The 288358-nt window shown below is 41.6% G+C and overlaps 1 long non-coding RNA gene across 1 annotated transcript; it reads right to left on the bottom strand.

The window, feature by feature from the left end:
• Window positions 1–57326: 57326 nt before the first annotated feature.
• LOC124774245 lies at window positions 57327–59561 on the bottom strand. The gene is made up of 3 exons (XR_007015239.1): window positions 59401–59561; window positions 58999–59290; window positions 57327–57427 (listed from the first exon to the last, which is right to left on the bottom strand). It is a non-coding gene; the product is annotated as an uncharacterized LOC124774245 (long non-coding RNA).
• Window positions 59562–288358: the final 228797 nt, after the last annotated feature.

Below are 288358 nucleotides of genomic sequence, written 5' to 3'. Positions count from 1 at the left end.
GCTAATTTTTTTCCGTTAATTTCCCTTTCATTTGACTGCCGCATATAGTACCACAGCTAGGCCGTAATCTGAGGAACAGATTTGTGAGAATGTATGTCTAGAGCACAGCATTGTATGATTGTGAAACATGATCTGTGGGAAAAGCAGAAAAGAAGAGAATCGAAGTGTTTGAGATGTAGTGCTATAGAAGGATGAAAAGTAAATCTACATACTCCACAAGCCATCGTATAGTCTACGTCATCTTGTATCCTCCTATAGTCACTCAACGACGACGTCTTCCCATATACCCCAGCATCATCAGCAGACAGCTGCAGACTGTGCCTGAAGGAGATGTATGCGACAAGCAAGTTGAGGAAGTGAATGTGGGCCGAAGCCAGTGTCGTTGTAAATATTTGTGCAGGTCTCTTACATGAATCTGCTGATGTTCCAAAATGCCTTATCAAAGAAGAGCGTGGTAGCAATGTTTAACTAAACATTTCAGTACCTATGTGAATGAAAACAATGTGTCTTTGCAGTGGCAACTGTTACTCCATTTTTTTGGTGAACAGGAAACAGGTAATTTTTGAGAACTGAGACAGGTGAAATGTGGCTCTTTATAGCTAATGTTAAAGACTTATGAACTGAAATTTCCTGACTTAGGAAAACTAGCAAAGTTGGTACTAACATTGCCTCATTCACACGCACAGTCAGAAAGAATGTTTTCAATAGTGAGTGATGTAAACTTTCGGTGAGGTTGCAGTCGCAGGCACTGTCTCACAAACCAAGGGAATGGCCTGCCGTTCGTTTAAGTTCACCAACATCCACCTGAAACTTCATAGTTCAGACGGCCTCTATTAAATTGTACGAGTACAATTTACATATAACCAGTATTTTAGATATTTTTATGGGCCTTTAATTGGTCAATTTTCTTATAACTCATTTCTAAAAATTTTCGAATGTGTGGGAAAAATCGTCGTCTTGTGGGAAATTCTGTGCGTACTTGTGGGAAAATTGTGAGAGGGTGTCTGGCAACACTGCCAGAGAGACATCTTGTACACTTATGGTTCTCAACCAGCGTACATGTCAAAACTATGTATACTGTAGTCGACAAAGCAATTCCCAGTTATGTGACAGAATGGTAGAGCGGTCTGAATAGTTAATGAGTTCATCAGCACAGTTTCGCTCAGTAGTAGTTCATAATCGTTCCTTCTTCCACCACTAGCAACTTTGCGATGTACAGAGATCGATACCAAGTATTTTACTTTTCGCTCGAACTCTACAGCATGAAAGCTTAGTTTCCGGTTCTGTACGAGATGCTTTTGAAGCACCGCCACTTTGTCTTTTATTCTAATTGTTTCATATGTTAGTGAAGGCATTGTCTGTAGTCTTACTTGCTTTTCAGGTCTTCATTTTTGTTTACTTTAAGTTGAACAAAAAAATACGGTACAATATTAAAATTTATTCTTTTCTCTGTAGCGTCTGGTAATTGTTATGTTAATTTATTTTATTAAGATTTTGGGTGTTTCGCAGTGCTAAACCTTATTTCGATATTCATTTTCTAGTTTGAAAATTTTATTCACTATCTTCTATTAATATTTTTACAGCCATTTTCCACCTTCAGTTTCTTGGGAATGTCCATTTTTAGTGTATTTGAGATAAAATAAATCAGTATTGTTTGCAACCTAACCTTTGCTTTTCTATTCCCTCATTAATTATCTATTTTAATTTCCTCTGTGGAAGAATAGCTTAAAAATCAACAAGTCGATTACTACTGGATTATTTAAATGAGTCCATTTGATGGTATCCCTACCTATTAAAACCAAACCGCATTTATTTGTACCGGAGGGAAATACGGGTTCTGCTCGAGTGAATACAAGGGAGGTTCTGTAAAACTGTGCAATATTCCCCACTTTCTCCTTTCAACACAATCTGTACGACACGACCATTCATTCATGCGAAACCCGTTAATATTATGAATCACAACTCATCCTGAACCGTTTTTTTAAAGTGATAAGTTACAATACAGCATCACCGGTCTTTTGCGGTCTAACTATGTTGGTGAGGCAGCAAATTTATCCACAGGGCAGTGACGCTGCATCACTGCAATACACTTTGGAGGTGTGGCAGTGGGATTTTGAGTCCCGTACCACCCTCCAACGGTGACAGTATTACATCAGTCACGCAGAAAAATTTAGCCCGACATGGCCAGGTAGGGTGGGAAAGTATTGGAAGTAGGATGGGGGCTAGTCCCGCCAAAGGATGCATCCGTGGTGGGTGTGCCAGGCCTATTGTTAGCCGTAGTCAGAATCCGATTCCTCTAGGATGGTTAGAGGAATTGGATGTCGATGCTAGCGGCGTGGAAATGTGGTTCCAACGTGGCGTAACCCCTGCAGAGCATACACTTTCTCATAGAGGCGCCGCGTATGGTCGTCTCTAGGGGGACAATACCCGCTTCCTCGTGGAGAGACACAATTCTCGTGAGTGGCAGGACGTGCAGGCTCCACCTGAGAACCTTGTTCTGCAGGCGCTGCAACGTCCACCTACTGGTGACACTAATTGTGGCCTATGCAGCAGATCCATACGTGAGGGCAGGCAGGATAACTGTTCGATAGATGCGGAGCTTGGTATGCAGGTTAAGTTCCCTACTGCGGAAGAGTGGGTACAAAGCCCTGGTCGGCTTTTGCCCCTTTTTGGCGACATACTCCGCATGACAGTGGAAGAGCAACTTGTGGTCCATCTGGACCCCGAGATAGGTGGTTGTCGGGGACCAGGGCAACTGCACGCCTGCAATCGAAATATTGCGGCGGAAGACTGGGCGCCGTTTGGTGAAATAGACTGCCGCAGTTTTGGCGGCATTGAGAGCTATTTTGTTTATTCGGCACCAGGTGATGGTGGCGTCCACCTGTCGCTGGAGGCGGGCGACGACGGCGTCAGTAATGCGGCCAGTGGTGGATAGTGCTGTGTCGTCAGGATATTGTGCTAGGTGGCACTCGGGGATGACTGGCATATCATTCACACAGATACACTACTGGCCATTAAAATTGCTACACCACGAAGATGACGTGCTACAGACGCGAAATTTAACCGACTGGAAGAAGATGCTGTGATATGCAAATTATTAGCTTTTCAGAGCATTCACACAAGGTTGGCGCCGGTGGCGACACCTACAACGTGCTGACATGAGCAACGTTTCCAACCGATTTCCCATACACAAACAGCAGTTGACCGGCGTTGCCTGGTGAAACGTTGTTGTGATGCCTTGTGTAAGGAGGAGAAATGCGTATCATCACGTTTCCGACTTTGTTTGATAAAGGTCGGATTGTAGCCTAACGTAATTGCGGTTTATCGTATCGCGACATGCTGCTCGCGTTGGTCGAGATCCAATGACTGTTAGCAGAATATGGAATCGCTGGGTTCAGGAGGGTAATACGGAACGCCGTACTGGATCCCAACGGCCTCGTATCACTACCAGTCGAGATGACAGGCATCTTATCCACTTGGCTGTAACGGATCGTGCAGCCACGTCTCGATCCCTGAGTCAACAGATGGGGACGTTTGCAAGACAACAACCATCTGCACGAACAGTTCGACGAGGTTTGCAGCAGCATGGACTATCAGCTCAGAGACCATGGCTGCGGTTACCCTAGACGCTGCATCACAGACAGGAGCGCCTGCGATTGTGTGTTCAGCGACGAACCTGGGTGCACGACTGGCAAAACGACATTTTTTCGGGTTTACAGCATCACGATGGTCGCATCCGTGTTTGGCGACATCGCGGTGAACGCACATTGGAAGCGTGTATTCGTCAGCGCCATACCGACGTATCACCCGGCGTGATGGTATGGGGTACCATTGGTTACACGCCTCGGTCACCTCTTGTTCGCATTGACGGCACTTTGAACAATGGACGTTACATTTCAGATGTGTTACGACCCGTGGTTCTCCCCTTCATTCGATCCCTGCGAAACCCTACATTTCAGCAGGATAATGCTCGACCGCATGTTGCAGATCCTGTACGTTCCTTTCTGGATACAGAAAATGTTCGACTGCTGCCCTGGCCAGCACATTCTCCAAATCTCTCACCCATTGAAAACGTCTGGTCAATGGTGGTCGAGCAACTGGCTCATCACAATACGCCAGTCACTACTCTTGATGAACAGTGGTATCGTGTTGAAGCTGCATTTGCAGTTGTACCTGTACACGCCATCCAAGCTCTGTTTGACTCAATGCCCAGGGGTATCAAGGCCGTTATTACGGCCAGAGGTGGTTGTTCTGGGTACTGATTTCTCAGGATCTATGCACCCAAATTGCGTGAAAATGTAATCATATGTAAGTTTTAGTGTAATGTATCTGTCCAATGAATACCCGTTTATCATCTGCATTTCTTCTTGGTGTAGCAATTTTAATGGCCAGTAGTGTATTGAAAGGATGGGAGATATCACCGATCCTTATGGAGAGCCTGCCGACAATTGGCGAATGCCGGAACGCATTCCCCGTCGAGCCACTAGGTAGGTTCTACCACGGAGGAAATCATCCACGCTCTATGCCAAGATTAAGGCCTTTTTGTCATATGTTACAATACAGCATCACCGGTCTTTGCGGTTTAACTGTGCTGGTGAGGCAGTAAATTTATCGACAGGGCAGTGAGGCTGCCGTGCACTTGGAGATGTGGCGGTGGGACTTGTGGTCCCGCACCACCCTCCGACGGTGACAGTGCCACACCAGGCAGGGGGAGGGATATAGCCTGGCGTGGGCTAGTGGGGGGGAGTGGAATGGGGGCTGGTCCCACCAAGTGCATTCGTGATGGGCGTGCCACGTCTATAGTCTGTTATGGTTGCTAACCGAGTGTTAAAGTATTGTTGAGACCTTTCATTTGAAAATGAAACTTATTAAACACTGAATAGAATTCGCCTGCGAGAAAAGTGGTTGTGTTAGTCCTTACGATAAGGATTGTCTTTTGCAGATTTTATACTGATAAATGCAGATGTGGACAAAAACATGGGAACACCAAAAACGATGTGTTACCATGCCTAATACTGCGTAGGAAAACCAATGGCAAAGGAAAGAACTTCCAGTCGTCTCGGAATGGATAAATAATGCCTTGTATGGTTTTCAAGTGAATCGTGTCCTCAGGGACGTACACAGCAATCAGTTGGATATAAAACTGTATTTTATAGCAGATCTATGTATCTAGATTTCAGCTATACTATAATCATCATCACCCACTGACGATGGCTATACTGTAGCTGAAATCTAGCGAGATCTGCAATAAAATACGGATTTTTATGCGACTGATTGCTGTGTTTATTCCTCATTATAACATTTTCACAGTCGCAGAGCACAAAACTTGCAAATGGAATCCATTCTGAGGGTTCCTTCCTTAAATAAATGAGGTAGTAACTGTTTTTCTAAGTAAGAGAATCAGTGTGGGGACGGGAATTCTCTGTACGTATTACCATGAGGATTGAAGTGAGTGGCTCGAAGACTTCTTAAGTAATAGAACGCCGTACGTTGTCCTCGACGGAGAAGGCAGTGGTATCATCAGGAGTGCTCCAAGGAAGTGTTATAGGACCACTCTTGTTAACTATAAACGTGAATGATCTGAGAGATAACATGAGCAGCAGTCTCTGACTGTTTGCTGTTGGCACTGTCGTGTACGGTAAAGTGTAGTCGTTGAGCGACTGTTGAAGGATACATATGACTTAGAATTTATGTTTGGTGTAATGAATGGCATCTCGCTATAAATGTAGAAAAAATTGTAATTAATGCAGATGAGTGGGAAAAAGATTCCTATAATATTCGGATATTCGGCGTTATTTCACATACAGGGGATGGACAAAAATAATGAAACATAAAAATCGCATTACCATGCCTAATACGATGTAGGAAAACCGTTGACATACAAAACAGCTGCCGGTCTTCCCGGAATTGATAAATACAGGTCATCTGTGGTTTTCAAGAGAACTTTCCTACAAAATAGTGGCTAATTCGACTAACGACGATGGAAGTGGATAGTGATCACGCATCCGTATCACCAAATAAGTAAACACAGGTTCAATTATGTAGAGATTTGGTAACTGTAGTGGCCAGGGCAGATGTGATAATTCATCCTTGTGCTCCTAGATGGTGCGAGCTGTGGTAACAAGGGCTCTGTTGTTTTGGATCACAACCCCACCGTTGGGTAGCAAGTATTTTACCATGGCATGGAGCTGATCAGCTAATATGTTCACACAATCCGTGACAGTAATGCGACCTTACGAGTAACCATGGGGCCCGTGGAATACCACGATATGACTGCAAAATCATCCAGAACACCCGCCGTGTTTCACTCTTGCCTCGCGGAGGGGTCGCACGGTTAGAGGCACCATGTCACGGATTACGCGGTATCTCTCGCCGGAGGTTCGAGTACTCTCTCGGGCATGGTCGTATGTGTTGCTAGCATATGTTAGATTAAGTTGATTTGAGTAGTGTGTAAGTCTAGGGACCGATGACCAGCAGTTCGGTCCCTTAGGAATTCACACACACATGAAAATTTTTTTGTATCACTCTTGGGACGTATATTCGGCTAGAAGTTGACAACAGTGCGAAACAAGACTCTTTCGACCAAATGACATTCTTCCATTGCTCCATAGTCCAGGTTTTATGTTAATTGATATAGAGAGATCCGCTTCGGTCGTACTAACATTTATTCAAACCACGACTCGTTTCAGTATTTTAAAATCCTATTTTCATGTGTGTGGCATTATAGCATTTGGTAACACGTAACATGCGGATGAGCCAGTCAGTGCAAGAGCTTCAATCAATGCACTGATTGGCCCTTCATCACATTGTTGTTTTTGTGGTCTTCAGTCCAGAGACTGGTTTGATGCAGCTCTCCATGCTACTCTATCCTGTGCAAGCTCCTTTATCTCCCAGTACCTACTGCAACTTACAGCCTTCTGAATCTGTTTATTCATCTGTTGGTCTCCCTGTACGATTTTTACCCTCCACGCTGCCCTCCAATACTAAATTGGTGATCCCTTAAAGCCTCAGAATATGCCCTACCAACCGATCCCTTCTTCTATTCAAGTTGTGCCACAAATTTCTCTTCTCCCCAATTCTATTCAATACATCCTCGTTAGTTATGTGACCTACCCATTCTTCTGTAGCTCCACATTTGGAAAGGCTCAAATGGCTCTGAGCACTATGGGACTTCCCCTTTCAGCATACTCCAGAAAAAGAAATCAAGGGGAGAAACGTCTGGCGAACGAGGGGACCACTCCACAGGACCTCTTCTCCCAATCCAGTGAGGAAAGTTGTCATGCAGCCAATCCCTAACAGCTGCAGCTTAATGAGCAGGCGCCACATCCTACTGAAACCAGCCAAATGCTCAATTTGGAGCATCAATTAGTCTCTCGGCATGTTCAGGTCTCACCCGTTACAGGTTTATCAAAGAAGAAAGGTTCTAGCACAGGAGCTTTCCACAAACCACACCACATCATCACCTTTTGGCAGCGCTTCTATTTGGATAGACTCATCCAGTGCGGGCTGCCTTGAGACCAGTATGAAATATTTTGTCTGTTCACTTCGTCATTGACATAAAACACAGCCTCGTCACTGATCAACACAACGTCCAGTCTTGAGACTGGTTTGATGCAGCTCTGCATGCTACTCTATCCTGTGCAAGCTTCTTCATCTCCCAGTACCTACTGCAACCTACATCCTTCTGAATCTGCTTAGTGTATTCATCTCTTGGTCTCCCTCTACGATTTTTACCCTCCACGCTGCCCTCCAATACTAAATTGGTGATCCCTTGATGCCTCAGAACATGTCCTACCAACCGATCCCTTCTTCTAGCCAAGTTGTGCCACAAACTTCTCTTCTCCCCAATCCTATTCATAACTCCTATTCATAACTCATTAGTTATGTGATCTACCCATCTAATCTTCAGCATTCTTCTGTAGCACCACATATGCGAAAGATCCTATTCTCTTCTTGTCCAAACTATTTATCGTCCATGTTTCACTTCCGTACATGGCTACACTCCATACAAATACTTTCAGAAACGACTTCCTGACACTTAAATGTATACTCGATGTTAACAAATTTCTCTTCTTTAGAAACGCTTTCCTTGCCATTGCCAGTCTACATTTTATATCCTCTCTACTTCGACCATCATCAGTTATTTTGCTCCTCAAGTATTAAAACTCATTTACTACTTTAAGTGTCTCATTTCCTAATATAATTCCCTCAGCATCACCCGACTTAATTCGACTACATTCCATTATCCTCGTTTTGCTTTTGTTGATGTTGATCTTATATCCTCCTTTCAAGACGCTGTGCATTCCGTACAACTGCTCTTCCAAGTCCTCTGCTGTCTCTGACAGAATTACGTCATCGGCGAACCTCAAAGTTTTTATTTCTTCTCCATGGATTTTAATACCTACTCCAAATTTTCCTTTTGTTTCCTTTACTGCTTGCTCAATACACAGACTGTATAACATCGGGGAGAGGCTACAACCCTGTTTCACTCCCTTCCCAACCACTGATTCCTTTCATGTCCTTCGACTCTCATAACTGCCATCCGGTTTCTGTGCAAATTGTAAATAGCCTTTCGCTCCCTGTATTTTACTCCTGCCACCTTGAGAATTTGAAAGAGAGTATTGCAGTCAACATTATCAAAAGCTTTCTCTAAGTCGACAAATGCTAGAAACGTAGGTTTGCCTTTCCTTAATCTTTCTTCTAAGATAAGTCGTAAGGTCAGTATTGCCTCACGTGTTCCAGTGTTTCTACGGAATCCAAACTGATCTTCCCCGAGGTCGGCTTCTACTAGTTTTTCCATTCGTCTGTAAAGAATTCGCGTTAGTATTTTGCAGCTGTGGCTCATTAAACTGATTGTTCGGTAATTTTCACATCTGTCAACACCTGCTTTCTTTGGGATTGGAATTATTATATTCTTCTTGAAGTCTGAGGGTATTTCGGCTGTTTCATACATCTTGCTCACCAGATGGTAGAGTTTTGTCAGGACTGGCTCTCCCAAGGCCGTCAGTAATTCCAATGGAATGTTGTCTACTCCCGGCGCCTTGTTTCGACTCAGGTCTTTCAGTGCTCTGTCAAACTCTTCACGCAGTATTGTATCTCCCATTTCATCTTCATCTACATCCTCTTCCATTTCCATAATATTATCCTCAAGTACATCGCCCTTGTATAGACCCTCTATATACTCCTTCCACCTTTCTGCTTTCCCTTCTTTGCTTAGAACTGGGTTTCCATCTGAGCTCTTGATATTCATACAAGTGGTTCTCTTTTCTCCAAATGTCTCTTTCATTTTCCTGTAGGCAGTATCTATCTTACCCCTAGTGAGTTAAGGCTCTACATCCTTACATTTGACCTCTAGCCATGCCTGCTTAGCCATTTTGCACTTCCTGTCGACCTCATTTTTGAGACGTTTGTATTCCTTTTTGCCTGCTTCATTTACTGCATTTTTATATTTTCTTCTTTCACCAATTTAATTCAATATTTCTTCTGATACCGAAGGATTTCTGCTAGCCCTCGTCTTTTTACCTACTTGATCCTGGTAACTTTTCATGGCCGATAAATTTACTGGTGGGTAAGAACTTGTCTGTCAGTTTAATTTTGGGGTGCGATTTTACCCAGGCTATAAGTTTAATGTTGGATTATGGGGACAGAGTTGTTTAAGTTTCGTCCTGTTAAGAGGTTTGCCTTATGTTCCTGTCATAGTTCTTTGGATGTTTGTAGTGTGTGGTGTCCCTCTGGAAAATCTTATCATTCACTTGAATCCAGAGGAGGCCGATTGATTATTACAGCTTCTTAGTCGTTTCCCACAGGTATTAACTGACAAGCTGGGCATCACGAATAAGATTCAGTAGTCCTTACTGATAAGGTGCCTGTTCGGCAAGCTCCATGCAGACTGTACCCTCCGGAAATGAAGAACTTACGTTCTTTCATTGGTGCCATGTTTTGTGATGGAGTAATCAGACCCTCTAAATCACCATATGCATCGCCCATATTTCTAGTACCTAAGGCAAAGAGTGGGGAATTCCGTCCAGTCGTTGACTATTGATTAGTTAATCAAAAGGCTGTTTTAGAATCTGTACCTTTGCCTGATTCATAAGCTCTTTGCGGTTCTTGATCTTATTCAGGCATATCATCAGGTCCCTTCATCCGGTTTAATGGAGTTCCTTTCAGCTTGTCCACTGGTGTGGTTGTTTTGTCGCAGCTTTTAGACTGTTTCTTGGGTGATCTGAAGTTTAAGTGTGTATTTGACTATCCCGATGATATGGTTTATAGCGTCACCTTCGTTGAGCAATTCAAACACCTGGTGGTGGTTCTGGGACGTCTTAGGGAGGGAGGGTTGACCGTCAAACCATCCAAAATTGCGTTGGCTCGTTGGCAGATATCGTTTTTGCGGCATTTAGTTTCTGATGATGTTATTAGGGTCGACCAAGATCGCACTAGGGACTCGTGTAGCTTCCCTGTGCCTAAGAATAAGAAGGCTGTGGCTACATTTATTGGCTTGGCAAATTATTTTGCTAAGTTTGTTCCAATCTTTTCTCAATTAACTGGACGACTTAATGAGGCGAGAGTCATCAGGCATCCTTTGAGGCAACTACAGAAGCTAATGGTAACCCAGTTTTTGCTATTCCCAACTCTGAGTCCCCTTTTGTTGTCCATACGGATGCTCGTTGTTGTGGAATAGCGGCCATCCTTCTGCGTCTCATAGCTTTCTCTAGGAAGTTTTTAATCCCTGAAACTAAATGTTCAATTTACGAATGGGGAATATTCGCAGTCCTCTTTGCCCTCGAGCTCAAAGAGTTTCTTCTAGAAATCGATAACCACGCCCTGAGTTGGATTGTGGCATGTTCCTGGAAGACTGGACAAATAGTGCGCTGGGCGATTCGGATTTCCGCTTTTCGTTTTAAGGTCAGTCATATTACGGGCCCCGGCAATCACGTGGCGGATGCCTTAAGCCGCATGTTCGAAGGCGACGTGCAAGATCACCAGGAGCTGGATGGTGAGGGGGGGGGGGGGGGGGGGAGGAATGGAGGTCTTCTGAGGGCTTGGCAACAGGGGTGTTGACAGATGTCCCTAACTCCTTACTAATCTGAAAGGAAGGAAGATCTTGATCTTAGAATTGCCAGGATTAAACGGAGGTTGTTGCAGGGGTACAGGTCTCTGGATATAGCCTGCACGAGTCCTGCTTTGGTATAGTTTGCGCGGTGAGTGCGAACCTAAGATTTGTTTGCTCATGGAACTTTTCGGTCCTGTATTCCGTTACTTTCACGATACTGTGGTGGATGGCCACTTGGATATTCATAAAACCATTGCTAAGGATAAGGAACATGTTACTTGGCCTACCCTTTATAAGGATATTCGGAGACTGGTAGGGAGTGTGAAAGCTGCAAGGCTGCTAAGCCCAATTCTAACTCAGGTAACGGGCTTTTGAAGTCGACTAGGGAGAAACTTTTCATTGATTACATAGGACCCCTGCCTCATACTCGTGCTAGCAGTAGGTATCTTCTGGTGGTTGTTGATGGCGTTTCCCGTTTCTGCCGGCTGATTGCGAGCAGCGGGGTTACGTCCATTTGACCATTCTCCACCTTCTAAGTACTTTTTACACCTCTGAACGATCTAGGACTCTTTCACATCCAAAGTGTTCAAAAGGTTTTGTGTTGAGAATGCAGTTAACAATAAAGTTACCTCTCTGTACTATTCACAGCCTTTGTGGAGCGAGTCAGTCGTAATCTGAAGGCAGCACGGATCATTTTTCACGGGAGTTCTCGAAGGAAATTGGATCTTTCCATACCCTGGCTCATTTTCGCGTTCAGTATGGTCCAGTATTGGTCTCATAAGGCATCCATGGCCTCATATTTGCTTATCAAGTGAATTCCCCTTCAGCTAACTTATAGTATGTCAACGGCCTTCTTCCAGAGCAGATCAATCCGGAAATTATTCAGTGGAATTGGAAGAGGGCGAGAGGAAACATCCAGCGCGCCCATCAGAAGTTAGTGAGGCGTTAAAATCGTGGTTGTAAGGAGTTTAAAGTAAGGTGAACGAGTTTTTGTTTTTCTAGTTCGGTGGTTGAGCTGTGTCGACTACCTTTCCTTTTACAAGTTTCCCGCATCATCCACACGTGTTTGCGACAGCAGTATAGAGGGCGCTGTTCGTCTAGGGGCTGTGGTGGTGGTGTCGTGATTGGCAAAGCGAGGTGTTGCCACGCGGGGTAGCGAGCTGGGACCGACGGTGCTGGGGCGGCGACGTTCTTATCTCGGTGTCAAGTGGGTCACGTTGTAAGGTTACTGGGGTTTGTTGTTTTTGCTTATTGTTATTCTTGAATGGAGAACAACTGTGTTTGGTGAAATGACAAGTTTAATGTCGCAATAATTCTCACCACGTTTCAGCTTTTTTCACAGTTTTCAACTCGCCAACATTAAAACAGCGCATTGGATGACGCATCTTGCCAACATCAAAAAGTGAACTAAGTTTATACGCAACAATGTTAAATATTAACTCTCTGAAAGAACATTAATCTGAAGCACAATATTAAGAAAGTTCAATTGGATATTTCTTTACGTTAATCCTAAGCACAATGATATGAAAGTTTAATTGGACGTTTCTTTACAAAATTGCTCCTACACGTAAGTTATGATGTTGGTCAGTACTACGAAAATCGTCAGATTCCGGTTCAAAGTTCGGTACTATTTAGGATGAAAATCAAGTCTATGGAGGATGGTTAGGCACGTGACAAATTTGAGCGCAAGATTACCCAATGCCACTCCAGTTTACAGTGGACGCAAGCTGGTGAACCAACAAAGTTTACGCCTCTGTACGCGGTACTTACCTTAAGCTGCGACATGCTGTTGTCTGCAAGGCCGCTCTCTCCCACTGAGCTACAGTCTGGAACCGCGCGACCGCTACGGTCGCAGGTTCGAATCCTGCCTCGGGCATGGATGTGTGTGATGTCCTTAGGTTAGTTAGGTTGAAGTAGTTCTAAGTTCTAGGGGACTGATGACCTCAGAAGTTAAGTCCCATAGTGCTCGGAGCCATTTGAACCATTTGAATCTCCCACTGAAATTCCTACAAAACTAATTTGGCATTTGCTGAACTTTCCAGCAGAAACTTTCCCTATGTTTCTCGTTATGCGAGAAAACATGTACTTAGCCCTAGTCTTATTGTGTGGCGATATACACGTGCATGGTTGAAGTAGCGTGCATATTATAGTGCCCTCTCAATTCTCGCAAGAGCAATTAACTAATTTGCCTGGTTCGTTTCTCCACAGTTGGAGCTAAACGTTGCTACAGCTAATTTTTGCTGGAGTGCAGCCGCTGTGAACGCAGTGTTCACACCAATTTCTTCTCTGCGTCATACAGAGCGTTAAGCGCTCCGTTCTACACTTGACGTCAGTTCAGAGAAGAGTCCCCCTCTAAAATTTCTCTCTTGTCCTCTCATGGCAGAACTGCCTCACTCCACTTGGATTCCTTTTTACTGTCACGGCTTTTTCCGACCAATTGGAGTGTTCCTCTCATTTTGTAGAAACACCCTCTACCAATCGCAACGTCCCTTCTATCAAACTGCATCGAAACTTCAGTAGTTTTCTCTTTCCTAGTGAGTTTCCACCAGTCGGACATTTTGTTCCCGTTCTAGATGCTTAAAGTACATTGACCTTTCCATGTGTCACACTCGGTGCGCGAAAATGCATCACTTGCTTTTGTCCGTATCAGGTTGGAATTTCGAAACACAGTTTTCTAAAGCCTCTTCTCTGCCTTGTACCGATGCCCTCGCTACAGGAGGCCCTCCAGATTGAATCACCTGGCCCGGAGTCGCTGTCCTCTTTTCCTGCCACCCCTTTAAGTGGTCGCCGGCGCAACTCCCGCATAGTGGTTTCACTATGCCGTTGTGGAGCTGGCTTTTCAAAACTAAAAGCGACTCGACTTGCGTTCCCTTCCGCTAGAAAGACATGCATTGTATAGGAATGGTGTGTTAATTAGCGTCGATTGACAGTCATTCCTTTTTGCATTACATATTGATGGGCAAATGTTCTCATAACGATCGATTTGCGTTAGGTGGCATCTTCACCTTCTCATTGCGATTTGTAGAGGTCTCATGTAAGGTGTGAATCTGACCATTTATTCTGCCACTTTACAACGTGACTCAAATTTATGGCGAGGCATACTGATTTGGGCCATTCGAAAGTTTGTGTTGATCACAAAATATTGCTCCAGAAGTTGGACCATTACGGAATATCGGGAGTAGCTCACAATTGATTCACTTCTTACTTCAGTGACAGACTGCAAAAGCTCATTGTTCACAATGTTAAGAATGGCTGTGATGTGGGGTCTGAGTGGGTTACGGTCAAGTTGGGGGTGCTCCAGGGATCAGTGTGTATAAATGATATGCCCTCTACAATTACAGATAGCTAAAATATTTCTGTTTGCTGATGACACTAGCTTGGTAGTAAAGGATCTTGTGTGTAACATTGGCTCAGTTTCAAATAGTGCAGTTCATGACCTAAGTTGAAGGCTTGTAGAAAATAAACTAACGCTAAATCTCAGTAAGACTCAGTTTTTACAGTTTCTAACACACAATTCAACAAAGCCTGACGTTTTAATTTCATAGAATGGGTGTATGATTAGTGGAACTGTCATGATAAGCCCACTTTCAGAATCGTGTTCAAAGACTTAATGCTGCCATTTTTACTATTCGAACGGTATCTGAAATGAGTGATCGTTTGACACGAAAATTAGACTACTTTGCTTATTTTCATTGGCTTATGTCGTATGGTATTATATTTTTGGGTAACTCTTCCCATTCTAATAGGATATTTTTGACTGAGAAACTGGCGGTTCGGACAATAAGTGGTGTTAAGTTCACGAACCTGTTGTCGACCCCTCTTCACGAGTCTGGGTGTTTTGACATTGGCCTCTCAATACATATATTCCTTATTGTCATTTCTTGTTAGCAGTATTAGCTTATTCTCAAGAATAGGCAGCTTTCACTCAGATAATACACTACAGAAATCAAACCTGCATTTGGATCGGACTTCCTTAACTCTTGTGCAGAAAGGTTTGCAGTATACTGCTGCATCCATTTTCAATAAGCTACCACTCGAATTAAAAAATCTTAGAGTAATCCACGCGCTCTCAAATCGAAACTGAAGAGTTTCCTCATGGGTCACTCCTCTAGTCTCTTGAGGAGTTCCTTGAAAAATTAAGCTGGTTCTTGTTGTATTGTTGATTGCGTTTACTTGAACTTGTGGCTCGACTTTTTCGGGTTCATAAACATTTTACTTTTATCTGTTATTACTTTTATGTTTTAATTTCATGTACTGACACGTTCCATGACCTTGGAGATTTGCTTCTCAATTTGGTCCTACGGAACTTGACGTGTAAATAAATAAATAAATACAATGGCTTTCTGGACTCAGGCCATTTCTTAGTGAAGATAGCTGATTCGTGGCAGTGGAATTAAGCCCCCTTGTTGCTTGTCTGTCCAGTGTGAATTTTGGCTCTGACAAAATTACTTCTTCTTTGAAAGCGTAGATCGAGGTTTTGCAAGTGAGCGTGATGCTGATAACCTTTCTTAGTCCACGCTCGGCAGTATTTCTTCAATTATTTTTCTGTTCTACCATCTTGTTTTGTGATACCCACAGTTCATTTGCACTGTAACACGTTTAAATAGCTTTAGCTGACATTTTCCTAAAGCCTATAGGCCTAAGCGTTCAGTGGAGGTCGCCGTTCGCTAACTTACGTAATTGAAATCTAGTAACTCTTTCATATTACTACTGTTTTTCTAATTCTCAGGGCGTAAGCGGTCAGCTATATTTTATCAGTGTAATATGTTTTTATACTTAGGAGCTACTCCTGTTGTAAACTGCTCGTTCTTTTGATTTAGAGGTTTATTTAATATGGCATTTCTCCCTCTTCCCCCCCCCCCCCACATTTAATGTTGGGGGCTGTAATGGAAATAGCTTTGGACAACTCCCATTTGGTTTGGCCACTGCAGGCTGCATTTCGTAGACTCGGTGCCTAGACGCAAACAGATTGTTTTTAGTTATTCCTTATTTTGTCACTTCATCCCCTCTTTTGGGTTTTGTTTATTGTGTTTGGTGTTAGCAATCACATCTTGAGAGAGGAAAAGCTTGAAATCTGCGTTTAACCTTGCGCTTAAGGGATTTATTTCTGCCGAAAATTCTGGCTGAGTGTTGTTAACTGTCTTGTCCGGGATACTGAACGTTTCTTAAAGCAAAAAAAGGGGGAAAAGGAAATATTAAACTTGTTTCCGGTCATTGAACCCTAATGTTAGCTATTTTGGCAGAATTTGTTACGCGCTGGACATATGAAGATACAGCGGCAGCGTATTAGATGCCAGAATGATCTGATCCAGGTGGCAACGATATTCTACACACTGAGATGAAAAATGTCATGGGATTGCGATAGGCACATAAACAGACGGTGCCAATATCGCGTACACAAGGTATTAAATGGCATTGTACTGGTGGAGCTGTCATTCGTATTCAGGTGATTCATGTGAAAAGGTTTCCGATGTGATTATGGTCGCATTCCGAGAATTAATAGGTTTTGAACACGGAATGGTAGTTGGAGTTGGACATATGGGACATTCCACTTCGGAAATCGTTAGGGAATTCAGTATTTAGAGATCCATAGTGCCAAGAATGGAATGGCTCTGAGCACTACGGGACTTAACAGCTGTGGTCATCAGTCCCCTAGAACTTAGAACTACTTAAACCTAACTAACCTAAGGACATCACACACATCCATGCCCGAGGCAGGATTCGAACCTGCGACCGTAGCAGTCGCGCGGTTCCGGACTGCGCGCCTAGAAACGCGAGACCACCGCGGCCGGCATAGTGCCAAGAGTGTGCCGAGAAAACCAAATTCGAGGAATTACTTCTCACCCTGGACAACGACATTTACATTTAACGACCGAGAGCAGCTACGTTTCCCTAAACTTGTCATTGCTAGACTCCGTCAAATAACCGCATAAATCAATGTCGTACGTACGACGAACGTATCCGTTGGGACAATGCGGCGAAATTTGGCTTTAATGGACTATGTTAGCAGACGACTGACGCAAGTACGTTTACTAAAACCACGACATCGCCTGCAGCTCCTCTCCTGGGCTCGTGGCCCTATCGGTTGGATCCTAGACGACTGGAAAACCGTAGGCTACTCAGATGAGCCTCTATTTGAATTAGTAAGAGCTGATGGTAAGTTTCGAGCGTGGTGCAGACCAATCTAGCATGGACCTAAGTTGTCAATAAGGCGTTGTGCAAGTTGTTGGTGGATCCATAATGGTATGGTCTGTGTTTACACGGAAGGGACTGGGTCCTGTGGTCAAACTGAACAGATCATTGACTGGAAACGGTTATTTTCGGATAACTGGAGACCATTTTCAGCCATTCATGGATTTCAGGTTCCCAAACAACGATTGAATTTTTATGGATGACAATGCGCCATGTCACCTGGCTACAGTTGTTCAAGATTGGCTTGAAGAACATTCTGGACATTTCGAGAGAATAATTTGGCCATGCAGGTCTCCCATAGTGAATCCCATTGAATATTTATGAGACATAGTCGAGACGACAGTTCGTTCACAAAATCCTGCGATGGCAATACTTTCGCAATTATGGAGGGCTATAGAGGCAGCATAGCTCAGTATTTCTGCAGGGGATCTCCAGCGACTTATTGAGTCTACGCGACATCGAGCAGCTGCACTACGCCGGATAAAAGGAGGTTCGACGCGATATTAGGAGCCATCCCACATCTTTTGTCGCATCAGTGTATACAATGGATAATATGTTTTCACTGGAAAACACTGTGTGGCACGCTGGTTTGTTTCTTGTGGCTATTAACGTAAATATGATTATTTTACATAATATCTCGAAGGCCCAGTTAATGGACATCTTAGAAGAAATACAGATCTCCATGCTATGTTGAGAGATTCGAGAGCGCACGGAGGTTTTCCAGCAGTCGTTCTTCCCGTGAACCATACGCGAGTGGAACACGAAACGGAGGTAATGTCAGTGGCACGTAAAGTGCCCCTCCGCCACACACTGTTGGGTGGCTTGCGGAGTATAAATGTACAGGTAGTTGTAGATGTAAATGTTACATTCTTCTGCAACTCTTGGACAGTCAGTCTTCGATTGGGTTGCTCCAACACACCACTGGCATGAAATTAAGAATGCTCCTGAATTTTTTTAACAGATGTCATACAAGCACTCACCAGTCATCTACGCGACACAGATACACACCTGACACTTCATAACAGGCAGGAGGAAGAGCAACGGCAAACCACCTCCACTAGGAGCTTGCCTGAATGCCGACGCAGGGTTCCTGCGTCTGCTCCCCTAGGCTCATTCCGCGAGTATGGGACTGGTTTGAATTTTTTAAATGACTTATACTGCTGCATTCCTATCTTTTTATGAGCATTTTTGTACTTTCTTCTTTCATTGATAAATTTCAGCAATTTTTCTTTTACAAAAACCTACTTCATAACTACCGTCCTTGTGTCAAAATTTGTATGTTTAGTTACGGCACTCTATCACCCTCCGCCATTCACCGTGTGTACGCTTCCGGAGAACAGATATATAGGGGTTGGACAAATGTATGGAAAATCAAAAAACAGAACATATTTTTTTCTTTCCTTATTTTTTTTGAGTCGCCAGTCTTCTAACTGGTTTGATGCTGCCTCCCACGAATTCCTCTCTTATGCCATCCTCTTCATCTCACTTGCAACCTACGTCCTCAATTATTAGCTGTATGTATTCCAATCTCTGTCTTCCTCTACAGTTTTTCTCTTTTCATCTCCCTCTAGTACCATGGAAGTTATTCCCTCATGTCTTAACAGATGTCCTATCATTCTGTCCCTTCTCCTCGTCAGCGTTTTCCACATATTCTTTTTCCCAGTGATTCTGCGCAGAACCTCCTCATTCCTTATCTTATCGCTCCATCCAATTTTCAACATTCTTCTGTAGCACTACTTCGCAAACGCTGTGACTCTCTTCTGTTCCCGTTTTCCCACAGTCCATGTTTCACCATCATACAATACTGTGCTCCAAATGCACATTCTCAGAAATTTGTTCCTCAAATTAAGGCCAGGGCTAGTCTGATGTCCTTCTTGCTCCGTCCGTCATTGGTTATTTTGCTTCCCAGGTAGCAGAATTCCTTAACTTCTACTTCGTGACCATTTCTGCTACTTCCCTTTCGTCTTTCACCGATTTACTCTCACTCCATATTCTGTAGTCATTAGATTGTTCATTCCATTCAACAGACCATGTAAATCTTCTTCACTTTCACACGGGATAGCAATGTCATCAGCGAATCTTTCACTTCGAATTTTAATTCCTCTCCGTAAGCTTTGTTTTATTTCCATCATCTCTTCTTTGATATAGAGATTGAACAGTAGGGGCGAAAGACTACATCTTTGTCTTACATCCTTTTTAATCAGCACTTCGTTCTAGGGCGTCCACTCTTATTATTCCTTCTTAGCTCTTGTACATATTGTATATTACCCGTCTCTTCCAATACCTTACCCATATTTTTCTCAGAATTTCGAACATCTTCCACCATTTTGCATTGTCGAACGCTTTTTCCAGATCGACAAATTCTGTGAACGTGTCTTAATTTTTCTTTAGTCTTGCTTCCATTATAAACCGCAACACTAGAATTGGCTCTCTCGTGACTTTACCTTTCCTAAAGCCAAACTCATCGTCATCTAGCTCATCCTCAATTTTATTTTGCATTCTTCTGTATATTATTTTTGTTGGCAACTTGGATGCATGGGCTGTTAAGCGATAATTCTCGCACATATCAGCTCTTGCAGTTTTCGGAATTCCGTGGATGATATTTTTCCGAAAGTCGTATGATATATTCCCAGACTCATACATTCCACACACCAACGTGAATAGTCGTTTTGTTATCACTTCTCCAAATTATTTTAGAAGTTCTGATGGAATGTTAACTGTCCCTTCTGCCTTATTTGATTTTAAGTCTTCCAAAGCTCTCTTAAATTCTGGTTCTAATACTGGACCCCTTATCTCTTCTAAAGCGAGTCCGGATTCTTCTTCTGTCACATCAGACAAATCCCTCTCTCGTAGAGGTCGTCAATGTACTCTTTCCACCTATCCGCTATCTCCTCTGCATTTAACGATGGAATTCCTGTTCCACTGTTAGTATTACAACACCTGCTTTTTGTGTCACCGAAGGTTGTTTTAACTTTCCTATATGCTGAGTCAGTCCTTCCGAGAGTAATTTCTTTTTCGATTTCTTCACATTTTCCATGCAGCCATTTTGTCTTAGCTTCCCTGCACTTCCTATTTATTTTATTTCTCAGCTACTTGTACTTCTGTATTTCCTGAATTCCTCTGAATATTTTTGTACTTCCTTCTTTCGTCAATTAACTGAAGTATTTCTTCTGTTATCTGTGATTTATTCCCAGTTACCTTCTTTGTATCTATATTTTTCTTTTCAACTTCTGATTGCCCTTTTTAGAGATGTCCATTCCTCTGCAACTGTACTGCCTATTGAGCTATTCCTTACTGCTGTAGCTATAGCCTTAGAGAACTTAAAGCGTGTCTCGTCATCCCTTAGTACGTCTTTATCCCACTTCTTTGCGTATTAATTCTTTCTGACTAATCTTTCGAACTTTAGCCTACTCTTCATCACTACTACATTGTGATCTATGTCTGCCCCTGGATACGCTTTACAGTCCAGTACCTTATTTCGGTATCTCTCTCGGGCCATGATGTTATCTAATTGAAATCTACCCGCATCACTCGGTCTTTTCCAAGTATACCTTCGTCCTCTTGAACAGAGTATTCGCTATTACAAGCTCAAATTTATCACAAAACTCAATTAGTCTTTCTCCTCTGTCACTGCTTGTCCCAAGCCGATATTCTACTGTAAACTTTACTTTTACTCCTTCCCCTACAACTGCATTCCAGTCCCCCATGACTATTAGATTTTCATCTCCCTCTTTGTACTGTATTGTCTTTTCAGTATCCTTATATATTTTCTCTCTCTCTTGTTCTTCAGCTTGAGACGTTGGCATGTATACCTGAAGTATCGTTGCCGGTGTTGGTCTGCTGTCGATTCTGAGAACAACCCTATCACTGAACTGTTAACTGTAACACACTCTTTGCTCTACCTTCCTACTCATAACGAATCCTACTCTCGTTATACCGTTTTTTGCAGCTATTGATATTACTCTACACTCATCTGACCAGAAATTCTTGTTTTCTTTCCATTTGACTTCACTGACCCCCACTATATCTAGATTGAGCCTTTGCATTTCCCTTTTCATATTTTCTTGCTTCCCTACTACATTAAAGCTTGTGAGATTCAACTCCCCGATTCGTAGAACGTTATCCTTTCGTTGATTATTCAGTCTTTTTCTCATGGTCACCTCCCCCTTGGTAGTCCCCTCCCGGAGATCCGAATGGGGGACTATTTCGGAATCTTTTGCCAATGGAGGGATCATCATGACACTTCTTCAATTACGGGCCATATGTCCTGTGGATACATGTTACGTGTCTTTAATGCAGTGGTTTCCACTGCCTTCTGCTTCCTCATGCTGTTGATCATTGCGGATTCTTTCGCCTTTAGGGGCAGTTTCCAATCACAATACAAGAGAGTGCCCCGAACCTCTGTCCGCTCCTCCGCCCTCTTTGACAAGGCCGTTGGCCGAATGAGGCTGACTTCTTATGCCGGAAGTCTTCGGCCGCCAATGCTGATTATTAATAAAAATTTACGAGGTGCCGGGTTTTGATTACTAGTGAAATACGCTACCCCAAGACCACGGGTGAACCTTGAGAACACGTTACTATGCGTAATATGGTCTAGGAAAACCTTTGGCATCAAATCACCTTGCAATCATCTCGGAATGGATAAATACAGGCCCTGTATGGTTTTCAAGGGAATCTTATACCATTATTTATGCAAAATAGTGGCACGTTCACATAACGATGCGGAGGTGGACAGCGATCACGTACCCGATCACGTACCCTTCTCTCCATAGTAGACCGGAAAGGTTCAATAATACTGAAATCTGGTGGCTGGCAGTCACGTGAGGAGTGACAATTCATCCTCGTGCTCACAATCCAGTCCTGTACGATGTGAACTGTAAACAGGAGCCCTGTCGTCTAGGAACACGGCACCACAATTGTGGAACAAACATTGTCCCGAAGGGTGGACCTGATCAGCCAAACTGGCCGCATAATCAAATGGCTCTGAGCACTATGGGACTTAACTTCTAAGGTCATCAGTTCCCTAGAACTTAGAACTACTTAAACCTAACTAACTTAAGGACATCACACACATCCATGCCCGAGGCAGGATTCGAACCTGCGACCGTAGCGGTCGAGCGGTTCCAGACTGTAGTGCATAGAACCGCTCGGCCACGCCGGCCGGCGCCGCATAATCCTTGGTATTAATGCGACAATGGACAGTAACGATAGGACTCATGGTATACTACGTCTACCCAACCACCACCATGATAGACTGCTGGGGTGTAAAGTCGGGCAGACATTCGAAACAGTATGAAACGAGACTCATTCGAACAAATAAAACTCTTCCATTGTTCCATAATCCAGATTTTATGGCTTCGGCATGACGGTTTCTTGTTACAGCTATTTGCCTCACTGACGAGTGATTTTGGAATTCCAGCTCGCTGTGAAATTCCCAATTTATGGAGTTTCCTTGTGTTGTTTGCTGCTGACAGGGTCTGACAGTGAGACATGCAGTCCTGTAGTGACTTGCAGCTGTCGTCCACATATTTTTCGACATAATCTCTTCAATGACTGTCCATCACGATCACTCAACGCTCACTTTCGTCTGATTTGTGACTTGGCGGTTGATATTTCTTCACTTTCCCTGTATGTGGTGTAAATCTTCGATTCGGTGCCTTTTGAAATACCAAAGACGTCGGCTACATTGGTTACGAAAGCACACACCATACTGGCACCAACGGTTTGCCGACGTTCAAAATCATGTAATTCCTACATAATGCACTTGCAGGTACACAGAACACTATAACGAGGTGACAAAAGTCATGGGATACCTCCTAATATCGTGTCGGACCTCTTTTTTGATGGCGTAGTGCAGCAACTCGATGTGACATGGACTCAACAAGTCGTTCGACGCTCTTTGCAGATATAATGAGCTAAGCTGTCTCTATCGCCGTCCATAATCGGCGGTACAGGATTTTGTGCACCGACTGACCTCTCAATCAGGTCCCACAAATTTTCGATGGGATTCATGTAGCGCCATCTCGGTGGCAAAACCATTTGCTCGAATTGTCCAGAATGTTCTCCAAACCAGTCATGAACAACCCAGTGACATTTCGCATTGTCATCCATAAATATCCCATCGTTTCTCCAGGTAGCCTAAGATAACCGTTTCCAGTGAATGATCGCCTGAGTTGGACCAGAGGACCCAGTGCATTCCATGTAAACACATACCACACTGCCATGGAGCCGCCACCAGCTTGCACAGTATCTTGTTGACAACTTGAGTCCGCAGCTTCGTGGAGTTTGCGTCACACTCGAACCCTACTATCAGTTCTTATCAACTGAAATCAGGGCTCATCTGACCAGACCACAGCTTTCCACTCGTCTTTGGTTCAACCGATATAACCGCGAGCCCAGGAGAGGCGCAGCAGACGATGTCGTGAAGTTAACAAAGACACTGGCGTCGGTCGACCATAGTCCATTAACGCCGAATTGTGCCGCACTGTCCTAACGGATACGTTCGTCGTAAGTCCCACACTGATGTCTGCGTTTATTTCACGCAGTGTTGCTTGTCTATCAGCACTGACAACCCTATGCGAACGCCGCTGTCCTCACTTGTTAGGTGAAGGCCGTCGGCCACTGCGTTGTCCGTGGTGAGAGGTAATGCCTGAAATGTGGCATTCTCGGGACACTCTTGACACTGAGGACACTGTGGAATACTGAATTCCCTAACGATTTCCGAAATGGAATGTCCCATGCGTGTAGGTCCAGCTGCTATTTCGCGTGGAAGTCTGTTAATTCCCGTCACACGGCTATAATCATGTCGAAATCCTTTTCACATGAATTACCTGAGTACAAACGACAGCTCCCCCAATACTCTGCCTTTTTACACATTGTGTACGCGGTATTTCCGCCATCTGTACATGTGCATGTCGCTGTCCCATGACTTTTGTCACTCCAGTGTATTCTGAGCACGAATGACACTATTGTTTTGTAGGGCGGGCAGCCACAACCAAATTCGACATTTTTCCGAAGAAAATTCCGCACTGGCTGTATGAATGATTTTTATTAAATCTGCGACCGGTTTCGCACCAATATCGGTGCAGCCTCCGGCAATCTGTACAAAAAATAATAGAGCTCATATAAACTATTCGATCCCCCAATTCTGAGGTGTAAATTAAAATTTTAAAAAGCCAGTTTTTTGAATGTAACAAGAAAGTACTCACATACGCTATTTATAACATAGTAACGTTGAACATTGCCCTGTAGCCACTCCCCACCATTCACGTCCAATATACCGTCATATGGTGAAAGCGGTAGTTAAAATATAAAAATCTTACGTTAAAATTTTTTAAATGATGGGACCGGCAATGACCTAGAAAATAAAAATAAAATACAATGCTGATAAAACTCCCCTAAACACGAACGACGAAGAGCGGAACATTAGCATGAGGAAACTGCGGAATTAGGGCCATGTGAACATATCAGAACATACCGTGCAAGCTGAGAGGAGCCGCGCGGCAGCGGACACGGCCTGACTGCCTGGCCGAAACCTGGAAAGCGCTCACGCAGTGGCGCGAGAATCCGGAGAGGCCGGATGACGTATACAAGGCGTGAAGAGTGGGGGGTGCTGAACATTTGATAAAAAATTCCTTATGTATATTTTTTTTAAAAAGTCTAATACCATACTAGGTGGCCAATATAAAAATGGGGAGTTTGTTAAAAATCATAAGAATAATAAACGTGGTGGTTCTGAATGCGTAAGGCCCGGAATACGCATAAAAATATATTGGACAGAAGCTACTAACAGGTAAGCTATAGGGGCAAGGCTATCTGTTTAAGTAATCAAAATTTTCTAAAAGACCCTTGTGCCTCAGACCGGTCTGGGCATTAAGTGAGGAGCGAGGGGATTTCTTCAGAACTCTGAAGGTTTCAACCCCTTCCAAAACATTAAGTGTGTTGCCCTTACTTTCCAAGTGTAACATCCGCATGTTGTTTTGGATACCGGTGATATGGTGACCCGAACCACCGTATTTATTATTTTTATGGTTTTAACAAACTCCCCATTTTTTATATTGGCCACCTAGTATAGTATTGGACTTTTTTAAAAAAATAGACATAAGGAATTGGTTATTAATTTTGTACAGATTGCCTGAGGATGAACCGATAAGTGGTGCGAAACCGGTCGCAGATTTAATAAAAATCATTCATAAAGCCAGCGCGGAATTTTCTTTGGAAAAGCGAATGACACTTGCAACGTATTGTGTCCACAGGTGCTGTTCATGGTGGCCGGCCGGAGTGGCCGCGCGGTTAAAGGCGCTTCAGTCTGGAACCGCACGACCGCTACGGTCGCAGGTTCGAATCCTGTCTCGGGCATGGATGTGTGTGATGTCCTTAGGTTAGTTAGGTTTAAGTAGTTCTAAGTTCTAGGGGACTTATGGCCACAGCAGTTGAGTACCATAATGCTCAGAGCCATTTGAACCATTTTTGCTGTCCATGGTGAAATACGGCAGCGCGACGTGCAGGCTGGGCTAGCATCTGCGTTTATGTTGAAACATGCGTTTCTCGCCGTGCTTCCTTATTTTTGCTCAACCACCGTACGCTTAGCTGTGATGTTTATCGATCCACCTGGCGAACAGTGACAGAGGGCAGGAAAGCGAGACAAGGAGGAGAGGAAGAACAGGCAGTTGCCCCGCTGTGGCGACCGTGATGGCGAGCCCCGGCCTACAGCCGGGCCGCTGCTATCTGAACAAAACAGGACGCCGGCGACCCTCCAGCAGACACGGCTCAGTTTGGTAGGCCGGTCGGCCCCGTTGTGTCTGCAACAGCCTCCCTCTCTCTGTCCCTGCCCCCAACCCCAGAACAAAGGCACGAGGCCAGATGGAACGCGACGTGGACACCGTCCGCCACTTAGGCCTCTGTTATCGACCAGATCTGCAGCAGCTGGTTGCTGAAGGAGGGGGAGGCGTTGACGGGGAGTGGGGTGGAGCAGGTGAGGGGGAAAGGAGGGAGGGGGCAGGGCAGTTCCGGCTTTGCTACACCCATCACAATAAGGCGAAAACGGTATATCCGAATGCGAAAATGGTTGGATGCCTGAAACGCAACCAGTAAACATTATGCGATAAATATTGCTTGAGTCCGGAATTTCATCGTCCATTGGAATCCATATCCTCAGCATTAGATGGCTGAATTAATGTTACTGTTAGGAGCTGCGCAAGTTTGAGATAACTAAAGAACCAAGAACAACGTGTTCAAACTAAAAGCTGTGTAAGACAGGAATGAAGTCTTTCGGTCCTACCGTTCAATCTATACATAGAAGAGTCAGTGAAGGAAATAAGCGAAAGTTTCAAGAGTGGGATTAAAATTCAAGGTGAAACGATATCAGTGTTAAGCTTGCTGATGTTATTGCTATTCTCGGTGAAAGCGAAGGAGAGCTGCAGGATATGTTGAATGGAATGAACGGTCTAATGAATGCAGGATGTGAATTGAGACTAAATCGAAGAAATGAAAAAGTGATAAGAAGTAGAAGTAACGAGTACAACGAGAAGCTTAAAATCATAATAGGAGACCACGAAGTAGACAAAATTAAGGTATTCTGCTACCTAGGCAGCAAAATAACGGATAATGGACGGAGCAAGGAGGACATCAGAAGTAGATTAGCACTGGCAAAAAAGACACACCTAGGCAAAATAATGATCAAAAATAGGCCTTAATGCGAGGAAGAAATTTCTGAGAAAGTACGTTTGGAGCATAGCACGGCATGGTAGTGAAACATGGACTGTGGGAAAATCGGAACAGAAGGGAATCGAAGCATTTGAGATGAGGTGGTACAGGTGAATGTTGAAAATTAGTTGGACTGATAAGATAAGGAATGAAGAGGTTCTCCGCAGAAAGGGCGAGCAAAGGAATATATAGAAAACCGTGACAAGAAGAGTTAAGACCTCAGGGAATGACTTCCATAGTACTAGAGGGAGCTGTAGAGGGCAAAAACTGTAGAGGAAGACAGAGATTGGAATACATCCATCAAATAATTGCAAATGTTACTCTGGAATGAAGAAGTTGGCACAGGAGAGGGATTCATGGTGGGCCGCATCAAACAAATACGATTCGGGCAACGGAAACGGGGGCGCAGACAGCGACGCGAAGTCTGTATTCTGTCATAAGTATGGTGCAATGTAGGAAACTATAGTTTACTTTACGGTGACTCTACGGAAACAAGAAAGTCAATGGCTAACTTGTAAGTAGGCTGTTTAGGTTTTTATGTTGGTAACGCCACGTAGCGCTCTGTATGAAAATTACTGGATGTGCTGTGTGCAGCCTGTGGCTGGTTGGACTCGGGTTGTTGGAATATTCGCTTTGTGTAGTGATGGGCAGTTGGATGCGAACAGCGCGTAGCGTTGTGCGGTTGGAGGTGAGCCGCCAGTAGTGGTGGATGCGGAGAGGATGCCAGAGTTTGGAGAGGTCACTATAAGCGGACGACCTGGACGTATGTCCGCCAGAAAAAGGAAATTTGTGAAGATGGATGCCATGAATTGATAGATATAAATATGATGACTTTTGAACATTATTAAGGCAAATACATTGTTTGTTCTCTATCAAAATCTTTCAAAATATGCTAACTATGCCTATCAGAAATTAGTACCTTCAGTAGTCAGTCTTTCATTTAGCTGGCAGTATTGGCGCTCGCGGTATTGCAGTAGTTCGAGTAGCGAAGATTTTTATGAGGTAAGTGATTCATGAAAAGTATAGGTTATTGTTATTCAGGGCCATTCTTTTGTAGGAATTATTGAAATTCAGATTGCGTTGCCCCAAAAGAAAATCTTGTCAGTTTAGTGATGATCAGAATAAGTAAAGAGAGAAATGTCTGAATATGTTCACTTTTGCTCAGCTGTTTGAAAATCAAATAACGTAAGAGGTTTACCAGCACAGTAATTTATAATTTTTCTAAGAAGATGTTTCAAACTCAAGTGAAAATGTGACTACTGTGCGTCAGTGTTAACTATCTCGCCTTTATCGACGTAGATAATAAATTTCTGCCATCAGTTATCCAGTCGTACTGTGTAGGGTAGGATTCTAGAAAATAGTTATTACGAATGTCTACACTCTAAGTAAAAATAAAACTCTCTATGAGATTTCATTCTGAATCTACAATCTGAACGAAATCTCATAGGGAGTTTTATTATTCTTTAAAGTGTAGAGATTCAGAAAAGTTCATCAGATTAAATACTTCGGATCGCACTTCAGTAGTAAAAATATAGTAGCACTAGATATAAACGAAAGAATAGCCTCAGTGTCAAGATGTCTGTTCTCACTAAACAACCCACTCAAAAGTAAAGCTTTGTTAATCACCACAGAAATGAAGACATATAACACCATCACCTGACCAGTATTACTGTATGGTTAGGAAAACTGAATGTTTTCGAAAGAAAAATAATGAGAAAAGTCTGGGGACCTTATAACAATATTTGTTTATGGTTCATTTAAAATGTTAATTGTTTTTAGCTTTAAAAACTTTCTCAGATTGGTGCTAAATTTTCTTTACATGTAAAATGTATTATACTGGAGATTGAAGTTCTTTGCATTGTATGTAAGTAATGTATGTAAAATATAAATTGTTCATGTTAAAGTAAATTTGACAATTTAAGAAATGGTAACGCTTAGCAACAACATAAGAAACAGGTGCTATGTAAAAGCCAATGTGCTTTTGTTTAAAACGAAAGTGGCTCTGGGGAGTGGGAAAGATCTCAAGGGCGAATTGGCCCGCTACCTAGAGCAAGCGCGGGAGGTAAATCACAGTCTGTAGGCAGCAGTGATTGAGGCAACACCTTTCTGGAGCAGGAGAAGCTTTGCCTGCATTCGCACAAAATGCTTCGCATAGAAACTGTAAACGGCTTACAGCATAGCTGCGAGTTGTTGGGCTACTGTATGTAGAACTGAACGACGCCAAGAAGAGAAACCGAGACCATACAGCAAGAGACTTGCAGGCCATACTGTGGGTAGCGTAGCAGCCATAATTGTTCGCCACACCCAAGCCTACAGCCACCAGATAAGACCTTTTTATAGAAAATTTACTTTTGTACAGCGTGAACCATTAAATTAAACTATGTTTTAATACTCATTCTTGAACTTTAAAGAAAGTGGTTCACCCTGTTATTCATCCTTATCATACACCTTTAGAGGGTTCCTTCCTCATGTTTCATGAATCAGAGTGTCCTATTTTAAAAACTTATGAAGTGCCAAGTTAATATAAAGAGGCACCATTTAAACTGTTTTTTGTGTTTTCTTAACAGTTGGAAAGTGCTATAGTAGAAGTTTGCTTACGTAAAAATCAACGAGAGTGTAGCCAGGTTACTAGAATCTGGTAAATGACTATACAGAGTTAGTTGTAAGAATAACAGCTTTTGAAAGTAAATTCCAGTGAGAAAGCGTTTTTCTTGAAGTGAAGTGAAATGATCCGTATAAAAAGTGTGTGCTTTAGTATCCAAATATTTTAGTATTTAAGTTGTTTATTATAGAAAATGTTTTATATAGATCCCCCCTGGCCAATTTTCTCTTTTAAAAACGTAATATATAAGGATGTACTAGTCAAAAAGATATTCCAGTGTCTGTACCAATGTTGTTTACGTGGATTCATATTTATTTCAAGAAGCAACTTAAACAGTAGCAAAAAAGTAAGCAAAATTCGTACTTCTGCTTTTCCAAATACTTCATTGTTTCATTGCCTGGATAGGCTGGCGACCTTTATTACATGTTTTGAACCACTAAATGAACTTGGAACTGAGTTGTCCTAGCTTCAGTATAATATTATTCATACTGAGTTTCTATCTAAGCGCTGGGTAAAATCTTAGGAAAAGAATTGAATAGTCTGATTTACTTATCCATGAAACACAACACACGGTCACATGTAAAAAGGGTGACTCTATTGATTAGCTTTTCGTATTAACAGGACTATTTTACCATAATGATGTTTATTTGGAAACTAAACTAAATTTAATAAGAAGCTTATACGTGGCCTTTCCCATAACAGGACTATTTGTTCTATTGTGTTATAGTATACGTGACAACACAGAGACAGGTTTTTCTGTTATTTAGGTGAAAGCATACTAAATTACAATAGTAGTGGTAGGGTTATAACCTAGGTTGGAGAATGACATCTGGAGAGTTCGAAAGAACACTGACATTTCTCAGGTAAAGAAGCAACACAATATAGTCCAAAAATTAAAAAAAGTAGGAGTCTGCAATGGGATGGACACGTGGCTAGAATGGAAGCCAACAGAATTCGTAAGAAGGCATTTGAGGGCACTCTCCAAGCAACAAGGCCATTGGGCCGACCTCTTACACAGTGGAAAGATGACACAGAGAAAGACGTCGCAGCATAAGGGATCCCCGCAGGGTGGAGAGAGACAGTGAGAGACAGAAGAAGATGGAAGCAGATCGTTAATGCAGCGCGTGGTCTACGGAGCGTGTGATCGTTCAAAAGAAGAAGAATGAGATTTCATTAAATTACTCAATAGAAGCACTGGTAGAAAAGTCAAACAACTACCCAATGCTCACTTCACGAAAAAGTGCGAGTGGAGTAATACCTATTTATTATTGTAAGTAGGAACATCACTCGTTTTTGCTTCGATATGAAATCGAAGTCAGGATATGAGATCTTTGCCTATGTAGCTAAGCACCGTCCCATCAGGGCCGCTCACGCTCTCCACTACGCCGACTTAATTGCGATGCGCGTGAGATCCCTCGCAGTTGTTTACTTCCGTGCACTCCAGGATTCTGAATGACAATAACGTAATTCAACACTCAGTAGCTATTCAAATTATCATAAAAATTAAAACAATTAAAAAGTCAAGAATAATGAAGTGTTCCCAAAAGCCAGATAGCTGTATGAATGAGCTTTCTTCGCAACTACCGCTTTCACGTCAGTATAGACGCATCTTCAGGATTATAACGGTTATATTTCCATAGTGTAGTTGGGCAATTACGGAGCTCCAGCTTTCGGGAAGTTATTCACGTTAACAGTCAAGGCACAATGGAGGATTATCATAATGAAAATGAGTACATTCAAAGATGTTTGACACATGCCCAAAGCATGACTTGAATGAGCCAGGCCGGATAATACACCGTAAGATATATAAGATCCGGTGTCTACGAGTCTTATTATGTATCCTACGGGGCTCATTCAACAGTCATGCTTTGTGCATTTTGTCAAGCATCTTTAAATGTCCTCAATATCATTATGACGAGCCTACGTTGTGGCTTGCCTCTTAACGCGGATAGCTTCCCGAAAGCTCGGGCTCCGTAATTGTCCATCTATATTCTGGAAATATAGCCATTATAAACCTGAAGATGCGTCTATACTGACGAAAAACCGAAGTTAAGAATACAGGACTTTCATACAGCTATGCGGCTTTTGAAAGCACCTCATTATTCGTCACGTGGCACTTTTCAGTTAAAAGTGCACAGTGTGCACAGAAATATGAATGGAACAGTGGTGTCTCGTGCAAAATGTGAACCGCCTGCAGAGGGGTTCCACGGATTTGATGCAGCCCACATAATGTAAATGTCAGGTGTTTACTTCTTCGTGACAATTGTCTGCCGCAGACTCCACGTGTACAAAGACGCTTGTTCAGGGTTTTCGGTGGAATGTGTTTGATCACGCACCATACAGCCCTATGTGGCTCGCTCAGATTTTTCATCTCTTCACTCACATGAACAGCTGGCTATCAGGACAGCATTTTGACGCAAGAAAGGAACTGCAGACCAGCGTAGGGAACTGGCGAGAAGCACTAGTGGCTGCCTTCTACGATGAGGCTGTTGGGAGGTTGATACCACGCTACGACAGATGTCTAAGTTGGAGTGGAGACTTGTAGAAAGTAGTTGGAGGGTTCCACACAAAACATTTTTGATTTTTTTGGTTTCCATTTCGCTACCAATCGGAGATTGAAAAAAAAAAGCCCTCGTATTATGTGTTTATGTTTCAATTAGTTCCCATTTTATTTAAAACAAATTGCCCGGTTCCCACTTGGTTGACAGACATTGTTAAAGTCGTTTACATGGCTTGAGACCTTGTCGGTAATTTATCAGTATTATTTGAGCTGCTTTTCTGTCATTTATTTGTTTCTCAGGGTCAATGTAAGTTCAATTTTACCTTCTGCTGTTCTCGATGAAACCATGTTGGCGCTGTTGTTTAAATTTTATTCATACATTCTTTTATAGAACTAGCCTGAGTTATTTGCATTCTGGTGAGGGAGTTCAGATATTATCTCTTGGATACGAATGATACAGACGAGTGAAAAATGATTCACAAAACATGTAACAGAGAAAGCAATGCAAGAAGTAATGGCTATCCATGAAATAGAACATATTAGATCTCTCAGCATAGAGAAAGCAGTGACACTATTCATAACTCCCGCGAAATGTTGAGATATAGTATAGAAATCATCGGACGACATCTCACAGTGAAAAACCTGAGGACCTTAGAAAGAGTACAGGTGACAGTGTCCAAAACAACGCGACCCCGAGTCGTACAGCTGCGGCGAGGAAATACTTCCTCTTTGAAGTCCTACGAATAAACCTGATGCTATCCATCATCACCACTTCTAAAAAACACCAAAGGAAAAGAGAAAAGACAAATCTCCGGAATTTTACAGCACAAGCGTCATGATTAATCGAACATGGACAAAGGAAAACTTCGAGATAAGAAACATGATCACCAGAATGGCAGTCTATGGTTTCCACCACCTTACTTACAAGAACACGACATATCACGAACCAAACGTAATGTGTGAGCGTAAACTGTGTCATCGATTATACAAACGTTACCTTATAAACCTAGTACCAAAAGGACACGGTCAGTAAGTGATTACGCAAACCACAGTATGTAAAACTTCTAATTTCGTGTATTATTATAATTGGACTTTGAGCTTTTATGGCTATTTGGCTGCTATCAATGTAATATTATCATTCCTCTGATTTCCTTAAAGGCTGTTTTTTAAACTACTTTATATTTGCTGATTATTCTCATCTGCTATGCTTGTAGGTGTTAACTGATATGTTATGTAAATATTTAATAACGCTTGACGTATTTCTTGGGTCGTATGTTAACTGATATGTTTCATTTGTTTTAGCAGTGCCTGAAGTCATACTGTGTATTATTGAAATTATTTTGAGTCAGGCGCTCCACGCAAGGTTGTGCTGTCAAACGCCAACTGAAAATTTATCGAATATAAAATATTAAATATTTATTACCAATTTTTTACACTCATTAGAGATTGCTGAATTTCAGAACCTTTTCTTTTTCTGGGTGAAGCGTCATGATTTTGTGGCATGGTATGTTCGCACTCCCAGCTCCTCGCATGATTAAGTTTACGTGAGTTCCTCTGCTTCTTGTATTATTAGTGACAGATATTTTAGGGGAGAGCAGCATTAATTGAAAAGGTTGGGGTTCGTGATGGTTGACGGTAAGCTCTATCCTGTCTGTAATGTGTGAGAACCACCTGCTTAGTGCAGTCTCCCTCCCTCTGTCTCCTCGTCATAGGCGGTTGTGGCGGACGTGTACGCATTGCTCAGATCCGCGACAGTGTAATTAAGTTACAGAGCACACTGCGGGTGATTTTGAGGGCGGGATTCGCTCTCCTCACCACCTGTCACCGCTCGCTTACGTCACGATGGCCGGCGTGTCGGACACACACCGGGTATCAGCTGCATCTTGGGCTACCGCTGAGCATTGATCCGTGCAGACTTTGCGGCGGGAATTTGTGTTAAAGCCGATGGCAGGCCGGGGTCGTGTTTTACAGATAGGACGACTGTGATGTGTGTGTGTGTGTGTGTGTGTGTGTGTGTGTGTTTGTGTTTGTGTGTGTGTGTGTGTGAATGTGGCACGACACCGATCTAATTCCTATCTAATTCCCTCTTGGGAAAATCGGGACAGACGACCCTACGCCTACATCTATGTGACTATTTCGCAATTCAAAGAGCCTGCAGAGGGTTCTTCGAACCACTTTTAGACTGTTTTGTACAGCTGTAATCGATTCCCTCATGGAAGAAACAAACATGCAAAGCTCTGACTCCTTGTATTGTATTACGGTGATCATTTCTTTCTATTTAATTGGGAGTTAACATATTTTCGCATTCGCAGCTGAAAGCCCTTGATAGAAATTTCGTGAAAAGATCTCGCCACAATGAAAAACGTCTTTCTTTTACTTTTAATAACTTTTCTGCAGAATGAAATTTTCGCTCTGCAGCGGAGTGTGCGCTGATATGAAACTTCGTGCGATTAAAACTGTCTGCTGGACCGAGACACTAACTCGGTACCTTTGCCTATCGCGAGCAAGTGCTCTACCAACTGGTTTTTAATCTCATTTTTTTCCTACATTGTTCGTTGAGTTTCTTCAGGGTGGACGTCCCATGATACCCGTTCAGGTTCTTCGTTGATACGTTCAATCAGTTTTTTATTAGACTATAGCTAACCCTCTGGCCGAACACGCTGAGCAACCATCTGAGCTACTCAAGCACGACTCACAACCCGTCCTCACAGCTTTACTTCCGTTAGTACCTAGTAAGGTAGGAGACGAGATCCTGCGGAAGTACAGCTGTGAGAAGGGGTCGTAAGTCGTGCTTCGATAACTCAGTTGATAGAGCACTTGCCTGCCAAAGGCAAAGGTCCCGAGTTCGAGTCACGATCCGGCACACAATTTTACTCTGCTAGCAAGCTTCAGCTTTTCTGCAATTTGCATGAAAACTGTGTAAGACGACGCTGCCATTTGGATGCACTTGAAAACTTTGCTTGTGTCTTGACCATACTTCTATTTTTCCAACACCTCACCCGTTTCGACTTTTCGTCATTTTCAAAAACTACAAAATACTACACAAACTGGTATCAGAAGATATAAGAATATGATGCATTTTACCGTTGATAGGAGACATTCTATAACGACCTCCAATGACTTCCCAGTTTACGAGTGTTATGTCAGTCATATAAAATTGTTCATTAGATACATTGTATCAAATTAACATTTTCAATCACGAGACAAGTGCACACTGCTACCAATGGAGAATTTTGGAAGCCAAGTGGACTAAGCAGCTAGGTGCTCATTGCGCGCTACACGCTGCAATGTGTTTTTGCTTACAAACACAATTTTCATCGTTACATTGTATAAAACAATTTCATCAGTAGACATGGAAATCACTTTACAATGTTTTACAAAAAGTGTAACGGGTCTTTTTTGAGTGGTCAGGCTAATACTTTGGAAGAAAGCGCTGATTGACGCTGCGACCAACTATCTTTCTTTTAATGTTTGCCACCTCAACACACATATATCTGTGAAACTCAGTCCCTATTTTGTGATAATACAAAACGAGCTGCCCTTCTTTGAATTTTTTCGATATGCTCCGTCAACGCTATCTGGTATGGATCCTATACTACGCAACAGTATTTAAGAGAAGATGGACAAGTGTAGTGTAGGCACTCTCTTTAGTAGGCTTCATGTATGTTGTAAGTGTTCTGCCAATAAAACGCAGTCTATAGTTCCGTTTGCGACTGTACCTAACGGCTACTGCTGAGTATTTGCTGCTGTTCTGAACAGCTTCCCATATGAGCAAATCAGTTGCGTCTTTACCTGTGGTTACTCGCACTGTAGGTACTTGGGCTATGCACGGCTCTATTTAAAAAGGATAGCTCGATGTAGTCGTAGGGTTGAGCCACAGTGAATTCGCTGCAAACAATAACCTGTAAATGTGATCCCGCAGTCAAATGATCTATGAACTGCCTAGAATTCCGAATTAATAAAGTACAGAAAAATACAAAATAAAAGTTAGATGAAAATTTAATAACAAGAGTTCTATTATAACACCTGTAATTGATGTAGACGACAGAATTATGTTGATTACTGTTTATTTTAAGAACGGACATCACTAATAAACGGCAGGTGGTCCTACGATATTCAGTTGTAATCGCTATCACCTCAGAAAGTCAATCATCTATGTCTATTTCATTCACTGACTTATGACGTCTTTCATATCTTTTTTATTATGCAAATGTTTGTCAGAACATCATATTTTCCACAAATACACACCAAAAGAATTCAGCATGAGTAAGTCACGTATTGTCATACTCGTGTAGTCACGTAATGAACTGTCTACTATTTTGCCACTAACTTTATTTAAATGGTGACTGTAAGTGTTATTAAAAATCATGGTAATTTAAAAAGTACAGTTATCAAATGCAGTACAGCTATGTTGAGAGCATTACAAGAATGGTAGCATATTCTCAAAACTTAAATTGTAATCAAAGATACTTGAAAAACACGAAATATCCATCGGCTCATAACAGTTCAGAATTCAACATGATGATTTACAAATCACACGTGATACAAAAATTAGTAAATCATACTCAGTCTATCTTCATATCTGTAATACAAGTGGAGTCATTCGAAAAGCTCCAGTCTCCTATTGACTGCAGCAGCGTTCTGCTACTGTTTGCTTTTCCATTGGTTGAAGGCCGTCCCTTGTCTTCACCAAAAATACATTGTTCTTACAGCCTACAGACATGATTTGACTCACTTGACCACTTCCTGGAATAAACTAATATATTACAACAATATTGAAATGGAGAAACGTTATAAACCCTCAGACACACTCAGAACATTCAGAATGACTATGAATAAAGAATTGCCCATATATAAAACAGCCACTAATCTTGCGCAAACGTGCCCACAATAAATGACAACAGACCGTCGTTAAATGTTGTTGAAACAATTATCCAGATCCGCTTGTCAGAAGCGTCTTTTGGTATAGTTTCACAAAGGTGGTGTCCTCTAACACATGTGACTGAGCACTACTTAAATTGTCATGGTTTTTAATAGCACATACAACCAGCGTTTAAATAAAGTTACTGGCAAAATAGTAAACATTTCATTACATGACAATGCAAGTATGACAATAAGGGAGGTATTCTTTTGCTGAGTAGTTGTGGAGAATACGAAGTTCTGACAAACGTTTGCGTAATAAAAGACATACAAAAGACGTCATAAGCAACAAATGGAATAGATACAGATGGGTGACTTTTTGGGATGATAGCTGTAGTGCAATGCTATCATCTGAGGTATCTTTTGTTGAAATCGCAGGAAGCGTTTAAAAGTTGTTAATTCAGAGATACATTGTGAAAACGTTTGTTTGCCGTGGAACATTAACTTTCGTAGTTTTAAATACACAGAAGATATTGTTGTCATTGGATGCACCTCGATTTTCTGAGATCGCAAATGTATTCAGGCTTGCTTTAATACTTGACTCTAAGCTATTATAGATTCTCAAAAAGCTGTCTGGCACTCCGTAATTTTTGGTCCATCTTCTGCACAAAGTACGTGGGAGCAACAGCCGTCCAAGTTCCTCGTACTGGGATTTTCCCCATTTCCGGCCACACTGCTCTTCTCTGAATGCGGCCGGCTAGAACTGGTCATCTAGCTGGGCTGGCCAGAGCGCACCCTAAGCCCTGGGCCCACTAGCATTCAGCCATCTAACAAACTCACCTCACCTCGTACCTGTTCTAGAAGACTGAATCGCTCGACTACACATGCATAATGTTACACACCTCCATTTAATGTGGCACATTAGCTCGCTAACTTGGCATATTAAGTAGCACAAAATTTGACAAACCTAAATAACATAATAAATACATGCATAACATAATAAATGGAATATAGTACTTGCATACATAAATGGAATGCAGTACAATAACGTACATAAAGTTGTGGTGATGTATGAAATGTCATATTCCTCCTAGGAAATGTCGTAAAATCTACTGGGATAAATTTAGTACATCTAGCACAAATTATAAAAATAAATAACATGTTCATTAATCACCCAAATAAACATAATCGTATAAATTTACTGAAATTACATTTTCCTTTGAGCACTTCTTCCTAACAGGGGATTGGTTTTCTACCGTCGAAGTTCAGATTGTCTGCAGCCATATGCCTCTGCAGAATTTCATGACCCCCTTGGCCACCTACTGCGCCGAATATGATTCAGCCCTCAGTCACCATCAGCGCTTAAGGACTATATCTGTCGAAATACGACTGTGTTATAGTTACCAGTAACCATATGAATTCCTGGATCAGGCACTGAATACCCTCCCCAGAGGAATCGCTACACTCTGAAACAGGATATCAAATAAAAACCAATATATGGTGTAGGCAAATACTTGATTCAGTTCAACCGTTCAAACACTCTTGCCATGTTCCCACTAGGAAACATGTCTCTCGTACTATGAAATTTGTTCCTTACTATAAACCGACTAACATTTTATTAATTAAACAAAAATTAAAAACAAATACATTCAGTGAATACAGTACATAAACACCCACAAACAACAGTGCAACAAAACACTACAGAAACAGGTACAAACAGTGACAGAACAGTAACGACACAAAGAATACAGGAAAACAAGAAAGAAGATTCAAGATGGTACGCAATGACATGCAAACATAAACCCACACATAAAATAATAAACATTTTCAAAAGACAAGGGATACACATAACATTCAAAAAAGACAATTCAATCCAAAGGCACATTCCAAAAATAACAAAAACACAGATATCTACCGAAAAGCAGGAATATACCAACTACAGTGCAACACAAATGATGGAAGGTATATAGGACAAACCAGCAGAACATTTGACACCCAGTACAAAGAACATATCAGAGCATGGAAATATGGAACAAGCCACTCAACTTTTGCAGAACATTTGAGAGAAATAGCCACAAACCTACTACAAGAGAAAATGACAAGGAAATAATTAGAATAAATAATGAAAGACATCTCCTAACATTACAGGAAAATTATCATATATACAAAACAAAGGCTGAAAAGAAACAACTACTAAATGACCAAGTAAATATGTCTAACAGCTCACTGTTTACACTGATTGATCATATAATAGACAGAAATCCCAACAAATGATTACACATCTGATTCCTCTCATAAGTATATAAAGGAAAATATAGTTATAATAATAATAATTATTATTTTTAAGAGTAAATAAATGAATAAAAATAGTAATAAAAATAAAATAAATAAGTTTTATTTTATTAAAAAACCTCTCTCCCTCTCTAATCCACACACACACACACACACACACACACACACACACACACACACACACACACACAGACACACACACACACACACACACACACACACACACACACACACACACACACACATTCACAAAACAGTTGAATACAGAGAACTGAGAATGTTGATAACAGAAAAACAAATGAAACTCTGTATTAAAAAGATGGCAGTTACAGTGATGTGTAACGTAAACAGTGAACTGAAAGTGAACTGTAAGATGTCCACCTGGTTGCCAGATGAGAAAAAGCAGTTTGCTTAAATGCAGTGAATTAGAAGTTGAAAGGTCTCTGTTGGATTCCTTTCATGTTTAATTTCTTAAATCTGTTGTCACTTATGGAGTAAATTCCTCTCCTAAATTTACTGTGGCGTTCTGACTATCTGGGAGGAGACTGAGTAGTGGAACGTGTTACTTTTACACATAAACAAGAACGATCTGTCACACTACTACACTTTAAAACACAGTTTATATGTAATTCATGTCACACAGTCTCATACAGAACCTACATCCGCTCTCTTTTATATACTGTATATGATAAGATACTGTCATCCCCCTTCCCTTCTGTGTGAGAGTATGAATGAGCAAATGTATTTGTAGTTGCATGCTTGAGGGTAGCAGACAAGCCTGTCTGCTAGAGAACAGTAGGACCAACGTCGGAACAGGTAGCTACGCTTCCTAAAAGCAAAGAGGTTTCTATCCTTAGTATGGTTCTGTCTGTCCGTTGTCATGTTGGTATAGGAAGCTGCCCCTCTGGCCACTTCCGTTTGTCTTTGTGAGCCACCCTCAGGAAGCACGCTCGGCAGTAGGCAGTTGCTGTGGGACCGTGGCGAGCGTCTGAAGTGGTAAGATCTCCGGCTAAGCGCGTGTCTGCTAAGTCCGTAGGACAATGGATTTCTTAAGTTTAGCCTAACTGAAAACTTAATACCTTGATTTCAGATTTAGCTCTAAAATATCTAATGCTATCTTAAATTGCAGCGGAGTGTAATTCTCGTGTGAAGTTCAGATTATTTTGCGGTAGTTGCTTTGTCATTACTTTGTGAGTAAAGTGGAACCACGTGTTGATCAGTAACTCTAACTAAGTTCATCAATCTTAAATGTGAATGCTTGTGTGATTATAACGTCTCGTCTTGACAATATTTTACAATATAGCAACTTTTCTTTATGCTTTTCTTTATGTTCAACCCACGTGGAGTGTACTTTGCGACACCAGTACCACGTGCTTATATAACTGTTTGACCCATCAGGTTAATAGTAAGACGTTAGTAACCAGTTCAAGGTTTTTCTTTTGTCAATTGCTTTTCGATCGAATTTATTTTAATTATCAAAATTACTGTGGAGTTATACGCTTTCTGTAAACCAAGTTGACCACGTGGAGCATGTGGTGTAATCATCAAAGTAGCCTTCAGCTATTCTTTTTGGGAAGATTTCATAAAGAGTTAATAGGAATTTAGTATACCAGTGTGTGGTAATTACATGACGGACAGGATTGTGTTACGAACGTAATTTCTTTGGGTGAAAACTGAATCTGTTGGTTGTGGTTAATTTCTTCTTGCTTATGTTTCAACGTTCTTTGGGTGTTGTTTTGTGAATGTAGTGTTGTAGGCAGTCTCCCAATCTTGGCTCCATATTTGATGTGTTCCGTAAGATTAAAATCTCACATTTTTACAATCCTTAAACAAGGCACCAGCTCAGTTATAACTCACGTATAATATGCTGATATTTCAATGAACAATCTTAAAATAAATTTCCAAATATAAACTGATTTCTTTCTTTTTATTTAAATTCTCCTTTTTATATATAGATATATTACCGGTTGTTGTATGACTGTAAAAGATTATAATCAATGTTAGTCTGATTGGTAATGTGGTAAACCTAGACTAGTTACCTGGTGAAACAGTTGCGCAGTAATGCACGGTTAACTTCTCCCCAGACAGCTCACAGCTTTTAACCCGCTTTTATTCTACTATTAGCACTCGGTTTCAGCATAGCAAATTACTGTAGCAATATTACAAAGTTAACTGTAAGTACCTTTCCATTTCATAAAAAAACGTTAAGGAACTGTTTTTAAATCTATAACCCAGATGTGGAACCATAACCTATGTGTAAAATGGACAAAACATGTAATATTTCAGGACACCCACTGAAGATGCCTTGTAAAAAAGGCGAAACGCGTCTGGGTGCATAAATAAAAATGAAAATTTCGATGTGCAGCATGCAAAAAAGTCATTTTCTTTGAAACAACTGCAATTTATGTACAGCTGCTGCGAAAATGGCCACTACACGAAACGTGTAACATTTTATCATTTGTCACCAATTTATCGCATCTACCAAGAAACTTTAAAATTAGCACTATCCTGTGCAGAAATCGCCCATTTAACTTTCATTTAACTCAGCGGATAGCTAGACCATAAATTCAACAAGTTTTCACTCTTACTTGCGTTAAAATACGATTTTAAACCAGACTTTATTCTAATAACCATATTACGAACTTGTCCCTGAAATTTTACATACAGATCTATTCAAAACGTTTCCAAAATAATGTACGTCATAGAATTAACCCACGTAATACATTCCCAAAATCTTTGCTTATACTTTGCACGTAAATTCATTATAATTTTAATGATGTCTGATGGCCTCCACGCACCAAATTTTCTGTAAACATCAGTTACAAAGAAACTACATGTATGACACGAGAAACCCATCCAAAATTCTACAAGCAACACAATTAAAGAACGGCTTACAATTCCCGCCCCCTCCCCCCAAATATTATGAACAAACAATTCACATTCCTCTCTTTCGCTAAAAACTATGTTACTTTCTGCCGACTTCCGTGTACCAAGAGCGTGAATCCAATGCTGACACCGTCCTTGTACTAAGTTATGCCTCCATACATCTTAAATTCGCCAAATTTATCCGTGACACTAAACAGAAATGACCCCCAAAATCCTTATAAACTACACATGAAAATACACGTATACATGGTGTTACAAAAAGGTACGGCCAAACTTTCCGGATACATTCCTCACACACAAATAAAGAAAAGATGTTATGTGGACATGTGTCCGGAAACGCTTAATTTCCATGTTAAAGCTCATTTTAGTTTCGTCAGTATGTACTGTACTTCCTCGATTCACCGCCAGTTGGCCCAATTGAAGGAAGGTAATGTTGACTTCGGTGCTTGTGTTGACATGCAACTCATTGCTCTACAGTACTAGCATCAACAGGTTAGTGTTCATCACGAACATGGTTTTGCAGTCAGATGCCCATTTGATGTATGGATTAGCACGGGGTAATAGCCGTGGCGCGGTACGTTTGTATCGAGACAGATTTCCAGAACGAAGGTGTCCCGACTGGAAGACGTTCGATGCAATTGATCGGCGTTTTAGGGAGCACGGAACATTCTAGCCTATGACTCACGACTGGGGAAGACCTAGAACGACGAGGACACCTGCAATGGACGAGGCAAATCTTCGTGTAGTTGACGATAACCCTAATGTCAGCGTCAGAGAAGTTGCCGTTGTACAAGGTAACGTTGACCACATCACTGTATGGAGAGTGCTTGGGAGAACCAGTTGTTTCCGTACCATGTACAGCGTGTGAAGGCACTATCAGCAGCTGATTGGCCTCCACGGGTACACTTCTGCGAATGGTTCATCCAACAATGTGTCAATCCTCATTTCAGTGCAAATGTTGTCATTACGGATGGGGCTTCATTCCAACGTGATCAAATTGTAAATTTTCACAACCAACATGTGTGGGCTGACGAGAATCCGCACGCAGTAGTGCAATAACGTCATCAACACAGATTTTCTGTGAACGTTTGGGCAGGCATTGTTGGTAATGTCTTGATTGGGCCCCATGTTCTTCCACCTACGCTCAATCGAGCACGTTATCATGATTTCATACGGGATGCTCTACCTGTGCTGGTAGAACATGTGCCTTTACAAGTACGACACAACATGTGGTTCATGCACGATGGAGCTCCTGCACACTTCAGTCGAAGTGTTCGTACGCTTCTCAACAACAGATTCGGTGACCGATGGATTGGCAGAGGCGGACCAATTGCATGGCCTCCACGCTCTCCTGACCTCAACCCTCTTGACTTTCATTTGTGGGGGCATTTGAAAGCTCTTGTCTACCAACCCCGGTACCAAATGTAGAGACTCTTCGTGCTCGTATTGTGGACGGCTGTGATACAATACGCCATTTTCCAGGGCTGCATCAGCGCATCAGGGATTCCATGCGACGGAGGGTGGATGCATGTATCCTCGCTAACGGAGGACATTTTGAACATTTCCTGTAACAAAGTGTTTGAAGTCACGCTGGTACGTTCTGTTGCTGTGTGTTTCCATTCCATGATTAATGTGATTTGAAGAGAAGTAATAAAATGAGCTCTAACATGGAAAGTAAGCATTTCCGGACACATGTCCACATCACATATTTTCTTTCTTTGTGTGTGAGGAATGTTTCCTGAAAGTTTGGCCGTACCTTTTTGTAACACCCTGTATACATACACATACGAACTCACCTACTACTTTATTTTTATGTGTAATAGTAGGTCTGTCACCTTTCGTAGCCCAGTAATTTCCCCGATACAGGATACTTGAGCTTGTACGCATTGAGGTGACAACGATGGCCCATGGTATAGTTCGAAGGTTTTCTTATTTCTCCATACACTTCACCAGATATTTCTTTTTATTGCCACCAAGAAGCGGTCTCCAATCTTCTACTTAACCGTCTTACAACGCCTATCATGTCGCGTTTTCCTTTCTTTGCCATTTTCTTCATACGAACCTTTACATCCCCCTCCTTTCGCCTACCGTTACTGGCTGATCTGGTGGAAAATCCACGACCTCAGTAAGTAAGAACTTCGGTTTCTTCCTGTCATTACTTCTAAGGGCGAGAACCGTGTAGCACTGCTCTTAAGATTATTTAATAGGTGTTCAAATGATTTGATTCACTCCGCTACGTAGAATGTTTGTTCCTTGCAAACGTTCTATATAAGCGGCCAATTTTTCGCGTATAACGTTGACACGGGTTACTCGCCGGGTGGCATATGATACCTCTATGTGTTTGATGTCTTGATTGTTCATGAAATCGATCCACATTTTAGACGTAAATTGTGATCCGTTGACAGACAACAGTCTTTCTGGTTTTATTAATTTAGGAAAGAAATCCTTTCCCAGTTTGGCGATGAGAGTTTTGCTATTAGCTTTCCGTACCGGATACAATTTATAAGCTTTGAAAACACATCGAAAATCACAAATATGTACTCCATAGCAGCACAACAAGTCGAGAGTGGTCCGAAATTATCTACAACCAATAGCTCGACAACTCTGCTGGTGTGTCATTTCACAAGGGTGCGAGATAGTTCAATGTTTCAACCGCTGCCATTTTGTCACAAGTGAGCAACTGAGAGCGCACCTGCATGGCTAGATTGTTTACGTGCAGAAAATCCCCAGTGACTTCTACAGATCCTGTAAGGCCCGTAGCTTAAGTAGACATAGTCTACCAGCTCCTCAACATACTGTTCTGGAAGGAACACTCTCCACGGCTACGCTTTCTCGTCTTTCCTACGAAATACAACAACTTTACAAATTTTACAGTATAGGGGTATATTTTCCTAATATTCGCTGCCAAAATTTGTTTTTATATACACTCCTGGAAATTGAAATAAGAACATCGTGAATTCATTGTCCCAGGAAGGGGAAACTTTATTGACACATTCCTGGGGTCAGATACATCACATGATCACACTGACAGAACCACAGGCACATAGACACAGGCAACAGAGCATGCACAATGTCGGCACTAGTACGGTGTATATCCACCTTTCGCAGCAATGCAGGCTGCTATTCCCCCATGGAGACGATCGTAGAGATGCTGGAACGGCTTGCCATGCCATTTCCACCTGGCGCCTCAGTTGGACCAGCGTTCGTGCTGGACGTGCAGACCGCGTGAGACGACGCTTCATCCAGTCCCAAACATGCTCAATGGGGGACAGTTCCGGAGATCTTGCTGGCCATGGTAGTTGACTTACACCTTCTAGAGCACGTTGGGTGGCACGGGATACATGCGGACGTGCATTGTCCTGTTGGAACAGCAAGTTCCCTTGCCGGTCTAGGAATGGTAGAACGATGGGTTCGATGACGGTTTGGATGTACCGTGCACTATTCAGTGTCCCCTCGACGATCACCAGTGGTGTACGGCCAGTGTAGGAGATCGCTCCCCACACCATGATGCCGGGTGTTGGCCCTGTGTGCCTCGGTCGTATGCAGTCCTGATTGTGGCGCTCATCTGCACGGCGCCAAACACACATACGACCATCATTGGCACCAAGGCAGAAGCGACTCTCATCGCTGAAGACGACACGTCTCCATTCGTCCCTCCATTCACGCCTGTCGCGACACCACTGGAGGCGGGCTTCACGATGTTGGGGCGTGCGCGGAAGACGGCCTAACGGTGTGCGGGACCGTAGCCCAGCTTCATGGAGACGGTTGCGAATGGTCCTCGGCGATACCCCAGGAGCAACAGTGTCCCTAATTTGCTGGGAAGTGGCGGTGCGGTCCCCTACGGCACTGCGTAGGATCCTACGGTCTTGGCGTGCATCCGTGCGTCGCTGCGGTCCGGTCCCAGGTCGACGGGCACGTGCACCTTCCGCCGACCACTGGAGACAACATCGATGTACTGTGGAGACCTCACGCGCCACGTGTTGAGCAATTCGGCGGTACGTCCACCCGGCCTCCCGCATGCCCACTATACGCCCTCGCTCAAAGTCCGTCAACTGCACATACGGTTCACGTCCACGCAGTCGCGGCATGCTACCAGTGTTAAAGACTGCGATGGAGCTCCGTATGCCACGGCAAACTGGCTGACACTGACGGCGGCGGTGCACAAATGCTGCGCAGCTAGCGCCATTCGACGGCCAACACCGCGGTTTCTGGTGTGTCCGCTGTGCCGTGCGTGTGATCATTACTTGTACAGCCCTCTCGCAGTGTCCGGAGCAAGTATGGTGGGTCTGACACACCGGTGTCAATGTGTTCTTTTTTCCATTTCCAGGAGTGTATATCAGTTAGGGTCTGTCATTTTCCGCTCGTCGCATGTCCTCGTAGACAGCACGTATCTCTCCCTTTCCTTCTACTCCGTTCATTTATAAGAATCAAAACTCTTCATTTATTTCTTCCTCGTCTCTGCCCTTTTTTCCAACCGGTAGCCGTGACAGTGCGTCAGCTATACAGTTTTCAGCTCCTTTTATATATCTTATGCTACAGTTGAATTTCTGCAAGGACATTGCCCAGCGAATAAGATGATCGTTTAGTAACCTACTATCCCGAAGAAACTAAGAGCTTTATGATCTGATAGAACGGTCACCTTGTGGCCTTCCAGATACAACCGGAACGTTTTGAACCTGTACACAACGGCAAATAACTCTTTTTCAGAAAAGCAATAGCTGCTCATTTAACATACGGCTGGAAAAAGTTATCCTCCTGCGTTCTACCTCTCCTCCTACCAAGTTTTCCTGGAACAGTTCACATCCAGTGCCATAATGTAAACTGTCCGTAGTTAGACAGAACGGCAGTGACATTTTACTGCTGCACAAGTTGTTCTTTATGACTGAAAATTAGCTCTTGCACTCGCCGCTCCATATCCATGTCGAGTTTCCATAGGTTTGGGGTATTCATCCCCAACTACCCAGAAATTTTGGGTAAAAGCGCACAACCCCAGATATGATATTAGTTGTTTTCTGGTAGTTGGCCTGTCTCACTGCTTGTCAAAATATCTTTGGATAAAAGTTTATGACCTAAAAAGTGTATTTCCTGACAAAATAACACTTAGAGAGATTTTAAATAATTCCTAAATTTCCTCCAACAAATCGCATTATTCGCGCCAAGATTCCATGCCAATCAAGGTATCGTCCACATAGACAGGTTTGCTCATTAAGCCATCTCCCAGTACGTGCCTTAGTGCTCTCACGAAAATCGCAACGGGTATTGTTAATCCCAGTGGCACCACTTTGAAGCGATAACTTCACCCTTCGAATGATAAGCTGTGTAACGCCTACTCCCTTCAGCCAATAGAATTTGCCAAAAGCCAGAGCTCAAATAGACACTAGTAACCAGTCTTATATTGCAAAAAATCTGTAAGAGTTATCCCATATCACCTGGCTGATTTAGTTCTCTCACTATAACCTTATTCAATTTGTTAGCGTCTGAAACTATTCTCACCGAGTTTTCCTTCCTTTTAACAATTACTATCGGGCAGCGGTAATGATACCTACATTGTTCCATATTACCCCTTTTAACAGCTGTTTTAATCTGGCCTGCACTGTGTCCATATCAGCAATACGAATCACATACGTTTTTGATCGGATAGATTCGCGTGGCCTCACCATAATGGCATATTCGAAGTCTTTCACCCTATAAGGCTTGTCTGAGAAAACATCTTGATACCGACTCAGCAAATTACACATTTCCTCCTTTTTCACGTTCAAAATATCTTCAACCGCTTCATTAATTTCTTTTATATGTTCACTCATAGAATTACAACTGCTCCAACCTTCTGTAATCACTGTATAAGCAATTCGTTGGCCTCCAGTTAACACATTTCTGAATTCTACTTTCATTCTCTTACCATCTACTTCCAATTCAAGGCGTTTCTCAATACAGTTCAAAGAAGTTCTATATGTACACAGGAAATCCGTACGCAGTACCATTCACTATAAAACATCTCACACTAAAACTGTAACTACTATACTGAAATTCTAAATGCATTTCATGTTTTGTAGGTTTACTTAGCACCCCAAATGCAGTCTTAATCTTAACATAGTTGATCAGAAAAATTAAAAATTTCTTATCCTTATTTATACTCGCAAATTGTTCTGATACAGCAGACACATTATCATCGGAATCTAAAAGTGCACTTATTTTTTCAGTATATACCTCGATTTCTAATAAGGGTTGTACAGTGATGATTTCTTCCTTCTCTAAACACTGCTCCCTCAAAAGACCATTTTCAATACCCTTCTCTTTCTCAAGCATATCTATTGTACACATTACGACATCAGACTAACCTTCAGTTTCATTATCAACATGAAACAATTCATGAAACACTTTCTTTGCCCCGGTTTCGTCTTCCCTTCCTTCAAGATAGCCTGCTACTTTATATTTTACCGGTGCCCACCATTTCCACTCGTTTATGGCGTAGTCACTTTCTTGCTTGCTGTAGTATTATTCAGTGCTAACATCCTCTGATGAACCAATACTTTCCCATTATCTGTTTCTATATTCTGCCAAGCTACCTTTAATTCATCTGTAGGCCCTCAAAATCCCTCGTTTCGTCATACTCGTAGATGTTCTCCTCCTCTGAAGTAACGATGTCAGTAGCTGTAGCATTCTCAGAGTTCATCACGAAACTTAAAACTTAGTCTCGCTTACACAAAAATTCATGTACTTCCACCTAATCACTACAAACATTATCACAATTAACATAGTTAACAACTGTCGATAACTCATTAGATTCGTTACTTAAAACATCCATTACATCCATCGATACATCATAGAACTCTCCACCCCTAACTTCGTCAACCTCCACCTACTACACAAATTGCCGCTACTGCACCTCAACACGTCAATTCACAGTAGCCTCTAATTCCGCCAAATTCAGAACTACATCTGTCTCCGTAACATTTTCTCTCGCCTTGGATCTCTGTAACACTTTGCGTACCGCTCCACTACCTAATACATTACTTTCACATTCATCCTTCCACATCCACGCTTTCCTCAAAAGCCATTGGTTCACTTTCATGAACAGAAATGAATGCATAAATTTCTTCCTCCGAAAAATCAGTAGTTTCAAGCTTCGCAACTTCAGCACCTAAAACAGTACCTTTACCTCCCTTTAACAATAAATCGCCCACATCCGAGGATACACAATAAAATGCATCACCAGCTGATGAGACTGTGCTTAGCCGCCTTTATCAGTACTGTCACATACTTCCGTCGAGCCACAGTTCGTCTCCAGGTGGCGAGACTACAGCTTTGCTGCCTTCGCAGATAGCTTCATCTACTCCCACTGATACAAAATCGTCTACATTACTCTCACCTACATTACTATACATTCATTAGAATTCGTCATCCATTCCACTTGCACTAAGTTCAGATCCTCCGCTGCCTCTCCTTTGATCGCAGAATCTTTCAACAAACATACATTCATTCGATCATTCACTTCCCTTTCATAGAATAAATCCACATTATCGAATCTCTCAACACATTGTACCATATTTCTTGCGCCGTCTTTATAGTTGCACTGCTTAAAATTATTCCCCATTTTATTTTTATGTCTTATAACCTGTATCTCCAACATTTGTCGCTTCTTTGCCGAACTTTCGACACCCACAGATTTTTTAAAATAATGTGTCCTTTCCAACGTCAATTTATTTTCACCATCTGTGGACGTGAAACGTGGAGATATCCAATTTCCCGACCTCGAATTCTGGCGTTGCATTTGGTGAGGCTCCCGCCTCACAAATCTTCGTTCCTGGTTTTGATTTCGATTGTGAGAATTTCCTTTACCATTCTGCCTTTGAAAATTATCATTACATAGATAATTATTTCTGTTACGATTACTACAATTATTGTGAATATTACTATTGTTCCCGTTCTGGTACCCATTTTCCTGTCAACTGTTCCAGTTACCTCTGTTCAAATTTCTCAACAAAATCTAAAGACTCGTCGACAGAATTTGTCAGACTGTGGACAAGATCCCACGGTAAATGTTCCGCTAGTCGTCTCTTGAGCGTTGTAATCCCCGTCAACACTCTCAGCGGACGATTTACATGCGCCAACTCAGCCAGTTCACGCGCAAAAAACGCCGCACCGTCCCACGTCCGTGTCTGAAACTTGGTCCGTTTAGGAGCTCATCCTGATGTCGTAATTGCTTCGCTTCACTGCAGAGTTTCTTCAGGAAACAACTATCAGACCCTTCATCGGTAATACATGAAGAACTCATTAAATTTGTCCATGATTATGCATTGCCCTCAAGAGGCATTTTCGTGAGGTTAATTTTTGCCTCTTCCGACATTCCTCCACAAAACCATCTCTACATACAGCAAGAGAATCAATTGGATGGTATTCTCTATCGTCTGTAAAACACTTTGATGAATTACACCATGAGTGGGGGGGGGGGGGAAGGCTGGTATCACCTCACTCTCCATTGTTGCCAAATTTATTCAAGATGGTGGCATGTATACTTGGCAACAGTGCATGACGTCATAGAAGAAGGCGGATTTTGATGGGGAATAGGCCAATTGTACTACATCCACTAACCTAACTCTCCAGAAAAATGGCGGGAAATTTGAATTTTGGCGGGAAAATAAAGCAATTGGGCTATGTCCACTAACCTAACCCTCCAGAAAAAATTGACGCCAAATTCAAATTCCAACAGGATAATGGCTGCAAAACCGTACTTGTCTTTATTATTATTCATTATTATTCATCATCATTTATTATCATTCATTGTCATTTATTATCATTCATTATCATTTATTATCATTCATTATCATTTGTTATCATTTATTATTATTATTTATACGATGCACGTGTGTTCGCTACAAGGTTCGGTGTCCAACTGTGTTAGTTCATACCCCTGCCACCAGAGACCGCCGCCGTGACATCATTCAAGATGGGGGATTCTGCCGGGAAGAAAGCCAATTGGGCTACCTCCACTAACCTAACCCCCAGAAAATTGGCGCAAAATTTGAATTTTGGTGGGAAAATAGGTCACTTGTGCTATGTCCACTAACCTAACCCTCCAGAAAAAATTGCCGCCAAATTCAAATTCCAACACGATAATGGCTGCAAAAACCGTAATTGTGTTTATTATTATTCATTATTATTCATTATCATTTATTATCACTCATTATCATTTATTATTATTATTGGCCTATCTCCACTAGAAAATTGCACCAAATTCAAATTCGAACACTATAATGTCTCGAAAACTGTATTTCTATTTATTATTATTATCATTTATTATTTATTCAAGATGTCCGATTTCGGCAGGAAGAAAGCCATTTCCCTTTCATCCATAACAAAAATCTGTCACAAGTTCAATTTCCAACACCATAGTTGATCACTCCTCCCAAATAGTGCATATCCTAGGAACTTTGACTGTCACTTATATTTTTTCACTGCTAACCTATCAAAAAACGCGTCAAATAAGAAACTGCTCTTGTACTAACCCTTTTCACAATCAGTTATTTTGCAGGGGATTCAAATTCCAGCACGATAGTGCGTCACACCACGAAAAAGGCGGTAAAATAGACTAATTGTGCTACGTCCACTAATCCCTAGAAAATGGCGGCAAGTTCAAATTCCGACATGATAATGCATTACACCACTCTTATCTCGAATAAGCAAAGAAAATCGCACCAAAATAGCTCACTTGGCATACCTCCACTAACCTGTCACCCGACCACCACCATTTCCAACGAACTGGTACCAACTTTTAATTTTCTGCCATAAACAAAATTCAATTCCCATTTGTCTACTACGCTAACAAAATGGCGCGAAAGAAATGTCACTTTACTAATCTCAGTGGGAAAAGGACTTATACATAAGACTGTATTTAAACAAATCCACAAAGTCAGGACCCCAACTGACTTAGTACATATCATCGCCACCAGAGAGCGCCACCGTGACGTCATCCAAGATGGCTGCATCCAGTGTATCCATGACGTGATGTAAAATTATACACCTGTCCAACCTCCACTAACCTAACTCCCTCCCCAAGAAAAATGGCGCTAAGTTCAATTTCCAGCACGATAATGACAGGAAAACTGGACTTCTCTTTATTATTATTATTATAAACAATATCATGCAGGTGTGTTCACCACCAGGTCAGGACTCCAGCTGGCTTAGTTCAAATCGTTGCCAGGAGAGAAAGCTACCCCCGGCGCCGCCACCAGCCTGCGAGCCCTCGATCCCCGCCTCCATACACGCGCCGGACATACTCTTCTGTAAATATGCTAACACCCACATCGTGCATCTAAGCTATCGATTGCCTAAGTACTTAATTTAATTTCATTGTTAATCATATTAAATAACTGAATTTACAGCTTCATACATGTATCAAAAACTTGTTCAACTCCTACTTTCAACTACTTTTCAAGTACCAGACCACCACCTCTTCCTAGGAACCGTCACCGAGCGTGATATCAGCCAGTAAACAAATCTCACTCACGTTTTCTCTACCAGCGTAAGAAAATTGTTGCAAACGAAGCTCACATCCTGTACCACTAACGTAAGTCGCCAGACTGCCACATCTTCCTATGGGCAGGCTGTAAAAGGTTCCAACCCGCACTAGGCTGATTGAGGGGGGGGGGGGGGGGGGAGGAAGGAGTGTTCTTCATTTATTTGTGAGCAATTTATTTAGGAGTGGAGTATATTTAGCACGGAACACACGCTCTGACACGTCCCACAGCATACAGACCTGCAAACCACTCCTACATAACTCAAACTCATCTATAACACTCTACACACACTCTTGCTAATTCTAAACCGTCAAAATAACGCACTGCACAGCATACATACATGCAAAACACTCCTAAATAATGCAATATATGTACTTCCACAAAGCCAGACAACTCCTAAATTGTCAAAAATAATAATCCATGTATAAGACTCTGCTTGCTAACCGTCAACCGTCGAAATCATACGCCGGCCTTTATTTAATCAATTAGAGGCAGCACTACCCCCAAGTGTATTCGCCATTGAGTCCATAGCCCAACTGTCTTAGTTCATATCGACACTACTGGACGCTGTAGTGACGCAGGTACCGTAATCTAAGATGGCTCCACCTAGTGTGTGTTCACCACGAGGTCTAGTGCCCAGTACCAACAGCAGAGAATGCTATCGTCATTTTCGTGATGTAAACCGAAATGGTGAGGGAAAACGAATCACTCTGATCTGCGCTGCAGGGGGGTGTGATGATTGACAGCACTCTATTTATTTTTTCAAACAACTTCTTTAGCCATACAGTATATCCATCACACTATCATAAAATACCCACCCAGATGTGCCCCAGGCCATGTTGCACAGCCCACAGACATGCACCCAACTCATAATTTCAGTACACACAATAGCAAACTGCTCCTAAATAATTCTTCACACTGATGTGTAGATATGCTCAGTACTCGTAAACTATCCAAATAATGCATAGCAGAGCCTGCAGATCCCCTCGCAAAATAACGTAGCAGACGTGCGCAAGTAACCCCCACCGCACCCTGTCCACAGGATCGTGGAGTCACGTATCCATCAGATGTCAGACCGTGCACAGCCCCTGCTTGGCTTCCGCAAGGGTGAGTTGGTGCAGTCGGCGCGCTCGTCAGCTGTCAAAGCACACACAGACATCCGTCCAGGACCGCGATTCGTCTCAACCCCAAGCCACGGACACCGAATGCAGCTGAAAGTCAACGCTATACCAACGTTGCATAATTCCAAAGTGCAGCCTCCATACTCTAGACACATCATAGCAGCACATGTCTTTACCGCATATGACAATAGCACACTGTGCAATGCTCCTGCCACGACATTACACTACCCTTTAACTAAACATAACTACACATCCCTGCTCTCGTCTCGTCGCGTGACCAGCCATCTAAAACCTTCTCAATATTAATCTTAGTTTACAATATTTTTTAAAAATAAGATGTAATTTACTCCTCCAACTGGACCTAACCTCACATCCATCCCACCATCAACATACGCAAACGTCCTCAACCTTATCTTGAGGCTCATATATCACCCCACAAACCATGTCCTTCAATCAATTTACCATTCTCATCCCCTCTTTTCGAATTACAAACGTCACCTCTATCTAAACACCAATCAAGTCATCTTACTCACACTTTCAACAGTAAAATTAATTTTACACATATCCCTAAATACCAAACGCAATTAAAGCCTCAAACTTTTATTCAGCCCATCAAGCACGTACCACACTCACACCAATATTCAAAGCCTGGTCCATATTTACCACCTGCAACTTGAATTAAATATTATTACCGTTGCCGCAACATTCTGCCAGCGCTTGATTTGGCCCTATTTTTCCGCTCTTAACTGTTGTCACTAGTGGTCGAACATCACTATCTGTAGATTGCATAAATTTCCACGTAAAAAAATCTCGTCCAATTATCTATGTCCTCAAGCTGAACCCCCCCCCCCCCCCCCCCACGATAGCATACAAACTCATCTTCTCTAGCCATTATACAACATAAGGAAAACAACTTTTACCAGCCACACGCCTCAATCGCTATCCCCAGTAATGAATACCCAACCAGCGTGCTTAAGGCCTGTGAAGACATCGCCGACTTGTGTACTGTAATCATCATCACATTTCATTGAACAACAAGGAAAACGCGAATTCGCTCGTCCTCGATGTCCTGATGTCTCACTCCTTCCATCTTGCATTACACTTCATCCATTCAACATACACATTCATTTGCGCCACCGTTTAGAGACTTCTATATCCGAACACATATCGTCATTCAAGAACTTTCACTTACTCTTATCTAATAACTCATCCATCAGGCCTTGGAGCAAGGTCACCCCTTTCTTTCTTTCTTTCAGCAGCAGACAGCTATTTTCTACATTGGTAACTACATTGCACCATCAACCTAACATCACTAATCGCGAAACGTATCTTCAAATACGTAAACACTCTTACACAATTAAACAGCGTTCCTGCTGAGGACATGACCTTCAATATTACAGTTCTTAATCCAATCACCGCCAAAACAACTACTAAATGCTCAGACTAATCCCATTGCACCTTACAAAGTGAGTGGCCGAGCGCCGCAGGTGGCATGTCAAAGCCACATATCTGTCCATCTAAATAACCGTCCACTAAGCCCCAGGACCATCATGCTGAAGTGGGCTCTCTCTATACCTGCTCTCCAGTTATTGTCTAACGACATACAGTGTACAAATGGATTCCTGAATAGCGCAGATCTCTTTCCTCCCCTGCATCTCCAACTGGACATGTAAACAGTGTCTCCCCCAGCCAGCGAACCCAGCATCATTCACGCTTCGCTGACAATTTCCACTCACAAATCTTACACACCGTCATAGATAAAACCCTATGCACTCCTGCCAAAACTCACTTAATAATAAAAAAGTATTCTCCCTGTCTAAGCATAGATGCGTATGAATTTAGTACAAATAGACCAACATAATTCCGAGTAAATGTCATACATATGATAAAAAAAGACCTCGATTTACATTATCCAACATTTTTGTAGATGTCCTAATGATACAGTCATAAATGAGTCATGTCATCCACTCGCCCATTCCTTCAACACACGCTTTCACAGAACTTGTTCTACTTATAGGCCACCCACCCTGTTATAATAATTTTGTACAAGCATTTACGCCCCCACACACAACCCAGCTCAGTAGACCATAATAATTCCTTTTTCCACAGATAGTCATATTCGGTGAACAATCAAATGTACTAAATGAAGCATACACATAGTCAAATATGCAAAATACTGTTACCCACATACACATCCCTCTCTCTGAGGATAGGGCATTTAATATTATATACTTAAACACAGACCCATCATAACAATATTCTGACACACACCTTGTCCTTGGAGTAAAGATAGAATTCCTTTTCCTATACGGTACAAAATGATCATTTTACATCAGAGCACTCTCAGATGACCCAAGTTGCTCTCAGAACAGTTCAGCTAATTCAAGACCTTTTCCCGTTGACAGAAACGCATCAGTCTTTCTGATCCAAGCCTGCTCCCTTTTCTACAGATATCTCCAGACTCATGTATTTGAAGATCAAAAATATTTTATTATAATATTATAAAATTCCCCTTGTACTCATCGACATTAAGCACATACCAATCTAGCCCAGTCCTAGTACTTTAGTGTGCCATAGACCTCAGACTAACTAGAACTAAATATAACAAATTTATATATTCACTCCTCAATAACGATCTCTTCTTTGTAAGACATTCTAAATTAATTTACTATTTTTTTACTAAAAGAACTAATTCCCTTCTCATCTATACAGAACGTACAAAGACAGAGAACAATCATTTTTTCTCTTTCAATTAAATAAAAATATTGTCGTTCATAGAAGGATCCAATTTAGATGAGACATAATAAGGTCCGAGCGCAAACACACCAACCTGTTCATTCTTCTTCTTAAACCTCAACCCAATCACCAAAGCTAACCACCAAATACTAAATATTACATTTAACCGTTTAAATCATATCACTCTTAAGTCATCTACACTCGCATCAAACATTTAATTAAATGTAAACTTTAATCTCTCCTGCCACCTGTCACCTGCACAGTGCTCAAACATACAGACAATCATTGTACCAAATCAACCTCATATAACATTATGCCTACAAGTAAATTTTACCATCCTGATCTCACTTGAACCACATTAGGCAATGAACTAATTAAGTCATTCGAAAACGAGCCCAAACTTACCTAAATATTACTCTTATTGAAGTCGTATGTACTGTACACAAGCTTTTCACACCACATCTCTTACTTTATCTTCTACTAATGATATATTTCGTTTTCCAATAAGGGCATCAAATTCAGTTGCATAGAAGTGCATGATCACAAGGACAAGTTAACTATATTTTCTTATACACATGTATCCCCAAACTACCCCCATTATATTAAAATTGAAACATCATTCTAGACAAATATGCGATATAGAGAATATAAATTTTATGATTTCTAAAAATTTAACATTTTAAATACATCCACTTTAATTCAAAATTATTTACCCAAATTCTAACCTCACTTATCATTTAAGCTCTATCCTTTGCATCAAATGAGATCGGCTAATTGTCGAGCTACCCTCATGCAGCACACATAAATAGAAACAAATATAAAATAATTAATCAATTTTTATTATTTCATAAAGAAATTGTACATCATTTTGTTTATCATCATCATATTTGTCTTCTTGTTCTTCTTCCTTCTCCTCTGAGTACTCCCCTAGAAGGAGGTACCAACGGGGGTGGTGGTCACATGCATCTATTCAAATAAACATAAATAAAATAATAATACATAAACTACAATCAGCTCACTTCATTTCATGCAAACAGACACACACACACACACACGCATACATACACACAACAGCATTTATAATAGCATTTTTTCTATTCATTAGCTGGCCCTGCCTTGGATCACAGACTGCTTCGAGTGAGACAATATTACATTTTTTTATAAAAAAATATCCTACTATGTACATTACTAAATAATATTTTATTTATAAATTATATTTACTAAATATATTGCTTGATTTATATTATAGGAATACTAAAATCAATAAACTAGTCTAAGGACTTAATGAATCTCTTTGGTAAGCAGTCCAGTACAGAAGTTCAAAATAGCAAAACTATACATTACCCTTTAAATTAAAATTTAGAAATTATTACATGATGAAGAATGATGCATATTTCTATATAAGTATACCTCATATAGAAAATCATATTTACGAGCAATGTAAGCTATTGTTTGTTCACTTAGCATGCATTTATCATCATGTTAAGAAAGGCAGGAGCATGCAGAACACACACACACACACACACACACACACACACACACACACACACACACACACACACACACACACACACACAGACACACAGAGAGAGAGAGAGAGAGAGAGGGAGAGAGAGAGAGAGAGATCTAGTTCTATATACACATTGTATGGCTCATTGTCCTCAGAGATAAATTATTTTCCATTTGATAGCCACCTCACCACGTGGTGGGGCACAAAAAAATCATCAAAGTAGGCTAGGTGTAGTAGGCGTTAGATAAAATTTCTAGTTCCTGTAATGAATGGACGCTACGTTTAAAGAAAGTAAAATTTGACTTGATCAGGGCGACTGGCGGGATCAGACAGTTTAACGTTAGGCTCCAGTACAGCTAGTGCCATGTCTACTTCATATGTCTGCTACATTCATAGCAGATTGGATGGAGTGAAATTACTCATTTCATACTTTTAGGTAACTAGTAAGTGAATGTACCACATACCGCGAACAGTAGATAATAATGATCTATATTGTACAACTTTACACACACTCATTCTACAATTATTATACTAATTCTATATATTAAAATGATAATTGTATACTAAATGGTTAGTTACAGTTGTAATGAAGTCTATGAATGTAGGCGCGAGCTATATGCTTTGATGGATGGGGGGACATACAGCCTGAACAATAGCAGGGTGGGGGGGCGAATAATAAGCACCCAGATGAATGACGTGTGCTATTCGCCCCGTATATAGAGGATAATGTGTTTGACTGCATGTAAATTTACGCTCAATTAACCTATACTAGAACTAGATCACACTCTGAAGTCTATGAATGGATGGTTAGGCACGTAATATTAAATTAACTTAATCATTAATATATATATATTGATCATATTATGAAAGATAAATGAACAATGATTGTACAGGGCAGATTAAGTTATCACTGATGGTCCTGCGTACATTAACCTATCTATTTCAATTAACATTAAAATAATCTTATCTACTTCAATTGAAATAAAAATAAAATTTAAGTTTACATTTAAAAGGAATATGTACTCACCATCATTCTCATTGTAGCCATTTGGTCATCATATTCATTAAATTCTTCGTCCGATATATCCATCTCGCTTGCACATAAATAAAATATTTAAGTTATTAAAATGTATTTATGTATTTTTAATTACAGATTAATATATTAACGGCACATGAGGTATAGTATTTACAGGCATTAAACTCAACTGTGTCAGCAGTTGAGATTGTCCCCCCAGTACCTCCCTCAAACTCATCATGGGCGTTCTCATATCACACTGTGATAACTATATGGCTGTATGGTGGTATGGCCACCCCCGTGACTGGAATAAAATAACGTGATTAAAAAATTAATTTATTTAATACTAATTATATAATTATGAAATAATTAATAAATTGATCTTATAAGAATTATTGAGAAATAGATACTCACGGGTAATTGTGATCTCCATCACAACACCGACTGACTCGTGACAGACGTTGACAAGACCTGATGTGAGAGGTGGAGAAGGGTCTCGAGTCCTTCCTATTGGAGGAGCTGTCTGTGAGTAACCCCCACTACAGTCATTAAGGGTGGAAATCCTAAATTTTCACCGTGGGTGGCCTGTAAGTGGAACAAGTTCTGTGAAAGCGTTTGTTGAAGGAATGGGTGAGTGGATGACACGACATCTATGACTGTATCATTAGGACATCTACAAAAATGTTGAATAACGTAAATTGAGGTCAATTTTTTATCATATGTATGACTTTTGCTTGGAATTATGTTGGTCTATTTGTACTAAATTCATACGCATCTATGCTTAGACAGGGAGAATGTTTTTTTATTATTAAGCGAGTTTTGGCAGGGGTGGATGGGGTTTTATCTATGGGAGTGTCTAAGATTTGTGAGTGGAAATTTTCAGCAAAGCGTGAATGACGCTAGGTTCGCTGGCTGGGGGAGACACTGTTTACATGTCCAGTTGGAAATGCAGGGGAGGAAAAAGATCTGCGCTATTCAGGAACCCATTTATACACTGTATGTCGTTAGACAATAGCTGGAGAGCAAGTATAGAAAGAGCCCACTTCAACATGATGGTCCTGGGGCTGAGTGGACGGCTATTTAGATGGAGAGATATGTGGCTTTCACATGCCGCCAGTGGCGCTCAGCCGCTCGCTTTGTAAGGTGCAATGGGATTTAGACACCATTCCTCACAAGCGTCTTCTGACCAAACTATGTGCCAGTGGAATACCACCTCAGTCGTGTGACTGGATACATGATTTCCTGTCAGAAAGTTCACAGTTCGCAGCAATAGATGGAAAGTCATCAAGTAAAACAAGTAATATCCGGCGTTGCCCAAGAATGTGTTATAGGCCCTCTATTGTTCCTAATCTATGTTAATGACATACGAGACAATCTGAGTAGGCCTCTTAGATTGTTTGCAGATGATGCTCTCATTTACCTTCTTTTAAAGTCGTCAGATGACCAGAATGAATTGCAAAATGATTTAGATAAGATATCTCTATGGTGCGAAAAGTAGCTATTGGCCCTGAATAAAGAGAAGTGTGAAGTTATTCACATGAGTACTAAAGAAATCCACTAAATATCAATTACACGATAAGTCGCACAAATCTGAAGACTGTAAATTCAACTAAATACTTAGGGATTACAATTTTAAGTAACCTAAATTTGAATGATCACATAGATAATGCTGTGGGTAGAGCAAACCAAAGACTGCGATTCACTGGCAGAAAACTTAGAAGGTGCAACATGTCTACTAAAGAGCCTGCTTACACCATGCTTGTCTGCCCTATTCTGGAGTATTACTGAGCGATGTGGGATTCGTATCGGGTGGGACTGATGGATGACATCGAAAAAGTACAAAGAAGGGCGGCTCGTTTTGTATTATCACGAAACTGTGCCACAGACATGATACGTAAATTGGAGTGGCAATCATTAAAACAAAGACGTTTTCGTTGCGACGGGATCTTCTCATGAAATTTTAATCATCAGTTTTCTCCTCCAATTGCGAAATCATTCTGTTGGCACCCACCTACATAGGGAGAAATGATCATCACGATAAAATAACAGAAATCAGGGCTCGCACAGAAAAATTTAAGTGCTCGCTTTTTCCAAACGCCGTTCTAGAGTGGAACAGTAGAGAGACAACTTGTAGATATGTTTCGTAGGTTCTAGCTCACTTAACTTAATTCTACATTTTCTAAGTAACTCAACTGATTTTAAAAATTCAGTATATTTAATTAACTCAACCAATTTTAGAGCTTTAGCTAAATACCTAATTTTTTCTATAGCTCAACCGATTTAACTAATTACCTCATTAACGTTGATAACCAACTGATTTCTAAATTCATTATTTCATTTACAACATGATTGTAAGAAAATAAATTTAATGATTCATTTTTCCTATGTAATTGTAAGAAAATGAAATGAGTTAGTCAACAAAAGAATATTATATTAAAAATTATACATTGTGAATGTAAGAAAATAAATAAAATGAATTAGCTAACAAAGGTAAGTTATATTAAAAATTTTACAGTGTGAATGTAAGAAAATAAATGAATTGAATTAAATAACAAAGGTAAATAATACTAAAAATTTTACATTGTGAACATGGGAAAATCAATTTAATGATTGATTTCCTTATGTGATTGTAAGAAAATAAAATGAATTAGTTAACAGAAGTAAATTACATTCAAAATTGTACATTGTGAGTTTAAGAAAATAAATTTAATGATTTACTTCCCTACATGATTGTAAGAAAATAAAATAAATTAGTTAATAAAAGTAAAATTATATAAAAAATTTTACATTGTGAATGTAAGAAAAAAATAAAATGAATTAGCTAACAAAGGTAAATTATATTAAAAATTTTACATTGTGAATGTAATAAAATAAATAAAATGAATTAACTAACAAAGGTAAATTGAAATAAAAGATACTCTTACAAAATAAGGAAAAATTGTTGTTGAATCTATGTAAATTCGTGTTCCTGTTGTTAAATATGAATCAAAATACGAACTTGAACAACGAGAAAATATTCTGAAAAAGCCTAAAATACCTATTTCTTTTTATGAATTTTAAACTAAAGAAGCTGCTGGATTTTCTGGTAAGAAAAGTTTTGATCTAGATATCTCAAATTACTATAACTCTACAGAATTTCATATGCCATATTTTGTGGTTGTTGCATTTCAGACAAATTGTACAAATAATCAATTAGTTGATTTGTCATTATTTGATCATACCTACATTTGAAAAATGGCAGAAACGAAGTTTTTCCACAGGAAATGTGGAATATTAATCCACCAAATAATTTTCTCAAAGCATATGATGAATTTCCTGATTTTAAACGAATTATTTTACTTAAATCAGATATTGATATTAGCCCATTTAGTTTCATAACGAATTATCCAATTTATGTAATCAATATGACTCGTAGAAAGAATGTTGTAGCTACACAGAAAACTACTATGAAACTTTGTGAAACTTTTAATGATAAAATTCTGAATGATACACTTGCTTGTGTATTTATGTATGCTAAGAAGAATCTCAAATACGATGCACAACATAGATTACTTACTGAAAATTTTTAATTATGTAAATGAATAAAATTTTAGAAAAAGTTACAGAATTGTTAACTTCTTGTTTATTTTGTATTTTCGAAAAGTAAAAAAAATTTAATTTAATTTACCTTTGTTAGCTAATTCATTTTATTTTCTTACAATCATGGAGGGAAATGAATCATTAAATTTACTTTCTTACATTCATAATATACACTTTTTAATATAATTTACCTTTGTTAGTTAATTCATTTTTTTTTCTTACATTCACAATGTAAAATTTTTAATATAATTTACCTTTGTTAGTTAATTCATTTTATTTATTTTCTTACATTCACAATGTAAAATTTTTAATATACTTTACCCTTGTTTGCTAATTCATTTTATTTATTTTCTTATGTTCACAATGTAAAATTTTTAATACAAATTACTTTGTTATCTAATTAATTTTATTTATTTTATTACATTCACCATGTAAAATTTTTAATACAGTTTACTTTTGTTAACTAATTCATTTTATTTTCTTACAATCACGTAGGAAAAATTAATCTTAAAATTTATTTCCTTACAGTCATAGTGTAAATGAAATAATGAATTTAGAAATCAGATGTTATCGAGGACAATGAGGTAATCAGTTAAAATTGTTTGAGTTATTGAAAAAATTAGGTATTTAGCTAAAACTCTGAAATCAGTTGAGTTAATTAAATATACTGAATTTTAAAAAATTAGTTGAGTTACTAAGAAAATGCAGAATTGAATTAAGTGAGCTAGAACCTACAAATCATATCTACTGTGGCTCACTGAATCTTCTGCCATGCACTTTATCATGAATTGCAGAGTAACCATGTAGGTGCAGATGTATATGTAGATGTTATGCTGTGCACCAACATATGCAGCTGACCACTTCTAAATTAGTGCACTGTTTTAATAGCACTTGCACTCAACACTTGAATAAAGTTCCTGGCCAAATACTAAAGTGTTGATTGAATATATACACATGTGGGACAAATATTTGAGGTACTGGCGCTGTATTCATTTGCTGTGCTACTGTGGCGAATACGATGTTCTGACAAACATTGTCGTAATAAAAATTCAGCCTGTAAAAAAAATAGATACACATGAGTGGCTTTCAGGGATGACAGCTATCGTGCAATGCTATCATCTGAGGTATAGCTTGTAGAAATCGCACGAAGTGTTTAAATGTTGTTGATTCGGAAGATAATTTTAAAAATGTTTTGTCACTGTAAATTACTAACTTTCGTTGTTTTAAATATACTGAAATTATTCTTGTTCTTTGGATGTGCCTCTTTTGTTTTTTGATACCGCATATGTATTCAGATTTGCTTTAACGTTTCACTGAATATTATCGAATTTCGAGGGCTGTGATAAGCCATCCTTCAGTTTTCTGACAGCAGGCCTTTGCTGGAGCACAACTGGCCCTCTTAAGCGATCGAAGCACCGTCGAAATTCCCAGCTTAGGGATTTCTCCCATTTTCCGCTAAGCCTTTTGTGCGTGCGCACCTGCGCTCGCAGCAACGGTAGCTGCTTCTGGACGGGCCCCAGCACTTTGGCCGCCGTAGGACTCTCTCTGCCGGCCCTCAGCCTCAAGAGCAATTTCACCGCACCTAACAAACGAACTGTAGGTGGCCGAATCGCTCGCCTACATACGCGTAACGTTACAGTCTTCCCCGCAAAAGTTCTTATGTGATTGTTCCACTCTAAGATGTTGGTAATAGTCCCTCGGTATGTAGTTGAAATGGCAGTATTTAGATTTGTGTGATTTTTGGTGTAACCGAAATTTAACGGATTCCTTTTAATAGATGTGTCTAGTACCTCACACTTCTTATTCTTTTCAGCCAATTACCACTTTTCGCAGTATACAAATGTTGTTGTAGTGGTCTTCAGTCCAAAGACGTATTTGATGCAGCTCTCCACGCTACTCTATCCTGCGCAAGCATCTTCATCTCCGAGTATCTACTGCAACATACATCCTTCTGAATTTGCTTAGTGTATTCATCTCATGGCCTCCCTCTACGAGTTTTACCCTCCACGCTTCCCTCCAATGCTAAATTCGAGATCCCTTTACGTGGCAGAATGTGTGCTACCAACCGATCCCTTCTTTTAGTCAAGTGGTGCCACAAACTTCTCTTCTCCCCAATTCTGTTCAGTACCTCCTCAGCAGTTATTTGATCTACCTGTCTAATCTTCAGCATTCTTCTGCAGCACCACATTTAGGAAGCTTCTATTATCTTCTTATCTAAACTACTTATCGTCCATGTTTCACTTCTTTACATGGTTACACTCCATTCAAATACTTTCAGAAAAGACTTCCCGACGCTTATACCTATACTCGATGTTAACAAACTTCTCATCCTCAATTACGCTTTCCTTGCCATCGCCAGTCTACATTTTATATCCTATCTACTTCGATCATCATCAGTTATTTAGCTCCCCAAATAGCAAAACACATCTACTGCTTTAAGTGCCTCATTTCCTAATCTAATTCCCTCAGCATCAACTGATTTAATTCGACTACATTCTATTATCGTCGTTTTGCTTTAGTTGATGTTCATCTTATATCCTCCTTTCAAGACACTGTCCATTCCGTTCAACTGCTCTTCCATGTCTTTTGCTGTCTCTGACAGAATTACAACGTCTTTGGCAAACCCCAAGGTTTCCATTTCTTCCCCATGGATTTTAACTCCAAATCCAAATTTTTCTTTTGTTTCCTTTACTTCTTGCTCAATATACAGATTGAATAACATCAGGGATAATTTACAACTCAGTCTCACTCCCTTCCCAACCACTGCTTCCCTTTCATGCCCCTTGACTCTTATAACTGCCATCTGGTTTTTGTAAAAATTGTAAATAGCCTTTCGCTGCCTGTATTTTACTCCTGCCACATTTACAATTTGAACGAGAGCATTCCAGTCAATATTGTGCAAAGCTTTCTCTTAGTCTACAAATGCTATAAACATAGGTTTGTCTTTTCTTAACCTATCTTGTATGAGAAGGCGTAGCGTCAATACTGCCTCGCGTGTTCCTGTATTTCTCCTGAATCCAAACTCATCTTCCCCGAGATCAGTTTCCACCAGTTTCTCCATTCTTCTGTAAAGAATTCATATTAGTATTTTGAACCCTGACTTATTAAACTGATAGTTCGGTCATTTTCACATCTGTCAGTACCTGCTTTATTTGGAATTGGACTGATTGTATTGTTCTTGAAGTCTGAGCGTATTTCTTGCTCATCAGATGGAAGAGTTTTGTCATGGCTGGCTCTCCCGACGCTATCATTAGCTCTAACGGAATGTTGTCTTCTCCCGGGACCTTGTTTAGACCTAAGCCTTTCAGTGATTTCCCATATTCTTCACGCAGTATCGTATCTCCCTTCTCATATTCATGTACGACCTCTTCCATTTCTATAATACTGCCCTCAAGTACATCTCCCTTGTATAGACCCTCTGTACACTCCTTCAAGCTTTCTGCTTTCCTTTCTTTGATTATGATGTATATGATGTCTAAATCATACATTTATCTTGCCTAAATCATTTTACAATTGCTTTTTGATCTTCTGGTGACCTTTCTAGTTGGTAAATGACGGCACCATCTACAAACAGTGAGAAACACGAAGTGCTGACTACTATTAACGAGGGATTTCGATTTGGTTCCGTATTCCTAGCATTCCAGAAGGATTTTGACACTGAACCACACAAGCAGCTTGTAGTGAAATTGCATACTTATGGAGTATCGTCTCAGTTATGTGACTGCATTCGTGATTTCCTGTCAGAGAGGTCATAGTTCGTAGTAACTCATGGAAAATCATCTAGTAAAACAGAAGTGACTTCTGTCTTTCCACAAGGTAGCGTTATAGGCCCTCTGCTATTTTCTATCTGTATAAATGATTTAGTAGCTAGTCTGAGTAGCTGTCTTAGGTTGTTTACAAACGATACTATCGTTTTTATCGCGTAGAAAAGTCACCAGAAGATCCAAGCAAATTGCAAAATGATTTAGAAAAGATATATGAATGGTGCGAAAATTTACAACTGGCACTAAATAACGGGAAGTGTGAGGTCATTCACGTGAGTGCTAAAGGGAATCCGTTAAACTTCTGTTAATCGATAACTCAGACAATCTAAAGGCCGTAAAATCAACTAAACACCTAGGAATTACAGTTACGAACAACTTAAATTGGAAAGAACATACAGGAAATGTTATGGGGAAGGCAAACCAAAGACTGCGTTATACTGGCAGAACTCTTAGAAAATGTGACTGATCTACTAAGGAGACTGAATACACTACGCTTGTCCACCCTCTTTTGGAGTACTGCTGCGCCGTCTAAGATCCTTATCTGATAGGATTAATGGAGTACATCGAGAAAGTTAAAAAGAAGAGCAGCATGTTTTGTATTACCCTGAAACAGGGGCGAGAGTCTCGATACAGGATTTGGGGAGGACATCAATAAAACAAAGGCATTTTTCGCTGCGAAGGAAATTTCGGTACCACCAATCTCCTCCAAATGCGAAAATATTTTGTGGACGCCGAACTACATAGGGAGAAACGATCATTATAAAATAAGGGAAATCAAATCACGCACTGGAAGATAGAGGTGTTAGTGTGCAATCTGTAGAGTATCCATGTAGATGCAGATGTAGATGTAGACTGGAGCAAAAGAAGATCACTGGAGCCTGTTTCATAAACCTGACATCGAGCGAGGTGGCGCAGTGGCTGGCACATTTGACTCGCATTCGGGAAGACGGTGCAAACCCTCGTCTGGCCATCGTGATTTAGGTTTGCTGTGATTTCCCTAAATCGCTTTAGGCAAATCCTGGGATGGTTCCTTTGAAAGGGCACGGCCGACTTACTTCCGGATCCTTCCCTAATCCGATGGGACCGATGAACTCGCTGTTTGGTCCCCTCCCCCAAATCAATGAACCAACCATAGACCTGACTGCCGCATACGGTACCTTGAGCAGTCGAAAGCTGCTGTTTAATCTATGTGATTCGACGAGAGGCCATCTTTTGACATTATTCCTCGGTACAAATCTCGACAGGAGGAAATTCTACGTCAGTCTTTATGGAAAGTAGGGACCCTGATCAGGATGAGTACGGGGAATAGTCCTCTAACCAATGGTTTCCTGCTACAGCGAGTGGGCCCACCACATAGTGTAACTTGGGGAGTGTGTATTTTGATACGTCAAATTTTAACAGACTGAGTCTTACATGTTGACGAGATGAGCAGCAAAATACGCGGGGACCTGACCTCTATTTTAGCCGGTTACGAGTTTTGAAATTTTGTGAATTGTCCAGACTCTTACCTAAACTATTCGATTGGAGTGTTTAGTGTTCTGCAGAGGCTGGCGCATCCTTTTTTGTTTAGTGATCAGTGAACTGTATGTATGTGCTACAGTCTTTAAATTCGTTGAGCTCTCCTTTTCCTTTTATACCCCTTTCAAAAACTGACACAAGACCAGCTTGTGTACTATGTATATACGTTTGTATTTGTGTTTTACAAGAGAGGCTTAAGACATATTATACCCTCTAATATACAAATTCTGTAAATCTTTGGTATTTTTACTCATTTTAACAACATTAGTGTCTCCAGACTTAAGTATGGACGCTGAAGACCTCAGTGTCATGTGCCTCTTCATCATTGTCTACAGGGAGGACAGCACGTGGAGGAATCCGAAGAGTAGTTTACCATAAGGAAGCATTATAATTTGACAATATCTTTGTAATACTTCGATGTCAGCTCACTTTTGATTAACTGAAAAACAATTAAAAACTTATATAGGTAAATTCACCCTGAAAGTGGCTCTGAACACTATGGGACTTAACTACTGAGGTCATCAGTCCCCTAGAACTTAGAACTACTTAAACCTAACTAACCTAAGGACGTCACACACATCCATGCCCGAGGCAGGATTCGAACCTGCGACCGTAGCGGTCACGCGGTTCCAAACTGACGCGCTTAGAACCGCACGGCCACACCGGCCGGCAATTCACCCTGAATTCAGCACCAGTTTTATGTAGGAGTCTTATACCAAAAGAGCAATGGTAAGAAAAAGAAATTGTTTGGAAGAATTTTTTGTTCATTGCCAAATCATATGAAGCCATGTGGTGCAATCGGTGAAAAGCATAGTGGGCGAAGCAGGGTCTCTAAACCGCAATCCAACACCGATGGAGAACGTCCTAGTGGTGGAGGAAAGAGTGAACGATGGAGAGCGTATGGGATTCCTGTAGAAATGTTGAGATTATTAGCAGTTTCTAGACAGAATACTGGGGGTGTAAAACTGGGGTGACTACTGAATAGGAAAATTATAGAAACGGTTTTATTTTAACAAAGTGGTGAACATGGTGAAATAATGTGGTGCAGTAAGTGGTAATGTTGTATGGTAGCAGTTGGTGCTGAAAAAAGTGGAAATAATAAGTAATAACTCAAAAGTTGTAATGGTAAGTCAATTATTTAATTCAACCAGTTACCTACGAATCAACGGCAACAAAATATCGATGCACTCGAGTGGAGGTCACCATCATCTTGAAGGTAACCCAGAACAGATTACATTTCAGTGATCATAATTAAAGTTTGTATGTCGCAAATTCTCTTTACCATTTTATTGCACTCATATTACATCTTATGAACAGATATAAAAAATCTATTGGGCCAATAAACATAAAAAAGTAACATTTAAAAGTTCAAAACATGTGAAAATATGAGAGCAGGCATGTTATACTTGGCTCCCCATGCAAGGATTTTAACAGAAAGTATAACAGCGATACTATACAAAATGAACACAAATGACCAGCCAGTTCGACACCAGGCCTCTCATACAGAGTGACAGTTCAGAAGTGGCAGATCAAGGTTTGAGCTTCTCACAAGTAGGAGACAGACTGATACAAATTTTCAAGATCCTCTACCTCTTTTACTGGGGTAACAACACGAAGGCGAATTGCAGCACGGTACCATCTCTACCCTTTCCACCTCAGCACCAAACAAGCTTAGCGAGAACTCAGTCTGTTGCGGTGAGCCGAATGACTCCAGCACGTCAAGCCGTGATTCTGTATCGTACCCTCACGTTTCAATGGCACTGAATCAACACAAAAGTGATGGCCTGTGTCAAGAACAATGCTATCAGGTCCCTAACGGTAGTACGTGGGGTGTTCCAAAAATGAACAGCATAGACACAGAAGTGATGACACTTTCTGCAGGACCTGACAATTATTTTACAGGACAATACTCAAGAACGTACAGTGCAAGCTGTTACTGATTTGTTTGACTGATGGGGCTGGTTCATGGGGGAAAGAAATACAGTAGAAGACGAGTGGGTAGCTCTGAGGGATGAAGTAGTGAAGGCAGCAGAGGATCAAGTAGGTAAAAAGACGAGGGCTAGTAGAAATCCTTGGGTAACAGAAGAAATATTGAATTTAATTGATGAAAGGAGAAAATATAAAAATGCAGTAAATGAAGCAGGCAAAAAGGAATACAAAAGTCTCAAAAATGAGATCGACAGGAAGTGCAAAATGGCTAAGCAGGCATGGCTAGAGGACAAATGTAAGGATGTAGAGGCTTATCTCACTAGGGGTAAGATAGATACAGCCTAAAGGAAAATTAAAGAGACCTTTCAAGAAAAGAGATCCACTTGTATGAATACCAAGAGCTCAGATGGAAACCCAGTTCTAAGCAAGGAGGGAAAAGCAGAAAGGTGGAAGGTGTATATAGAGGGTCTATACAAGGGCGATGTACTTGAGGACAATATTATGGAAAAGGAAGAGGCTGTAGACGAAGATGAAATGGGAGATACTATACTGCGTGAAAAGTCTGACAGAGCACTGAAAGACCTCAGTTGAAACAAGGACCCGGGAGTAGACAACATTCCATTAGAACTACTGACGGCCTTGGGAGAGCCAGTCCAGACAAAACTCTACCATCTGGTAAGCAAGATGTACGAGACAGGCGAAATACCCTCAGACTTCAAGAAGAATAGAATAATTCCAATCCCAAAGAAAGCAGGTGTTCCAGATGTGAAAATTACCTTACTATCAGTTTAATAAGCCACAGCTGCAAAATACTAAAGCGGATTATTTACAGACGAATGGATAAACTGGTAGAAGCCGTACTCGGGGAAGATCAGTTTGGATTCCGTAGAAATGTTGGAACACGTGAGGCAATACTGACGTTACGACTTATCTTAGAAGGAAGATTAAGGAAAGGCAAACCTATGTTTCTAGCACTTGTAGACTTAGAGAAAGCTTTTGACAATGTTGGCTGGAATACTCTCTTTCAAATTCTAAAGGTGGCAGGGGTAAAATACAGGGAGCGAAAGGCTATTTACAATTTGTACAGAAACCAGATGGCAGTTATAAGAGTCGAGGGACATGAAAGGAAGCAGTGGTTGGGAAGGGAGTGAGACAGGGTTGTAGCCTCTCCCCGATGTTATTCAATCTGTGTATTGAGCAAGCAGTAAAGGAAACAAAAGGAAAATTCGGATTATGTATTAAAATCCAGGGGGAAGAAATAAAAACTTTGAGGTTCGCCGATGACATTGTAATTCCGTCAGAGACAGCAAAGGACTTGGAAGAGCAGTTGAACGGAATGGACAGTGTCTTGAGAGGAGGATATAAGATGAACATCAACAAAAGCAAAACGAGGATGATGGAATGTAGTCGAATTTAGTCGGGTGATGCTGAGGGAGTTAGATTAGGAAATGAGACACTTAAAGTAGTAAAGGAGTTTTGTTATTTGGGGAGCAAAATAACTGATGATGGTCGAAGTAGAGAGGATATAAAATGTAGACTGGCAATGGCAAGGAAAGCGTTTCTGAAGAAGAGAAATTTGTTAACATCGAGTATACATTTAAGTGTCAGGAAGTCGTTTCTGAAAGTATTTGTATGGAGTGTAGCCATGTATGGAAGTGAAACATGGACAATAAATAGTTTGGACAAGAAGAGAATAGAAGCTTTCGAAATGTGGTGCTACAGAAGAATGTTGAAGATTAGGTGGGTAGATCACGTAACTAATGAGGAGGTATTGAATAGGATTGGGGAGAAGAGAAGTTTGTGGCCCAACTTGACTAGAAGAAGGGATCGGTTGGTAGGACATGTTCTGAGGCATCAAGGGATCACAAATTTAGCATTGGAGGGCAGCGTGGAGGGTAAAAATCGTAGAGGGAGACCAAGAGATGAATACACTAAGCAGATTCAGAAGGATGTAGGTCGCAGTAGGTACTGGGAGATGAAGGAGCTTGCACAGGATAGATTAGCATGGAGATCTGCATCAAACCAGTCTCAGGACTGAAGATCACAACAACAACAACAACATGGCGCAGGTAAGTGCTATACCGCCAACTGCACTCCCCTGATTAAGCTCTCGTGAATTCAACTCGATTTCTAAACTGAAGGAAACACTTCACAGCATTCACTTCAGAACTGCTACAAATTCGTCGGCCAATAGACCGCGCCGCTCGAACTGTCAACACAATTGGCACTCCTAAGAGTATCCTACGACTTCCACATCGCTGGCAACGGGTCATACACAATGCTGGTGACTACTTTGAAGGTTAGTAAAAATTTGAAACACATATCTATTTTGTAATAGCTGTAAATAAATAGTTGGCACTATTAAAGTTCCAACCCTCGTCAAATAATGTAGCGCAGCAGCAAACCATCTAGAGGAAAGAAAGCCTTGAGCAATTGCAATGCAGGGACGTGCAGCTACGCTGAGCACATTATGCATTCCTTTTAGCCACTGTGTTCCGCAAAGTCCAATGTGGCGACACACAATTAGAAAATGAAACTTTCGTGAGGAGACGGTGGTGGAAACTCGACTTACTGAATGACTGAAAAGAGACTAGCATTAAAAAAGTATATTGTGAATAATGAAACTCTCATCTTAAGAAAAAAACCATCTTTACAAACATTACGTCTTATTAAAAAAATTTACTCTGCTATGAGTTTAGTTACTGAAATGGTGAAGGAGTAATACGCATACAAGTCTGAGTGCAAGCTATGTGAACACATAATTTTAATTGATCTCATCTCTACAGTCAGACTAACCGAACACAACGAATGAAGAGAACTCTGAAAACTTTCATGATCGATTGCACACAAGCAAGCAATTCAGCGACAACATTCCCTGATTATCTTCACGCTTCTCAAATACTTCTCGGAATTCTTTACAAAATCATGTTTTAAAAATTCAGCATCCTCTGCATTTGTGTCTATGTGCTCCGCCAGCTACATCCAGAACGCTCTGTAGGGTGACAGACACCATACTCTCTCACCCATTTCGTTCTAAACGGTACCGACAACGACAATGCGACCAAAAATCACATTGATTGTACTCTAAACCTCTGTGGCGTACCATATCGACTGCTGAAGACTTCTGTTTGAAAAACATCCAGTGTGCAGATATCAAGTATGGCATATCGAAGGAAAATAGAGCTCATGCCACTTTCACTGAATACGAAAAATAAACTAGAAACCTTACAAGTTTCCATTTACACGTTTCTTTTACCGAAGAACGTGGTTCACAGAGTTATGCAGAGTGTTTAAACACGCTACCTCCAACCCAGATGTTGCACCAAACTAAACGCAAATCTATAACCGAACGCGTGAGCGCATATTATACGAATTTAATAAATTAAACTGAACTGCCCACATAAAGGTCCACGGTGAAACATACTTATACTAAAATTGCAAAGTGGGCCAACCAGGGTCGCAAAACTGGCACACGGGAAAAATAAGTTGCACACTCATTAAAGATACACAAATGATTAACATAAGTGTTAAATAAGAATGGCTACTAATAACTGAACCAGTAAAATAACTTACAGAAACGCTAATATTAAAAAGTGGCCTCACTTAACTTTAGAGAACAGGGTTAAGGCCCACAGCAGTATTTGGAAGCAATGACGCTACGGCTGGCAGGCAATACGAGCGTTCACTCCCCACGGCTTGTGCACGGGCTCACTAGCAGGCAGTATATATTTATACATAGGCCGACCGTCCTCACAATGAGCGGTCCTGCCAAGAATCCATAACCGCACTGACGCCAGGAAACGAGCAGACTGATGTGGCATGCAGCACAAATAGATTGCAATGAAAACAAGGTCTAATCACAGCCACACTGGAATATGTAATAAGCATGCCCCCAGATCCTTATGGAGCAATACTCTGGCATGCAGCACAAATAGATTGCAATGAAAACAAGGTCTAATCACAGCCACACTGGAATATGTAATAAGCATGCCCCCAGATCCTTATGGAGCAATACTCTAACATTACCCGTCTCCCAGTAAATTAGCAGGAAACTTAGAGATCACTTCCACTTGCCTTAAGGCACTTTCAACATTAAATAAACAACCAAATCCTGTCGTGACAAATGATTAAACCATTAACTCTACGGCTGCCGGGCGCGTACACAACGACAGCGTGTTCCCAAGGCGCCCAATGATCGGCACCGTACATCCGGCGCGACAAAAGACAAAGGCGCGAGCACGGCGAGGCCCGAGAACCACTGTTACGGACGCCGGCTTGTTTTCAACACAAGTTGGCTCGTTGAACGCCAACCGGAGACTCCGTCACACGTTCACGCGGAAAACCCGCCGGGGGAGCAGTCAAAGATAGCAAGACAGCCGAATATCGATATCAGCGATGCAAGTAGAACACCCTACCGCCAGTCGCCACGGCTCAGGCAGGTTGTCAAAATTTAAGTGAGTTTGAACGAGCGGTAGGACACAGCATCTGCGACGTAGCGATGAAGTGGGGATTTTTCCTTACGACCATTTCTAGACTGTAGCGTGAATACCAGGAGTACGGTAAAACATCAAAACATGCAAGAACGGGGCAATGACGACTGAAGAGAATCGTTCAGCGCGTCATAAGTGCAACACTTCCGCATATTGCTGCAGATTTCATTGCTGGGCCATCAACAAGTGCAACGTGCGAACCAGTCAACGAAACATCATCGATACGGGCTTTCGTGTACCCTTGATGACTGCACGACACAAAGTTTTACCCCTAGCCTGGGCCCGTCAACACTGACATTGGACTGTTGATGATTGGAAACATGTTGCCTGGTCGGACGAGTCTCGTTTCAAACTGTATCGAGCGAATGGACGTGTACCGGAATGGAGACAACCTCATAAATCCATGGACCCTGCATTTTAGGAGGGGAGTGTTCAAGTTCGTGGAGCCTCTGTAATGGTGTGGGGCGTGAACAGTTGGAGTGATATGGGACCCCTTATACGTCTAGATACGACTCTGAAATGTGACACATAGACTACGTAAGCATCCTGTCTGATCATCTGCATCCATTCATGTCCATTGTGCATTCCGACGGACTTGGGCAATTCCAGCAGGACAATGCGATACCCCACATGTCCAGAATTGCTACAGAGTGGCTCTGGGAACACTCTTCTGAGTTTAAACACTTCTGCTGGCCACCAAACTCCCCAGACATGAACATTATTGGCATATATGGGATTCCTAGCAACGTGCTGTTCAGAAGATATCTGCACCACCTTGTTTTCTTACGGATTTGTGGATAATACTGCAGGATTCATGGTGTCAATTCCCTCACACACTTCTTCAGACATAAGTTGAGTCCACGCCACATCGTGTTGCGTCACTCCTGCGTGCTCGACGGGGTTCTACACGATATTAGGCAGGTGTACCAATTTCTTTGGCTTTTCAGTGTACTTATTCAAAAAGTTCCAGTTCACACATAAAATAAGGAATTTCGCGTGTTCGTCTTCATTGCTTGTCTGTGTGTATTTTACGGCACTTCACGCTCAAGGTTGACTCATAATTGAGCAAAATTATCCCCTATTTTCCGAGCTCCTAGTACACGCGTCCTGTCGTCATGATGGCACAGAACCGATTCCTTTGTAGACTCTACAAAACAGATTTCTATTCCATAAAATACGAGCGAATGTGCTGTCTTGTGATTGGCTGAGGAACACCATAGCCAAAGATCTGTCAGCATTAAACAGCGCTATACATCTTCTACTATGAACCAGTCACAAAATACGTAATATCTTTTCACAGCAGATTAAAAGGAGAAATTTAATAAAGTCGCAAATATCAAAATAATCCCCTCTTGAACTAACTGAAGTATGTGAGTATAGTTCTTGTTCCCCCAGTACCATAAACTCGCGAATTATCCATTACAAATTTCCCCTGAGCGTATGACTCTCTTACTCTGTACAGACACAATGTCCACGCTACCATTTACTCAGTAAATACACGTAACAATACTCATTTATCATATTACTTCGCATACACACCTTCATTCACATTAACAACTAAAGATACCAAATTACCAACAATTAATAAAAGACATAATGTTCACAGAAGATAACATTTATTTTCGAAAACGCGTTGTTTCGATTGCTTAGGGTTTTGTAGTCTGTACGACAGGACATCGTTCGGCCACAGCCGTTACTAATTACAGCCAGCTGGTGCACAAGAGCACATCTATTACGATAGAACCAAGGCTCATCTCGGCCTGAGACTACTTGCTATCGTTAAGAGGTATCGGCGCGATGTGAAGGAGCTACACCTCACGCAGTCTAAAACCTAAAAGAAATTTGTAGAAAATAAAGAGGTATCCTGATCGCACAAAGTCTCAAGTCCTTGATAGATAACATTAGGACCTCCATAAACGACAACAACAGTCAAATTGTACATGGTAGTAAAGAAAAGGAGTGACGCTTATGAAGAGCATTTCGTAGTAATTGCACTGTCCATAACCTCGATAAAAAAGTGAGATCCGTGTAGGAGGTGCATCTGCCGCTGCTGCCTGGAGCCGCCATAAGTAGAATCTACTCGGGTAACGAGATTACCTGGCCCACACTCACAATGTATTTGTCTGTGTCACAGCTGCAGGCCTAAGTTTCGTCGCCGAATTACGTCACGGTGGCATCAGTCTAGTATCGCACTACAATGCTAGCCAGTTCCCTTCCTTTACTGCAATCGACCCGAAAGTAAATCCACATGTAACGTGATTCTTTTACCATCAGTACAAAACTGCTCGTTCTGATTGGAAGCGATCACCTCCACAGCTTCTGACAGTTCCGTTCACCACGTCGAAATCATGTAACCAAAGCCGCAACAACCCCATCACAACCTCATACCACTTACTCTCACACCATCTGCGACGTTTTCCAGGATTCTATCTGCTCTCAAGTTGAACACTATACTGCAAACACGTAATGCATTCTTCCTCGATGAAATCGTGCCTGAAGCAATATCTAACACCAGCCTCACCTGCTCCGCCAGCCACACTTCTGTTCATGCCGTATAGTCTCTCGGAGCCTCTTTGTAGGGCCTTCCACTGCCTAAGGGACTGGGACGCTCCCGCGTGCCACCAGCAACTACAGCGACAAATTCATAATCCCTTACAGACGTAGAGGTGGTAGGATTGGCATATACTTCCACTCCAGAACTGGGGCGTTATTCGTCAGCTTTTTCGTTGAATATGTTTGCACATGTACTGCAATACAGATCATTTTGTGAACGTGCGCCACGGCACGACAAGTTTTCTACTTGAGCCTGGCATCTCTGGGTGAGAGCGTCCCACAGTGACCGTGACAGTGCTCCGAACAAAGGGCTCTGGAAACTTTTTGAACGCACCTTTTCGTTCTAACATTTTAGACACATATACCTTTCAACAAGTGCAATACAAAAATCGAATTTTCGACCATTTTAGCAAGAACCTAGCCTTAACAGAATACCTGCTGTATATAAAAAATAGTAGCAGGACGTTCTTTCACCAGCATCCACATGTTCAATAGGATTCTGATTCACCCTTACGTTCGCCAGTGTTTCATGAATTTGCTCAACTCCCTGCAACATTTTCTCTGCCTCGCTTTCCTCCTCTTCCACGTGGTTATTTACTGCTTAATTAAGCTCTTCCAAGAACACATCTATGAAGTCCACTCACTGAAACTGGGTTTCTTCCACATCTCTATCATTCACTTCTAGAATGGTTTCACTCAGCAGTGGAGTATGGGTGTAGTGTAACCTCAAGACAAATTAAACGTTTTTACCAGACTGGGAATCAAATCCAGACTCATGGCTTTCTCGTAAACTCTTTCCTCTTGCGAGTTACGCAGGCATGCCGCAGAAGTCAGTCAAGAACTCCAATCCTAATCTGTCAGTCTGTATCTCCTAACTTCCAAGCGTTACCTGTGATAGAGGTACGTGTGGTTTAGAGTTTCAGTCAAGTACAGCTAATTTCTCAGGAAGTTTGTCAACAACTACCTCCTTCAACTAAACGTGACACAGACCATATCCTGCTTCAAGACTTTTCAATCCAGATATTTGACTAGAAACTTACTGTATCATACGTCTTTCGTAAATGAAAGTTCTGCGGTCTATATCTCACATGCCATATTCACAGTTAGTTCAGAGCTTCGCGATAAAAATTTATAAAACACGAAAACAAGAGATTAGCGCTAGTACACACAAATAAACAATACATTACTGCGAAAGCCTCTAAAGAATGGCGGGGAAATTCCATATCTGCATAAACAGGAAATGTAATTAATTTTTTTTGTGTATCTAAATGGTAAGTGCTCTCTTTAAGTGATTGCTGTATATGTATGGCATTTTGTACAAAACAGTTAACCGATGCTTCTCTCTGATAAGCACTCTATTCCTCTCACTACTTCACTCACAATACATCAGGCAGAACTGTGTGCACAACAGGCTGGTTTAATGACAGGAAAACATCCAGAGCGAAGAGGCTGAATACTGCAAGGCACTATAATAAAACACCAAATATGTTGGGTGGGTAAGACAAACACGTATGTGCCGCTAGTCCTGTCTGGAATACATTTAGAATATAGCTTATATCCATATGGAGTTTCTTTGTTGCAAACGAGCATTCCTTCAATATCCTTGAATACTGACTGTGTTGGCGTAAGCTGTCGACAGCATACTGATCAACGAAGATGTAGCGCCAGGATCGATAAGTAGGTGCTGGATCAAGCGCGCCTATCACGAGAGCGGCCAGAAACACACTGACAAGTAACGCGTCACCAACGCCCTCTCGACAGCAAGTATTTAGGCCGCTGTCGCTGACTGGAGGGCCTCACTGAGTCGCGCTCCAGTTTGGCGTCTGTCATTCATTCGCAGTCACTGACTCACTCAGGCTACAACAGTGCATAGCGACCAGATCGAGACTAAGAGCGAGACTAAAGTTTGTATTAGCAAGACTACCCATATTGTCTGCAAGGGGACGATTACGGACGAGCTTGTACCATAACACAGGGATTCTATTAAAGTTATGTAGCAACTATCTGTTCGTGTAAATAAAGAACCGTGTTAATCCACATGTGCATTTGTGTTATAGAAACAGGATACTGGCCACCCACAACAGCATCCCCTCCCTTGCTTCTTTGTTACAAGATACTACACTTGCCATTCCTCCTGCAACTCCCTCTGTAAAGATCATGAGCCAATATTTTATAGGGAAGTGATTGCAGAATATGCCACTAAACAAGGCCGTGCCTCCAGCAGCCACGGCCTAGCACATAGCTTGTGCCATCATCAGTCTCGACATATGAGTAGCTCATTTTAGCTTCCGTGATGCACTCGAAGCACTACTTGCTCCTTTACAGATTAAATAGTTTTGTCAAATTAAAGAAGGCACTCACTGCCCTCTACTTATCATTTAGATTCGCAAACAACAATAAATTATATTTTCTGTTTATGCATTGTATCTGAAACTAATCTGCAAATCTGACAACAAATTATGTGTACGAAGATGTATTGCTGGCCGCTTATAACTTTCACTTCCAAAAGCAATAAATAGTCGTGTTTGTTTTGCCGTCCAGTCGGCGCTACGCACCTTCCCGTGCCGTACAATGGTTATCCACTTAACCAGGCCAGCTTTACTAGTGAACTGTTCCTTTTATCTCATCATCTGAGCTTCTGTGGCGTCATGCCGAATCTCATTCGCAGATCTCACGCGCTCTTGGCATGCAAGGCAATTTACAAGACAAACTGCTCTTTAATTAGACCTCGCTATGTCCATGTTTTTTCATTATCACCTCCAGCTGGCTGCTACCTTCACTCACCGGTAAGAGACCTCTTTGTAACAAGCACACACACGCTCGCAAAATCGCAGCACTCGGCCGGATAACCGAAAAGCTCCTCACCAATGAGAAAGCACTTCTCAATACTAGTAGATTTAATATATTAAATAAATAACTTTCTGAATCGTGAACGGTTTGTAGCTCTGACGTTCAGAAATATTAAACACACTAAAACAACACCTCCGATCCAGAGGGTCTCTAACTTGCCTCCTACCGGTAGGAGAACTTCTGGCCAACTGCACGATTCTGCGAGCCCAAGGCAGCTCCACATAATTGATTTCTGCCTTTTCAGCCAGTGGGTCTCAGAGATAATTCTCATTGGTCATTTCCTGCCTTCCTCTGCTTAGTGTTGCTTTCTGCCAAGAGTTCTGAGAAATTGATTTCGGTAGATGAAGGCGAACACCTGCTGCCTTTCTACACTTTAAGCCAGCTCACAGTGTTCTGACCACAAGAAACTTTTGAAAGAATAAGGGCAGATCAGACCGTGAGCTCTAGGCGAGACAAAGTCACCTTCCACCTTGCGCGGATGCTGCTATATCGCTGCCTATGCCATCGCAGTATCAATGGTCGCCTCTGTTAAGAGAGCGACATCGGTTGTCGAGAGTCGTGGGTGAGTTTTCCGTGGTCTTTATTGTAATGCAATCATCGTTCCAACTCAGAGAGATCGGTAAGCCGTGTGGCTAAAATTCACGAGGGTAGATACTTCCGTTTGCATTTCGTGTCGCGAGATCGTCAGCCGGAAGCGCCCTAAATGGTCACCCGTGCACTCACTAACATAATTGGTAACGCTGTTCGGGTGTTTTGAAGTTGAATGCGAGAACTCTGCCACCCTTCAAAAGAAGAATGAACTACGTGAACGGTGAATTTTGCTTGATTGTGGTGCTAGTAAGTGAAGTCAGTGACTAAAACAGCATGACAATACATTTCATTGTTATCATACATTATTGTATTATTGTGTTATATTATTATTGTATTATATTATTGTGTTATACATTATTGTATGGTGTCTGTCCTGTCAGACATATCCGAAAGAATATAATAATAATAATAATAATAATAATAAATAATGTATGTCTTGACGGGATGTCATATCATCTTCAGTGTGGATGCACCAGAGAATCGACCTCTTGGTGGGACCATGCAGAATTCTGCGACCAATGAACATGGTGGACTGTGGAAAGGGGGGCGCTAGGGAAGTAGTTACATTAATTACATTACATCGTATTAATACTTGTTCCATAGATCATGAATATGATATGAATTCGTGATCATATCTCATGGGTCAGTTTAACGTAAGTTTTCATTAGACAATTTTTTAATTTTTTTTTTTTGCCAGTTAATACTTCAAAAATTCGTCTAATGAGTGGAAGGAGTTGTCATTCAGAAATCGTTTTAATTTGTTTTTAATTGTCGGTTGGCTATCTGTCAGATTTTTTATGCTATTTGGCAAATGACCAAAAATTTTTGTGGCAGCATAATTCACCCCTTTCTGGGCCAAAGTAAATTTAACCCAGAATAGTGAAGATGTGCGAGAAGTTGGATTTTGGCTTGGACATCATGCATGCTCGGCTATCTGGAGAGGTTAAGATGACTGCTCGCGAAATACGGGTTCGAGTCCCGGTCGGGCACAAATTTTCGCCTGTCGCCACTTAATTATTTCAATTCCCTCATGCGGTAGATGTCAGCATTTGTCTTTCATCACATTTCATCATACTTCGAACAGACCGTGTGGCTCAAGTGTCAATTGACAGTTGCGTCCATTGTATGATCATACCATTTGTGAACAGTGCAGCTTATTTTACTGTGTTTTGCTAGCAGAATATACTTGGATCTTACCAGACAATCGCGCACCTTATGTGAATGCTCCCCCAACCTTAATGAACATAACAAGATGAGCTATAGTTGACGGGGATAGCAGTAACAGAATAAGCGTAGGAGGCAACCAGCTACGTCTGATTTACGTGCGTGTTTATAAAATAATCGATCCACATGTCTGTGTATTATGTAACTTTGCGGGCTGTGGTAGTAGTAACCTTATATGCTCATTTAAAATCCCTAAGCTGCTTACAATCTGAATACTGCAAACGATCTCTGGAGTCACCAACAGGCATGAGGACAACTGTACAGTTGTGGTCAGGAACGATATGTTAACACTAGTTGTCAGTTCTTCCAGTATTCTGTCGTCTTCCCTTCAAGCTACTGTCCTTCTCTCATCCGTAATATCCCTATTATTATTATTGGTTTATTAATTTTTAATTTACGTGGGTCGTTTTATCTCTCTCTCCCACAGTACATAAATAAAAGACAATGTACATTAAAATGTTTTACTAGTAAAAGTTACATATATTTTTGTTTGCTTTTCACAATAATCACCGCAGTGATTGAGGAATTTGTCGTACCTGTGGACGAGCTTTACGGTACTCCGTCCATAAAATGCTTCCACCAATGTTCTGGAATGAGTCTTGGCATTGTCTTGAAGCACCTTCTTTAATTCAGGGAAAACATGCATATCATTCGGTGCTTAGTCGGCACTGTACGGCGGGTGCTCGAAAAAACTGAATTGCATGCGTGACCCTCTTCATCATGCACATCATTAAATTTTCGACATCGTTCATGCACAGCGGCGTCACTCATATAATCTGCTCCATAAACTCCTCTCATTCTTAGATGAATTTCTGCTGCACTGTTCCCTTTATAACACTAACTTACGTTGAAACAAGCTAATGTCACCCTCTTAGAGGATTTCGAAAACTGACCGCGCGTGTGTCTAATGGACAAAGGTATCGGACTATAATTTTAAATATGGTGAAATTGACGGAAAAACTAAACGGACTTTAACATTGGGAGTAACTGAAAGTGGTAAAATCATAGGTGAATGAAACAAATGAACGGTCGCCAGCCCAATTAGGCACATTAATTACGAGAGAGCACATTCCGGGAAGAGATGGGCAACATATTACTACCGCCCACATATATCTCGCGTAATGATCACAACGAAAAGATCCGAGAAATTAGAGCAAATACGGAGACTTACAAGCAGTCGTTCTTCCCACGCACAATTCGTGAATGGAACAGGGAAGGGGGGATCAGATAGTGGTACAATAAGTACCCTCCGCCACACACCGTAAGGTGGCTCGCGGAGTATAGATGTAGATGTAGATGTAGATTAATTTGGAAATATATGTTTGGAAAAACTGAATATTTGTTATTGAAATTACTTTTTCGTTGATATTTCCCTTTGAATGGTACACGGGATACAAGCTGACACAGTGCACTCTGAACTGTGTGTGTAGCAGCAGTTACCAACAACGCACACACCAGTGAATAATAGGAAGCAAATTTGCACCAAGCTCATATTAATGACAGCTACACTCAAGATCATTACTTAATCAAATACTGAAATGTTACTGCATGAATTGCAGAACTAAATTTGGATATGAGGGCTTTTTATCTTAACCGACATAAAACAACAAATAAGGATGAATAATATCATAATTTCACTGTTTAAACTTCTCTACATATATGAGTTTTCCTAGGCAACAGTAATAGTTCAATTTTTTCCTGATAAGTGGAGAATGTGATGCAGACCCATAAACTAGTATAGTTTCACTAGTCAACGCTCTCTGATTATTACAGTAGAAAAGACTAATTCAAAAAGCTAAAGATTCACTTCACTTGCAGTAGTTCATAGTGTACTTCGTAAGACAATAAAATACAACAATGGGGTTAATTAACTTCAAAAATATGGAATCCTTCATGATAGAAATTAAAACCACACTATTTTTGAAAATGAGCTTAACATATTTGCCTTTTTATCGCCTGTGAAGCAGGTATTTTAGACAATAATATTTACACAATCTTGCACTGTATTCCTACAAAACTATACTTTATAATAAACTAAGGATACTTTACCAAAATCCTATCTAACTTCACTTTTGTGGTTTTAACTTTAACTTTTACTACTCGTTTTACATTACGCAAAAAAAAAATCACTTTAAAATACTTGAATGCAAGAATTGTTCATTTAAATCAGGAGACTCGGTTTTAGTAGAACTTAGGTGAGGACCCTGCATAGGTTCGCGATCAGGATAAAAAATTGTTTTTGTGGTTATTATTAAAACCACACACAAATTAACTGGTCCATGCCCATGTACATTACTGAATGTGTGAAGTTAGTGAAACAGTGGCGAGGACTGGTGGCAAGCGACATGGCGGCTGACTGTACTCGCGGCTCTTGATGTTCGAGTGCTCTACAAATCTCTTCTTGGCGCTGGATTTTATTGCAGCCGTTCCTTTATACCGAGAATACCAAATAATAGTCAGATCTACATCCGAGGTAAATTTTTTGTAAAGCAGCTTCCAATTGCCTCTCTTGGCACCGTCGAAGTGTACCGTGCCACGGCTAGCCACATTCTGCTTACCGTTCACACCAAGGAGCCGCTCAGTTCGACCGCCAAAACCACATTTTACATCGTGCCACGCCACTTCCGTTGCGGAGAGACTTTCCTACATCTTTTATATATTACAAATATAAGTGACCTAAGCATGAACCAGCTTTCAATAAACATTTTCTTTTTATGAACATACACATATTATAATAATTTATCATTTTAACATACCATTTTACTTTTTTCGTATATACTTCACAAAACTCTAATTTTCCTGTCACAAATCAAGGACTGTAAATAACAAAGAATACACGCTCCATAACTAAAGATACATAGTCACGTAATGTAAACCTACTTCTAATCGACATACATGCTACACTTCCTACTTGAAGGAAACGAACAATGCTTGGCAATTCGAATCAATTGAGGCTGTCATGTCTACCGCCACGCCACTTACATTGCGGAGGGACTTTCCCACAAAGTAAATTGACACTCGGCGTGGTGGATTATGGTAGTGACCGTAAAGGCGTTTCCTATGTACTGTCGTTACCATGAGCCACTGCGTCGAAAGCCAGATTCGTATGTGACTGCAGGTTTAGCGCAGACTGATTTCTTTAACTCGGCAGTGACAGACTGTGTGGTGTGGGAGATGCGCACATAACTCACCTGCCGCTAGTCTGGCTTATCTGCATGCAGTTAATGATTTTTTACAATTTTTGTTTTATTTCGTTTGTTTTTTAAAGAAATCGACAACTGTGTAATACACATAAATGGTTCTTATTATTATTATTGTATTAACATTTCACAAATATTTTCCACCTTTCTGGTTGTTTTCACTTCTAATATTCTGGAGTGGCTGTGAGTTGCTTTGGTCAAATACAGGTCAGTAGAGATAACATGAATAGCTGCCCTACAGGTAGGAGCCCCAGAGTCAGTTCGGTGGCCGTGCAAGGAGGGGGCGGGGGGGTGGGGCGGGAGGGAGGCATAGGTAGCGGTATCGGTCGGCGTAAAAGCACGCTGCAGCTTTTATGGGGCCCCACACAGCGGGGCAGCGTCGCGTCTCATTGTGTATTCAGCTGTCTGGGAGGTGGCCACCTGTTCTGACGTCAGGTCGTCCCCGCGGTGCCTGCCCAGAAGAGAAGACAGGCGATAACGGGAGTGTCTGGCTGGCTGCCCTCCGGGGTGCAAAGGACTCTGCAAACATTTTAGCGCTAGCAGAATGGAAGCCTCGATCTCCCACCTTGTAACAGACTTTATTTTGCGAGCGCGGGAAGGTATAAACAGACATAGAGAGACGACACTATTCCGATACTGTGTTTGCTCCATATAATTTCGATGGCATTGTCCTTTAACGGGAAATACTTTTATTCAACATTCGTTCGACACATGAGCAAGCAAATGATGGTCTCTTCGACAAAAGGGCAAGAAATAAATATTGTACAAACGAAAACCCTGCTTTTCATCAGTAGCAATGTATTAGGGGGCGGAATGAAAAAGTGTTGTTACTGATCTCAGAGGCACTGCCAGCGCAGAGTGAAAATTTCTTTCTCGAAACATCGCCCAGCCTGTGGCTAATCCAAGACTCCACACTATCGTTTCTTCCAGGAGTGCATGTCTTCAAAGGTTCTGAGGAGAGCTTCTGTGAAGTTTGAAAGGTAGGAGACAAGGTATTACCGGAAGTACAACTCCGAGAAGTGATCGTGAGTCATGCTCGGGTAGCTCAGACGGTAGAGCACTTACCCGCGAAAAGCGAGGGTCCCGAGATCGTGACTTTGTCCGGCATACAGTTTTAATCTGCCAGGAAGTTTCGCAACAAGAAATGATAAATCGCCGTTAGTGCACATTTGGGATACTCCCAATTCAATCCATATTAATGGCTATGTATGTAAATTAGCAATTAAATCTTTTTGTGTGTCCTTTAAGGATTGTTTCAATAACCACGGACAAAGAATTCAGTATTTGTATAGGTCTGTAACTACTACTGAGACAGAACATTAGATAAGTATATAAGAAGCAGATTTGATTGTTACAGCCATATGAATAGATCCACAAGTACTCAGATACATAATATAGGGCTACATAGTGACATACATTTATAGGCTGAGCATTCCATGTCCGGCTGAGTACCATGTGGGAATATTGTCAGTTAATTGTGCTTCGGTATTTCCATGGAAATCTAATTATCGAGAGCATTAGATTAGCACTACAGGAAGCTATGGCGGGATGTCTGCACTGTTGATCAAGTCGTAAAATATTTTACACACTGCTACCTCGTTGCACCCGTGTTCTAGGGATAGTCTCTTTGATTCATAACCAAAACGTCTTCGGTCCCGAGTTCGAATCCCACTGCTGCTTAAATTTTCATCAATAATCAGTATTGGCGGCCGAAGACTTCCGGCATAAGAAGTCACCCTCATTCTGCCAACGGCCTTGTCAAAGAGGGCGGAGGGGCGGACAGAGGTTCAGGGCACTCTCTTGTCCTAGGGGTGGGAAACTGCCCCTAAAGGCGGAAGAATTAGCAACGATCATTAAGGACACGTAATGTGTATCGACAGGACATGTGGCCTGTAATTGAAGAAGTGTCATGATGATCTCTCCATTGACAAAAGATTCCGAAATAGTCCCCCATTCGGATATCCGGGAGGGGACTGCCAAGGCGAAGGTTACCATTAGAAAAAGATTGAATAATCAACGGAAGGATAAAGTTCTACGTGTCGGGGCAGGGAATGTCAGAAGCTTGAACGTGGTAGGGAAACTATAAAATCTGAAAAGAGAAATGCAAATGCTCAATCTAGATACAGTAGGGGTCAGTGAAGTGAAGTGGAAAGAAGACAATGATTTCTGGTCAGATGAGTATAGGGTAATATCAACAGCAGCAACGAGTGTCGTCGTAACTGCCGTCTGCTTCACGTCTGCTGTGCAGCGAGCTACGTTAACTTAAGTATTAACTGTATTTTTCTTACTTGTCACTTCTTCTTCCGTGTGTTTTTGCTTTTAGGAAGCTTTAATTGTCGAGTGCTAGTAATAGTGTTCCATACATTTCGTCTTTGTTTTGAATACAGTCAGAGAGTCCCTTTAGTCAGCTCTAGTGCCAGTAGTGCTAGCGTTTGTTTTGAATACAGTCCAGAAACGGGTTTTCAACAAGAAGTGTCTAGTAACCACAGTTTAGTCAGCTATCAGCCGCCTTTAGTGAATTATCAGTCTAGTTAAAAGTTGATTAACTCCCTACAGTAAACTGATTTCTTAGGATGGATAGGATGTGTGACTGCTGTGTACGGACGCAGGAGGAGCTGGCCACTGTTCGCGAACAGCTGAACGTGTTGATGGCCGCGGTCAGCCGTCTTCAGGCTGCTGCCTCGGAGTGTAGCGGCAGTGGGGAGTCTGGTGCGTCGCATGGTGCACCCCAGGTGTTACATGCTTCACCCACTGTCCCTGCTGTCGAGACATCTTCGCGGGTACCGGGCGCGGTTGTCCACCCTCTGCCCAAGGGGAGTGGCGGGTTCAGCGACGTTCGCGGCGCACGAGGCGTAGGCCGCGTGGCATCGCCCGCTCTGTGTGTGAGTGGACTTGTGGCCACTCCTTCAGCAAGGTCCGAGCAGGCACACGGGGGGAGGGATTTATTAGTTATTGGGAGCTCCAACCTTAAGCGGGTGATGGAGCCCCTTAGGGAAATAGGGGAAAGGTCGGGGAAGAAGGCCAGTTTTCACTCTGTCTGCTTGCCGGGGGTCTCATCCGAGATGTGGAGGAGGCCCTGCCGGCGGCGATAGAGAGCACTGCACTGGGCGCACCCGACTGCAAATTGTTGCTCATGTCGGCACCAATGACTCCTGCCGTCTGGGTTCAGAGGTCATCCTCAGTTCGTACAGGCGGTTGGCGCAATTGGTGAAGGCGGAAAGCCTCGCTCGTGGGGTGGAATCTGAGGTAACTATTTGTAGTATCGTTCCCAGAAACGATCGCGGTCCTCTTGTTTGGAGCCGAGTAGAAGGCTTAAACCATAGGCTCAAACGATTCTGCGGAGATCTGGGGTGCAAATTTCTCGACCTCCGCTATCGGGTGGAGAAATGTAGGGTCCCCCTGAATAGGTCAGGCGTGCACTACACGCCGGAAGCGGCTACAAGGGTAGCGGAGCACGTGTGGAGTGCACATGCGGGTTTTCTAGGTTAGAGAATTCCCTCCCTAGGCTCGACAAGACGCCTCCTGAGACGCGGCAAGGTATGAGTAGGCAAAACGCAACAGGGAATAATAATATTAATGTGCTAATAGTAAACTGTAGGAGCGTCTATAGAAAGGTCCCAGAACTGCTCTAATTAATAAACGGTCACAATGCCCATATAGTACCAGGGACAGAAAGTTGGCTGAAACCAGATGTAAACAGTAATGAAATCCTAAACTCAGATTGGAATGTATACCGCAGAGACAGGCTGGACAGTGAAGGGGGAGGCGTGTTTATAGCGATAAGAAGTGCAATAGTATCGAAGGAAATCGACGGAGATCCGAAATGTGAAATAATTTGGGTGAAGGTCACGGTTAAAGCAGGCTCAAACATGGTAATTGTATGTCTCTATAGTCCCCCTGGCTCAGCAGCTGTTGTGGCTGAGCACCTGAAGGATAATTTGGAAAATATTTCGAGTAGATTTCCCCACCATGTTATAGTTCTGGGTGGAGATTTTAATTTTCCGGATATAGACTGGGAGACTCAAACGTTCATAACGGGTGGCAGGGATAAAAAATCCAGTGAAATTTTTTTAAGTGCTTTATCTGAAAACTATCTTGAGCAGTTAAACAGAGAACCGACTCGTGGCGATAACATATTAGACCTTCTGGTGACAAACAGACCCGAACTATTTGAAACAGTTAACGCAGAACAGGGAATCAGTGATCATAAAGCGGTTACAGCATCGATGATTTCAGCCGTAAATAGAGATATGAAGAAAGGTAGGAAAATTTTTACGTTTAGCAAAAGTGACAAAAAGCAGATTACAGAGTACCTGATGGCTCAACACAAAAGTTTTGTCTCAAGTACAGATAGTGTTGAGGATCAATGGACAAAGTTCAAAACCATCGTACAACATGCGTTAGATGAGTATGTGCCAAGCAAGATCGTAAGAGATGGAAAAGAGCCACCGTGGTACACCAACCGAGTTAGAAAACTGCTGCGGAAGCAAAGGGAACTTCACAGCAAACATAAGCATAGCCAAATCCTTGCAGACTAACAAAAATTACGTGAAGCAAAATGTAGTGTGAGGAGGGCTATGCGAGAGGGGTTCAATGAATTCGAAAGTACAGTTCTATGTACTGACTTGACAGAAAATCCTAAGAAATTTTGGTCTTATGTTAAAGCGGTAGGTGGATCAAAACAAAATGTCCAGACACTCTGTGGCCAAAATGGTACTGAAACAGAGGATGACAGACTAAAGGCCGAAATACTAAATGTCTTTTTCCAAAGCTGTTTCACAGAGGAAGACTGCACTGTAGTTCCTTCTCTAGATTGTCGCACAGATGACAAATTGGTAGATATCGACATAGACGACAAAGGGATAGAGAAACAATTAAAATCGCTCAAAAGAGGAAAGGCCGCTGGACCTGATGGGATACCAGTTCAATTTTACACAGAGTACCCGAAGGAACTTGCCCCCCTTCTAGCAGCGGTGTACCGTAGGTCTCTAGAAGAGCGTAGCGTTCCAAAGGATTGGAAAAGGTCACAGGTAATCCCCGTTTTCAAGAAGGGACGTGGAACAGATGTGCAGACCTATAGACCTATATCTCTAACGTCGATCAGTTGCAGAATTTTGGAACACGTATTATGTTCGAGTATAATGACTTTTCTGGAGACTAGAAATCTACTCTGTAGGAATCAGCATGGGTTTCGAAAAAGACGGTCGTGTGAAACCCAGCTCGCGCTATTCGTCCACGAGACTCAGAGTGCCATAGACACGGGTTCACAGGTAGATGCCGTGTTTCTTGACTTCCGCAAGGCGTTCGATACAGTTCTCCACAGTCGTTTAACGAACAAAGTAAGAGCATATGGACTATCAGACCAATTGTGTGATTGGATTGAGGAGTTCCTAGATAACAGAACGCAGCATGTCATTCTCAATGGAAAGAAGTTTTCCGAAGTAAGAGTGATTTCAGGTGTGCCGCAGGGGAGTGTCATAGGACCGTTGCTATTCACAATATACATAAATGACCTTGTGGATGACATCGGAAGTTCACTGAGGCTTTTTGCGGATGATGCTGTGGTATATCGAGAGGTTGTAACAATGGAAAATTGTACTGAAATGCAGGAGGATCTGCAGCTAATTGACGCTTGGTGCAGGGAATAGCAATTGAATCTCAATGTAGACAAGTGTAATGTGCTGCGAATACATAGATCCCTTATCATTTAGCTACAAAATAACAGGTCAGCAACTGAAAGCAGTTAATTCCATAAATTATCTGGGAATACGCATTAGGAGTGATTTAAAATGGAATGATCATATGAAGTTAATCGTTGGTAAAGCAGATGCCAGACTGAGATTCATTGGAAGAATCCTAAGGAAATGCTATCCGAAAACAAAGGAAGTAGGTTACAGTACGCTTGTTCGCCCACTGCTTGAATACTGCTCAGCAGTGTGGGATCCGTACCAGATAGGGTTGGTAGAAGAGATCGAGAAGATCCAACGGAGAGCAGCGCGCTTCGTTACAGGATCATTTAGTAATCGCGAAAGCGTTACGGAGATGATAGATAAACTCCAGTGGAAGACTCTGCAGGAGAGACCCTCAGTAGCTCGGTACGGGCTTTTGTTGAAGTTTCGAGAACATACCTTCACCGAAGAGTCAAGCAGTATATTGCTCCCTCCTACGTATATCTCGCGACGAGACCATGAGGATAAAATCAGAGAGATTAGAGCCCATACAGAAGCATACCGACAATCCTTCTTTCCACGAACTAGAAGGGAGAACCGATAGAAGTACTCAAGGTACCCTCCGCCACACACCGTCAGGTGGCTTGCGGAGTATAGATGTAGAAGAAGATGTAGATGTAGAAAATGGTATAACATGAGTAGGATTCGTTATGAATAGGAAAGTAGGGCGGAGAGTGCGTTACTGTGTACAGGTTAGTGACACAGGGTTGTTCTTATCAGAACTGACAGCAAACAAACACCGACAACGATAGTTCAAGTATATATGACGACGTCGCAAGCTGAAGATGAAGAGATAGAGAAAGTGTATGAGGACATTGAAAGAGTAATACAGAATGTAAAGGGGATGAAAATCTAATAGTCATGGCGGACTGGAATGCAGTTGTAGGGGAAGGAGTAAAAGAGAAGGTTACAGGAGAATATGGGCTTGGGACAAGGAATAAGAGAGGAAAAAGGCTAATTGAGTCCTGTAACATGTTTCAGCTAGCAATAGCGAATACCCTGTTCAGAGGTATACTTGGAAAAGGCAGGAAATACGGGAAGATTTCAGTTAGATTACATCGTGGTCAAAGAGATTCCGAAAGCAGATACTGGATTGTAAGGCTTGCCCAGGAGCAGATATAGACTCAGATCAGAATACAGTATCGATGAAGAGTAGGCTGAAGTTTGAGGCCTTAGAAAGAATAAATACAGTAAGAAGTGGGATACGGGAGTACTAAGGAATGACGAGATACACTTGAAGTTCTCTAAGGCTATAGATGCAGCAATAAGGAATAGCTTTGTAGGCAGTACAGTTGAATACGAGTGGACATCTCTAAAAAGGGCCATCAGAGAAGTTGAGAAGGAAAACATAGGTACAAAGAAGGTAACTGCGAAGAAACCATGGGTAACAGAAGAAATACTTCAGTTGATTCATGAAAGGAGGTAGTACAAAAAATGTTCCGGGAGACTCAGGAATACAGAAATATAAGTCGCTGAGTAATGAAATAAATAGGAAGTGCAGGGAAGCAAAGATGAAAAAAATATGAAGACATCGAAAAAGAAGTCATTGTCAGAAGGACAGACTCAACGTACAGGGAAGTCAAAACAATCTCCGTAACATAAAAGCAAGGGTGGTAACATTAAGAGTGCAACGGGAATTCCACTATTACATGCAGAGGAGAGAGCGGATAGGTGGAAGGAACACGTTGAAAGCCTCTATGAGGGGTGTTGTGTAACGACGTATAGATTTGTTTAAATGATTTTCATTTGACATATTGCAACGTCCCCTTTGAACAATTTATACACGACTGTGCTTAACCTGACACACAATGTTTTTAGCGCAACGCAATCTGACTTTCAAAATTCCCTACTAAAGAATGGCCCTGACTAACGTTAAACTATACCTTTCGCAAATCACTTACCTCACAAAAATCTCCGCTGCTCAAGCTACTGCAATACAGCGAGCGCCACTACTGCCAGCTAAATAAAAGATTCAAACTATGGAAGGCACTAACTACTGATAGGGATAGTTAGCAAATGAAAGATATTAATAGAGAACAAACAATGTATTTACCTTGATATCATCACAAGTCATAATATATATATCAGTTCATGACAAATTACAAACCTCCGCCATCTCTCTCCCCACATCCGCCACTGCTGGCGGCTCACCTCCAACTGCGCAACGCTACGCGCTGTTCACAGCCAGCTGCCTAACACTACAATGGCGAGTATTACAACAATGCAAAGCAGACACAGACTGCCCACAGCACAGCCAGTGATTGTCATACAGAGGTGGCGTTACCAATAAAAAACCTAAACAGCCTACTTACATAGAGAAAACATAAACAGCCTGAGAAAACATAAACAGCCTACTTACATAGCCCCCATGCTCCCCACAAAAAAATTTTTACAAATGGTGTTGGGCACTGGCCAATACAGATTTGACAAAAATTTTTCTTTTCATAATTACAATAACAAAGAAATCAAATGCACACACTTATTGATACAATCTTGGTCAAAAGCTAAAATTGTCTCACAGTCCATAAAGACAGTCCTAATCTTCAATAAAATTCTTCAGGGTATCAGACCGCATCGTCATAATTTAAAATGCGCCAACGTTTCGGCCAGCGTTGCAGCTAGCCTTCATCAGGGCCTTACGTTAACTGCTAAATGAACACACTTGATTCCTTAAATAGCTGCACGTGAAAACCGTGTCGTTACTTGATTGGCTGTAAAGGGAGGAGGAGGAGGGGTGAAAGGTATGCTTTATTGGTGTTTCCTTTATTATCTGTCATTGGCTGAAATAGCTGTTTTCTATTGGTCTTTATATTAATCCACCCCATTGGAGGAGACGGACGAATAGCGAACAGGTGATGGCTGTGACGTCACACTGTTTCCATGCTGTCCAGAAGCCGGCTGCGGCGTCCCATTGCTCTGTGCGCTCGCGACCACTGCGGCTCTCCGCGTGTCTGCATGGGCCGCCACGGCTCTGCCGCCGCTCCGTAGCCCTGCTATTGCAGGCAGCCAAGACCTCGGAAGCTTGTACCCGTCCTCTCTATTCATGTTGGCGGGTCTTTTGGCTATTTCTATCGCCTCTCTAATCTTTCTTTTGAAAGTGAGAGGCTGTTTCGCCAGGACGCGGGCTTCTAGAAAAAATATTGGTTTCCCGCACTTGTCTCGGTGTTCCGCCACTGCTGACTTAGTGTGTTGTTTCAGGCGGATATATCTTTCATGTTCCGAGAGCCTTGTGCTAATCGGACGTCCCGTCTCACCTATGTAGACTAATCCACACGCACAACCAATTTCATACACGCCAGCTGTGTGTAGTTTGTCAACTGCGTCCTTGGTAGAACCGAGCATGTCTGATATTTTGTTTCTGCTTCGGAAAATTGGTTTGATGTCGGCTTTTCGTAGAATTTTGCCAATACGTTCGGTGACCCCTTGTACATATGGTAACACAGCAATGCTCTGTGCCTCCTTCTCCTCTTCCCTATTAATCTTCTCCCTTGTCGACATGGTGCTGTCTATCATCTGCTTCCCATAGCCATTAGTTCCGAAGATGGACCTGAGGCGTTCAAGTTCTGTCTTCAGATGTTCTTCGTCGCTTATCCTGTACGCTCTCTTCGTTAGCGTGTGCAGGGCGGACTTCTTCTGCGTGGGGTGATGGTGGGAGGAGGCGTGAAGGTACCTGTCCGTATTGGTTGGTTTCCTGTACACTTTGTGGCCAAGTTTACCATCAGGTTTTCGATAAACTTCCACGTCGAGAAAAGGCAGCACCCCATTCTTCTCTGTTTCCATTGTAAACTGAATTTTCCTATGCTGTTGGTTAAGGTGCTTGTGGAAGTTCTGTAACTCCTCTTCTCCGTGGGGCCAGATGACGAAAGTATCATCGACATAGCGAAGCCAACAATTTGGGCGTAATGGTGCGGACTGGAGGGCTGTTTCCTCAAATGCCTCCATGAAAATTTCTGCTGCGATAGGCGATAGGGGTGAGCCCATAGCTACACCGTCAGTTTGTTCATAAAATTGACCTCTCCACTTGAAATAGGTGGTCGTCAGACAGTGGCGCACAAGCTCACATATATCAGGTGCCACGCGTTCTTCTAGGATGTTCACAGTATCTGACACTGGGACATTCGTGAATAGGGATTTGACGTCGAAACTAACCATCAGATCTTGGTCCGTAACACGCATTTCCTTTAGGAGAGACACGAAGTGAGTGGAATCCTTAACGTAGGACTCGGTTTGGTGCACTAGGTGTCGGAGCCTAGGTGCCAGTTCTTTCGCTAGGAAGTAGGTCGGCGAATTTATACTGTTTACTATGGGCCTTAAGGGGAAGTCGGTTTTGTGTACCTTCGGTACACCATATATCCTTGGTGCCTGTGTCACTTGCGGGATGAATCTTCTGGCCTTGTCGAAGTTGATTCTAGAGTGCTTGAGCAGTGCCTGCGTCGTTTTGATTACCTTGGCCGTCGGATCTCCCTGAAGTTTCTTGTAGATAGGTTCTGCGAGAATATCTTCCATTCGTTTGTTGTAATCAGTTGTGTCCAGGACTACAGTGGCGTTGCCCTTATCTGCCTGCACCACTACTAAGTGGGGGTTGTCCCTGAGTTCCTTGATGGCACGGTATTCCTCAGCGTTGATGTTTTGCTTCGGTGGCTTTGCTTTATTCAGAACTCTGACCGTTTCCTGCCGGATCTTCTCCGCCTCGGCCTGTGGCAGATGACGTACCGAAGCCTCTACGGATTCTATGATATCTTCTTTTGGAACTCGCTTAGGTGCGACTGCGAAATTCATCCCCTTGGCCAGAATTGCTGTGGTTGCTTCGCTCAAGGTGTGGCTGGAGAGGTTGACCACTGTCCGTCGCCTGTCCAGCGTCAATATTTCGTCCGTGGCTTTCTGTTGTAGTTTGTCGTACTTTCTCATCTGTCGGTTAGTAATACTATTGCTGGTCCTTGATGCTTGCTGAAAGGTTAACCTGTCGACTTTATCCCAGTCTTCCATCTGAAGTTTTCCGGCCAGAAATAGGTGCAGATCACACAAATTCCTGTTGTGAGCATCGAGACTTATGCGGATGTGGCGGATCCTTTCCCGTAGCAATGCTTTACTGGCTTTAACACAGATATTCCTCGCCTTGTTCGTTTTTATGTGAGACGTCAACCGCAAAGAATACGGCACAACACTCGTGTCTCTGCATCTCTTCAAAAAAGCAAGGTCATTCAGCAGTTTACATCTTTTTAAACGCAGTGCTTCTAACTTCTTGATGTTTCCGTGGATTTCCTGCCCATACAGGTTGGTTAAATGTAAGCGTAGGCTTCCGCGGCCGTTGTCTTCTTCAATAAAATTCTTCAGGGTATCAGACCGCATCGTCATAATTTAAAATGCGCCAACGTTTCGGCCAGCGTTGCAGCTAGCCTTCATCAGGGCCTTACGTTAACTGCTAAATGAACACACTTGATTCCTTAAATAGCTGCACGTGAAAACCGTGTCGTTACTTGATTGGCTGTAAAGTTAGTGAACTGCTTATAGATGTTGACTCTGAAATTATTGGTATATCTGAACACTTCTTAAATAAGGAGATAATTCAGAGGCTTCCTTTACCAGGATACAGGTTGGCTGGCAGCTTTTCTAGGAGCTCTTTGCGGTGTGGGGGAGTAGCCATGTATGTGAGAAACGGTATCCCATTTGAGTCAATTGATGTTTCAAAGTACTGCACTGAAAAGGTGTTTGAATGTTGTGCAGGTGTGGTTAAATTTAGTGGAGCTAAACTTCTTACTGTTGTTATTTATAGATCCCCAGACTCCGATTTCACAACATTTTTGCTAAAGCTAGAGGAGGTTCTTGGTTCACTTTATAGGAAATACAAAAAGTTAGTTATATGTGGTGACTTCAATATTAATTGTATAAGTGATTGTGCAAGGAAAAGGATGCTGGTAGACCTCCTTAATTCATATAATCTTATGCAAACCGTATTCTTTCCAACGAGAGTGCAAGGGAACAGTAGAACAACCATAGACAATATTTTTGTTCATTCGTCATTATTAGAAGGGCATTCTGTTAGCAAAAAGGTGAATGGCCTTTCAGATCATGATGCACAAATTTTAAGTCTAAAAGATTTTTGTGCTTCAACACATGTTAAATATAGTTACCAACTTTTTAGGAAAGCTGATCCAGTTGCTGTACAGACTTTTGTAAACCTTATCAAGGAACAAGATTGGCAAGATGTTTATAGTGCTGATACAGTAGACGATAAATATAATGCTTTCCTCAAGACTTTTCTCGTGCTCTTTGAAAGTTGCTTTCCGTTAGAACGTTTAAAACAGGGTACTAGCACAAACAGGCAGCCTGGGTGGCTGACTAAAGGGATAAGAATATCTTGTAGAACAAAGTGGCAATTATATCAAAACGTTAGAAACAGTCAAAATCTAAATGCAGCAGCCCATTACAAACAGTATTGTAAGGTGCTTAAAAAAGTTATTAGGAAGGCAAAAAGTATGTGGTATGCAGATAGAATAGCTAAGTCTCAGGATAAAATTAAAACCATATGGTCAGTCGTAAAGGAAGTGGCTGGTCTGCAGAGACAGGTCGAGGATATAGAATCAGTGCGTAGTGGGGATGTCCGTGTTGCTGATAAGTCGCATATATGTACAGTACTTAATAATCACTTTCTGAATATAGCAGGTGAACTAAATAGAAACCTAGTCCCAACAGGGAATCATATAGCGCTCTTAGAAAAAAGTGTTCCGAGACTGTTACCTGAAATGCTCCTCCATGATACTGACAAGAGGGAGATTGAGTTAATAATTAAATCACTAAAGACCAAGAACTCTCATGGATATGACGGGGTATCTAGCAGAATACTGAAGTATTGTTCCACGTATATTAGCTCAGTACTTAGCCATATCTGTAACTTTTCCTTTAGCAGTGGTCGGTTTCCTGACCGATTAAAGTACTCGGTAGTGAAGCCACTTTATAAAAAGGGAGACAGGGATAATGTTGACAATTATAGACCTATTTCTATGCCATCGGTGTTTGCTAAAGTTATCGAGAGGCTTGTATATACAAGGTTACTGCAGCATTTAAATTCACATAATTTGCTGTCAAATGTACAGTTTGGTTTTAGAAATGGCTTAACAACTGAAAATGCTATATTCTCTTTTCTCTGTGAGGTTTTGGACGGATTAAATAAAAGGTTGAGAACGTTAGGTGTTTTCTTTGATTTAACGAAGGCTTTTGACTGTGTTGACCACAAAATATTACTGCAGAAGTTGGAACATTATGGAGTAAGGGGAGTAGCTTACAATTGGTTCGCCTCCTACTTTAAGAACAGAAAGCAGAAGGTAATCCTCCGCAATATTGAGAGTGGTAATGATGTTCAGTCCCAATGGGGCACTGTTAAATGGGGCGTTCCCCAAGGGTCGGTGCTGGGGCCACTGCTGTTCCTTATTTATGTAAATGATATGCCTTCTAGTATTACAGGTGATTCAAAAATATTTCTGTTTGCTGATGACACCACCTTGGTAGTGAAGGATCTTGTGTGTAATATTGAAACATTATCAAATAATGTAGTTCATGAAGTAAGTTCGTGGCTTGTGGAAAATAATTTGATGCTAAATCACAGTAAGACTCAGTTTTTACAGTTTCTAACCCACAATTCAACAAGAACTGACATTTTAATCAGACAGAATGGGCATGTTATAAGCGAGACGGAACAGTTCAAGTTCCTAGGCGTACGGATAGATAGTAAGCTGTTGTGGAAAGCCCATGTTCAGGATCTTGTTCAGAAACTAAATGCCGCTTTATTTACCATTAGAACAGTATCTGAAATAAGTGACATTTCAACACGAAAAGTAGTATACTTCGCATATTTTCATACGCTTATGTCATATGGTATTATTTTTTGGGGTAATTCTTCTGATTCAAAAAGGGTATTTTTGGCTCAAAAACGGGCTGTTCGAGCTATGTATGGTGTAAGTTCGAAAACCTCTTGTCGACCCCTATTCAATAGTCTGGGAATTTTGACATTGCCCTCACAGTATGTATTTTCTTTAATGTCGTTTGTTGTTAGCAATATTAGCTTATTCCCAAGAGTTAGCAGCTTTCACTCAGTTAATACTAGGCAGAAATCAAATCTGCATGTGGAATGCACTTCCTTGACTCTTGTGCAGAAAGGAGTGCAGTATTCTGCTGCATCCATTTTCAATAAGCTACCACAAGAACTCAAAAATCTTAGCAGTAGCCCAAACACTTTTAAGTCTAAACTGAAGAGTTTCCTCATGGCTCACTCCTTCTATTCTGTCGAGGAGCTCCTGGAAGAGATAAAAAATTAAGCAAATTCCAGTGTTACATTCTTGATTTTCTTTATTTAAACTAACGACTTGTTTCATTTTATGTGTTTCTACAATCGTGTTATAATTTCATGTATTGACTCGTTCCATGACCATGGAGACTTCTCCTAAATGTGGTCCCACGGAACAATAAATAAATAAATAAAAAAATAAATAAATAAAAGGGAGGAGGAGGAGGGGTGAAAGGTATGCTTTATTGGTGTTTCCTTTATTATCTGTCATTGGCTGAAATAGCTGTTTTCTATTGGTCTTTATATTAATCCACCCCATTGGAGGAGACGGACGAATAGCGAACAGGTGATGGCTGTGACGTCACACTGTTTCCATGCTGTCCAGAAGCCGGCTGCGGCGTCCCATTGCTCTGTGCGCTCGCGACCACTGCGGCTCTCCGCGTGTCTGCATGGGCCGCCACGGCTCTGCCGCCGCTCCGTAGCCCTGCTATTGCAGGCAGCCAAGACCTCGGAAGCTTGTACCCGTCCTCTCTATTCATGTTGGCGGGTCTTTTGGCTATTTCTATCGCCTCTCTAATCTTTCTTTTGAAAGTGAGAGGCTGTTTCGCCAGGACGCGGGCTTCTAGAAAAAATATTGGTTTCCCGCACTTGTCTCGGTGTTCCGCCACTGCTGACTTAGTGTGTTGTTTCAGGCGGATATATCTTTCATGTTCCGAGAGCCTTGTGCTAATCGGACGTCCCGTCTCACCTATGTAGACTAATCCACACGCACAACCAATTTCATACACGCCAGCTGTGTGTAGTTTGTCAACTGCGTCCTTGGTAGAACCGAGCATGTCTGATATTTTGTTTCTGCTTCGGAAAATTGGTTTGATGTCGGCTTTTCGTAGAATTTTGCCAATACGTTCGGTGACCCCTTGTACATATGGTAACACAGCAATGCTCTGTGCCTCCTTCTCCTCTTCCCTATTAATCTTCTCCCTTGTCGACATGGTGCTGTCTATCATCTGCTTCCCATAGCCATTAGTTCCGAAGATGGACCTGAGGCGTTCAAGTTCTGTCTTCAGATGTTCTTCGTCGCTTATCCTGTACGCTCTCTTCGTTAGCGTGTGCAGGGCGGACTTCTTCTGCGTGGGGTGATGGTGGGAGGAGGCGTGAAGGTACCTGTCCGTATTGGTTGGTTTCCTGTACACTTTGTGGCCAAGTTTACCATCAGGTTTTCGATAAACTTCCACGTCGAGAAAAGGCAGCACCCCATTCTTCTCTGTTTCCATTGTAAACTGAATTTTCCTATGCTGTTGGTTAAGGTGCTTGTGGAAGTTCTGTAACTCCTCTTCTCCGTGGGGCCAGATGACGAAAGTATCATCGACATAGCGAAGCCAACAATTTGGGCGTAATGGTGCGGACTGGAGGGCTGTTTCCTCAAATGCCTCCATGAAAATTTCTGCTGCGATAGGCGATAGGGGTGAGCCCATAGCTACACCGTCAGTTTGTTCATAAAATTGACCTCTCCACTTGAAATAGGTGGTCGTCAGACAGTGGCGCACAAGCTCACATATATCAGGTGCCACGCGTTCTTCTAGGATGTTCACAGTATCTGACACTGGGACATTCGTGAATAGGGATTTGACGTCGAAACTAACCATCAGATCTTGGTCCGTAACACGCATTTCCTTTAGGAGAGACACGAAGTGAGTGGAATCCTTAACGTAGGACTCGGTTTGGTGCACTAGGTGTCGGAGCCTAGGTGCCAGTTCTTTCGCTAGGAAGTAGGTCGGCGAATTTATACTGTTTACTATGGGCCTTAAGGGGAAGTCGGTTTTGTGTACCTTCGGTACACCATATATCCTTGGTGCCTGTGTCACTTGCGGGATGAATCTTCTGGCCTTGTCGAAGTTGATTCTAGAGTGCTTGAGCAGTGCCTGCGTCGTTTTGATTACCTTGGCCGTCGGATCTCCCTGAAGTTTCTTGTAGATAGGTTCTGCGAGAATATCTTCCATTCGTTTGTTGTAATCAGTTGTGTCCAGGACTACAGTGGCGTTGCCCTTATCTGCCTGCACCACTACTAAGTGGGGGTTGTCCCTGAGTTCCTTGATGGCACGGTATTCCTCAGCGTTGATGTTTTGCTTCGGTGGCTTTGCTTTATTCAGAACTCTGACCGTTTCCTGCCGGATCTTCTCCGCCTCGGCCTGTGGCAGATGACGTACCGAAGCCTCTACGGATTCTATGATATCTTCTTTTGGAACTCGCTTAGGTGCGACTGCGAAATTCATCCCCTTGGCCAGAATTGCTGTGGTTGCTTCGCTCAAGGTGTGGCTGGAGAGGTTGACCACTGTCCGTCGCCTGTCCAGCGTCAATATTTCGTCCGTGGCTTTCTGTTGTAGTTTGTCGTACTTTCTCATCTGTCGGTTAGTAATACTATTGCTGGTCCTTGATGCTTGCTGAAAGGTTAACCTGTCGACTTTATCCCAGTCTTCCATCTGAAGTTTTCCGGCCAGAAATAGGTGCAGATCACACAAATTCCTGTTGTGAGCATCGAGACTTATGCGGATGTGGCGGATCCTTTCCCGTAGCAATGCTTTACTGGCTTTAACACAGATATTCCTCGCCTTGTTCGTTTTTATGTGAGACGTCAACCGCAAAGAATACGGCACAACACTCGTGTCTCTGCATCTCTTCAAAAAAGCAAGGTCATTCAGCAGTTTACATCTTTTTAAACGCAGTGCTTCTAACTTCTTGATGTTTCCGTGGATTTCCTGCCCATACAGGTTGGTTAAATGTAAGCGTAGGCTTCCGCGGCCGTTGTCTTCTTCAATAAAATTCTTCAGGGTATCAGACCGCATCGTCATAATTTAAAATGCGCCAACGTTTCGGCCAGCGTTGCAGCTAGCCTTCATCAGGGCCTTACGTTAACTGCTAAATGAACACACTTGATTCCTTAAATAGCTGCACGTGAAAACCGTGTCGTTACTTGATTGGCTGTAAAGGGAGGAGGAGGAGGGGTGAAAGGTATGCTTTATTGGTGTTTCCTTTATTATCTGTCATTGGCTGAAATAGCTGTTTTCTATTGGTCTTTATATTAATCCACCCCATTGGAGGAGACGGACGAATAGCGAACAGGTGATGGCTGTGACGTCACACTGTTTCCATGCTGTCCAGAAGCCGGCTGCGGCGTCCCATTGCTCTGTGCGCTCGCGACCACTGCGGCTCTCCGCGTGTCTGCATGGGCCGCCACGGCTCTGCCGCCGCTCCGTAGCCCTGCTATTGCAGGCAGCCAAGACCTCGGAAGCTTGTACCCGTCCTCTCTATTCATGTTGGCGGGTCTTTTGGCTATTTCTATCGCCTCTCTAATCTTTCTTTTGAAAGTGAGAGGCTGTTTCGCCAGGACGCGGGCTTCTAGAAAAAATATTGGTTTCCCGCACTTGTCTCGGTTTTCCGCCACTGCTGACTTAGTGTGTTGTTTCAGGCGGATATATCTTTCATGTTCCGAGAGCCTTGTGCTAATCGGACGTCCCGTCTCACCTATGTAGACTAATCCACACGCGGTCTGATACCCTGAAGAATTTTATTGAAGAAGACAACGGCCGCGGAAGCCTACGCTTACACAGTCCTAATCGTACATAACAGGAGAATAGCAGTGTTTTTCTCAAAGTCTGAGCAGTAAAAGAAAATGCACACAGAAGTAGTGGATTTCCATGCAGTCTTGAAGAAGTAGTGTTGTCCTTCCAATGGAAAGACAGTGCTGACTCTCGACATGCATGCAGGTAATGGGCCACAACAGAGCAAACCCACAGCAGAGTCAGTCGTAGTTTGGAAGAATATTGGTAGGTAGGTCATCACAGAGCAGACCCACTGTAGTCCTGGTAGAGATTGTGGTATTGGTGGGCCACCAGAGGTGCAGACCCACTGCAGTCCTTGTAGAAATAAGGATACTGATGGATCATCAAAGATGTAGACCCACTGTAGTCCTTGTAGAGATAGCCAGCAGCCATCTGTTGTGACTGTGCAGGTGCACAATCACCATTGAAGAGTCTTGCGGATAATGTAGCAAGTCCATAACCACCACTTGTGCGCTCACAAAGTTTTTGGAATTGTCCTTAGAACCAGCAATGCTGTTATCCAGTCCCTTGCTGAATTATTAACACACGTGCAAACACTAACAGTCCCTACTTCTCACATATTGTCCATATACTATGACCAACAGAAACGTGTGCAGTGAAATGTAACTAACAAGTTAATAATATCATGAACTGGTGACAATTACAATTTTATAACATAAGAATACAATAACAAAGGTACAAAACACATCATTAAAAACATAATAATACAGATAACATTTGTAGTACAGGCTTTACAAAAGAATCGAACTAACATATACATCAGTGGAATTATGACATGAGTACATACATAGAAGATCAGAATAACTTGCGAAACATCAACTTCACACATGAGCATTTAAACAGAATGAATAATGTCTAATATCTTTACAAAGTAAATAACATATTATTAATGCCAATTATATTTGAGGATAACAGTATTCCTCATCATAGTGAATGTAGCTTAATATTAAAAGAAGAAAAAATTCTATGAAACTACACAGAGACAGGAAGAAAACAAATACTCAAGGGTACACAAACTCATAGTGGGATAACACCAATAGGAAAGGACAGGGTTCGTTTTCAGTGTAACATTTGGTACTGCAGTCCAACCCAAAACTTCATATATCTTTCCTCTTATTTCATCCTTTGTTTCCACCAAAAAAAATTCTATCTAAGCATGCTTTCTGTATTTATATGTTCACACATTTCTTACTTCAACATTTATTTCCAAGAAAATCCTACCTAAACCTGTTGTCCCCAAACCCTACTTTTTTTGTTCATATCCTCTGTCAATAACAGTTTTTCTCCACTGTACAGTATCCTTTTTATTTTGCCAGACCATTTTCTGATAGCTTCTCAATGCATTTCTTATAAATTTATAATAGTTAGTTTCTTATATAGTCTCCTCTTAAGCTAACTTAAATCTACTGAGCTCAGATACTAAACTAAGGGACGAGGCAATGCAGCATCACATAACAAATCAACACAAACAGCAATGCAAAAAATGCAAATTGACAAAGCTAGCAGCATAAATGAGCAAAAGTCAAATTCAATAACACTATGCCTAGCAAACAGCAGCTTATATCGAAACATGACATAGCTCAAGCAAAAAAAATAATACAGTAAAAACAACAATGCAGATAAGGGAAATGTATATTCACATCTTAATGTCTAAGTAATTAAAGTGGTGCACCACAACAACTTATTGTAAAAAAATTATTACCATGTACTTGAAAAGAAAATTATGTGTCCAGTTACTGTTACTAGTCCCTTCTTATTGTTCTTTCCTTTCCAAGTGCTCCTTTTTTGAAGAATGTGGATCACAAAATTATTATTTAATAGATCTGTTGACAGAAAGTGTTCACATTAGCAAATGCATTTAATTTTATTTTATGAAACCAATGCTGCAACACAGCTGAAAAACAGATGTCAAATGAAATAAGCAATTACGCAAACCAAAGCATAAAAACATCATTCAATAGTCATGTGGCATTTCGTAAGTCAGTAGCTCTCAACTCTCATAGAAAGACACTTGTCATAATCAGGTGTGCAGATGTACGAATATTTCCCATCAATTCATAAGCATTTCAGCAATTAGCACAAAGTGCGAGTAATCATATGTTTTCAAGTAACGAGGGTGTCGCATTAGCGATGAAAGGCACACCCTAATGGCTTGTTCTCCAGGTGTTTTCCTGTGCTCTGAAAGGCACGCGCTAATGGCTTTTTCTCCAGGCGTCTGACACAGCTGGGTGCCCACGACGCATTATGTGTAGGTGGTCCGTTAACTTTCTTACGGAAATATTTACGACAGCAGTTTCCGCTACAGAGACAGTCGCATATAAAAATATTTCACAGGTCAAGAATTTGCGTTACAAATCTGTAGAAACAAAATGCTATTGATATAACAGTGACCAAAAAAAATTTTCGTCTGCATTGTAATACATTCACGAATATACACACACATTTCATAACTCTTAGAGTACGTTTCTTGGTTTCCAACATCCTTTTCATAAATCAGAGTCCCTAAACACTACTCATTATTCCTTACCTCATTATACATATACATATTCGTCGACACTTCTTCAATATTTCATCATGAGAAATACGTAGCATAATAAACATTCCTCAACAACATAATACACATCGTCGTCGTAATAATAACATCATAACACCTCAGTCAAATCTCAAAAACGTCGTAGCTTTCTGCAATAATGTCAAAACCTAAAAAAAATTCTCTGCTCATTTCAATAGTGTCATCTACCTCAAACGTACTTTAAAATCATGATCCCATACCAAATATCTCAAAGCTCTCATAGTATCACAATGAATCCGAAAAAATATGAACATTTCACAAAGTACAGACAAAATACAGTTTCATAAGTGTGAAGTTATCCAACTGTAATTGCGTAAACATCTGTCACTGACGTAGTAGAAAGAATGTTTGTTTCTCTGTCAAATAATCAGATAGCTGTGTAATTCTGTGTTAGAGAAATATGGTACCGACGTGTAAAGTTGTATAAGCAAATACCATATTAGCTAGGGTTCCTTGTGGTTGCCACACACATGGTACACAAAGTAGGCGTGTACCCCCCTGAGGATTTATGTAATTATACCCTCAGGTGTTACAGATTACAGCAATGAAATGAAATATATCACGGAAAACTTTCTTTGTAATTCAAAAATCTTTAAAATTAAATGTTTTAAGTATAAAATTGATCACTGAAATGCGTGTCCTGTAGCGCTAAATGTGCATCTTGTTGTAAGATAATCTCTGTGGAAGTGTCGTAGTTATTTTCCTCCGAAAGCTAAGTTCTGCATAAGTCAATGTACTTACCTCATGATAAACAAAAGTAAAATGCTTTGTGTATAGATATCGTAGTTATTACGCTTATTGTTGTGATGAAGAAAGTACTGTGCTGTAACGTATTGTTGTGCTACAGAAAAGGCTGTCTCCTTGTAGCTACACCATAAAAGTTACTACTAAAACATGTTTTACTTTCCGGAATAATACAGAAAAACTTTGCAGATATAAAACAGAAACACCGCAAAATCAACATTGTAAATTGTCACTCATTAGTAGCGTCGTGATAAAAATCGTGTAGCTGTCACATAAACTAATCACTCTGTCGTCTGGTATCACACAGAAAGTACTTTAAACCCAGAATGTATTTTCAAGTAAACCAAAATGTTGCATTAAAATCTCATTAGCAGTACCAATATAGTATGTGTCCTAAGTATGTAAGCCTGATAGTCGTTACGTAATCGTGCAACTAACAAGCAAGAATGTACAAATACAGCACTGTGTCGTCTGTTCACTATAACAATGCATTCGTAATTTCTGTTTAAAAATGTTCCCTAGGTTCTAGACTGGATATTTAACTTCAAACATTGTTACATGTTAACAGATTCTAAATCTAACAAAGCATATTAGTAATGTGAAGCGAAAAGTTTTATGGCAATGACAAAGTTAAAAAGCAGATTATCTTTCAATAAACGGTTTTACATGTGAAATGTGGTGTAAACCTTTACTCTTCCTAGTACGCAGAGTTTCAACTTCAACGCAATTATCATGTGGTATACGTCGGATTCTGTAAGGTCCATTGTAAACTAGAAAGAATTTGTGACTCAAGTGTTTCTTCTTATGTGACAATGAATGAGCTTTAATGAGAACTTTCTGACCAATATACAATTTCTTTGTATTTGCTTTACCGTGTAGTTTTCTCCTTTTGTCTGCTGCAGATTTTATATTTTTAAGAGCCAAATCAATTATGTCTTTGTGTCGAAGTTTACGTGTATTTGGGAAAGGTACAAGCTCTCTGATTCTGTTCGGTGGTTCTTCATTCTTTAGTACAAGAGTAGGTGGTAAAGCAGTGGAATCATGAGGCATTTCATTCAGCACATTTTGAAATAAGTGTAAATATCTGTCCCAATGCTGATGCTTTCTGTGACAATAAAGTCTGCAAAGCTTATTGATTTCTTTCATAATCCGTTCAGACGGGTTACAATGTGGTGAGTACAATGAAATAAAAACAGGTTTGATTTTATGGTTGCGAAGCATGCGTGACCAAACAGCAGATCTGAATTGCGGTCCGTTATCTGAAATGACTTTACTAACGTGTCCAACTTCACGTAAGAAATTTTTAACAAAGGCGTTGGATACAGACCGTCCAGTGGCTTTACGTAACGGTGTGAAAGAAACAAATTTTGAAGTAAGTTCAACAGCGACTAGAACGTACGAAAATCCATTAGATGTTCTGACAAGCGGTCCCAAGAGATCAACAGCAGCAAATTCTTTTAGTTTAGAAGGAATAATAGGAAACAACGGAGCACGATGTGAGACAGTGGATGGTTTCGCCTTTTGACAAAGTTTACAAATAGACAAGACTCTTCGAATTCGCTTTTCCATATTGTTAAAATAACAAGTCGTTCGAAGAATATGATAACATTTTCGTGGGCCAAAATGTGCGTAGCTGAAATGAATGTACCAGATGAGCTTATTAACAAAATCGTCAGGAATGCAAAGTACCCATAGCTTGTCATCAACAGTGCAGCGTTTGAAGAGTATGTTGTTTCTAACCAGGTAATAATGCCGAATCTGTGTGTGTGTCTTTTCATGCCATTTGCTCTTGATGTCTTTCCAAATCGGATCTTTATCTTGTTCATGAGCAATGTCCTTTAAAGATGTGGTGATGAAGTTTTCAAAGGCGACTTTCTGAATGTAAAGAATACTGAAATTTTTCTCGAGGTTGCCTTCTGTGTTACTTTTCTCAAGCCCAGCCGGTGCGCGTGACAGTGCGTCCGCAACAATGTTCTCCTTACCGGGAATGTAGACTATTGTGAAGCGGAATTCTTGCAGAAACAATGCCCAACGTTTTAACCTATCATGATTTAATTTTGAAGACATAAGAAATTGTAATGCACGATGATCACTGTATACTTTTACGTGCTTACCAGAAAGAAAGAAACGGAATTTGTTAAATGCCCAAACGATAGCTAAAGCTTCTAATTCAGTAATGGAATAATTTTTTTCAGATTTGGTTAGCACTCGGCTAGCAAAAGCAATGGTTTTCTGAATGGTAGTGTCATTTTCTATGGCTTCTTGAAATAAATGGGCACCAAGACCGACTTTAGAAGAATCCGTGCTAAGGCAGAAATCTTGTGACAGATCTGGATGAGCTAAGATTGGCGCGTGAAGTAACGCTTCTTTCAAAGAATTGAATTCCAATTGTGCTTGTTCGTCCCAGTTCCAAATAGTATTTTTTCCAGTGAGAGAACAAAGTTTTGGTGTAACAAGAATTTGCATATTCAGAAAACGACGGTAAAAATTTACGAGACCTAGAAAACTGCGGACTTGTCTTTTTGTGGATGGAACTGGAATGGCTCTGATTGCTTCTAACTTTTCAGGATCCGGCTGAATCCCTTCAGAAGAAATAATATGTCCCAAAAACTTCACCTTTGTCCTACCGAATTCAGACTTTTCCAAGTTAACTGTAATTCCAGATTCTGCAAAAATACGTAACAAACTGTTGAGGATGCAATTATGTAGTTCCCATGAAGCTTCTGCTATCAGAATATCGTCCACATATAAGGTGATGTGACGTTTTAAGAACTCAGGTAATATGGAATTTAGCCCGCGAATGAATGCTGCCGAAGAAATGTTCAAACCAAAAGGAAGTTTCCGAAACTGATAACAAACGCCGAAACAAAGGAAAGCTGTGTATTTTCTACATTCTGGATGAAGTTCGATCTGATAAAAGCTGGATCTGAGATCAATGGAAGACAACACTTTTACACCATTAAAATTTTGAAGAAGTTCTTCTAACGTTTGCGGCCTGTCTGTTTCAGGAATAATGATCGTATTGATTTGTCTCGAATCTAAGACAAGCCTGATCGATCCATTTTTCTTCTCAACAACATGTAATGGATTGTTGTATGAGCTTACTGCAGGCTCAATAATGCCCTCATCGAGCATAGATTGTATTTCTGTTCTAACACGGTCCCTATAATGTGCTGGAATTACATATGGTCTAACACAAAATTTAGTATGCTCACGAACACGAAATTGGTATTGAAATCCCTTGATTGTTCCTGTTTTGTGAGTAAAAACTGTGGCATGTGCTTGTAAAATCTCAAAAAGGTCCTGCCTATCAGTGTCATTACAATTCTCAATTGTTTGAATTTTATTCTGAATTAACTTATTAGTGTCAAATGCGCCGTCGATATCATCCCTGTCAGTACTTGCAGAGTGATTGTTAGTGTCTAGTTCCGTAGAAAATTCCGAACTGTTGTCTAACAGAACGTAAAGCCGATTAATTTCCTCATCATGGTTTGAGAGCCAATCTTCAAATTTCAAAGCTATTGACTTACCTTCTTTTTCTAAAGTTATTTCAGCATCGTGAAAGTTTAAGATTGCTTTGTATTCATTCAAAAAGTCTACTCCCAGTATAATTTCCGTCGACAATAATGGAACAATAAGGAAGTTCGTAGAGAAGCTGTGGCTTTGACAAAAGAATTCTAGGTTGGTTTGTTGGCGTACATCTACACTTTTTCCAAAGATTGCACCTTGTAATTTAATCTTACGTAACGGAAGTGTGGGGCAATCGTTCTATTTGTTGCATTTGCTAAAGGCTGTTTCACTGATTACTGAAATGGGACTGCCAGAGTCAAGTACTGCCGTAAATTTTACGTCATTTACTGTAATGCAAATCACAGGATATGCAACGTTGTTATGTTTTACGTCGTGTTCTTGGAGTAAGATGTCCCTAATATCTTCCATTTTTACGTAATTACTAGCTACGGCAGCTGCGTCGTCAGTTTCATAAGTATGTTTTGTGGCTGCCAGCGGTGTGAGTCATTGCCTATTATCTCTTTGTTGGCGCGCGTCGTTATTGGGGTTTGGAGACCTAACTTCTACAAATTCGCCTTGACGAGAGGGCCCTGCTCTGTTTGAATCCCGCCAGTTCTGATGCAATTCAGGTCTGTCGTTACGATCATATCGTCTGTCGTCATGTCGGTAGATTCCATAGTTTCTTTCTTGTCGGTCACATGGTGGAGAATTTCTCCCTGAATCGTAACTGCGCGCTGGTCCGTTGCGTCTAAAGTTATTCTGTCTCCCTTGATAATAATTGTTTTGGTTCCCATATTGTCTGTTTCTCTGATTGTCTCTGTGATAGTCATTATTGCGGAGAGGTGATCTTTCCCTGTAATTATTACTACTCTGCCAACGGTTGTCATACGGGTGGTGTCTATTTTGGTCACGATTTGTGTGGTGAGAATAGCCTTGTCGCGTCCAGTTATCGTTTCTGTCGTCACGGAATTGTGACGGATGTGACCTGTAGTGATTGTTTTCCTGTTTTCGCATCCCGCGACTGTCTGTGTCAATTTCTAATTCTTGTAACAGTCCCTGAAAAGCTTCAATGTCGTCTTTGCAACGTCCTGCTAAAATAATATGTCTCAAATGTTCGGGCAGTTTGATTAAGCAAATGCGGATGAGTTCTGAGGGGCTGTATGGGTTTGACAGGTACTGATTCTTGTGCAACATGTCTTCAAAATATTTGACAAGACTGGAAAATTCAGATTGTTCGAAATGTTTCATCATTATGATGTTATGTTTTACGCGGTCTTGTGTGGCTTGAGACCAATATGCTGAGAGGAAGGCATGGTAAAACTCTCCTTCACTGTGGCAATCGTGAATTACCGATCGCATTCTTACAGCTGGTTCATTCTCCAAGTAGCCACACATAAATTCCAATCTGTGTTCCAACGACCAGTTGGGAGGAAAACAATGAGAGAATTGATGGAGCCATGCTTGTGGATGAATGTCGTTGCCAGAATTCTTAAATGTTTTGAATTTACGTGTAGTAATGAACAGCTTATAGTCAAAATCATCATGTCGGCGAGTCGCATATCGGTCATTGTTAGGTCGTGTCGGCCGTTCCATCTCAAAATTCGGTGCACATTGCCAATTTCTTTCATAACTTCCGAAATGCCCTGTGTTATTATTTTGCGGCTTTTCCGTATTTCTAAGTCCCTCTTCCCGTGTTAGAGCGCGAGTGTCCTCTGAAATACGTAATTCTTGTACCACTTGTGCCAGCTGATCTTGCACTTCCCGGATTTCTCTTTTGTACTGTGTATTGATTTGATTCTGATTTTGTTTGAATTTCCTAATTTGTTCATACTCTTCTGTGTCAGTGAAGGCTACAGGTGTTGTGTCATTCAGATCATCATCTACCTTTGTAGATAAGTTATTTAGCTGATCCGAAAGTTCAACTACTTTCTCTGACAATGAACTAATTTCCTCCATGTGTCTTTCTACTGTGTCCTTTAAGTTTTCCTGAGTTTTTGCAAGTTGCGTAACCGAATCGGTAGATGCAACTGAGTCAATTTTAGCTTGCAAGGTCTCATGATTCTCATGAACAATAATTTGCAGTTCTTTTATGGCTGCTTCGTGATTCTGTAATGCATTTTCATGCCGCGAAAAAATAGGTTGAAAATGCTCACAAATTTGTGTTTTTACGTCGTTACAGACTTTTTGACATTTCGATTCGATTTTATGTAACTCAGTAGTTAAATCTTCACGTGTTTGTTCAAGTGTGGTGTCTAACTTTTGAAGATTTTGTTCCATTGTGTCTAACTTTTTAAGATTTTGTTCCACTGTGTCTAACTTTTTGAGATTTTGTTCCACTGTGTCTAACTTTTGAAGCTTTTGCTGTGTTTGTCCCATTTGTTGTATTAATTGTAATAACAATGCATTGGTGTCTGAAACATGTTCCTCAGTGCTTTTCGGCAGTGAATTTACACCGGAAACATTCACATTTTGACAAGCAGAAAATGTGTCTTGACTTATTTGAGAAAACGGTGAGGATCCAAAACCTGAATCTACAGTATTTGCGAGATCGTGTCGTGTCATTTCGGCTTCCTGATGCGAGCTGTTGCCGACCGATCGATCGATAATGATTCCCTCTTCACTAATTGTTTCACTGTCCACGCCATTGTTTGACGCCCGCTCCATTTCCCTGTGCACAGTTACCAAATTACTACTTTGAGCATTAGTAAATTCATTACTCTGCGGCGCTGATACGCTACGCTCGTCGTCACTATTATTTCTCAGTTTAGTTTGGAGCCTAGTGTTACGTTTTTCACACGCCATAATTGTCACAATATTTCACACGATAACACAGAAAAGCACAATTTGAAGTGCAAAAATAGGAGAACACATTAACATATCACTGAAAATAATATCTAGTTAATTGCAAGCGTAGCTGCGAAATACTTGGTGCAAATCTATATGCATGCCACAACTGTTTTACTGTACAACAATGAAAGACTGCAACTACAAAGGAGATTTTCTCTACAATTACGCGCTAGAAATAAACAAAATCTACACTAATTACACAAACTACAACAAAAGATCAGAAGATTCCAGTGAGGTATCCTCGGCTAAGGGTCGACATATGCAACGTCCCCTTTGAACAATTTATACACGACTGTGCTTAACCTGACACACAATGTTTTTAGCGCAACGCAATCTGACTTTCAAAATTCCCTACTAAAGAATGGCCCTGACTAACGTTAAACTATACCTTTCGCAAATCACTTACCTCACAAAAATCTCCGCTGCTCAAGCTACTGCAATACAGCGAGCGCCACTACTGCCAGCTAAATAAAAGATTCAAACTATGGAAGGCACTAACTACTGATAGGGATAGTTAGCAAATGAAAGATATTAATAGAGAACAAACAATGTATTTACCTTGATATCATCACAAGTCATAATATATATATCAGTTCATGACAAATTACAAACCTCCGCCATCTCTCTCCCCACATCCGCCACTGCTGGCGGCTCACCTCCAACTGCGCAACGCTACGCGCTGTTCACAGCCAGCTGCCTAACACTACAATGGCGAGTATTACAACAATGCAAAGCAGACACAGACTGCCCACAGCACAGCCAGTGATTGTCATACAGAGGTGGCGTTACCAATAAAAAACCTAAACAGCCTACTTACATAGAGAAAACATAAACAGCCTGAGAAAACATAAACAGCCTACTTACAATATGACCATGTGTAGACTTCGTCACCTACGTCAGTTACAACCCACTTCAAAATTATTTATATTCTTTTTAAATTGTCTCAGAATGGTTCTTGAACGAAACTGTAAAACATCATTTGAGTCGTATGCGCAGAATTACGTCACTCGGGCCAATTGGTTTGCGTAAACCTTTTCAATTTTAGATGTCGTTTGTTTCTCCTCGGAAATTATATTGATACACGTTATCTGATTTAATCGATATTAGAACCACATTGAATAAACTTTTGAGATTCAAAGTCGCGATGAACGCTGTTAAAATTCAATAATCTTGTCAAATATATTATTAATTCATTCACATAATTCTTCATAAATAAATCCTCGGAACACGTATTTCAACTTTAGTAGCATCCACTAGTTTATTATCTTCCTACATACAGACGTGAACCTGAGCCTTGACAAGATAGGACTAACATTTTCAATAAGATTAAACTCTCTATGACGTCATTGTTGTACAAAACATTACAAATTATTCATTTTCAATTTTTAGAAGCACGACACAACAACTCGGTTTCAGGATCTTCTGTTGCTCTTTGGCTGTCGGCCCGCGACGTATAGTGGCCAGCAATTTTCTCTCTGGTCCCGGCAACGAAGATGCTGTCTCCGTTCGTTGCGCCGCCCTCTCCGTGTATGAAACATAAAAAATAAATACAATCTTTAGACAATTCGCAACCATTACAAATATTACAAAAAATACATAAACAAAGAACTAAATTAAACCTATAGTCACCTGCAAACTGAGCCGACACTGGTGGAGGGGTGACACTTCAATTTCGCGTCCCACTACATACCCCACCCACAAGCTCAGTTTGTCAGGTTTTAACCAAAAATAAAACTTCTTCTATATACAATATTTAACTGCTAATATTATACATTTTTTCTCACATTTTCAGTAATCTAAAGTCCTTGCTCTTAGATAGATTCAATCCTTTTATGACGATATTGTTGTGACTCTTTGTCATTTACTTTTAATTGTGCTATTATGGTAATTCACAACCGAATATATGGAGATTACTCCTTTTCATTTAATAGTTGCTAGTGAATAATAATTTAGTACGTTCTTTAACGTTGTTACATTAGGACAGAGCGTTCAAATTGTGATAGGTTAGTTTCAGTTTTATTCATTTACTAGAGATATTCTTTCCACTAATGTATATTACTAATAAGTTTCTCCCAATAACTAATAGTACTATTTACTTTACGTCGTTCTTTTCCCTAATGCTTTATTTATGCCTGAGGTCAAGAAGAAATCAAGCAAAACTTTCTTTAGAATCTCGGCACGGCTTTCTTTACCTTCGGACACTTTGTTGGGTAATGGCAATTTATTTAGGAGAAACAAGCGAGAGAGCCCCGTTTGATGTGTTCTATATTAACACTATTACAAATCTCTGTTAAAGGCACTCTGCTACTTTCTCGTGAGCCATATAGCTCTGGACGCCCATGGTCCCTAAAATTATTAACCATCCCCTTTGGTTCCTACTATCCGAGTAAATATAAAATATACAAAATTCCTTCTGACCTAATAACAAAATTTCTTCCATATAAATCCCCTTTTAGTTATCTTTCTCTTGTTGAAGTACCGGTAGATAATTGTAGAACACTTGTTTAAACTTCCTGTTATTTCTTTAAAATAACACGTAACTATCACGAAAAACTTCACATGAATAAACTATGAACGCTCTTCCGTATGTAACATATACCAAATATTAACTTATTTAGGAATGAAGGGTTTCATTTGATCGACACTATATAATCCTTTAACGACACCTGATGAAGGTTCCATAAGAAGTAACGCTTTGGGATGTACAATCTTATGTACAACGTATGGACCTTCAAAGATAAAGAAGATTTTTTTACATTCCTTATTGATCTTCGAACTTTTAGGATGAGATCGTACTAATGCAAGATCTCCTACCTGAAATGAGGGTTCTATAGCATGTTGACTATAATTTTTAATTCTCCATTCAGCATTTTTAACAATCTGTTCGCAAACTTTTTCGTCTGGATAGACAATTCGTAGAATAACATTTTTCTTTCCTTTATATAATGCGGTAACTTATTAATTAGGACTCGTATTAGATGACTTTCAATAATTGGTTCTTCAATTAATTTAGCACAGTTTAAATGCCATTCGAAATAATTCCTATAACCTCCCCACCGTTTAGAATATGGAGGAGGGTCTAACAACTCTAAAGTTAAGTGTTGTTGTTTTCCTCTTGACCAATAATTTTGTTGAAACTGCTTAACAGAATCATCCCAGTCCCTAAATTCCGTTCTATGCAGTACTGCCCATTCCGCAGCTTCTGCTTCTAAATGTCCTATTACAAACTGAATCCGTTTTTTATTACTCCATTTAGGAGATAATGAAGTTTCAAAATCTTTTATAAAGATTATAGGGTGAAGTTCGCCTCCGGGTTTGAATACAGGAAATCGACTTGCTACATTTGAATTTGTCGTTATATCATCCAAACATTCTGCGAGAGACATAGTTGGATTTTGTTTAGATTGCAGAGACGGAGTTGCATCGGACTGGCTTGCCGTGATTTCTTTATTCGTATTATTGTCGTCCGAGCTAGCAAACTCGATGCGACTGTTGTCTTTGATTACGTTATTGCTTCTACTACTTGAAATGTTTTCATTATTATCTAATTCCGATAACCGTTTAGTAGTTTCCTGTATTTGCATTTCTGTATTGGATACGCGATTAGCTAATATCGATTCTTCACTTTGTTCACGATGTGAACGCTCTGTACCTTCGTCAGTGTTATTATCTTTGGCAGTCTCAAGGTTACTGCATATTTCAGTAATTAAAAATTTCATGTTTTCTATTTCGGTATGATCTTTTTCTACTCGATGAGTTAATATCTCTAATTCTACATTATCTATTGAAGAAATCTCTACAGGTTTGGTAGAAACCTCTTTAATAGATTCTAATAATTCTCTGCGAACAGTTTCTGTTTGCATAGAAAATTCATCTCGTAACTTATCGTTATTTTTCTCTATTTCATCTACAACTAAGACACTGACATTATCTAGTCTCTTGGTTAAGTCAGTAATATCATTTCGCATGCGAGCTTTTTGCTCACGCGATTCCTGGATATGTTCTTCTAACCTTTTACAATTATCAGCAGTCGTATTACTAAGTCCTACTAGTTTTTCCTGCATTTCAACTTTAGAAGCCTCTGGTTTCATGAAGATGTTCCTGTAACCTGTCTGTCGATTTTGTTAGCTCCCCTTTAAGTTCCTCTTTTAATCTAGCCGTAGATTCGTCGTTAGACTGTTTTAATCCAGTAATAGATTCTTCGTTAGACTGTTTTAATCTAGCCATAGATTCTTCGTTAGACTGTTTTAATTCCTGTTTTAGTTCCTCTTTTAATCTAGCAGCAGATTCTTCGTTAGATTGTTTCAATTTAGCGATTGCCCTAAAAAGGGATCTCATGCTCCTATCGGACATAGATTGCTCTTCGTCTGACATTTCACTTCCCGACATTATTGTAAGATATTAACTAGTTACACACGCAGACTTGTAATCAACAATCCTGTAAAAGCACACTCCCTATGTACAACACTCCACTTCCAACTTGAAACAAACTCACCGGACACTAATATTGTAATTTGTAGCTCTCGGTGATTAGTGTGCTGCTATGGGCTGCAGAAGTAACAGCCGTCTATGCAGCTGCTGAGATGCTGCGACCCCGCTTCCGCAACCGGCAGGACGCTGAGTCGAACACCGGAGACGTCACTGGCTGCAACCACGCCCGGCCGCACCGTAGACAGGCGAAGCCCTCAGCAACACCTCTACATCTACATCTACATTTATACTCCGCAAGCCACCCAACGGTGTGTGGCGGAGGGCACTTTACGTGCCACTGTCATTACCTCCCTTTCCTGTTCCAGTCGCGTATGGTTCGCGGGAAGAACGACTGTCTGAAAGCCTCCGTGCGCGCTCTAATCTCTCTAATTTTACATTAGTGATCTCCTCGGGAGGTATAAGTAGGGGGAAGCAATATATTCGATACCTCATCCAGAAACGCACCCTCTCGAAACCTGGCGAGCAAGCTACACCGCGATGCAGAGCGCCTCTCTTGCAGAGTCTGCCACTTGAGTTTATTAAACATCTCCATAACACTATCACGGTTACCAAACAAACCTGTGACGAAACGCGCCGCTCTTCTTTGGATCTTCTCTATCTCCTCCGTCAGACCGATCTGGTACGGATCCCACACTGATGAGCAATACTCAAGTATAGGTCGAACGAGTGTTTTGTAAGCCACCTCCTTTGTTGATGGACTACATTTTCTAAGCACTCTCCCAATGAATCTCAACCTGATACCCGCCTTACCAACAATTAATTTTATATGATCATTCCACTTCAAAACGTTCCGCACGCATACTCCCAGATATTTTACAGAAGTAACTGCTACCAGTGTTTGTTCCGCTATCATATAATCATACAATAAAGGATCCTTCTTTCTATGTATTCGCGATACATTACATTTGTCTATGTTAATGGTCAGTTGCCACTCCCTGCACCAAGTGCCTATCCGCTGCAGATCTTCCTGTATTTCGCTACAATTTTCTAATGCTGCAACTTCTCTGTATACTACAGCATCATCCGCGAAAAGCCGCATGGAACTTCCGACACTATCTACTAGGTCATTTATATATATTGTGAAAAGCAATGGTCCCATAACACTCCAATGTGGCACGCCAGAGGTTACTTTAACGTCTGTAGACGTCTCTCCATTGATAACAACATGCTGTATTCTGTTTGCTAAAAACTCTTCAATCCAGCCACACAGCTGGTCTGATATTCCGTAGGCTCTTACTTTGTTTATCAGGCGACAGTGCGGAACTGTATCGAACGCCTTCCGGAAGTCAAGAAAAATAGCATCTACCTGGGAGCCTGTATCTAATATTTTCTGGGTCTCATGAACAAATAAAGCGAGTTGGGTGTCACACGATCGCTGTTTCCGGAATCCATGTTGATTCCTACATAGTAGATTCTGGGTTTCCAAAAACGACATGATACTCGAGCAAAAATACCAGCCAGAGGAACGCCCCCCCCCCCCCCCCCCCAGCTGACGTACTGGGCCTGTTAGTTTGGGGAGGAAAAGGTTGTCGGGGTTTGCAGCGTTCAGCTGCTGCCCAACAGGTGCGCCTTCTCGTGGAATTACTGCGTGACCGTACTGCTTCGCTGCGCTCCGTCAGTTGCCCACACCCGCGAAGTCGCCGCTGGCTGGTGAAGGCTCCACAAAGACTCGCGTTGACTTCCGAAGGACTCTTGATGTTTTAATTGTCTCGTACCTGTGTGCCTTAGATGCACACAAGTACTGTTTATAAGGTCGCCACGGTGTAGTGTAACGACGTATAGGTTTGTTTAAATGATTTTCATTTGACATATGACCATTTGTAGACTTCGTCACCTACGTCAGTTACAACCCACTTCAAAATTATTTATATTCTTTTTAAATTGTCTCAGAATGGTTCTTGAACGAAACTGTAAAACATCATTTGAGTCGTATGCGCAGAATTACGTCACTCGGGCCAATTGGTTTGCGTAAACCTTCTCAATTTTAGATGTCGTTTGTTTCTCCTCGGAAATTATATTGATACACGTTATCTGATTTAATCGATATTAGAACCACATTGAATAAACTTTTGAGATTCAAAGTCGCGATGAACGCTGTTAAAATTCAATAATCTTGTCAAATATATTATTAATTCATTCACATAATTCTTCATAAATAAATCCTCGGAACACGTATTTCAACTTTAGTAGCATCCACTAGTTTATTATCTTCCTACATACAGACGTGAACCTGAGCCTTGACAAGATAGGACTAACATTTTCAATAAGATTAAACTCTCTATGACGTCATTGTTGTACAAAACATTACAAATTATTCATTTTCAATTTTTAGAAGCACGACACAACAACTCGGTTTCAGGATCTTCTGTTGCTCTTTGGCTGTCGGCCCGCGACGTATAGTGGCCAGCAATTTTCTCTCTGGTCCCGGCAACGAAGATGCTGTCTCCGTTCGTTGCGCCGCCCTCTCCGTGTATGAAACATAAAAAATAAATACAATCTTTAGACAATTCGCAACCATTACAAATATTACAAAAAATACATAAACAAAGAACTAAATTAAACCTATAGTCACCTGCAAACTGAGCTGACACTGGTGGAGGAGTGACGCTTGAATTTCGCGTCCCACTACAGGGGGAAGATTTGTCTGATGTGAGAGAAGGAAAAACAGGAGTCCATTTAGAAGAGACAGGGGATCCAATATTAGATTCAGAATTTAAAAGAGCTTTGGAGGTCTTAAGATCAAATAAGGCAGAAGGGGTAGATAACACTCCATCAGAATTTCTAAAATCACTGTAGGAAGTGGCAACAAATCGACTATTCACGTTGGTGTGTAGAATGTATGACTCTGGCGACATACCCTCTGACTTTCGAAAGCCGGCCGGAGTGGCCAAGCGGTTCTAGGCGCTACAGTCTGGAACCGGGCAACTGCTACGGTCGCAAGTTCGTATCCCGCCTCGGGCATGGATGTGTGTGATCTCCTTAGGTTAGTTAGGTTTAAGTAATTCTAAGTTCTAGGGGACTGATGACCTCAGCAGTTAAGTCCCATAGTGCTCAGAGCCATTTTTTTTTTTTACTTTCGAAAAAGTATCATCCACACAATTCCGAAGACGGAAAGAGCTGACAAGTGCGAGAATTATCGCACAGTCAGCTTAACAGCTCACGTATCCAAGTTGCTTACAAGAATAACATACAGCAGAATGGAAAAGAAAATTGAGGATGCGCTAGATGACGATCAGTTTGGCTTTAGGAAAAGTAAGGGTACGAGAGGGACAATTCTGACGTTGCAGTTAATAATGGAAGCAAGACTAAAGAAAAATCAAGACTCGTTCATAGGATTTGTCGACCTGGAGAAAGCGTTCGACAGTGTAAAATGGTGCAAGATGTTCGCAATTCTGAAAAAAGTAGGGGTAAGCTATAGGAAGAGACGGGTCATATACAATATGTACAACAGCCAAGAGTGGACGACCAAGAACGAAGTATCCTGGCCAAGAGAAATCTACTAATATCAAATATCGGCCTTAATTTGAGGAAGAAATATTTGAGATTATAGAGTACAGCACTGAATGGTAGTGAAACATGGACTGTGGGAAATCCGAGCAGAAGAGACTCGAAGAATTTGTCCTACAGATGAATGTTGAAAATTTGGTGGACTGATAAGGTAAGGCATGAGGAGGTTCTACGAAGAATCGGAGAGGAAAGGAATATGTAGAAAACACTGATAAGGAGAAGGGACAGGATGATAGGACATGTCTTAAGACATGAGGGAATGACTTCCATGGTACTAGAGGGAGCTGCAGAGGGCAAAAACAATAGAAGAAGACAGAGATTGGAATACATCCATCATATAATTGAGGATGTAGGTTGCAAGTGCTACTCTGAGATGAAGAGGTTAGCACAGGAGAGGAATTCGTGGCTGGCCGCATCAAACCAGTCAGAAGGCTGATGACCAGTGTAACCTCCCCGCAAAATTTTGAAATGACAATAATTAAATGTAAATGGACATCATGCTAAGTGTAACCTCCCCATAAAAATAAAAGAAAAGTCTATGATAATGAAAACGACCCAAATGTTTTCTCCCCACAAAAATTATAGATTAATAATGACCCAAATGTAAACTCGACACAAAAATTAAGAAATCAAGATTAATCATTAAACCCACAATGATAGGGCAGCATCGCTGACCTTAGGCCCTGTGCAATAATTAATCTGATAAATAGATTCTGGGAGGAAAAGCATAGGAAATATTGTTTCAATTCGAATGATTCTTTTCTTAAAAACGATTGCTTTGAAAACAAAATTATTATTGGGGCATTTCTTGAACAAATTAATTACAATTAACATATATTACATTATCAAATGTGCGCAATGCTGCTTCATTACCTTATTTAACAATATACCTCGTCCCGAACCTTGACCAGAGACCCATGTCGACGCCCGCCGACTCCTCACACACAACTCCGACTCGCAACTGAGTCCAACACGCAACAGTGTCCAACTCTGAACTGCACTCTCGCGCAGTCAAGCGCAGACTAGCAACGATAAATAACTCTCTGGTCAGAGGTTCTGTCATGCCTCGCCATCGCTGGTACATATGAGACGTACGCGTTTCATAACCCTCCACTGGGGGGGGCAAAAATTTGGTAGCGATGGTGAGTCATTTGGACTTGCCATGAGCAACAAATTTTTTCTTAACTAATTAACTTTTACAATCACAGAATATCCAGATGTATAATATGAATTAAATGTGGTGCACATGCACCGAGTACAAAACATTTCAGACAATGACAAAAAAATATATACAATGAGTACAGAACGTATTAGCAAATCAGAAAAATGTATATACAAATCATATTGATAAATGACAAAAGTGCACACGCACTGAAAAACTCTTTAGCGTTTTCACAACAAATAAACACAATGATTACAAATCACATTGACAAATGACATAGGTGCACATGTACTGTAGTGCAAAAAATGTACATACAATGAGTAAAGATCATGTTAGAAAAATGACAAAAGTGCACACGCATTATAGTTCAGAATATATCAGCAAATCGAAATGTCCATACAATGAGTATAAATCATGTTAGAAAAATGACAAAAGTGCACATGCACTGTAGTTCAGAATATATCAGCAAATCGAAATGTACATACACTGAGTAGTAATCATGCTATAAAATAACAAAAGTGCACTCGCACTGTAGTTCGAAAAAAATGTATAGGCCATGAATACAAATGATGTTAGCAAAAAATGATTTTAACTATGTTACAAGAATTAGGATAGAAAAGGGAAGGATTGCATCATGGTTGTAGCACTTTAGGTTGCACGCAGCTGCACTGAAAGTTCATATCTTTCCACAGAAGTACAACACCAAGTGAGAGAATCTGAAGTTCTTTTCCCAGAAGTATTTATCAGCGTACCCAAGACACTGAAATGTCGTAGTAATATTCCATGTTATCATTTTGGCAGTACATCAGGTACACCAAACAGTGGGACCATAATAACTTCTCCATTGCTCACGGTGGTGGACAGCATGTCGTGTCAACACCACGCTCTTACAAGGCACACCAACGTAGAATTAGTGCAAAAACCAAATATAGTGCTCCATGATCAAGAGGATATACAGGACAAATAGATATTGCAGTAATTCAGGGTAGTTAGGTCAGAAAGTGAAGGACATTAAGTCACATACTAGTCTTCATTGGGAATTACATTAGCAGTTTGCGGCATTCATAGCCCAGTTGTTGAACATTTCTGTACCATGTATGTAGTATTACAGAAAAATGTTCATTAATTGATTTACAGACAACATTGTCATTGGTCATTTCAATACCATAATCAGTAGCGTTCATTTCCCAGTTACAAAGCATAATCAGTAGCATTCATTTCCTTGTTACAAAGCATAATTAGTAGCATTCATTTCCTAGTTACAAAGCATAATCAGTAGCATTCATTTCCTTGTTACAAAGCATAACTAGTAGCATTCATTTCCTAGTTACAAAGCATTATTAATCATTGGTCATTTCAATACCGTAATCAGTAGCAGTCGTTTCCCTGTTACAAAGCATTATTAATTAATCATTGGTCATGTAATTACAGTAATCATCTCAATACAGTAATCAGTAGGATTCTTTTCCCAGTTACAAAGCATAATCAGTAGCATTCATTTCCTTGTTACATAGCATTATTAGTAGCATTAATTTCCTAGTTACAAAGCATTATTAATCATTGGTCATTTCAATACCGTAATCAGTAGCATTAATTTCCTTGTTACAAAGCATAATTAGTAGCATTCATTTCCTTGTTACAAAGCATTATTAATCATTGGTCATTTCAATACTGTAATCAGTAGCATTCATTATTCAAGTGACATATTATTCATAGCTAATCAGCATTACTCAAAACTCTCTTAAACTGGTATCATTATTTGGGACTGGTAATACATTTTTTTGTTAGCAATGCATTGCTTTGGGTAATTATAGGGGAAAGCAAGAAAAAAAATTGCTTCTGGGTTGTTGCTGTAAATGAAAATGTGTAATGTCATTCGTCATGAGTCCGCTGTTGCAAGATTATGAAACAAGTAGAGTATATGTAATCACATTCATAAATGACATAGATTTAATGAACAACTGCTTATAGCACATTAATTTCATAAATAATTTCTCCTGCAAAAATATACAAAAAATGGATTATTAAGCTGAAAGAAGAAATTCATTTTATGCTGAAAAGTAGTGAACTTCGAATTAACAGGTAGTGAAATGTGTATAAAAATGTGTTCCATAGCTGTCCTTTCCAAAACCTTCCATCATTATACTATGCAATATAACACCTGCTGTCAAAGCAAACTGCAACAAATACTTAAATAACTACATAGCATAAATACATAACTTCAACAATATCCTCATCTGTAAAGAAAAAATTTCATTATCCATCACTTCATTATCATAACTCCATTATTATCATCACCTGTAAAGAAAAACTTCATTATCCATAGTAGCATATTCTTCATCATTATTCATCAGCATTCATTATCATCTGCAAAAAAATCATTTCATTACTCATTACATAACTATTCCTTATCTCTAGCATATTCCATCACTAAAACTAAGATGTGTAGTTCTGTCTGACAGCCTGCATCAATCGCCTTGTATTCTGAAAGAAAAAAATAGTTAAGACTGCTATTCTACGATGTGTGTAGTATATTCTTGTTAATGCTTGTTAATCCTGATCCGTTTACTCTTCATCACGAGGTTTGCATCTTCTTTCGTTCATTCCGAAGGTGAAATTCCCATTTCTGTTTAATTTATTTCTTTTACGCATCATTCCTTTCTGAAATTGATGAACGAAGATCAATGTCTTGCATTTACATCATATACTCACTAAATAATGACTGGTTTATGATAACATAATTAAGCATACAGCATACCATGACAGAAAACGTAATATGAAAAAAATAGACAGTGTTCAAATGCAAAAATGTACACAGAATATCACAATGCAGCAGCAAAAAATGTAAAACAGTCACGATGTTGAGATATCATAGGGCAAAAATGTCAAAGTCAACTGGTGTGTGTTATATCTTAATTATTTCACAGTGCATATAAACAAAATATGAAAACAATCGTACATACATAAAAAAATGATGACAAGAAATGTGACGTTCTTTGAGTCCACCTTGTATGTTGTGTAGTTAGTAGAGGCGAGAATTAAAGACTTTAATGGAGAGAGAATTTAATAATATTAATATGTCACTAGATAAAATTGCATAATTATTCATAAGATACGTAAGTTTCTCTGGAAAAAATCTGCACAGTCTGATATGTAACGACAAGAAGAGCGACCTGCTAACCTTACCATGCCGGGCACGTGCCAAGAAAATATACGATAATCATCAATAAGTAGGCACATAAATATAATAGCAGAAATAGTCATAAATGTGTAAATTCATTTGGAAAAATATGCACAGTCTGATGTGTAACGACAAGAAGAGCGACCTGCTAACCTTACCTTGCCGGGCACTTGCCAAGAAAAAATACGATAATCATCAGTAATTAGTCATGTAAATATAATTGCATAAATAGTCATAAAATGTGTAAATTCATCTGGAAAAATATGCACGGTCTGACGTGTAACGACAAGAAGAGCGACCTGCTAACCTTACCTTGCCGGGCACTTGCCAAGAAAAAATACGATAATCATCAGTAATTAGTCATGTAAATATAATTGCATAAATAGTCATAAAATGTGTAAATTCATCTGGAAAAATATGCACGGTCTGATGTGTAACGACAAGAAGAGCGACCTGCTAACCTTACCTTGCCGGGCACTTGCCAAGAAAAAATACGATAATCATCAATAAGTAGTCACATAAATATAATTGCAGAAATAGTCATAAATGTGTAAATTCCTCTGGAAAAATATGCACGGTCTGATGTGTAACGACAAGAAGAGCGACCTGCTAACCTTACTTTGCCGGGCACTTGCCAAGAAAAAATACGATAATCATCAATAATCAGTCATGTGAATATAATTGCATAAGTGATCATAAAAATTAGTAAATGGCATCATAGTATGTTAAATCATAAAGTGTCTTCATTCAATAAAGGGTTTAATATTGGAGACATGGTGGTTGCCTTTACTTTTTCTGGTTCTCAGAGTTTCGACGTGTACAACATTGGGGTGAGGAATGCTGCGAATCCGATATGGACCTGCGTATAGAAGTTCAAATTTACTGCACTTACCTTTTATTCTGCTGGATAAATAGTTTGTACGTACTAATATCTTCTGTCCAATGTGAAAGTCACGGCGTATACAAACTTGTTTTTGCTGTCTTCTCCGGCGCTCTGCGGCACGTTTTATGTTGTTCAGCGCAATGTTAATTATTTAATGGAGTCGTAGTCAACGAGATGTAGGAAAGTTTACTAATTCTGTAATTTTGTTAGGTGGTTCAACATTTTTCAGTATAATAGACGGAGAGAGCATAGTAGATTCATTTGGTATGGAATTAATTACATCTTGGACTGAGAATATGTGTGTCTCCCAATCAATATGTCTTTTGTGGCAGTATATTCTACACAGTTTACCAATTTCTTTCATTAATCGTTCACAAGGGTTCGAAGAATCATGGTACCTGGATATATAGATCGGAGAAATGTTTCTAGTTCGTAACATACGTGTCCATATAGCAGAACGAAATTGTGATCCATTGTCAGAAATTACTTTCAACACATGCCCTACATGAAATAGAAAATGCTTTACAAATGCTTTCGAAACGGTTTTAGCAGTAGCTTTGCGTAACGGAGTGAAAGTAACAAATTTTGAAGTGAGTTCAACAGCGACAAAGATGTAGCAAAAACCTCTATTAGTTCTCGGAATTGGACCAAAAATGTCTACAGCGGCCATGTGTCTCAATTTAACAGGTACAATTGGATGTAATGGAGGAATACGTGAAGTCGTGTCTGACTTAGCTTTCTGGCAAATTTTACATGACGTTAAAACTCGTCGTATACGTTTCTCCATGTTGGTAAAATAACAGTTCTGTCTCAGTATAAGAAAACATTTTCTAGCTCCGTAATGTGCGTAACTTAAATGAGTATACCAGATTAGTTTGTTAATCAGTTCGTCAGGAATGCATAATAACCAATTGTTGCTGTCAGGATGAGAGCGGCGAAACAGAATGTCATTGCGTACAGTGTAATGGTTTCTAATCGTAACATTATTCCTATCTTGCCAAACGTGTTTAATTTCTTTCCATACGCTGTCTTTACTCTGCTCTTGTGCTATGTCCTGTAATGACGACGAAATAAAATTTTCAAATGCAACTTGTTGAATGTACGTAATGCTGAAATTTGCTTTGCAGAAGTTGGTTGCGATGTCTTGCTGACTGTTGCTGAGAGAAAGAGATAGTGCGTCTGCTATAACATTTTGTGTGCCGGGAATGTGAACAATTGTGAAATTAAATTCCTGTAAATAAAGTTTCCATCTGCTTAATCTATTGTGTGTGAATTTTGCTGAAACTAAAAATTGTATCGCTCTGTGATCTGTGTAAACGGTGGTATGTCTGCCATAAAGAAAGTGCCGAAATCTCGTAAAAGCCCAAACAACACATAATGTTTTCAGTTCTGTAACGGAATAATTTCGTTCAGCAGGTGACAGAATGCGGCTTGCAAATGCGATGTTTTTAATTATTGTAGAGCCATCTTCTTCAATTTCCTGAAAAATATGCACGCCTAAAGCGGTGTTAGAACTATCGGTGGCAATGGAAAAATTTCTGGTAAGATCTGGGTGCGATAAAAGTGGTGCATTCAACAAAGCATGTTTCAGGTTCATAAATTCAGAATGTGCTTGCTTATCCCAGGACCAAATAGTGTTTTTACCTGTCAATTGGCATACTCTAAGTGTGTCTAAAGCAGAGTGATGAATAAATTTACGAAGAAAGTTAATTAATCCCAAAAACCTGCGTAGTTGCTTCTTTGTTGTAGGAACAGTAATACCACGTAGAGCTTGAAGTTTTTCCGGATCAGGCGCAATGCCTTCTGCTGAAATTACATGTCCAAGAAATTTTATAGAAGTTTTGCCAAAGTGAGATTTACTGAGGTTAACTGTGAGTCCTTGTGCATGAAAAGTTTGCAACAGTCGTCCAAGAATCATATTGTGTTCAGGCCAGTTAGCTTCTGCAATAAGAATATCGTCTACGTACGTCGTGATTCTGTCTTTAAGTTCTGTCGGAAGTATTGTGTTCAAACCGCGAATAAAGGCTGCAGAAGAAATAGTTAAACCGAATGGTAATTTGCAAAATTGATAACAGTCGCCAAAACAGAGAAAAGCTGTATACTTTCTGCAATTCGGATGAAGCTGAATTTGCCAAAATCCCGATTTTAAATCTAATGTGGAATAAATAGCCGTACCATGAAATTTTTGTAGAAGTTCCTCTAGTGTCTGTGGTCGATCTGTTTCATTAATAATAATGTCATTGATGTGACGTGAATCAAGCACGAGGCGAAGTGAGCCATCTTTTTTCTTAACAATATGTAGGGGGTTTATGTACGGACTAACTGCCGGTTCAATAATTCCTTGGTCAAGCATAGCTTGCAATTCTTTCTTGACCTGTTCTCTATGGATATATGGAATGGGATAATGCTTGGCTTTAAATGTATCATGCTGTTTGACTTGAAATTCATACATAAATCCGGACATAGTACCAGGAACATTGTCGAAAACTGGAGCTTGCTGTAAAAGAATTTTGTGTAGTTGCGTGCGTTCGTCGTCTGTATTTGCACTGCTTTGTTTAACTTATCAGAAATCATCTGCATTACGTCGTAGTCAGCTTCGTCTGGAGTGTTACAGTTATGTACGTACGTATCTGTAAACAATGTGGAATTACAGTCTATGTTACGTGATACGGAAATGACCTCTGTGCGATTAATTGTTTGTTCTTCCGCAGATAAAGAGTGCTGAAATTCTAAAGCCAATTGTACATTTTCATCCTTTAGCATTAAATAGGAATTTTGAAAATCAATAACTGCGTCGTGTTGTACCAGAAAATTCGTACCTAAAATAACATCTGTTGTCAATAAAGGAACAATCCAAAAATTTGAATGAAAAGTATGACCTGCAATACATAATGATAAATGTGTCTGTAATTTAACGTCTACTCCTTTACTTGATACTGCTCCTTTCACTTTCGTTTTGCCTAATGGTAATGTAGGATAGGTATTCTCTTTATTACACTCGTTGAAAGTTTCTTCATTTATTACTGACATAGGTGATCCGGAATCGATTACCGCTGAGGATTTCGATGAACCAATTTTAATTTCGATGACAGGGTGTGAAATGGTTTTCTGAACAACTGGTCTTTCCTGCAAAAGAGTGTCTCTGATGTCGTCAAAAGTAATAACATTTTCGTGAACAACATTCTGCGTGTCTAAAGTAGTGCTTGTGTTACTGGAAGATGCGACCTGTACAGTATCTAGTCAGATTCTATCTGACGTGTTATTATTTTCTGGAGGATGTTGTGGCATTTCGACTATTTGAACTGTTCTGTTATTTCTTCCAGACGTATTACGCTCTGGATGATACCTACTGTCTGGTTCATTCACGAGAATATGTTGTTGCTGATCATTTTGTTGCTGGTAAGACCGACTGTTATTAAACGTACGCTGAAAATTGTTCTCATTATTTTTACGTCTGTCGTAATAGTCATTCCTATACGGTGCATTGCGATAGGAATTGAAATACTGTCTTTTCTGTACGTAGTTATTTCCTTGCTGCCGTGCGTTACTATTTGTTGTATCTGGGACTATACGTGCACGCGGCGAAACATTAAAGTTTGGTTGACCTTGTGCATTACATTGTTGGTTACGTATGCTAACCGGTTGACTTTCATGCTGTTGCGGTGGAAAACTTCTATTGTTACCAAAATGTGGTTCCTGTTGCTGATAATTTTGACGATATTGATAATTAGAGTTTTGTCTGTTATTAAAGTTTTGGTGGTTGACATTCCTGAAGCGTCTAATACCTTTACTATTGAAATTACGTGATTGATCGTAATTACTGTAAGTTTGTCGGCCTTGGTTGTTAGATAAAAAATTTTTGTTTACGAAGGAATAATCTGATTGCTGTACTTCCAAAAGCTGTAACAGATCTCTGAATGCCGAAATGTTTTCTTTTTGCTGACCCGTTAGAAGTGACACTCTTAATGATTGTGGTAATTTAGAGATACATAATTGAATAAGTGCAGATTCACTGTATGGTTCACTTAGGTACTGGTTTTGTTGCACCATGTGCTCAAAAAATTGCGTCACACTGGGAAAATTTGAGTTCTCAAAATTTGGTAAACTAATTAACTGATCTTTAATTCCGCGCTGTGTCGTCTTCGACCAATACGCTGACAGAAAAGCATTCTGAAACTCTTCTACCGAGTAACATTGTCTCGCGATCGGTCTCATACGAGTTGCCGGTTCACCTTCCAAAAAACTACAAATAAATTCAAGTTTTTGTGTTACGGGCCAAGTCAGTGGAAAAGCAAAGCTAAATTGTTGTATCCAATCCAGTGGGTGAATCTGTGTTCTATCATTTTTAAACACTTTAAATTTTCTCACTGACAGAAAATGTTTGTAATCAAAATTATCGTCTCTGTATGATGGAACAGGTTCATGATTGTAAGAGAATCTATTTGTCTGTGTCTGTTCGGAATCTAAGTCGCGTACTCTCTGTAGATTACCTAAATTATACGCGCTGCATGAGTCTGACAAATGTTCGCAAAGTGGCGTCTGCTGTGATGTGTTATTAACTGAAATATTTTTCATCTCTGTTACTTCTTGCTGTAAACTTGACAACTTTCTACGTAATGTATTATTAGATGAATCCATCTCATTGATTGTCTGCTGTAAATTTTGGAATTCAGGTGTTTGAATAAATGAAACCGGTGAGGTATCATCTGATTTGTTGTCATTATTACTTTCAATAACATCAATACGACTGGCCAATTCATCACATTTTTCAGTCAGTATTTTTACCTGATCATCGTTTTTAGTATCAGAAGTATTAATCTGTTTTTGTAATTTACATGTGGTCTCGTTCAACTTTTTAACGTCAGCTTTGATGTCATCGGAATCCTGTGTTGGTTCTAATTGTTCGAGTCTGTCTGTCACTGTCTGAATATCTGCTGTGTGTGTATCTGTTTTTGATTTAAGATCAGAAATTTCATCACGTAATTCGGTGTTCAACTGTTCGATGGTATTAATTTTGTCCGATACTGTAGCAATATTGTTGTCTACGTATTTTTTTCCTTCGCAAACATTTTACGTTTATCTTCTTGTCTCTGTGCAGTGATTGTTTCCATGACTTGACGTTTTACTTTATTTTGATCCTGTATAAATTTGTAAAAACGCGTATCACTGTTTTGTAGGTGATGATTAAAGCGCTCGTCAATTTGAGTGTTCTGTTGTTCGAATTTCGCGTCTATCTTTGCGTCCATTGTGCGCGAAAGTTCTGTTGTCATTAATTTAAACTCGTCGCGTAATTGTGTTGCCTTTTCAGAGCATTGTTTACCGACTGCACTTATTTCGTCTCTAAGTGTTTCTGTTGTGGCTGTTTGCATATCCCTTAATTCTTGAGCGACAGATCTAATTTCTTCGCTACTTTTCCGTGAACAAGCCTCAATTTCTTCGCGTAACTGTTCCTTAGTATCATGACACTGTGCGGCAACGGCTTTAATCTGTTCACTAAGCTGTCTCGAATTGTTGTCTAATTTTTCATTAAGCTGTTGTTTGAGATTTTCGTTATTTTCATGAAGCTGTTGTTTGAGATCTTCTTTAAGTTGTTTGGAATTGTTGTCTAATTTTTCATTAAGCTCTTGTTTGAGATCTTCTTTAAGTTGTTTGGAATTTTCATTCTGTTGTTTAGAATTGTTATCTAGTTTTTCATTAAACTGTTTAAAAAATCCCATAATTTGATCCAACCCAATATTACCTACTCCATTCTCTGTACTGTTTGATGCTGTATCTGCAATTGTCGCGTTTTGTGTGACCATTTGGTCATTCTGTAATTTACAAAAAAGGTTTGCCAGTCGGATGTACACTGTCAGTCACTATTTCGGAGTTAAATAAATCCGTCCTACTTTGCGTATCCTGTTCATTTTCATTAGAAAAATTCGTCTGTTCGTTACGTGAATTTTGCAAACCGATTGTGTTAAGATGGACAGCGCTCATTGCAACAGAACGCCCCGCGTCATCAATTGTCGTCAAATTAACAGAGGACACAATTGAATTCGTCTGTTCATCACTAAGACCAAAATCATTATTAGTGGTCGGTACGTACTGATTGTCACTAAATGGAGGATTGTCATCATTACATTGCGTGTCACAATTACTATTGGTCAAGTTGTTTAATTCGGTTTTTCACTCATTATGCTTCGCGATGCACTATTCACAGTCTTTCGCGGCATTTTTACAATAGTCACAATTATTCACAAATGAAATAAGCACAATGCAAAAAGCAACAAACACAAATACAACAGAGAGCAACGAATTGCCGATGATCTGAGGAAAGAAAGTCACAAACTTAGTAAAAGCGTTCCGCCAAATGCTAATTATATTTTAGTAAATAAGAGCAGATCTGACTACTTTTCAGAAGATTCTCAAAGAAATACGATCCTGGTCCGGATGTCGCCAAGTGTAACCTCCCCACAAAAATTTAAAAAAAAATAATTAAATGTGAATGGACATCGTGCTAAGTGTAACCTCCCCATAAAAATAAAAGAAAAGTCTATGATAATGAAAACGACCCAAATGTTTGCTCCCCACAAAAATTATAGATTAATAATGACCCAAATGTAAACTCGACACAAAAATTAAGAAATCAAGATTAATCATTAAACCCACAATAATAGGGCAGCATCGCTGACCTTAGGCCCTGTGCAATAATTAATCTGATAAATAGATTCTGGGAGGAAAAGCATAGGAAATATTGTTTCAATTCGAATGATTCTTTTCTTAAAAACGATTGCTTTGAAAACAAAATTATTATTGGGGCATTTCTTGAACAAATTAATTACAATTAACATATATTACATTATCAAATGTGCGCAATGCTGCTTCATTACCTTATTTAACAATATACCTCGTCCCGAACCTTGACCAGAGACCCATGTCGACGCCCGCCGACTCCTCACACACAACTCCGACTCGCAACTGAGTCCAACACGCAACAGTGTCCAACTCTGAACTGCACTCTCGCGCAGTCAAGCGCAGACTAGCAACGATAAATAACTCTCTGGTCAGAGATTCTGTCATGCCTCGCCATCGCTGGTACATATGAGATGTACGCGTTTCACCAGAAAAAAAAATCGTTGGAGCCAACAAGGTTTGGAGGCTTCATGGGAACTGATGACTAAGAGCCCAAAGATTACTTGCAAGTACCTTCCGAGGACAATGTAGGAATACATGGTCTGGATCTTCTTCATCTTCTGTAAAAAATAGAGGGTCGTTAATCTCTCCATTGTTTGGGGCCACAGTCATGTAATACTGTTTGTATATCAAACTTTAATTTAAACACATAGTGGGGAGGTGCCTAAGAACTTTGCCTTTCGTGGGCAGTGCTCTACCCACTGAGGTATCCAGCACTTCTCATGACCCGCCCTCACAGCTTTACTTCCATCAGCAGCTCCTCTCCTATCTTCCAAACTGCACGGAAGTTCTCTTGCTTTGCTTGTGGGACTAACATTCCCAGAAATACGTATACCGGGAAGAATTGGCTTAAGCAAAGCCTAGGGGATTGTTCTCATTACCAATTTCCATTTTTCAAGGGAGTGTGCACAGATGTGAAACCTCCTGGCAGATTAAAACTATGTGCCGAATTGGGACCCGAACACATAAGTTTTGCCTTCCACAGGCAAATGCTCTACACCATTGTTTTTAATCTGTCAGAGAGATTCAGATCCGTGACCGAAACTACGCTGCAAAATGAAGAATAATTGTGCCAACAAGTCCTTATGCCAGAATCAGTAGCCCATCGCAACAGTAGCCTACTTTTATTTTGTCTGCCAACAATAGACAAGAAATTACAATTCCTAACGCGTGTAGTTTTCTAGCAACTATCCAGCGGATGAAAACGTGTGTTTATTTTCGTGTTCTCAATTCTAAAAACAGAACAAAATATTTGGGCTAGATATCTTTTTTTTTTATTCAACTTGTGCATTGAGAACAGTGTATTACAAATCAGCGTTTCTGTGCATCACACTAATGTTCCTGAATTGCGTTGTAAATACAAGGAGCTATTGGAAGCAAGTGGAGCAAGGGCAAAAGACCCTGAAGTGCACGTCACTGTGAAGAGTAACGCATATTCGCGATTTTTTCGCGCTAGACCTGTACTCCATGCATTAAGTGAGCAAGTTGCTCAGGAATTGCAAAAATGGCAGGACAATGGGTTTATGCATTCCTTTTCTGGAAGCCAATGGGCATGGCAGGACAATGGGTTTATGCATTCCTTTTCTGGAAGCCAATGGGCATCACCCTTGTTCATGTGAAGAAGCCTCCATGTGCTTTATGCCTGTGTGCTGGCTTTAAGGCAGAAGTAAACCCACGAACTGTAGTGGATTCTTTTCCTCTTCCGTGTCCAGAGACACTGAAGGACAGACTGTGACAAAGCGGATACTTTTCAAAAACAGATTTGCGAGAGTCATTGTACAGTTACCGCTGTATGGACCGTCCAAGCAATACTTTGTGATAAGCACTAAATTAGGTTCGTTCCAGTTTCAAGGATTACCATTTCGATGTGCTTCTGCCTTGGCAGTTTTCCATCTGTTCCTTAAACAGTTAACAGGGAAAGTCCCTTCTTGTACTAACTAACTATATAATATTATCGTTGCAGGTTGCACGCCTGTGGAACATTTAGCAAATTTAGGCTGTTTGTTTGAAGTTCTTCCTGCAGCTGGCTTAAAGTGTAACAAGGAAAACTGCCCCTTATTCAATGAAGAATTGAAGTAATAGCTCATGTAATAAAATCACAGGGTATACATCTAATTCATCACACTTGGATGTGATTATAAATTTGACGGGTCCCCGAAATATAAAGGAGCTCCAGTCAGCCATGAGGAAGCTCACCTATTACATAAAATTTATTCCGCTGCCAAAATTGGTGCCCGGTTAACTGGCTACGCCAGAAGAATGTTCCTTTAGTGTGGTCCAAAGGATGTCAGGACGCATTTAAGCAACTGAAAGAGGAACTGTTAGGTCGTGGATGTTTGATTCATTTTGACCCATCTGAGCCTGTCATGGTAGCTATGGATGCAACTTCTTACGGAATGGAATGGTGCTCTCCCGTACGATTGGTTCTTCTGGCAGACCTAATGCTTTTGCCTCGAAAACTCTTAACACAGGGCATTGTAATTGCAGCCAGTTTGAAAAAAGGTTGGTTGGTTGGATTAAAAGAAGGGGAAAGAGACCAAACAACGAGGTCATCAGTCCCTTGTTCCTAATAAAACAATGACACAAGTGTGAGACTAAAACAAACCAGACTGACAACTCAAAACGGAATGAAAGGAAAAGTCACAAGAACGATGAAGGGCAACAAACATGTAAATGGACAAAAAGGCACAAGAAAACCACAGAAACGCAAGAAACGGGATGAGGAGATAAAACAACAAAGCAGATTACCATGGCTGGCTGACCACGAGAATAAAAAAAGGAGAAGCAGGCCACTCTGCAACACATTAAAACCTCCACCCTAGAAGCACTAGAGTGGAGGACACAGAGGGACGAAGGACATGCACTGAAACTTAGATCAAATGCTGAAACCCACTCTCACGAACAAAATGTTAAACTAAATCAACCGAAGAGGCGTTGTCAAAATTAGCGGCAAAAAGTCCGGTAACCCAAGATCGCGTCGCTGGGCAGTCAAAGTGGGACAGTGCACCAGAATATGGGCCACTATCAACAGGGCACCACACCGACACTCAGGTGGGTCTTCGCAGTACAGGAGGTAACTGTGGGTCGCTCAAGCATGGCCAATGCGGAGCCAGCAGAGGACAAATGATTCCCTGCGAGAGGCCCACATGGAAGTCTTCCACACTTTCGTTGTCTCCTTAATGAGACGTAGTTTGTTGTATTTACTGTTATGCCATTCCGTCTCTCAAAGCCGAAAAACCCTACAGCGTAAATCAGAATGCAGGTCAGGTTCAGATATGCTCATCTCCAGAAGGAGTTTCCGCGTAGCCTGTTTGGCCAGCCTGTCGGCAAGTTCATTGCCTGGGATGCCGACGTGTCCTGGGGTCCACACAAACGACACTGAACGTCGGGACCGGTCCAGGGCATAGATGAACTCCTGGATGGACGCCACCAATGGATGGCGAGGGTAACACTGGTCGTAGCCAGCCGGAGTGGCCGAGCGGTTCTAGGCGCTACAGTCTGGAACCGCGCGACCGCTACGGTCGCAGGTTCGAATCCTGCCTCGGGCATGGATGTGTGTGATGTCCTTAAGTTAGTTAGGTTTAAGTAGTTCTAAGTTCGAGGGGACTGATGACCTCAGAAGTTACGTCCCGTAGTGCTCAGAGCCATTTTTTGAACCAGCACTGGTCGATAACTTGTAGGCTGCTCAAGGAGTCAGTAAACAGAAGGAACGATTACCCGGGGCATGAACGGATATACTGAAGTCCACGAGAGATGGACACCAACTCTGCAGTGAATACACTGCAGCCATTGGGCAAGGAATACTGTGCAAAATGGCCTCTGTGGACATAGACAAAGCCAACATGACTATCAACCATCGAGCCGTCGGTGTAAACCACTTCAGAGCCCCGGAACACGTCAAGAATCAAGAGGAAGTGACAGCGGAGAGCAGCAGGAGTAACTGAGTCCTTAGGGTCATGTGGAAGGTCCAGACGAATCTGCGGCCTAGGTGTACACCATGGAGGTGTATGCAGATCGACCTAGATGGGGGGTGGTAAAGGGAAGGACTCCAGCTTAGACAGAAGGGATCGAACGCAAACTGTAATCTTTAGCCCTGACCTGGACTGTCAATGTGGGAGATGAACTGCCGCGGGTGGAAAAAAGAGACGGTAATTCGGATGCTCAGGAGATCTACGAATGTGCGCAATGAACTGGCAAGCAGTTGTGCATGTCGGATCTCCAATGGAGGGACTCCAGCCTCCACCAGGACACTGGTCACTGGACTCGTTCTAAGAGCTCCCATTGCTAGGCGAACGTCACAGTGGTCCACTGGGTCGAGTATACGCAACGCTGAGGGCGCCACCGAACCATAAGTCAGACTCCCATAGTCAAGGTGGGCTTGAACAAGGGCTTTGTAGAGCTGCAGCAGACTAGAGCGATCTGCACCTCAGTCGGTGTTGCTCAGGCAGCGGAGGGCATTGAGGTACTGCCAGTACTTCCACTTAAGCTGACGAAGGTGAGGTAGCCAAGTCAATCAGGGGTCGAAAACCAGTCCTAAGAATCGATATGTCTCCACTACAGTGAGCAGATCGTCTTGAAGGTAAAGTTCTGGTTACGGATGAAAGGTACACCGATAGAAGTGCATGGCACACGACCTAGCGGCCGAAAACTGGAAGCCGTGTGCGAGAGCCCATGACTGCGGCTTGTGGATGGCTCCCTGTAGGCGCCGCTCAGCAACACCAGTGCTGGTGGAGCAGTACGAAATGCAGAAGTGGTCTGCATACAGAGAGGGTGAGACAGCCCTACACATGCTACTAGACCGTTAATGGCCACTAAAAATAGTGATACACTCAACACAGAGCCCTGTGGGACCCCATTCTCCTGCATATGGGGGGAACTATGGGAGTGACCAACTTGGACTGGAAAGTACCTAGCGACAGGAAATTCTGGATAAAAATCGGGGGTGGGCCTCGGAGACCCCACCTGTATAATGTGGGAAAGATATAATGTCGCCAGGTGGTGTCATACGCTTTGCATAGATCAAAAAAGACGGCAACAAGGTGTTGGCGTCTGGAAAAGGCTGTTTGGATGGCAGACTCGAGGGAGACAAAATTATCAGTGGTAAAACGCCCCTGGCGGAAGCCACCCTGAAATGGAACCAGTAAGCCACGTGACTCCAGGACCCAAACCAACTGCCAACACACCATACGTTCCAGCAGTTTACAAAAAACGTTGTTGAGGCTTATGGGCCTATAGCTATCCGCAGCAAGCGGGTTTTTTCCGGGTTTGAGCAGTGGAACGATGGTGCTCTCCCGCCATTGCGATGGAAAGGCGCCATCACACCAAATCAGGTTGAAGATGACGAGGAGATGGCGCTTGTAGTCAGACGAGAGATGTTTAATCATTTGACTGTGGATCCGATCTGGGCCAGGAGCTGTGTCATAGCAATGTGCAAGGGCGCTCAGGAGCTCCCAATCTGCAAATGGGGTGTTATAGGGTTCACTGTGAATGAAAGGACTTTCCTTTCCATCCGTTGTTTGTGGGTGCAAAAGGCTGGAGGGTAGTTCTCTGACATAGTGGCTCGAGCATAGTTCTCAGCAAAGTGCTCGGTAATCGCGTTAGCTTCGGTACATAGTAAGCCATTGATGGTAACGCCAGGGACACCTGTGGGGGTCTGATACCCAAAACGACGTCTGATATTCGTCCAGAGTTGGGAAGGTGAGGCATGGAACCCAATGATCGACATGTACCTCTCGCAATACTGTCGTTTTATAAGCTGGTGTACATCGGCACGGAGCCGCTTAAAGGCTATCAGATTCTCTAGGGAAGTGTGTCGCTTATGTCGCTGTAGAGCTTGCAGACGCTCTGTAGTTGCCTCAGTGACTTTCGGCGACCACCAAGGGGCTGTCTTTTGCCAGGGACACCCTAAAGAGTGAGGGATCGCGTTTTCTGCTGCAGAAACGATTTTGGTAGTCATCTGCTCAACCCTCACGCCAATGTTACCATGTGGGGCAGAGTCAACGGTGGCATCAGAGGTGACAGTTTCCCAGTCTGCCCCATCTGGGCAGGCGTCTGTGGACTTAACAACAGGGCAGTGACAGGAGGATGGGAAAGTGGTCACTACCACACAGGTCATCATGTGCTCTCCAGTGGATAGATGGAAGAAGTTCTGGGTTGCAAATTGATAAACCAATGGCTGAGTAACTACCTCGAGCCACACTGAAATGTGTATTTAAGAGGCAGAGGTCGAACTGGGACAGTAAAGTTTCGAAATCTTTGCCTCGGCCAGTAAGCATGGTGTCACCTCACAAGGGGTTATGGGCGTTAAAATTTCCTGAAAGCAGGAAAGGCTTAGGGAGTTGCTCAATCAGTGCATCTAATACATTCAGGGGTACTGCACCATCTGGAGGAAGATATACATTGCAGACAGTGACTTCCTGCATCGTCCTTATTCTGACAGCCACAGCTTCAAGAGGGGTTTGAAGGGGCACAGGTTCACTACAGACTGTGTTTAGGACATAAACGCAAACTCCACCTGACACTCGATTATAGTCACTATGGTTCCTGTAATATCCCTTATAGCTGCGGAGGGCAGGGGTCCACATTGCTGGGAACCAGGTTTCCTGCAGGGCAATGCAGAAAGCAGGTGTAAAGCTTAACAGTTGCTGTAGCTCAGCCAGGCAGTGGAAAAAACCGCCGCAATTCCACCGGAGGATGACATCATCGTGAGACTGGGAAGGCATGGAACATTCAATGAGGCAATTTACGCCTCAGGGTCACCTGCTGCCACTGACTGTTTGCCTGAGCAGTCTATATCCATTGTGTCTGAGGGTACGGCTAGATCTAAGCCCTCAGTGGACAAAAGAGTCTCCCCCCCAACCTCAGACACAGAACTTGGGGGTAGCAGTGGTGTGGGTGCCACTGCAAGTTCGTTTTTCTTAGGGGTCTTCTTTTTCGATTTCTTGCACTGTTCCTTGGGTTTCCCTGGCTGGGAGGACTTAACTGAATCAGTCTCTGGGACTGAGGATGAGCTTGAAGCCATACAACCCACTGCTTTTGCGCTCTTCACCCGCTGGTGGGTGTCATCATTTCCACTAGCATAAACCTGGCAAGGGAGTGACCCAAGGGACCCCTTCTTAGCGAGAGGAGCTGGGGACTGAAGAAGCCTTACGCTTCTCTGGCTCAGAAGTGGGGACTGAAATCCCCAATGGTTGGGGAGGGGGGGGGGTGTTGCTCCCAAAGTAGGTGGTGTGGGATCAACAGGGAGGCAAGTGCCCCCACCATCAAGGGGGCAGGTGTAGTCTCCTGGCTCTGAGAGGCGACAGGACTTTGAGGAACTGTTCTTGTAGCAGCAGCATATGAGGAAATCATAGCCACAGGATGTAGGCACTCAAATTTCCTCTTAGCCTCAGTGTAGGTCAGCTGGTCCAGGGTCTTATATTCCATGATCTTCCTCTTTGTAAAATCCTGGAGTCTGGTGACCAAGGTGAATGATGCTCTACACAGCTGACACAGATTGGAGGCGGGGTGCATGGAGTATTGGGATGTGATGGACGTCCACAATCGTGACATGTGACGCTGGAAGTACACACGGGAAGATACATGGTCGAACTTCCAGCACTAAAAGCACCACATCGGAGGTGGGATATATGGCTTGACATCACAGCGGTAGACCATCACCTTGACCTTCTCGGACAATGTGTCACTCTCGAAGTCAAAGATGAAGGCAATGGTGGCAACCTGGTAATCCCTTGGGCCCTGATGGATGCGTCAGACGAAATAAACACTTCGCCACTCTGAATTGGCGCGGAGATCGTCGTCAGGTTGCAAAAGAAGGGCCCTATGGAATACAATACCCTGGACAATAATTATGCTCTTGTGGGGTGTGATGGTAACTTGTCACAAGTTAGTAATGCCCATGACTAGGCAGAGGATGCTGCTTTTATCAAGACTGACCAGAGCGCATTTTGGACAAACCTTCCACCTCCCCAAACTTGTCCTCCAAATGCTCCACAAGAAACTGAATCTTCATGGATATGAAAGATTCCTCATCAACTCTGGTACATACGAGAAACCAGGGAGACTAAGATTCAATGCCACCCTTAGCCTGGCGTTCCTCCCATGGTATGGACACGGAGGGGAACGATTTTGGGTCGTATTTCATATCATTGAAGTTAGACATTGCCCACTTAGAGACTGCTAGCGGCAGACCACCAGTAAGAGATGACGTACTATGCATCATGGGTTGATGCCCCAGGGTGACGGGCATCTACTGCTTGGCATGCGTGGGGAGTTAACGGCGCAGGCATCAGCAGAGCGATCCCTGTGTTGTCAGGGGGCTACAACCAACAGGGTACATGGCGGCCCCACCACAATGGGCTGACTACCGAGCTGGATATGAGGTACAAAGAAGTCCATAGTCATTGTCGGCACAGAAAGTGACACTGTATAGTGCTTGGTGGAAAACGCACCCAGGGATGTGTCCTAGCCCAAGAGATGGAGAATGGGTGGGACTGCACTGCGACGACGAGAAAGTGGGCTAAAGATCTCAATGCATGAGGGACATGATGCACCATGTAAGGCACCCTTCCCCAATTGGCTCGCTCTTCGGGAAAATTTTGAAAAATGGGGGTCATACGCTACAGGGGACCATCACATAGAGGCCGAAACGTATGAGACTCCTTTAGTCGCCTCTTACGACAGGCAGGAATACGTTGGGCCTATTATTACCCCCGGACCCGCAGGGGGTAAAGTCTGTAGTCATACGAGAATGGGTGTGGATGTCTTCCAACCCAAGGAGAAAAATGATGTTGCTCACAGCGAAACCTTGTTGTGGAAAGGAAGAGAGGGGGGAGTTGTGCAAAACATGTGTCTTTAGAATTGCTAAAGCACATCCAAATATGACGATTGGCTATGAAATCCATAACATTTTACAGATGGCACCAGATACATACAAATACACAGACCACGTACTAAAAAAAGGTACATATTTGTGAGAGAAGCAGTGACCATAGAGGAATGAATGGTAGCCTCTTGGAGAAATGGAATTTCCAATTCGGATATGAAGTACTATGCCAGGATATGACTAAAGTTTATGTCTTCTTCAGTTATACCGGAAACATATGCAGTTAACATAAAATGCATTAAAAATATTTGGACGCAAGTGAAAGGAAAACTGAATTACCATTCTTTGATTTATTATTGTTCTGCTACTTTTTATCTGTTAGGAATGTCGTCTGTCTCAGAATAATGTAGGTATTCTTAAAGTTACATATGTGAATAAATCCACTAATCAGTCAGAGGAAATGCCACTGGAATAGAGCCCATGTCTGGATGTTATATATTTCACTATAAAAATACAGCAATCAGCCACTTTTTAATGCATTTTATTTATGCCAATATGCATTTCGGGTTTGCACCCATCTTCAGCTGTCAAATTACATGTATCTTCAGTTTCTACAGTGGTACAATCTCGACAGCAGTTTGGATGTTGCAGCTGGCCTGTGCAAAACCAACGATTCCAATCATTTACTTCAATTTCGCGAGTTTAAAGTTACGCACAATCAGTTGTTCATTTACCTACATTCTCCTCTCCTTGTTTTTTCTTGGCTTTTCTTCTTTTTGCAACAACACAAAAACTTTTTGTCACGTATTTTACACAAGCGCACTGCGTTATCCACCATGTTGTCGAGTGACAGTTTTTGTTCACATTCAAGCGGTTTATCTATGGACAGAGTTATATTTTACGAAAGTTTTGACGTTCCAAGATAAACTACTGTTTTCTAAACATTGACTTGGTTGATAGAAGTATTCTAATTACGATGTATACAATTTTTTTGGTTACTTAAGCAGTATTGAAGATAATAAACTAACATAACACATTTATACAAAGCAGTAATTCATACATTTACAATATAACAAAGATAGAATTAAGATTTTTATGTTGTATATTATTACATGCATTTTTTGGGTTTATATTAGATTATGTTATTTCTTGATTGTGCTTAGTAAGTGGTTTGATAAGTAGAGTGTGGAAGTTTTTCAGAAATATTCGATTTGGTAGCTCTGTTTGGTCGTTAAGTATGTCAGAAGGGGATCCATGTTTATGTGAATAAATTTCGATTTCTTCTAGGAGGTTCATTCTTTTTTCTTTGTTGGTTAGGTGGAGAACTTGTAGGTTATGGGATATGTCTGTTAATTGGTGTTCTTCTTCTGCTACATGTTGGGTGAATGTGGATTTATTTAAGTTTTTTAAACGAAGAGCTTCCATGTGTTCTTGAAACCGTATGTTGAAGTTTCTCCCTGTTTGGCCTATGTATGTTTTTGTACATGAGTTGCAGTTAAGTTTGTATATTCCTGATTGATTGTACAGTTTGGTATTATTTTTAATGTTATTGATAGCTTTGTCTTTTATTTTGTTATTTGTATAGTGGCTGATTTTGATATCTGTTCCTCGGAACAGGTTTGCTATTTTATATGACAGCTTTCCTACAAATGGCAAGCTTACATATTTTTCTTTTGGCTGTGTTGTGGTATTCTTTAATGCTGTTATGTTATTGATTTGGTTATGTGGGGTTTTATCTTAGAGTTTAGTTCATTTATTAATTTTGGGTTGTAACCATTATTATAAGCAATTGCTTTGATGGTGTTTAGTTCTTCTATTTGGTCAGCTGGTTCTAGTGGTATTTTGTGCATTCTGTTTAGCATTGCTCTGTATGTAGCCATCTTATGTTTATCCAGGTGGCAGGATGATTTATTAATTGTGTTTTCTGTGTATGTTGGTTTCCTGTATACTTGAAATTTGTGTTTGTTGTTGGAGCTACTTATGCAGAGATCCAGAAAATTTAAACCTACTTCTGTTTGGTGTTCTACAGTGAAGATGATGTTCTGATGCATTTTATTCATTTCTTTTGCAAGGTTATCAATTTCTTCTGCTGTGCCATCAAATAAGATTATTATATCATCAACATACCTTTTGTAATAAATTATCTTGTTTACCATCTGGGGGTTTTCTTTAAAAAATTTACATTCTAAGTTATTGATAAAAATATCTGCAAGCAAACTGGCAAGGCAGCTACCCATAGCCAGGCCTTCTTTCTGCCAGTACATTTTGTTATTAAAAGAAAAATAGTTGTGTGATAGTACTAGTGTTAATCGATCAATGAATTCATATATTTCTGGGAACGCCATATTTTTATATTTAAGTAAATTGTTTTAAATTATTTCTATTATTTGTTTGACCGGTATGTTTGTGTAGAGGTTTGTGATGTCATGTGATGCATACCTAGCAGTATCAGGAATCTGAATTTCCTTTAGACAATTAATAACTTCATAACTGTTCTTTACTGAGTATCTCTCTTCAAATTTCATGTGTTGCTAAGGATCTCATTCAGTTTCTTGCTGATTTTATAAGTTGGACTGCTCTGAGAATTAACAATTGGACATATGGGACAGCTGACTTTATGGGTCTTAGGTTGTGCTCATAGATGTGGTGCATAAGAGTTCATAACAGTGCATTCATGTATACCTTTTGCATTTAAGAGGAAATCAGTTTTTTTTCACCATATTTTTAAGTTTATTCTGTAACTTACGAGTGGGATCAGACTGAATTTCTACTATATTGTTGTTACTGAAAAATTCAATGGTTTTGCTTACATATTCACTTTCATACATCACAACAATAGCATTGCTTTTATCTGCTTTTACTACTAAAGCTTTATTGTCACGTAGTTACTTGTTAACACTTTTAAGTATTGTACTGTCATGGTGCTTTATATTATTATTATTATTTGCTTTCTCTATTTGTTTGGTGATAAAATTGTTAACTTTGTGGCCTATGGCAATCTGATCATTCTGAGTTAGTTTTGCAGTATCACAGGCTATTTTGGTGCCTACTATTAATTCTTTAATATTATTTTCAGGCAGAGATGGGGTGATATTATGTTGAAGCCCTTTATTCAGCAAACTTACTTCTTTATCACTGAAAATGATGTTAGTTGAGTTTACTAGATGTTTGGAGAATTTATGAGTGGTGGAAAGTTCATTGTCATTCACCTTTGGAATTTGTGACAAGCTTTTTCAACTTATTGTTATGTCTACATCTGACCTTATGCTGTTCTTTCATAGCTATTATACTGACAAAATCTAACGTATGGTTAAATTGTGTGGGAGTAAGTTGTTTACCTAGCTCTAAATGTAATCAATATAACCAGTGGTTTAAAAACTGCTTCTTTCTGTGTTGGTTTTGGATTTCAGATTGGAGCCATACAATTTCACTTCTTTCTTTAGCTATTTTTGCTGCTTTGTTTTGACTATTGATGCTCACTTTGACATATTTTGGAGTTACATTCACACTTACACACTTTTTATTGAACTTGATACTGATAATTGTTCTCTCTAACTTAATTTTGTACTTTCTGAAGGCATGTAAAGCTCTTAGTATCTGGCTAGGTAGTGTCAATAACAATTTTTCGATTTTATTTGGACTGTTGAGCTCTGTGGCCGTGGATAATGATATTTCACTATAAAAATACAGCCACTTTTTGATGCGTTTTATTTATCCCAATATGCATTTCGGGTTTGCACCCATCTTCAGCTGACAAATTACACGTATCTTCAGTTTCTACAGTGGTACAATCTCGACAGCAGTTTGGATGCTGCAGCTGGCCTGTGCAAAAGCAACGATTCCAATCATTTACTTCAATTTCGCGAAACAACTTACTCCCACACAATTCAACCATGCATTAGATTTTGTCAGTATAATAACTATGAAAGAACAATATAAGGTCAGATGTAGGCATAACAATAAGTTGAAAAAGCTTGTGTCACAAATTGCAAAGGTGAATGACAATGTACCTTCCACTAAGCATAAATTCTCCAAACATCTAGTAAACTCAACTAACATCATTTTCAGTGATAAAGAAGTAAGTTTGCTGAATAAAGGGCTTCAACATAATATTACCCCATCTCTGCCTGAAAATAATATTAAAGAATTAATAGTAGACACCAAAATAGCCTGTGATACTGCAAAACTAACTCAGAATGATCAGATTGCCATAGGCCACAAAGTTAACAATTTTATCACCAAACAAATAGAGAAAGCAAATAATAATAACAGTATAAAGCACCATGACAGTACAATACTTAAAAGTGTTAACAAGAAACTAAGTGACAATAAAGCTTTTGTAGCAAAAGCAGATAAAAGCAATGCTATTGTTGTGATGTATGAAAGTGAATATGTAAGCAAAACCATTGAATTTTTCAGTAACAACAATATAGTAGAAATTCAGTCTGATCCCACTCGTAAGTTACAGAATAAACTTAAAAATATGATGAAAAAAAAGTGATTTCCTCTTAAATGCAAAAGATATACATGAATTCACTGTTATGAACTCTTATGCACCACATCTACGAGCACAACCTAAGACCCATAAAGTCAAGTGTCCCATACGTCCAATTGTTAATTCTTGGAGCAGCCCAACTTATAAAATCAGCAAGAAACTGATTGAGATCCTTAGCAACACATGAAATTTGAAGAGAGATACTCAGTAAAGAACAGTTATGAAGTTATTAATTGTCTAAAAGAAATTCAGATTCCTGATACTGCTAGGTTTGCATCACTTGACATCACAATCCTCTACACAAAAATACCGGTCAAACAAATAATAGAAATAATTTAAAACAATTTACTTAAATATAAAAATATGGCGTTCCCAGAAATATATGAATTCATTGATCGATTAACACTAGTACTATCACACAACTATTTTTCTTTTAATAACAAAATGTACTGGCAGAAAGAGGGCCTGGCTATGGGTAGCTGCCTTGCCAGTTTGCTTGCAGATATTTTTATCAATAACTTAGAATGTAAATTTTTTAAAGAAAACCCCCAGATAGTAAACAAGATAATTTATTACAAAAGGTATGTTGATGATATAATAATCTTATTTGATGGCACAGCAGAAGAAATTGATAACCTTGCAAAAGAAATGAATAAAATGCATCAGAACATCATCTTCACTGTAGAACACCAAACAGAAGTAGGTTTGAATTTTCTGGATCTCTGCATAAGTAGCTCCAACAACAAACACAAATTTCAGGTATACAGGAAACCAACATACACAGAAAACACAATTAATAAATCATCCTGCCACCCAGATAAACATAAGATGGCTTCATACAGAGCAATGCTAAACAGAATGCACAAAATACCACTAGAACCAGCTGACCAAATAGAAGAACTAAACACCATCAAAGCAATTGCTTACAATAATGGTTACAACCCAAAATTAATATATGAGCTATAACTCTAAGATAAATTCCCACATAACCAAATACAATAACAAAACAGCATTAAAGAATACCACAACACAGCCAAAAGAAAAATATGTAAGCTTGCCATTTGTAGGAAAGCTGTCATATAAAATAGCAAACCTGTTCCGAGGAACAGATATCAAAATCAGCCACTATACAAATAACAAAATAAAAGACAAAGCTATCAATAACATTAAATTAATACCAAACTGTAAAATCAATCAGGAATATACAAACTTAACTGCAACTCATGTACAAAAACATACATAGGCCAAACAGGGAGAAACTTCAACATACGGTTTCAAGAACACATGGAAGCTCTTCGTTTAAAAACCTTAAATAAATCCACATTCACCCAACATGTAGCAGAAGAAGAACATCAATTAACAGACATATCCCATAACCTACAAGTTCTCCACCTAACCAACAAAAGAAAAAGAATGAACCTCCTAGAAGAAATCGAAATTTATTCACATAAACATGGATCCCCTTCTGACATACTTAACGACCAAACAGAGCTACCAAACCGAATATTTCTGAAAAACTTCCACACTCTACTTATCAAACCACTTACTAAGCACAATCAAGAAATAACATAATCTAATATAAACCCAAAAAATGCATGTAATAATATACAACATAAAAATCTTAATTCTATCTTTGTTATATTGTAAATGTATGAATTACTGCTTTGTATAAATGTGTTATGTTAGTTTATTATCTTCAATACTGCTTAAGTAACCAAAAAAATTGTATACATCGTAATTAGAATACTTCTATCAACCAAGTCAATGTTTAGAAAACAGTAGTTTATCTTGGAACGTCAAAACTTTCGTAAAATATAACTCTGTCCATAGATAAACCGCTTGAATGTGAACAAAAACTGTCACTCGACAACATGGTGGATAACGCAGTGCGCTTGTGTAAAATACGTGACAAAAAGTTTTTGTGTTGTTGCAAAAAGAAGAAAAGCCAAGAAAAAACAAGGAGAGGAGAATGTAGGTAAATGAACAACTGATTGTGCGTAACTTTAAACTCGCGAAATTGAAGTAAATGATTGGAATCGTTGGTTTTGCACAGGCCAGCTGCAACATCCAAACTGCTGTCGAGATTGTACCACTGTAGAAACTGAAGATACATGTAATTTGACAGCTGAAGATGGGTGCAAACCCGAAATGCATATTGGCATAAATAAAATGCATTAAAAAGTAGCTGGTTGCTGTATTTTTATAGTGAAATATCATTATCCACGGACACGGAGCTCAACGGTCCAAACAAAATGGACAAATTGTTTCGGATGTTATATGATTAGCCACGCCAACTTCAGTGTCGCTCTCCTTGGACTTTGGCACTTTGCTTCTCCCTTTGTGACCTGCAACGGTCATTCGCTGCAGAATAGCAATCTAGGATGCGATTATGTTCAGGAACCGGACTGTTAACCTGCTACCCGTCTGTCGTTCACCGCTTTCTGTCGGTCTAGTGACACTACATATGCTCTGATAAACAGAGAGAAACGACAGGGTTCCAGACCAATTGTCTTCGTCAGAAAGTGAGGCAACCGCGAACACCTGTTATTGAGCGTTCCATTGTGCAGTCGGACGACTAATCTACACACGTCACGTCACGATATGTGCCGGACGTGATGTCGCGTTTGTCAAGCCGTCCTGTCTGTAAGCCAGTAAGTGGAAAGCTATGAATATTGCATTATGTGTGTAGTAACTCACAACAACGGCCAGTCCCATATATTGTAACATTCGAATACTAATGTTTTGTAGAATGTATGACTGATTTGTGGCGTATTATTTATTCGTCGAAAAGAGCAGAAATATTCAGAAGTGTTGTTGAAACTCTTTCACTTAGGTTTAGTCATTCAGAAATGAGAAAATGGACGAAAACAACTAAAGTAGTTAGCATGCCAGGATAAAATTAGGTATATATTAGAGTGCGTGACTAACATTGTCTTCGATATTGCAGTGCCTGTGTTATACCAAATTACGATTCAACGCTCCGTCGGAGATGCATAATAAATATGATAATGCAGAGCCTGTGTTATTCCAAATTACGATGCAATGTTCCTTCGGACCAATTAAAATGTAACCCCTGTTTGGCAATATACATAATGAATGTACGAGTGGGGGTTGCAGACAGATGATTGATACTCTCGGTAATTGGGAAATTCATGTTTGAGCCCCGATCCGGCGCAAATTTTGATTGTTGCCATTCAATTATACAGCTGACTGTTCCCCATATTCGCAACTGCAAATACAATTCACGTGTATGTCTTCGGTTACGAAATAAAAGTCCATGCACTGCTTCTGTGCAACAATTTTCTATTAAATATGCACATGTAAAGCTGACGAAACACATTTGACAACGTTCAGAGCGTATGTTAAAAGATAATTAAAAGAAGAAAAATGTTATGCGAGGCAATTCTGTTTTGCTGATACGAGTAATTAAGGTATGATGTGATACTCAATACATTTGGACGAAATGATTAAAATTTTTGAACAAAAACTGGGCTGTCCGCAGTAATATCAGACTTTGCAGAATGTAAGTGGCAAGTTAAATAAACCTGAGACCCAGATTGTCAACTAACGTCGTACTAGCAGTAGACCATATGCAACCATGGTTTCACTTAATCTGTTCTTTTCACTCGGAAGTCATCCGTAACGACCTATACATTCACTACTAGGTGGTAGAATTGTGTACACTCCTATGTTTCTCACACGTCTTGTAAACTCTTTTATCCTTTTGGCCTAAAAATGTTCTCCATTCACATTTTTTACAAACTGCTTTGCTGGATAGCAATTTGCGAGACATTGTGTCAGTGCAAGTTCTAGGACGCATTTCCTTCTCTCATTAGCCCGGGAGCGAAGCTAATTACAAGTTACTCGACGTTGACGTACCTTTCCAGTAATTGGCAAACTTTGCGACGCGTAGCGACCATTACTTCCACCATTTTCCATTCATTGCACTTTAATTACGGCTAAATTACGTTCCACGGCGAGTCCATCGCCTTTATTTTAGTTTTGATGGCATCCAGAACGAGGTATGAATGTACAAGTATCTATCGCACGGAAAGTTCTTCAGAAAATATATTCATTAGCAAATGGAGCTAGACTGCTTCTCACATAGAGAAGAAGTCTGCTTCTTTCTGGCGTTCTGTTTCAGTCCCGCTGATTAGAGCTCATTGAGACCGGACACTGTTACGAGTTTTTGTCCGGGGCAGAGTTTCTATCGAGCAGGACGATTTATTTAATCACATCTGCTAAATAATCAAAGGTATGCGCCGGCCACGTTTTCTGAATTCCTCGGGCATTTACACATTTACAATGGGGCGAATACCGGGTTAGATCCTTCTTGAAGAGCACTGCGGTTTGCTATTCCATTCTGATCCAAGTCAACTTTATTCTCCGCCTCTAATGACCGATATAAACGGGACGTTTAGGACCAATCTTCTTCCCTTACTTTTTTTATTTTCTTTGATTAGAGAAAGAATTCATTCGATTGGCCACAAGTTATTGCCATGTTACAGGGTAAAAAAATTTTTGTCATTTAATGTCTGCCACTCGAATTATTTTATCGTAAGACCCATAATATTTTGATCGGTTTCAATAACTACATTTACGTCTACACGGGCGTTCCATGTCGATTTATATTCATGGTGCACGACTTGACTCATCATTGCGTTTGGAAGTTTGTAGTACTTTAGTCTAACCGTCGTGACAGGACAATCACTAGGAATGCAACTTCCTGGCAGATTAAAACTGTGTGCCGGACAGAGACTCGAATTCGGGACCTTTGCCTTCCACAGGAGAGCTTCTGTGGATTTTGGAAGGTAGGAGATGAGGTACTACCGGAAGTAAAGCTGTGAGGACGGGTCGTGAGTCGCACCTGGGCAGCTCAGATGATAGAGCACTTGCCCGCGAAAGGCAAAGGTCCCGAGTCAGAGTCTCGGTCCGGCACACAGTTTTAATCCGCTAGGCAGTTTTATATCAGCGCACACTCCGCTGCAGAGTGAAAATTTAGTACTAGAAATGCAGTCCCTGCACATTACAGGATTTTTCCAGCTGCTATCAATACATTAGTGGACAACCTGTAGTGTAACCACCAAGGACAGTGTTGCACGACGTGGTTTTTGTAGCAGGAGGGCGTAAACACTGCGGATAATCGCGGGCAATTCGTGGCACGATAGGCGCTGCTGCAACACGACAATGTTCATCCCCATACGAGTCGGAAAACGGCGCCTGCTATCGCTGTTATTAGGTTCGAGGTACTGCCACGGCCTCGGTATTGAGCCTTCTTCGCTGCTTCTGATTACCTTAATCGGGGCTAAGAAGTAGACATCATATCGCGGACTTCCAGGAACTGGGCGCGATCGACTCCATAAAAGTGGCTCGAGAAGGGCTTACATATGGTACTGGGGCCAAGTCAGTTGAATGAACAGTTGGAATGGTAGTAATGACTGAAGTGACTGAAAGTGTGAATTAAACTAAGCTGATTTATTGTGGGCGAATCAGAGCGTGTGTCTGTAGATTATGCTGCATGTAGCTATTACACTTTGGGATATATCTACTGTTTGTGGGAACATACAGTGTGATTCAGTTGCCCCCTACCTATGGTATATGAGGATCTCGGACGTGGTTTTTCGATGTATTGTGGGTTGCTTCTATATGAAGACATTTGGTAAATAAACTTAATTCTATAATAGTGTGTCCATGTTGCCATATAAATGCTGATCGATGGAAATAAATATCGATGTAGGAGGAAATATAGATTTGACTTACCAAAAATGGTATGTTACCAGGGGAAATTAACTTCCAGGAGCCTATCTATTTGAAGCTGATCATGTGAATGGGATCATTGAATAATGAAGTGGGATTAGTTTATATATGTATTACTACAACCATGAATTTATGGGATATTGTTATGCATGGAATAGACTGTTAAGGTTCATACACATCTGTAGTAGGTCTGGACATGGTATATCATCCAGCAAAGTAGGCAGTACATTCTTCATAAAGCGGTGATAATGAGTTGTGGTTAACCTTGGTGGTAGCACGTATGGTTCTACTAATCTATCACCAAAAAGGCCTCCCCATAAACTGGTTGAGAATCAATCCTGACGACTTGTTTCTAAAACTGTACGGGGGTTTTCATCGGTTCACAGATGTTGATTATGGAAGTATACAATGCCATTTCATGTAAACCCTGCTTCATCTGAAAACAAAATTTTGGAAGCAAATTCAAGACATCACACTGCCGCAAGAACCACTGGCAGAACTGCATTCTGGTTGGATGGCGTTGTCCCCTGAGGTTCTGGATACAATGCACATTGTACAGATACGACAATTGCTCATGAAGTATCACCCAGACCTTCAGCTGCTGCTGTTCATTGTACACTGGTTTCAGGATGGTCGTCCATTACACCTAGAACACTCTCTTACATTTCAGGCATGTGAACTGAATGAGGCCGTCCACTATCTACTTTGTTAGGTGCTACAGAACCTGTTTCTGCAAGATGCAATCGGTTAAACAGATTAACAGTTAGTACCCTGCTTGCTGGAAACCATTTGGTGTATTGGTCACAGGCTCTTAGATTAACTCTATCTGCTAAACCATACCGGCCGGTGTGGCCATGCGGTTCTACGCACTTCATTCTGGAACCGCATGACCGCTACGGTCGCAGGTTCGAATCCTGCCTCGGGCATGGATGTGTGTGATGTCCTTAGGTTGGTTAGGTTTAAGTAGTTCTAAGTTCTAGGGGACTGATGACCACAGATGTTAAGTCCCATAGTGCTAAGAGCCATCTGAACCATCTGCTAAACCATAGCAGTAAATCATGTCTACCATTTTCCTTGTGGAATAAAAGGCCACCATTGCTAGGTTGTGTCAGAGTATCTGAAAGAGAGAAAACAGGTTGTACCACACCACAAAGATCACAATAAGATGTACTTTAAACGTGACCTGTAAGTAGGCCAAAAATTGCAGTACACACCCAGAGTTAGGAGAAATGTGCGCAAACGTAAACATAACTAACAAGACTACAGTGCAATCACACAACATAAACGGAACAACTTAATGCTGACCACTGAACCTACTAATGTTTCCGTCGATGCTGCACGCCGGTATCTCAGCATGCTGTTGACCCTGGTATGTCCCATAGTGCCAATGCAACAATGATGCTCAAATCCGCAAGCATATGTTCTTTATGTCTTCGTACCTCACAGTATTCCATGACATGGTTGTAAATAATGATAATTATGAGGTAGTCATCAGTAGTAGGACAAGAAATGCATTGCCTTGGATGACATCACAATAAAACCTCCTATGAACATATGATCATGTGTCACATGTCAGAACGCATGCTTTGTAGGACCCACAGGCATAAGACATTTTTGTCTTGTTTTGATGCATACTGTCATACCTCCAAATATGTGTGTGTGTAATGTTATTTGTTGCCTTAACTAGCCTCAGCAGTTGAGGGTAAAGCACCGCAGGCGTGTGATAGTCCAAGGAGTGTTCATATAGCCTGACCAATGACAATCACGGTCTGTACATGTGAGCAATCAGTCATCTACTAAATTTTGTAGGTTTTGCTAGATGGTTGTGGCTGGCGAGGAAGTGCACAGTACTACTGCAGTTCGACTGATGTAAGAAGCTGATCACCTCCAAATGAGGAAACAATTACCATCACAGCATGATGGTTAAATTGCTGTTGGTGTACGAAAACTGAAATATATGAGAAAAACACAACTGGGTGCAAATTTAAGTTGTGACTGCATGCCCAAGAATGAACAAGCAGTACTGATTGGTCATTCTAGGGTCATTAGCGCCAAATATCGGGAATCCTACCATATTTAAACCTTAATGGGACAAATATCAGCTTCTCTTCCTCAGCAAACAATAGATGAAAATTTAAGTTGGATCGAGCAAGTGACTGCAATGTACAACAAGGCATCAGCATCACTCCATACCATACAAAAATAAAAAAGGTACTGTATTCTATCTTGACCTGAAAAAGAAACTTGTACAACCAATATACTTTCAATTATTGATTACAGCGATGTTATCCTGCAACTGGTTGTGAATACCTTAGTTCGTTACATGTATAATGTTCAACTCTTCAATAATATTTCAGAGATTTTCATACCCTCTGTCTTCTCTAAGCTGTTAAGTAGCTGGTCAGCATTCCTGCTGGTGAGCAACGCCAGCATGGTCAGAGAATATCTCTGCCAATATGCAAATACTTGAAATGTTCACTACAGAACAGTAGTATTATTAGTTCCAGACTACCTAAAGCAACTGTGAAAAGATCACTGACCTCTCAGTAAAAAGGCGCTTCACATACAATTTTCACAAATCATGTAGGACCAATATTAGCAATGTTGTTAATATTTATATTTAAAATTGTTTATAGTAAAAGTATCAAGACTATAAACAATTTCATAAGTGAATGATATGTTATCTAAAAGAGAATAAAGACTGCTATATATTGAGACTATGTGACATGCTATTAAACAAAAGAGGAATATTTTATAAATAATATATTATATTAATGTTAAGTGATGCCAGAACAGAAATTCTCGACCGTTACAATAAAAATAAACTATTGATACTATTGTACTTTTCGTTTATGTGCATTAGTAAGGAAATCTGGTAATATACGGTTGTAAGACCAGTTGTTGATAAGGGTAATGTTGCAGGTTCTTGGGGGAAAAAGGTCACTGATTTGAATGGTTTCCTATCGTTTCAAGTTAAACCATACAGTAATTATCTAAACGACATAGCCATAAATGTACATAGATTTAACCTATACATTAAATAAATACAAATTAATTATCAAATTGTACACTGTATATTTAATATGAAATATATTTAAATCTTGTAAATAATCACAATGGTGGTATAGAAGTTAACAGCTGATGTTATTACAGTAGTAAGCACGTGACATATTTGACGATCAAGGGAGCAGAGCACATTACGTGTCTTTCATTTGTTGTCCTTTGAGTGGGTAAGACTTTGTGTGGCCTACAAGCCACTTGTGGTAACGTGGTGTGCAGAAATTTGGAGTCAATGATTTCAAATTTCGACTCAGTTATTTCAGTCAAACAGTTTGCGACATTAGAAATGAGTCTCATGGTATGTTAGTATCAAAAGTAGTACTGAATGTAGCGTTGACAATCAATTATTAATCAGAGTTAAGAGAATTAATTAGGTGTGGGAATTTGCTTAGTTTAACGAATGAACAATTCCTCTGGCCCAAAGTAAACATTTGCCTCCATATTGCTGTAACTGCATTACGGTTTCAAAACATATCTTAATTCTTGTCTGTATTTTTAGGATTAAGTGTAGATCTGATATCAAGGTACATCTTTGTTCTCTTCCCATTCAATTTATTTAACACTTCATATTTATACATATTTTATATTAATTATTGTCTGTTCCTTAGGCTGGCTTACTGTTATTTAAAAAATATTTTAAGGGTGCAATTTTCATCACTCAACCAGACGTCTACCTTAACAGACGAGCCCATAAATTTATTAAATGGTTGTGCACTTGCTCACTGATTGTTAGGTAGCCACAAATTGATTCATCTGCTAATTAACGTCTTGTCATTTAGTTACTGTAAACCAAGCGGAATGTAGCAGATTGTTAGAGTTATTTATAAAACCAAGCACTGATTGCGTGCATGAAGTTGTAACTCTACATCTAGGGTAACAGTATCCTCCACACTAGGAAATCCTCATTCTAGCCACATGTTTTGCTCGATGTCCTGTAACATCGTTCTCTCGTTAATAACCTTTGTAATAGTACAGCGCCAAATGCTTTTCGGAAGTCAAGAAATGCTGTATTTCCCTGAATGTCTGTATCCATCGCTTTCAGGACAGCTTTTGAGAGAAGTGTGGTATAGGTTTCACAGGATCGCTGTTTTCAAAATCCATGCTGGCTGGTATGAAGGATGTCATTCTCTTCGAGGTTCCTCAGTACAACTGAACTGAGAATATGTTGTAGGACTTCTTCCAGCTAAAGGGCACAATCTTTGTATGTGGTATGTACTGTATATTATACTTAAAAAGAGGCTCTGTAAAAACCTTGACTGTCATAGTAAGTGTTAGTAAACTGTAAAAAGTTCCCAGAACAACTTTGATGTAAAAATTCCGGAACATATCCACTTCAAAGGCAGATGATACCCTCATGTATGTTGGAGAGTCAAAAGAACGGATTCTCTGTTAGTAGAAGTCAGCTGTGTCCACTAACTGAATGCGGCAGTAAAGCTGAATACTTCATTCAAAGACGGGAAATCTACCAAGAAGTGGATAGAACTGTTTCTGCAAATACACCCAGACATTAGACAAAGAATTCCACAAATAATGACTCCTTCGAAACGCAATGTTCCTTACGAAAGAACAATGAAGGAACATGCAGCATGTGTTGTGACGAAGAAGAGGCAAAACAAAACAGTGCAAGAAAACGAAGAGTAAGACGTTAAATTAAAAGAATATAATGTATTTATGAAAGTAGAAGGTGGAACTAGTGAAGAAGGGGTTGATTACAATGAGGAACAAGACGGAGTAGATGCTAATGGAAAGATGATTACGATGTGGAAGATGGCATTCACAATTAGGGGACAGTCTCCAACTAATCATCAGAACCCGAATGAATCTGTAGAATGACTAGTTTTATAGCTAGCTTAGAAAGAGATAGACAATACTTTGCGTGACAATGAACCACTATCTGTTGAACTTTGAAGAAGCATCAACTATTACTTAAAATGTACGGTGTCTGACGAAAACAGTAAGATGAAAGACTGAACTGTAGACTGGGATGTTGCGTATGAGAACATTCCATTAATTGAAAGATATCTGCAAAAGGTGCATTTTGTTAATTCAGAAGATGTGGAAGCAGTTTACGTAATTATTACACTGGATTTCGCAAATCAAACAGCACACACTGGATCTTGGGAACATATGGCTAGGGATCATATTCTATTTCAAAGGAGAACTGAAAATATAGGCCAAATTATAAGCCAATTTTACAAACAGCAGCAAGTCATTGATGGTCGTGGTGGTGCTACTGCCTGCTGCTTCTGTCTTTAACGAATAACAAATAATTTAGGTCTAATATGCACTACTAGTGCTAGTAGTAGGAGCTGTATTTTGTTTAAGAATTACTTGCTGTAATTCAAGAAAGCAGAGTTTATTCTGCTTCTGTGTTATAGAACTTGAAGCATCTTGGTGATGGTGAAAGCACAGTTCACAAAGAATGCTTTTCAGCAGTGGAGAAGGGAGAAAGGCTCCCAGCCTTGAGCGCAAGACACAACATCAAATTTGGGGTGGCAGTACTGATTTATCTGAAAGGCCGCAAGAGATGCCATCAAGATTCTCGTTTGACAGCGAAGATAAACTTAACTTTCTCAACAGCGTCACTGAGCGCATGACACATCGTGAACAACATGGGTACAGCTGATATCGGAAATACAGATACGAACTAGTATATTTTCTCACTGTGCCTAGTAGAAAACTGTATATATAAAAATGCCAGTTCCTATTCATGAGGAATCACACAGTATAAATGTAATCAATATCAATGTTCGTTCTATAAAGGGAGAGAGTTGTGAGTCTGAGTTTAATTCAGAAGACTGTTTAATTATCACATACGAAGTCAATGGATTTTGTTCCCAGCTAAACTTTTTTTTTTTTTTTTTTTTTCAGAAGTGAATGTGAAAATGATACAGTTGATTAAGAGCGGCCGCTTTGTACATTCTAAAGAGTTTGTTACCTTTGAAATGTTTGAGCAGTATGACAGTATTCATTGCAGTGCAGTGATCTTGTCTGATTGTTACACTGAGGATCTATTACTGTATGCAGTTTGTCCATAAAATGTGGTTCAGGGTCATTTCCATTTTATTAAGGCAGGTGCAGCTGTCAAAACTTGACAGGTTGGTGGAGATAACTCAAATATTTACTCAATTGTAGCAGCCTACAGTTTAGAAAAGATATTCAAAGGGTGCCCAAGACGAATTAGAATGTGATTAAATTCGTATGTTTCCACTGTGTATGACAGCATAAAAAGTTGTTCTATTTCACATCATTACTGTGAAGATATTTCCAAAAATCCTCCATAAAATCTAAAGAAACTCTTTTCATTTTCTTTTTGAAAATGAATGAAAATTCTTCAAGGCCGCATTAGCTGTGTCCAGGTTCCTTATTAGACAAAACAACCACTTCCACACCATTACAGCCACATCTTCACTTGATAGTAATTTCTCACTTCATAAGGCTAGGGAGAACGTATGATGTCCCAAGATTCAAGTCTATTATAACAAAGCTTGGGTTTTTTTATTTGAGCATTAGTTTTGACGCTCTCGACGTTGATCTTACGGTGTACAATTCCGAGTTTAGCCACTCGATGATATACTTTTAAGAGGTTATACAACTGTTTTCTTTATGGCTTGAATGTTAAAAAAATGGGTTAAAAGATTTTTAAGATTTTTTGGAGGATTTTTGGAAATTTGTTTACTGTAACAACGTATAATTTAAGCTGTGGTTGACCTAATTGCAAAATAGTGTATTCTATTTTATTATACAGACTGATCATAAGAGTACTAAAATATTTTTGTATAATGAAATAATGCAAAAAACTGAATGCAAAATGTTTCTCAACTGGGTGAGATGTAGGCCTGGAAGAATCGATTGCACTACATGTATATAAAAGAAGCATATAATACATTTATAATTCGAGGATAACTGTGCTATTAAAGAATAGATAGTCTTTTGAAGGAACAGTTTAATATATTGTTAATTATTTGGTACAAAACAAAGTTCATGCTAATCAGAAGTTACAATCTCGACATTCAAACACAAACACGACCATCAGCAATTACCAGCTTACGGCATTTAAGTGACCCCTTTACCGAAAAGTTTATAAACCCATATTCTGTGATTTTTGGTTCTCTCTTTGCATTATTCAGATCAGTCTCTTTGAACGTTAAGTTCCCGATCACGACTAGTGCCACATACCACGTGGATTTTAACTAATTCAGAAGTCATAGTGTAAACACAAAAACCGGAAATTCGCACATTCGACTTTCTCACTCGTTCAAGATTACTGCACGTGTCGACATGGTCAAGTCAGGCTCATAACTCTCCACAATTAAAACCAGTTTTCAGAGCTCCTAACACACACGTCCTGCCTCATAATGGCTGAGCTCCAAATTTCTCGTAGACACGAGAAAGCAATTTTCTTGGCCACAAAATATACACAAATGTACTGTGTTCTGAGTGGCTGAGGAAAGTCTAGGCCAATGACCTGTCAGTATGAAACTGCACTAGTCCGCCTCTTTTATATTGGACCATTCACAATAGAATACTTTTTTCTGAGAGATTTATTAAACGAAGAAATTTGAAAGACCCTCAAACATGAAAATACGCCTCTGTTTACCCAAATTTATATTAATATGTTTCTTGTGTCCCCAGTACCATAAACTGCTAAATTTCACTTTATAAATTTCCCCTGAGTGTAAAAGTCGTCGTGAACAGACACAATTCTCTCACTACCATTTACTCAGTTAACAGACAACGATATTTAATTTATGAAAATCGTAATATTTGCAGAAGATATCATTTAGTTTCCAAAAGACGTTGTTTTGACAGCTTAGGATTTCACAGTCCGTAAGACAGTGACATCGTTCGGCCACAGCCGCTGCTACTTGGATGCAGCTGGAGCAAAAGAGCGCATCCGGCATGTTAGAACCATGATTCAGCTCTGCTTGAAGATAATTGTTCTCATTAATTGTTACAGGCAAGATATAATCACGTTTTGCCTCACACCCCTATCATTACAATTTTTTTTTTACTAACTATACAACATTGAGAATATTTTCCAGAATTATGATAATTTTCCAAATGCAAACTTAATAAAGTAAAACGCATAATGCTTATTTCGGATTTGGTAGTTCTAAAACGAATTATATCTGTTGTTTTACGAAACCTAATTTTTTGAAAAATAATGTACAAATTTGTGACGTATACCATTTATTTTTCGGAATTTTACATTTTCCTTCCGTTTTCATAACACTTTAAATTATTTTAAAGTTTTTAGTTCACACTGAATTTATGTTTTGTTGTATAAAATTCTTTACTTATATTTAGACTCCTCTGGTGTGTGTGTCTCTCGATCCTGATCACTTTTGACTTTTGGCTTCTTCTTTTTACCAACTGCAAAAAGGTGGGTATTTAAGAAGATGAGACCTGGACAAACTGATTAAACCAGAGGTTGTACAGAGTTTCAGGGAGAGCATAAAGGAACAATTGTCACAAATGGGGGAAAGAAATACAGTAGAAGAAGAATGGGTAGCTCTGAGGGATGAAGTAGTGAAGGCAGCAGAGGATCAAGTAGGGCTAGTAGACATCCTTGGGTAACAGAAGAAATATTGAATTGAATTGATGAAAGGAGACAATATAAAAATGGAGTAAATGAAGCAGGCAAAAAGGAACACAAACGTCTCAAAAATGAGATCGACAGGGAGTGCAAAATGGCTAAGCAGGGATGGCTAGAGGACAAATGTAAGGATGCAGAGGCTTATCTCACGAGGGGTAACATGGATACTGCCTACAGGAAAATTAAAGAGACCTTTGGAGAAAAGAGAACCACTTGTATGAATATCAAGAGCTCAGATGGAAACCCAGTTCTAAGCAAAGAAGGGAAAGCAGAAAGTTGGAAGGAGTATATAGAGGGTCTATACAGGGGCGATGTTCTAAAAACTAGTAGTAGCTGACCTTGGGGAAGATCAGTTTGGATTCCATAGAAATATTGGAACACGTGAGGCAATACTGACCTTACGACCTATCTCAGAAGAAAGATTAAGGAAAGGCAAATCTACGTTTCTAGCATTTATAGACATAGAGAAAGCTTTTGACAACGTTGACTGGAATACTCTCTTTCAAATTCTGAAGGTGGCAGGGGTAAAATACAGGGAGCGAAAGGCTATTTACAATTTGTGCAGAAACCAGATGGCAGTTATAAGAGTCGAGGGACATGAAAGGGAAGCAGCGGCTGGGAAGGGAGTGAGACAGGATTGTAGTCTCTCCCCGATGTTATTCAATCAGTATATTGAGCAAGCAGTAAAGGAAACAAAAGAAAAATTCGGAGTAGGTATTAAAATCCATGGAGAAGAAATAAAAACTTTGAGGTTCGCTGATGACATTGTAATTCTGTTAGAGACAGCAAAGGACTTGGAAGAGCAGTTGAACGGAATGGACAGTGTCTTGAAAGAAGGATATAAGATGAACATCAACAAAAGCAAAACGAGGATAATGGAATGTAGTGGAATTAAGTCGGGTGATGCTGAGGGAATTAGATTAGGAAGTGAGACACTTAAAGTAGTAAAGGAGTTTTGCTATTTGGGGAGAAAAATAACTGATGATGGTCGAAGTAGAGAGGATAGAAAACGTAGACTGGCAATGGCAAGGAAAGCGTTTCTGAAGAAGGGAAATTTGTTAACATCGAGTATTGATTTAAGTGTTAGGAAGTCGTTTCTGAAAGTATTTGTATGGAGTGTAGCCATGTGTGGAAGTGAAAAGTGGACGTTAAATAGTTTAGACAAGGAGAGAATAGAAGTATTCGAAATGTGGTGCTACAGAAGAATGCTCAAGATCAGATGGGTAAATCATGTAACTAATGAGGAGGTATTGAGTAGAATTTGGGAGAAGAGGAGTTTGTGGCACAACGTGACAAGAAGAAGGGACTGGTTGGTAGGAGATGTTCTGAGGCATCAAGGGATCACAAATTTAGCATTGGAGGGCAGCGTGGAGGGTAAAAGTCGTAGAGGGAGACCAAGAGATGAATACACTAAGCAGATTCAGAAGGATGTAGGTTGCAGTAAGTACTGGGAGACGAAGAAGCTTGCACAGGATAGAGTAGCATGGAGAGCTGCATCCAACCAGTCTCGGGACTGAAGACCCCATAACAACAACAACACCCTTCGCTTTATAATCAGTCCATTTATAATTGTATTGCATTTCTATCTTATAGTCGGCGCTGTATTTGTGTCATTTTACATTTGCAATCATTTTTGTTACATCATCATCGCACCTTCAAATAAAATCCAAGAGCCAGTTACATATCGTATTTTCCTGTAAATATAGTTTCGCCTAAGAGTATTATATTACACAATATCCTCCTGATAGATAAATATTAATAAAGAATTTTTCAGACTGTGATTTTCGCAGCATGATCAATTATATTTTTAAACATTTTAATTCTTGCCCTCAAGGAAAGTAATTAATATATAACTTTCTTTAACTACTGCTCTTGAAAAAATATTGCTCCTGTAAGTGAGAAAAATTTAATAACTTTAGCAAAATAGAATGCTAGCGAAAGAATCTTTTAAAATTATCGAACTAATGCAGAACATTTACTTGATACTGATTTTTTTTTCAGAAAATATTAGATCTAGCACAAGTTACTCGTTTCAAAATTTACAGTATATCATAGCTACCAGTTCTATCAGTTTCTTACTGAAGTTTGTATAAAGTCCCATGTATTGTAGGCAGCCACGGTCAGCGAGGTGGGGCGTGCCAGCCCCGCTGCACCTTGTTCCACGACATCAATAAAGCTCTTTGTAGTTGTTAACAGCGTTTGCCCTGCACGCCACACGTGCTACTCGCTGTTCTTCGCAAACAGGTTATCTACCACTTCGTTCTACGTCATGCAAATCTCTCTGATGTCGATGGAAGTGTTTGCGTCACATGACCACTGTGACATACACTGATCAGCCAGAACAATATGACCACCCACCTAATAGCCGGTAAGTCCATCTTTGGCACTAATAACAGCGGTGAAGCGTCATGGCATGGAAGCAATGAGGCCTTGGAGGGCGCTGGAGGGAGCTGGCATCACATCTGCTCACATAAGTCACCTAATTCCCATAAATTCCAGGGAGGTAGGCCATGACCTCTGACGCCACGTCCAGTCACATCCCAGATGTGTTCGATCGGGTTCAGATTTGCTGAGTTGGGGGGGGGGGGGCATTACATCAGCTGGAACTTGCCACTGTGTTCCTTGAACTAGTCCACCACACTCCTAGCCTTGTGATATGGCGCATGACGTTACTGAAAAATGAAATGCCACGGCCAGTGTGAAACACGACCTTCATGAAGGGATGTACGTGGTCTGCAAACAGTGTACGATACTCCTTAGCGTCACGGTGCCTTGCACGAGCTCTACTAGATCCGTGGACGCGCACACGAATGCTCCCTAGGTCATAACTGAAACACCCCCAGCTTGTCTCCGTCCCGCAGTACAAGTGTCAAGGAGCTGTTCCCATAGAAGACGACGGATTCGTGCCCTCTTTATCGGCACGATGAAGAAGGTATCGGGATTCATCAGACCTCGTTACGCTCTGGCACTGCAGCACCAACGCCCAGTGCTGATGGTCAGGTGGCTATTCAGTCGTAGTTGACGATGTCGTGGTGTTAACACTGGCACAAGCGTGGGTCGTCGGCTGCGGAGGCACGTCGTTAGGAGTGTTCGGCGTGTTCTGACACACTTGTACTCTGCCCAGCTGTAAAGTCTGACGTTAGTTCCACAACAGTTCGCCACCTGTCCTCTTTTAACAGTCTGCCCAACCTATGACGTGAGACATCTGTAATAAGGATTGGCCGCCGTACCCCACGACGTCGGTATGTGCTTTCACTTTGGTTTCTCTACGTGTTAACGACACCTACGCACAGCAAATCTCGAACACCCGACAAGTCGTGCAGTTTTCGAAATATTCGTGCCTAGCCTCCGGATCATCACAATCTGCCCTCGGTCAAAGTCACACAGATCGCGCTTTCTCCTTTCTACACACGGACAGCACACACAGTGATACTACACGAACCGTGCGTGTGTGTGACCAGCAGTCATTTTTGCTGTCGCCTGGACGGGTTGATATCGATAGTAGATCGGTGGTCACACTATTCTGACTGATCAGTGTATGACATTGTACTGTTGCCGTACACTTCTTCCAACTCGTCATGAACTGATGCATCGTTTGAAGAATGAATTTTTCACTCAGCAGCGTTTGTGCCGGAATGAAAATTCCCTGCAGATCAAAACTGACTCAGACCGAGACTCGAACTCGGGACCTTTGCCTTTCGCGGTCAAGTGCTCTGCCAACACAGGTACCCAAACACTCATGATCCGTCCTCTCTTGCCCATGAAAAGCAAAGGTTCCGCGGACAAGTCTCGGTCCGGAACATGTTTTCATCTACGAGGATGATGCAAAGTGGTTCGCTTTCAAATACAGAAAATTAGTTACTGCTTGATACTCCGTTTCGTTCATGGGCGGTGTGATTTTGTTTTTGCTTTTCTATCGGTGAGCTACGGAAGTGTGGCGCCAAGATTTCAGTGTGTACCAAGTCTGCAGACATATACCTACAAACATTAATTTGAGGGGGTGGACCAGAATAGAAATTTTTTTGAGCCTTGTAAGTGACGTGCACTAAAGTGGTGTTTATGAAATGAGTGGAGTCCTGATCTATATCAAGATGGCTAAAAGAGCCAGACGCAAATGGAAATGCTATCTGACATTAAAATGGAAGTAAAAGATTGAATCGCCACCAACTCTAGCCACACGCCAAACAAGAGGTCCGACTGAGTTGGAAAATTAATTAATTTAGTCATAAGAAAAATCTCGTAAAAGAACATTCATTGTAATGTCAGTCATAAAAAAACTGAGATGTAATTATTAATATGATTCAGGGATTGTTCACATGAATCAAATATTAAAATAAAGTAAAAAGTGTGTGAACACTGTGGATAAGAGCAGCTTGCTGCAACATACCTGAAAACAAGGTCTGTTCTAAAGAATTTGTTTTATGTAATGAGGGAACACTAATTATTGGACCTGTGCGCATGGAAACAGTATGGATGGGCTAGCAGGGAAACTATAAGGTAAATGACGTAGGTAAAGGAAACATAACATCGGAACACTGGATAAAAATGGAAACAAAATTATTTACTTCTTAAGACATTGATATAACACGTCTATATAACTGCTGTTGCCTGGTAACTACATAGGATTGCTCGTGAAACGCTATACGATTCACAAGAGAATCTCTTGATTTAGAATTGCGGTCGTAATTAGAGGGGGACAGAAAGATTCATATCCATATTCACTCAAAGAACAGCAAGGATGGCCCCAACACCAACATGCAACGGAGCTAGGAGGTTACTTCCGCTGTGTTGAGAAATGATTAAATAAAAGAGTAAATCACGGTTGCATTTAAAGTTGAACCTCGGTTTGGAGAAACCGCCTCAACGGGGGCCACGCATACACGCTTACGCGCTTAACATGAAATCGCGAACCACAAATATAATTGAATAATCCGGACAGGGTATATTTAATATCCCAAAATCAGAGCAATCAGTAAACTCTAGGACAGAGATAAGGGGTCACTGGAAAGTTAGGCTCACAGTTAACACGTGTGGCCACGTGGTTCACGGAGGCACAATTTCTACGTACCGTGGTCAAATTTTAGCAACATTAAACCACGCAGCCGCTAACAATTAACATTTTACAGAGGACACATTTGAATAGACAAAGGGTAATGGCAGAAGGTCAACAAACTCTAATATTAACGCACGTGAATGGTTTCCAACGGACATATAGTAATGAAACGACGAAAATTCACAAAGAGGCAAAAATTGTCAAGATTCGGAAAAGATTAGAATGTATACACACGCAGTCGCAGGTACAAAAACATACACACTGAATCGAGGACGCACTTCCTACGTGAGATCGCTTCAACATATACAACACCTTAGTGCTACGTCTTTCTTACAGACCAAAGTCTGCATTAGAAATCAAAGTGAAAGTTTGCAAAATCCTTGCATTCCTTGCTGCGACCCAGCAAAACAATCTTTATAAGAGAAAAAACGAGGCGAAAAGCTGCACAAGGTGCAAGTTCAGTGACACTGAATTACAAAATGCTCCCCTCTTGCTAGGTGGATAAATGGTTTCATCACATGTAAATGGAGAAAATATTGAGAGAGGAGGAGTTGCCATATGTGTTAAAATCTGTTATAGTGTGAAAAATTTGGAAAGTAAAAAATTTTGCTTAGAGCAACATACAGAAGCATGTGCATGTGAACTTAAACTAAATAATGGTTCTTTTATAATTGTAGCCATGTGTCGGTCCCCATTGGGAAATTTTCAACTATTTTTGAAAAACTTGGATTCATTGTTGTGCTATCTGTCAGACAGAGGAATGCAAATTATTGTTTGTGGGGACTTCAATGTAGATTTTCTGAAAGCGATAGAAAGCTTGACCTTGAAGTAATACTTGGTTCTTTCAGTTTGACATCAGTTATTGATTTTCCTACTCGGGTGATTCAGGAAAGCAGCACACTGATAGATAATGTTTTCATAGATCAAGATAAATTTCCTGTTAAGAAATGTCAGATCACTTAATCGGGCAGGTAGGTTAGAAAATTTAAAAAGGGAAATGGAAAGGTTAAAGTTAGATATAGTGGGAATTAGTGAAGTTCGGTGGCAGGAGGAACAAGACTTTTGGTCAGGTGAATACAGGGTTATAAATACAAAATCAAATAGGAGTAATGCAGGAGTAGGTTTAATAATGAATAAAAAAAATAGGAGTGCGGGTAAGCTACTACAAACAGCATAGTGAACGCCTTATTGCGGCCAAAATAGATACGAATCCCACGCCTACTACAGTAGTACAAGTTTATATGGCAACTAGCTCTGCAGATGATGAAGAAATTGATGAAATGTATGATGAGATAAAAGAAATTATTCAGGTAGTGAAGGGAGACGAAAATTTAATAGTCATGGGTGACTGGAATTCGACAGTAGGAAAAGGAAAAGAAGGAAACGTAGTAGGTGAATATGGATTGGGGCTAAGAAATGAAAGAAAAAGCCGCATGGTAGAATTTTTGCACAGAGCATAACTTAATCATAGCTAACACTTGGTTCAAGAATCATGAAAGAAGGTTGTATACATGGAAGAACCCTGTAGATACTAAAAGGTTTCGGATACGTTATACAACGGTAAGACAGAGATTTAGGAACCAGATTTTAAGTTGTAAGACATTTCCAGGGGCAGATGTGGACTCTGACCACAATCTGTTGTTTATGAACTGTAGATTAAAACTGAAGAAATTGCGAAAAGGTGGGAATTCAAGGAGATGGGACCTGGATAAACTGATTAAACCAGAGGTTGTACAGAGTTTCAGGGAGAGCATAAGGGAACAATTGACAGGAATGGGGGAAAGAAATACAATAGAAGAAGAATGGGTAGCTTTGAGGATTGAAATAGTGAAGGCAGCAGAGGATCAAGTAGGTAAAAAGACGAGGGCTAGTAGAAATCCTTGGGTAACAGAAGAGATACTGAATTGATGAAAGAAGAAAATACAAAAATGCAGTAAGTGAAGCAGGCAAAAAGGAATACAAACGTCTCAAAAACGAGATCGACAGGAAGTGCAAAACGGCTAAGTAGGGATGGCTAGAGGACAAATGTAAGAATGTAGAGGCTTATCTCACGAGGGGTAATATAGATACTGCCTACAGGAAAATTAAAGAGACCTTTGGAGAAAAGAGAACCACTTGCATGAATATCAAGAGCTCAGATGGAAACCCAGTTCTAAGCAAAGAAGGGAAGGCAGAAAGGTGGAAGGAGTATATAGAGGGTCTATACAGGGGCGATGTTCTTGAGGACAATATCATGCAAATGGAAGAGGGTGTAGATGAAGATGAAATCGGAGATATGATACTGCGTGAAGAGTTCGACAGAGCACTGAAAGACCTAAGTCGAAACAAGGCCCCGGGAGTAGACAACAAGTAACAGCTGCAAAATACTAACGCGAATTCTTCACAGACGAATAGAAAAACTGGTAGAAGCCGACTTCGGGGAAAATCAGGTTGGATTCCGTAAAAAATGTTGGAACACGTGAGGCAATACTGACCCTACGACTTATCTTAGAAGAAAGATTAATGAAAGGCTAATCTACATTTCTAGCATTTGTAGACTAAGAGAAAGCTTTTGATAATGTTGACTGGAATACTCTCTTTCAAATTCTGAAGGTGGCAGGGGTAAAATACAGAGAGCGAATAGCTATTTACAATTTGTACAGAAACCAGATGGCAGTTATAAGAGTCGAGGGACATGAAAGGGAAGCAATATTAAAATCCATGGAGAAGAAATAAAAACTTTGAGGTTCGCCGATGACATTGTAATTCTGTCAGAAACAGCAAAGAGCAGTTGAACGGAATGGACAGTGTCTTGAAAGGAGGGTATAAGAAGAACATCAACAAAATCAAAACAAGGATAATGGAATGTAGTGGAATTAAGTCGGGTGATGCTGATGGCATTAGATTAGCAAATGAGACACTTAAAGTAGTAAAAGAGTTTTGCTATTTGCGGAGCAAAATAACTGATGATGGTCGAAGTAGAGCGGATATAAAATGTAGACTGGCAATGGCAAGGAAAGCGTTTCTGAAGAAGAGAAATTTGTTAACATCGAGTATTGATTTAAGTGTTAGGAAGTCGTTCCTGAAAGTATTAGTATGGAGTGTCGGCATGTATGGAAGTGAAACGTGGGCGATAAATAGTTTAGACAAGAATAGAATAGAAGTATTCGAAATGTGGTGCTACAGAAGAATGCTGAAGATTAGATGGGCAGATCACATAACTAATGAGTAGGTACTGAATAGGATTGGGGTGAAGAGGAGTTTGTGGCACGACTTGACTAGAAGAAGGGATCGGTTGGTAGGACGTGTTCTGAGGCATCAAGGGATCACCAATTTAGTACTGGAGGGCTGCGTAGAGGGTAAAATTGTAAAGGGAGACCAAGAGATGAGTATACTAAGTATATTCAGAAGGATGTAGGCTGCAATAGGTACTGGGAGACGAAGAAGCTTGCACAGGATGGAGTAGCATGGAGAGCTGCATCAAACCAGTCTCAGGACTGAAGACCACAACAACTGTTAAGAATGGTCTGTCTGATCATGATGCACAGCTAGTTACAATATATGATATAGCTGCACACATTAATGCAAAACAGTCTTCCAAAACAGTGCATTAAATTAACGGTTTAACAGTTCAAAATTTTAGGGAAAGCTTGTAACAATTAGACTGGATGATGTTTACAGGGAACATAATGCTAATTTAGAATGTAAACTATTTCGTGGTACCTTTGTGAGTATATTTGAAAAGTTTCCCTAAGAAAACAGTGAAATATGACTGTAAGAAACCATGTAAAAAGACATGGCTTACTAAAAGGATAAATATATCTTGTAAAAAGAAAAGGAAAATATATCTTATAGCTAGGAGGAGTAATGATCCCGAAACAATGAAACATTATAAAAACTACTGCATTGTATTAAGAAAAGTTATTCAAAAGTCCAGAAGTATGTGCATTATGTCTGAGTTTAGTACATCTGATAATAAAATGAAAACAATTTGGAATATTATTAAAAGGGAAACAGGGCAACCGAGAGCACAGAAAGACTGTATTTGTATCAAACACAATGAAAAGTTTGTTGATAAGAAGTCGGAAGTAGAAAACACTTTTAATAATCATCTATAAGTGTTGTAGAGAACATATGATCCAGCTATTAGGAAATGCAAGGCAGTATATGGAAGAGGCAGTACCTATGTAATTTAATAAAATTGAAATTCAACCAAGCTCTCCTACTGAAATTAGGAAAATAATAAATTCACTCAAAAGTAAAAGCTCACATGGAATTGATGGCATTTCCAATAGAGTATTCAAAGCTTGTTCCCAACAAATAAGTAGGATTCTCAGCCACATATGCAGACAGACTGAAATACGCTATTCTTAAACCTTTGCATAAAAAAGGGGATAGATCTGATGCTAACAACTACTGCCCAATCTCACTTCTGACTGCTTTATCCAAAATTCTTGAAAAAGTGATGTGTTCAAGAGTAACATCACATATTTGTAGAAATGAGGGACTAACAAAACGTCAGTTTGGTTTTCAGTAAGGCTTTTCAACAGAAAATGCCATATATGCTTTCACTCATCAAATATTAAATGCATTGAATAACAGAATATCTCCCATTGGGATATTTTGTGATCTCTCAAAGACATTTGATTGTGTGAATCATGAAATTCTTCTACATACGCTTCAGTATTGCGGTATGAGTTGGACATTGCACAAATGGTTTCATTCATACTTACCTGGAAGAATGCAGAAGGTTGAAATTAACAGTACAGATAGACTGCAGAAATCAGCAGAGTCCTCTAACTGGAGAAGTATGAAGAATGGTGTCCCAAGGTTCAGTCTTGAGTCCCTTATTGTTCTTAAAATATGGTAATGACTTGCCACTCTGTATTTATCAAGATGCAAAGCTAGTTCTTTTTGCTGATGATAAAAGTATAGTAATCACACCACACAAGCAAGAATGAGTTGAGGAAATTGAGAATAATGTCATTCATAAAATTATTAAGTGGTTCACTGCAAATAGACTCTCACTAAATTTTGAGAAAACACAGTTTATACAATTCCCTTACAGTAAATGGCATAACACCATTGATAAATGTAGACTATGAACAGAAGTCTTTTGCTAAGGCAGAATACGCAAAATTTCTGGGTGAGTGCACTGATGAGAAATTGAATTGAAAGAAACACATCGATGGTCTGCTGAAACGGTTAGGTTCAGCTACTTATGCTGTTAGGGTTATTGCAAATTTTGGTGACAAACATATCAGTAAATTAGGCTACAGTGCCTATTTTTTCACTGCTTTCATATGGCATCATATTTTGGGGCAATTGGTAATTAAGAGAGAAAGTATTAATTGCACAAAAGCGTGTAATCAGAATAGTAGCTGGAGCCCACCCAAGATCACCATGCAGACATTTATTTAAGGAACTGAGGATATTCACAGTACCTTCGCAATACATATATTTACTTACGTAATTTGTCATTAATAACCCATCCCAGTTCAAAAATAACAGCGAAGTGCATAGCTACAACACTAGAAGAAAGGATGATCATCACTATTCTGGATTAAATCTGACTTTGGCACAGAAAGGAGTGAATTATACTGCCACAAAAATCTTTGGTCATTTGCCAAATAGTATTAAAAGTCTGACAGATAGCCAACCAACATTTAAAAGCAAATTAAAAGAATTTCTGAATGACAACTCCTACTCAATAGATGATTCTTAGGTATGAAGTATTAACTGAAAAAAATTAATTATTTTGTGTAAAGAAAACTAATGTTAAAGCGACACGTTCCACATCTTTACGAAATGTTGTACTCATGATCTATGGAACAAGAATTAATATATGTATGTACGTATGTATGAGACAAAGCGCCACGCAGTTAAATCAACTCACCCTTCTTCGAAGAGACCTTGGCTGCAGACACTCGGAGAGCTGGAAACAGACTGTCCATCTCACACGTAAGCTTCTCCCACACAACCCCGTCGCCATGAAAACCCAGAGATGAGGCTTCCGCCACGAACCTAACACCGGTAACTTTCACGCAAAGGGAACAAACTTCTATGCCTACCTGAAAACTACAAGGATTGGTTATTCTGTAAGACCACCGCTGATCGTCTGCAGCACACTAAACTACCGCACAGCAAAATGAAACACAGCCACATTCATTCATTCGCGCATGCCAGAGAGTTTTGGAATAGGAGAACAAGGGATAAACATTTTATGAAATCATAGTCGAGAGTTGGGTTACATACACTCCTGGAAATGGAAAAAAGAACACATTGACACCGGTGTGTCAGACCCAACATACTTGCTCCGGACACTGCGAGAGGGCTGTACAAGCAATGATCACATGCACGGCACAGCGGACACACCAGGAACCGCGGTGTTGGCCGTCGAATGGCGCTAGCTGCGCAGCATTTGTGCACCGCCGCCGTCAGTGTCAGCCAGTTTGCCGTGGCATACGGAGCTCCAGCGCAGTCTTTAACACTGGTAGCATGCCGCGACAGCGTGGACGTGAACCGTATGTGCAGTTGACGGACTTTGAGCGAGGGCGTATAGTGAGCATGCGGGAGGCCGGGTGGACGTACCGCCGAATTGCTCAACACGTGGGGCGTGAGGTCTCCACAGTACATCGATGTTGTCGCCAGTGGTCGGCGGAAGGTGCACGTGCCCGTCGACCTGGGACCGGACCGCAGCGACGCACGGATGCACGCCAAGACCGTAGGATCCTATGCAGTGCCGTAGGGGACCGCACCGCCACTTCCCAGCAAATTAGGGACACTGTTGCTCCTGGGGTATCGGCGAGGACCATTCGCAACCGTCTCCATGAAGCTGGGCTACGGTCCCGCACACCGTTAGGCCGTCTTCCGCTCACGCCCCAACATCGTGCAGCCCGCCTCCAGTGGTGTCGCGACAGGCGTGAATGGAGGGACGAATGGAGACGTGTCGTCTTCAGCGATGAGAGTCGCTTCTGCCTTGGTGCCAATGATGGTCGTATGCGTGTTTGGCGCCGTGCAGGTGAGCGCCACAATCAGGACTGCATACGACCGAGGCACACAGGGCCAACACCCGGGGCCAACACCCGGCATCATGGTGTGGGGAGCGATCTCCTACACTGGCCGTACACCACTGGTGATCGTCGAGGGGACACTGAATAGTGCACGGTACATCCAAACCGTCATCGAACCCATCGTTCTACCATTCCTAGACCGGCAAGGGAACTTGCTGTTCCAACAGGACAATGCACGTCCGCATGTATCCCGTGCCACCCAACGTGCTCTAGAAGGTGTAAGTCAACTATCCTGGCCAGCAAGATCTCCGGATCTGTCCCCCATTGAGCATGTTTGGGACTGGATGAAGCGTCGTCTCACGCGGTCTGCACGTCCAGCACGAACGCTGGTCCAACTGAGGCGCCAGGTGGAAATGGCATGGCAAGCCGTTCCACAGGACTACATCCAGCATCTCTACGATCGTCTCCATGGGAGAATAGCAGCCTGCATTGCTGCGAAAGGTGGATATACACTGTACTAGTGCCGACATTGTGCATGCTCTGTTGCCTGTGTCTATGTGCCTGTGGTTCTGTCAGTGTGATCATGTGATGTATCTGACCCCAGGAATGTGTCAATAAAGTTTCCCCTTCCTGGGACAATGAATTCACGGTGTTCTTATTTCAATTTCCAGGAGTGTATAAAAACATGGAAGACTTATAATGGCGTTATAGACGCATTTGCAAGTCTGAAAAGAACCAACATAACAGCCATATGATGCTTGCAAATCGTAGAAAGAAATAGGCTATGGCTAGATTGAATCATAGCTCAGTCTTCTCTGGTATGAAATTTAGCAACGGAAACACCCGAATTAATCCGTAGGATGGGAAGTGCACTGGAAAGCAAATAAAATGAAAATAAAAAGCTTCATTCGCGTAAATTGTGCCAGAAACAGCTATTTTCTGGCGCATCCAAGCACTCGAATGCAATCGATGTGGTACTACAAATAGTTTACGACGAGATAGGAGTCTTGTTAGTTCCCGTTACTATCACAAAGGTCATTAGTATCAGCTAAAATACTACTCTCAACAAGATTTGCCGTCATAACATGATTCGTTTATGGCAAACAGTCTGAAAGTACGTGCTTGTCTCGCGTCTGTTTAACTCGTCATTTCGCTTGTTTTTTATACGACGTGAAACATGAGTGCTTGAAAATGACGAACAAACGTATTTATACCGAGAGAAAAGGTTCGAAAAGTAATCGCAATCGTGAAAAAAAAAAAAAGCTTTGATCCGTAAGAGCAGTTTACGGACATAATTTTCTCAAAATCAGAGTGTTTCGACATTGGCGAAAAAAATGCCAACTGAACGTTGGCGGGAGCTATAACTCATGAAATATGCAAGCAGTTACACTATACCTTTTAGTAAATTGTGAGTTGGCATATTTTCTTCAGCAGTAAGTAACATTTTTGCGTATATTTTAATTCCGATTTTCGGTGCACGTTTTTATAAAGACTTTTTTGTCGAAGACGTTTACTTGTATTTCACAATGCCACCATTCTGTTAAAACCATTTTTTGAATATCCCTACATATTACGTTAGACAGTACCAACACTTTCAAAGCGGGTTTTGAAACTTCATTCCAGCTTGAAAACCGTAGCACTGAAAGCTCCCACCTGCCGCCCTAGGCCTTTCATCGATGTCGTGTAGTGTTCTCTGGATGAAAGATTTTTTTCGAAAAACACATCATACAATCTTAAGGGTGTACAACAAAGGTCTGAAGTTAATTTTGTAATTTGTTCCAAAATCGAGCATCTCTCTGGTGTACCCTCTTAAGTGCTAAAGTTTATTTAGTCTAAGCGATAATTAAAAGTTTATGGCTACCTGTCGTACGCATATTAGATTGTGGAGTAACGTGGCAGCTACGTGTAGTTTCCAGCCAGTGGGGATTTCTTTCACTATTGTGTTCGTGGAGCAGCAGCAGTTTAGACGTTACGCTTGGTAATGAGGAACTGGGAGTCCGCAGACGAGCGGCGACCCCGGGTAAACAGTCCAGTCGCGCTGTCGGCTGCCCTCCCCTCTCGCTACCGCCCGACCTGGCGACCTCACGGGCCTGCAGTTAATGACGTTTACGCTTCTGAGTGGGCGGCGTTTGCATCCGGGACACCACAGCGGCAACTACGGCCTCAGTGGTGTGTATTCTGCAGCCACTGCGACGCACTTGGCTGCTCCCGTATACCCTGCCAGGGTCCAGAGGTCGCCACAAGTGTAGACGGCTGTGGACAGAGCTGCTGGTTACCGATCCCCGTGTCGTTTGGAAATGATCCCTAACAGCTTCGATGGCAGCATGTCCTCTACTTTTGCGCTAGAGCAGATACGTTTGAGTGATTGACAGGACGACAGCAACAAGACTGAAATGTATCCCAAACGTCTATTGTAATCAGAGTGAAGTAATGAATAATCAGTACATCGAGAGGACGATTAACAATGAAGTCATGGAACTGGTTGATACGTTTCCGTATTTACGGCAGATGAAGGCAACTGTAAGAGTCCCAGCTGCTGTAAAACAGATGTTTACTACGATTCAGAGCAATACCACCTACTTGAAGCTTCAGTCCAGAGCGGCCCCTTCCTCGGACGTACCGCACTTTGTATATACACTGTCTGATCGAAAGTAACCGGACACCATCTAGTGGACATTAAAATGGAGTGTGTCTCTACTTCGCCTTAATGGCAGCTTGAAATCTGTGGGGACACTTTGAATAAAGTGTCTGAATGTCTGTGTAGGAATAGCAGAAACAGCGAAACCAGAGAAAGTCGTCCTGATGGCCTCAGTGCTCCCCAGCGAAGACGATGTTCCACCTCGTCCCAGAGACGTTCTACGTCTATCAACATGTGAATCTATATGAATACTCCGCAAATCACACTTAAGTGCCTGCCAGAGGTTTCATAGAACCACCTTCACAGTAATTCTCTATTATTTCAGTATCGAACAGCGCGCGGAAAGAACGAACAACTATAGCCTGCAGTGCGAGCTCTGATTTCCCTTACTTTAGTACGACGATCATATCTCCCTATGTAGGTCGGTCAACAAAATATTTCCGTACTCCGACAAGAATGTTGGTGATTGAAATTTCGCGAAAAGATCTCGCCGCAACGACAAACGCCTTTATTTTCATGATGTCCACCCCAATTCCTGTGTCATGTCAGTGACACTCTCGCCCCTATTTCGCGATAATGCAAAATGTGCTGCTCTTTTTTGAACTTTCTCGATTTACTCCGTCAGTCGTATCTGGTAAGGATCCCAGACCGTGCAACAGTACTCCAAAAGAGGACGGATAAGCGTAGTGTAGACAGTCTCTTTAGTGGATCTCTTGTACTTTCTAAGCATTCTGCTAATAAAAAGCAGTCTTTGCCTCCTCCACAACGTTTTCTATGTATTCTTTCCTATTTAAGTCGTTAATAATTGTAATTCCTAGGTATTTAGTTGAATTTGCGGCTTTTATATTTCACTAATTCATCGTGTGCCGAAGTTTAATGGATTCATTTTAGCAATCATGTGGATACCCTCACACTTTTCATTATTTAGGCTCAACTGCCAACTTTCGGACTATACAGATACCTTTTCTAAGTCGTTTTTCCATTCCTTTTGGTCTTCTGATGACTTTACTAGTCGATAAACGACAACGTCATCTGCAACAACCTAAGACTGCTGCTCAGATTGTTTCCTAAATGCTTGTCATATAGATAAGGAATAGCAAAGCTTCTATAACACTATCTTGGGGAACCCCAGAAATCACTTCTGTTTTACTCGATGACTTTCCGTCAATTACTACGAACTTTGGCCTCTCTGATAGGAAAACACGAATCCAGTCGCAGACGATATTACATAGGTACGCAATTTCACTAAAACCCGCTTGTGTGGTATAATGCCAAAAGCCTTCTGGAAATCCAGAAATACAGAATCAATTTGAAGTTCCTTATTAACAGCACTCAACACTTCATGTGAGTAAAGAGCTACTTGTGTTTCGCAAGAACGGTGTTTTCTAAGTCCGTGTTGAGTGTGTGTTCAAATGGCTCTAAGCACTATAATATATGTTGCAGAATCTTGCTGCATATAGATGTTAATTATATGGGCCTGTAATTTAATGGATTACTCCTGCCACCTTTCTTGAATATTGGTGTGACATGTGCACCTTTCCAGTCTTTGGGTACGGATATTCCGTCGAGCGAGCTATTTTATGGGATTGTTACGTATGGAGCTATTGCATGAGCATACTCCGGAAGGAGCCTAACTGGCATACAGTCTGGACGGTAAGGGTTCAGGTTGTGACTCTGTGCAGGACAGTCCATTTCGGGAATGTTATTGTCGACGAACCGTTGCCTTACAGATCTTGCTTTATGACAGGGTGCATTGTTATGCTGATATAAAGAATCATCGTCTCCGAACTGTTCCTATACCGTACGCAGTACACAATGGTGTACAATGTCTTCAAATCCTTCTTCACCCTAACCATTGAAACCACTCCCATACCGCAACACCACCTCCTCCTTGCATCACGTCGGCATCTCACGTGATGGCAGGTGACGTTCTCCACGCATTCGTCAAAGTCAAACCCTTCCGTCGGATTGCCTCATGCTATGGCGTGATTATCGCTCCATATCATTCGTTTCCAGTCATCCACTACCCAGTGGCGTTTTTTACATCGTCTCAAGCGTCGCTTGGCGTTTTTACGCAAATGTGTGGCATATGAGGAGCTGCTCGACCCCATTTTTTTTAACGCAATAGCTACATTCACTGTGCTGGATGGGCGGCTGGTAGCACTTTGGAACTCACGAGTGATTCCTCCAGCTGAATTCATATGATTCCTTAAAATCACTTTCCGCAATGCTCGACAGTTCCTGAGGTCTGCCTGATTTTGTATTAGCTGTGGTTGCTAATTCTCGTTTGCATTTCACAAGTACACGCCTAAGAGGAAACTTGGGCAGCTTTGGAAGGGTTTTAATTTCCCTGAAGGGTTTGTTACTCAGGTGACATGTTCACGCTCGAAGTGCCTGATTTCACCAGTCCGCCCTATTCCGCTGATACTGCTTCTCTACTGACAACACAGCAAAAGGGTGGAGTCCCTCCACTCCCACAGCGGCGTAGTCACCATCACAAAAGGTCTACTGTCACCTCCGTATTTGTTAGCTACTTATCAAGGGCTTCACGGGATGCGGGGCTGTCTTGTTGTCTGTGCGTCTGGGTAGGATTACGCACTAACACGGTCGTGTCGAGGAGAGAGATAATGGACGGAAAGCGAACCAAGGGTAGCGGTTTCAAGGACGGGGGGGGGGGGGGGGGGGCAGAAGTGCCAAGGCAAGCGCCAAGGAAAAAATAAACCTCTGCGATAGTGTGGTCGGGTAGTAAGAGAAGTAGTGGTTTCTTCCTATCCGCTACAGATCATGCAAAAGTAGGGCGGTTGTTAGTTTTGGGTATAGTGCAATGCTCGGTACCGTTATCATAGCTTAGGTCGAGGAGGGGTACCGCCAGCCTGGACACCTACGAAATTGTTACTCCTCAACTACCTTTTGTACTGGCGGTCTCACCTCGCGTAATGTCTAATGGGTAATTCCGCATTACATAGAGGACTCCGTATTATTTTTGATAAGTTAAAGTATGTGGGAGGAAGTAATATGTTGCCCGATACTTTCAGGAATATATTCTCTGTGCGATGAGCGCAACCTCTCTTGTAACATCTGCCACTGGAGTTGTTGAGCAACTCCGTAATGCTCTCGGTCCCACTAAATGATCCCGTGACGAAACAGAGCTGCTCTTCGTTACAGCTTGTCTACGTTTTCTATTAATCCAGTCGAGTAAAGGTCCCAAACTAATTAGCTATACTTAAGAATCGGTCGAACAAGTCTTTTGTGTGCCGTTAATTTTGAGATGACTAAAATTTCCATTAGATTTCTCCTACGAATGTCAGCAAGGCGTCTGCTTTTTCTATAATTTATTTTACGTGGGCATTCCACTTTATGTCACTCCGAATGATTATTCCCAGGTACTTTTCTGTAGTTACTGTATCAAGCGATTTGTCACTAATAGCTTTATCACACAGAAGTGATTCCTTTTCCATTTTGTGCACAGTATAATAACATTTATTTACCTTCAGGGTCAACTGCTAGTTACTGCGCCAACCATTGTTTCTCTGCAGGTGCTCCTGCAGTTCACAACTGAGGTTGGGGGACGACACCAAGGTCTGCAACGTGAATCGATCCGACGTCCGTTAATGAGGTCTAACTGCAATTCGCAAAGATGTGGGGAGGCGCACCTGAAGGCCAAGCCTCCCTTCCCCAGTTTGTGCACTCTGTTTCGGCAGTCGCCACCATCTAGTAAGATAGTATTAGTCGACATCTCAGTGGAACATGTAGTTGTGTTAATGAGGAACGTTGTACTTCAAGAGAACTGTTTATGATGCTTTCATATTCAATGACAGCTGTAAATATTCTACCCTCGCTGTGGCAAGGAACTGTCTCAGGTTAAATAAATTTGCATAATAAAGTGAACTAATATTTCATGTGTTCTAGTTTGACGAACCATCTGCCACAGCACTCAAAGAACCCACAGCTATGGCCAAACGATTGTAGTCCCATCTGGCGTACATTTTGTATATTTTGTTGTTATTAATCAAATTATTATTTAGTAAACCATTTTATATATGTATTTGCTATTACTAATGAAATGGTAGCTACAGGTTGTCAATTATTGAGCTATATGAAATAAAATCGTCATAACTCCTCAACAGTTTGCGTTAGGACGTTCAAACTGCACGGTTGGCCGCGGGGCATGATAGAAATTAGTACGCACATACGTACGCGCCTTGTTGTTGTCGCCCATTTGCACGTGAAAACGTGAAAATGTCACGGTGCAGCGTGCCTGTGAGTATAGCGCTCGTGAAGCCCTACTATGCCAGCAATAACAGCCCAACTGCGGCTGAAAGGAAGTTTGCGACCGAGTTCAAACTGAGAATAACCGGTCCAAGTGTGCTAACAACCAAGAATTTGATTCTCAAGTTTGAGACAAAGGGGAGTGTTCGTGCTGACAGTGTTGGCAATGTCAGTCTTTCAAAAAGGTTGAAAACGCCTGAAAACATCGAGAAGACACGCGCTGTGTTTCAAATCAGCCCCAGGAAATCTATCAGACGAGCTGCACAGCAGGTGGAAATCAACCGAGAGACACTGCGACAAATTGCTGTTGAAGACCTGCATCTCTTCCCATACAAAATTCAAACCCATCAGCCATTAAGCCCCACGGCCATGGAACACAGGTTGTGTTTCCCCAACACTATTGTTCACGGAATTGAGAAGAGGACTTTGATGTGAATAGGGTATGGTTTAGCGACGAATCCCAGTTCCATTTGGATGGGTTCATCAGTAAGCAAAATTGGCGTATTTGGGGACTGAGAATCCGTATTTCGCCATCAAGAAGTCTCTTCACTCTCAACGGGTGACTGTGTGGTGTACATCGTCCAGTCATGGAATAATCGGTGCGATATTCCTTGATGGCACGGTGACTACCGAACGGTAAGTGAAGGTTTTGGAAGTTAATTTCTTTCCCATTATCGGAAGTGATCCTGATTTCGACAAGACATGGTTCATGCAAGACGGGGCTGGACCCCATTGAAGCAGGAGAGTATTTGATGTCTTGGAGGAGCACTCTGGGGACCGCAATCTGGCTGTGGCGTACCGTGAAACCACTGGCATTAGCTCGATTGGCCGTCATATTCTCCGGACCTGAACACATGCGACTCCTTTTTGTGTTGCTATATTAAAGACAAGGTGTACAGCAATAAACCCAAAAAATTACCGAGCCGAAATTAGCCATTCAGGAGGCCATCGACAGCATCGATGTACTGACACTTCAGCTGGTCATGCAGAGTTTCGCTGTTCGCCTGCACCATATCATCACCAATGATGGCAGCCATATCGAACATGTCATAACCTAAATCCGAATATCTGTAGTGACGTTTACATGTTGAATAAAGTGTGGGTACGCTGTAGTTTGCAATTAATTTTCATATAGTTGAATACTTGTCACGTATAGTACGTTAAAAGTGGGGAACCAGGCGAGGTCTTCTTTTTGGCGGGGGAGGGAAGGCAATAAATATCTGTGACTAGCCCCTCACCCCATTCCCCCTCCCCTAAACGGAATCACGAATCTGCGCCTGTTCATCACTACTACGAATTTTCTATCATTTATTACTATAGCTAGTTGTGGCGGAAGCATCGTTCCCGTAAACATGTAAGTACGGCCACCACATCTAAAAAAGCTGAAACTGGATTTATAGGTTGTCATAATGCCGCCAGCGAAACCGCGAGAAAAGCACTCCAGTTTGTCGTAGGGCATAAAATTTGTGGCAGTTTATCCGATAGGAGACCAGAGTATGTAGTAAAGTCGCAGGTAAATGGCGAAATCAACCGGTTTTACCGAGCGGGAACGGAACGCAAATTCTAGAAACCTAAACTGGCTATCAAAGAAATTGCAGAGCAGAGCGTGAAGTTCGCTGGAGTTTAAACCGCACTTTGCCGTAGGGCGATTCGCTCGTTCCTCGGAAGTTTCCCGTCAAAGGCAGTGTTCGGCTTTAGTCCGACGTACCGTGAACCGAGAGCACCGACCGTTAACCCAAAGCATTACGCACTTCTAAATCAAGTATTTCCTATACTCTCGCAGGCTTACAGTTAGAGCTGTGCGTTCTGTGAACAACATATCACAGCACGTAAGTCCGGTAGCGTTTACAGGACACATTTTAATAGTCTCTTCTGGAATGTTATAGTAAATTTCCTGTCGACAAGGTTTTGGAGACCTCTGCTTGTTCTGTAGTAATTCGTTGCCCTGAGTTGGTATGACATCATAAGGATGTGTGACGATGCCACAGAAAGAAAAAATATTGCCTTACTTAAAATATATTAAAAATAGCAATTTTCAGAAACATATAAATGATTTGAACTTAATCACACAATTACGTCAAACTATTTTCTTAGGTGTCATGTATTCCTCAAACAGTCATCCGTGTTCTGTTGTTGAATCCTTACACCTCTATACGGACATTATTGTAATAGCTCGATATTATGTAAAAGAGAAACTAGCGTTTTATTTTCCCATTACATTTTTACAAAACAATCAATTTTTGTTTGTTATTTATTTTTTATAATGTCCCCTTTTGAATAATTTTTTTGCTATGTTGCACCAACTACCGTCACAGAGAGCTATTTTATAGTTCCGTTACCCTTATATCGCATCACTTTAGCACATTAGGTGACATGAGTTAGTTAAGATGAGATACTGTTGCAGTTTTCTTTTACGTTAAACTCTCACAAAGTAGTTACGTGGATTCATTGTTAACAAGGGAATAACTCAGTTTAATTAAATAAAAAGTACTTTGAGTTGTGAACATTAATTATTTTTCAGTGCATAATCCTGCCTCTATAATTAACTACTGAGATTTTGTGACGAATTATCAAGGGTAATTCCGACAAATGCATTTGGTTGGCCCCTGGACTATAACGAAGACAAAATCATAATAAACCAGCCACGCATTTTGAATCACAGGAACAGTGTTTTCCACTATTTGAATTTATAATTCGTGCAGTCGCCCCTGGGGGCTCAAGAACAAACAAAAAATATTGTTAGCACGTCTGGTTTCGTAATACCCAGCACAGCCGCAGGCTGAAGTGAAAACTTACAAACCAAATAACGGTAGAAGCTAAATGAATATTTCATTATCTAGGAAAAAGTAATAAAATGAAGCTTGGAATAAATTAGGTAACAGTTTTATCCGCTGACATCGGCTTCTGGACATGTTTTCACATCTACATCTACATCTACGTGATTACTCTACTATTCGCAACGGCTCAATGAACAACCTTCAAGCTGTCTCTCTACCGCTCCACTCTCGAACGGCGCGCGGGAAAAACGGCCATTTAAATTTTTCTGTGCGACCCCTGATATCTCTTATTTTATCGTAATGATCATTTCTCCTTACGTAGGTGGGTGCCAACAGAATGTTTTCGCAATCGGAGGAGAAAATTCGTTATTGAAATTTCGTGAGAAGATCCCGTCGCAACGAAAAACGCCGTTGTTTTAATGACTGCCACTCCAATTCACGTATCATGTCTGTGGCACTATCTCCCCTACTTCGCGATAGTACAAAACGAGCTGCCCTTCTTTGTACGTTTTCGACGTCATCCGTCAGCCCTACCTGAACCTCCAATTCAGATCCTCCACTCGGCTCTGCACCAAAGGACCACAGTTGGTTCTATCGATAGTGTTGCAGATGGTGAGCAACGCCTTAATCTCGCAAGCAAGACCGGCAGTCTTTACCATTTCCGCTAGCTGCCCAAAACGAGAGAGAATCTCCTCCAATCGAAAGCGACATACGTCATTGGTACCGACATGAGCCACCATAACAAAATATAAAAACAACGCCAGTATTTTGTGAGAGTGTCAAGTGTCGACGTGGTGCATGAACTTAATGGCATACGTTGATGAAACGAAACATGTTGACCAGTGCCCACCACAATAATGAATGCCACTTGATGGCGTTTTGGGCGTGTAAGGGTAGGGCATAATCGGAGCAGAAACGAATTGGGAACCATTGTAAGAAGTATAGAGGGAGCAAAGGGGAAAATCGAGTAACATAAGCGACTCTGACAAAGGCTGCGTTGCTATGACCCAGCCCCGGAGCATGTCAGAAACTGCAAAGGTGGTCTGCTGTTCGCTTGCTACTCTCGTGAAAGTGTTAGAAACATGGTGAAATTACAAGTAGGTGACAGGGTGTTGCACGTGCACGTCTCATCACACAACGTGGACATTGGTAGCTCACCCACTGTGTAAAGGAAAATAGGAGGCGATCTGTGGCAGATCTGACAACATGGGGCAATTCCAGTACAGGCACAATTATGTCGAGACACATTGTTCAGTGCACATTGTTGACATGAGGCTCTGCGGCAGACGGTCACTATGTGGCTCAACGGTTTCACCAATTAGGATTACAGTGGACACGGGATCATCGAGATTAGACAGCGGATGAATGAAAAATGATCGACTAGTAGAATTAATCACGTTTCTTGTGACATCAGGTCGATCGTCGTGACCAGATACTGCTCCAAACATGCAGCTTGGCCCTGACGCATGACTGTTGCGGCGGTATTATTTATTTGGGACTCCATGGAACCAGTGGTAGTCATCGAAGGCACCATGACAGTTGAGGACCACGTAAAAAATTATTCACCAGTTGAACACTATTCCTGACCACCTGGATCCCTTCACGCTTGATATGTTTCACGGCAACAACAGCATCTTCCAGCAACAAAACTGCCATATAATGAGGACAGAATCATGCTGCAGTGGTTTGAGGAGCATGATAATGAATTAAAATTAATATATCGGTCACCAAATGCACCTGATCTGAACCTGATTGAAAAACGTCTGGAACGCTATCGGCCGCCAGTCCCGCGCCCACCAACCATCAGCCCGTAATTTAAGGGTACTGCGAGATTTGTGTGTAGACTTCTGGTGCCACATACTTCCAGAAACCTTTCAAAAACTTGTCGAATGCTTACCACCCCGAATTGCTGCTGTATTGCTTGTCAAAGGTACCTGTGCCATTTCTCTGGCGCGTTGCATATCCGGCACTATCGATAGCGACTTGTATTTCTGTTTCCGTCTGGCTCGGCATGCGCAGGCGTTGAGGCGGCTGCTGTCCTCTGGAGCGTTTTTCGCGGGGGCCCGCGAGCGCTCGGCTCGACAGTTGGATTCGCGCCGAGCTGGTGGTATTTTGCCTTCCGCCCCGGCACGGAGAGGTGGTCTCGTTGTTGGCGGGCTTCGTTGATTTGGGCATTGGGCAGTGTGGCGTGTTGATGATGTGGTGTAGTGGACAACAGATGGATTCCCGCACGAGATCGCTCGAGGTTCTCAGCCTCTGAAAAGGGTGCCACGATATCGCTTGGGTTTCCGCACCCAGGACTTGTAAGGACTGCAGGGCGGGTTTTCTGTGTGTTTGCTCTGTCCGGTCTGCGTGGCGGGGTTCGTTTCACCTTACGTCGCCTTACTTCAGCTGTTGTTTATATTTTCTGCGTGATTCCGTTTTAGCCGGAGTCTGGGTGTCGAGTTTTCTGCTGGTGAAGCACAAAAGTATAATTTACAATTACATTTTCAGTTGAAGTTACTCCTTCGTCACACTGTTAGGCACATATTCAGTACCGAGCGAGGTGGCGCAGTGGTTAGCACACTGGACTCGCATTCGGGAGGACGACGGTTCAATCCCGTCTCCAGCCATCCTGATTTAGGTTTTCCGTGATTTCCCTAAATCGTTTCAGGCAAATGCCGGGATGGTTCCTTTGAAAGGGCACGGCCGATTTCCTTCCAAATCCTTCCCTAACCCGAGCTTGCGCTCCGTCTCTAATGACCTCGTTGTCGACGGGACGTTAAACACTAACCACCACCACCACCACATATTCAGTATGTTGTAGTGGGAAGAGGTAGAAGGCACTGTATTAAAACTCGTCCAGAAATTTCCAAGTGATTTATTGTTTCCAACTACAGTGCCCTCGTTCCTCTTGGTCTGCATCACAGCACCCCGCAATGCTGAGGAAGCACCCCAGCAGTTTGTGCAACCCAATGCTGTGTTGTACTGGCCTTGGACAGCCACGGAATTGTGACGGCGTCAGGATACGCTGACAGTTGGCTCAGCGGTCTGCATCCCTGCCGACTCAGCACTGCTCAGTGTTAGCTGAAGGCGGACAGCTGCTACTTCTTCTCACCTGCGTGGCTGAGATTGTGGCGACAAGGGCCCGCGATCCGGCGTCCGAACCTGTGGCCCTCGCCTCGGGATTCCTCCGCCGTGAGTTGGAAGCCAGGACGACTGCCTGCGGCAGCGAGCCGTGGAGTGGCCCGCCGCTGGCTGGCTGGCTACGGACCCTGCATCGGCCTCAGGGGGTCGGACCTACGACCCGCCGTGGACTGGGACGCTGGCGCTCTATCTGCTGCTGCATGTAGCTGGTGGTGTGACACCAGGAGAGCTGCCACAATTGAATGAATCTCGTTAGAAAACAGCACCTATTTATACTTGGCTGTGCACCTCTGTTTTGCCTAGCGCGTCACTTTGCGTCATGTACTCACAACATGCTGGGTTGGCCAGTGGGCCCCTTCTGCCTGCGACGTGTGACATGCAAAACAGTTACGTATACTCTTTCAGCAATGTGACTGCCCTGTGGCCTCTATTCTACTTCGCAAGTGTTGGTATGTGTAGCTCACTGCAATCCGGCCCGCACCTGGCTGTAGCTTGTACTCAGAATATCGCACATAGCATGCACGTCTAAATATGAAAATCGCCAGGTACACAAGTAAGACTCACAATCACACAAAGCAACATGGCGCCTGCATGGGTTGCTACCATGAGCCAATCACAGCATGGACATTTGACGTCACTGTTTCCGTAGATGATAGATGGAACAGTTTTATATCTTGAGAGCAATAACAGCTTCTTAAGCAATCGCGTTAGTTTCCTTTGGCAACTCACAACCAAACTGTCTCCTTCCAATCCAACCTAGAACTGGCGCTTTGCTGCAGATCAGTCTGCTGCTACTGTCAGGTTTCCTGCATTCAAATTCATTGGTTTGACCTAGCCGCAACAAGATTATTACTGTTCAGAGTAGCGTAGATCTTTGACTACACTACATGTTACAACAGAAAAATGTTCAAATGTGTGTGAAATCTTATGGGACTTAACTGCTAAGGTCATCAGTCCCTAAGCTTACACACTACTTAACCTAAATTATCGTAAGGACAAACACACACATGCATGCCCGAGGGAGGACTCGAACCTCTGCCGGGGCCAGCCGCACCGTCCATGACTGCAGCGCCTTAGACCGCTCGGCTAATCCCTCGCGGCTATTACAACAGACTCCATTTTACTAAATACACTGATGACATATTTTAAGGGCGAAAGTAACTTTCAGATGACATGTCACTGCCAAGTAAGACGCAAGGTGTGAACACACAGTTTATCCAATAGCACTGCCGATCGATCTGGTGGTCGAAGTGTTGTGGTGTAGGGAGGTGTAGGGTTGCATGGGTGTCTTTTTTTTTCTCCGCCCGAACAGGCCGTGAAGGCCCTACGGTACCGACCGTCCGCCGTGTCATCCTCAGACCACAGGCAGCACTGAATGCGGATATGGAGGGGCATGTGTTCAGCACACCGCTCTTCCGGCCGTATGGCAGTTTACACCCTCAGTGGCATTGTAGCGAGAAGGAAGTACTTCTCTGGGCGGTATCACTAACCTGGTGTCTTGCTGTAAGTCCCTCGTTGCACAGTAGTAGCGCTCAGTCGCCAGGTTCCATGTAGGTGGTGATCCTGTTGAATTGGAGTGTTTATGGATGCCAGTTGTTATTCGTCAACAACGTTTGTACTATACTTGTTTTAATACAGAAATTGCTTTGTCACATACGTCACAGAATCAGTATTTGCAATATGGCGGCTCTGGACTAAGCCGTTATATTCGATTCTTTGTAATACATTAACACCGTTTTCTGACTTTACATATTGATAGACACTGCCCACGACACGTGGCGTTCTTATAACCAACAACTTCACTTTATATCTTGTTTTACATCTGAAATATGCACTCGCAAACGTTGTTTTAGAGCCGCCCCGGTTACTCGACCGTGCGTTTTGAGTGGCTCCTCGCGACTAATTCGCCCTGTCTTCCCGAAGGACAAGAGACCGCCCTTTCTCCCTCAGCCAATAAGAACACTTCTCTCATTTCCTATATATATACTTTCAGCCAATGGGCGTTCAGATTGCTGTTGCTAGGCGGATCTACGTCAAGTTTGCGGGCATTGTGACGGAAGTTTGTCTCGGAACCCTGTCTCAGCTTGTAAGATCTTACTCCCGAATAGTCGGATCCTGTCCCTACAAGGTTGCACAACATTGCCTCCTATTATTTCATCTCTAATGCTCCTTGCTGACCCTTAATTGTTATATGTACATGTAGCCTGGCTGCTACTGAGTATTCCCGATCGCATAAATATGCATAATACTTGGCTTAAACACGAAAGGTACATATGCATTATAAGGCGACTCCCAAATGCTTGAAAACACTACAATCACCTGTCAACGTTATTTTGACACTGTGCTCCTTTCCCATGCCCGTCTTATCAGGGTTGTATTCGATCCCGACTTCATTTTTATGGCTGACAGCGGACGATAGCATCGAACAGTGCAAGTGGAGGCACTCTCGGTACGAGAGGATATTCGACGAATGCACTGGTCAGCTCATTCCCCCAACTTAAATCCCATGGAGCGCGTGTGGTATGAGTTGGGGAGATTTGCTGCAGCACTTCCACAGGCACCAGTGACCATCCAGCAGTTGTCAAACGCGCTGGTGGAGGAATGGGACGCCCTGCCAGAAGAAGCTCTCACCAAGCACGTGGCCAACATGGAGGCACGCTGCAGAGCATCCACTGCTGTCTGTGGTGATAGCACATTCTATTACGAACAATGTCCTGAGTTTCCTAACGTCTGTCATAAATTGCTGTGACTTCAACACAGTTATCGTATTTGAATAAAAGTGTCATTTCTGTTTGTCACACTGCATATTTCTTTTAGTTACCATCTGTACTATACTGCAACATTTCTTTCGGTTTGCAGCCCACGTTTCATAGAGCTATGTTACTTGGCAGAGGCATATAATGGCGAAGTTATAAGTGCCTTCGTCCTTAACTTTCGGACACCAGTGTAGCAAACATAATGTCGGATAAATACTGAAACAAACATTCTCTGTGTCCTTGTGCACTACTAGAAACATGCCTGTACGACGGCACATGTCCTGTGCTGTGATTGGCCAATAGAAGTAAGCCGAGCAGGCTCAGCTTGATTTTGTGATTCTGAAACTACAATGCCGTATTTATTTGTTCACCTGTTTATACTTATATACAGCGAAAGTACGCTTTTTACTGATACGACACATAAAAGATCTCAGAGAACGCGTCGTTTTTGAAGCGATTTATTGTGCATCTCTGTCTGTAGATATGACGCTGGCGGCTAAAACTATCACCCGTGAATTATATTTACCTTTTTCATGCTCTTAACATCAGATTAGTTTTTTACCTCCTTGAGATTTTTTTAATTTTGCAGGTCTGCTCATATTCATTGATATGTTGTCGTACGTGAAAGAGGTTGTAGCGACGCTAAGCTATTGTACATGAAAGAAGTGTAACATACACATTGCTAGTAGTAGGAAGCGTTCTATACGTGACTTTGCTAAATTATTGTTGTTTTTAAGCTATTCTCAATTTTTTCTCGTTTTTGTAGCCTGGGAGGCATCATTCGAGTCGATAACGTACAGTTTCTTGACATTTGTGTACATTTAATAATATTATTGTGCTAACAAGGGGACTGTACGGACTTCATCTCACCAATTCGATTCATATTATCAGGTTATGTGGGGCACGCCTTGGACATCAACATATCCAAACACTAAGATTCAACTCTCAATCTTTTTCTAGAAAATCGCGGCTGAGAATGCTGGGAATGCCAATATACTTTGTGCAGTCCCTAGAATTCAGAGAATCTGTAACTGTGAGGTCTCTGGATCGAATCCGTCTGATAGAGGTAAGGCTGTTTTTTCATTCCGACATAATTCTAACACATTATGAACAGGCGATTAACATCATTTAATGAATAATTTATTATTTTCCTAATCTTTACCCTCAAAAATTGGAATTTTTCTAAAATTTTGCATGCACTTTCCCATTGTAACTTTAGTCCTCGAGGTTCGTTCCAAGTGACCAAGTGTCCGTTTTCCCGGCATCAGTATATGAAAGTTTCGACCCACCATGTGCGCATTATTCCAGTACGTGTTCGGTACAGAACGACTCACTATATGAACCCATTTTCGCTGTTTTCCTGTAGCTACTTTTGATCCACTAGAAACAACTGTATATCACAACGACTTCACAAACGACTGGAAGGAGAAAGGGAACAAGAATTAGATTTTCACTCTGCAGCGGAGTGTGCGCTTATATGAAACTTCCTGGCAGATTATAACTGTGTGCCAGACCGAGACTCCAACTCGGTACCTATGACTTTCGCGGGCAAGTGTTCTCAACTGAGCTGCCCAAGCACGACTCACAACCTGTCTTCACAGTTTCAATTCTGCCAGTAACTCGTCCCCTGCCTTCCAGACTTCACAGAAGCTCTTCTGCAAAACATTGCAGGTCCTGAGTTCGAGTCTCGATTCGGCACACAGTTTTAATCCGCAAAGAAGTTTCATATCAGCTCACACTCCGCTGCAGAGTGAAAATCTCATTCTGGAAACATTCCCCAGGCTAAGTCAGGTCTCCGCAATATGATTTCTTCCAGGAGTACTAGTTCTGCAAGTTTTGCAGAAGAGCTTCTGTGAAGTTTGGAAGGTAGGAGACGAGGTACTGGCAGAATTGTTGCTGTGAGGACGGATCGTGGGTCGTGCTTGGGTAGCACAGTTGAGAACACTTGCCCGCGCAAGGAAAAGGTCCCGAATTCGAGTCTCGGTCCGGCACACAGTTTTAATCTGCCAGGAAGTTTCAAAGGGAATAAGGCTCAAAAACCACATTCTTAGATAACCTCAGAGGTAGGTACTTGCTAACCCTCCAAAATGTCTGGTTTTATAAGTAAATGTTGTGATTTGCTTGGCAGCAAGAGAAAATGAACCTGACTGTGAAGACGGAATCACTTTACATTGAAGTTTCAAAAGATCGATTAAAAATGGCACACGTGTGTAGTGAACAGCCCTTTCTCCAAAACAATATCATTGCTTCGAATCCTCCTGCAGTAATAATACAAGAACACATGAAAACCGGAGGAGAAATATTTTGCAGCACCTTTGAAGCAATTCGTGGTACCCACACGTATACGGGGAAAATGGGTTCATGGTAAGCTGGCATGTACCTGCAAGAATATGGTTACAGTGAGAAACTATTTCCAAAATTTTGGAGAAAAATTCAATTTCTCAGTGTAAAGATTACGAAAATAATAATTTATTCATTAGATATTGATAATTTCTACACACATAATAAATCTGTACGTAGAATTACGTGGAAATGAAGAAAGTACCAACTGCGAGATTCTATCTGGAGATCTTGCTGTTATGGAACTAAGCTAAAGACGCCTCAAGGGCTAGGGACCATACCCACTATAAAAGCCTGCCAAAAATTTTTTAACTCAATTTTCTCGGAAACGATTGAGTTGCGTCTTCCTGTTTACATATGTTGAAGTCCAAGCCATGCCCTACACGCTCTGTCAGTATGAACCAAATGGGTCAGGGAAATTTGTACAGTCCCCTTGTAAAAGTAGCCACAGCAAGCAGAAAGTAACTTGAAGAAAAGCTTCTCAGTTTTTCAACCGCATCAGTTCAAATAAAACTCTCGAGCTTTTGATGCCTATCTCTGCCATCGTTGTCAGGAGTAAAAACCACTGACTGCCGGGACTGTTTTTTTTTTCTTTATTGTGATTTTATTCCCCTGCCCCATATGGACAGGGGAGGGTTGGCAGCGGCACAATCCGCCGCACTTCAACTGAATGACATTACAGTTAAAAAGGAGGTAACTATACATACAAAAGGCTATAAAAATGGGTACATAAGAGCATAATAGGTGGAGAAAATGGAGCTTAAAAATACTCTGACACATAGACGTTCATTGTGGAAAGTTAAAAAAAGTCGACATGAAGTTAAAAAACACAGTTGGCGATTCGTGGAGCACATAAAATACACTGAAGTGACACGCACAAGATAAAAGTGGGCCACGGTATTAAATCACTCCAAAATGAAGATACTTTAAAACCACTGTAAAAGACCGAACACAAACGATGAAGAATAAAAGCTTCTGGGTCATTCATAATATTCGTCAGGATACAACAAGTATGTTGCTGAAATACTCAAGCAAATGAAAGTACACCGAAACGACGTAATGGTGAGTCTGGACGTTCCGTCACTTTTTACGAGGGTGGCAGTACAAGATACGCTGGATCTTTTGGCACAACAGTTTCCGCCTGAAATCTTCAAACTGTTCCGTCATGTTCTACCGACAACGTACTTCTTGTATCGCAAAGATTATATTATGAAATCACGGATACACAGCGATGGAATCACGACTGTCCGAAAGACCAGACACCACGCATTCATATAACTGATTCGCCTCGATGGGCATGAATCCACAACCTTCAGCACGGGTGCCCAATATCGTTCGACCTCTAGCGGGAATCTACAATTGGCGAGAATGGAGGACGAGGATGGTGACTGCGGATATTTATGGCGCTAAGTGGGAATGTGGGTCGGGAGGGAAGCGAGTGGATTTGCGATAAACACTGTCTCCGGATGGCACAGTTGTTAACGCAACTGCCTAGTGAGTAGGAGATCCCCAGTCCAACACATATTTTCACTCGCCGTCGCCGATTCAGTAGAAAGTCCCGATGCAACTCATATCATCAGTTCCTTCCATTTCCTTTCCTTTCACTCCCGCTCCATCTTCAATTTACGTAACGTAATATCCATAATTATTTCAATTCTTCTGTTGCCAGTCACTGTGACACAGTGACCGACAATGTTACTTTATTTTGCGAAACGAATCGTGTCTTATAAAGCATTCATAAGTCAGTAACTGAGAATCTTCGTAGAGAAACAATAGAATACTGGTGAACAATTCCGATAATTTAGAGCACATCTCTTGTATTTATTTTATTCTATTGTTAATCTTATTTGAATTGCTGCATTTTCTACTGTTTTGTCATATGTTTATCTTCTTTGTAGTTAACTGTAACTTTGTTACTTAAGCCTATCATTTATGTAATGCAACAGTCGCAAATTCACATTTTGGCGCCACATAATTTCGTTTTTTACATATTAGCCACTCCATAAATTCCCACCTCATCCTTGCAGGAACACAGATTTCTTATGTTTAGCACGATTTTTTCTGATGCATTCCCTTTACGTTTATTTAGTTTTCGGCTGATATACTTGAAGGTCTCTGCGATCATGGTGTCCACGTGATCTGCTTTCTTGCTCACGAAATATCATTGACTGACTGTCAATCGTGCTAGTTCATTAGCGAAAACGGCTGGCGGAAGCTGGTAAATGAAATGCTAACCGATAGACTATTACACGCCACTGTGGAACTACAATAAGCAAACAGAGGAAACTCAATAATGGCCTTGCACAGGGGTCAGTCCTGTCACTGTTGCTGCTTAGCGTACATCGGTGATAAGCCTGGATCACGCCTTTAAATTTGAATATGCTGACGATTGGGCACTGTAGGCAAAGCACAAAGCACAGTGACACATGATATTATCATCATGAGTAACTACACTACCGGCCATTAAAATTGCTGCACCAAGAAGAAATGCAGTGATAAACGGGTATTCATTGGACAAATATATTATACTAGAACTGACATGTGATTACATTTTCACGCAATTTGGGTGCATAGATCCTGAGAAATCAGTACCCAGAACAACCACCCCTGGATGTAATAACGGCGTTGATACGCCTGGGCATTGAGTCAAACAGAGCTTGGATGGCGTGTACAGGTACAGCTGCACATGCAGCTTCAACACGATATCACAGTTCATCAAGAGTAGTGACTGGCGTATTGAGACGAGCGAGTTGCTCGGCCACCATTGACCAGACGTTTTGAGTTGGTGAGAGATCTGGAGAATGTGCTGGCCAGGGCAGCAGTCGAACATTTTCTGTATCCAGAAAGGCCCGTACAGGACTTGCAACATACGGTCGTGCATTATCCTGCTGATATGTAGGGTTTCACAGGGATCGAATGAAGGGTAGAGCCACGGGTCGTAACACATCTGAAATGTAACGTCCACTGATCAAAGTGCCGTCAATGCGAACAAGAGGTGACCGAGACTTGTAACCAATGGCACCCCATACCATCACGCCGGGTGATACGCCAGTATGGCAATGACGAATACACGCTTCCAACGTGCGTTCACCGCGATGTCGCCAAACACGGATGCGACTATCATGATGCTGTAAACAGAACCTGGATTCATCCGAAAAAATGACGTTTTGCCATTCGTGCACCCAGGATCGTCTTTGAGTACACCATCGCAGGCCCTCCTGTCTGTGATGCAGCGTCAAGGGTAAACGCAGCCATGGTCTCCGAGCTGATAGTCCATGCTGTGCAAACGTCGTCGAACTGTTTGTGCAGAGGGTTATTGTCTTGCTAACGTACCATCTGTTGACTCAGGAACGGAGACATGGCTGCACGATCCGTCACAGCCATGCGGATAAGATGCCTGTCATCTCGCCTGCTAGTGATACGAGGCCGTTGGGATTCAGCATGGCGTTTCGTATGATCCTCCTGAACCCACCGATTCCATGTTCTGCTAACAGTCATTGGATCTCGACCAAAGCGATCAGGAATGTCGCGTTACGATAAACCGCAATCGCGATAGGCTACAATCCGACCTTTATCAAAGTCGGAAACGTGATGGTACGCATTTCTCTGCTTTACACGAGGCATCACAACAACGTCTCACCAGGCAATGCCGGTCAACTGCTGTTTGTGTATGAGAAATCGGTTGGAAACGTTCGTCATGTCAGCACGTTGTAGGTGTCGCCACCGGCGCCAACCTTTTGTGAATGCTCTGAAAAGGTAATCATTTGCATATCACAGCATCTTCTTCCAGTCGGTTAAATTTCGCGTCTGTAGCACGTCATCTTCGTGGTGTAACAATTTTAATGGCCGGTAGTGCACTTCCGTATCTCGACGCTACTGCTAAGCCCAGAAAAGAAGTTATATGCTTTTACTTGAATAATGAAACTGTAAATAAAGGGGTATCGCTTCTTGTTAACAATCATTTTATCTCCCATAATATGACGCCGAACTATCTATGAGTCTCCCTGGATAGGACGCTCAGCTGATAATAGCAATTGAGAAAAACAGCAGCTAAACTCAGAACTAGAAACAATATAATTCAAAATCTATGTGACATAACTTGGGGTTCCACGTCAGCAACTCTGCGTGCATCTGTTTTGCGACTAGTTCACTCCGCTGCAGAATGGTGTTCACCATTAAGGGTTAAATAGTACTCGCATGAACAAAATCGATTAGGAATTGAATAGACCTTTGAGAGAGATACACTAGCAAAAAGTACACCTTTCCATTGGCTACCGATACTTGGTCATATTCCACCTCTCACTTGCTCAGACAGCATGCATTAGTCAGAGTTTACACGAAAATACAAAACAACGCCCAGATCCCTATTCGTTCTTTCTCTGAAGATGTAAATGTCAACAGACTTCGATTAAGAAATCCTCCAATTGTTACTGCAACGAAATGCCATGGAAATTATAGAACGTTGCTGTAAAGCGTGGGAAATGGCTTTATTGACACATCGCAGAACGATCCAGTACGGATTCGAAAAACCACCGGTATTTGATCTTCCCAGGAGAGTGTGTGCCGGCTGAATGGAATGAGAACGAACGACGGAAGGCGTTCGGACACAATGTGTAAATAGCATATGGTTACTTCTCTTGAATGTGCCTGCGGTGCTGAAAGACAAACGATTGGACAAATCACCGAGGAATGCCTTATTAGAAAGTTCCCCATCTTGACTGCAGATTTCCTGAATGCAACCGAACACGCCAACGATTATATTAGTAATCTGTACATACGTTTGTGTTGTGCACCTTATTTCGTTATACACTAAGACCTCTGTATCGATAGAGGTATATTTATATCTTTATTTATACTGATCTTTATGTTTCCTTTACATATTTGTGATCCGTCTGTAGCTTTTATATGTATTCTTCTCCCGCGTTCACGAATATACTCAATTTTCTGGTTCCGTTTATATGCTGAATAGATATACGCGCTTGCACTGTGAAACATGTCGTTATTTTGTTTCTGTATCACATTCTCCATGTGTAGTATCTTTCTTAAAGGTGCTCACCAGTATTTCGCCCACTTTACTGACGATGATCATTCAGCGTCCGACGTTTCTAAGCTGCGAATCGTTTGCTGGATAAATCAATACCGTAGAAAGTCCGCAGTAGGTGTTTTCATTTGGACAATGCAAAAGTGAGAGTGAGATGAGAAGAAGATCATTGCTTTGCAAAAAGATACTACTAGTGAAAATGGCAAAATGTGACGTATAATTGTTATTTTCAGATTTGAGAGACTTTTTTGCCTTTTTTAAAATTTCACGATCTCTGGTCCTGTATGTTTGCTTTGTGTAGAATTTCAGTGAGATGCATACCACTCCGGAAGCGGGTAGTCGTGTTGCCACAGAACAAGCAGCGCAACAAACGACCCTCTTGGGTCAAGTTAGGAGCTTGAGCTCTGCGTAGTTGAAACAAACAGCTGTTCCTGAGATCTGTCCCCCGCGGGCTGCTGTTTCACAGTGCTACCCAAACACCGTGCACTGGTTCAGAGACTCATTTCGCGTTGGTCGGTGAGGCACGGTAGTGGCACTGCCATAGCGAGCGGGACATCAGCAGCGGTCGTTAACAGGAAAAAGCCCCCGTGTTATCCTCATAAAAAGTGAAAGGTATATTTATTTATACAGGCAAACGTAAGAATCGTTTTTTGTGGAAATATGAACATACAGGGGTAGGAAAAAAATATGGAAACATCGCGAAAAATGCATTCGTGAACATAAATGCAAATGCTATCTAGGGCTGCAGTTTCCGCGTTTGTATTCCACAACGAATGGCACCTGTGCGGTGTCAGCTAGTTGCAAGTATCACTCGTGCTCAGAGCAGTATTCCGTCTACATGAAATGTATTGCAACGACTGTAGTCACCGCAGTACCTGTTCCTATGGACATGCATGCATGTCCGAAGAAACAATGCATCTTACTTCTGAACAACACATGCATTGATTGGAATATCCTATTTATCCGACAGCACGGGACGTATGACTTACAATTACAATGTCTCCCCTGTGCGGGAATACACATAATAGATGTACAAATGCCGGTGGTAGACAGATGGTTGATGAGATGTGCAAGTTTGAGTCTGGCCGTGAAGTGTGCTCGGATAGCCTGTTAGTGAGGCGGCCGCTCGCTATAAGCGGGAAATCCGGGTTGCAGTCCCGGTCTCTCACATATTTTCACTGTCGTCATTTTATTATGCAGCTGATGGTTGTTACACATACACAACTGCGAATATATATGTTCATATATTTGACACGACTATAGTCACCACAGTGCCAGTTCCTTTGGACACACATGCCTGTCCGAAGAAACATTGCATCGTACTTTTTAACGACATAGACACTATAGTATCATAGTCTTCTGTATGGTTTTGAGAGCATTATGTCTAAGCTAAATGAATTCGAACATGGGCAAATTGTTGGTGCTCACATATGAGTTTACGTAACCAAGGGAGCCGAAATGTTTGGTGTTTCAAGACGAGCCGTACCGAAGCCTTATGCCGTACGCAGGGAAAGGAGAAGAACATCATCCTCCAAGATGTTACTTCTGTTTTACTCGTTGACTTTCCGTCTATTACTACGAACTGTGATCTTTCTGACAGGAAATCACGAATCCAGTCGCACAACTGAGGCGATATTCCATAGGCAAACAGTTTGGTCAGAAGACGCTTGTAAGGATCGGTGTCGAAAGCCTTCTGGAAATCTAAAAATATGGAATCAATTAGAAAGCCCCTGTCGATAGCACTCATTATTTCATGAGTATAAAGAGCTGGATGTGTTTCACGACAACGATATTTTCTGATTCCGTGCTATGTGTCAATAAATCGTTCTCTTGGAGTTACTTCGTAATGTTCGAATACAGTATTTGTTCCAAACCCTGCTGAAAATCGACATTAATGATATGGGCCTGTAATTCAGAGGATTACTCCTATTTCCCTTTTTTGTTTTGTTTTGGAGTGACTTGAGCAATTTTCCAGTCATTAGGTGCGGAACTTCCTGTGAGCGAGCGGTTGTATATAATTGCTAGATATGAAGTTATTGCATCAGCATACTCTGAAAGGAACCTGACTGCTACACAGTCTGGATCGGAGGCCTTGCCTTTATTAAGTGATTTAAGTTGCTTTGCTACTCAGAGTATATCTACTTCTATGTTTCTCATCTTCTCAGTCGTTCTTGATTGGAATTCAGGAATATTTGCTTCGTCTTCTTTGGTGAAAGAGTTTCTGAAAACCGTTATTAATAACTCTCCTTTAGTGGCACTGTCATCAGTGACTTCACCATTATTATCGCGCAATGAAGGTATTGATTGCATCTTGCCACTGGTATGCTTTATTTATGGCCAGAATCTCTTTGGGTTTTCTGCCAGATTTCGAGACTTTGTTTCGTAGTGGAAATTATTGAGAGCATCTGGCATTAAAGTATGCGCTATATTTCGAACTTCTACAAAACTTTGCCAACTTGGGAATTAACGTTCTTTTAAATTTGGCATGCTTTTCTCGTTGCTTCTGCAACAGCGATATGACCCGGTTTGTGTACCATGGGTATCAGTACCATCACTTATTAATTTATGTGATATATATTTCTCAATTGTCGTCGATACTAACTCTTTATAATCATTCCACAGCTTTTCTATGTTTACATGATCAGATAGGAACGAGTGAAGACTGTCTCTTAAAAAGGCGTTAAGAACATTTTATCAGATTTTTAAAATAGATATACTTTGCATTTCTTTTTGATGGTTGTAGGTGTTACGGTATTCACCCTAGCAGAAACTGCCTTGTGGTCGCTAATCCCTGTATTCGTCACGATACTCACTATTTGTCCAGGATTATTTGTTGCTAAGAGGTCAAGTATGCTTTCGCAACCGTTTACGCTTCGAGTGGGCTCATGAACTAACTGTTCAAAATAATTTTCTGAGAAAGCATTCAGTACAACTTCGGATGAGGTTTTATGGCTGTCGCCGGCTTTAAACGTGTAATTTTTCCAGCATATCGAGGGTAGATTGAAGTCACCACCGACTATAATTGTATAAATTGGGTACCTATTTGAAATGAGACTCAAATTTTCTTTGACCCGTTCAGCAACTATATCTTCTGAGCGGGCGGGTCTGTAAGACGATCCAATTAATAGCTTAGTCGATTGTCAAGTATAACCTCCACCCATACTATTTCGCATCAACTATCTACTTCAGTTTCACTACAAGGCAAACTTCTTCTGACTGCAATAAATACTCCACCACAAACTGTATTTAATCTGTCGTTTCTGAACACTGTTAGATCGTTTCAAAAAATTTCGGCTGAACCCATCACCTGATGGCGCAAGTTAAGGAGTCTGCAGCCTACACGGTCACAGAACTGCCTGAGCCTCTGATTCAGACCCTCCACTCGGCTCTGCACCAAAGGACCACAGTCGGTTTTATCGACAATGCTGCAGATAGTGAGCTCAACCTGAATCTCGCAATTATGTCAGTCATTTACCATTTCCGCTAGCCCCGAAACCAGAGAGGATCTCCTCCGATCCAAAGCGACACACGTCATTGGTATCGACATGAGCCACCACCTGGAGTTGGCTGCACCCTGATTCTCTTCATGGCATCTAGAAGCACTCTTTTCAAAATGACTCCCGCCGGTATGCACACGGAGTGCACAGTGGCTTCCTTCCTCTTTTTGGCAGCCATGTTGCTAAGGGATGCGCCTAACATTGGAGCTCCCAACTACCAGCAAACCTACCCTCTGTGAATGCCCAGACCTTGCGGGTTCCTCTGGAACACGGTGGACGACTCCATCCGGTTCAGAGACTCCGTCAGCCACATAAAACGCCCGAAACGTGTTGGTAAAACGAGCCGGAGAGGCCCTATGATCGGCCCCTCGGAAAGTCTTTTACTGCCTGCCAAGGGAGTTTGGTGACCAGCGGAAGTGTTACAACTCAGAAGAGTGTTCCTGGAGCCACTTTGTAGCAATTATGGACGTTTGGGGTGTTGCATTGCCCTGCTGGATTTGCCCAAGTTCGTCAGAATGCACAATGGACATGGATGGATGCAGGTGATCAAACAGGATGCTTACGTACGTCTCACCTGTCAGAGTCGTGTCTAGACGTACAGGGGTCGCATATCACTCCAACTGTACACTCCCCACGCTTGAACAGTCCCCTGCTGACATGCAGGGTCCATGGATTCATGAAGTCGTCTCCTTACCCGTACGCGTCCAACCGTTCAATAGAATTTGAAACGAGACTCGTCCGACACGGCAACATGTGTCCAGTCATCAAAATTCCAATGTCGGTGTTGACGGGCCCAGGTGAGGCGTATGGCTTTGTGTCGTGAAATCATCAAGGGTACACGAGTAAATCTTCGGCTCCGAAAGCCCATATCGATGTTGTTTCGTTGAATGGTACGCACGCTGACGCTTGTTGATGACCCAGCATTCAAATCTGCAGTAATTTGCGGAAGGGTTGCGTTTCTGTCACGTTGAACGATTCACCTCAGTCGTCATTGGTCCCATCCTTGCAGGATCTTTTTCCGGCCGCTGCGATGTCGGAGATTTGATGTTTTATCTGATTCGTGATATTCGCGGTACACATTTGAAATGATCGTACGGGAAAGTCTCTACTTCATCGCTTCCTCGGAGATGCTGTGTCGTATCGCTCTTGCGCCGACTATAACACTACGTTCAAATTCCCTTAAACCTTGATCACGTGCCATTGTAGCAGCAGTAAGCTATCTAACAAATGCGCCAGACACTTGTTGTCTTATAAAGACGCTGCAGACCGAAGCGCCCTATTCTGCCTGTTTACATATCTCTGTGTTTGAATACGCATGCCTATACAAGTTTCTTTGGCGCTTCAGTTTCCTGGCGTGTGACCGAGAGACTGTAGATACCTTTCATCAGTTGTTTACCAGTTCAGCTCTTGGGGATCAACGGAGAAATTTGCAATGTAAGTAAAAAAGGGAAATGATAAAAACTTATAGGATCTGGTAAGAAACATAGAGTTCCTTTGTTCTGCTCTTTGCTGCACTACTAATCACTATATAGTTGTCACTGTAATTTCGCTAATGAGACTAATCTGTACCTCAAGTGAGAAATGTTGCAGAATACTGTGACGCTGCTGCAGCACTAATTAGAAACTGGTAGTAATTGTAACAGAGCTGATGATGATGGTGATGAGTCCCATACTTCTTTACAGAGCTTAGGGGAGCGACGCGGGAGACCCGCACCGCTCTACTAGGCAAGGTCCTAGTGGAGGTGGTTTGCCATTGCCTTCCTCCGGTAACAGAGCTAATAATGTTAATCTGCATCGCAAGTGAGAAGTGTTGCAGAATATTGCGACAGAGTGTGGAGTCGACCACTGAGACTCACGATAGACGCTGTTTCCCATTAGTTCACGGAATCTCAGCCGCTGCTAAGAGCTTCTGGAGAGTTGCAATATCTGCTGCAGAGGCTGTAAGTGAACGAGCTTAATGCAGCCACGTAATGAGGGCCTGGTTCTTGTTTCTAGCTTGCGGTGCAGGCACTGACGGGTTAAATAGAAATTGTGACCGGGTCGCCCTTAAATGTAGCAATGTAGAGCATCTCCGCTTACTGATAACACTCCTAATAAATACAATTTTTTCTTTGTGAATTTTACTGTTGGGCCATACTGCCAAGTATATATGAAAATTCCTTCACATGTCATACCTTCCAAATTATTATTACTCAGACAATAATTCGACTGCTATTGTGAACTTAGACTTCTTTTTTTCAGGAATGATTTCATATACCCAGGCTTTCTATACTATTGAAAAAAAATCGCAACACTAAAAAATAATTAATGTAGAGTAACGAATTTTTGGGAATGCTTTTGTGTAGGTAACATATTTAAGTGACTAACATTGAAAGATTACAGGTTAATGAAAGCGCGAGATAAGCCGTTGCAAATGTGAAACGCAGGTATATTAGTGATCGGTGTGACCGCTAGAATCTTGAATGCAAGCACGCAAACGTGCACGCATGTTGCAGGTCCCGGATGTCAGTTTGTGGGATGGAGTTCCATGTCTGTCGCACTTGGTCGATCAGTACAGGGATGGTTAATGCTGATTATGGATGTATGTTGTTCGATGTTGTGCCGTATGTGCTCAATTGGAGACAGATCAGGTGATCGATCAGACCAAGGCAACACGCAGATACTCTGTAGAGCATGTTGCGTTACAATGTCGGTATGTGGTGAGCGTTATCCTGTTGGAAAAAATCTCCTGTAATGCTGTTTGTTAATGACAGCGCCGGCCGCTGTGACCGAGCGGTTCTAGGCGCTTCAGCCCGGAACCGCGCTGCTGCTGCGGTCGCAGGCTCGAATCCTGCCTCGGGCATGGATGTGTGTGATGTCCTTAGGTTAGTTAGGTTTAAGTAGTTCTAAGTGTAGGGGACTGATGACCTCAGATGTTAATTAAGTCCCATAGTGCTTAGAGCCATTTGAATCATTTGAATGACAGCAAAAAAGTTCGAATCACCAGATTGTCGTGCAATTATGCAGTCAGTGTGCGTGGGATAATCAAGAGAGTGCTCCTGCTGTCATACGAAGTCACTCCCCGGACCATAATTTCAGTTATAGGTCCAGTGTGTCTAGCACACAGACAGGCTGGTTGCAAGCCCTCAATTAGCCTCCTTCTAACCAACAGACGGGCATCGCTGGCGCCGAGGCAGAACCAGCTTTCATCAAAAACCACAACTGACACCGCTGAAGTTGCAAATGGCAATGGTTTGGGGTCGGTGGAATGTACGCTACCGGGCGTCTGGGTTGGAGCTGTCCTTGAAATAACGGGTTGTTGTGCTACTGTGGCACCAACTGCTGCGGAAATTACTACTGCTGATGCAATGCGATGCCACAGAGCCATACACCAAACACGATGGTTTACCCTCTCGGTAGTTCCAACCGGCCATCCAGAGCCCGGTGTCGTGATCACTGCCTCCATCAATCATGTACAGTGCCTACATTCCTACCAAGTCTCTCTGCAGTATCGCAGAAGCACCTTCCAGCTTCTCGTAGCCCTGTTCCACGACCTCATCCAAACTCAGTGAGGTGTTGATAACGGCGTCTTTGTCGCCTTAAAGACATTCTCGACTAATATCAGCTCACCACGTCCAATCTCAAAGGTAACTAACGCTGAAGACCTTTACAGCGTATATTTAAAGCAAATCTGATTTGGAAGGAAAATCAGCATTGGTCTATTTTGTTGTTTTATTGTCAGCAAAATCGATTTTCGGTCACTTAGTGACCATCCTCAGTGCTAGAAGTTAAAAATTTTTTGCATAACTATCAGAGAGTATAAAACCGAAAATCACAATTTCACCTGCGTATGAACATAACAGTTGGTAGGAACATACCTGTAATATACAATTAAAATTGGTAGGCACTGGTATCAAGCTATAACCACAAGCTTAGAGCTATCACATAAACTGAGGCCGCTGTTAACATGCACCTGTACAGCAGACCTCGGTGTGACAGGGCTTAGAACGCCCTCTATGTGACCTGTGTCACGTGAAGACTTAATACTACTGGTTTTGCAAGATATTAACACAAAATACCTCTTGTGCATTTGTGGCTCATGAAGTAATTCAAATTTAAAATGTACATAAAAAAACATAGCACACGAAGGGGGAAGGAAACATCAAAATACACTGGCGTATTGTTTTTTAAAAAACCACCTTACAAAACATAAAACAGGTCGATAATAAGTTGTCAGTGTGCATGACAAGTAAAAGAGAAAAAGAAAAGGAAAAGAATAATATATGAATAACATGAAATGAGGTATAACACAGTTTTTTTTAAAAAAACATAGTACCCACCATCTGGCGTGGGAAGTTATTAATTGTATATTACAGGTATGTTCCTACCAACTGTTATGTTCATATGCAGGTGTAGTTGTGATTTTCGGTCTTATACTCTCTGATCGTTATGTGAAAAATTTTTAACTTCTAGCACTGAGAATGGTCACTAAGTGACCGAAAATCGATTTTGCTGACAATAAAACAACAAAATACGGCCAATGCTGATTTTACTTCCAATTCTATCCACTATTTGGTCGTGGTGCACACAACACTCCATGGAGTCGCCAATCAACAAATCTGATTTGCATCCTAATAGCGGCTCTCCTAACGCCACTCTTAAACGTTTCCGCAATTATTCAATAGATATCATCTTTCAGAAGTAGAAACACGCCTACCATCTTTCGATTAAGTCGCACAACACCTTCTTGATGTTGCAATTTTTTTTGCCGTCAGTGTATTTCGACTCAACATGATTGTTTGCTGGAGTATTGACAGAACCTGTATGAGCTGATAAGTTTCGTGATTATAAAACTAGGTTCGACTTTACTCACTATTGCCGGCCGCGGTCGTCTCGCGGTTCTAGGAGCGCAGTCCGGAACCGTGCGACTGCTACGGTCGCAGGTTCGAATCCTGCCTCGGGCATGGATGTGTGTGATGTCCTTAGGTTAGTTAGGTTTAAGTAGTTCTAAGTTCTAGGGGACTGATGACCACAGCAGTTGAATCCCATAGTGCTCAGAGCCATTTGAACCATTTTTACTCACTATTAAACAGTTTGGAAGTTCTTTTGATTTACAAATTCCATAGTTCAGAGGGGTAGTTAACGTGACTCAAACATGTGAGGACTGTTCAAGGCTGCAGCCTCCTAATTCCAGCATCATATCGCTTCTCGCTTTTCCTCTTAGGTCTCTATAGGAAATCCGTGCCGTTTTGTTCTCATTTACCTCCAAGTTCAAGAGAAAAAATTAAATATTCGGATGTTTGCCGATGTCACTGTAAGTCTGCCAGAGGAGGCAAATGATTTGGAAGAGCAGTTAAGAGGAACAGACGGAGACTCGAAAAGAGTTTAGATGATGAATATCAACAAAAATACAACAACGGTAATGGAATGTAATCGAATTAAATTGGGTGACGCAGAGGGAATTAATTAGGAAATGGGGCAGTAAAGTATTAGATGGATTCTCCTCCTAGAGCACAAAAATAACTGAACGGTAATCGAAGTAGAAGGGAAACAAAATGAAGACCGGAAAAAGCTAGAAAAGCGTTTCTGAAAAATGGAAACTTGATAATGTTCAATTTAGGTTTTAGAATAAGTATTTTCTGAAAGTACTTGTCTGGAGTGTAGCTGTGTACGTAAATGAAATATGGAACCATAGGAACTTTTGAAATGTGGTACAGCAGAATAATGCCGAGGCATAGATAGGTAGATAGAAGCTAATGGAGAAGTATTGAATCGGAAGGGTAAGTTTATGGAATAATTTTACAAAAGGTTTTTAGGTGATGGGACACATCCCAAGACATACCGAAATCGTTAATTTGGTAGTCGAGGGAGGTCGGGAGGAGGGGGGGGGGAATTAAAATTAAATTTTAGAGTCCAGCTCGAGGCTTGAATAGAGTAAGCAGGTTCAAATGGATGTATTTTGTGGCATTTATGCTAAAATGAAGAGTTTTGTACCGGGCACAATAGTAAAGAAATGTGCCTAATTACTTCGTCCTATTTTATAAATGGTTCAGATGGCTCTGAGCACTATGGGACTTAACATCTATGGTCATCAGTCCCCTAACTAAGGACATCACACAACACCCAGTCATCACGAGGCAGAGAAAATCCCTGTCCCCGCCGGGAATCGAACCCGGGCGCGGGAAGCGAGAACGCTACTGCACGACCACGAGCTGCGGACGTCCTATTTTATATTTCAGTGCTGTGGTCACAGATGTGCACAGTTCATAGTCATCCCATTCTTTCTATCATACATCGTATTGGCAAATTTAGAATTAAAAAAGAAGCCTGGAACACACAGCGCATTTGTAGATTTGAAGCGAGATTTACATAATGCGGGGTGAAATACATACTTTCTTTCGTCTTTCGTCTCTAAATGTCGTTCATGAAACAATTTCGGCTTAACAGGCGAGTGTTGCTGTAATGTTTCGACGGGTTTCCTGCTGGTCATTCGCAAGTAAAGAGTCTGGTTGAAGTCCAGTTGCCGGCCTGAGTGGCCGAGCGGTTCTAGGCGCTTCTGTCTGGAACCGCACCACCGCTACGGTCGCAGGTTCGAATCTTGCCTCGGGCATGGATGTGTGTGATGTCCTTAGATTAGTTAGGTTTGAGTAGTTCTAAGTTCTAGGGGACGGATGACCTCAGATGTTAAGTCCCATAGTGCTCAGAGCCATTTTGATGCCCAGTTGATTCGTTTGCAACCGCTGGACCGCAGACTCCTCTGCCAAGGGGCCAACTGTATGTAGACTCAGTCGCTTATTACGAAAGTAAGAGTATGTAACACAGAAAATGCGGATAAAATAACTTCTGCACCATACAAAATTTTTCGCCTTTTAATACCTGTTGATAACTTGTAACGTACTGCTATTTCCGAATCTGTAAGCTTTATTGCAGAAAGTATATTTAATACGTCATACATGTAACAGTGTATTTATTTGTGAACATACACTCATCAAAAAGAGTTTTGAATCACTCCGGTTCCCAGAACTCCTAAAAATGTAAACGTTGTGTGGCTAGGGCCTCCCGTCGGGTAGACCATTCGCCGCGTGCAGGTCTTTCGAGTTGATGCCACTTCAGCGACCTGCACGTCGATGAGGCTGATATGATGATCGTTAGGACAACACAACACGCAGTCCCTGAAAGGAGAAAAATCTCCGACCTAGCCGGGAATCGAACCCGGACCCTTAGGATTGACATTCTGTCGCGCTGACCACATTTTTTTCTTATCATTTTTTTTTTTTTCATTTTTGTTCCTTGTTGACCGTTGTGTTTGGTCGCTGCGGACGTCACGTAACATTCGTTCAAGTTCTTTGTTGATCCTTTCACTTAGTTCTTTTATTACAGAGGTGGCACCACTCAGCTACCGGAGGCGGACCCCAGAACTCCTGACGATAGACGTTGACTGTGGATATTGTATCACAGACACAGTCCCTTTGATTGTTCAGAGGTGTCACTAAACCCGACCAAAGAAGTGAATAACCATGCATGAGCAGCGCCTATTAGACGGAGGGGGTCCGACAGCCGATCGGTTACAGTCCTTCCACTAGGATGGAGATACACGGCTCATGTTGTTTGTAGTTCAATCATGCCTAGACGGTCAATACCGCTGTTCGATCGCGTCCGCGTTGTTGCTTTGTACCAGGAAGGGCTCTCAACAAGGGAAGTGTCCAGGGGTCTTGGAGTGAACCAAAGCGATGTTTTTCGGACGTTGAGGAGATACGGAGAGACAGGAATTGTCAATAACATGCCTCGCTCAGGCCGTGCAAGGGCTACTACTGCAGTGGATAACCGCTACCTACGGATTATGGCTCGGAGGAACCCTGACATCAACGCCACCATGTTGAATAATGGTTTTCGTGCAGCCACAGGACGTCGCGTTACGACTCGAACTGTGCGCAATAGGCTGCATGATGCGCAGTTTCACTCCCGACGTTCAGGGCGAGGTCCATCTTTGCAACCATGACAGCATGCAGCGCGGCACAGATGGTCCAACAACGTGCCTAAAGGACCGGCATCACATTCTCTTCACCGACGAGGAGCGTCGCATACGTCTTCAGCCGGACAATCTTCGGAGACGTGTTTGGAGGCTACGCGGGCAGGCCAAACGCCTTAGGCACACTGTCCTGCGAGTGCAGCAAGGTGGAGGTTCCGTGCTATTTTGGGGTGGCATTATGTGGGGTCGACGTACGCCGCCGGCGGTCATGGAAGGCGGCGCAACGACTGTACGATACGTGAATGCCATCCGCTGACCGATAGTGCAACCATATCGGCAGCATAATGGCGAGGCATTCGTTTTCATGGACGACAATTCGCGCCCACATCTTCTGAATGACATCCTTCAGGATAACGACATCACTTGACTAGAGTGGCCAGAATGTTCTCCAGATATGAACCCTACCGAACATGCCTGGGACAGATTGAAAAGGGCTGTTTATAGACGACGTGACCGACCAATCACTCTGAGGGATCTACGCCGAATCACCGTTGAAGAGTGGGCCAGTTTGGACCAACAGTGCTTTGATGAACGCTTGGATAGATTGCCATGACGAATACAGGCATGCATCAGTTCAAGAGGACGTGCTACTGGGTATTAGAGGTACCGGTGTGTACAGCAGTCTGGACCACCATCTCTTAAGGTCTCACTGTATGATGGTAGAACATGCAATGTGTGATTTTCATGAGGAATAAAAAGGGCGGAAATGATGTTTATGTTGATCTCTATTCTAATTTTCTGTACAGGTTCTGGAACTCCCGGAACCGAGGTGATGCAAAACCTTTTTTGATGTGTGTATATAATTGATTGTAATTATAATGTAAATGCTGTAAAGTGCTGGGCAATTGCCAAGGCAGCTTTGTTTGAATGTATCGATAGCAAGGATGAAATAGCAGTAGCTGTGCCGTTGTTTATCTTTGTGTATGGTGAGTCTCTGTCGCGCTGTGAGCAGAGAGGGAGCAGAACAGCTTAAGTCACGAAAGGGTGCTGTAGTTAGAATGAGACTTTCACTCTGCAGCGGAGTGTGCGCTGATATGAACCTTCATGGCAGATTAAAACTGTATGCCGGACCGAGACTCGAACTCAGGACCTTTGCCTTTCGCGGGCAAGTGCTCTAACAACTGAGTTACCCAAGCACGACTCACGCCCCGTCCTCACAGCTTTACTTCTGCCAATACCTCATCTCCTACCTTCCACCTGTAGTGTTTAATGGCTGCTCCCACAGACGTTGTGTGCAGTTATGATTGCACCAATATAGGCGTACCAACTTTATTAAGCAGTGAGTATTGAGAGCACGGTCGGAGTGGACAGGTGGAGAAAGCTGCAGTTCTAACTACTGCCTACCCCATAATTATCCGTGGCTGTGGAGATGTGATTCTGAACGAGCGGAGCAGCAACTCAGCATTGTTGTTAGCTACATTCTTCACCGTCCGCAAAGCTGAAACATCGTAGGCCTGTTAACAAACAGGGTATAACTAATATTGTACAGGCATTACGCAATGCCATTTCTTTAACAAATTTTAATGAACAACTTTCTTGAATAATAACCTGGAATAGTTAAAACTTGTACGGAATCTGTGTTGTCATTGTCCTCAGACATTGCTACCAAGCAGAGTCCCTTTCCTTTCCATGCTATCACCAAGTGTCGTAAAAATATGAAAACCGATGAACTATTTACTGTCAGCTTCGTTTGTTTGCATATTACCAGCTTCAGTCTAAAATTTGCTGCATGAGTAACTGTTCATTCGTGTATTGCATAAAAGTGTCTTAACGAATTTGCAATTTTGAGTATTAACTTCATTCACTTAACGTAATGCAAAATTTCCCTGACAAAACTAATAACTAAAAATACAGCACAAATTGAGCGTGCGAAATTGCGTTTATTCTGAATTTGTCTAAGCGAGTGACTTCTGCTGTCTCGGTACAAATTTTATTCTTCTTATTTTAAAAGTAAATCAGTTGCTCATTTGCTTAAAGTAAATTCAGTTCAATCTTCCAATAATTAAAATAAATTGCTTGCCTTTTTAAAAATTCTGCACTAAATTACGCTGAGGTTACTGAAGTCATTTTTTACGTAACAAAGTTTCAGTTACAGCCAGTCATTTATTTAATCGGTAACTTCATTTAACTTTGATTTTAAAATTTAGTATTTCAGTATAAGTAACTGCAAACTCAGTGCTTTCTCATTCATTAATTTTCTCGTAAACTGTTGCGTTGTATGTGGAAAAGCGTGAGAACCTTCTGTTGCCCTTCCAGTGATTACTTGCTTAATTTTCTTTGTCATTACTTTATTAGGGTTTTGGATATTCATTTCCCTAGTGGGCTGGCGACCGTTTAATTATAACCCTTTTTTTGATAATCAGTATTTTTACGTGGTACTCATTTCCCCCCGTGTGGTTCGTGAGCAATTGCACTAAATTCCATCAATTTCAAAATTATTATTAGCATTTACATTAGGTTTAGAATAGGTACTTCCTTCAGTAGGGTCAGTAGTACACTTTGCTCCTATTGACTGGTATTATTTTCCTTTGGTAACGAAAGCCTAACTCATATAAAATTTCGTTGGGCATACGCTATTACGGTCATTTATTTCGTGATCCCATAGGCTGATTAGAAAGGACGAGGTTACGAGTACATGTCGACCTTGTCAGCTATAACAGCAGTTTCCGACTGAGCTTCACAAACTGCTATCGGGTCACTCGTTGAGCCCTCACCAGTGAAGTCTGCGGTCCAGCGGCTATAAAGGGAAGAAATAAAAAGGCGCCGGACACTTCGCCTGATGATAAAGAATAGGAAGAGCGTCGAAACGTTGTGAGAACGTGACACCACGACTCGGCTGACAATTCGATTAGATTTCATCAGCGTTTTCCTTTTAGGCTATATGGTATCAACTACAGGAACAGATGGCTAGTCCATTGTCGTTACGCAAAGTGACTGGAGAAGTCAGCGCTGACGAAATGGTACATCAGGCTCAAAATCAGGGGAAGTGCTTAATATCGTAATTATTATTTGATTTTTGTAATTTGTATTAATGGGGTTTTAGGGTACCGAAGCACAATCTCGAAGTGGTTTTTGTCACAGACAGAAAAATAAACATAACATGGTTCGCTGATGGCGCAGCAGTGACTGACGAAAGTGAATGGGAACTGGGTCGAGTCCTTCATGGAATAGAACGTATGTTGGCTGAGAGCTATGAGTATAGAATGTGTGCAAACAAAAAGAAAAGTAATGTAACCGTATACGTGGTAGGATGATACGCTGGATGGCTAAATGTCAAACCTGGACACAAGATCCTTCAAGAGGTGGTTGAGCTTTGCAATTTTCGAAGCAATGTGATTAAAAAAGGTACAGAAGCAAGAGTTTCAAGAGGGAAAACAGTTTTCTGCAGGAGGAAACAGCTGTTAACATCCAAAAGAATAAACCTTGAGACCAGAAAGGGATTCATGCAAAGCTATGTGTCGAGCACAGTTTTGTGCCAGTGGGAAACGAGGACAGTGGGAGCTACTGGGGTTAGGCGTTTGGAAGCGTCTGAAATGTGGTGCTGGCCGGCCGCGGTGGTCTAGCGGTTCTAGGCGCTCAGTCCGGAACCGCGCGACTGCTACGGTCGCAGGTTCGAATCCTGCCTCGGGCATGGATGTGTGTGATGTCCTTCGGTTAGTTAGGTTTAAGTAGTTCTAAGTTCTAGGGGACTGATGACCATAGTGTTCAGAACCATTTTTGAAATGTGGTGCTATGGGAGATTGTTGAGGATCAGTTTGGTTGATTGAGTAAGGAAAGAGAAAGTCATACAACGATGCTACGTAAAAATTGCTAGTGAAGAGTATAGTGAATTAGAGAAGCGGAATGACTGACCACATATTCTGGGTCGTTGCTACAAACTGTAGCAACCGTAACAGTGAAAGTCAGGTGCATGCTTATATACTAACATACGCTACTTAATCAAAAGTATCCGAACACTCTTATATAATGTGTAAGTTGGCATTAGGTGTAAGGAGAGGCTGAGGCGCCAGTATTAAATGAATCGGGGGTATCTTGTGGTCAGAATGGCTGGGCCAGGAGAGCTCAGTGATTTCGAACATATAGTAGTCGCTGGATGTCACCTGATTAACAGCTCCATAAGAGACATTTCAGGCCTTCTCAGGCTGCCCACGTCGACTGCTGGTGATGCAATTGTAAACTGGAAACGTGGAGGAAGAACGACAGCTAAGTCAAGACCAGACAGCCGTCTTTTACTGGTGGACAGGGACCCTCGAACGCTGCGGAAGGTGGTTGTAAAAAATCGCATCGCAGAAGGAATAACTGGTGATTTTGTAAGTGCTACCAGCTGTCCACGAAGTGCAATGATTGTGTGTGAGCCGTGCGTGGCTCGTGTTCATTCCGTTTAATGTTTGTCATCTTCTCTTACCGTACTGCCGTGTAGTTCTCTTATTCCATTTACTGGCGTCACTAACTTCCTGCCTTACCTGCCCGTGAGTGGCAGCAGCAGCGCTTATCGATAAGTGCTCTGTCGTACTGACTCTGGAGCGACCTATAGTATTTCCGGGTCGTCGTGTAGGGGGACGGCCAGCAGTGTAGTTGGGGACGGAGCACCAGTGAGCTGCGGACAGCCAGTGCTCGCCGACCGCTGTCGACACACATGAACTGTCCGACGGAAGGAGACTGAAGCGGGACGACCGTTGGTTGGTAGTCCAGTTGGTCGTCTCATCGGGCGACGTGTATTTGGTCTTTTGACCGTTTCTGGGCCTCGTCTCTTGGTCATCTTGCCGGACGTGTGTCGGTTCCTTCCTTGTGCAGAGATGTCGTGGCCAATGGGCAAGAGTTACCTCTACATGGTTGGGTCCGAGCCAGTGTGCCCGGGTCGCCGTGACTCCGAGTTCCTAACGGACACGGGATTGAGTCGGGTTGGAGGTGAAGTCAGCTTCGGACAGCCAAGACTCGCCCGACCATTGCCGACACTCGTAACTTGAGTGGGAACGACCTGGGTTGGTCGTTCGGTTGGTCGTCTCATCGGACGACGTCTATTTGGTTGCCGACCGCTTGTGGAAACTCTCTGTGTGTCGAATTGATTCGTCTACGTGGTTTCACAGTGATTGCTTTTGCGACTGTTCGAGCTCTTCTGCAAGCGTGTTTTCGTGGAACCGTGTGTAGCTTCTGTGATTTCCACTGAGCAGATAAATGCTGTCTGCGTACTGGAGTAGGCATTTGGTTGGTTAGGACAGAGGGAATTGATTAGGTTGTTGGTTTGTTCTTCAGTCGTCCCTAGATCGTGTTGCCAACCGATTGTTTAATGTTACGCTTGGCTGTCTGTCCCACCTAAACTGTGGTTAGAGTTTCCTCCCAAGGCCGACCCTTGGAACACTTTTGAGCACCACTGTTTGTTGTTTGTGATTGTCATTTTATTTGGTCGCAGGTACTGTACCAGGCCTTCAGCCGTTTATTAGTATTGTCTGTTTTATGTTTAGTATATGGCCTTCAGCTGAACTTCATAACAACTTTAAGATTAGGCCTTCAGCCGTGTTTCATTGAAAATTCTTGTTGCTCTGTATTTAGGCCTTCAGCAGCGTTTGTTTCAGAATCTGTGGCTTTAATATGTAAATCCTTGTCTGTATGTTTCTGTTTAATTATCTTGAATTCTTGAAACGGCCTTCACCCGTGTTCTATAAATGTTTATCTTAAGGTTGTCTTTAATTATTCTTGAGTAATTGTTTGGGCCTTCAGCCGACAAGATAGTTCAAGTTTTCTTAAGATGTTTTTCTGTTGTACTGTGTAAAAGCTTATTTTTAAAGTCTCTAATTTGTTATGTAAATAAAGATTTTTTAATTGGGCTTTCAGCCGAAGAATTAACTCGAATTTACCTTAATATGGCCTTTAGCCGGAATTTGTAAATGCTTGGATTTTAAAGAATTTCCTCAGCTGATCTGAAATATTATTTCTGCCTTTAGCTGAGAAGATATTGGAATTTTACTGAAGTAAGGCCTTCAGCCGTTACTCTAAATCCTGGTGTTTTAAAAGCAATCATTTAAACTTGTTCTAGAGAAGTTACTTGGGCCCTCAGCCGTGAATTGGTCTTTGTTGTTTTAAAGAGAAAATTGTGCATTGGTTTGAGGAATAAAGTTGTATGTGTTCTTGTATAACTAACAGTAATTGACGTTGGCCCCTTTCCACAACCTGATCCGCTCTGTCCTGAGAAACCAGATTTCAATGTGTAGCGGATTAAAAGGAATGGCATACAGTGGTTTAGCCGCTCCTAATGAGCCCCACATCTCTGTACTCAGTGCTAAGTGACGATGGAGGTGGTGTAAAGAGCGGTGCTACTGGTCAGTGGATGACTGGGCTCGTTTAATATGACCGATGACTCATGCAACAGCCTGTGGCAGTCAGGAGGAAGAATTTGGATTTGGTGAATAACTGGAGAGTGTCAACAGCCATCGTATCTGTTGCCAACCAACAGTTAAGTACGGCGAAGTGGTGTTACGGTATGGAGTATTTTTCGTGGTTAATGTGTGGTCCCCACACTGCGATTAAGAAAAAAGGAAAATCTGGAAGGATACGAACACATTTTACAGAACTGTGTGCTGCGTACTGTAGAGGAACGGTTCGGAGATGATGGTCTGTATCATCATGACAACGCACCCTGTCATACAATAGCACCTGTGACGCAGTAATTTGTGAACAGCGACACTTCTGAAATGGTCTGGGCTGTCCAGTGACCCCAACTGAACTGACATGAGAGAATCTCAACTTGGCTTCAGAGTCCAGCGTGCAACATCACTACATAACACTGCTGGCAACTAATAAATTACCAGTTCGCCGAGTATGGCTGTGAAAGAATTTTATTTTGACCGTGATAGTGCTTGATAGAAAGGATCTGACAGTTTTAGTTTCTTGAAAGATTACTATTAAAAGGAAGCAATCACAGAGCAGGCAGGATTCAAACTAAGGTTATAATAGCTACAAGTAAACCAAAGTTATGTAAGGAACAACGGTCGCCAGCCTAGTTAGGCAAATTTTTACCAAGTTTTTGCACCACTTGTGAAGATACTCAGCTATCGGAATGGACTTTACTAAATTGTATCTTGTAGATTAGATACGAGTCAGTAGCCCACACTTCAGCTATCAACTTACAAATGATTTGGAACGATCAACAAAGAAGCAGTATTAAAACCCTTTAGTATCAACTGGCTCTCAATAACACTATCTGTATGTTGAAGCAGAAAGTTAATGAGCATTAAAGATAAATGAATACTAACGTTGGAGCACAACTAACTTGGACCTGAGGATCTTTCAGTTTAATCACTGAAAAATACTGTCACTGAAATTGTATTCAAATATTTATGTTATTTGTCCTGATTACTATTTGTTTTATCAGAGAACATTTACTTCTGTATCCTAGATAGAGCGCACATAAGACATGTGATCCCTGAACCTGCAGTAGTTTGAATAGTGGTAGCCTGTCACTTATTTTAGTACACAAATGTTATTAAGGTGTTAGTTGCCACTCATTAGTACTTAACTTTAATTTTGAAAGCGAAGTTGATTCAACTCATAGTATGGGTGGGGGGGGGTTCAGTAACTCAGATCAAAGCTGACCAAAACATAAAATGAGAAACACTTTTAGCTATATATATATGAAAGTATAAACACCGTTGCTTACAAACATGCACACCAGTTATTCGTTATGTAGGCCCTTCAAATTTGCTTGTTAGTAAATTATTCTGAATGATCACAGTTCGAGGCTACAAATTTAAATGCTGTACTGATTTTTCAATAATAATGACGTGTAAGCAAAATACTTTAAATCATTTCTTTGCAGTTGTACTTCAGTGAAATTTTAGCCATCCTTCTATGAAAAACACGTCGAGTACTTCAGAAACAAAATCCACTGAATGGTAAAAAAATCTACTACTAAACAAAAGATGTAAAAATGTTGTTACAGAAGTCAATTATTTTTCATTTCAGTAAAGCAGGACGGTCGGAAAACCCAGCACTTGGAATACTACTGTGCCTAGGTAAACGACTAAGAATAAAATACAGGTGCTCAACACAAAATTCGAAGAACACAAAGTTATTACTGAATAAGAAACCACACACTTGTCCATGCAATTATTCAGTACTCAAATTATTATTTAAGACGAAGGTTGTGGGTGTGGCTATTTCCTGTGGCTGCGCAGAGAGGCGGGAAAAGTATCCACTGCTCTTGGTGTACAGCAAGCTCAGCAAATTTTCTTCTTAGCGTCGGGTTTTCGTAGTACAGAGCTAACCAATTAATGGCATGAATAATGAGCCAAACTTCTTCCACGTCCGAGACTATATTAAATAATCTTGCTATTCTCCTTGTCTCTTTAAGCACATAAGATGCGAACGCGTTGCAAGCTAGCCACAGACTAACACTTGCCACAAAGAAGCCTGGCAGTTTGACAGCAAGATCTACCTTTTGCATTCCCGTCATTCAGGATTTGGAGTGGAGAGACTCCACTACAGGTCTTATAACATTACAATCCTAAGTTCCCTATGCATTAACCAATACTCCAAGTAAGGTTTTGATATTTCCATTCTTTTTCAGAACATTACTTTTAAAGCTGCATCCATATATATTGACGTAAATAGACACAAATAATGGATAAAAATTTGAAATAGGGCTTGGTGATACAGGAGTCACATTAAGTAAAAGCAGATAAACAAGTTAGGTATTTATAGGTAATAGCGGTAAGTGTTACAACTACCTTCTCTCGTTTCGGCTCTTGAGAAAGATCAGACAAGTCATTGAAAATGTTCCCAACAGAGTTCAAGCTGTGATAAAGGTAAAAGGTGTACACATCGCTTATTAACGTTCCTTAATAACTGCCCGTATACAGAGTGGACATTAATAAAATAGACAAACAGCAGGGACGCATTCCTGGCTGAAAATGTAGGAAAAAGTTCCATGAAAAAGTGTCCGGAAATGTGTCGTTGTCAAGACAGATGGCGCTAATGAATGATACTTCCTTTGACCACATTCGGTGTGCTGCAGGCTTTTTGATTGACGCAGCGAACTGTAAGCAGCAGAATGGTGCGGTATTCGTGTCGGGAACAAGCCAAGGTGATGTTTGTGTAATGCCAAACAGATGGAACGGTCAAGAAACAGCACAGCTGTACCAAAATGGGTACCATCACAGATGCCAACTGGATCATGCGACATTTCAAGCCCTTTTTGGGCGTTTGTGCGATCATGGGTCCTTTCAGACACACGACCGTGCAAGGAGGCGGCCGACTGGGCGTACACCAAAATGGTTCAAATGGTTCTGAGCACTATGGGACTTAACATCTGAGGTCATCAGTCCCCTGGAACTTAGAACTACTTAAACCTAACTAACATAAGGACATCACACACATCCGCCCGAAGCAGGATTCGAACATGCGACCATGGCAGTCGCGCGGTTCCGAACTGTAGCGCCTAGAACCGCTCGGCTACCGTGGTCGGCGTGCGTACACCCGGTTTGGAGGACCAGGTTCAACGGGATATTGAAACGAACCCTAGTACAAGCTCCAAGCAAGCATCCTGCCAACATGATGTAAGCCAAAGTACGATTATGTGTCTCCTGCATGACAACCGCTGCAATCCCATGGAAGACACTTTGAACATCTGTTGTGACGTGGATGCGATGTAGGTCTGTACTGTGTCCCGTACGATTTGTTATCATTGCACTCACACTGTCCATTTCTGGACACATATTCATAGCATCTTTGTTCCTCTATTTCTAGTCATGAATCCGTCTCTGCAGTTTTTCAGGTTTATTAATGTTCACGCTGTATTTTTGGCCAGGTAGTGTCGGATCGTCAATGGCGTGGGATTCAGTAGCCGTACTGATATGAAGCGTGTCTCTTGCTAGCGAGCAGAGTGTGGTGGAATGGGACAAACAAGCAGAAATGCCACAGAGCCGTGGTCTGCGTATGTCGAGTGTCGCGGTTCGTTCTGGCGCCTGCGCCCCACTTCTTATGCAGATTGCCTCATATCAGATGCATGAAGTCTTCAGCGCAATATTACCTCGTGCAGCCATGGACATTAACGTAAAGCGGATAACGTACTTTCAACAAAGAAGTCTCGTCCTGCGCTAGTTATCTGCTAAAATCTCTCGCAGACCAATCAGTTACGTGTTACATTAAGGTAGAAAATGTTCAAAGCGACACCGTCAGCTTGTGTGGACTATGTAACGGAAACATCACATGGAAAAACAGCAGTCTGATATTCTAATATCACCCTTAATTGTATGAGGCGACAGGCGACAGAATATTACCTTAGCAGCTTGTGTGGACTAAGTAACGGAAACATCACGTGGAAAAACAGCAGTCTGATATTCTAATATCACCCTTAATTGTATGAGGCGACAGGCGACAGAATATTACCTTAGCATATGTGCAAATAAGCCATCATGATTTTAGTGATAGCCATTCCAAGATTAAAAAATGTAAGGTTGCATCTACTTCTAAACTTCAATATTTGAAAAGCTGTAAACAAACAAAATTACAGGTTGAACGCACAGAGGTTGTACAGAAATATGGAAACACTACAAACACAACACATTACCATGCGCATTATGTTGTAGGAAACCTGTCGGCATTCAAAACAGCTTCCAGTCGTCTCGGAATGGATAAATACAGGTCCTGTATGGTTCTCAAGGGAATCTTACACCACTCTTCCTAGGAATTAGAGGAAAGTTGAGGTAACGAGGTAGGAGATGGATAGATATCACGAACCCTTCTTTCCGCAGCTCGTGGTCTAGTGGCTAGCGTTGCTGCCTCTGGATCACGGGGTTCCGGGTTCGACTCCCGGCTGGGTTGGGGATTTGTACGACGCTTGTGACCTCGCAGTTGAGCGCCCCACAATCCGCACATCATCACGCTCCATTCCCTCCAAAGTAGGATGATATGCGACAATTCACAAAACCAGTCCTGGACGATGTAAACTGTGTAACAGGGGCCCTGTCACCGCTAGGGAGCAAACATTGTATCGTGGGATGGATCTGATCAGCTGAAGTGGTCACATGTGACCTTGCAGAGTAACCACGGGGCCCGTGGAATACAACGATATGGCTGCCGAAATCATCACGGAACGTCTAACACTACCGGCCTTAGCAAACTGGCAGTCGCCGATAGTGTTAACCTTCTGTGAAGGGTTCAACCTGACCGTGACTGTACCTAATGACAAGAAATCGGACTATAATTTCGAGATCGCGAAGTAAGTGTAACAGTAAGAACAGCAAAACAAACTGGTTTTGAGCTTACATTCTCCTAATACGTAAGTAAACTGCAATTATATATACACTACTGGCCTTTAAAATCTCTACACCAAGAAGAAATGTAGATGATAAACGGGTATTCATTGGAAAAAATATATTATACTACAATTCACATGTGATTACATTTTCACGCAATTTGGGTGCATAGATCCTGAGAAATCAGTATCCAGAACAACCACCTCTGGTCGTAATAACAGCCTTGATACGCCTTGGCATTGAGTTAAACAGAGCTTGGATGGCGTGTACAGGTACAGCTGCCCATGCAGCTTCAACACGATACCACAATTCATCAAGAGTAGTGACTGGCATTATCCTGCTGAAATGTAGGGTTTCGCAGGAATCGAATGAAGGATAGAGCCTCGGGTCGTAACACATCTGAAATGTAACGTCCACTGATCAAAGTGCCGTCAAGGCGAACAAGAGGTGACCGAGACGGGTAAACAATGGCACCCCATACCATCACGGCGGGTGATACGCCAGTATGGCGATGACGAATACACGCTTCCAATGTGCGTTCACCGCGATGACGTCAAATACGGATGCGACCATCATGATGCTGTAAACAGAACCTGGATTCATCCGAAAAAATGAGTACACCGTTGCAGGCGCTCCTGTCTATGCTGCAGCGTCAAGGGTAACCGCAGCCATGGTCTCCGAGCTGATAGTCCATGCTGCTGCAAACGTCGTCGAACTGTTCGTGCAGATGGTTGTTATCTTGCAAACGTCCCCATCTGTTGACTCAGGGATCGAGACGTGGCTGCACGATCCGTTACAGCCATGCGGATAAGAGGCCTGTCATCTCGACTGCTAGTGATACGAGGCCATTGGGATCCAGCACGGCGTTTCGTATTACCCTCCTGAACCCACCGATTCCATTTTCTGCTAACAATCATTGGATCTCTACCAACCCGAGCAGCAATGTCGCGATACGATAAACCGCAATCGCGATAGGCTACAATCCGACCTTTATCAAAGTCGGAAACGTGATGGTACGCATTTCTCCTCCTTACACGAGGCATCACAACAACGTTTCACCAGGTAACGCCGGTCAACTGCTGTTTGTGTATGAGAAGTCGGTTGGAAACTTCCCTCATGTCAGTGCGTTGTAGGTGTCACCACCGGTGCCAGCCTTGTGTGAATGCTCTGAAAAGCTAATCATTTGCATATCACAACATCTTTTTCCTGTCGGTTAAATTTCGCGTCTGTAGCACGTCATCTTCGTGGTGTAGCAATTTCAATAGCCAGTAGTGTACATGCCAACTTAATTAGGCAATGCGGTATCAAGTTTTATGGTAAAGTGGAAGTAAATTTCAGCTGAGAAAACTAACCTCGCTTAACTCTTCTAACACAGTTACTCTCAATATCATGCAGTAAATTGCCCTAGCAAACAACACAACAGCTAACCCTTATGCAGAACACTGAATGACCAGCAAATGCACCAATAGACACTGTCTCACAATAACACTTGCTACTGGCAAAAACTGCTATGCAGTATAATGAACAAATGCAAAAGGACATCCGAACCTACTAACAAAGTTTGACTGGCAATACCATGAACTACTATTATTTTAATTAATTATCAAAAAACGATCATGATTTGGAACAGTACTGACTACTATGGGTTTCAGAAATTTGCACATGAAGTTACTCTATACAAATGGGCAGTACAGCTATTAATTATAAGAAAAGTGGTTGCTACACTTGATCAGAAGGAGTCTTTACTTTCATTTATCACGTAAGTTAAGTAGCTTACGGTGTCCCTTAAAGTGGTTTGGTTCGAAGAACCATCATCACTTGTAAATGGTAACAAACAAAATTAAGAAAATAGCAAGTACCTTTAGTAATAAATTTATGAAGAATGAGTAATGCAAAATTAGTTCAACAGTTAACAAGGGCCCTATCAACTAGTCTCTCATTGGACTCAAAGTCAAACTGGCTTTATAAATGACAGCACAACATGAAAAAACTACTTTTAAAGAACATATACAAAGAAACAAACAATTACAAGTTTTCAGATTAGTTCAGATTGAAATAATACTGCTATCTTTTTATAATTTTACTTACAGGCATCAATAAGCACTTTATATTTTTCTCGTTGATTATTTTAATGGCAGCTTCTTATTTAATGACAAGCTTTCTTTATCAGCACCCTTTAGGAAACTTGAATATGAAAATTTATGTGGAGTAAATAATTTAGTATTGTAGAGAAAACTAACCAAACTTGATACTACACAAAGTTAATGAAACAGTACACTGTTTCACTGCAAAATTGTCAGTTTAATAAAAAACAGGATATTCAGGATTCGACCCTGTCTAGGAATATGACTGGGGACAATCACGGGTGTGCACACTTAGAAGTTCCACAAAAAGTTATTATTCAGTACATAATACCTGGTCCATAGAATGTACATATTTAGGTAACAGTTCTGCTGAAGGTGGTGGTGCTTGTGGCAAATGACAGGGGCTATAAACCTGGTGGTAAATCAACCATGGTTCTTGATGTTAGCGACGCCCTGATGTAACTCGGCGTCGTAAATCTAACCAAATAGGGGAGTAATGGTGTCATGGTCGATAGGCCGCTTTAAATTCCATCCGAGGCTAATTTACATGCTCGCAAGCTCCTCTTGCCCGAATTTACACATCCAAATTAACCGCAATAGATAACGAAGGCTGCAAGGATGACTCAGTACCACAGTCAGAACTCGACTACGCCACTCGCCACAAAGGAATCAAGCGCCTTGCGTGCCAGCTGCACCTTTTCTAGTCTCGCCAACTACTTCCGTAGCGGCGCGGCTTTATTACACGTTTTACATTTAGCTTCCCTACTTATGCACCAGTAAAATAGACAAAGTTTTTACAAATTATTACATTCACAAGGTATTACATATAAACTCTGAGGTACGATTACAATTAATTTCTTAAAACGCCAAAATAATTAACATAATTATTACATATTTACACAACCGAAAATCTATGGAGATACTCAAGTGTCCAATGTCAGCAGATGACTTATATGGAATATACATAAAGCTATCGATTATTGGAGTTATAAACTTTTCACTCTTGTGACGTGAACTTAGCCAGAAGTGGGAAACCGTGTGAAATGACTTCCTTCCACTGCTCCGAGGTATAGGCTGTGTTGCTTCGGCACTACCAGTTCCTGTTAGGGGCATTTGCATCACTGATGAGTGGTTCTGAAATTCCAGCTTGCCCTACTAATGGAGCTCTCTTCGTGTTATTTTGGTGCTGACAGGATGGGCAGGTCCTACATTCAGTTCTCCAGTGACTTTTGCAGCTGTCGTCCTCTTATTCTTCGTTACAATCCTCTTCAATGACCTCCTGTCACCATCAGTCAACACGCAATTTCGTCCCTGTTGTGACTTATCAGCTCACGTTTCTCGGATTTCCTTGTATGCGGTATAAATCTCAGATACGGTGCCTCTTGAAACACCGAACGCTTTGGCTGCCTTAGTTACCGAAGCACCCACCGTAAGAGCACCAATTTTCTCATGTTCGATCCAGTTAGCTCCGACATACTGCACTCGCAACTACACAGGACATTGTTCTGATCACGACTGATACTTGCAATGTTCTGTGAACACTGCACAGGCGCCATTCGTGGTGAAATACAACAGCGCCACCTGCAAGCTTTGACAGCATCTGCATTTGTGTGTCATGCTTGCATTTCTTGCGGTATTTTCGTTGTTTCGTCCAGCCCCTGTATGTATGTCTGACGTTTCAGGTTTCAAAGTTGAGACAAAATCACGATAAATTATGTGCTAAGGCGATGTTTTGCAGTCTAATGGCTATCATGTGAGTCCAAACTGGTGCCAGGTGAAAGAGTCACTTAACTGTCGGTGCAAATTCCGACACGAATTTATGTCGCTTTTGTAAGAAGCATCCCTGAGGCACAGGGATGTTATTGTTGCGATGGAGGGAGTGTGAGCTGGTGAAAGAATCCATGAATCTGAGAACTATGCCGGCCGAAGTGGCCGTGCGGTTAAAGGCGCTGCAGTCTGGAACCGCAAGACCGCTACGGTCGCAGGTTCGAATCCTGCCTCGGGCATGGATGTTTGTGATGTCCTTAGGTTAGTTAGGTTTAACTAGTTGTAAATTCTAGGGGACTAATGACCTCAGCAGTTGAGTCCCATAGTGCTCAGAGCCATTTGAACCATTTTTTCTGAGAACTATAATTAATCGTGTATGCTAGTTGCAACGAATACTTAGCTGGTTTTTGAGGAACAGTCAACTCTTTGAGCAGATGGTGCGCTTACTGCTAGTTGACAATGTTGTCTCTGCGGGCATATTGTGAGTGTATTTAACGATAACAGCTTCTATTTAGTTCTATATAGAACGTTTCTGATGAGCAAAAATGTCTTTGAGTTATTGTTCCAGAATCTAATTCCAAAGGAATGTATTTTGTCTGTCAGTTGTGTTAAACATCCATGATTAATGAATTAATCAGAATTGACGTTGTAGCAATAAAAGTTTCGCGGGCACAACACATTCTCGTCCAACGATACGACAACGATAATAAAAGGATTTTTAAGGTGAAAAATACATCATTCATTCACGTAGCTCCTTTTAGGTTCGTTGTTCCTCTGATTGATTTTGTATGGCCCACTATACCGCTGTACCAACTGCTTCATCTTAAACGTGGCACTTAACACCGAACGTTCCCAATCAGGTAGTATATTACAGTCTCTAGATTTCCCTGCAGTTCTTGCCCTATGCGGCTCCATCTGTTACCGTGGAAGTCATCACCTGATATGTTAATTCATGTCCTGCGATACTATCTCTTCTTCCGTTCAGTTTTGTCCAAATATTCCGTTCTTACCGATTCTTCGGAGTATTTCTTCATTTCTCATCTTATCAATACACCTCTGGTACCACGCCTCAAACACTTCGATTCTATCCTTCCCATGTTTTCTTAACAGGCCATGATTCACTTCCAATCAATGCTGTGTTCCACATGTATATTCTCATTAGTTGCTACCTCAAATTAAAGGCAACGTTTGGTACTAATAAACCTCTTTTGTTAAGGAATGTCCTCTTTTCTTGTGATAGTCTGCTTCTTACGTTTTCATTGCTTCGTTCATGACGCGTTATTTTGCTTCAAAACTAGCACAATATCTTCAGTTGGTCTACAATGTAATACGGAATTTTTCGATGTTAAATTTCTGCTGTTCGTCTTTCTTTGTTTTACCGTATTCTGTACACAACAGACTATTCCTTTCATTGAACAAAGAGTGTAATACTTCTTCATGGTCACAGATGTTAACAATGTCGTTATTGCATTTTTTCAATTGCCAATCTGCGTTTCATATCCCATCAACTTGGGCCATAGTCAAGCATGTTACTGCTTACATAACGTATCTCATAGCGGCTCATTTACAAATGTAATTACCTCATCTTCGTGTCGTTTAATTGGACTACATTCCATTTCCTTTTTTATTTTGTTTATGTTTATATTGTAAAATGTTGCTGTAGTGGTCTTCAGTCCGAAGACTGATCTGATGCATCTCTACACGTTACTCTATCCGACGCAAGCCTCTTTATCTACGAATAAGTACTGCAACGCACATCCTTCTGAATCTGTTTCTTATTATCATCTATTGGTCTTTCTCTACAATTTGTTTTCCCTACAATCCCCTCCAATACCAAATTGATGATCCCTTGATATCTCAGAATGTGCTCTATCAACTAATCTACATCTGCATCATATTTCGCAAGCCACCTCAAGGCGTATGATAAGAATACTTCTGTTACTGATAACTGATTCCCTCTTTCCTGATCCACTCACGAAAAGTGCGTGGGAAGTTTGAGTGTCGGTAAGCCACGGTATTACCTACTTTCTCGTATTTTTGCGTCATGTCATTTGGCGAGATGTATGTGGGAGGAATTAATACGTTGTCTGCCTCTTCCCGGAAAGTGCTCTTTCGTAATTTCAGTAGTGAAAATGCACAACGCCTCTCTTGTAACTTCTGTCAATGGTGTTTGTTTAGCATCTCCGTAAAGCTCTTGTGCCGACTAAACAATCCAATGACGAAACTCGCCGCTCTTTGCTGGATGTTCTCTATCTCTTCTGTCAGTCCTACCTGGTAAGGATCACAGATTGATGGACAGTACTCAAGGATAGGAACAACAAGCACCTTGTAAGCTTCTTCCTTCGCGAATGAATTACATTTTCTTGTGTGTGTGTGTGTGTGTGTGTGTGTGTGTGTGAAGTGTGAAATCTTATGAGACTTAACTGTTAAGGTCATCAGTCCCCAAGCTTACACACTACCTAACCTAAATTATCCTAAGGACAAACACACACGCACCCATGCCCGAGGGAGGATTCGAACCTCCACCGGGACCAGCCGCACAGTCCATGACTGCAGCGCCTTAGACCGCTCGGCTAATCCCGCACGGCTACATTTTCTTAACATTCTTTCTATGAATGTGAGTATGGTATCTGCTTTTCCTGCTGTTTATTTTATATCGTCATTCCACTTAAGGTCGGTGTGAATAGTTACTCCTAGGTATTTCGCGGTAGATAACGTTTCCAGCGATTTGTCATAAACAGTGTAGTAGTACAGCAGTTTTTTTAAATCAATGCGTACCACAAATTTCTTTTTGTATAATCGTTAACAAATACAATGGACGTTAATGATGGGCTATGTGTCTGTGTGACCTCTTTAGCTATCGAGGTAATACTGTGTAGCCGTAAAAGAGCAAAGAGAAACAACGAAACAGCTCTTACACAAATACTCGACCTACGGTGGCAGGGGACAATCCACATACGTGCCACGCTCTCTCGTCGCGGCGTACTGCTTGTGAAAGACGTCAGGACGTGGGGCTCGAGAAGCGCTGTGAACGCTGATGGTCCTCTCAGGACTGTGGAGGCCATCTGATGCGCCGCGCGAGGGCTTCGGGCGCGCCGTAAAACCGCTGCGGAACTTTTTACACTCTGCTCTGCTGTGTCGCCCGTGGACAGACATGTTCATCCTTACGTCTTTCGCCCGTCAAGTCAGAGATTCTCACTGCTCGGGGCGATACAAACAAAATTTTGCTGTACTTCCTTCTGTGTCAAACAGAATCCAAGGAAAAGCGCTTTTCGTGATTATTACATTTGTCACGAACTAACCAAAGTGGTAAGAATGTCCTTAGATGAGAGTCGCGTAAAATGTACACTCAAACAACACAGTTGTAATGGTAATATGAGATAATATGCTCACTTAGAGGTAAAATATAATTCGTTTCGACCTTTTGCATCTTCCGTTACAATAAATAAATCTCTGTTGTTAATTTATTTCCAAAAATTGATTCATATGGCTCTAAGCACTACGAGACTTAACACCTGAGGTCATCAGTCCCCTAGAACTTAGAACTACTTAAACCTAACTAACCTAAGGACATCACACACATCCATGTCTGAAGCAGGATTCGAACCTGCGACCGTAGAGGTCGCGCGTTTCCAGACTGAAGCGCCTAGAACCACTCGGCCACATCGGCCGGCAAATTTACTTCCAAATTCAATTATCCACTAAAAGTACATGCAAAATGCCATGCCCTTTACAACAAGCAAAGTAAGATGCTAAAATAAGTAGCCTATACAAGCCATTTCAGTTTGCATCCTTTTCACACACTCACATCCTATCACGTGACTCTTCATTGTCGACTGTCGCTCCTTCTCTCGATCTCTCGTCGCACCCTGATTGATCGGTGCTTCCTACCCAGTCGAGCTCGCACGTCAAGCGGTGCTGCGCTCTAATGGACAAAACAGGAGTCACCCGGGAGCGTCTTCAGAATTCATTACGTTCACCTCATTTACTTGAGGCTTCCAAAACCGGATTTCGTAAACCGATTTGCCAATACCGCTTCCTGGTGGTCCTCTAAACCAAAATCGATTCTTGAAATCCGCTTCTGTTTGTCAGTTTTCTAATTCCGTAATCGATTTTCGCTCCCGTGTAAACGTAACCGGTTTTGAAGCGTGCGTGCACTGTCAGATTTCGTCTTGGTTTCAAAAACTTTCGGCCAATATGGATTGAATGGCTTTTTGTACAGCAAAGGATACGTAGAAATGTTGGACTGAAGAGAAATAGCGATTGTGCTGACTAAATGAGCTGTTTTCCTGGCGCCGTATTAACTGGGCTAGCAAAACCGCTTAAGACCTTAACAAGTACACACGGCAGCGAAAAACGGTTTCCGAAATTCAGTCTTCATCTTTCGGAAGATGTGTCGCGTGTAAACGCAGCGATTGTTTCCGCTGCGATTACATTTTGACAAGAGTCACACTCTTCAGGACTAGCGGAAGTTCTGTACCCTATTGACTCCACGACATGGTCTACAAGACACAATCTCCAAGTAAATTTTTGCCGCAGATATAGTCACTCAAAAACAAGAAACCTCCTAAGTTACACACTTAACTTAAAAAAATCGCAACTTCCCAGATTGTGACAAAGTAATACAATTGGCAAAATGGCAAGAAGAGGAATATTTGCTATGACCACTGAATGAAGAATGCTGAATTGACAGTTTCCCATATTCGTGAAGTAGAAACACAAATTAAAATTTGTCAAGAAGAAGAACAATAAGTTAATTTGCTCTTGTGAGACATCTATACATAATGGCTTACACAGGCAACAAAAATTTGATTTTCAGTATTTCATATAGTTATTAGTGAACTTAAAAATTTAAAACGATGTCACAATCTACTTGTTAAAAGGCATAATATTGAGCTAAAGTTTTCACACAGTAATTCAAATATTAAAACTGAGGCGTCTCATCTCATGGCACACTATTTACTCAGACTATATTGACGCAGTATTCGAGAATGATAGTACTTTGCGACTTTGAGCAAACTTTATGAATAATTTGAAACGCGATTACGACACATTTGGTCGATGATACTATGTACATAATAATGAAAGGAAAAACTTTTTTCGGTTACTACACTTTCCTTCTTCATACAGTAAAATTTCAGCATCCAGCATGACGTCTTAATCTGTTACTTCTTTACTAATAACACTGTCTGCTGCAGAATTTGCAGAGCGTATCTAAATATACCAAAGAATGTACCTGCAGAATTATATCGTACTGTCACCCACAGCTCAGGAGATACGAAGTCATGAACAATGAGATGGGTTAAAGTTACTCTGACGTTCGAAGCTGTTTCATACATGGGAGTTTGATATTTTACAGAATTGAGGGTGGGGAGTATTGATTTTATTTTAAACCAGTTCACTCTTTTTCCCACTGCTGTATGACAGTCCGGTATTGTATAAGGTGCTGGCGTGCTCCCTACCAATTTTCTCAGTAAATGTTCGTGTAATTTTTTTCTTGGTGATAGGGCCTGGAGTGAAATATGTCTTGAAAAGACGTTGTAATTAGGTTCCAGTGTTACTGCTTAAAACATTTATTGATTATTACGACAGTTGTGTGTCTACGTCATCCCGAAGTTTATATAACACCTGTGAATTCTGTGAAATTCTAAATATCGACTTCACTTCGATTTTTTACTGCTTTATACAGTTCGGCGTAATATTTTGATATAATATTGGAGATATTCCTGTAATTTTTGACAGTGCGCACAATAGATGAAAACTGTCTTTAGACCGTTCCTATGAAAATATAAAACATCTATGGCATGAACTGTCAAAAATTACAGGAAATATCTCCAATATTATATCAAAACATTACGCCACACTGAATAAAACAGTGAAATCAATATTTAGAATTTCACATGAAATGTAACTAGAACTGTCACCATAAACAATCACACCAGGTGTTACATATGTGTCAGGAAAACGTAGACGTACTTGAAAATGGAAATCTTCCGAAACAGCTGTCGTATAATTAATAAATGTTTTAAGCAGTAATTCTGGAACATTACAATGTTCGTGTAATTCTTACTTGTGTGTTTGTTGGAAAGAAGGATATCCGTTGCCCCCCACGGTCCCAGTTATCAGTAGCGTACAGGACGAATGACGACTGTCTGTAAGCAAGAGACGTAATTTGAATAACTGATACAAATGGAATCTCTAAAGTACTGAAAACGTAATTCAGAATAACACTAGTGGTATTACTGGGTGGAAGACGTTCTCCTGTCTCGTTCATTGATTTAAATAGCTCTCCCAAACGGTAACGTTACAGCACGTCACCGCTACTCTTCTGTGGTACTTAGAGCTGCTACAAATATAATGCTTGAATTACAATAATGATGGCTGAGTATCTAGAAGAAGTGTGGTATGGGAATATAAATGCAGGACAGAGTGACCGCTACTGGAACGTTATTAACTGGGTTGTTCATTTCGTGAAGTAATATTGCCTCGATATTTTCTTACGGTCAGTATTTTATACTGCTAGCAAGCTCTGCAGCCCTCGCTGGAAAGGAATATTAGTTTCTACAACATAAAAACTGAAGCCATAGAGATGTGGCCGCCTCTGGACTCGCGTCCTTACCTGCGGTGTGCCGGACGCCATAGACTGCGGGTGTTATGGGGTCTGCCGGCGCCCGCTGATGGTATTGGCGCATTGCGGCTGCGAGGCCATTTCCCGCCATACCCTGCGGCCGTTCACTTTTAAAGGTCATTTCATTCCAACGATACTGGCCGTACACCTGTTATAGCGGAAGTGTCATGGCCGGCACGACATCGCTACAGCTCTGCGGGCCTTTAATAAGCTTCGTCCGCACTGTGCGTTAATCGAATGTCCTGTTTCGTTAACCGCTGTTCTGTCTGCCCCGGGCCCTAAATCTCGCAGCACGGCAGACGCTCTCCAAAGGGGTATCAAATATATTTCCAATATTTGTCGATAGGCTATTACTCGCAACATTAAAGCAAAGCCTCACTAACACTACAGCTCATTTGCTGACCTAGGGTATGTGTTATCCTCAGTGGGCGCAGAAAATGGTGTAGCTTGCTCTTAACAGCCTTCCTGCACCCACTGTGTGACGTCACATCCGCCTATAACAGATTGTGCCTGTACTTGCCCTCTACAAGCATATGTATCTAACTCCAGTTGTGTGACAGTGCTAGCACAGGAGATTCGCATTTGGTAGCCGCGATGTCGTAGTTGGCCTAGAAACGAAGTATCACTCGGGTGCTAAATAAAATATTTCTCGATTCTGCGTCTAGATGATTCTGTTACATCTGATTGTCTACATTTATGGACAGGAACAAAATGAACTGGTGCTCAAAACTACAGAAAGAAACGCTGGCCGATCTGCTGCATCATTTCAAAACACGAATGTGATCCATAAATTCTAATACTAATCGGAAAACTGATTCTGCTGCACTCCGTCTTTAGGCTCTACTCGCTCACTTCACTGCCGCCCAGAACAGTGCCATAAATTCTAAAGGAAGTCGATGAATTCAATACTATATTAGCCAAACTGATCAGTAAATGGAATGCATGTAATCAAGAGTCCAAACCAATACAAACGCTCCTTGAACAAACTTGACACCGTTTGGTTGGATGTGACACTTTCGGTGGTAAAAATCACGAATCGTTTATGAAAGTACTCCTTAAGTAGAAACTACGACGGCATCTGCTTCTCGTTCTGAAGAGAAATACGTTTCTTCAGGGCCCGAGACTACTTAATTATTGAATGGACAGTGTTTTGACCTGCAAGGCGTATTGTAAAGAGTTTAGCCAATACTTCTCGGGAAGCGCCTCGCGCTCGACCTGGAGCTGAGTGAACACGCGGAAGGGAAAGTGTGATGAGGCGGAAATGCCGTGAGCTGGTGGACACCGGAGCCGCAGTGGATTATCCGGAGCGTGGAGGGCGAGTAGGGACATTCCACCTCGGATATCTACATGTAGGTCCACAGCAGTGGAAGAGACTGAAGGACGGAAAAATAAGCTAAGGAAAACAATGCTAGGTAGTGCGTGCCAGCAGGGAAGGTCTTCAAAATGAGTATATGGCGACATACGTGGGCACGAAAGACAGAGTCAGTGCAGAAGTTGAAGAGCGCGCAAGTAGGCGCACCACACCGCAGCATCGAGAGGGTAGCTGCCGCTACTAATGCGACGATGTAAGACTTTGGCTTCAGAAGACGGTGATGCTCCCGTTGAAGCCTCAGCAACTGCCAGTTAAGTAGGAAGTGTACCTTTTCATTGGAATAGTACTGAACAGAGTCTCTGTCTGAAATAGTTGTTGTGTAGAATTTCAGTTGTCACTAGGAACAAGACACGGTTTGGTGCTTGTCTCCTGGAAGATATGAAAAGGGTCCATTGATTAATTGTGAGTCAAGCCAATGTGCTAGTGAATCTGAAGCGATAAGAACGTGTGGTACAAACGCGCTTGTATCTGAGATAGGGAGTGATAAAATGCAGAAAGTAGGTTCTGGCTGAATCTGTAAACAATTATATAAAGCATTTTACGTGGTAAGTGGCAAAGGGACGGATACCTCACATGTCTTTTGTATTAATAGCTAAATAAACTGGTTTGAAGTAGAAATCTGCCCTTACGACTTCGATAGACCAGTGCTGCGAAACTCCCATTACCTGTTAAAAGTTATTGCCAGGTGTACCTACACAACGTGAAGCATCCAAGGAGGTTCTGTTCTTTATAACCTCCTTTTTAAAGGTTAATTAACGTAGTCACAGACCAAGAATGTCGTTTCCGTCCTGACTGCGCCACGCAATTCATACTAACCCCATATTGCTGAATTGGACCTGTACTGGACGCTCCAATTTTTATGTACCTTGTATATGAAGTGATGCGTTGTATGCCAGATTAACGTTCTCACTCGTTGTCGTTAAAACTCACACTCGAAACGGAACGGTTTCTTTCTCTTCACGGGACATTAAATATCGAGATTTCTGGACATCTGTGTGCATTTATGGGTGTTACGTGTGCCATTTTGACAATAGGAGTATGTGTGCAGATAATGGTGTGCGGGAATAGTGTTGTGATTGGTTGTCATTTTGCTACAAAGCTTACACAGTAAGTGCAGCCAAAAGATTTAAGTTTAGTAAGTTATTCGCAATCATCTGTTATCATTTGCAGGAATAAAACCACAAGAGAACGGGTAAAATTCTTAGCTTGTGTAAAGAAGGAAATTATTCTTGTCGCGTGGAGGCATCTAATGTGTTTTGCCGATATGGTAGCTTCCTGCTTTAGATATCACTACCTTCGTTGATAAAAGGTTTATAGTCAAAATTAAATTTCTTAGGAGACGTCAATCTTCTGAATAGTTTATTGCGAATTCCTCTCTTGTGCCAACCACTTCATCTCAGAGTAGCATTTGCAGCCTACGTTTTCAATTTTTTGCTGCGTGTATTTCATTCTCTGTCGTCCCCTACAGTTTTGGCACACTATAACTCCTTCTTGTACCATGGAAGATACTCCCTGATGTCTTTACTCATGTCCCATCACCCCGTCCCTCTCTTATCAGTGTTTTCCATTTGTTCCTTTCTTCGACGTTTCTGAGAACGTCATCACTCCTTATCTTATCAGTCCGCAGAATCTTCAACATTTTTCTGTAGCACCACATCTCAAACGCTTTGATTCGGTTCTTTTCCGAGTCTCCAGCAGCCCATGATACACTGCTATCATACACTGCTCTTCTCCAGAAGTATATTCTCATCAATGTCATCCTCAGATTAGCGCCGATGTTTGATACTAGCGGAGATCTCACTGATATCAACACACTACTCATTGTCAGGAATACCCTTTTCGCGTTATCTAATCTGCTGTTTAGGCGCACTTTACTTCGTCCGTCATCTGTTATTTTACTTCCAAGGCGGTCCTCAGTTTTGATATTAAGTTCATCACTAATCACATTTCTGCTACTCTTCATTGCTTTCGTTTCTTTTTTGTGTACTCTCAGTCCATATTTTGTACTCACGAGACTGTTCATTCCAGTCAACATGTCCTGTAATTCTTCTTCACATTCACTGATGACAGCAATGTCATCAATGAATCTTATCATAGATATCCTTTCACCCTGAATTTTAATCTCACTTACTCTGAACGTGCAATGTTCATCCACACACTGCACATTTCTGTACGAACTGTCTGCGTTATGTTGAGTTAGTCCCATGGACAACAGTTTCCTGAGATGTGTGAGTCTTGCTCGAACGCCAACTACGTTCGAGTGCCAATATAAAGGATATCCCGATCTCAAGGACCAGTTAACGACAGTTGTGGGACAGTCTTCCCCTGGAGAGGATATAACGGTTTTATAATACCGTTCCGAACTGAATCGGTGCAGAGATGGAGCCAGAGAAGGTGGTACTTCAGAATGACATTGTTTTCGTAAATTTAATTTGGTATTGCAATCGCTAAAATAACATCACATGCTCTCTCTAACCATGAAGTTTCAGTTCATTTCCTCCTCCTTATCTAGGTGCGCCAGTTCTTCTGTCGGGCAGTGTATTCCGACTGATACAGAGAGACACGTTATTCCAATGTTTAGGTTGCGTCAGAACGTAGTCTTCGAGGGATATTATCCTACCGCTTTATAAACGTTATCAAAGTATCGTTGTGGACAACTGAGATTACTTCCAAGGCACAGACAAATATCTTGTTTGTATTTTGTATTTTATATTATTCGCGTTAGTATATCGTGCAACAGCATTATATTAAATTATACTGTGTCCATTGTAAGTTTGCCAAGGAAATACACGTTGCGCCATGCATCACTAACATAACAGTCGCGTCTCTCGGTCTCGTTTTTGTTACCCACAGCGATAGCAGCGCCCCAAGCGGCCAGTAAGCGGCACTTCTGAATACAGTATCCGATGAGTGCGAATACACATGTTGATGTGTAATATTGTTTTTAAATTAGGGAATTTATATAGTATCATAACAATAGACAATAAATAAAAAGTAACACCACATTTGCTATTTCTTAAGAACCCTGGAAGGTACGGAACAGTACATCACAGGGCAGTTTACTTACGATTCTCTCGTAATGTACAGACATTTACTCAATAATGTCGTTTTGCATTAATAACAAAAAGCTGCTAGTAAATACCAAAAGACCCGAGCTTTTGCAGAAAGACGTCGTATATCCAGCTAAGAAAGCAGAGTTTTGTTCGCTACACTCCCAACCAAATCAGTGAATCTGCAACGTAGGAAACCTACATGAAATGTAATACCTACGTTATTTAACGTAGCAAATAAGCCACCACAACTGTAGCTTAAGGGAAGAACACACAGGCATGATAACAAACTGTTGAAAGGAATAAAACTGTTTCGCAACACAGAAGAAACCAGTCCCAGAATTGTTGCTAAATCTGAGCCACAGACGGTAAGATTCCTCAACACTTCCGCTTTTGAAGCAAAAGTAAGTATATTTGCGAAACTATTCGTGTGTTAGAAAGTCGAATGAAGTGTAAGATGGGTGAATCATTAGACTCCATAAAATTTTTTTAAATGGTAAGGAAAGTGCCTATGATGATAACAGGGGACAACTACAGAAACATATGCTTCTTATACGTGAAATATGTGTTTATATTCTATTGCTTCCAGTGGAATAAGCTCCAAATATACACATATTCGTACTATTTCTTCATGAATAGGTTGTAGCTTATTCCACTGAATCAGTGTAATTTGGCTTTTTCTACATGTATTTCACGATAATTCATGTCTCTTGATAATTTATTATCTCTTGATGATCTATTAAAGCATGGAAAGCTAAAATATAACAACTATGTCGTTGACCAAGCAGAAAATAATTAAAAACCAACCTTATTCTTACGACGCACTTGACTGACCGCTTTCTCACCGCTAGGAGCGCTTGTGTCGCTCCAGCTGTCATACGGTAACAACTGTAGCACCAGAGAGTGTCTTGACTGTATGTGTTAGACCACGATAGTTGTTGCCTCTTTGGATTCTCTTTCCTGCAGAACCCAAATCGCGACCCGTCGGCTGCATTCGCATACATTCTCTTACTGCGGTACGCTTAGTTTGTGCTGCATCTCGTAGCTCGCACATGGCGTTAACATACCCGTTGACACTCTTCACCTGCAGATGTGCATAGCTGCCCTCCCCGACCGTGAGGATCCGCTCAAGGCGAGGATTAGACTGTAGCTGTAGCATCGATAGCAAAACGCGAAATTATACAATACATGCTTTCATGGTAGGTATTTCCCTTTTTTTCCTATCGTTTCGGCCTGCTATGGACCACGAAGATTTTTATCTCTTCCCTGATTGTGTTTTCCTCCTTTGCCAGTGGATTTTCATTTTGGCTGACTGTTCTTCTTTTCTCTATTTTGACCATTTGCAGGCAGGACGTGGAACTGGCGTAGTAAGCGAAATAAGGTTTTCTCTGAAAACTTCTCGATCCTGAATGTCATCAAATGAAATTTCAGCTTCCTGTAAATCCTTCTTAACTTGACTTGCCCATTTTGAATACGATTTTGTTTTTGAAATTGATGAATGTATACGATGAGCAAGTCTTTGCGGGTTCATTCTTTCCATATGACCAAAAAACATCATTCTCCGCTTCCCAATGCTGGTAACAATGTCTTCTGTATGTTCGTATAATTCGCAGTCGTGTCTTCCGCGGAGTTCTCCGTTTTCTTTGATAGGGCCAAGGATTTTCCTCAAAATTTTCCTGTCTTTTATTTCAAGTTTTCGTAGTGGTCCTTTCTTCGTCATGTTTAAACATTCTGATGCATACAAAGCTGACGGTGTAATTACAGTGCTATAATGACAAAGTTTTAGGTTTAAGGACAGGCTTTTGCTTTTGTATAAGCCTTTGCACAGATGGAAAGCACCTTCTAGTTTAAAACGCCTACTTTCTACAGCTGCATTTTCTGAACCGTCAGGTGAAATTATTTCTCCAAGCTATTTAAATTTCTTCGACTGCTTGATTTTCTCTTGTTATATTCCAATATGAGGAGGAGAGTCTTTGATGTTTGTGATGAATTCAGTTTTTTTAAATGCTATTTTTAGGCCAGTCTTAGCAGCAATTGATTGTAGGCTGGACACTTGAACCTTAGCTTCGTCAATATTATTTGCAATGACTGCCAGATCATCAGAAAAAGCCAAACAGTTTCCAATGAGGCCATTTCTTTTGAGTCCAATTTGAACCCATAACCTGGCGGTACTGTTGTTTTCCACTCTCTGACTATCTTTTGCAGGACACAGTTGAAAAGCAATGGAGAGAGCAGGTCACCTTGTCTTACCTCTGTACAGACTTCAAATGGTTCTGATAGTTAGCCTCTGAATTTGACCTTTGACACCGTCATCTTTGAAGTGGCGCTTATCAGATTGATTGTTTTCCTATCTAGACCAAATTCGGTAAGGGTGTTCTTTATTGTTTCTCGATCAATTAAGTCATACGCTTTTTGAAAGTCGGCAAAGGTCACAACAAACGTTTTTGATCTTGATTTGGCGTGTCATGCACATGATCTTGATGTCCCGAAACCAGCTTGATATTCGCCCAGTTGTTGATCTAAGACTGATTCAGCTCTGTTTAACAACAGTCTGGAAAAGATATTGTACGTCTTTGGTAGCAAAGGGATTCCTCGGTAATTATTCAGATCACTCTTATCGCCTTTTCATGAAGTGGGTGAATAATTGTCTGAGGTGTGGGGTTGATCTGTTATTCTGCGCAACGGATTAATATGAGATGTACCCTTTACCCTGTGGCTCCTTCAAGATGCAATGTCCACCCCCACACTACTACAGAAGTCAGACAGACGCTCCTAACGTTCTAAAGAGAAATACTGTTATGTCCTGGCCAGTAATGCCAACCGAGCCCGCTGCCAAAAGGTTGGCAGCATCAAAGTCCGGACGCCGTCCGTATAAGCAGCGCCAGCGAGACAGCAAATCGCCGCAAGTCTGCGCGCGCCACCGCTGGCTTCTGGCTTCTTAAGCGCTGGAGTCGCTAGCGCTAGGACAGTTCTGCATTCGCCGCTCAGTTGTGTACTCGCCACCGAATTGTGTACTTGCTAGTCAGTTGTGTGTTCATCGCAGCAGAGTTGTTGTTTGTCGTCAGCCGACGCTGACCTAGCCGCTCCGACTTGAACTAGACAGATTTCCGTAGACACGGAGTTCACGACCTTGTTTCTGTATCTTAGTGAATAAAGATAAGTACCGACTTTTATTTAATCTGAGTGTTTGGGCTTTCATCTTTCTGTTCACTGTTCCAGCGGACCGGTCGCCCCGCTATTAAAAGTGTGGCGGTGACTTCGTAAGCCATTTCCACAGCCAAGTGTTTGTCGCTACGAACACCGCCACAAAAAATACCTGAAAAACTTTCAGCAATAAATATCTTCTGGAGTCGTCCGCTGTAAGGAAATGACACAAAAATTCACAAAATTTCTTACGTAACTAGGGGGATACTTGGGTACTGGAGTAGTGCTAGTTAGTGTAAGAAAAACATGAAACTATCGAAAGTTATTATTTATTTTGCAAAAATTCTGAGAAATCACAATGGCACTTTTAGTTATGAATTGAACAAGTTATATCCTGGTTCTTTTTGGAATGTGAAGTTACCTTTCAAGGATAGGATTCGCTAATGAAATTTCTATACAAAGTTGAAGATGGTTGTTGACTTGGCAGAATGGCTGAAAGGCACGCCGCACCTACTCAACTTGAATAATTATCCTTTAGAATGTTGCTAGGTACGGTCGAGGCTGTCGTGTATGAAATGCAGTGAAGTGCAATGTGGGGCTTGCAATAGCTGTAGCGCACAATACCGTAAGCTACGATGACTGCTGTCTGCGCCGCTCGCTGTTGACAAATAAGATAACTCTCGTTCTATCTGGATTGAACTTCGCCAATCAAACTCTCCCTATGCCTTGATGAAGTCAAGGATTCCTATTCGCCCCTAGTCTAACTATTGGCGTGGTACACTGGTCAGATAACCAGTCTACCGCGATGCCACTCAAAATTCGCTCGCAGGCGTTTAACTATAACTCTGTCCGTTCACACTGCACAATTAAGTGTGTCGGCCAACACAGTGAACAACGCTTAATCGCAAGGACTCAATATAGAGTAGCACTTCGATTCGCTCTCGACAGAGGTGCTCTCCCAGTGGAGTACTGAGGAGAGACTTGTTCCTCGCTCCAAGAGTGACAACGGAACGGCGCCTCTCCACGCCAGATATGATGGGGTATATCTTTCAGTCTCTGCCATTATTCCTTCAGCTCAAGGCGTCAGAAATATCGTCTGCCAATCAGCATTGCTCTTCTAAAACAGGAGAATGACGTTTTGTTTAAGGCGACCAATCCGGAAACCTGTAGCATTGGCGTTTGGCGTTTGCTGTCTCCCTGTGAAAATCTCTGAAACTGCGTGCTATGTGTAAAGAATGCATAGGCTGGCCACTCTCACACAATGTAGCGGAATTTGCTTTTAAGCTGAACATGGGGTTGTTCCCCCCTTTCACTTGGGCCCACGCTGTCTGCTACACGGGTAGTCACTGGCCGACATAGGCTGGGTCATCCTCTGAAGGGACCGGCATCCCGTTGTGCGGTTTCTCTCCTGAACTAAAAGCTTTTGTGACCGTCATGTCTGGAATGTATGTGTGTACGCCAGCCTCGAGTATTTCAACCACGGTGCGCTTACTTGTTAATTGCATGTCGTTTACATGAATTCATACAACATTGACTTTATCTTATCGAGTTTGGGTTCGAATGAAGCGTCTTGATGTGCAGAATATGATTGTGAGGGTGGAATAGGTAAGCAATGAAGGTCAGGAGACCACGACGTCTTACAATTGCTACATTCCAATCTGGAGATAGAGTTTCATTTTCCCACATCTTCACTATGATATCATGGACGTGTTTTATTGTATCATGACCTGCATATTTGGACATTTCAGCCGAAATGCGATCCTCACCTCCAGATTTGTTTTTTTTTTCAAGCCTTGTATAGTTTTCATGATTTCATCTAATGTGTGGAGGGGGGGCTATCTGCAGGAGAAACAGTAAGATAGAAATCAAGCTTTTCATTTGGATTTTCAGCATTCAGTAGGGATGAAAAGTAATTTCCTATAGCTGCAGCACATAATTTGTTATTCAAATTTAGTTTTCCATCGAGTCCTCTTGTATATAACGTATGAGGCTTAAAATTCGATAGTTGTAATTTAAAATTTTTATAGAATTCCCGAGTGTGATGTCTTCTAAAACTTGCTTCTATTTCATCGATTTGTTTTTTGTTGAAAAGTCTCTTAGTTGTTCTCAATACTGTTGTTGTGTATTTCCTAATCTTCAAGAAGGTTTCGTGATTTTCGGAGGTTTTCTTGCTATTCCATTCTATCCAAGCCTGTCTTCGCTTTTCAATTGCTTCATTACAATCTTCGTTCCACCATGGGTGTTTATTTTATTTTTCAGTATAGTTTCAGTGGCTGATTGTACCATGGCTTCTTTAATTTTGTTCCAGTCCGTTTTATTTGGTTTGATGTGTAGAGTTTCTGTAAATTTGTTGTTGACATATTTCAGTTTACTTATATCAATTTTGGAGGTCTGTTTTTTCTTGAGATATTGGAAAGGTTCTTTCGGCTGTCTGGGATGATATTCATTTTTGCCAGGTACAAGCAGTGATCAGGATTAATGTTGGCGTTCCTCAAAACTTTAACACTGAAAATTACCCTGGTGGATTTTTTAGAAATAGCTACATGGTCCAGTTGGAAATCTCCAAAAATTGCGTTACGGTGTTTCCAAGTTTTGGCTTTTAGAGTTAGATGCTTGAAGGCTGTGGATTTTAAAAGAAGATCACAGTTCTTACAAATATCAATTAGTCGCTCAAAATTTTTATTTGTTCTTTTATGTGCAGGGTAGTCACCAACAATATTTTTATAATTTTTTTGTCTACAAATCTGTGCATTAAAATCGCCCATCAAAATTATGGAATAGTGTTTTGGAACTTTGTCAGTTGTTTCTTCAAGTTTTTCCCAAATTTTGTTGACTGATTCTGATTCTTTTTTGTTTGATTCATTTGTGGGAGCATGGAAATTTACTATTGTATAAGCTTTTTTCATATACTTGAAAGACAGTGTTGACATTCTTCCACAACTTGAAGAGAAATCCAAGACTGAATCGATCATTTTCTTGTTGACGATAAAGTAAGTTCCTAGATGTGGTGTATTTTTTGTGACTCTTTTGCCAGCTTTTCCTTTGAATATTCTAAAGCCTTCTGATTCAAAACAACATTCATCTGTGAATCTGGTCTCCTGTACAGCTGATATCATTACATTTTTTTCTCTTAGTATGTCCAGCGTTTGTTACAATTTTCCAACTTTTATAAGAGAGTTTATATTTATGGTTGCCAAGAAAGTCTTAGGTTTCTTATGACATGATGTTGTAGACTCCCCAGAATCCGCAGGTCTACTTGTCCCATGAATGGGAGTGGATTGGTTACCACCTGGGGTGTGTAATCCAAGAGCTTGTTATTCCATCATGAAAAGAGAATAAAAACAAAAATAAGGAAATTTTGGGTTATCGTGAAGGATAACAGTGTTTTGACTAATGAGGTAGTGAGCCCCACAGTGTGCGAAATTCAGCCGCCCATTATGGGTCAGACACTGTTTGCAGCCGCTCGTTCTGAGATAGACGCTACAGTTTACTAGTTTTGGTCCACTCTGGCTACTTCATTTCACCAGTATCACCCACATCTGAGAGACATTCCCCTATCCACCACCTGGGGAGGCGCCTCATGGGGGACTAGTAAACCACATACATCATGTGTTTAGTGATGGTGGTTCCTCCACCTGTATGCCATTGAGGTTTCACTAATCACGCTCTTTCGTCTTCCAGACCGTTGACCATCCCAGATAAGCCTAAATGTGGTACTGAGTCAAATGCTTTTTGAAAATCGAGAAATACTGCGTCTATCTGACTTACTTGATCCAGGGCTTTCAGTGTGCCATGTGAGAAAAGTTCGAATTGGGTTTCACATGATCAATGTTTTCGGAATCCATGCAGGTCGTTATGGAGGTCATTTACTTTTGAGCTCAGGATGTGTTCTTAGTTTATGGAACTAATGGATGTTAAAGATATTGGATAGTAGTCTAGTGGATCACCTCTGCTACCCTTCTTACAGACTGGTACGACCTGTGCTTTCTTCCAACTCCTGGGCACGGTTTTATGTTCGAGGGATCTACAGTAGACGTAGTTAATCGAACCGCAAATTCAGTATAGATTCAGGTAGGAATTCCATCGGGCCCTGGAGCTTTGTCCAGTTTCAACGATTTCAGCTATTTCTGAATACCACTGACATTCCGCAAGTGGAGGACAATGGCGGACCACACACGAGTGCTGCAACATCTGCCACATTCCGACGCCTTCCGTTCACTTTCATCGATCATCGTTCATACAGTTCCGGCTCCACCCTATCGGAGTTTCGTCTGTTTCCAAAACTTAAAGAACGCCTTTGACGGAGCTGTGCAAGCAGAGGTGAGGTTGTGGCTGCATGAACGAAGTCAAACATTCTACAGTGACGGTATCAACAAACTGGTCTCTTTTTGGGAGAAATGTGTGTGTAGCCAGATTGACTATGTTGAGAAACAGAGCTGTACACATGAAAAATAAAAATATAGGATCTTAATAATATTTGTTATATTTTAAAAAGCTTTACGAGTTTTCAGATAAAAAATTCGGAAGTGTTACTTTTGAGCACGCCCTCGTATCTATAATGATGTACCATCTGAAAAAGAGGTGCGCAAATTCTGTCAGATCTTCATAAGATATCAGAGTGGTGCAACTTACTTTAAATGTTCTAAAATGTACAATTATGCTTTTCATAAAATGAAAAAAAGTTCTGTTCTATGACTATAATACGAGTAACTCACAGTTGGAATCTACTAACTCGTGCAATAACTGGGCGTAACGAAGTGTAATAAAAAGGTCACATAGTTTCGGTAGTGGGTAAAAAGGGGAACCGGACTTCGGTTCATTGGTAGACTACGCGAGATAGGCAGTCGGCCTACAAAGGAGACTGTTTACAAGTCACTCGTGCGACCCATTCTACAGTAATGCTCAAATGTGTGGGACGCAAACCAAACAGGACTGACACGAGATAGTGAACATAAAAAAAGTTCAGCATGGATGGTAACTGGTTTGTTTGACCCGTGGGATAAGGTCAAAGAGATGCTGAACCAACTGAACTGGTAGTCTGTTGAAGATAGACGTAAACCATCCCGTGGAGACCTAATTAGAAAGTCTCTAGACTCAGCTTTAACTGATGATTGTACGAATATATTAGTACCCAGGAACATATTAACACCCCCTACGTATCACTCCTGTACGGATCGCGAAGACACGATTGGACTGACTGCAGCACACACAAAGGCGTTAAACAATCATTCTTCCCTCGCCCATACGTGCAGAGAACGGGAAGAAACCATAGCAACTGAAGCAGTGGGTCATATCCTCTGCGACGCACTTCACAGTGGTTTGCTGAGCTTAAATATAGATTCTACGACTTCAAAGCTACGTTCAACAAAGAATACGTGTCAGTTTTTAGCGAGAATGCGATGTGGATCTGAATGTGGCTTGCTTGATAACAAATCCATTACGAGTCTGCAGCAAGTTCAGTAATAATCAACTTTTTCATGTGCGTTTGTCTCGCATTGGCGCAGGGTCGGCATGGCTATTAACGGATCTGGCATGATCAGTTGAGTTTAAGGAGTGGCCGGATGCCCCTGGGAGGGAATAGGTGTACCCCACGTGCCTGCGTGTAGCGTTATTCATGTGAATGTAAGCGAAACTTTCCTACATGCTTACTGATCTTGCAACTGATGTGGGACTTGGGAAACATCCCGGTATTCACTTGGACGGATGCAGAGAAACCGCCTTAAACTCCAATCTAGGCTGGTAAGCACAACGACCCTCGTCGGTAATCCGACGGGCATATTCTATCCGGCACCAGCGCCCCTCCTCGATCCGGAAGCGGTGTGTTAACACGCACAGCTATCTGGACAGGTCAAGTAATAGTAATACTTACTGAAATAACGTTAAACTTGTGCGAATATGTTGGTATTACAATTGTTAAATCCACTATATGACATATTTACATCGAGAATTTTCGGACAAATGCTTTTCAAAAGCTATATTTCTCTGAACTGCAATTTCTTGGAAAGTACGCTAAAGCGATGTACTATACATTGATGTAAACGTATTATAATTATTATAACATTAAAACATACTGTATATTTTATTGTTATTAAACACTACACTATTCTTCTTGCGTGAGGGCCCTCGAGAGACCACGTTCCAGTTTCAATTTTTAATTCTTTATTGGTCTTTGCTTTTCTTCCAGCATTCTTTTATTGTCTCCAACGTTTCTTTTTCCTGTCTTCGGACCAAACTGTGGCAGTTTTCTTTCCCTTCCTGCTTTAGAATCCTTCCACATTTACAACATTTTCCCTAAAAATCTCTCTTGGAAATATTTCTTTTCCTCTTATGTTATTCCTCTTGAATTATTACACAGCCTCTTGAATTCAGGTGGCTGTTAATTTCTTTTCCGTAAGATGTATGAAGATCCGATTAATGTGTCTACTGTCAGCCGTTCTGTAGATATATTCAAAAAATATTAATATCATCTTCGTTATTGTTTCATGCGTGTTGTCTATATTCAGATAGATTTATCGCTATTAGTTTATTTCCAAGATGCTGCACTTTTCTAAGACGCTAATTTTTCCATATAATTCTTGTTTGCATTATTTCTCAGACACCTAACTTCTAATTTAATGCCAGATGTTCGCTAGTAGAAAGGTATCGTAGTCCGATACCGTGTTTTAGGGCTCTAAGGTTTTTTTTTTTTTTGAATGAGCTGATTTTGCAGTTTCTCTAAATTGTTTTCTTGAATACTTTCCTCCAAATATTTGATTTTTGAATTTTTCTATTTGTCATAAACTTTGTTTTCTCCTCAGAGGTTCTTAAGACAGTTATGTTGGCTGTCTCTTCCAGAAGATTGGATTGCGCTGTTGATTCTGTCAGGCAGTCAGAATGTTTTAAGAGAAATCATCTGCAAACGACAGGCAGTTTATTGCAACACCTTTGTTCTCTTTCTCTAGCACAAGAGGCGATATTTTGGAATTTTTTCAGTTTTTCATTCCAAATTTTTACGATTTTCTGCAGTGTAAAAGAAGTGGAGATAAACCGTCGCATTGCCTAACACCTACATTTACTTTGAAAGGTGGAGATATCTCGTCAAGTTTTACTTTTGAAATTGTGTCGCTTCAGAATCTTTTGTTGTATGTTTGCCAACTTAGTTTTAAGTCAGATTACTTTATCTAGGATTTCCCTTGTCAACAGAGTTAAAAGCTTTGCTATTGTTATTAACGTTATATTATTGAAATCGTTTTTATCTGTGACACGTTAAAAGTGGAGATGACGACATATTTAAGTGGAGGGGAGAGGGAAGGACAGATTGTTACCTCACGCAGAAACAAACCCTCAATGCGCGCTGGCGTCTAGTATCTTGGATTACTTGGTACTACGAAATTCAGAGGAAGTTTTAAGAAGTTCCATATCACTTCATCTCAACAGCAGTGTGCATTATTTTCACGGGCAGTGATGTTGTCATCCCATAGTACTTTCATGTTGGGAGCTCTAGTACACTTAATGGAACATATATCAAGAAGCTCTCGTTCAGTGCAAGAGACCTGTCGAAACTGAGGACGTGCGTGATGGATGATGGCTGCCTCTGCGGTAGACAGTGACGTGTTCTGAGCGACTGGGTGTGACCATTCTCCTCGCTGCTACCTTCACATAGTTGAACAATTTTTCTTAACGCATCAGCGAGTATTTCAATCGCATTTGACACTGTATTTATTTTTTGTATCGTTTAAATTTCCTTGTTTTATAATGCAATGCGTCGAACTTTTTAGACAATTCTTCTATCCTGTCGCGACACAACGTTACTAACAAAAATAAGTGTGCTAAGTATGCACACCCAACAATTAAGTAATTCCTTTATGTCGGCAAACGTAGGTCTTCTTACCGAAGAGCACAGTGCAAAGTTTGCAGTGAGAAAAAATGCGCAACATTGACCTGACAAAAGCCAGCAGAGGTATTTTTAATTTCGCAGAGCTGCCAGTCTGATTAATTTCATTTACCCGGGACGTGGGATTTTCCGCAGCCATTTATTAACGGATTATAGCTTCAACACGCGGCCCACCAATAATCGGATACTGCGGTTCAGCTATGAGCGAGAGGCAACACTGCAGAAAGAGCAGACAGAACCGGCTGGATGGCTGGGGCGTTATTAAATTTGTGCGCAGCGAAATTGAGGGATCGGGAAAAAACGCGATTTACTGCAGGAGGGTTCATAAAAGTGAATTTTTTCTTTTTCTTTTATCCTACATTTCTTTACTTCTCTTTCTTGTGTTTTGGTTTGTTGTTACAGATCTGTCTCATTCCACACGGGTCTGCAGGCAGAGCCCTCACTACCGATAGTATGAAACACAGACTCAAGATTCTCTAGAAACTATTATTACAGTCTTAGTACATAAAAAACATTTAATAGTTATAATAGTGTGGTATGTAGAAAGGAATGAAAGTTGTACATTTTATTTGAATGCAATACAGTAAAATTACCTTACTAGTATGAACTCTCCTCCATTTGTTACAGGCCACAGAACGATCTTTCACAAAGCGCCTCTACACTTTCTCCACTACTACATCATCAGTTAACTTGCTTCGTTCTTCACTGCTGCCGCCTATTTCCTTCCCCGACTTCTTGGAACTATTTTTGCCTTGTAACACTCCGCATCTCTTCTTTTTGTATTTTTTGTATTGTTGACTAGTCTTCTATTTCTTGTTTATTTTAGACCATAAAGCACTTTCTTATGCCGGTAGGGCATCCCTTAATCTTCAAATATGTTGGCGTTTCCTGTCGGGGAGATAGGATTCATTCTCTGGATGTGCCCATAGAACTCTCCTAAGAAAGAAGTTAAGTGACGTTGTAGGATCACATTCAAAGAATGAACCACAGCTGCCTGACAACGAAACTTACAAAGGTCAAACCCAACTAACACAGGAAATTGTATGTAGGTGTAGAAGAAGTTTTAATAAATAAGAAAAAAATACAAGAGATCTGTAATTCTTTGTAGATGTTTATATGTTTCTGTCTTACTTATTCATTTTAATGTTTCTACTCTCTTTCTGTTTCGTAATATTAAAATCGCTAGTTTTACGACAGGCTTTACCTCTGATGTTGATTGTGGAGGTAAGGTAGTCATCAGACGCTTAGGAGTTTGTATAAATTCGGCACGGCACATTTACCGACAACATTTTTCCAAGGATTCTGTCCGGAAAGGCTTCATAGTCACTATTCCAGTTTCGAGCCACCATATCTTTTCATAATTTATTTATTTATTGTAGTTCGTATCTGCGTCTGTATCTTTCGGTATGTGGCGAAGGGTACTTTGTATACCCGTGACGTTTCCCTCTTTTCCTTTTCTAGTCACGTATGGTTCGCGGGAAGAACGATTGCTGGCAAGGAGCCAAGTGGGCTCAAATCTAATTTTATTTTCACGATCTTTTCGCAGGAGGAAGTTAGTTAACTTTCTTTCAGCTGTATGAATAAATATGCGTCCATAGAGCTCTGAAATTGTTAGTCTGCCCTCAGATTCATTCTTTGCCCAGTGTTATGTCTTTGTGCCATTTTGCTTGGAGGAAGTATAATAAAGGCGGTTTAAGCCGATGTCCGCCATGCAAGTTGCCCCAACCATTAGCTTCTGCTGGAAGTATTTTGACCACAAATGTCTGTTTGCTTTATTCACGTGTGTACTCATGTTTCTGATTACAGTCTAAAGTGTGGAGGAATCACATTTCATTTGTAAGTGGACATGTTCAAGAGATTTTTTTTTTTTACAACACGAATTTTGGGCACGCTCTTTACTACTACTGTAGTGGTTTTCTTTTCTTCAATTAACTTTAGATTTCCTATCAGTTCAACTTGAAAAACTCTCTGGGTGAACTCCTAACATCACAATTCTGTGGATGATAATAAAATTTCTACGTGTTTTGCGAAGTTTGCTTTATTAGGCGTGTTGAATATCATTCTTGTAAATATTTTGCCAAGTTATAAATGCTATTTGTTATTTAAGAAAGAGAATACGCATGGAATGTTAGCATTTTGTAAGTAGACACGCTGGCATAGTCAGGGAAAAACTATTTTCAAAGACTGTAATAAATTGTAAAGGCATTATCGCTTGGCGTGCGAGTTCGCCAAAATTAGTAGCAGTTGGGAGTCGTGAGGAGACGATTTGTGTTGCTGGTTGTGTATCTTCGCCGGTGTGGCTTTGCAAAAGTGCGTAGACAAAAAGTCTGTTTCCTAAATGCGGAGCAGTGAAAACTGAACTGGTTGTTTAGCGAATATTCGATATGGGCAAGCTATGGCATTTACTGGGCACCGTACAAAGGCAGCAAGAGTAATTCACATAGCATCAAGAGTACTGTGGGCCCTTGTTATTGGCCATGGTATGGCAAGAAGATCAACCTGTGCCCTACATAACACTAAATGAAGCCACTCGACAAACCAACGGCACCATGAAGTGAAGTAAGATCTAGACTTTTATGACTAGAAGCGTAATAGACTGACCAGCGTAGCTGGTATTTTATTGCTTGAATAACATTGTTTTCGTGCATACTGTCACGTAAATAATTTTCCTAAGTCATTATCCAAGTAGTATCCCTCCTATCCCTTTGTATGAACCGAGATAATCAGAAAATGAACTGAAAATCAGTTTATAGGATTATCAAAACATAATTTTTTCAACTTTTCGACAATTACGTAATAATGAAATCTTTGGTTGTAGTATGAATAATCTCAAAAATAGAATGCTGCAAAAGCCATTATTAAAATGGCTCTAAGCACTATGGGACTTAACATCCTAGGTCATCAGTCCCCTAGACTTAGAACTACTTAAATCCAACTAACCTAAGGACATCACACACATCCATGCCCAAGGCAGGATTCGAACCTGCGACCGTAGCAGCAGCACGGTTCCGGACTGAAGTGCCTAGAACCGCTTGGCCACAGCGGCCGGCCAAAAGCCAGTATTAATTCATTTGCTAAAAACAGAGTAACTTTCATTATAAAAATTTGTTATTAAAACTTTACGTAAATTGGACACTAAATTTCATTGTCAAAGTGCAGCTCTAATTTATGACTTGTTTCATAATTTGTAACTTCTTTACAAAGAAACATAAAAGTAACTGCTAAATTCAAACAATCTTTCTGCTTGCTGCAATTACGACAGTGAGTCAGTATTACGATGAGTAAAGTAACAGAAAGTTTCTCTCTACAGCCGGTAAACAATCTTACTTTAACTGATCTTTGAAAATTTTATTAATATGATATGTTGTATGTGTTTGCTATTTGATTATTATCTGATTACTGTCACATGTGTGGTGTAAAGTACTTGAAAGTGTGCGTTAGATACAGCTCCTGTGTCATGACGCCAATAACTATTCTTACGTAAGATTGCATACAATTGTAAATTTCAGTTTCAATTTAATTATTCTTGTTCCGGAAAGGAACTGGGGATCATTGGTTATTTCATTAATGACATACTTCGAAAACCTTTCTTCCAAATTTTCCACTAACTACTGTTAATTAAAATACTAGTTTACGTAATTAAAAATATATAAAGTTAACCGAACTTTGTTTCTAATCGTCATTGCTAAAATACTGAGGAATGGCGATTCGGTAATAACTTCATCTACTTCTCTCGGGTTTGCATTATTCTTCGGAGTAGATGTCCCCACAGATTAGGGACTTTAGGTACACGGTCATATAGAAAAGCCTAATTAGCCGGAGAGGTAGTAGGGTTATAAATTCTGCGAAGAGGAATGATCAAAACCAGACCAAACCGTTTGCAGCCCTTCACCCGGAAAATTTTTCGGAGGTGGTTTAGTTCTAGTGTCATAGACGACCTTAGTACGGTGGACGAGAGAGTTCAGAGCGCCACGTTTCTGTGCCGGATCTGCGCATGCAGATACGGGTCCGTGAGTGTGGGTTTCCTATACGTCTTGTGGCTGAGATCGCCACAGGACATGTCCGAAACAACAGCCAGCACGTATTTACATAACTGATTCCCCTAGTTGGGCAACGGATCCGCCTTATTTAGAACGGATGTACGAGTACGTCCGACTTCGTGCGGGAATGTCAGAGTAGCGAGAATGCAGGATATGGACAGGGACTGCGTGCAGGTGGCGCTCGGTGGAGTGTGGGTGGGCCGTAAGCCGTACCCAGATAGTCAGCGGAGATGCGACAACGCTGTGTCCCGGATGGTGCAGTGGTTAACGCGCCTGCCTAGTGAGCGGGATATCCCGGGTTACAATTTCTCTCCGTTGCATATTTTCACTCGTCGTCTCTGATTCCGCGTAATGTCCTACTGCAGCTGAAAGCAGTGATCCTTTCCATTTGCCCCCATCTCAATTCGCATGTAACTTCTCTTATTGCTTATCCGAAACGAATAAAAGTTACATTAACGAGGCGAAATCCGTCTTTTTAAGATCAACTGCGCAATTAAGACAAGAATAAAGTATGAAACTGCCTTTCTGGTGAACGCTCTGTAATATTTTCTGTTTCTAATAACTGTTGGCTGCATGCAGTAGAAATTAAGATCAAGAATCAGTGTAAACTGTTTTCTGCTAATCTCTGCGACATACAACACGGCGGCGCCGTCTTCAGAGGAGCGTACTGCCCTACTAAGGTATTGCTGCACTTTCTCTCCCGTGACCGTTATTCCAAACACATGACGTTACGGTAAACAGGTATAGTGGTGAGTACGGAAAAAGCAGCCCACAGTCAGTGTTTTTGGGTCATTAATACATAGACTACCAAGTGATTCAGCAAGATTTCTTGACATGTCGGAACTAGTGCAGTGCGGTGTTGTCGATAATTATGAATTTCCCACGGAGTAGAAAACACAGGAAAACGTCGCGAAAGTGAACACATACAAGTTAAAAATAGCTTATATTTAAAATTGTACAGTTATGTACAATTCGTAGTAGTAGACGGGAAGTCATCAAGTAAAACAGAAGGAATGTACGGCGTTCCCCAAGGAAGTGTTGTAGGCCCTCTGTTGTTCCTGGTGTGTATTAACGACATAGGAGACAATCTGAGCAGCCCTATTAGATTATTTGCAGATGATGCTGCCATTTATCGTCTTGTAAAGTCATCAGATGACAAAAATCAATTGAAAAATGATTTAGATAAGGTATCTGTATGATGCGAAATGAGGCAGCTGACCCCGAATAAAGAAAAGTGTTGAGTTATTCACGTGAGTACAAAAGAAATATGCTAAATTCCGATTAACCGATAAGTCACACAAACCTGGAGGCTGTAAATTCAGCTAAATACTTAGGGATAACCATTACAAATAACTTAAATTTGAACGATCACATAGATAACATTGTGGGTAGAGCAAACCAAAGACTGCGATTCATTGGCAGCATACTTAGAAGGTGTAACAGGTTTGCTTAAGAGACTGCTTACACCACGCTTGTCCGCCCTGTTCTGGAATCTTACAGTGCGGTGTGGGATCCGCATCAGGTGGTACTGATGGATCACAACGAAAAAGTTCAAAGAAGGAAGGCTCGTTTTTTACCATCGCGAAATAGGGGAGATAGTGCCACAGACATGATACGTGAATTGGAGTGGCAATCACTAAAACAAAGGCGTTTTTCGTTGCGACGCGATCTTATCATGAAATTTCAATCACCAGTTTTCTCCCCCGATTGCGATACTTTCTGTTGGCACCCACCTACGTAGGGAGAAATGATCATCACAATGAAATAAGAGAAATCACCGCTCTCACAGAAACATTTAAGTGCTCGTTTTTCCCGCGCGCCGTTCGAGAGTGGAACGGTATAGAGACAGCTTGAAGGTGGTTTATTGCACCCTCTGCCAGGCACTTTATTGTGAGTAGCAGAGTAATCACGTAGATGTAGAGGTAGATGTGAGGAAGCAAAGACGCAGAATCAGATAATGATAACTTTCCTGAATTGAATCTTGCAAGTTGCAAAAATGGCAGGGAGGTCCGAAAGAACAGCGAAGCGGAAGAACCCTGTGAAAAAGCTGCAACTGCTAGAAAACAAAAGCGTTCTAGAAACGTAATTTTTTATAAGGCCTCGACAAAACACTTATTCCAAGAAAATTTTTGGAGTTTTGTGAGTAGAAGACGGACATTCCAACGTTGAAAAAACTTCTGATCTTTTTAAATATTGACGAGGAACCCCGTTAGTGCGAGGTCGCAAAACGCAAAAAGATGTTTAGGGTATTCGACGTCCCGCACATTGTCTACCACGCAACCACAATATTGGCAGCTAATGGCAACAGGATGCGGGACTGGAGGTATCCAATGGTGAGCGCAGCATAAGGCTACGGAGCGTAGCCGAACTGCTTAGACAACAAGTAACAACTGTGGTACAGCGCTAGTGGTGTTGGTACAAAGCAGACCAATGGCAATGATAAACAAAGCAAAGATTACATTATATCTACAACAGTTGTCGAAGTTGAAATTTAATCAGGAAGGAACCCATAGAATTTCGCACGGTGAGAAAGAAGTTAAAGATGAAACATTAGTGTTTCTGCAAGATTGGTTGGTTGGTTGACTGGGGGGAGGGGACCAAACAGCTAGGTCAGGAGGTTCCATCGGATTAGGGAAGGATGGTAATGGAAGTCGACGGTGCCCTTTTAAAAGAACCATCCCGGCATTTGCCTCAAACGATTTAGGGAAATCATAGAATACCTAAGTCAGGATGGCCGGACGTGGGTTTGAACCGTCGTCGTTCCGCAAGCGAGTCCAGTGTGCTTACCACTGCATCACCTCGCTCGTTTCTGCAAGATGTATGAGTGGAACGTGCGGTGTCGTATACGCTCGAATGTGCGGACAATTTACATTAGCGGCTCAATGATGACGCTATGTGGTTAACAAGGGAAAGTGATACTGAAATAGGTGTCCAGCCATGTAATTCATCATCCTTGTCGGACAGGGATCCACAAATCCCGTCAATAGTCAGACGTAATAAAGGCAAATTTCGAATAGTATATGAATGCATAGTCTCACAGCGATATGAATTAATAAAATCTTCGTGGGCTTCCAGCCGCGGTTTGTGGTTGAAATCCCACGAACTTCCCCACTTTTTCACGTCGACACTTTTATGATCTGGCCCCATGGGCGCGAAAAAGCGGGACAATTCTTAGAACATCTGAAAGGCATTCACAAGAACGTTATGCACATGATGGAAGTGGAGATAGATGCTCATTGTCCTTCCTTGAACTCCTCGTTCGATGGAAACCGAAGGGAGACTTCAGCCACAATGTCTACAAGAAACCTCTGCACGCTCTCGGACACCATCATCCGCCACAAAAACGTGGCGTTCCGGAGACCCTTGTCCACCGTGCTGAAGTCGTCTCAAACGCTGAGAATGTGACAGCAGAACTAAGCCACCTCCGAAAAATGTTCCGGGAAAACGGCTACAATCACTTCCAGGTATCACACGCAGTTTCTCGCGAGACACGCAGAAAAAACACTACCAAAGAAGGGAACAAACTCGCGTTTTTACCTTTCTGTGATACAGTGTTGGGAAAAGTTAGCCAACTTCTGAAGGGACACAACACCTCATCAGCGTTCAGGCCTTCAACAAAAATAATACAGTTCATGAGGCATGTGAGGGCCGATCTAGGACTTAGAACGCATGTAATGTACAAGATACCATGCTAGTGTGGCTGCCACCACGTCGGCCAAACAGTACGCACGTTAGGCTAGGCGCAAATTGAGACGCGTATAGCGCGGGTGGCGCGACGCAGCGCAGCGCGCGTTTCTGTAACATCACAGGTTCAAATGGGACCGCGCAAATTGCGACGCGACGCGACTGGGACGCGACACGCGCCTGCGCCAGGTCGCGCGGCGTTGTGGTTGAGGCACAGTTTCTCGCGCCGCGCGTCGCGCTTGCCTCGCTAGCATCGTGGGAAATTTGAGGCGGGGAGCGGAAAAGTAGCCCAGCCATATGCTCACATCGGAATGGGGCATATCAGCAGTGGTAGTATCGCCAATACGATAAATTTTGCCTTACTGTGTACTGAGTTTTATAGCCTTTGGGTAGTGTTTCGTTTTTCGCCATTTAAACGCTCCAGCTTTCTTCGTTAGCACGTTATACTTTTCTGTTATTTATATCTGCATAGTTTTGTTTTGTTTTTCTTCTGTCAAGAAAAATGCATACTTTAGTAACTGATGAGCCATTGGCCGCTGGAATTGCACCATATGCCTCCGTCATGTTTTCAGATCGCAAGAAGGGACAGAGGCTAGTGAATAAGGAAGCAAGGAATATTATAAAATCATGTGATCAAGAATCAAGGCAGGAAAGTTATATTCTCGCTGCCTAGTAAGCCAGCGTATCTGTACGATCTGTTACAAAAATTTAGAAAGGGATAATCTCCACAGGTGTGATCCCTTTGTTCTTGTGGTAAAAAGCGTCCAAGATCTGAAGTACAGAAGTTTCACTGTGATTACTCTGATATGTATGTAATAATGTAATACGACACACTGTACTACATGCATGTGAACAACATATTTCCACTGCAAGCTAGCATTTCAATTGTTGCATGGACATTATCAGCATTAATAAACTAATTATACAACAACAGGCTACACAAATGAAGAAAATGGTCGGTATTATTACGAAAGTAGGAATATCCTAAAAGAGTGTTATGATTAGATATATTTAATTTGTTGAAATGTGCTGCTGACAAAGGCAGATCTACTTTCATGACAATGTTTTTCGAACTCCATCTCACAAGGCACACATGGCTAACTTTTCCATTTCTGTCGCGCGCATGATCCTTCGCTGCTGACAATACACTGACCATTGTGTTGTGCGACAGATCAATTGTTTGTTTTTCTCAATAACAACTATTTTATTCGCGATCACGCATTGTCAGTTTGGCAAGCCCTAGGTGAGTAAACAGTATCTGGCATGTTCCTATCATTCCGCCTGAAGGAACGCTCGTCATTATTTTAATACTGCTCAGTTTACATTCCCGTCGCTCAGTGTTAAAAATACGATGGGTTACGGGGATTCCACCAAAATTCCAACAGATTTTCCAATCTGTTTTTGTGTGAGTTGTTAACCTTTTCTCATTTGAAGAAGCATCACCATTTATGAGTAAAGGTCACATTTCTCTTGGTGACTGGTTTAATTGTACTTCCTTTGTCACAATGTAATTTGCCAAACTCATCTCACAGCAGCTATTGAGACAGAATTCCGAAACGTAGGGCCTCATTAAACAAGCAATTGGCAATTACAGAGCTCAATAGCTTACTAAAAACCTCATAGTATCGGTTTGCAGTAACATAAAAGAAGAAATTTCATGTTTATTTTCATACTAGGAAGATCTTGTTTCGCTAGCTTTCGATAACTCTTAAAAAATTACAGTCACTGCAGTGAAATAAATAAAAAAAGAAGTATAAGTAGTGATATATCGCCATAGATAAGAAAGTTCCGTGTGTTTAATAACTGGCAAAACACTCTCCTCCTGGTGTGCGATCATTCGCCAAACTTTCGTTTCGATGTCTCGAGCGGTTTAGGAGATACGAGAGATGTTGCGAGTATTTCATTCTCGCGGGCGTGAGATCGGAAGTGAGCGCGCTACATGGGATCCATTTTCTCGAGATCGGAGGCAGATAGAGTTCTCCTCCCATGTCTAAACAAAAATTCAGCATGTTAGCTAAATTTCATACGCAGCAACATATGGTGTAATACGCACCAAACGCAAAATCATAGCGACCCTAATTTTCGTTGCAAACTTTTTGTGTTTTGCATAGTGTCTTACTAAAATGTGTACATCACAATAAGAATGGTCATTAGCGAGGTGATGGGCACGAAGCTGACATATAACGCTACAAGTGAGGCAAAAATCATATGTTTTCAGAGAATAGTTTCTGTAAAATCGTTTGAGAAAGATAGGTTGCGCGCGCTTCGGTTCAGTCAGCGCAGAGCGTCGCCAGTCGGCGCGTGGGAAGTATGGTGTACGCGTCGCAATATGCGCTGCACCCGTGTGACCCGTGCGGCACGTGCGTGTCGCGCTGTAGTGTCGTGTCACGTCACACGTGCTATACACTTCTCAATTTGCGCCTAGCCTTAGAGCAACACTGGACGTAACACTAGAGGTGCTTACGCCTGCACTATCCGAAAAAACCAGCTGGGGCAGAACACGCCTTAGAAAATCCGCACCGAATGCTATTAGACGAAACATCTGTCATTATGAAGAAGGTATTTTGGGATACTGTCGTGAGAGAAGTGGTGGGAATAAAAATATCTGTAAACACGATGAACAAGGACCGCGGTTTGCAGCTCGGCACAGCCTGGGACCCGGCCGCTGCTAGTTTGAAGCGGGCGCCACGAACGCGGGCCGAGAACACTACAGTTGGCGAGGAAGTGACGTCACAGCCAGCAGCGCCGGTATGTAGCAGCGAGGTCACGGCGACACGGCAGTCATTCACCAATTGACAACGGCCAAGGAGAGACCAGTCGAAAGCTCGCAGGTTCTTACCCACCTGACGCGGATGGAAGCCTGAGTAGATTTTACGCTGAAGCGCCAAAGAAACTGGTATAGGCATGCGTATTCAAATACAGAGATATGTAAACAGGCAGAATACGGCACTGTGATCGGCAACGCCTACATAAGACACCAAGTGTCTGGTGCAATTGTTAGATTGGTTACTGCTACTACGATGGCAGGTTATCAAGATTTAAGTGAGTTTGAACGTGGCGTTATAGTCGGCGCACGAGCGATGGGACACAGCGTCTCTGAGATAGCAGCGAAGTGGGGATTTTCCTGTATGACCATTTGACGAGTGTACCATAAATATCAGGAATCTGGTAAAACATGAAATGTCGGACGTCACAGTGACTGTGGAAAGATCCTGCAAGAACGGGACCAACGACGACTGAAGAGAATCGTTCAACGTGACAATTGCTGCAGATCCCAATGCTGGGCCATCAACAAATGTCAGCGTGCGAACCATTCAACGAAACATCGTCGATATTGGCTTCTGATATTGGCTTCTGGAGCCGAAGGCCCAGCCCTGTACCCTTTATGACTTCACAACACAAAGATTTACACCTCTCCTGGGCCTGTCAACACCGACATTGAACTGTTGATGACTGGACTGTTGCCTTGTCGTACGAGTCTCGTTTCAAATTGTATCAAGCGGATGCACGTGTACGGGTATGGAGACAACCTCATCAATCCACGGACACTGCATGTCAGCAGGGGACTGTTCAAGCTGATGGAGGCTCTGTAATGGTGTGGGGCGTGTGCAGTTGGAGTGATATGGGACCCCTGATATGTCTAGATACGACTCTGACAGGTGACAATTACGTAAGAATCCTGTCTGATCACCTGCATTCATTCATGTCCATTGTGCATTGCGACGGACTTTGGAAATTCCAGCAGGACAGACACCCCACACGTCCAGAATTGCTGCAGAGTGGCTCGAGGAATACTCTTCTGGGATTAAACATTTCTGCTGGCCACCAAACTCCCCAGACATGAACTTATTTAGCATATCTGTGATGCATTGCAACGAACTGTTCAGAAGGGATCCCCATCCCCTTGTACCCTTACGGATTTATGGACAGCCCTGTGGATTCATGGTGTCAGTTTCCTCCAGCACTGCTTCAGATATTAGTCGAGTCCATGCCATGTCGTGTCGCACACTTCTGCCTGCTCGCGTGGTGTCCTACACGATATTAAGCAGGTGTGCCAATTTCTTTCGGTCTTCATTGTATTACTTGTAACGTCGACGAGAGAATGCATTAATACATTATTCGATATATGGTCATAATTGTTTTTTTACTACGCTGAAGATTATGTTCCACATACGTAATTATGTTTGTTGCCCCTACTTGGACAACGATTGTCCTTCACTACGTTTGACTGGAGACAGGATTTGTTTCTTCCCGCCCGACAAGGATGATTAAGTACATGCCTCGACACCTGTTTCAATGTCACTTTCTCTTGTTAAGCAATATTTTATTACATTTCATTCAAGTCCGTACCAATATGACCGTGTAGCGCACGAGAAAAGCTGCGCTTATTCAAGGGAGGGCAAGGCACACTTGCCACAAAACCTTGTGTTTGCGCGTTTCGAAGATCTCTACACTAAGGTTTTGCATGGCACTGCGTGACAGTGAGCTACACCGTTACGCACATCAGACTGCGCGCGACGTAGGTTACAGTGATTTCAAGGGAAGCAGCGGATGGCTGCATAACTTCAAGCAGTGCTACAGAATTGTAAGACGTAAGACAATGAAATTTCTAACAACGTGCCAAACTGACGGAATTTATTTTCAACTCCTGTCAGTCGGGATTGAAGAACAGAAGCATATGAAAGAAACCCCGGAAATTAGAGGTATCAAGACAATTGTATCAAGATCTACTAACATCAGCGCCTTAACGCAGTCGTATACAATTATGCCAGCTGTTAATCTGCATGGTAAAATGTCAAGAAAGTTATTTCTTGTGCTGCGAGAAATTGCAGGTGCTCTGCCCCTTGCGATTCGTTTCTCGTGTGCGTGATCTTGCAAGGGCAGCAGGGAATATTTACATTACGGCAAGCAAGAGTGGGAAAATGGGAGTAAGAGAGCCACAGCTGTGGCATGAGCAATGCTTTTGGCCGATATCTGGTCAAAATACTTGCTTTTGATTGTTTCCTGTCTTGTGAATAAAAATCATACTACTTTGCAGGGCACTATTCTTCCTGAAACGTCGATGACATTGAAATTGATACGACCTGGAACCACTGGACAAATTCAGCTTCCGGATTTTTCTTTCGGTGCCAGTTTCAAGAATAACCTCTACGACAGACCGTTTCGCATTCGCTTGCACACCAGTTCTCATCACACCATTGCAAAAATATGATTCTACATGTGTTAAGAGTGGATACCTAGTTGAACGTGATGCAACGTTTGTAACTCCCAAGGAGCTTCATTTAACCTTCGATCTTGACGGTGCGAAGCTTTGTGATCACAACGGCTCGCAATTTTTTCATTCGGTGTTCATGGTGCAACTTAATGGTTTGTTTGGCACATTTGTTAATGGCAACGATGTCCATTTTGTGAAGTGTAGTACGTACACCCCACTCATTTTCTATTGCTCTACTCGTTCAAGTAGTAAGTCATTAAGAGCTAAAGTTTTTCCTGGAATCAAATGCACCTTGCACCTTCCCACTCAAGGGGTTCCTTGTGAAATATGTTTCCAGGGAGAAGGGAAATTTCTCAGAAAATTTTGATAGAGATGGGATTTCGTTCAAATAACTTACGGCAGTGCATCCGAGTGATGTCGACAACCGCTGAAATTTCGACGGGTGCGCAACCTACCATATTCAAGGCAAGAGAAGTGCAGTTTTGCTTTCAAAATGATTGTTCAAAAAATCGGTGGTTGTCGACGACGTCACCTGGGTGCATTCTTGTAAGTTATTTGAACATGGTATACGCCGGGATAAATCAGGTCTCGGATAGGAGCCGGCCGCTGTGGCCGAGCGGTTCTGGGCGCTTCAGTCTGGAACCGCGCGACCGCTACGGTCACAGGTTCAAATCCTACCTCGGACATGGATGTGTGTGATGTCCTTAGGCTAATTAGGATTAAGTAGTTCTAAGTTCTATGGGACTGATGACCTATGATGTTAAGTCCCATAGTGCTCAGAGCCATTGGAACCATCTCAGATGGGATTTCGTTTAAAAATAATGTATATATAAGACACAGCCATCAAACAGAACTTTCCGGCAGTTGCTGAAAGATTCAAAGAAAACTTCAGTATAATTTTTAAACACGTACCCGACTCATACAATTATAGTTGGTGGTGACTTCAATTTACTCTAGATGTGTTGGCGAAAATATGTGTTTAAATACGTAGGTACGCATTAAACATCATTCGAAATTGTCCTAATGCATTCTCTGAAAGTTATTCCGAGCAGTTAGTTCATGAGCCCACGCGAATAATAAACGTTTGTGAAAACAGTCCTGAGCTAATAACGAACTTAAAAACGGAAACAAAAGAAAAATTCGGAGTAGGAATTAAAATCCATGGAGAAGAAATAAAAACTTTGAGGCAAAGGACCTGGAAGAGCAGCTGAACGGAATGGACAGTGTCTTGAAAGGAGGATATAAGATGAACATCAACAATAGCAAAACGAGGATAATGGAATGTACTCGAATTAAATCAGGTGATGCTGAGGGAATTAGATTAGGAAATGAGACGCTTAAAGTAGTAAATGGGTTTTGCTATTAGGGGAGCAAAATAACTGATGATGGTCGAAATAGAGAGGATATAAAATGTAGACTGGCAATGGCAAGGAAAGCGTTTCTGAAGAAGAGAAATTTGTTAACATCGAGTATACATTTAAATGTCAGGAAGTCGTTTCTGCAAGTATTTGTATGGAGTGTAGCCATGTATGGAAGTGAAACATGGACGATAAATAGTTTAGACAAGAGGAGACTAGAAGCTTTCGAAATGTGGTGCTACAGAAAATGCTGAAGATTAGATGGGTAGATCACATAACTAATGAAGAAGTATTGAACAGAATTGGAGAGAAGAGAAATTTGTGGCATAACTTAACTAGAAGAAGGGATTGGTTGGTAGGGCATATTCTGAAGCATCCGGGGATCACCAATTTAGTATTGGAGGGCAGCGTGGAGGGTAAAAATCGTAGAGGGAGACCAAGAGATGAATACAATAAACAGATTCAGAAGGATGAAGGTTGCAGCAGGTACTGGGAGATGAAGAAGCTTGCACAGAATAGAGTAGCACGGAGAGCTGCATCAAACCAGTCTCTGGGCTGAAGGCCACAACAACAACAAAAACGGATGCTGGGATTATTGATCACAAGGTTTTCGCAGCGAGACTGAATATAGTAACTTCCAAAACCTCCACAAGTAAGCGAAAAATATATCTTTAAAAAAGCAGACGAAATTTCGTGAGAGGCAGCCTTCACAATGCAAGAAATAGTATCGACAGCAATTGAAAGATTCATACCAAATAAATTAACAAACGACGGAGCTGATCCCCTGATGTGTACAAAACGGCTGTTGCAGAGAAAAGCGTGCCAAATTTAAAAGAACACAAAATCCCCAAGATTGGCCATCTTTTACAGAAGCTCGAAATTTAGTACTTACTTCAATGCGAGATGCTTATAGTAGTTTGCACAATGAAACCTTGTCTCGAAACCTGGCAGAAAATCCAAAGAGATTCTGGTCGTATGTAAAGAATGCTAGCGGCAAAACACAATTAATGTCTTCTCTGCGCAATAGCAGATCTGTTGATATATTGATCTATTGATCTGTTGGTCTATTGATGACAGTGGTACTAAAGCAAACACAAACTAAACACAGCCGTCCAAAATTACTGCACCACAGATGACTGAAAGCAAATACTCCAGAATTCGAATCAAGAACGTCTGCCAACATGAATAACTTAGACGTAAACATCCTCGGAGTAGTGATGCAACTGAAATTCGTTAATGAAAGCAAGTCTTCCCGTCCAGACTCTATACCAGTTATATTCCTTTCAGAGGACGCTGGTGCAATAGCCCCATACTTAACAATCACATGCTACGGCCCGCTCGACGAAAGATCCGTACCCAAAGCTGCACACTTCATACCAATATTCCGGAAAGGCAATAGGAGTAATCCAGTAAATTACAGGCCCATATCATTAAGGTAGATATGCAGCAGGATTTCGGAAAATATATTGTGTTCGAACATTTTGAATTACCTAGACGAGAACGGTCTCTTAACACACGGTCAACACAGATTTAGAAGACATCCTTACTGTGATAAACAACTAGCTTTTTACTCACACGAAGTGTTGAGCGCTATCGACAAGGAATTTCAAATTGATTCCGTATTTCTAGAATTCGAGAAGGTTTTCGATACCGTACCTCACAAGCGGCTCGTAATTAATTTGTGTACTTATGGAATATCGTCTCAGCTATGTGACTGGATTTGCGATTTCATGTTAGAGAGATCACAGTTCGTAGTAACTGAAGGAAAGTCATAGAACAGAACAGAAGTGCTTTCTGGAGTTTCCCAAGGTAGTGTTATAGGCCCTCTGCTGTTCCTTATCTATATAAACGATTGAGGAGACAATTTGAGCATCCGTCTTACGTTGTTTGCAGATGACGCTGTCGTTTACCGCCTAGTAAAGTCATCAGAAGATCAAAACAAATTGTGGTGTTATTTTGAAATTCAAAGCTTCTACTTGATCTTATAGACTGAAAGTCAAGCAGTTGCCTTTTAGATGTTCTATGTACAATCATATTAACTTTAGTCCACAAGTTTTGATAACTTTCCGGATCGCATACGGATGCAGTCAGAATTTTGTGAAAAGGGGTATCCAGTTTGTTACAGAGAACATTAAAAGGGCTCATGTTTTCCTTTTTCTGCCGAAAAAGCATATATTTATTTATTAATTTTATGTGCATAATTTGTTTTCATTAGGCCTCTATCCTAATAGTATATGAAACATTAGAAAAACAGACGTATGCGTAGACTCGAAGACGGCCGCGGCACGCACATACCAGTGTGGGCAATGTAGAACAGTGGAACAACAATAATTTAGAAGTAGTTACAGTTAGTCAGCAAGCCTCAAGTTATTCGGAGGCTGCCAGTAACAAATCTAGTGAAGTAAACTGGAGGTTATTCACTTGGAACTTACAAGACACCGATTTCTTTTCCCTGCCAGAGGTGTCCTGTCTCGACCTTAGTTACAGCAGAGAAGCAATTCCACGATACGGAGTTACATTCCTTCTTGGGCGCTGCGTTGATTCGTGAAATACCAAAGCACCAAGGCAGCGGCATAATTACTGCGGAATGAAGCTCTCCCAGGAATTCTCGCTTCTCGGCAAAGAGCGGAAGCAGTATTACACCAAGTCTAGAGCGAGCCAACTCTCAATGAAGCTGTTACAAGCCAGACCTTGAGGATACAGCAGCAAGGCTCTAATGGCCTTAGCTTATTGTGGCACTAGTTTTAGTCGGTCTCACTCCCTATCCATATTATAGGTGTGGATCAACTCGCAACTGCCATTAGCACGTTCTGTTTCACGCACTAGGAAATGCTCTGTTCATGAAAAGGTCTCCCGTGTAGCAGAAAATTAAGTATGCCAGTTGAAGGCCACACCCACATGTATGTCGCTATTTCAGATAAGGCGTTTTTCACGGTCACTTACAAACTAATAGGGGAAAGAAGTATTTATAAAGATAGCTAAAGGTAACAAACTTCATTCTTCCTGCGGAGTTATGAATATAGTTTATTTATTTTGCACAGATTTACAGCAACGAGCTATAATTTTCGAATAGAACATTATTTTTTTCAGTCACGTAGCTGGTAATAATAATGGCGTGTGACGACAGCCTCCCGTCGGGTAGACCGCTCGCCTGGTGCAAGTCTTTCGATGTGACGCCACTTCAGCGACTTGCGCGTCGATGGGGATGAAATGATGATGATTAAGACGACACAACACCCAGTCCCTGAGTGGGGAAAATCTCCGACCCAGCCGGGAATCGAACCAGGGCCCTTAGGATTGACAGTCTGTCACGCTGACCACTCAGCTTCCGGGGGCGGACACGTAGCTGCTGGATTTAATAATCTTTCCACGTGCAAAAAAATTCGAATCGAATTTATATCAATTTTTTTGGTTACAGTAGCGAAGAAGTTATAGGGATTGTAAATATAATTTATCCGAAACGGATTTTGAGGAGTGAAAGGAGGTTGAATTCACCGCTTTTAGTACTGCATTAGAGGAAACAACAGAAATTGTTATAGTTTTATTTAAAATGCGAAGGTCATACCAGTATCTCTGTAATTAATATAATGTGAAAAGAGACTACACGTCTTTTAAGTGAGAACTTCTTCACTGTTCATTTGGTTGGAAATAGAATTACGATATCTTAAACAGTTCATATTATGTACACTATGTGATGAAAAGTATCCGGACACCAGAAAAATGAGTTACACGTTCGTGGCGCCCTCCATCGGTAATGCTGGAATTCAATATGGTGTTAGCCCACTTAAAGCCTTGATGACGGCTTCCACTCTCGCAGGCATACGTTCATTCAGGTGCTGGAAGGTTTCTTGGCGAATGGCAGCCCATTCTTCACTGAGTGCTGCACTGAGGACAGGTATCGATGTCTGTCGGAGAGGCCTGGCATCAAGTCCGCGTTCCAAAACATCCCAAAGGTATTCTATCGGATTCAGATCAGGACTCTATGCAGGCTAGTCCATTACAGGGATGTTATTGTCTTGTAACCACTCCACCACAGGCCGTGTATTATGAACAGGTGCTCGACCGTGTTGAAAGATGCAAACGCCATTCCCGAATTGCTCTTCAACAGTGGGAAGCAAGAAGGTCCTTAAAACATCATTGTAGGGCTGTGCTGTGATAGTGCCACTCAAAACAACAAAGGGTACAAGCCGCCTTCATGAAAAACACGACCACAACATCACTGCCTCCGAATTTTACTGTTTGCACTATACACGCTGGCAAATGACTTTCACCGGGCATTCGATATACCCACACGCTGCCGTCGGATCGCCACATTGTGTACCGTGATTCGTCACTCCACATAACATTTTTCCACTGTTCAATTGTCCAATGTTTACGCTCCTTACACTAAGCGAGGCGTCGTTTGGAATTTACCGGCGTGATGTGTGGCTTATGAGCAGCTACTCAACCATGAAATCCTAGTTTTCTCACGTCCCGCCTAACTGTCAGAGTACTTGCAGTGGATCCTGATGCAGTCTGGAATTCCTGTGTGATGGTCTGGACAGATGTCTGTCTGTTACGCATTACGACTCTCTTCAACTGTTGGCGGTCTCTGAAAGTCAACAGATGAGATCGGCCTGTACGCTTTTGTGGTGTACGTGTCCCTTCACGTTTCTACTTCACTATCACACCGGTAACAGTCGACCTATGGATGTTTAGCAGTGAGTAAATCTTGCGATCAGACATATGACACAAAAGAAACCCAATCACCTGACGACGTTCGAAGTCCGTGAGTTCCGCGGAGCGCCCCATTCTGCTCTCTCACGATGTCTAATGACTACTGAGGACGCTGATATGGAGTACCTGACAGCAGGTGGCAGCACAATGCACCTAATATGAAAAACCTATGTTTTTGGGAGTGTTCGGATACTTTTGATCACATGGCGTAGCAGAGTGAAAGTATTCCAACTTTTCTCTTCGTTTCGGAATGTTTAAAATATTTACTTGAAACTAAACTAAACTCCGCCCGAACAGGCCATGAAGGCCCAACGGTACCGACCGTCCGCCGCGTCACTGGATGCGGGTAGAGAGCGGCAAGTCTTTGGTGTGACGTCATAAGCGCGTGACTGCGTGTGAGATCGCTCTCTAAGTTTTCATATATTTTTAGGTTTCAGATACGTATTTTAACGGTTTTTGTGACAATATTTACAATATATGTGACTTATTAGTGGTTTCTTCATTCACCTCCACCTTTCTCGTGTTGTGACCTGATATTTGTGAGTGTTTCGTATCGAGCAACTTAACCTCATATCTGTGTTTACATTCCGCGCTGACCAGTTGCAGCTGTAGCGGCGCACCGAACGCTAAGTACTAATTAATTGTTTATAGCGGTTCTAGGCGACCGCTACGGTCGCAGGTTCGAATCCTGCCTCGGGCATGGATGTGTGATGTCCTTAGGTTAGTTAGGTTTAAGTAGTTCTAAGTTCTAGGAGACTGATGACCTCAGAAGTTAAGTCCCCATTTGAACCATTTTTTTGTTTGTGTATAGTGGTTTATTTAGGAACTTTAGTAGTCTTCAACCGGTGTTCTTGGTGTTTCCTGGTGAAATAATTTTCTAGAAATTTTTGGGAAATGTTTTCAGTTTCGTTACTGTGTCATTAGACGTTTGATTTTATTTCTGTGTTAGTCTTTTGTTATATTCTCATTTGCTGTTGATTAATACTGTTAATAATAGTAGTTACTTCCCTTGTAGAGTAAGTTTGTGATTATTGTAGTCAGTTTTTTAACAAACAGTATTGTAAAGTGCTTAAAAATGTTATTAGGAAGGCAAAAAGTACTTGGTATGCAGACAGAATAGCTAAGTCTCAGGATAAAATTAAAACCATATGGTCAGTCGTAAAGGAAGTGTCCGGTCTGCAGAGACAGGTCGAGGATATAGAATCAGTGCGTAGTGGGAATGCCCGTGTTACTGATAAGTCGCATATATGTACAGTATTTAAGAATCACTTTCTGAATATAGCAGGTGAACTAAAAAGAAACCTAGTCCCAACAGGGAATCATATAGGGCTCGTAGAAAAAAGTGTTCCGAGACTGTTACCTGAAATGCTCCTCCATGATACTGACAAGAGGGAGATTGAGTTAATAATTAAATCACTTAAGACCAAGAACTCTCATGGATATGACGGGGTATCTAGCAGAATACTGCAGTATTGTTCTATGTATGTTAGTCCAGTACTTAGCCATATCTGCAACTTTTCCTTTAGGAGTGGTCGGTTTCCTGACCGATTAAAGTACTCGGTAGTGAAGCCACTTTATAAATAGGGAGACAGGGATAATGTTGACAATTATAGACCTATTTCTATGCCATCGGTGTTTGCTAAAGTTATCGAGAAGGTTGTATATACAAGGTTACTGGAGCATTTAAATTCACATAATTTGCTGTCAAATGTACAGTTTGGTTTTAGAAATGGTTTAACAACTGAAAATACTATATTCTCTTTTCTCTGTGAGGTTTTGGACGGATTAAATAAAAGGTTGCGAACGCTAGATGTTTTCTTTGATTTAACGAAGGCTTTTGACTGTGTTGACCACAAGATATTACTGCAGAAGTAGGACCATTATGGAGTAAGGGGAGTAGCTTACAATTGGTTCGCCTCTTACTTTAAGAACAGAAAGCAGAAGGTAATTCTCCGCAATATTGAGAGTGGTAGTGATGTTCAGTCCTAATGGGGCACTGTTAAGTGGGGCGTTACCCAAGGGTCGGTGCTGGGGCCATTGCTGTTTCTTATTGATATAAATGATATGCCTTCTAGTATTACAGGTGATTCAAAAATATTTCTGTTTGCTGATGACACAAGCTTGGTAGTGAAGGATCTTGTGTGTAATATTGAAACATTATCAAATAATTTAGTTCATGAAATAGGTTCGTGCCTTGTGGAAAATAATTTGGTGCTAAATCACAGTAAGACTCAGTTTTCACAGTTTCACTCACAGTACAACAAGAACTGATATTTTGATCAGACAGAATGGGCATATTATAAGCGAGACGGAACAGTTCAAGTTCCTAGGCGCTCGGATAGATAGTAAGCTGTTGTGGAATGCCCATGTTCAGGATCTTGTTCAGAAACTAAATGCTGCTTTATTTACCATTAGAACAGTATCTGAAATAAGTGACAGTTCAACACGAAAAGTAGTCTACTTCCCATATTTTCATACGCTTATGTCATATGGTATTATTTTTTGGGGTAATTCTTCTGATTCAAAAAGGGTATTTTTGGCTCAAAAACGGGCTGTTCCAGTTATATGTGGTGTAAGTTCGAGAACATCTTGTCGACCCGTATTCAATAGTCTGGGAATTCACTCCCTTGACTCTTGTGAAGAAAGGAGTGCACTATTCTGCTGCATCCATGTTCAATAACTTACCACAAGAACTCAAAACTCTTAGCAGTAGCCCAAACGATTTTAAGTCTAAACTGAAGAGTTTCCTCATGGCTCACTCCTTCTATTCTGTCGAGGAGCTCCTGGAAGAGCTGAAAAATTAAGCAAATTCCAGCGTTACATTGTTGATTTTCTTTATTTAAACTTACGAATTGTCACCTAAAAACGTTTCTTGTATTTCATTTTATCTGTTTCTACTATCGTCTTATAATTTCATGTATTGCCTCGTTCCATGACCATGGAGACTTCTCCTTAATTTGGTCCCACGGAACAATAAATAAATAAATAAATAAATAAATTAGTGGTCAGCACATCGCTCTCCCAGCCGTTTTATCAGTTTACGAAAGCGGAGTCGCTACTTCCAAACAAGTAGCTCTTCAATTTGCCTCGGAAGAGCAATAACGAGACCGAAGTACTTTTAATTAAAGTCATTGTTTCTTTGATAACGATTTCAGCGTAGCATTATAACGCGGCTGTAGGTTCTATAATTTAGTAGTATCGATTTATGTAAAAATATGATCGTGGGCATCGGACAACCCATCGGCGTGTTAAATTTGAAGTGCCCGGAAAAACATTGTTTCTTGCCCATCTATAGTTTTAGTTTTGATATCAGTAATCAATAAAACTGACAGCGTTGGTGTGTTGGAGAAAGTCTCCAAACTATATCACTGACACTACCACACATAAAACTAAGCTACTAATTATGCATTGGACAAGACAGTTATTTGTACAAGGAGTACTGTGCAGTTATTGATTTTATCAGTTTTCTGCAATGGCAAACAGTGCTATTTGATTCAGCGCCAGATGATTTCTGAAAGCGGGTTAGAAAAATAGTCAGATAACACACGAATTCATTTTACCGATTTTAACGAATGTTGGTGCCTACATTGATAGTAAAAAGATTCTAATTATTTGGGGAACTGCACTTTACAAAAAGAAGGGTCACTTAGTTGGGTTGTTGCCGTCATGTTTTAGTGGCAGATAACCGTCATATCCTTCACCGTTCCTTTCATGGCAATGTAATTTCGATGATTCTATAGTGTCCTTCCCATCTCCTAATATTGCCCTGTATTGTCATGTTCCAGGTAAATTTCGCTTATGCATTCCTTTAACGTCACAGATACGTGCTGCTGCTGTATTTCGAGCACATCACACAACAACCAACTGCCACAGACTGTAACTGCACAAATAACTACAAAAATAAAGTCTCTGCCTCGTGAGTGCAGCTCGCGTACAGCTATGTTAATTTATTATACATATTGTCTTTAGTATTTATGTCTTGATTTTTTCCCTTCTATTTTTTACTGTACTTCGTGTGTAGTGCTATAAAATTTTTTTCCGCATTTCCGCTTCTTACTTCACATTCAAATTTAGGTCGCCTCTGATAGTCACAGTAGTCAAGGTCCATGCTATTTGCGGCATTTCACTCCAATGATTATTTGCTTAGTGTCCGACAATAAAATATCACCTTTTCAAGAGGTACGTGTCAGAAATTGCATCCCCTGTGCTTTGTAGCAGTTAACAGTCAATCTGTTTTCTGTAAAATGCGATCTAATGTCACCCTATTTCCTGAAATTTCTACACTAAACTCCGTGTCTTTCACAATGACACTTCTGTCTCCTGCATCTGAAAAAAATTCTGCAATCACTTGCCACGTTCATTGACAGATCTCTGATATATTGCTTATAAAGGAAAGTAAAGGAGCCAGAAAAGAGCCCTGCATCACTCCAGGCTTTCATGAGCTTTGTTAAACTGTGACTCCACCTACGATATTCCTTAGAACGAATTCGATTGACTTTACACCAGCAATTAACACTAAACTTCTGACAGTTTTAAAGTGTGTTCGCCATCACTCAGTGACGTCAGCCCATAGAGCAGAAAAGAGCGCCCTATCGGCGCAGTGTGTGTATGTGTGAGAAAGGTGACGATATCTGGAGGAGCCCTGAGGGCGCCTGGAGGCTGAGGTTGTCCAGCCAGCCTCGACGTTGACAGATGGGCCCGTGGGTTCTCTGGAGGCGGCCTTCAGAACACGGCCCGTGCTGCACGGCTATTGGGACGCACCATCAATCACATGGGCGCAGATTTTGTCGATACGACCACACGGGCAGCGTATCGAATATTTCATTTTCACATTTCATGAATGTTTTTCTACTGTAATTTATTGCAGCAGGGGTAACTATTAATGGAATTTTAATTATTTGCTGAAATCTAAGGTTCTAACACATTTTCTTTTCCAGCCCCAAGTCTTAAAAGGCTGACCCGAAAAGTTTGGTGGCATTTATCTGATCAACTACGGGCGCTGAAAATTACGACTGTGCCTAAATTAGGGGATGGTTTGTGTGGAAACTGCGATCAGCTACCGTATTTCTTTGTTATCCCGCCACGTTTGTTAGCTTTTGGCCACTGTAGGCTCATCGTGACATGGAGAATATTTACAGGAACTTTATGTTCTGTTTCATGTGCAGATGGTCGATCTCATTATAGTGATGCTGTCAGTACGAAAGCTAACTGGTGAGACAGTGAAACATTTAAGAAGGCTATACACTGGACAGTGATATTAATGTGACCAGCTGTCAGAGCCTGAATAACCACCTTTTTGCTGTGCGAGACGTGCAGGAAAAGTCAGTGAGCTTCAACACAGGATTATACAGCCGAGCGGTGCCAAATAACTGTTTGGCACATTGACCTAGGTTTCGACATCTACCAAGGGTGTCATCATCAGAATGAAATTTTGAGAAACCCTAAATTGCATTCTGAGAGAGCAATGGTTACAATTAAGTCTGATATTATTCCTAGCCAGGCACCCGCAGCAAAGACTGAAACGTGTTTTATTTCATTTTTGACATGAGCATACCTACTCTTAATTCTGACCATTGCTTTCTCGAAATGTAATTTTACGATTTCACAAAATTTCATTCTGATGAAGACACTCCTGGTAGCTGTCGAAGGTCAGTATACCAAACAGTTGTTTTCAACGGGTTGGCTGTATAATCCTATGTTGTAACTAGTGTACGGTTGCCATGTTTAAAACTGTAAGAGACGGTGTGGTTCTGCGAGGTACCGACAGGGCTTGGAGCCATGCCGACTGCAGTGCTGTGGGCAGCTGCGCTATGTTTCTCGGTTGAGGATAAATGGCGCCAACAGCTCTATCGAAGTGGTCCCACAAATTCTCGATTGGATTTAAATCTGGGTATTATGGTGATTACGGGGTTACTGTAATTTCATCCTGTGCTCCTCGTACCACGCATGTACAATGCGGGCTGTGTGACATGTTGCATTGTTCTGTTGGTAGACACCATCGTGGTGAAGGAAAAAAAAACAGCATGTAGAGGTGGACATGATGCCCAAGTACAGATGCATACTTGTGTCTATCCAGTGTGCCTCCCAGAATCACGTAATCACCCAGGGGATGCCATGAAAACATTCCCCAGATTGTAAGGTGTCAGGCAAATCCAACACCTTCCATGAAAACCCTGACATGATAAGCAAATCCAGTAGTATGTCACATAGCTCCGAATAAATCGTGACATTCAATTAACCAAAGTAATACGAGTAACGAGTGAGCAAATGGAATACCACCGACTAACACAAGAATGCCTAAATGCAATGCCATACCTTCCCGCCGTGAGACAGACGCAGTTCCGAGGGGAGAAACGAGAACAGAAGCCGATAGCAGAACTGTGTTGAGCTAGAAGTCCCTACGATAAGGACGGACACCCACGCACCAGCTAACAGCCAGGACCACCCCCCAGCCCATGTTAAAAGCTAGAGCCCTCCAGGAGAACAGTATAAATCTTACGATAACACAAAAAGGGCCACACCAGCCGCAAGTTTTAGCGTGAGACTTTTTCGCGTCTCTGTTACGTTGCAAACGTTAAAAACATTGCCCGACCACGAAAAGTAACCACCAGGACCACCCACCCCCCCAGCCCATGTTAAAAGATAGAGACCTCCAGAAGAACAGTATAGATCTTACGATAACACTAAAAGGGCCACACCAGCTGCAAGTTTTAGCGTGAGACTTTCTCGCGTCTGTGTTACGTCGCAAACGTTAAAAACATTGACCCACCACGAAAAGTATAACGTTTCTAATTGGTTAGACAGAATTTTTGTAAGTGGAGCTTAAAGTTAATATTGAGACGCTGATTAGTCAGTTGAAAACACAGCTAGATACCTTTTTCTTAAACCAACTTCGGTAAATTGTAGTAAGGAGAAGTTAAAAGAGAGTTGCTTCCGAGACGGCGAGCTGGATGGAGCTGCACCGGCCGCCGCCCCCTGACGAACACTGACAAGGTGCCACACTTTTGAGCGCATAAGGCTTCACTCAGAACTGCAGAAGTCTCATCTGTTTTACATCCCCTTTTTACGTAATACTAGTGTCGATCGTCAATTGAAGCTCATGGTATTCACATTTGCAACGTAAGTTAAAATCTGAAACGCGATGATTTTTCTATTATGTAATTATTGAGAAACCACATCAGCCACTGTAATTTACAACAAGTTAGATAAGTAATTAAAGATAATTGAGGGTCACTGTAGACCATTTTGATAGTTTTCTCTTTTGTGAAACTTAATTTAAACATAGATTATAGATGTGATATGGCATAGGTCATCCTTCGATCCATTGTAGAATTTGGAAACCCAGTCAGGGAATATTCTTTCACATTTTTGTTGAACGCAGTTGGTTTTTACCATCCTGTATTAAAATATTTCCTTTTATCAATAGTGCAATTTATAAACAATGTTTTGTGAGTATAATAAAATTTCCAATGGTAAACTTAACTGCTTTTTCGACGTTATTTTACCAGCTAACTAAAAATAGGAAAGCCTTGAACCCCTTCCACTAAATTTAGTTAGTATTAAGATTCTTTTACAGGGAGTGCAGTGGAGCTGACGCTAAAATCATTAAGTATTTGGTTATATCATCGCTAGTCTCACTGAACTCTTCTGAACTCTACATGTCATGTGTGGTCTGGCGTCTCCTTACCAGCAACAGGTCCCATGTTCAAACTAGCCAATTCCCTAAAAAACACGCTCAGAGCGTCGTTGCGCGAAAGTGGTAGGGAGACACGACATAGAACAACAGACACCACGCGGAATGTTAGAAGATCATGACGCTCCTTCTTCTGACCTGGACTCTTTCGACTCTGCTTACAGGGTGTTGTCTCTTACACGTTTGACGACGATGGCGCATACAACGTCACTCATCTGAAAGCACCACTTGTCGCCACGCAGTGGACATCCAATTGCGGTACCGGCATGAAGATTCCAGCCTTCGTCGCCGATGAACCGCAGGTGGCGTGGCCGTCTGTGGGTGGTTATTGGACGTTGATGTCGAGCATAGGCGGTGGTAACATAATTGTGACTGGGCCATGTTTATATGTGTTCCATGTAGTTTCCACAGAAATCGACCGTTGATAGCGTGCATCCGGGTGTTATCCGCAGTTGTTGTTTCTATCTCTGGTTTTCAATATTTCTGCTACCGAGCCAACCGTTTTCTGCAGCTGCTGCGAGTTTAAGCCGATGTCCGCCATGCAAGTTGCCCCAACCATTAGCTTCTGCTGGAAGTATTTTGACCACAAATGTCTGTTTGCTTTATTCACGTGTGTACTCATGTTTCTGATTACAGTCTAAAGTGTGGAGGAATCACATTTCATTTGTAAGTGGACATGTTGAAGAGATTTTTTTTTTTTCACAACACGAATTTTGGGCACGCTCTTTACTACTACTGTAGTGGTTTTCTTTTCTTCAATTAACTTTAGATTTCCTATCAGTTCAACTTGAAAAACTCTCTGGGTGAACTCCTAACATCACAATTCTGTGGATGATAGTAAAATTTCTACGTGTTTTGCGAAGTTTGCTTTATTAGGCGTGTTGAATATCATTCCCGTAAATATTTTGCCAAGTTATAAATGCTATTTGTTATTTAAGAAAGAGAATACGCATGGAATGTTAGCATTTTGTAAGTAGACACGCTGGCATAGTCAGGGAAAAACTATTGTCAAAGACTGTAATAAATTGTAAAGGCATTATCGCTTGGCGTGCGAGTTTGCCAAAATTAGTAGCAGTTGGGAGTCGTGAGGAGACGATTTGTGTTGCTGGTTGTGTATCTTCGCCGGTGTGGCTTTGCAAAAGTGCGTAGACAAAAAGTCTGTTTCCTAAATGCAGAGCAGTGAAAACTGAACTGGTTGTTTAGCGAATATTCAATATGGGCAAGCTATGGCATTTACTGGGCACCGTACAAAGGCAGCAAGAGTAATTCACATAGCATCAAGAGTACTGTGGGCCCTTGTTATTGGCCATGGTATGGCAAGAAGATCAACCTGTGCCCTACATAACACTAAATGAAGCCACTCGACAAACCGACGGCACCATGAAGTGAAGTAAGATCTAGACTTTTATGACTGGAAGTGTAATAGACTGACCAGCGTAGCTGGTATTTTATTGCTTGAATAACATTGTTTTCGTGCATACTGTCACGTAAATAATTTTCCTAAGTCATTATCCAAGTAGTATCCATCCTATCCCTTTGTATGAACCGAGATAATCAGAAAATGAACTGAAAATCAGTTTATAGGATTATCAAAACATAATTTTTTCAACTTTTCGACAATTACGTAATAATGAAATCTTTGGTTGTAGTATGAATAATCTCAAAAATAGAATGCTGCAAAAGCCATTATTAAAATGGCTCTAAGCACTATGGGACTTAACATCCTAGGTCATCAGTCCCCTAGACTTAGAACTACTTAAATCCAACTAACCTAAGGACATCACACACATCCATGCCCAAGGCAGGATTCGAACCTGCGACCGTAGCAGCAGCACAGTTCCGGACTGAAGTGCCTAGAACCGCTTGGCCACAGCGGCCGGCCAAAAGCCAGTATTAATTCATTTGCTAAAAACAGAGTAAGTTTCATTATAAAAATTTGTTATTAAAACTTTACGTAAATTGGACACTAAATTTCATTGTCAAAGTGCAGCTCTAATTTATGACTTGTTTCATAATTTGTAACTTCTTTACAAAGAAACATAAAAGTAACTGCTAAATTCAAACAATCTTTCTGCTTGCTGCAATTACGACAGTGAGTCAGTATTACGATGAGTAAAGTAACAGAAAGTTTCTCTCTACAGCCGGTAAACAATCTTACTTTAACTGATCTTTGAAAATTTTATTAATATGATATGTTGTATGTGTTTGCTATTTTATTATTATCTGATTACTGTCACATGTGTGGTGTAAAGTACTTGAAAATGTGCGTTGGGGGAGGGAGACCAGACAGCGAGATCATCGGTCTCATCGGATTAGGGAAGGACGGGGAAGGAAGTCGGCCGTGCCCTTTGAAAGGAACCATCCCGGCATTTGCCTGGAGCGATTTAGGGAAATCACGGAAAACCTAAATCAGGATGGCCGGACGCGGGATTGAACCGTCGTCCTCCCGAATGCGAGTCCAGTGTCTAACCACTGCGCTACCTCGCTCGGTCTACAGCCGGTAAACAATCTTACTTTAACTGATCTTTGAAAATTTTATTAATATGATATGTTGTATGTGTTTGCTATTTGATTATTATCTGATTACTGTCACATGTGTGGTGTAAAGTACTTGAAAGTGTGCGTTAGATACAGCTCCTACGTCATGACGCCAATAACTTCTTACGTAAGATTGCATACAATTGTAAATTTCAGTTCCAATTTGATTATTCTTGTTCCGGAAAGGAACTGGCGACCATTGGTTATTTCATTAATGACATAGTTTGAAAACCTTTCTTCCAAATTTTCCACTAACTACTGTTAGTTAAAATACTAGTTTACGTAATTAAAAATATATAAAGTTAACCGAGCTTTGTTTCTAATCGTCATTGCTAAAATACTGAGGAATGGCGATTCGGTAATAACTTCATCTACTTCTCTCGGGTTTGCATTATTCTTCGGAGTAGATGTCCCCACAGATTAGGGACTTTAGGTACACGGTCATATAGAAAAGCCTAATTAGCCGGAGAGGTAGTAGGGTTATAAATTCTGCGAAGAGGAATGATCAAAACCAGACCAAATCGTTTGCAGCCCTTCACCCGGAAAATTTTTCGGAGGTGGTTTAGTTCTAGTGTCATAGACGACCTTAGTACGGTGGACGAGAGAGTTCAGAGCGCCACGTTTCTGTGCCGGATCTGCGCATGCAGATACGGGTCCGTGAGTGTGGGTTTCCTATACGTCTTGTGGCTGAGATCGCCACAGGACATGTCCGAAACAACAGCCAGCACGCATTTACATAACTGATTCACCTAGTTGGGCAACGGATCCGCCTTATTTAGAACGGATGTACGAGTACGTCCGACTTCGTGCGGGAATGTCAGAGTAGCGAGAATGCAGGATATGGACAGGGACTGCGTGCAGGTGGCGCTCGGTGGAGTGTGGGTGGGCCGTAAGCCGTACCCAGATAGTCAGCGGAGATGCGACAACGCTGTGTCCCGGATGGTGCAGTGGTTAACGCGCCTGCCTAGTGAGCGGGATATCCCGGGTTACAATTTCTCTCCGTTGCATATTTTCACTCGTCGTCTCTGATTCCGCGTAATGTCCTACTGCAGCTGAAAGCAGTGATCCTTTCCATTTGCCCCCATCTCAATTCGCATGTAACTTCTCTTATTGCTTATCCGAAACGAATAAAAGTTACATTAACGAGGCGAAATCCGTCTTTTTAAGATCAACTGCGCAATTAAGACAAGAATAAAGTATGAAACTGCCTTTCTGGTGAACGCTCTGTAATATTTTCTGTTTCTAATAACTGTTGGCTGCACGCAGTAGAAATTAAGATCAAGAATCAGTGTAAACTGTTTTCTGCTAATCTCTGCGACATACAACACGGCGGCGCCGTCTTCAGAGGAGCGTACTGCCCTACTAAGGTATTGCTGCACTTTCTCTCCCGTGACCGTTATTCCAAACACATGACGTTACGGTAAACAGGTATAGTGGTGACTACGGAAAAAGCAGCCCACAGTCAGTGTTTTTGGGTCATTAATACATAGACTACCAAGTGATTCAGCAAGATTTCTTGACATGTCGGAACTAGTGCAGTGCGGTGTTGTCGATAATTATGAATCTCCCACGGAGTAGAAAACACAGGAAAACGTCGCGAAAGTGAACACATACAAGTTAAAAATAGCTTATATTTAAAATTGTACAGTTATGTACAATTCGTAGTAGTAGACGGGAAGTCATCAAGTAAAACAGAAGGAATGTACGGCGTTCCCCAAGGAAGTGTTGTAGGCCCTCTGTTGTTCCTGGTGTGTATTAACGACATAGAAGACAATCTGAGCAGCCCTATTAGATTATTTGCAGATGATGCTGCCATTTATCGTCTTGTAAAGTCATCAGATGACCAAAATCAATTGAAAAATGATTTAGATAAGGTATCTGTATGATGCGAAATGAGGCAGCTGACCCCGAATAAAGAAAAGTGTTGAGTTATTCACGTGAGTACAAAAGAAATATGCTAAATTCCGATTAACCGATAAGTCACACAAACCTGGAGGCTGTAAATTCAGCTAAATACTTAGGGATAACCATTACAAATAACTTAAATTTGAACGATCACATAGATAACATTGTGGGTAGAGCAAACCAAAGACTGCGATTCATTGGCAGCATACTTAGAAGGTGTAACAGGTTTGCTTAAGAGACTGCTTACACCACGCTTGTCCGCCCTGTTCTGGAATCTTACAGTGCGGTGTGGGATCCGCATCAGGTGGTACTGATGGATCACAACGAAAAAGTTCAAAGAAGGAAGGCTCGTTTTTTACCATCGCGAAATAGGGGAGATAGTGCCACAGACATGATACGTGAATTGGAGTGGCAATCACTAAAACAAAGGCGTTTTTCGTTGCGACGCGATCTTATCATGAAATTTCAATCACCAGTTTTCTCCCCCGATTGCGATACTTTCTGTTGGCACCCACCTACGTAGGGAGAAATGATCATCACAATGAAATAAGAGAAATCACCGCTCTCACAGAAACATTTAAGTGCTCGTTTTTCCCGCGCGCCGTTCGAGAGTGGAACGGTATAGAGACAGCTTGAAGGTGGTTTATTGCACCCTCTGCCAGGCACTTTATTGTGAGTAGCAGAGTAATCACGTAGATGTAGAGGTAGATGTGAGGAAGCAAAGACGCAGAATCAGATAATGATAACTTTCCTGAATTGAATCTTGCAAGTTGCAAAAATGGCAGGGAGGTCCGAAAGAACAGCGAAGCGGAAGAACCCTGTGAAAAAGCTGCAACTGCTAGAAAACAAAAGCGTTCTAGAAACGTAATTTTTTATAAGGCCTCGACAAAACACTTATTCCAAGAAAATTTTTGGAGTTTTGTGAGTAGAAGACGGACATTCCAACGTTGAAAAAACTTCTGATCTTTTTAAATATTGACGAGGAACCCCGTTAGTGCGAGGTCGCAAAACGCAAAAAGATGTTTAGGGTATTCGACGTCCCGCACATTGTCTACCACGCAACCACAATATTGGCAGCTAATGGCAACAGGATGTGGGACTGGAGGTATCCAATGGTGAGCGCAGCATAAGGCTACGGAGCGTAGCCGAACTGCTTAGACAACAAGTAACAACTGTGGTACAGCGCTAGTGGTGTTGGTACAAAGCAGACCAATGGCAATGATAAACAAAGCAAAGATTACATTATATCTACAACAGTTGTCGAAGTTGAAATTTAATCAGGAAGGAACCCATAGAATTTCGCACGGTGAGAAAGAAGTTAAAGATGAAACATTAGTGTTTCTGCAAGATTGGTTGGTTGGTTGACTGGGGGGAGGGGACCAAACAGCTAGGTCAGGAGGTTCCATCGGATTAGGGAAGGATGGTAATGGAAGTCGACGGTGCCCTTTTAAAAGAACCATCCCGGCATTTGCCTCAAACGATTTAGGGAAATCATAGAATACCTAAGTCAGGATGGCCGGACGTGGGTTTGAACCGTCGTCGTTCCGCAAGCGAGTCCAGTGTGCTTACCACTGCATCACCTCGCTCGTTTCTGCAAGATGTATGAGTGGAACGTGCGGTGTCGTATACGCTCGAATGTGCGGACAATTTACATTAGCGGCTCAATGATGACGCTATGTGGTTAACAAGGGAAAGTGATACTGAAATAGGTGTCCAGCCATGTAATTCATCATCCTTGTCGGACAGGGATCCACAAATCCCGTCAATAGTCAGACGTAATAAAGGCAAATTTCGAATAGTATATGAATGCATAGTCTCACAGCGATATGAATTAATAAAATCTTCGTGGGCTTCCAGCCGCGGTTTGTGGTTGAAATCCCACGAACTTCCCCACTTTTTCACGTCGACACTTTTATGATCTGGCCCCATGGGCGCGAAAAAGCGGGACAATTCTTAGAACATCTGAAAGGCATTCACAAGAACGTTATGCACATGATGGAAGTGGAGATAGATGCTCATTGTCCTTCCTTGAACTCCTCGTTCGATGGAAACCGAAGGGAGACTTCAGCCACAATGTCTACAAGAAACCTCTGCACGCTCTCGGACACCATCATCCGCCACAAAAACGTGGCGTTCCGGAGACCCTTGTCCACCGTGCTGAAGTCGTCTCAAACGCTGAGAATGTGACAGCAGAACTAAGCCACCTCCGAAAAATGTTCCGGGAAAACGGCTACAATCACTTCCAGGTATCACACGCAGTTTCTCGCGAGACACGCAGAAAAAACACTACCAAAGAAGGGAACAAACTCGCGTTTTTACCTTTCTGTGATACAGTGTTGGGAAAAGTTAGCCAACTTCTGAAGGGACACAACACCTCATCAGCGTTCAGGCCTTCAACAAAAATAATACAGTTCATGAGGCATGTGAGGGCCGATCTAGGACTTAGAACGCATGTAATGTACAAGATACCATGCTAGTGTGGCTGCCACCACGTCGGCCAAACAGTACGCACGTTAGGCTAGGCGCAAATTGAGACGCGTATAGCGCGGGTGGCGCGACGCAGCGCAGCGCGCGTTTCTGTAACATCACAGGTTCAAATGGGACCGCGCAAATTGCGACGCGACGCGACTGGGACGCGACACGCGCCTGCGCCAGGTCGCGCGGCGTTGTGGTTGAGGCACAGTTTCTCGCGCCGCGCGTCGCGCTTGCCTCGCTAGCATCGTGGGAAATTTGAGGCGGGGAGCGGAAAAGTAGCCCAGCCATATGCTCACATCGGAATGGGGCATATCAGCAGTGGTAGTATCGCCAATACGATAAATTTTGCCTTACTGTGTACTGAGTTTTATAGCCTTTGGGTAGTGTTTCGTTTTTCGCCATTTAAACGCTCCAGCTTTCTTCGTTAGCACGTTATACTTTTCTGTTATTTATATCTGCATAGTTTTGTTTTGTTTTTCTTCTGTCAAGAAAAATGCATACTTTAGTAACTGATGAGCCATTGGCCGCTGGAATTGCACCATATGCCTCCGTCATGTTTTCAGATCGCAAGAAGGGACAGAGGCTAGTGAATAAGGAAGCAAGGAATATTATAAAATCATGTGATCAAGAATCAAGGCAGGAAAGTTATATTCTCGCTGCCTAGTAAGCCAGCGTATCTGTACGATCTGTTACAAAAATTTAGAAAGGGATAATCTCCACAGGTGTGATCCCTTTGTTCTTGTGGTAAAAAGCGTCCAAGATCTGAAGTACAGAAGTTTCACTGTGATTACTCTGATATGTATGTAATAATGTAATACGACACACTGTACTACATGCATGTGAACAACATATTTCCACTGCAAGCTAGCATTTCAATTGTTGCATGGACATTATCAGCATTAATAAACTAATTATACAACAACAGGCTACACAAATGAAGAAAATGGTCGGTATTATTACGAAAGTAGGAATATCCTAAAAGAGTGTTATGATTAGATATATTTAATTTGTTGAAATGTGCTGCTGACAAAGGCAGATCTACTTTCATGACAATGTTTTTCGAACTCCATCTCACAAGGCACACATGGCTAACTTTTCCATTTCTGTCGCGCGCATGATCCTTCGCTGCTGACAATACACTGACCATTGTGTTGTGCGACAGATCAATTGTTTGTTTTTCTCAATAACAACTATTTTATTCGCGATCACGCATTGTCAGTTTGGCAAGCCCTAGGTGAGTAAACAGTATCTGGCATGTTCCTATCATTCCGCCTGAAGGAACGCTCGTCATTATTTTAATACTGCTCAGTTTACATTCCCGTCGCTCAGTGTTAAAAATACGATGGGTTACGGGGATTCCACCAAAATTCCAACAGATTTTCCAATCTGTTTTTGTGTGAGTTGTTAACCTTTTCTCATTTGAAGAAGCATCACCATTTATGAGTAAAGGTCACATTTCTCTTGGTGACTGGTTTAATTGTACTTCCTTTGTCACAATGTAATTTGCCAAACTCATCTCACAGCAGCTATTGAGACAGAATTCCGAAACGTAGGGCCTCATTAAACAAGCAATTGGCAATTACAGAGCTCAATAGCTTACAAAAAACCTCATAGTATCGGTTTGCAGTAACATAAAAGAAGAAATTTCATGTTTATTTTCATACTAGGAAGATCTTGTTTCGCTAGCTTTCGATAACTCTTAAAAAATTACAGTCACTGCAGTGAAATAAATAAAAAAAGAAGTATAAGTAGTGATATATCGCCATAGATAAGAAAGTTCCGTGTGTTTAATAACTGGCAAAACACTCTCCTCCTGGTGTGCGATCATTCGCCAAACTTTCGTTTCGATGTCTCGAGCGGTTTAGGAGATACGAGAGATGTTGCGAGTATTTCATTCTCGCGGGCGTGAGATCGGAAGTGAGCGCGCTACATGGGATCCATTTTCTCGAGATCGGAGGCAGATAGAGTTCTCCTCCCATGTCTAAACAAAAATTCAGCATGTTAGCTAAATTTCATACGCAGCAACATATGGTGTAATACGCACCAAACGCAAAATCATAGCGACCCTAATTTTCGTTGCAAACTTTTTGTGTTTTGCATAGTGTCTTACTAAAATGTGTACATCACAATAAGAATGGTCATTAGCGAGGTGATGGGCACGAAGCTGACATATAACGCTACAAGTGAGGCAAAAATCATATGTTTTCAGAGAATAGTTTCTGTAAAATCGTTTGAGAAAGATAGGTTGCGCGCGCTTCGGTTCAGTCAGCGCAGAGCGTCGCCAGTCGGCGCGTGGGAAGTATGGTGTACGCGTCGCAATATGCGCTGCACCCGTGTGACCCGTGCGGCACGTGCGTGTCGCGCTGTAGTGTCGTGTCACGTCACACGTGCTATACACTTCTCAATTTGCGCCTAGCCTTAGAGCAACACTGGACGTAACACTAGAGGTGCTTACGCCTGCACTATCCGAAAAAACCAGCTGGGGCAGAACACGCCTTAGAAAATCCGCACCGAATGCTATTAGACGAAACATCTGTCATTATGAAGAAGGTATTTTGGGATACTGTCGTGAGAGAAGTGGTGGGAATAAAAATATCTGTAAACACGATGAACAAGGACCGCGGTTTGCAGCTCGGCACAGCCTGGGACCCGGCCGCTGCTAGTTTGAAGCGGGCGCCACGAACGCGGGCCGAGAACACTACAGTTGGCGAGGAAGTGACGTCACAGCCAGCAGCGCCGGTATGTAGCAGCGAGGTCACGGCGACACGGCAGTCATTCACCAATTGACAACGGCCAAGGAGAGACCAGTCGAAAGCTCGCAGGTTCTTACCCACCTGACGCGGATGGAAGCCTGAGTAGATTTTACGCTGAAGCGCCAAAGAAACTGGTATAGGCATGCGTATTCAAATACAGAGATATGTAAACAGGCAGAATACGGCACTGTGATCGGCAACGCCTACATAAGACACCAAGTGTCTGGTGCAATTGTTAGATTGGTTACTGCTACTACGATGGCAGGTTATCAAGATTTAAGTGAGTTTGAACGTGGCGTTATAGTCGGCGCACGAGCGATGGGACACAGCGTCTCTGAGATAGCAGCGAAGTGGGGATTTTCCTGTATGACCATTTGACGAGTGTACCATAAATATCAGGAATCTGGTAAAACATGAAATGTCGGACGTCACAGTGACTGTGGAAAGATCCTGCAAGAACGGGACCAACGACGACTGAAGAGAATCGTTCAACGTGACAATTGCTGCAGATCCCAATGCTGGGCCATCAACAAATGTCAGCGTGCGAACCATTCAACGAAACATCGTCGATATTGGCTTCTGATATTGGCTTCTGGAGCCGAAGGCCCAGCCCTGTACCCTTTATGACTTCACAACACAAAGATTTACACCTCTCCTGGGCCTGTCAACACCGACATTGAACTGTTGATGACTGGACTGTTGCCTTGTCGTACGAGTCTCGTTTCAAATTGTATCAAGCGGATGCACGTGTACGGGTATGGAGACAACCTCATCAATCCACGGACACTGCATGTCAGCAGGGGACTGTTCAAGCTGATGGAGGCTCTGTAATGGTGTGGGGCGTGTGCAGTTGGAGTGATATGGGACCCCTGATATGTCTAGATACGACTCTGACAGGTGACAATTACGTAAGAATCCTGTCTGATCACCTGCATTCATTCATGTCCATTGTGCATTGCGACGGACTTTGGAAATTCCAGCAGGACAGACACCCCACACGTCCAGAATTGCTGCAGAGTGGCTCGAGGAATACTCTTCTGGGATTAAACATTTCTGCTGGCCACCAAACTCCCCAGACATGAACTTATTTAGCATATCTGTGATGCATTGCAACGAACTGTTCAGAAGGGATCCCCATCCCCTTGTACCCTTACGGATTTATGGACAGCCCTGTGGATTCATGGTGTCAGTTTCCTCCAGCACTGCTTCAGATATTAGTCGAGTCCATGCCATGTCGTGTCGCACACTTCTGCCTGCTCGCGTGGTGTCCTACACGATATTAAGCAGGTGTGCCAATTTCTTTCGGTCTTCATTGTATTACTTGTAACGTCGACGAGAGAATGCATTAATACATTATTCGATATATGGTCATAATTGTTTTTTTACTACGCTGAAGATTATGTTCCACATACGTAATTATGTTTGTTGCCCCTACTTGGACAACGATTGTCCTTCACTACGTTTGACTGGAGACAGGATTTGTTTCTTCCCGCCCGACAAGGATGATTAAGTACATGCCTCGACACCTGTTTCAATGTCACTTTCTCTTGTTAAGCAATATTTTATTACATTTCATTCAAGTCCGTACCAATATGACCGTGTAGCGCACGAGAAAAGCTGCGCTTATTCAAGGGAGGGCAAGGCACACTTGCCACAAAACCTTGTGTTTGCGCGTTTCGAAGATCTCTACACTAAGGTTTTGCATGGCACTGCGTGACAGTGAGCTACACCGTTACGCACATCAGACTGCGCGCGACGTAGGTTACAGTGATTTCAAGGGAAGCAGCGGATGGCTGCATAACTTCAAGCAGTGCTACAGAATTGTAAGACGTAAGACAATGAAATTTCTAACAACGTGCCAAACTGACGGAATTTATTTTCAACTCCTGTCAGTCGGGATTGAAGAACAGAAGCATATGAAAGAAACCCCGGAAATTAGAGGTATCAAGACAATTGTATCAAGATCTACTAACATCAGCGCCTTAACGCAGTCGTATACAATTATGCCAGCTGTTAATCTGCATGGTAAAATGTCAAGAAAGTTATTTCTTGTGCTGCGAGAAATTGCAGGTGCTCTGCCCCTTGCGATTCGTTTCTCGTGTGCGTGATCTTGCAAGGGCAGCAGGGAATATTTACATTACGGCAAGCAAGAGTGGGAAAATGGGAGTAAGAGAGCCACAGCTGTGGCATGAGCAATGCTTTTGGCCGATATCTGGTCAAAATACTTGCTTTTGATTGTTTCCTGTCTTGTGAATAAAAATCATACTACTTTGCAGGGCACTATTCTTCCTGAAACGTCGATGACATTGAAATTGATACGACCTGGAACCACTGGACAAATTCAGCTTCCGGATTTTTCTTTCGGTGCCAGTTTCAAGAATAACCTCTACGACAGACCGTTTCGCATTCGCTTGCACACCAGTTCTCATCACACCATTGCAAAAATATGATTCTACATGTGTTAAGAGTGGATACCTAGTTGAACGTGATGCAACGTTTGTAACTCCCAAGGAGCTTCATTTAACCTTCGATCTTGACGGTGCGAAGCTTTGTGATCACAGCGGCTCGCAATTTTTTCATTCGGTGTTCATGGTGCAACTTAATGGTTTGTTTGGCACATTTGTTAATGGCAACGATGTCCATTTTGTGAAGTGTAGTACGTACACCCCACTCATTTTCTATTGCTCTACTCGTTCAAGTAGTAAGTCATTAAGAGCTAAAGTTTTTCCTGGAATCAAATGCACCTTGCACCTTCCCACTCAAGGGGTTCCTTGTGAAATATGTTTCCAGGGAGAAGGGAAATTTCTCAGAAAATTTTGATAGAGATGGGATTTCGTTCAAATAACTTACGGCAGTGCATCCGAGTGATGTCGACAACCGCTGAAATTTCGACGGGTGCGCAACCTACCATATTCAAGGCAAGAGAAGTGCAGTTTTGCTTTCAAAATGATTGTTCAAAAAATCGGTGGTTGTCGACGACTTCACCTGGGTGCATTCTTGTAAGTTATTTGAACATGGTATACGCCGGGATAAATCAGGTCTCGGATAGGAGCCGGCCGCTGTGGCCGAGCGGTTCTGGGCGCTTCAGTCTGGAACCGCGCGACCGCTACGGTCACAGGTTCAAATCCTACCTCGGACATGGATGTGTGTGATGTCCTTAGGCTAATTAGGATTAAGTAGTTCTAAGTTCTATGGGACTGATGACCTATGATGTTAAGTCCCATAGTGCTCAGAGCCATTGGAACCATCTCAGATGGGATTTCGTTTAAAAATAATGTATATATAAGACACAGCCATCAAACAGAACTTTCCGGCAGTTGCTGAAAGATTCAAAGAAAACTTCAGTATAATTTTTAAACACGTACCCGACTCATACAATTATAGTTGGTGGTGACTTCAATTTACTCTAGATGTGTTGGCGAAAATATGTGTTTAAATACGTAGGTACGCATTAAACATCATTCGAAATTGTCCTAATGCATTCTCTGAAAGTTATTCCGAGCAGTTAGTTCATGAGCCCACGCGAATAATAAACGTTTGTGAAAACAGTCCTGAGCTAATAACGAACTTAAAAACGGAAACAAAAGAAAAATTCGGAGTAGGAATTAAAATCCATGGAGAAGAAATAAAAACTTTGAGGCAAAGGACCTGGAAGAGCAGCTGAACGGAATGGACAGTGTCTTGAAAGGAGGATATAAGATGAACATCAACAATAGCAAAACGAGGATAATGGAATGTACTCGAATTAAATCAGGTGATGCTGAGGGAATTAGATTAGGAAATGAGACGCTTAAAGTAGTAAATGGGTTTTGCTATTAGGGGAGCAAAATAACTGATGATGGTCGAAATAGAGAGGATATAAAATGTAGACTGGCAATGGCAAGGAAAGCGTTTCTGAAGAAGAGAAATTTGTTAACATCGAGTATACATTTAAATGTCAGGAAGTCGTTTCTGCAAGTATTTGTATGGAGTGTAGCCATGTATGGAAGTGAAACATGGACGATAAATAGTTTAGACAAGAGGAGACTAGAAGCTTTCGAAATGTGGTGCTACAGAAAATGCTGAAGATTAGATGGGTAGATCACATAACTAATGAAGAAGTATTGAACAGAATTGGAGAGAAGAGAAATTTGTGGCATAACTTAACTAGAAGAAGGGATTGGTTGGTAGGGCATATTCTGAAGCATCCGGGGATCACCAATTTAGTATTGGAGGGCAGCGTGGAGGGTAAAAATCGTAGAGGGAGACCAAGAGATGAATACAATAAACAGATTCAGAAGGATGAAGGTTGCAGCAGGTACTGGGAGATGAAGAAGCTTGCACAGAATAGAGTAGCACGGAGAGCTGCATCAAACCAGTCTCTGGGCTGAAGGCCACAACAACAACAAAAACGGATGCTGGGATTATTGATCACAAGGTTTTCGCAGCGAGACTGAATATAGTAACTTCCAAAACCTCCACAAGTAAGCGAAAAATATATCTTTAAAAAAGCAGACGAAATTTCGTGAGAGGCAGCCTTCACAATGCAAGAAATAGTATCGACAGCAATTGAAAGATTCATACCAAATAAATTAACAAACGACGGAGCTGATCCCCTGATGTGTACAAAACGGCTGTTGCAGAGAAAAGCGTGCCAAATTTAAAAGAACACAAAATCCCCAAGATTGGCCATCTTTTACAGAAGCTCGAAATTTAGTACTTACTTCAATGCGAGATGCTTATAGTAGTTTGCACAATGAAACCTTGTCTCGAAACCTGGCAGAAAATCCAAAGAGATTCTGGTCGTATGTAAAGAATGCTAGCGGCAAAACACAATTAATGTCTTCTCTGCGCAATAGCAGATCTGTTGATATATTGATCTATTGATCTGTTGGTCTATTGATGACAGTGGTACTAAAGCAAACACAAACTAAACACAGCCGTCCAAAATTACTGCACCACAGATGACTGAAAGCAAATACTCCAGAATTCGAATCAAGAACGTCTGCCAACATGAATAACTTAGACGTAAACATCCTCGGAGTAGTGATGCAACTGAAATTCGTTAATGAAAGCAAGTCTTCCCGTCCAGACTCTATACCAGTTATATTCCTTTCAGAGGACGCTGGTGCAATAGCCCCATACTTAACAATCACATGCTACGGCCCGCTCGACGAAAGATCCGTACCCAAAGCTGCACACTTCATACCAATATTCCGGAAAGGCAATAGGAGTAATCCAGTAAATTACAGGCCCATATCATTAAGGTAGATATGCAGCAGGATTTCGGAAAATATATTGTGTTCGAACATTTTGAATTACCTAGACGAGAACGGTCTCTTAACACACGGTCAACACAGATTTAGAAGACATCCTTACTGTGATAAACAACTAGCTTTTTACTCACACGAAGTGTTGAGCGCTATCGACAAGGAATTTCAAATTGATTCCGTATTTCTAGAATTCGAGAAGGTTTTCGATACCGTACCTCACAAGCGGCTCGTAATTAATTTGTGTACTTATGGAATATCGTCTCAGCTATGTGACTGGATTTGCGATTTCATGTTAGAGAGATCACAGTTCGTAGTAACTGAAGGAAAGTCATAGAACAGAACAGAAGTGCTTTCTGGAGTTTCCCAAGGTAGTGTTATAGGCCCTCTGCTGTTCCTTATCTATATAAACGATTGAGGAGACAATTTGAGCATCCGTCTTACGTTGTTTGCAGATGACGCTGTCGTTTACCGCCTAGTAAAGTCATCAGAAGATCAAAACAAATTGTGGTGTTATTTTGAAATTCAAAGCTTCTACTTGATCTTATAGACTGAAAGTCAAGCAGTTGCCTTTTAGATGTTCTATGTACAATCATATTAACTTTAGTCCACAAGTTTTGATAACTTTCCGGATCGCATACGGATGCAGTCAGAATTTTGTGAAAAGGGGTATCCAGTTTGTTACAGAGAACATTAAAAGGGCTCATGTTTTCCTTTTTCTGCCGAAAAAGCATATATTTATTTATTAATTTTATGTGCATAATTTGTTTTCATTAGGCCTCTATCCTAATAGTATATGAAACATTAGAAAAACAGACGTATGCGTAGACTCGAAGACGGCCGCGGCACGCACATACCAGTGTGGGCAATGTAGAACAGTGGAACAACAATAATTTAGAAGTAGTTACAGTTAGTCAGCAAGCCTCAAGTTATTCGGAGGCTGCCAGTAACAAATCTAGTGAAGTAAACTGGAGGTTATTCACTTGGAACTTACAAGACACCGATTTCTTTTCCCTGCCAGAGGTGTCCTGTCTCGACCTTAGTTACAGCAGAGAAGCAATTCCACGATACGGAGTTACATTCCTTCTTGGGCGCTGCGTTGATTCGTGAAATACCAAAGCACCAAGGCAGCGGCATAATTACTGCGGAATGAAGCTCTCCCAGGAATTCTCGCTTCTCGGCAAAGAGCGGAAGCAGTATTACACCAAGTCTAGAGCGAGCCAACTCTCAATGAAGCTGTTACAAGCCAGACCTTGAGGATACAGCAGCAAGGCTCTAATGGCCTTAGCTTATTGTGGCACTAGTTTTAGTCGGTCTCACTCCCTATCCATATTATAGGTGTGGATCAACTCGCAACTGCCATTAGCACGTTCTGTTTCACGCACTAGGAAATGCTCTGTTCATGAAAAGGTCTCCCGTGTAGCAGAAAATTAAGTATGCCAGTTGAAGGCCACACCCACATGTATGTCGCTATTTCAGATAAGGCGTTTTTCACGGTCACTTACAAACTAATAGGGGAAAGAAGTATTTATAAAGATAGCTAAAGGTAACAAACTTCATTCTTCCTGCGGAGTTATGAATATAGTTTATTTATTTTGCACAGATTTACAGCAACGAGCTATAATTTTCGAATAGAACATTATTTTTTTCAGTCACGTAGCTGGTAATAATAATGGCGTGTGACGACAGCCTCCCGTCGGGTAGACCGCTCGCCTGGTGCAAGTCTTTCGATGTGACGCCACTTCAGCGACTTGCGCGTCGATGGGGATGAAATGATGATGATTAAGACGACACAACACCCAGTCCCTGAGTGGGGAAAATCTCCGACCCAGCCGGGAATCGAACCAGGGCCCTTAGGATTGACAGTCTGTCACGCTGACCACTCAGCTTCCGGGGGCGGACACGTAGCTGCTGGATTTAATAATCTTTCCACGTGCAAAAAAATTCGAATCGAATTTATATCAATTTTTTTGGTTACAGTAGCGAAGAAGTTATAGGGATTGTAAATATAATTTATCCGAAACGGATTTTGAGGAGTGAAAGGAGGTTGAATTCACCGCTTTTAGTACTGCATTAGAGGAAACAACAGAAATTGTTATAGTTTTATTTAAAATGCGAAGGTCATACCAGTATCTCTGTAATTAATATAATGTGAAAAGAGACTACACGTCTTTTAAGTGAGAACTTCTTCACTGTTCATTTGGTTGGAAATAGAATTACGATATCTTAAACAGTTCATATTATGTACACTATGTGATGAAAAGTATCCGGACACCAGAAAAATGAGTTACACGTTCGTGGCGCCCTCCATCGGTAATGCTGGAATTCAATATGGTGTTAGCCCACTTAAAGCCTTGATGACGGCTTCCACTCTCGCAGGCATACGTTCATTCAGGTGCTGGAAGGTTTCTTGGCGAATGGCAGCCCATTCTTCACTGAGTGCTGCACTGAGGACAGGTATCGATGTCTGTCGGAGAGGCCTGGCATCAAGTCCGCGTTCCAAAACATCCCAAAGGTATTCTATCGGATTCAGATCAGGACTCTATGCAGGCTAGTCCATTACAGGGATGTTATTGTCTTGTAACCACTCCACCACAGGCCGTGTATTATGAACAGGTGCTCGACCGTGTTGAAAGATGCAAACGCCATTCCCGAATTGCTCTTCAACAGTGGGAAGCAAGAAGGTCCTTAAAACATCATTGTAGGGCTGTGCTGTGATAGTGCCACTCAAAACAACAAAGGGTACAAGCCGCCTTCATGAAAAACACGACCACAACATCACTGCCTCCGAATTTTACTGTTTGCACTATACACGCTGGCAAATGACTTTCACCGGGCATTCGATATACCCACACGCTGCCGTCGGATCGCCACATTGTGTACCGTGATTCGTCACTCCACATAACATTTTTCCACTGTTCAATTGTCCAATGTTTACGCTCCTTACACTAAGCGAGGCGTCGTTTGGAATTTACCGGCGTGATGTGTGGCTTATGAGCAGCTACTCAACCATGAAATCCTAGTTTTCTCACGTCCCGCCTAACTGTCAGAGTACTTGCAGTGGATCCTGATGCAGTCTGGAATTCCTGTGTGATGGTCTGGACAGATGTCTGTCTGTTACGCATTACGACTCTCTTCAACTGTTGGCGGTCTCTGAAAGTCAACAGATGAGATCGGCCTGTACGCTTTTGTGGTGTACGTGTCCCTTCACGTTTCTACTTCACTATCACACCGGTAACAGTCGACCTATGGATGTTTAGCAGTGAGTAAATCTTGCGATCAGACATATGACACAAAAGAAACCCAATCACCTGACGACGTTCGAAGTCCGTGAGTTCCGCGGAGCGCCCCATTCTGCTCTCTCACGATGTCTAATGACTACTGAGGACGCTGATATGGAGTACCTGACAGCAGGTGGCAGCACAATGCACCTAATATGAAAAA

Source organism: Schistocerca piceifrons, chromosome 2 (assembly GCF_021461385.2).
Source record: "Schistocerca piceifrons isolate TAMUIC-IGC-003096 chromosome 2, iqSchPice1.1, whole genome shotgun sequence".
NCBI lineage: Eukaryota > Metazoa > Arthropoda > Insecta > Orthoptera > Acrididae > Schistocerca > Schistocerca piceifrons.
This window is presented reverse-complemented; position numbering and strand designations above follow the sequence as displayed.